The following is a 248,275-nucleotide window of genomic DNA, read 5'->3' as shown; positions in this document are numbered from 1 at the left end:
CTGCAGTGGTTCAAACTTAATGTTATGAAGCAATGAGAATACTTTTTGTGTGCAAAAACAAAACAAAAATAACGACTTTATTTAACAATTTGTTAAACTGTGGTTATACGTGGTTGATGTAGTGAACACAGTTCAACGTCCGAACGGCGACTCGTTATTGGCCGACTCCTGAGTCAGCATCACATGCATGCATCGTGCTGTTCATGTGTACAGCGTCAGCCAATAGTGAGCCTGCGATGGAACGTAAACATGGAAGCGCTGAACCACGTTCACTACGTCAACTGCATATGACAACAGTTAAAATTCTAAAATAAAGTTGTTATTTTTGTTTTATTTTTGCGCACAAAAGTATTCTCATCGCGTCATAAGGTTGAACCATTGTAGTCACATGGACTATTTTAACAATATTTAAATGTCTTTTATACCTTTCTGGACCTCAAAAGTTGTAATGACATTGCTGCCTATGTGTGCTTCAGATACCCTCAAATCTGTGTTCCGAAGATGAACGAAGGCCTTACGGGTTTGGGATGACATGAGGGTGAGTAATTAATGACAGAAATTTCATTTTTGGGTGAACTAACACATTATTTGGTGAGTGTTTTCTGAACTTGAGCGCATACCCACAAACTGCAACTGCTGTGATTGCTCACAGTGATTGTGTTGATGATAAAAATGTACCATGGTCAGACCTAAAAGTGCAGGAAGAGGAACTGAATTCAAGTGTGAAAACCACCTCCTGCAATCCAGTTTAACCAGGCACTACATGCTGAATTCTGCATGCAAGTGTGGCGCAACCATTTAGTGCATTTGGGGGGTGTAAATTGTTTTGGAGGGATTACTAGCTGCGAGGATGTGGAATCAGATTATGTGGAATGAGCACGGAGCGAGAGAGACAGGTTCGGAGGGGGCAGCGGTATAATGCGCGTCTCTGTCTGTAATCCTCATCATTTGTTCCTCTGTTACTAGAGTCCCCGTCGACTCTTCCCTCTGACGGCCTGAGTGTGTGTGCTGGTTGATCTCACTATGAAACGCTGCTATTGTTTCACTAACAGACTGACAAAAATCACGAGGGGTGGAAGATTGCAGCCGAGAACAAGAAACAACGAGGTTCATTCACAAGTGGCCACATCAGCGTGTGTCCTACAAACTGACCAGGCTTGTCCGCCACAAAAATGCACCGAAGCAACAAAGTTATGATTTCTCTCTGTGGTTTTAGCATTGCGCCATGTCCTAAACAGGCATCAATTTCTGTCCTCACTGAAAGTGAAATGTATTGCAATGTTGTGAGCATGCAGTTTATCAGTAATATAGTTGTGTCACTGCATTCGCTTGCAGTGTAATTGTGGTCGCCAAGTTGCTATAACTGCTAGTAAAGCCTAAAGTATAGTTCACTTTTTACGCATACTCGAGGGTCAGCGTACAGTGCGTGTGACATGAATTTCGTCATCAGAAGAGTACTTGTACGCGCAGGTCGCACATGCGCATTTAATTTTTTGCAGTAATCAGTTTATCCACAAGGTGGCAACCGTGCCCTGGGGGCGTCGATTCACGAGGTGGTCAAAGAAAAAACAGAACAGACTGGAACGCATGCAAGCTACAGCGACAATGGAGGCCTACATAGATGAGAGATTGTGCGAAGAGGTTAGAAAGTACCCTCATTTGTCAACTCTAGCATGAAAGAATACAAAAATGTTTACATGGGTTGTAACTCGTGGCGAGAGATTGCTCAAAACTGTGCATGTGTCGAACACCTGTGTATGAGTACAAGTCAAATGAAGTATACTTTACAAGGCTGTGAGATCGACTGTGCTTGTACATTAGCGTACACGTAAAAAAGCAAAGTATACCCAGGGCTTTAGAGTTCCTGCTTGACTGCTGTATCAAACTGTACACTGTAAACCCTAATGCTCAAAATACTTAATTGGTTTGAGTATGACAAACTTAAATTGAACAAATTAGTTCAGTTAAATTAACTGCTGTGAGTATTTAGAAATTTCTTTTTCTTTTGAGTTCACAGCACTGACATATTTCAAGTAAACTGAACTGTTTCATTGTTTTGAGTTGTATGAGTTCGACTCTATTGAACATTGGCAAGGAAAACTTTCTTTACCGAGCTCTGAGAGCCCCTTAGTGGTCGGGAGCATTTCCGTTGTGTTGTGGCTCGATTTCGTTGTGTTGTGGCTCAATTTCGTTGTGTTGTGGCTTTATTTCGTTATGTTGTGGCTCGATTTTGTAGTGTTGTGGCTCGATTTCGTTGTGTTGTGGCTTTATTCCATTTTGTTGTGGCTCAATTTCGTTGTGTTGTGGGTTTATTTCGTTATGTTGTGGCTCAATTTCGTAGTGTTGTGGCTCGATTTCGTTGTGTTGTGGCTTTATTCTGTTGCATTGTGGCTCGATTTCGTTGTGTTGTTGCTTTATTCTATTGTGTTGTGGATTTATTTCGTTGTGTTGTGGCTCGATTTCGTTGTGTTGTGGCTTGATTCTGTTGTGTTGTGAACTTATGTTTGCTTTTTAAATTTTGTTGTGTTGTGCACTACTGGGCCGCTGTAGTTTTGAAATCAAAGCAGACTCGCACACAAGAAATAACAATTTACGTACAACTCTATAAATGCAGAGCAAAATAATGCAAAATATATATATATGCACGCTAAACAGATTTTTTTTAACTCTTTCCCTGCCATGGACTGAATTTTCTATCATTTATGACACAATGCTTCCCCACCATTGACAGAATTTTCTGGCAATCCATGATTTCAGTGTTATATGGTAGTGGACGCTATTACGCATCTTCTAAAAGAGTACAGAATCTCCAGATCAGACCCAAAAACAAGTGAAGAAGCAGAAACAAGTGCCAGAAGCATTGTTTACATATGTAAGCTATCATCAAACATTCAGTAACCTTAGGCAGATTTGATTTGCCTAACTTGCTGCATGAAATGTCGACCCGGGAAGATGTAGAGGACTGTGCAAACTTTAGGGGTGTTGATGGTCTATGTTTTGATTATCATTCTGTATCTTTGTCTTTCTTTGATTTTATCAGCTTTTTGTTCAAAATGTTTTTTATGAAACTTACCCACATTCAAGTGTTGATAAAAAAAATACATGAAGCTCGAATAAAATGTTTTTTTGAGGTTGTTGTTTTAAAAGCAGAGGCTCTGTTCTGTCTTTTATATTATATGTTCAAATATTCATATAACAAAATATTCTGGGGGCCAAGAAAGTTTTGTGAAAATGATCGAAAATGCTGGCAAGTTGGAAAAAAAGAGAGAAAAAAAAAACACTGGCGGGGAAAGAGTTAAAGTTTATTAAATTATTATTTTCACACACACAAAAAAACTTTTACATGAGCTTACATGTTGATGCATTATAAAGTAAAGTCATTATCTTCACTATCATCGTAGTTGTCACATCACATTGCTGCTCATTTGCATAACGTTCAGTTCTACCCAGTTGTCACATCGCTGACACATTGTTGTCACTTGCCTAAAATCACCAACCCTCAGTGAATATCAAATCGTAAACAGACCCAGGTGCACAACATAATAAACTTAAAAGTCTTCACATGAAGAGCATCAAGCAAATCATGCAAAAAATGTGAAAAATCAGATTCTGCTTAAAAATGTATTCGATTTACCTGAAAAAAGGTGTCAGATTTTACAGGTTGTCAGATTATTAAGTTTAATCATTATCCTCACTATCATCGCTAGTTGCCACATCGTATCTCTGCTAATTTGCATAAAGTTTTACTAACGGTTGTTGTCATTAAGGAAAATTGTGAAAAAAGTGCTTTGCCGCTGCAAATTGCTGTCAATAAAGCTATAAAATGACAAACAATTGCCATTTTGTGAGTTTTGTTATAACCAATCGCAAAAAAACGGCGAGCAACAGGTTTTTATATTTATGCTGCGTAATGCTAGGTAGCCCCGCCCACCGTGAAATCAGATTGGTTCAGACTCCTGGTCCTCATAACTGGACAATAAACATCAAATATATTCTAATTGCTTGTGATCGTGTCATGCCACATAGCATTTTCACATTGTGGATGATGCTGTAAACTAGTTTAGACACGTGTAAGAGGCAGCATGGTAGGAAACCCGTTAAACGCCCTGTTTCCTCTCTGACTGTAGACGCACAGTGAACGCACTATTACGGGCGCAAGGCAGGAAATTACCAGGAGTCGCGGCCTGTCTGCTGGTTCTCAGAGAGGGTGGGCGGAACGACAGGGAGGGAGACTGAGAGAGAGACAGGAAAGTGTGACCTTTCTTCCAAATGTCAGCAGTGTGAGCAACGATTAATGGCTGTTTATGTGCTGGGGACACATGCCAGGATTGTGTGTGTGCGTGTAAGTCACAGCCGAGCTCAAAAGTGAGGACTTATTCGATGCCTTGATTACCGAAAATGGCTCATCTGTGTGCGTATGTGAAAGAAAGAGAGAATGAGAGTGTGTGTGTGTGTGTGTGTGATAAACAGGCTAGATTGTGCCTGCTGGCGATGTATCAGCCCACACACACACACACATTCAGAGCACTACGGCAACAGACTTACAAAGATCTCCGTCTCTATGTTTTTCTGTTTCTCTTTGACATACATCACTGTTTCCTCTCTCTTCTGGTAGACACACGTCTCTCTGCAGTTCTCTGCAAATGACTCATTTCACGTTTACACAGCTCGTCATCTTACACAACAGATGTGTGTGTGTTTGTGTGTGTGTGTGTTCACGTGAACAGAAAGACTTTTTTTCTTAAATATTTGGCCTACATCATCTTTAGACTGGGGAACTGATGGAAAGTGATTACCTATGGCATTACAGAAAATTAGAGAAAATTAGCTTTTTCATTACAGATATAGATTATTTTTTATGTTTAAGAGCTCATAGTTTTCATTAGAATACATCAAATCCAGTCTCATATGATCTAGTCGCAGAAGTTCAAATATTTCAAAGCATCTGTTATTATTGTATTGTATTAGTATTACTAAAATAATGTTGACCTCAAAAACCACTTTGTACAAAAATAATGGCATAAATAACAATTTTATACAACCACTGCACACTTGGCCTCAAATGTAATAAATAAATATTATTATTGCTATTGCCATTATAGTAATAGAAATTTATTTTGTGATTTAAATACAATGGAAGTGCACTCACAGTGATCTCTTTATGGTGTGCAGGAGTGTGAATGTATCTTTGTGTGTGTGTGTGTGGGGGGGGTCAGGTTGCTGGCTCAAGCATTTTTGAACTGAAGCTCTCAGGGTAATGACCGTGAGTGTAGAGGCGTCATGTGTAAATGTCATGCGTAAATTAAGAGTGCAATGAAGTGCGTGTTTGTGTGTGTGTGAGCGCGCGTGATGAGACCACATACTTAAACGCATGGCTAACCTCACCTTGACACAGTGTGTTTGTGTACATTGAGATGTCTATCATGATGTGCACACATACAGATAAAATTTATATAAAAATAAAATTTGTAAGGGCCATATTAGAATAGCAAAAAAAAAAAAAAAGGAATTATTGTTTAACTCTAATGCAACTGTCAGAGGTTTTTAAATATATAACAAAATGTACAGCAAAAATTCCCAAATATGATTTGTAAATAAAATTGTTTTATTTTACTTAATTTCAGATATATGGCGGAAATAGAACAGAGTCCCTAAAGTGACATTTGCAGAATGTAACTTTAGAAGCAACAAAATTTAAACCAACGTCTGTCAACTGAACAAACTTTAAACAGGGTGCTTATTAATTTTAATGGTCGCGATCTAGTTACTGATATTTTGTCTTGTTGAAACTCAAAGAAAAAATTGAAAAATACTACGTACGTGAATGCAGACGGTTCAAGCTACGCATATTCATTTTTCACACGTCAATATGTTTTAAAACGTGTCAGAGTGCAATTCATTGCGCAACGTACATGTAGTGTTCTCGGTGATGACACCGGGGGCACTATAACGGACATTTGCACAGTTAAAGTTTATCAAAATATTTCTAACTAGCTACTCAAATAATAACAAATCCATCTGGCATGAATATTTAAAAGTAACATTTCTATCGAAATTACCCGGATCAATTTGTCCCAGGAACTATTTTCCCCCAGACCTATTGCTAGCTGCGTTTCCGTAGCAGTCTGAAGTACCGTGAAGATAGTCCAGTGACGTAGGACTGCGCACGACTTTCCAGTTCCTGCTGGATTTCGTCCTCCGCATATAAGCTTAATAAAGCCTGAACCTCATCGTCAGTCCATCGGTCGTATTTGTTAAACTCCATTGTTGATTCGAATAGCAAACAACTCTTACTGCACGCACCGCATCTGACTTTAAAAAAACGATGGTTGAAATAAAATGCTGCGTGAACTCCACCAATCAGCATGTTCAGAGCCCAAGTCCCACCCCCGAAAGTTCTGGAACTTTGAAAAAGTAATACCTCGCGAGCAGGTACTTTCTGAGGGGGAATTTTTTACCCGGAACTTCATTTAGACCCCGGTTCCTGTGGTCGAAACACACAGTACCACCCCAAAGTTCCTAGTTCCTGGGAAAGTTCCTGTGGCGAAAACGCGGCTTTTGTAGCTGCCTTTCCACTAGCTCCGACATTCGCATACGACTGTTGCATTTCGCCCCTCTATTGTTGCATTTTGCCCTCCTAGAAGTCACATGGAACTTGAAATGTAACTGAAATATATTAATATATCCACACAAAACAAATTAAACCAAATATGTCTGAAATAAAAACTTATGTTAACCTATAGGGCTAATCAATGCAATTAATTACTTAATCATTTTAAAATAATTATTTATTTAATAATTATCCATAACCGCCGTTTCGCAGAAATAGCATTTAAAGAATACAATTTTAGTTGAAAAATACTGTTAATTCTTGCCTCACACTCCGGTCTAGCTGCAGAAGTGCAAATATTTCAACTAGGGCTGTGAATTTAATGCGTTAATTAGATTAATTAATTACGGAAAAAAAATAATGCGTTACAATTTGTAACGCATTTAACACACTTGCTAATATATAGATATAGTTAAAATTCAGTCATCATTTACTCAACCTCATGGTCCAAAAGAAAAGTTTGTTCTATATTGAATCAAATAAAATATTTCTTTCTGAATCTACTTTTTGTAATGTCTATTTGATGCTTTACACAATAATGACTTCAAATTATCTTTTGGGGATAATTTGATGTACGATAAATTTGTGATTAATTAATCGCCACATCATGTAATTAATTAGATTAAAATTTTTAAACACTTCCCAGCCCTAATTTCAATGCATCCGAAGCTCAAATCGGTTCCGAAATTTCCACCTACGCATATGGTCGGAACTCCACACAGCTCCTGTACTACTCTACATTGAAAACGACTGAATTAGCCTGCAGCTTGTCGTTTGTCAGAGATATCGCCCCCTTTAGTACCGCCAGAGTAGTGCAAGAAGTGCCAAGCAGGCACGTATTTGGGTGAATTATGTCACCTGTAGCTGACACAAACTCCAGCAGAAGATTTCTGAACTAGTGCATATGACGGCACAGGCTAGTGTGCTACAGGTTTAAGGGCTTGCTGTCACACACACACACACACTCTCATGCAGTCTCTAAGTGGCTGCCAGTCAGACAGCAGCTGTGAGGGCCGCCTGGTTGTCAAGGTGTCTGCTGCCACTGTGGCAACCACTACATCACATAAAAAACCAGCCGTGCATGTGTGTGCGCAGCGGCGCAGGGGAACAAGGCAAGGTGAAGCGCCCGTGGCTCGCTCGTCTTTCCTCGTCTAACCTCGCTCTCTCTAGGTTTTTAATATTAGACATTAGAGTCTGAATAGATAATGGGAGTTGACAGCCCACCTTCACTGTCTGTTTGGCTGAACTCCCATCCACAGCCCTTTAACCTTCTCCTTTCTTACCTCCATCCTCATCCAGGCGCTCCGATGTCCTTGAGATTATCCCTCCATCTTTCTCCCCGCTCTCATTTGTCCAAAGCTGCTCCGCTGTTGTCACGTACGTGACGTATGACCTTGTGAACGCGTTTCCACCGCCTGCCTGCGGCGTGGTCTCAGTGCTTCATCTATTCTCAGTGAAGGAGAGCAGGCCGTGAGCAGCAGAGCAGGTGGGATTGGGGTCTGTCGTTCAGATGTCTCGGCCAGATGACATGTCAGGAGATGGCATCTTCCTCTTAACGTCAAGAACTCTACAAAGAGGGCAAGATTGTCTGAGTGATTACAGCATGTGATCTTCCTTTATTTTATTTTAAATGTTCATACAGTTTTTTTGGCATTTCTAAAGTATTATACACTCTTACATATAGTCATTTTTGGATATGCATTATAGTAATACCATGTTTTTTTTGGTCATCCAGTAGCTCTTTGGAAATCAATTGTACCACTGTTACTACCATGTTTACACCAATTTTGTGGAAATGTACCATGGTAATGTTTTTTGGATATTGACCACAGTAATACCATGTGTTCTGTTCTGTAAGTGTTAAACTATGATATTTTGAGATATATCATGGTTCTGTATGATTGCCATGTTTATATACCATGGTATTTACAAAACAGTACAGATTTACCTCTAATAAAGAACCATCGTATCACAAAAAAAAAAAAAAAACATGCACTTACTAAAAAAGTACCACATGTACCATGGTAGTACTATAGTATTCTTGCAGGTACAGTACTTTTTTTGTAATAGATGTAACATGATGGTATTTTGGTCAGGCACTGTGGTATTACCATGGGCTTTTTTTACATGTACTGTAGAAATACCATGTTTTTTTGTAAATTCTATCATTGTTACCACTATTCTCTGAAACTTACCATGGTACTGAAATTGATGTAGTATGGTATTTACATGGAGCTCAGCAATACCAAGGTACTTTCCTGGTACATGCCCAAAAATATGGTTGTACCATAGTACTTTTTAGTAAAATATATGCAATGTCTGTAAATCTGTAATATTTTGTAAAAACCATGGTATACGAACATAGCATTTATATACTATTATGGTATATAATCAACAGCTTAACACTTACAAAACAGAACCAAAAAGTACCAGATGAATAATATTAGTGTTACAAGGCTTGAATCGTGGCGTTGGATTGCGCATAATTATTCCTGCAGATTTTGTGCTCACACCAAAGCACTCACACATAAAGCCGTCTCTCACTACTAAATTGAGTTCTTTTTCGCTGCTTATTGCGCTTAAACAGTCAAATACACTGAATAATGTCAAAATGCATTATGTTTTAAGTGAAAGTAAACAGTTGAGAAAGAAAACGCATGTGTAACAGTATAATGGATCCGTGCGTCAGGTCTTAAAGTGACAGCAGCCTAATATACCTGGTGACAAATTATGAGATAATATTAAAAATATATATGGCAGGTTTTCCCCATGGTATCAATGTCAAAATTGTGGCCAGTGAAAATGCTGAATGGCTAATAACTTTGGAAAACCACTAGCCTCAGTGGCTGGTGAGCAAAAAAGTTAATGTCAAGCCCAAAATACCATGGTACATGAACTTCAGTAACATTGTAAGTTTGGAAGTACCATAGCATTAGCATCTGATACATCACTGTACTATGGTACCACCACAGTACTTTTCGTAATGGTTTTGTAAGATTTCATCTGATCAAATATTAATTTTACAAACTAATTTCAATAACAGTATAAACTAGGCATATTTGTTTCTTAAAATAGCATATAAACTCAATATAGATCTTAAAGGAACAGTTAATCCAAAAATGAATACTTGTTTAATCACCCTCATATGGTTTCAAACCCATATGACAGAATGTCTGAGCTGCTCAAATATGGCAAAATAAACATCATAAAGGTGGTTCAGTCTTGTATAGTCATATTACAGCTTTGCATTAACAACAGGCCGAAATCTAAGATGAAATTTCACTGAAAAACCTCTCCTCGCCCTCATGACGCTTCCGGATATTCATGACGTCAATAATGTCATCACGTACATTGTGACTGATGTATTTAAATATGCTGTTGCGATGACACCTGAGAGCCATTCTTTTAAAATACCTCAACCCTGAGGTGTTTCGAAAACTTACACAGTTATTGGAAGGTCTAATTGTGTTGAAATAGGTGGAGGTCAGAGGTCGCTGACCTTTAGAGACACGTCTGACGTAGGCCGTCGTGTTTCAAAGCATCGGACCATAATGAGTTCTTCCTCCCTGTCAATCAAGAGTGTAACACTAGTACACGGCACGCATCATTACACACACACACACAGGCTGCTTGTGTGTTTCAGCGTGAGTGTGCAGGGGACGTTTTTCACGCAGTTATAAGGAGCGTCTCTCGTGTGCGGAATAATCGAATCGCGCTGTCATACGGAAAGAATTATTCCCCTCGTATCGCCGTGCGGGCAGTAATTGGATACAATTTAACATTTGCAGCTGCTTGCCTGTCTGTTCCCCTCACACACACACACACACACTGTCGTGCGTGGAGCATCGCACAGGGAAAAGGAGAGGAATAATTTTTCAGCTCTCAGGAAGCACGCTCACCGTGACAAACGGATTAACGTGAGCGCTCCGTGTTTGTGTGTGTGTGCGTGTGGCAGACAGCTAGAGAGCTATATAAATTATTATTTCTATAAATGTTTAAAAATGTCACCAGAATTTAGCTAAATAAGAAAAGCTCATTTTGGGGACATCCTCAAAAGAAAATAAGGTTAATAAATAACTAATTTAAATAAATTACTAACAAGTTTTAATATATTTTTGTATTAGCCTTATAAAATATAACATCTATGTATAATATATATTGTATACATAACATGGAAATATCAGGGAATTTTAATATGAAAAAAAATCTAGGTACTTTGATATACTTATCCCTTAAAAATACTGTGGTGGTAAAATCAGAGTAATCTAAAATATACATGTCTAAAATACCAGGGTAGTACAATGCTAGCATGGTAATATTGTGATTTTTATGTAATTATTTTTGGACATTAACATTTCATTTCTTTGAAATTTCTTACATTTTCATTCCTTTGACATAGCTTGAAATAAATAACATGGTATGAATATGATACCAATCAGAAACATAGTATACAAAAGTTTTTAAAAAAAAAATACCACATTATTACCATGAATTAAAGACCACTTTTCATATTTTTGGACGTTACCACCTTTGTACTAATCAATGTGTCTCAAGTTGCTATAGATACACAAGTATCTGCAGTGTACGTGCTGTATTCTTTCTCACCTCAGGTTTGAAAACATTTGGTCGCCAAAGGCAGCGGCGAGTTAAAGCGCTGAAGAAAGGAAAGAGAGAGAGAGAGAGAGAGAGAGAGAGAGAGAGAGAGAGAGAGAGCGTGAGCGAGCGTGAGGGGGAAATTGAAAGCAGCAGCTGGCGGTGGGAGTGAGATCAGCCCGGGCAGGAAGCATTAAATCTGAGTCTTTAGGGGTTCTGCAGTCTGTGTGCCGCTCGCGTATATGCGTGTGAGTGGGACGATAAAGGAGCCTCGTAAACCGGCGCTTTAACGACACGCTGCGCTCGTTAAACCCCACAGCAAACCAGAGCGACAAACTGCAATCAGCTCACGTGCGCGCTCTAGAATCAAACTAGAACCCGTTCTAGAACTCTGTTATTTATTAATTTCTACTTTAAATCCATCCATTTGTGCTACCTTGTTTTAACCGTTTCTGGGCTGTGACCACAGTTCCCCTTACAAACAGTGATATATAATTGCATTTACATGGTACCCAAGACATAGATAGATGCCTCATTAGCGTCTATTTCTATGGATCGCTGTACGTAAGCCATATTTGAACGGTGAAAAAACACTCGAGAGCCAGTTGACCGTGCATCTGCAAACATAGTTGTACGCATGTATGCATATTTCATCTATGTTTTCAATAGACTTCAACAGATGAAAGACAAGACGAAGTCGTTAGCTAACACTACATTAAAAAGTCACCATAGTTTAATAACCTGTAATATTGAGGTAATACATATCCGCAAACCAACACATTCTCACCTGTGAAAGGTTATTCCATTTTTAGGTGAATTTAAATCTCGGCGGTTTTTACAACCGGTGGCATCTTTTGTGGCATCTCGGAAGCTATTGTTATTGTGAGTGACGACAGCATCCGATTCTGAAACGTTGACCGTTCCAAGATGGCGGACGAGTCGGCGATTCTGCTGGAGCTGCTGAATGTGTCTTCTAAGAATATTACATTTTAAAAACTACGTAGTACCATAATAACACTTCTTGGTATGCGTTATTACCATGGTAAAACCTTGGTATTTAGACATTTATTTATTATAATATAAACACACTATCGTTCAAAAGTTTGGGGTCATAAGGATTTTTTTAATGTTTTTGAAAGAAGTCTCTTGTGCTCATCGAGGCTGCATTTATTTGATCAAAAAATACAGTAAAAACAGTAATACTGTGAAATATTAGTGCTATTTAAAATAATTGTTTGTTTTAATAAAAAGTTTAAATGAAGAGCACTTATTTGAAACAGAAATATTTTGTAACATTGTAAATGTCTTTATACTGTCACTTTTAAACAATTTAATGTTTTTTTTTTTGCTGAATAAAAATATTTCTTTTTTTAACTAACCACAAACTTTTGAACAGAATTACACTGTATATTTACAAATAGGCCGTATATATTTTTTGACATTTACTATGGTAATACTATGATATTCTTTAGCTTTCTTTTGAGTACCATAGTATATATTAAAGTACCATGGGTTTATTATCTGATACTATAACTGTACCATAGTAAAATCACAGTATTTATTTTTTATTTTATTTATTTATTTTTGTAAAAGGTAGACTTTAGAAAAGGTTAGACCTTAGGTCTCATTATTGTCATCAGAAGTTCAGTTAGGTCAGAAAGACATAAACGCAGTAAAGTAGACTCTTATTGTTTATGGGTTTTGAGAAAAGCACAGATTTTTAGAGGCGCAGGCGATGCATGCGTGTGTGTGTCTGTGCAATAACACAGAGAGGCCTCTAATGCCGTCACAGGGGAGTTTCCAGAGGGACCGGCCCCTCACAAAATTCATGTCAGTGCTTGAATTTACTGCCAAGCACGCGGTCCGCCCCTCCTCCTCCTCCTCCTCCTCTTCATCCCCCTGAGCGCTTTTCTTCTTCTCTTTGCTCTCGCCGCTCAAGTAGCCTGTAACGCAAACATGCTGTGGGCAAGAGGCGTCAGGGATTTCGAAACGGTTGGGAAAAGCTCTGGTACCAGTTTTGTGCACACAATGTCAAGGCAATTAACAATTAATGGGCCTCGGTTATGAACCAGGTGTCGCTGGATACAACACTGGCTTCCCTGTGAAATATTGTGATGACAGGTTATAATGGCATGCCATTAACAAACACTTTATCAATCTGAACCCATCAGTACCTGATATACATTCAAATATGAATATTTATGAATCAAAGTATTGTGACATTTTAGCCTATTTACATAAAACAAAGTGGCTTCTGATTGGTCAATAGTGCATTCCAGCTGTGTGAAACTCTGCAATTCATATTGTGTCTGAAATCACATACATTCAGAGCGCAAAAACAGCATTTTTGCAGACCTTAGGGCCCTTTTACACTGAACACGATTTTGCGTTCCATTGCGCGACATTTCAATGCAGTAGACTGATACCTCTGAACGCTGCTCACTGTTTTCCTGCTTTTTTTTTGCATTTTAAGCATGAGCGCTGCATTTTTTAATACCGTGTCAAGGTAAAAAGAGGTTGTTGTTTTTTTAGCATCCAGTTTTGAAAATGAGTCTTTTTTAGACCTCTCCACTTCATCTTGCATTTTTAAATGCAAGAATGCATTCAGTATGCTCTTAGTTTACATGCCAGGATCATACTTTACACAAATAAAGTTTACAACTGGCCAACATGCTTTGTAAATTTGAACTTTACAATTTAATGTGAGCTCCTGCGCTGATCTGCCAATAGAGTCTTTTAAAATGTCTGTGCTCTTTATGCCGCGTTCACACTGTACGATTTTCAAAGTTGTCAGATCACACTGCTGGGGTAGTATTCAGTCACTGCTGTGTGCACATTGCACGATAGATTGGCGACAAGAAGGAGTTTCACATTTCATGACTTTACAGTAGGAAGAATCGCAGACACCTCTGTCTGGTCCACAAATTGCGTTTCACAACCAAACACATGCGAGAAGTGATAAGGAAATAACACATGTCACACATTAGACTGGAGTTATCGCACAAGACTGGAATTGTTGTTAAAAATGTTAGCCCGCAACAAGCTTGTGATCCAAATTGTCTGTGGGCTAATTTGCAGCGAAAAGGAGAAAAAGAAAAAAAAAGATTATGGAGGAGCAAATGAGATGTGGGGAGACGTGGGTCTATAACTCCTCCCCAAACTTCCCGCTGCCCTGTCTCTTGCTCTCTCATTGGCTGTAGGTCACCGATTTGCCTCAGATTTCAGGCATTTGTCAGCGATTTCGCAAAATCTGTCGGCGAGTGAAAATCGGGCCTTATAAACATTTAGACTGACTTTCTGCACAATAGTCAAACCACTAGGACAGTAGTTGACCTGAAAGAGAAAACTGACTATAAAAACAGACATTTACAGTAATGATTGCTAGAGTTCCTTCATGGCCAGTGATGGGGGTAAAGCATTACAAGTAACTCGAGTTACATAATCAGATTACTTTTTTCAAGTAACTAGTAAAGTAACACATTACTGTTAAATTTACGAAATATCTGAGTTACTTTTTCAAATAAGTAATGCAAGTTACTTTTTTTCTAAGTATTGACTGACACCTCTTTGGTTTCCTCTCATGTTAAGAGAAGAGGTGTTGTGTGCACTGTGTAAACATGATGGTTATTGTAGTTCTAGACTAAATGTGAACATTTACTCATCTTACTTGATAAAAAACAGATTCAGTAATCCCAGAAATGAATAAAAATGAAATGCATGTCAGAATATTCCGCAAACCTGCAATAATTAAATGTTAAATAACACAAATATACTTTATGTATTTAATCTCACTTTATTAACCAATGTCTCTAATGCTGAACTTTGATGATCCATTTAACCATAAGAATAAGCAAAAATAACTTTAAACATCACATTTTCATTTCGATTTTGTTGTTGTTTTTGTTTTCATTGCTGAAGTAAGAATGTTTTTGTTATTAATTGTATTTTTTATTAGCAAGCCCAGCCCAGGTGAGAAAAAGTAACACAAAAGTTACTTTTAAAAGTAACTTTCCCCAACACTGTTCATGGCAATACCGAAAATGCAATGCACACACTTTAAGAACTGCATCAGGTGCATTTCAGAAGTCAACAACTCAAGCTTGTGTAGCTAGAAGCTATAATCCAAAGAACCTTTTCCACTATAAAGAACCTTCTGTGGAATGGAAAGGTTCTATGGTTGTTAAATCAATGCCAATAAAGAACCTTTATTTTTAAGAGTGTAGGCATGACGTTCAGCCTATATTCACAATATAGCACAGTGTCTTGTACACTATGTCATGTAGAATTAGACCATTCAGACCAAATCAGTCAATTTTCTTTTTTATATGTACAGCACATTTGCTGCACATCTGCACAGTTGTTTGCTTACAATGCATGGTTTAAATGCACACTTGGTAACCATCCCTCGTCGAAAAACCTGAACTCCACATCGAGGCATACACACAGCAGGGAGAAACCTTGTGCTGTTGATTCTGCAGCCGCAGAACGGCGTGTTTGCACGCTGGGGTAGGGGTGGAGTGATGAATGTGTGTGCGCACAGGGCCCTAGTCAGGCTGCGCTACTCGGGCAAGACCAAGAAAAATAGTCTCCTGGGAGCACAGAGTGAGAGAGAGAAAAGCAGGAAAGCAGAAAAATGGTTTATGAATTGAGGGAATCTTTCTAACAGCTGGACCTTTAACATCGGCCACGTGTTTTGAAGCTCTGGATGCCCCACAAACGCCCCAGGTTCTGTGTTTTTGAAGCTTCAAACGATAATGCATCAGGTCCGCCTATAATCCTACGTAAACCTCTGGAAAAGCACTGGAGGTGGATGAAACATCTTTCCAGAAATGGCCCTCTGAGGTTGATGATGCAGATAAAGTATAGAACAATGGACCTGGGCCTAAAAAGAGTTTAAATGTAAGGAAAAAGTGTTATTTCAAATGTCATTCAGGTTTTAAATCCCTTCTTTAGAGTAAGGGAACACCCCGCGGAGAGCTAAGCACGATGGAGCTTTTTGGAACTCAGAGGCCCTGACAGGTCACAGTGTCAGCCTGCGTTCAGCATTTAAACAAAGACAGCTTTTATTCATCTTTTCTCGTGGATAGCAGCCCTGAGGCTGTTGGGTTAAAGCTGGGATTAGGGTTATGGGCATGATAGTGTTCAGAATGTTTACAAGCACCGCAATGACTATTAAACATGATAAACAGGCCTAGTGCTCTTAAAAATAAAGGTTCTTTGGAGCACTTGAATGTTTTTGCTGTAAAGGCTAAAAGAACCTTTAGACTACCAGATCAAAGATGGTTTTCAAAGAGAGAGAAAAATACAAACTTCTCTGAGGAATCCCTGAAAAGATTCTCCTATGACATCAACCCTTTAGATTTAGAATCTCAGTTGCTGAATAAAATTTGAGTGGTGTTTACAGAGTTAAAAGGTGGTGGTTGTTAGGATGTTCTGAATGGCTGCTAGGGCACTGCTAGGTGGTTTCTAGCGTGTTCTGGGTTGTTTCTAGGATCTTGCTAACCTGGTCGTTGGGGTGTTCTGGGTGGTTCCTAGGATGTTGCTATGTGGTTATGATGTTCTTAATGGTTTCTAAGGCATTGCTATGTTCTTATTGTGTTCTGGTTGGTTTCTAGGGTGTTGCCATGTGGTTGTTAGGGTGTTATGGGATGTTGCTAGGTGGTTATTATGATGTTCTGAATGGTTTCTAGGTCATTTCAATGTGGATCTGGGTGGTAGGATGTTACTAAGCGGTTGTTATGACATTCTGGATGGTTTATATGATATTGCTTTTGATAAGTGTATGAAAAGGTGATCTTGATAGTTTCTAGAGCATTATTTCTAGAGTGGTTGTTAGGGTGTTTTGAGTGGTTTCTAGGATGTTGCTAGGTGTTGGCTTACTGGTCCAAGTCAAATGTGCCCACCTCCTAATCTCTGTGATATTCTGATCTCTATAGTGTTCATGGAATTTTGTCACCTGTTTTCTCTTGAAAATTGGTGAAAATTATTAACACTTAAAAAATTAACATGACACCACTCCTCAACAAGCCTCACAATTGACCCTTTGCCGGGAGTTTGATTGACAAGCGATCTAACCAATCATAACGCAGAATCTGCCATTTTGTCCGACAAAGCAGTCAGGAGTTAGAAGATTAACCTCGGTGGACTTGAACTTGAAAAATGGTGTGTACTGACGTCTTTCCGTGTTTGAAACAACATTCCTTTTCATGTTCATTCATGTTTATTTGATGCTATAAATTAACTAGTAGGAAGACATGATCGGTTCACGAGCCACTTGAGCTGAGGCGCTACAGCAATCTGTCACGACGCATTAAAGAGCCACAAAACAGTTTCTAATGTTCAAATTTCTTAAAAAATTACACAGTTTGAAAGCTGGGACTTTGTTTAATATCATAAGTAACCTGCTCTGTCTTGTCTGTCGACGTGTTGTCAGTGTCCTCTTTGCTCCGCGGTGTATTTTTCACTCTGTGACAGCGCCATGGCTTGTCAGACAAAGCAACAGTAACTAAGGGGGGCGGGTCTTTGCGAAGGGTCAATTAGTGGTATATTTTTTAATATGAATATTCAGGGTTATGGGGGAAAAAAACAACCCAAAGTAAGAAAAGTAATAGTGATGCTGCCTTAGCAAACACCACTAAACATATAATACAGTTCTGACAAGCATTTTCATGTTGGATGCAACAGCATGAGCTGTTGTAGCAGAGAAGCATGGTTTGAACACAACAACTTTAAGTTCAAAGTTCTCTTTACACTCTAACGTGCCAATACAAGGCAAGCAAGGCCGGAGAGATGAGAGGTTGTTGTGATAGCAAGAGGAATACACATCTGCTACCTCCCTCCCCCTTTCTGGCTTGTATTCATCTGAGAGCAGCTGAGATTGCACCAGTGGCTTCTTCAGGCGGCCCACATGACCGTGTTTATAGACGCGGTCTCAAGGTTGCTGCCCCTGACGCACATTCACACACATACTAATCGTAAACGCGCCTGTGCACACACAAACCGCTCGGGGAGCGAGAATAAAACTGCATGGGCAAAAACAGAAACGAGATTTTCTTTCCCTCGTGGGATGAAAGTAAGGACGACACAAATCTTTTGAAACCGACGCAGCCCAGAAGGGTCGGGTAACATTCCAGTGGGGTAATTAGATGGCGTGTGCGTGGGCAAGAGCATGAAATTGGAGGGTGTGCTCAGATTTGTCGATAGCCAAATGTGCTTGGACTCCAAAAAAATCTGACTGGAATCAAAATCAAATACTTTTTAAAGCATGGTCTTATAAACAATTCATTGGTTCATGTTATTTAAAATAAAATAAAATAAAAAAGTCTACACATGAAATACACATTTATAATTTATAGTCTTTCACTTCCTGGAAAATTAGGCAAATGTATTGATGACATCATCCTGCACTACACAGATTTTCATCCAATCAAGCACTCTCTTGAATGAGAATGTCCCTCCCCATATTACAAACTAGAACAAACTACCAAATATAATAAAATAATAAATTATGCTTCATGGCTGTGATGCAACTAATGTCTACTGTTTATTTAAAGGAAATAGTCATGAGCGTTCCAATATGCCCCGCCCAAACTTCCTGTTTCAACAGGAAGTACATTAACACAGGACATAAAACTGTGCTAGTCAAGCATTTCCATGCGGCCTCTATTTAAAAGGTCATATTAGCGCAGTGAATGTCTTTATCCAAATGTGTATGAAAATTGTTATGAATGATCTATAATGACGTACAGGTGGATCTCGCCGAGTATGCGTGTGTGTTTGTGGCTAGGCCTGATTTATAACTGCTGCTGGAGGCGTTGCAGCGTACAGAGAGTTTCCTGCAACCTGAGACTTGAATAGCGTGTGTTCTCTTTCTCTCTGTCCCTCTCTCTCTCTCGCTTTGGCCGTCTGCCCGCGTCCTTGTTCCAGCTCGCCACTGCTCACGCCTTCAAGCCACAGCCGCTGCCAGCGTCTGACTGCACAGACAGATGGCAAGATCACAGTAACCTACTGGAGAGCGCTACATGATCGAAAATTTCATTGACATGCAACTTGATCAGCCTGACAACATCAGATCAACCAATGGTGTGAGTTTAGGCCGGGACTATTGTTTATCACATGTACTTGACAGTCAATATTTTTGCTATTTAGATTTTTTATTTTTTTTTATTTACACAATTCATCTTTAAATACACATAGCACAGTTTTGTTTCGAGTTTGACAAGTGATAAGATTCGTGATTCCTAAAAAGAACCAGTTCATAAGAGTCATTTGTTCGCAAATCAGACATCACTGGTAGCGCAGCGAAAATAATGCAATAGTAAGGTGTATCGTCTTTTTATTGTCTTTCTCTTATCACATTCAATTCAGACTGAGAGCTAAAACAGCATTTTATTTGCCGTAGCACTGTGGATAACCGCTGGGAAAAACGTAGGCGTTCAAGAGCCGTTAACAGAACCAAATGTCATGAAAATCATTCGTTTCCAGTATATTTTCTCCAATTCTGATTCCCAGCCCTACTCACGCTACAAAACACATCCAAAAATGTCAACCGTATCTCATTCTTTGCGTATTCTCTTATCCTCATATGCGTATCCTTTGTGTATTCCCTAAAAATATCGTCATACACGCTCACCAGCCCCCACTTGCCGGCACGCACACACACTCGAGGGCAGCAATATCCTAGCAGAGATCGCGCTGAGCTATTAGAGCGCGCCGCCGAGGCCCCGAGAGACCGGCGCTCTCTGATTTCCTTTCGCAGCGCAGAATAATGCAATCCTTTCAGCCTGCCTCCCTCGCCCGCTCTCTCGCTCGCACACTCCCTCTCTCTCTCTCTCTGAGAGCTGCATGCGGCGCTCTGAAAGGCCCTTCGCAGAATTAATTAGTGTAGAGGTTACCTAATCCGCCAGAGAGCGTTTTTGCTGCCTGCCCTCAAACCAGAAATGTGCGTGTCCACGCCAAACCCCTCTCAGAGATGGGCACAGCATTGACCCTTGGAACACACACACACAGAACCTTCCGACAGCTGCAATAAAGTAGATGCCCAGTCTGCCCCTGAATTTAAACACACCCTTCCCAGCTCTCTGCTTGAGGGTGACACCGTTTACATTGCGCTGATTATGCCTACTTCTCTACGGTATAGCATGCAAAAAAAGCAGTACAATTAATATTAATGGGTTGTACCCAGATGACTTCAGTTCAGAGTGAAATACCCAGATGACTTCAGTTGAGATTCTAAAGTGTGCATACCAGTGGACACTTTACTATCCTATGAAGCCATGGGAGAGGAGCCATCATATTTATAAATGGCAGGGAACAGCGACGCGGATGTAGTTTGTCTGGACTGTAATCATACTTCTCAACCAGGGGGCCAGGGCCCACTAGGGGGTCTCAAGAAACTTCCAAGGGGGCTTCAAGATGACTTCAAATGATTTAAAATATGCAAAAGCATTCAAATATGCTAAAACAATCAAGACTCCTCTTATTTTTTTTTATACATCTTTCTAGTTTGTGGTGGGGGGCCTTAAAGTCAAAAAGGTTGAGATCTACTGCACTAGACACATGCATAGTTATAGACATACTTTATAAATAGCCAAGAAGCAAGTATATGTAGTATGGGTGACTTAGGACACTTAAACATTGAATTTGCAATTTTCAGCGGCAACGAGTGTTGCAACAGATTTGCCAAGCTCATAACTGCAATTGAGAATATATTTGCAAATAAGAATATTCTTTAATCATGGACCAAACATGTCAGCTCGAAGCTAGACTTCAGCAAAAGTAAAATGAAAACAAAAAAGTGCAATGTACTAATTTTCTTCAGAAATCCACCGGTGTAAAATTTTACAAGGAATAAAAAATTACTTCTGTATAAATGCTGTATGAATTGTACATTAAAGGGTTAGTTCACCCAAAAAAATTTAAAATTTCTGTCATTAATTACTCACTCTCATGACGTTCCAAACCCGTAAGACCTTTGTTCATCTTCGGAACACAAATTAAGAAATTTTTGATGAAATCCAAGAGGTTTTTTAATCCCCCATAGAAAGCAACGTAATCACCTTCATTCAAAGTCCAGAAAAGTAGTAAATACATCTTTAAAATAGTCAACATGACTACAGTGGTTCAACCTTAATATTGTCGCTTCATAACATGAACACTGAACCACTGTAGTCACATGGACTATTTTAACGATGTCTTTAATACCTTTCTGAACCTTGAATGACGGTAATTACGTTGCTTTTGGGGGATTAAAAAAACCTCTTGGATTTCATCAAAAATATCTTAATTTGTGTCCCGAAGATGAAAGAAGGTCTTGCGGGTTTGAAACAACACAAGGTTGAGTACTTAATGGCAGAAATTACATTTTTGGGTGAACTAACCCTTTAACTTAAGTGTATGCACACTTTAGAATCTCAACTGAAGTCATCTGGGTATGTCACTCTGAACTGAAGTCATCTGGGTACAACCCATTAATATTAATTGTACTGCTTTTTTTTAATATACAGTTGCAGAAAAAAGTATGTGAACCACTTGCAGAATCTGTGAAAATGTGAATAATTTTAACAAAATAAAAGAGATAATACAAAATGCATGTTATTTTTTATTTAGTACTCTCCTGAGTAAGATATTTTACATAAAAGATGTTTACATATAATCCACAAGCGAAAAAAATAGCTGAATTTATTAAAATAACCCCATTCATAAGTATGTGAACCACTGATTCTTAATACTGTGTGTGGTTACCTGGATGATCTACGACTGTTTGTTTGTTGTGTGATGGTTCTTCATGAGTCTCTTGTTTGTCCTGAGCAGTTAAACTGAGCTCTGTTCTTCAGAAAAATCCTCCAGGTCCTGCAGATTCTTCAGTTTTCCACCATCTTTTGCATATTTGAACCCTTTACAGCAGTGACTGAATTATCTTTTCACACTGAGGACAATTGAGGGACTCAAACACATTAAAAAAGGTTCAAACATTCACTGATGCTCCAGAAGAAAACACGATGCATTGAGAGTCAGGGGGTGAAAACTTTTAAACAGGATGAAGATGTCCAGATTTTTCTTATTTTGTTTAAATATACATTTTTTTTTATTTAGTACTGCCCTTCGGAAGCAACAGAAAATACTTTCATGTTTCCCGGAAGACAAATTAAATACAATTTACCTTGATCTTCAAATTTCAAATGTTTTCACCCCCCATTTATTAATGCATCATGTTTCCTTCCAGAGCATCAGTGAATGTTTGAACCTTGTTTAATAGTTGTGTTTGAGTCTCTCAGTTGTCCTCAGTGTGAAAAGACGGATCTCAAAATCTTTCAGTCACTGCTGGAAAGGATTCAAATATGCAAAAAATGCTGGAAAACTGAAGAATCTGCAGGACCTGGAGGATTTTTCTGAAGAACAGAGCTCAGTTTAACTGCTCAGAACAAACAAGAGACTCATGAACAACCATCACACAACAAACAAACAGTTGTAGATCATCCAGGTAACCACACACAGTATTAAGAATCAGTGGTTCACATACTTATGAATGGGGTTATTTGAATAAATTCAGCTATTTTTTGGCTTGTGGATTATATGTAAACATCTTTTATGTAAAATATCTTACTCAGGAGAGTACTAAATAAAAAAATAACATGCATTTTGTATTATCTCCTTTATTTTGTTAAAATTATTCACATTTTCACAGATTCTGCAAGTGGTTCACATACTTTTTCCTTGCAACTGTATTTTAATATAGGGCTATTTTATTCAAATTCAGACTAAATAGAATAAAATATATTAATCTAATACAATTAAATATTTGCTATTAAACTCAAAACAATTCAAACACAATGTTTGTGAATAAAATCATTTTAGATCAGAAAATAAGAAATAAGCCAAATAAAGTATCTCGTCAGTGCTGACGAGGTGTGTGAGGCGGACGCATCTGTCTCTCTCCGCGCGCTATGATAGTCGAGTTCCGTCAATGTCACAGCTCTGACTAATAGATAAAGAGCGGATTAACCGTCGTAACACGGAACCCGGGGAAGGGGGAGGGTGTAATTACCAAGCCTAATGTAATTTAATTGTTTTTTAATTAGATGGCCACATTTCTTCCCTGCAGTCCAGTTTCCACAGCGCTCAGCCGTATGTGGCTCTGTCCGCAGTCCTCAAATTATGTTACACGCAACATTTGAGCTACATTTGACACCCCAGAGAGCTAGAAATGGCCAATAAGTCACTGACATGTTCATCTGAGCCATTTCTATTTTCGTGTTTATTTACAAGCACAACGTTTATCAATTTTCATAAAAGTCAATTATAAAGTCCTGCAGTCGTGTGTGTGTGTGATGATCCTAATATTAGGTTTTGCTGTTTTTATTACGTAAATATTACTGTTTGTCACTACCCCATTATGGTAAAATCACTGCACACTGCTTTGGCTTAGTGTGTTATAGCCTACACAGATTTCCAGCTCTTAACCACAACAAATAAACAGGTCCAGTGTAAACATGTTGACCATGTTTTTAATCGCTTAATCAGACTGTGTAAAAAAAATTATCGTGACCACTCAGAAACGCAGAAAGTAAAAATAAAGTCCTCTGTGTGTAATTAACTAGAGTAATTAACACCTCTTCAGTTCAACTGATCCCATCCGAAAATAGACCAACCATTCCATTACCGTCCTCTGCCTCAAATACAACAATAATTCACTCAAACATGAACGTTGTGTCATTGTTTTCTCACTCATGTCTTTGGAAAACAAAATACTTTTTAAATTATCTTTACGCGCGCTTTTCCATACAATGACAGTGGCAGTTAATAGTCACCAGTCTTTTAACGTTGATTTATAGCCATATTAGTTTATAAGAGAGTATGCCGGAAATACTGAAACATTTGTCAAGATTCTTTAAAAATATGTTGTGGCCCACAGAAGAAACAACATTCAGGGAGTGAATGACGATGTTTTTCACTTTTGGCCAGCGATGAGGCTAAATGAATATTGTTCTAATAACCAAACCCAACATGATTGATTTGTATATATTCGTCGATAATTATGACGATATCCGCGGATGATACCCCTGACATTTTAAAATAATCTTGATAATCTCTCAGGTCACCACAACACTTATCATTTTAAACCAACAGAACAAACTGCGCACATCATATATGACTATAAACATACATGAATGAAGAGCCCCATTCCACCTAACAGCTACCTACCTCAGCGCAGATAAGATGTTTCTTTAATTTGGATTTCATCTTACATTATTGTATACACTTTTTTCTTCACCTGCTGTCCACAAGCAGACTTGATGACGTATTAAAGTGATACTGAAAGCTGATTGGCTTGGTTACCTCTGATAGTGATCGGTTATATACGCGGGAAAAGGAAAATAACCGCCTTTGGCCATGTCCCAAATGCGGTCTTGTGGACTTGCAATGGCCGCCGCGTGAGCGTGTTCGTTAAGTTCACTACACCATAGGGTGTCCCATATGTCATTTTAGGTTCACACCGGGAAGATTATCGCGCGCGTTTTTCGCCGACGTTTAGTGCTCGCGAATCCCAGCGAATGTGGATTTGGAGGAAGATTGCTATGTGACGTAATTTAAATATCTATTTTGATTGGTCAGTTTAGTACCGAGCAGAGACTTTATGCTGTTATAAATGCTAAAAAATAAATAAATAAATAAATAATAAAATAAAATAGTGATGTCATAGTATTTAGTTTTTAATTTTTTTTATTTTTTATTAAGAGACTATTTTTAATAGTTTTCTTACTGTTCATTTGTACGGACATTTGCACCACCTGACATTTTGGGGGTTTAAGATAACAAAACATAAAATAATATGTATTGTTTAAATGTAGCCTACTAAAAAAAGAAATCAAACTAAAGTGGTTTTATAGAAACAAGTGATATATGTCATGAATTTTTCAAATTCATTTTTGCTGAAAAATTAAAATTTTAAAAGGAAATATATATATATAGACCTTATGTAGCCCCGCCCCTTTTCAGCGTGGCGCTCGTTGTCTTTTGATTTCCGGCTTGTATTTCCACAGCGATCTTATGTATTTATTAAAGAGCTGCTCATTTTAAAAACTTTAACTTTTAAAAATGTCTACTGACATTTGTTAAGACATCTGCTTTAAACATAACAATGTTCATGATAACTTTCATTAACTCTACAACAGGTAAATCCACTTCACCAGCTAATTATTCTTCAACAGCGATGCCATAGAAATATACAGAGCTACCGCAAAAACGGAAGTTCAAAGACAATATTCTAAAGATGGCGGCGCGCTTGTGAGGTAAATAAGGTCTATAAAGCACTTATGTTGTTAGTCATTTTGACAAGTTTGAGTTTCGCTTTCCTCCTCTGCTTTTGGAAAACCAATTCTACAAACAAGCAGGAGATTCAAGTTTATAGGGGTTAGTAGAAAGAAGTGTGACAAGTGCATTAAAGTTAAGGAACGTTAACCAAGCCCATAATGTCCGTATTGCCATCAGACCGACAAAAGCCTCCCTCACTCCTGCCTAAGGCCTCTAATTTCCGGCGACTCTTCATTTCCTGTTTTGTCCAGCAGCACAGGATGTGGCCGTCTCTCTCCCAGTTGTACAGAGCTGATCTGATGGCAGAAAAGTCGCTATGGAATGTAGGCCTTAATCCCTGATTATAGTGATAAACATGGAGGTTTAATAATCTGTTTGTGCATGAATTAATCAGAGCAGCCCTATAATCTCATGCTCAATTCAGTCCAACAACATGAAATGGCATTCCCAACCCATTTTTACTTCTGTAATGTGACATATTTCAAAGTAAAACTAAATTAACTAAAGTTTTATTCATGATTTTTTCCCCTTTGAAATAACATGCACTAATAAATCAGGCACAATAAGACCAGAAAGTAAATATTGCTGACTTTTATGTCATATTAACTAAAAAAACATAAGACAACAAGATGTACACAATCTTTTATTGCCATTTATTTAAAGGAACTTTTTTTTTGGTAAAATATAAATACAAATGATAGCGTATATAATTACAAAGTCCGAACACTTCTCCAAAAAAAACAAAACAAAAACCAATAATAACACACGTCAGAAACAAGTTACTGAAATAGTCAACCCATTATTTACAAGTTCAAGCATGACTTTGCCTAACAAAGCGTCAGATTAGTATTTTACAATTACTTTAATATTTTACAAAGAAAAGCCACATTAAAATATCTTAATTTCTACTCATAAATAAGTGACTTAGTCAAAGCAACAGCTTGCGTACAGGGTACGAAACAGCTTTTTAGATTAGAGTTTAACACGGGAGACCAAAAAAATCCCACACTGGTTACTGGTCAACACTATAAAAACGTCTACTCCAGTCGAGGAAAATCGCTGACGAAGTGCGCTAATTAACTCTTGACGAACCGAAGGGGCTTCCGGCCTCTGTAAACCCTCTTAACGTTGACATCACGATTAAAACCCCAATCTAAGCAGATTAGGTATTTACAACATCGTAACTCCAATTATAAAATAAAGACCTGACTAAACAAGACAAAAAGGCAGCGCATATATATATATATATATATTTATTTATATTTATATATATATTTATATCTATATATAATACACACAAATAAAATACAGTGACTGTATATATACTTATATTCCTATTTAGAAAACATCTCTTTTAAACGAAAGAGTTTCTCGTTGCGAGAATGGCTTCATATCTCAGTTAGCCAGAGATAGTGGTCCAAATCTCAAGTCCGTTCTCTTTCCATATCTGCAGAATGTACACTATGTACAGGTTTGCATCGTCACCAGGAGAATTAGTATGCGAGCAGAGCACAAGAGATGTCGAGAAGTTCCAAAACCTTCCTGTAGCCAAACATAAAGATCAGCTGCACGGGGACCGAATTTTGCCTTTGGCTACCAGTCCAGAAGTTCCTTGAAATGTCAAGAACTGCCTCAGAATATCCTTTTCCTTTGCTTCTAGTTCTCCATAGGTCTCTAAGGGTCTGTCCGAGAGTCGGTACGAGTGCATGTGCAGAGAGGCTCACGAGCGAGGTCTGGATGCTGGCTCCCAGCGGTCGTCCAGGCATTCGAGTGATGACCCCAGGAGCGCCACCAGCTCAGCGCTGATTTCCACCAGATCCAAGAGTTCCTTGCTGTCGGGCATGAATCCCTCGAGCTCTTCGGGACAGGAGAACAGCTGACTCAGGGACGCCTGCTTGTAGAATTCCGCCTCGGCTATCGTCACCACCTCAATGTGTGTGAACGTGGCGCGAAACGTTCTGGCAGACATCTTCAGGCGCTTGAGGACATCTGAGAGCAGCAACCAATTTCTGGGTCTGAGGAAAGAAACGAGAGCAAGATTAATTAGCTGAAAAAGAGAGCAAGGTCTTCAACCACAATGGTGGCTAGGTTGCGCCACTTCAGAGAAAGGAAAAATTGGTTTTTCTTTTATGTTTTGGCCTTTTTATTAATTTATAGCTTACTAAAAATAGATGATTTTCATGCTAACATTGTGGCGGCTAGTTTGTGCCACTTCAGAGAACAGAAAAAAAAAAAAAAAATCAGATTTTTTAAATTTTCTTTATTTTATGTTTTGGCCTTTTATTGACAGCATACTAAAAAGAAGAGATTAAATGATGTATAAATTTAATGTAAACTTACGGTGTCAAGTTGCGCCACTTCAGTGAAAGGAAAAAATAGGTTTTTATTTTATGTTTTTTTTTTTTTTTTTTTTTTTTATCTATAGCCTATTAAAAACAAATGAAATAACGCGCAAAGTATGTTCAAACTTGCAATGTCAAGGTTTTCACAGTAGCATCGTGGTTAGCACTCTTTTCGTTCAGACAACTGAAAGAAATCAGGTTTTATTTTATATTTTATTTTATTATGTTTTGGCCTTTTCATTCAGTGCATACTAAAAAAAGAAGAGATTAAATGATGCACAAAGTAGGTGCGAACTTGCAGTGTCAAGGTTTTCATGCTAGCATTGTGACGCTAGTTTGCACCACTTCAGAGAATAGGACAAAAAAAATTCAGGTTTTGTTTTATTTTATGTTTTGGTCTGTTTTATTGAAGGCATACAAAAAAAACAAAACAAAAAAAAAGAGATTAAATGATGCACAAATTAAGTGTAAACTTGCATTGTCAAGGTTTTTCATGCTAGCATTGTGTCGGCTAGTTAGCTCTCTTTCCGTTCAGAGAACAAAAAGAAATCAGATTTTATTTTATGTTTTGGCCGTTTTTTAATTCAAAGCATACTAAAAAGAAGAGGTTAAATGATGCACAAAGGTGCGAACTTGCAGTGTCAAGGTTTTTCATGCTAGCATCGTGGCGCTAGTTTGCAAATGGGGGGGGGGGGGGGGGGGGAATCAGGTTTTGTTTTATGTTTTGGTCTTTTTTAATTCAAAGCACACTAAAAAAAAAAGAGATTAAATTATGTGCAAAGTGGGCACTAACTTGCAGTGTCCACGTGAGCGCCAAGGCTGAATGCGTCAAAACACGTGCACAAAGTTAGAAACGCCAAACGAAAGACAAAAAAAAAGTATGCGCACATAAACCTTGTCAAGCGCTCGCCCCTGCACAGACACACATTTAGATAATTAGACAAAATTACACAAAGATTCTCAAGGCCTTTGCTCGCCCAGAAACACAATGGGCTACACACACACACACAAAGACCATAGACCGAGCCTGTCAGACGCGCGCACACACATACGCAGCGGGGAAAGCAGTAACAGGCAGCGCTCAATCGATGGCACTTGAGGCGGTCTGTGGCTCTTGCGGAGCGCGGAACGCTGAATGGAGTGGGAGAGGGAAGAGAGAGAGAGAGGGAGAGAAGGAGAGAGGGGCAAGCGAGAGGGGGGAGGAAATGTGAGGAGAGCAGAAAGCCATTAATACTGCATCAGCCAGCCGCGCCGAGCGAAAGAGAGCGAGAGGGAGAGCGAGCGAGCGAACGAGGGCGAATGAGAATGGGGGAGGGGAAGGCCAGAGACAAGCGCAGACTGAAGATTATACACAACAGTGAGCGCGGCAGCTGAGCCTGGAAGCGAGACAGCGAGCGGGCGAGCGAGGGAGGGGTGGCGAGAGAGCGGAGCGCGGTAACGGCAGAGCGAGAGCCTGTGTGGGAGGTAATTAGCTGTGTCTGTTTAGCAGCGTGTCACTAGACTGTCTCTCTCTCTCTTTCTTGCGCGCTTTTGCTGTCCTCGCTCTGTTTAAGTGCGACGGGCCTCACGTCTCCACTAACGCTAAACTAACGCTGTCACTGGCTGTCAGTCTCCGCAGTAGTGCGGTTTTAAGGGAACCGCCTGTCATCTACGTCAAAGCTAACTCAAGATCAACTATTACGCAAAATCAGATTTTGACAAAACATCTCTATTTGATGAATTGCATTCAGTGATCAAATAGTGCAGTGTTGCCCATCCCTGTTTCTGCAATCTCTATGACAGAATTCCACATTTCAGGCTAGTACCGAGGCCAATTTGGATCAATTCTCACCTGATCAATGATGTACACTTTCCCACAATCTCTACTAATAAAAGAACTGTTTTTGCGCAAAATAAAAGTAGTTATGGGCAAAAAAAAAAGTTTTAGGCTCTTACCCCTGTGAGAGAGACACCTGGATGTTGTAGCACGGCAACAGCGGTCGATCGGAGAACTCGAATTCGAAAACTTCTCTCTGTTCGTCTTCATCTTCGCCGGGTCCAGGGGGGTTGGCCAGGATATCATAACCAGACGAGTCGTCAGCAGGCTCTGTATGTAAGAGAGAAGGATATCGTTTAGAAATTAAAGACAGGGTGTGAATTATGGAACGACACACACTCTTGTGAGTGTTTCCGAGAGCTACCAATGGATTACACTCCCATGATATCCCTTTAAAATTCCCTTCCCTCTCCCTGTCGGATTCACGCCGAGACATGCTTTTGTGGCGCTGCTCTCACGTCGCTCTCTTCTATTTGCACTCTTCCATTAAGCGGCACTGCGGGAAGAGCTGCGTGTGAAGCCACTTCACTCGTTTGTGCACGCTAGTGGCACAGCGTACGCCTCGGAGCGAAACAGGCGCCTCTACCTCTTTCTGTTGTGCTTTGGGTTTTTCCGAGGCGGCGCAAAGCTCCCAAAAATAGCCGTGCAGCTCCCTTCCACACCTCCCCTCTTCTCTCCCGGCTTTGTTATTCCAGGAATCCAAGGGAAAATGTGCAGTAGCAGTGGGTTTGTTTTTGGCCAGCTGGAGATGGGCCCGCTCACACACACGCACACACCGAGCGATCTGCTGATATATGGCAGCCAGGGGAACTCTCGCTACGCAGCTAGAATTCATTTAAAAAAAGAGCAATAAAAAACGCTGCCATCCATTTTTGCGCCCATGGTGCCGACCCCACCACCCAGCGGATGGGGATTTTTATATAAATTCTTTCAAGTGCACATCAGAGAGAGAGAAGCTATTTTTTCAATTTTAGATCAATGACTGTCTACAAACATTGATGATTCACACAGAGATTCACCTTCAGGTGTTTACCTGTCTCCCTGTCTGTCTGTCTGTCTGCCTGCATGATTCTTTTCTCTTTTCCATTGTTTCTTGCATCTGTTAGTGTGGGAGTGTGCGAATGTGCGTGTTCGAGTGTGAAAATGGTACTCACCGCACACTGCGCTGCCGTAAAACTCCCAGTACACACCGGGGTCATCGTCCACTCTGCCCTGCAGGTCGGCAAAGTAATCTAGAGTGAGGAAGAGGGAGAGAGATGAGACCATTAGTGATGTAAACAGGAAGCAGCTAGGGATGGACCAATACAGAAATCTTGGCAGATACACTGACAGCTGTATTTTTTTTCCTGCATAATAGCGGAAAACCATTATGGTTGCTGATATGCCAAGTAGTATAGATTGATAATATTAGCAAAAACAACAAAAAAAATCTAAAATTCAAGCTAATATTAGCATAAATGCATGATGATAATGATTAAAAAAAAATGAATTAAATAATACTCATAAGTTAGTTCACTGATACTGCTCCAGATTCAGAATATGCTAAAGAGCCAACAAATAAAACAATATAAAATTAAAGCAAATAAATAAATATGATTACAATAAATGAAAATTAATTAAAAAACAAATGCCAGTACAACTGACAAATGACAAATATTGTTTAAATATTGTAAAATGAAAAAAAAGAATGCAGATAATTAATTTAACCCTCCGGTACTGTTTGCGCGTCGGTCAAAAATGACAAATGTTTTTTTATTTCAAAGAAATGACTGTATATTTTAGTTCGAAAATGTTTTTTATTTAATATTTTGTATTGTTGTATTGATTTTATGGTACTAAATTATATTTATGCAGTAGTTATAATCCATTTATTAGCTTTTTGAGCATGTACCTGAAAATGAAATTTCCAACTTTCCAACATAAATCTTAACAGCTTTGGAGCACAGACTTAAGTTGGTCTCTTTTTAAAGACGACAGTTGGCAGATTATAGCTGAAGTAAAAAAAAGGTTTTAAAAAAAAAGTGAACTTGAAAAAGTGATAAAATTTAAATTTATTATGAAAAATGCCATACCATTTTCAATTTTTATAAGAAATATATATTTTCCAAAACACGTTTTACTCTAAAACTGTGAGAAAATCAAAGCCATAAATCTAAACAAGCTGTGTTCCAAATTTGAGGTTGATATCTCAAAAAATGAGCTTTCAGTAAGAATTTGTTTGGGCGCAGTACCACACGTTTCCACTAGATGAAATTTGTCACCCATTTATTTCCAATGCGGCCATTTTTTACCACAAACAATAAAAGTGTGCCTATTTTTTCAGGACAATTTAACCTTTTCGAATCATGTCCATGATTTTTTTTTGTGTGTGTGTGTGTGTGTGTGTGTGTGTGTTAAGTTCTGTACTATTCAGATGAAGTAAAAAAAAAAAAAAAAAGTAAATTTTTTGGTAAAAAAAATGACCAAACAGCACCAGAGGGTTAGAAGAAAGTGAAAAAAAAAATGCTGATACAATACTGATATGGTCAAATGTGTTTTATTTAATTAAATAAACAAAATTAAATATCATTAAATAAAAAATAAAAAACGCGTTATAAGAATACCAGTAGACAAAAGTACTACTCTTCGGCAGATACAATATGATGACCGATGATATTGTGCAAATGCTAAACAGACCACATTGACCGAGCGACAATATGACAGTTTTCTCCTATAGAATGCAGAGGCTTTGACGCTCTGCAAGCGTTATGTGGTTTCGCGCTCAGATGCCACTTGGCACGGCGAAGCACAGCCAGCGGTGACGGGAGCCGCGTTTGCCAGCGCAGCCATTAACAATTCCACCCAGAGAAAGAAAGGGGGAGAGAGAGAGAGAGAGAGAGAGAGAGAGAGAGAGAGAGAGAGGGCGGTTGATTAGAAGGCTCCCACAGAGGGAAAACAAATTTGGGGAGGGTCTTTAAATCAGTGCAGCAGACAGCAGAACGGGACAAGCCTGCTGATTTACACACACACGCACACACACGCGCAATATGCTGCCCTGCGCTTCCAGGCTGAGCTCTTTCCTGCCTCACGAACTCATGCATAATCAAACACACACGCAGCCAGTCAGTGTGAACCTCCACCATGTGACTGAGCTGCCCTTTAACTGGCAGCCCTGAAGCTAATCCACACACACACACACACACACACACACACACACACATTAAGACGGCTTTGGAGGTGAAAGAACTTGCGACTGCCGTCAAGAACAAATGGTGGCTGTGTACAAACTGTCTCGCGATGCCCTCTAGTTCAGCTTCAAACTTTCAGACCATTAATCAAGCCGTGCCTTGAAAAACCCGACTACTGTCACTGAAAGAGAGAGAGCATCTCCTTCGGACCGTCACAGTGCGGCTCTGCTCGGGCGAGAGGGGTCAGTGTTAACACAAACACAGGAAAGGCCGTCTCAGTAAATGCCACGTCTCCTGCGATGCCATCTTCACATGCACCCGGAGCACAGCTTGTCTCTTTCCATGTGAACGTCTGACCTTGAGCATTAAAACTTTACCTCCGTGCACAACAGGCAGCGAACAGCGCAATGACAAGGTCAGCGCTCCGCTAATGATAAAAGGTGATGGTATAAACAACACCTAAAAAGAATATTCTGGGTTATTTTTAACTTTAAAATGATGAATTTTCAAAAAAATTACAGTTGTAGGTCAGGCAAACAGGTAGCAGTGCGAGTATTTAATGCTTTCCATATGGCATTAAATCACAGTTTCGAAAGTGTAACTGATGCATTTAAGTATGCAATATGGAATTTCTACGTCACTAGTGGAACCAAACAGAACTGTGATTTCTTTGTTTGTTCAAGTGGCCTGACATAGGAACAATGTTGCAAGGATTTGACGGACCAATGGAAGGAGTGTTTGCGAAAATAATGACTGTTTTCAAACAAGTTTCAATCAAGTTTCAAGCCGTTTAAAATCAAGGGGTCAAAATGAGGTCAAAAGCTTTTTTGTTTTAAAACCATAAAAACAATACTCCATATTTATCTTAGATGGCTATATGGGTCTAGATTAGGCCCAGATTATGGTTCCAATAATACAACCCGGCTTTTCCAAATATGAGACAAGCCCGTACATACTTCAAGACCAAATAAAGACACGCACACAGACAAACACACACACATAATCTCCTTTCAGGGAAAGCTGATTTGCCGGTGCTAAAGGCTTCTCCTCCGCTCCAGCTGTTGCTTAGTAACCAGATAGCCAAGCGGAGCTGAACCCTCCACTGCTACAGGAGGGAAATTCTGGGAATAGAGGTGGAAGAGAGGAACAGCGCGCTCTTACCAGACAAAAAACACTCCATTATGTCGCTGTGGGTCATCTTTAGCAAACTGCGGCCCGAGTAGGTAGCTAAAGTCGGATCGGCGCCATATGACAGCAACAGTCTGACCACATCTAGATGATCGTTTTCCACAGCATCATGGAGAGGCCTGTTGGAAGAGAGACCAGATCACTTACTTCACAAAAAAATTTTTTTTAATGCAGTTAATCTTGTTTAATCCATCAAAATTTGATTGGATCATAAAAAAAAATAAAAAAAAGACTATGACATTACTTATTTTATAGAGTTCACCTCAACTTTCGCAATGCAATAAAATTACCTGTACTTAGGTGAAAGCTAGTGTAATTTTGACTAAAAATTTAAACATTATTATAGAGGTTCTTCATCTTATTGTGAACAATTAATTATGAATAAATACATATTATTATTAGAGGTTATTCATGAACTGTAAAAAAAAAAAAAAAAAAAAAACATATGGGTCATTGACGAACAAGGTTTTTAAAAGTGTAAAAAAAAAATATTACGTGTTTTATTACGTGTTAAGAAAGAGATCATGTGGTTTTTTTATAATCAATTAACACTGCTTTTGTCATTTTTTACAAGATGGACAAAATTTGCCACCAAAAAAGTCAATCGGTTTAACCAAAATTTTCAGGTTTTACCAAAAGACACTTTTGGTTATACCGAATGACGATATTTTCAAACAATGCTAACAGGCTGATATCTAGCTAGCTAGTAAAAGGACAATCAAACATTTTATATTTAGTACAAGTTTTTAAAATATTACAACATTTTCCATGTTTTATAGCGGTTGAACCGAATGACCTGATGTTTCGGGACATAACATGAATTTTTCAAATAGTTAAGAAAGAGTTAGTTGCTTTGCTTCATGACCATGTGGTCCTTTGCAGGTGTCTGAATGATGTCACATCCTGTCACATGATATTGACCGCATGACTTGATCCAAAATGGTCCCTTTATATTGGTTACTCCAAATGACATCAATGAAATTTAATTTTCCGGACATTCTTTCTCATAACAAAGCAACGACTTCTACACATAATTTCAATACCATTTTGCACTATGTTGATATTTGATGTTATAAAATCATGCCAGAATAAAAAATATATACATTTATTACATTTTAAGATTTTTTTAATCACAAATGAAATGGCTGTATTGGCCTTTGGACGGTTAAACCGAATGACCTTTTGACACTTCAAAATCTTTAAAATACCTTTATATGTAACAAAATATAATTAAAACCTTCTGGATTCAATAAAAGAGATCTAGCTGTACTACCTTACATACTTTGGATGTCATATCTTTGTTTTTTTATTATTATTTAGGCCTTTGGACAAACAAAATGACCCGTCACATCATTGACCCATATATATTAAATCAAAACTTCTTGTTTTTTTTAATCAAAACTTCATTTTCTAATTTCACTTTGTTTGGTAATTGTGAGATTTTTTTGCTTAAACAGTTCAGTTACTTCACTTGTCCATAATTACCTTAATTTTTATCTGCTGGCATTGCCCAATAAAACAGTCATTAAAACCTGTCACTGTCATTCATCTTTCCGACAGGAATCGGAACGGTAAATGAAATTGGATTTTTAAGTGTATAGCGAAGACAGGGATCTCACACGCCTAATCTGCTCTTCTTGCGGTAATTATCCAAGCTAAGATTCTCGGCCTCTTCTGTTGTTGTAAAGCCATTATTACCAAACATATAATTACTGACATTGAGTGTGCGCGCGTCAGCACATGTGCGCACGTGTAATTATCAGTGCCGCAGCGGCACACACATGCTCTCAAACGCAGTGTGACGAAAGCACAGGAAGTCATGGAAACCGGTCCTGCATTTGTAGCTTTTTGTTTTGGCTCATTTATTTAGGTGATATCATGAATGCATGCATGTGTTTACCTGGTGCCGTCCTGTGCGCTGCAGTTGATGTCAGCCCCGTGCTCCAGTAAGTGCTGTACGATGGAGAGCCAGCCACGGGAACAGGCCTCGTGGAGCGCGCAGTAACCCGCATTATCCCGATGATTCACGTCACACACTTTATTCTCCAGACAGTACAAAACCACCTCCTACAGCGAGCGAGAGAGCGGGAGACAGAAGACGAGCGGTTACTATGGTGCAGCGAGGAATGAAATTCATTAAACACCATTAAAGAGCGCAGAGAAAGAGAGAGAGACAGGCAGAGAGCAGACAGACAGTTCTGCCCAGAGCTGATTATTGATGTGTGAGGTATCAGGGGTTTTACAGACGAATCCTGCCCCAAGCCTGCTGTTCACTTTCTATACGAGACGCCTGAGACGGCACTATGTGTGTGTGCGAGTCTACAAGCAGCAGCAGCGTAGGAGCGACTTGAAAGGTGGGGGAAATGTGAGCGGTGCTTGCCCGTGCAAAACCGGCTGCCGGGATGTTTGTGTTGGCAACAATTCTTCCATATTTTCACACCTCTAAGATATTTTGGTGACTAAAAATGTATGGGACTCACGGGGTCCCACCGGAGAGGCCTCTGCGCACCAACCCAAGCCAAAAGAACCCAACAACATGCTAAGGGTGTTGATATGCAGTTGCTAAGGTGTTTTGAGTTTTGGTTAGAATGTTAAAATGCGGTTGCTAGGGTGGCCTGAGCAATCGTTGGCATGTTACCATGTGGTTGTTAGGATGTTCTTGGCTGGCACAATTCGAAAGAATTCTATGATTTGGGATCCAATTTTGTCCGTTTTATCGGAAATCGTAAGTTTGGTTGCTAAAAAAAAGGAATACCATACCTTTACAGAGATTTACACAATTTATTTTGGAATTATAGCAATTGATATCAATAAGATCGCCCCATTAGTGCTTCCCGCCATTCGCATACACTGATTAAGAACATTGTCTGGAAGAGGCCAGAATTACAGAGAGCCCTCATGGAATTAATTGGAGAGTTCTTCTGCAAGCTCGGATTTAAAGGAACTCCCACATCCATCACCGCGAGCCTCATGCATGGCGGCAACAAAAACAAGCACGCACACACACACACACAGATGGGCTGGAGAGGGGAGGGCCGGTGTCCGCTCGGCGCTCAGACGAATGAGGGCATTAGGATTCAGGAGGCGTAGCGCTCGCACTTCAACCCTGGCAGCTTCTCAGAGAGCGCATTCAACCCCTCCCCCGACGGAGTCGCACAGTGGTACGACCTGCCCCACGCTGCTGCCAGCAGCTCTGCCTCGCGCTTCCCGCCGGCTCCGTATCCAGGATACGGCATGCCGTCGGCACGACTGAAAAAAACCCAAGCCGTTAGCAGGGGCGCCGAGCCGTTAACGAGCCCAAACGGGAAGCTCTCGCTCCAGCGCGGATGTTCTCTCCCGTCAGCCTGGAGAGGTGGACCAAAACACATGGAAGGTAAAACACACACACACACACACACCAACCACGCTCAATTACTGAAAGCGAGCCGCGGTTCAAGGGAGAATTTCTCTATTTCCGTTTATGTTTCCATCGCCTCATTCCCTTTCCAGCGAGGTCTTTCTCTCTCTCCTGCCTCAGGGAGTTCCTCAGTGGGGATGTTTGCAGGCAGGAGAGCTGAGTGTTACATTAAACAGACAATAAAGCTGTGTTACACAGCCTAGCGAGAAAAAGATTTGTCGTGATTTTCTCCTTAGAACTGCTCTTTGCTGTAGCGTTTCCTCCCCCGCTGTCCCCTGCTAAAACGACTCCCAGCTAACAACTGCAATCAATGCATCATTCAAGACACTTAACCCTTTCACAACAGCAATCCCACAAAACAAGACGCAGGACAGCTCAAGACTGCAACCATTTTACCACAACCTCAAAGCCTAGTCAACCCAACCCACATCATAAAAAATAAAAGAGCAAGAACTACAGCTCGCTTTGGGAGAAAGAAAGACACTCAGGAAAGAGAAGGGGAAGCTTTACAAGGCAGACCTGAACTGAAACCAGTCTGGGTCACTGTTAGGCTCTAGTTGAATTCTGATACTGGCCGCCTCCCTCTGTGATTCAAGTTCAAACTCAAGTCTAGAATTTCAAGAGGTTCAAGAGAAACTCTGCTCATGAAGACTTCTGGAATTATAAGGCAATTTAGAGAGAGATTTCCAGGAATCTAAGAATCTAAGTGTTCTAGAATTTGGAGGCAGTTGAGTTATGAAATTCTCAAGTAGTTGAGGTTCTGGAACTCTAAAGCAGTTTATAATAAAATTCTAAAAGTCCAATGTAGTTGGAAATGAGGTACAATTCAATATAGTATAAGGAATTCTCCAATTCAGAGGTTATTGAGAAACTGTTCCAGAATGGGCATTTATAAAGAATTTTAGAATTCTAAGACAGCCAACTAAGAGTTCTAAAATTCTCAAGCAGTTGCTCGGAATTCTGAAATCTGTTTATAAAGCATGTCAGAACTCTAAAACCGCGTTTCCACCGAAATTACCCGGAACAATTTGTCTCAGGATCTTTTTCCCAGGAACTATTTTCCCCCAGACCTATTGCTAGCTGCGTTTCCATAGCGGTCTAAAGTACCGTGAAGATAGTCCGGTGACTTAGGACTGCGCGTGACTTTTCAGTTCCCGCTGGATTTCGTCCTCTGCATATAAGCTTAATAAAGCCTGAACCTCATCGTCAGTCCATCGGTCGTATTTGTTAAACTCCATTATTGATTTGAATAGCAATAGGAAACGCAGCTTAAGACAGCTGATAAAAAGTTCTAGAACTCTGAGTTCGTTTAGAAAGGACTGGAACTCGAAAGCAGGTGATAAAAAGTTGTAAAACTGAAGCAGCTGGTAAAGAATTTTTGTCCCATGTAGTTGATAAATAGATCCAGAATTCCAATGCATGGAATGGACATTTATAAAGAATATTCTAAGAAAGCTAATGAAATGTTCCAGAATTCTCAAGCAGTTCATAAAGAGTCACAGAATTGTAAGACAGCTGATAAATAGTTCTGGAATTCTGAGACAGTTTATAAAGAGATCCAGTATTCTAAGACAGCTAATAAAGAGTTTGAGAATTCTGAGATCTAAAGCTGAGACAGTTGATAAACCTTTATAAAATTGAGGCAGTTTTGTGAGAATTTTTTTTTTAGTCTAATGTGTAGCGGTTTCTTAATGATCCTCTGGCTACGCACAGTGCTGACGAATGTTCTAATTTTACACGCAACTCAGGAAAAAACAGCCTTCAGACTGAGCAGACGTCATGTTGCATTGGAAAGTGAGTGGCTAGGGAGAGAGACAGACAAAAAAAAGCGACAAGAAAGAGCAGGATATGCAGAGGGGGGAGATGGAGCATCGAAACTCCCTCAGCGTGGTTTTAATTGAGAGAGCCATGGCTGGAATGGGAGTTGTGATAACAGAGGGAAAAGGGTTGAGGTGGCCTCCACAAAAGAAGTACATCATTAACGGATCAGGAATTTCCCTGACAGCCGGCCAGGACGGTACTGAGAGTGCGGACGAGTGTGAATGTGTACATGCGCGAACATGTGATATCGTCTTGCTCAGCCAGACCTTTGACTAAACGGCAGCTTGCAAACCAAAGTTTGTTTTTACATGCCGTTTAAGGGCGGGTTAACCTGGGATAGATTATACCACAATAACAGGGCATAAAACTCTGAATATCTCTCAAAGTCCTTTGTCAAATCCAGTGATTAGTTCCTCCAAAAAGGCAATCGTACTATTAACCCAGCAGGCAGACTGATTTTTTTTTTTTTTTTTTTTTTAAATCCCTGTGTGCCCTTAGTCCCGGAAGTTTCATAAAGTCAGCCAATCAGTTTAGCGCTCGCCAAATCAAGAAAAGGCTTTCCAGTTTCGTTTGCAATATGTATCAGACAGTCGGTGAACAGACTTTGGGCGGTCCGGAGGCGTCTGTGGCCGAGACTGCAAGATATAACTGCGGTCGCTCTGAGAGTTGAAGGTCTGTATCCTGCTATTTGCTCAGGCTTAGCAGACAGTGACAAAACAGGGTGCGACACACACACACACACACACACACACGCCTCACTGACCCTATGTACACACACACATTCTGCTGGTTACTAAACTGCAAACATTCTTCACACGTGAACACTGACACTTTTAAAGGGACAGTTTACCCAGACATAAAAATTGTGTCATCGTTTACTGATCCTATCATTAAAATCTGTATAACTTATGTGGAACACAAAAGTAGTACGTTTCCATTTTTGTCTAGTCAATAAGGGTCCAAAACAACACTGACAACCCTATTGACTTTAATTGTATGGAAGAAAGAAAAGAAAAAAAGAAAAAAAAAAAAAACAACAGAAATTGTCAAAACATATTTTGTTACGCAGAAGAAAAAAATTCATACAGTAAATAAATGATCAAAACTCTTTTTTTTTTTAGGTGAGCTGTCCCTTTAAATACATTTTAGTGATTAAATAATTCCAATTACTCAATCAGGAAAATGGAACCTCGAACATTCCCTGTTTTTTTATTCTAAAATATGCAAACTGCAAATAATCTGAAAGGGAATTAAGATCAGATTAAGTTGCAGTGAATGCATGCGACAGGGTTATTTCAGGTCACAGGCTGTATTTTGCGGTCGACATCTAGATCAAAAGATCCTTAGTACGCAGCCTTGAACGGACTGCCTGACCAGCGGACACGCTCATGCAGTCAACTGTGGAAAACACGCAGGTTTTTCCACTCGCGCTTGGTTGATGCCTGCGATGCAAGCCAAAATGACTCAATCACACACACGCGCAGAGAACCGCTCGAAGGCGCCCAGGAGTTTCATCAAGCCAAGAACGGTTTGTTTTGAAGGTGCGTGCCCATGAGAAAATGGAAACGAGAGCGCGCGCAAAACTACGTGCCGTTTGCATGTTTACTGCTGTTGCGCTGGGACCAAGATGGAGTGCCACGTTTAAGTGTGTGAACTCTCGTTCTCTCGCGCTCTGAGACACACAGACACACACACATAGAAACGGAGCAGCTGCCGCGGTCTGTGTTGAAAGGTTCGGCCGCGCAGTCATGTCATATTTCCGAGCTCTGGCAGCGCCGCGGAGCTGCTCGTGGCTTAACACACACACACACACGCACGCACGCACACACACACAGAGCGCGCTGGCAGCTCAGTGCGCTGCTCGCGGCTTATCTCTCTCTCTCACACACACACACACACACACTCACACACAGCGAGAGAGCGGCTTCCTGTCTGAGGCAGGAGAGCGGGAGGGGAAAGGAGGGGGAACGGAACGAGGACTAGAAAAACAAGCCGCTGTCGACTGACAGAAAAAACACACACACACGGACGGAAGGTCTGTCCTCACCTGCTAAGGGCCGACGTGAGGGTGTAGAGGGGGAGGAGAACGAGTGATCGAGAGAGAGAGAGAAATGAGGAATACGGGGTGGGAAAGATTACATTTTATCTCGCTTCCTCTGACACACACACGCCGCACGGATCGGCGCCGAGTGCCCTCCGCTGCGCGCTCTGCAGCTCCCCCACCGTATCTGCGGCGCACGCACAGCCCCGCGAGAACAGCCGCCTTTAACCGATGTCACCAAGCGCATTTATAAAGCCATTAGAGCAGAATTAGACCCCGAGCGCCAGCGGGGAAAATCACAAAGCCCTGAGACTCAGCGGTAACGAGAGCCCACGCTCTCGACAAGCGTTCGAGAAAATCCACCGCTAGCGCAACACTGTAGCTTGCTGCAATGTGGGGGGAAAAAGCTCATTAGGAAAAAAAAAAGCTCTTTAGCTAGTAAAAAAATATATTTGGTTGTTATTAAAATACAGTTAGCTATTCGTAAACAGTGTAGCTATAAGTGGGGGAAAAAAGAGTTTAGATTTTAGTTCACAGTTAGTTTAGCTAGCAAAGCTAATCATACGCAAACAGTTTAGCTTTGTTAAAGGCGACATGAAATGGAAGTTGCGATAGCTTTTTCAACAAGAATAAATGTAGGGCGGGACTTGCTATTGCTGTGATCTCATGTAAGTGACGGTTTGTCCCGCCCTCGCGCCAGTAAACACGTCAGAGAATATATGTAGTTGCAAGAGGGAAGTAATTAGCTTATGATTGCACATTACAAAAAAAAAAAAAAAAAAAATGATGAAAAAAAATGCTATAAATCGAAAAAGAATTGCTATTTGTAAACATGTTATTAGTAAAACAATCTGTTGGCTGCGTTTGACTGGCTTTTTTAAATAAATGGTTTAGTTATTCACAAAAACTGATTATTTGAAAACAATATTCATATATTAGCGAAAAATTGTTTAGATATTAGCTCACAATTCATTTGTACATAGCTATTCGCACAAAAAAAACAGCTATTCGCACACACGGTTTAGCTATTTCTAAACAGTTTAGCTATTTGTAAATTGTTCAAGTATATGTGCACACACAGTTTTGCTAATAGTGAAAAATAATTTAGCTATTCATAAACATTTAGCTATTCGTAAACAAGAGTTAGCTATAGAATAGATAAACAATAGATACTAGAAAATCATTATGGATATTAGTTCACAATTAGTTTATCTATTCGTAAACAATGTTTAGCTATTCAGCAACAGTTTCTCTTTACATATTAGGGTTGGTTTTTCACAAAAATAATAATTTAGCTATTTGGAAATAGTTAGCTATAAGCTACTAGTAATAGTCAAAGAAAAATGTGTGTGTAAAAATCTAAAATTAGTCTTTAAATCAACTACAAAATACAAAATGGCAATCCTTTTCTACAAGAAACAACCACCTTTTTTTGTGGTCAGAAACGCAGAAAAGCCTCCCTCTCTTTCCATGGGCCGCTAATGGCCGGCGTTAGTTTGGGCGACGAGAGATCGGGAGGTGTGCGGAACGGGCGGCTAATGGCTTAAAACAGCGCGTGTTTAGCACCTCCAGCCGAATGATTAATTAACGTGGAGATTACGGAGAGCACTTGTCAGATCGCTGATTGGACCTTAATGGCAAAGAGCCATTCTGCCTGAGAGCAGAATTACCGACAGAGTCTAGCAACCGCAGCAGAATCAGACGGCGAGAGCGAGAGAGAGAGAGAGAGATGGATAGGGCTCTCACACATACACACACACACACACACACACATAACGATAGGTTTCAATCAGCACACAAAGGCCAGTTTTGTCTGAGTCATAAAAGAGGGAGGCAACAACCAAACACAAGTGTAAATAAGCAGCACCGTAACGCAAGCTAGACGTCAGCACTGGCGGAATGTAATGAAAGAGTGTGTGTGTTGCAGTAAAACTCTTGGCGTGAGAGCTAAAGGGAGGTGAAGAAACGCAAACAAGCGAACAAGAGACGTAGGGGGAGGGGAACTGCAAACGTACGTGTGTGTGTGTGTGTGTGTGTGTGTGTGTGTGTGAGAGAGAGAGAGAGAGAGAGAGAGAGAGAGAGAGAGAGAGAGAGAGAGAGAGTGTATGTGAGTGTCAAAGTGTGCAGCCACTTCAAGCACAAAAAAATGGAAGGAATGGAACACAACGGAACGTGGCATCCCTAGTTGTGAGAAAACAAACCACAGACACATGTGAATGCGTATTATAGGCAGAACAAGAGAAAAGATGAAAGTAGCAAATTGGAAAAACGGGAAAAAGACTAAGCGTAAAACTAGCTTGATTCCGACATCACACAAGCGTGATCTATTCTGGAACAGCACCACTGTCTCAATGATAAAAATGCTCCGTAAAATGCAATAAGAAACTTTCCCTTTCAGTGGAATTCAAGGCACCGCTGCGGAGCGAGAGAGGAAGGGGGGAGGGCTGGGGAAGGAGAGAAATCATGCGCTCGCAGCAGTAATCGCTCATTTCCTGTTCTCCGTGCCAGTCCTTTCAGACGCACTGCCGGAACTAATCCAGCTCCCCATTAATCTGCACAAATTGGACACGGAACGCCGCGCCATTCCAGAACCCGCGGAACCACCATATTCCAGAACTGTGGAATACGGTTGAATTCCGGAACAGCAGGGAATCTACTAAACAACGAGACCAATGCATGTTTGGTTGAATTACTCATGCAGAGACATTAAACTTTACGATATTTAAAGACAAGAAATCTGAATTTTAATAAAAATAAAAGTCGTAAGTCTTATTACCCATAATTTGTTAGTACATGTTTTTTTTTTTTTTTTAAAAGTTTGTTTTCGTAATCTTCAATTAAAAAAAAGCCAGATGTATAAGACAATGTGCAAAAAAAATGTATAAAAAAATGTGCAAATATTCATTGCAAGGACGCAATCAACGCAAAATTCAATCAATATAATAATCAATCAATAATAATCAAATCTCAAAGGATGAATTCAACCATTTCCTATAAAAAAAATTTCAGTTTTATTTGTAAAAAACAAAAACGTTATATTATTGCGAAATGTAACTGCATTTCAAATACTGTTTCATGTTGTCTTTAAAAATACTGCCGTGTTACAAAAATATCAAACACTCTACTGACATTTATATTAAACTAAAAAAAGCCAACTACAAGATCAGAGACGGAGTGCAAAGGGTTAAGGTTTTCCAGTTCGACAGCGAGAAAGAGCAAGGACAAGACCGAGAAAGTGCGAGAAACAGCGCGCCTGTGAAAGCACGGGAATGAATGTGAGCGAGAAAGGTTTGAGTGGGAGTGCAAAAGCCGAAAGGAGAAAGAGATGAGACAGCACGTATGTGTGTGTGTGGAAGCGAGAGGCTGCGTCGCAGAAGGGGAAGAAAAAAAAAAGAAAAAAAAAAAAACTGTGTGTGTGTACACCAAGCGATCGCTCTGTGCCTGTCAGGGGCTCTCGCATGTCAGACTCAGTCTCACGCAGAAATAATGAGATGCGAAGAGAGCAGGAGAGGGCAGCCGGAGAGAGAGAGACAGTCGCGCACACGCGCAAATGCACGCTTACCTCATATCCCAGCCGCGCAGCTCGCTGCAGTAGAGTCTCGCCTGCGTTCTTGTTGACGATGAGTCGGCGTGCTTCAGGCGGCATGGGCCTGCTGACTGGCGGCTCCGCTGACACTGGAGGTGCGGGGGCGACCGGAGGTACCGGTACATCCGGAACGGCGCATGGAGGGGTCGGGGGTGCCGCGGGTTGGTAGGCAGGAGAAGGGGGACAAGGTTTGACCGGAGAAGACTCGTAATCGGAGAGAGATGCTGGCCGCTTCTGGGCGGAACGCTTCACCACCTGACGGGGGAATAAAAATTCATCACTTTAGCATTTATGACAGATCGCAACACCACCATTTCACACACAGGCTTTGAAAGTCACAGTATGTGGCGCCACACACAGGGTAAGGCGGACGCTCTCTACAAAGACAGAGCGGACAAAAGAGTGACAGAGCTACAATCGCTTGGTGCCAAGAGACAGGCGGGATGGAGCGCTAATTAATCACAGTGACAAGTTCATAGTCGTCACTGCGGTATAATCAGCGAGAGAATAAAATCTGAAATTCTTTTAAAAATATTTGTGTATTAGGGGTGGGCGATATATACCGTTTTTGACTATCTTCTCTATCGCAGTTAGGCTCATGTGACCTTGCTGTGCTGCGCGGTCACAAAAACTTATCGTTTGCATGTTTTTAAGAATTGCTGTTTAAAAACAAGTGGTTTTAAACCATTGAAGCACAATTAGCAGTGAAAGACAACTCATTTCAGTATGCGTGCGCTCTCAGTATGTGAGGACTGAACTGAGTGCTTTTTGCCGACTAATTGGGCTTAAACGGTTAAATACACATTTATGTGTCAAAGTGACCATGTATTTGCAAGTATACAGAGCCATTTATGTCTTAAGTTGAGATCGGTAATGGATCAGTGCAGTTGGTCTTAAAGGGACAGCATCCTAATTTACCTGCTGTCATTATTAATGCTAATCAAACAACAAAAAAAAGGAGAAAATCTCTCACTGCTTGCTTTTGTAATTTTAATAAGAATAAATGTATATTTAATTTACACAGTAAAGACTATTAGGTAGGTCTATTTCATTTGTGTTTTTGTTCTATTGTAGTTTGTTTTCTGTACTCTTTCTTTATCACTGTTTGTTTGTCTTCAGTAAGCTTGAGAGGTTTTTTTTAGGCTATTTTGATATCATAAAAACCTTATTTAAAGCAAAAATAACTATATTGTGATATATGTCTTGTTATGGTGATATAAAATTACTTATATCATGATATAAGATTTTGGTCATACCGCCCACCCCTACTGTGTAAATTGACAAATGTGAAGTAACTATTCCCACATAGTTGTGTGATTTTTTTTTTTCCACAGAAGTGGAAATCTTAGCCCAGCGGCAGTGCAGGAAACAGTGTTTCCCACCATAAACCAAGAACAAAAGTATGACTGTCAACAAAGGTTCCTCGCTCACACACCCCGCATGGTCAGCAAGGTTATTTTTGGCCTGCAGTTAAATGGGCCGTGACTATTTACACAACTACAAATGTCCCATAAACACGTTTTTAACAGAACAACGTGCATCTTCCTCTTTGAACATTTCTGTTTTCGGCTCTAGGGCTGCGTGTTTGCTTGCGAGCTGGATGGAAAGCTGCAGACACCGATCCGTCAGCGATTGTGTTCCCCCGGCAGGGAAAGTTAAACAGGAAACAACGGAAGACTTTGGCTCTCTCCCACTCCCTTTATCTCTCCCGCCTTCCGTGTGCGAGTTCTCTATCTGTGGAGCGCAGTAGGGCGGGCGGATGAGAGCCCTGTATGTGTGTATGTGTGTAGGCCGCAAGTTCATGCGAGCAGACTGAAGGTCGGGAAAAGGAGGGGTGATCGGGGCGGGAACTCCACCCACCCCAGAGGAGTTCCAGAGCGCAGCAGCTGTCAGAGTAAACACACACACACACACACACACACACACCGCACGCACATACACAGCTCTGCCAGAGCCGTAACAGCACAGAGAAAATGAGCGTCTCAAAATATGACCATTGACATTTACTTGGGCATCTGAATGAGAACATACAGATTAGACAGACCAAGATTAACTCAACCTCTAATCCGACCCCTAAAAAACACATTTTAGGAATAAAGAATAAAAAAAAATTATAAAAATGATATAAATGTTATTGATAAATATTTACGTAATAAATATTTATAATGATATTACTATAATAAAAATAATATTTATTTATTCAATATTATAAATATAATAAGTTAATAATATATATAATGTAAATATAAATAAGAAGTTTAAAAATGTATTATAATATTAATAAGAATTAGATGAATGTATATATACATACATTTTTATATATATATATATATATATATATATATATATATATATATATATATATATATAAAAAGATAAATATATAAATATAAGAAAACCACCAGACATTTAAACTTTGAGTCATTTTCCCAATTGAGGACATACTGGATGTCCCCAGTGTCATGATTTGGAAAATGTATTTATCTTCGCAAGTTAAGTAAACCCGCACACACTGTATTGTGTAAACACCTACATAATATTTTCAGATGAGTGCGTTTGTCTGCTGTAAACGATGTGATCTCAAGGTGTGTGTGTGTTTTTGTGTTCGGCTGCAGAACTTGGGCTATGAGTGTGTGTGCGTTACATCTGCGTGCGAGATCGCAACGGGGAGAACGCAGGCTGTGTTATTTAAAGAATGCACAGCGTGTTCACTGGGGAATCATTTTCCTTGACGGAGAGAGAAAGAGACCAGAATTCCGACCCGGCCTTCACTTCTCCCCTCCCCCTCGGTTGCGTCTCTCCGCTGGGAGTCTGCCTTTCAGCACAAGAGGAGGTCAAAGCAACCGCACTCTAAACACACACGCTATGACCCCCTCCCGCGTCCGTTGTGCCGTCCCAGAGAGCCGCGAAGCTTCCCTAATTGGCATGATTAACATTGTTGTGATTGGAGACACGTTTTTAAATGGTTCCTCGCTGAGCCTGGGGAGAACGCTTGGGTTGAGAGCCAAAGCAAAGAGCATGGTTGGTCTCGCACACACAGACAAAGAAAGGACATTCTTGTGCGGATAAACGAGCACCTCGACCTTCTGTCATTACATCGACATGTGCAGCAGCGCTTACCTTGTGTTGGTGGGCGGGGCTGAGTTCAGGACACTCCTCATTGGTCGACTGCAACAGCATCCTGCGCTCCTGTTGGCCGAGGTGCTTGGTCTTGCACTGCCGCTTGCCCTTTGGCTTTTCAGGGTCGCCGTGGCGGCGCAAACGAGATGGGAAGGTGCTGTCGGGGTCCGGAGAGGGCGAGGAGGATCCCACTGACTTCCGGTGCTCCTTGAATCGCTGCCGTTTGTCAGAAAGGTGAGGAGGAATAGCAGAGGAAAACTTCCTTATGGAATCACCACAAAATCCATCAGAGAGAACAGGAATAGCTAGAGAGAAAGAGAGAGATTAAATGAGTTAATACTAATACTACGTTCATGCCAATTTTGTGCAATTTGGGAAAATCTACATAATTCTGCAAAATGTTAACATTTGGTAAAATGCATAAAAATTAGCTGAGAACATTAAAGTAGAATGAAAAGAAAAAAAAAATCAGAAAAAAAATCATTTAATGAACATTCAAAGGGTGGGAAGATAAAAAATATAAATATTACAGCACAAATGTGTTAAATAAAATAATGCAGAATTTTGTGCCCTTGGATTCTAGAAATATATTAGCCAACTTTTCAGTGTAAATTCTGAAATAAACCTCAGCACATACCAAAACAAACATTACTGCACAAATTTGAGCTTTTATAAAATCAGCCTCAACTTGCAAATGTAACAGGAAAGAAACAACACAAAAAAAAAATGGTAAGAACACAAATCTGGGATTTACGATTTCATCAAGGGCAAAACACACACAGATCAAACCGACAGAAGCTTCCTTAAGGTCTTGTTAGGTAAATCAGACTGACAGCAGGAGAATGAACGGCAGCAGGCTGACCGCCTTACGAGGGATGGACAGAGAACGAAAGGATTTAGAAAAATTGATGCACCCTTTCCTTCGTCTGCTTTCTATTTTGCATCACGTGACCAGAGCCCAAGCAAAAGAGGCACGTTTAAGCGATAGCATCAACCGGCAGAGAAGGACGGAAGGGAAAAGAGAAGAAACATGAAAGGAAGAGCAAGATAACAGAGGGAAATCAAATGAAAAGGGAAGCAACAGTGAACAGAAAAGGAGAAATGACGGACGGACGTAAAAGTGGAAGAATAGAGAGTGAGAGATGCAGCAGCAAGGGAAAGAGACGATGAAAGGGTGAGCACAAGGCCGAGAGAGGGAGAGAAACCGAGCACGCTCCACATCTGTTCCATTATTCATCATATTCCCCGTTCAGTCGCACACACACACAGACAGAGCGCCAATGAGAGCCCCAACACGCAGAGGAAATCTCTCTCACGTATGCAAGCAAGAACGCCAAAGACAGAAGACCACATAGCCAACAAAAACACACTACCGACTAGCTAAACGCCAATATACATCAGCAAAGACAATTAACTGGATATTTCGCAATTTCAAAAAAAGTCCATAACCTGATTCTTGCCATTTGTTTGTGTTGTTTTTAGTAAATAGAGTAAAAGTGTTTTTTACATTTGTATATAAAATTTGATCACCAATCAGTTAATTTTTTGAGTAAATATATTGTGTAAAATAAGTTTTTACTTTCACTTAGAAATAAAAGATTAGATTTTTTTTAATTTTTATATTTTTACATTTTTTTCTGAATTGAGTAAATATTGTCTAAAATAGGCATTAGAAATTGTGTACAAACATAAACTGTCTAGATAATGTCTAACTGAAAAACATATCAGTTGACTACTATCACCAATATATTGCGCAAATTTACACAAGCAGTACATTTGTAAATCTCATCCTCACCACAAAGTCAGATCCACTTCACATCAGCAGTCCCCTTAGAAATGCAATGATTTAGTTTGGTGGAGATGAAACTGGCGGAACTAATATATTGGGCCGAGACAAAAGCACCTTAGAGAACCTTCAACACGCAGACCACCAACTGTGCAACTGTTCGTATGTGTGTGCGTATGCGCACAAGAACCCATCCTCATGGGCAAACTGTTCCAGCCTGCGTAAAGTGCTCCTCTCCTTCAACAGGCTAATTAAAGTCCTACCCCGAGAACCCTTGAGACCGGATTCACCGCACCTACCCCACACACACACACATACACGCACAGAAGTGTGCGTGCTTTGCAACCTAACTGAATCACTCAATTAGCAAAAGGGGAGCAAAGACCTTAATGCCTTTAAAAATCAACAGAACAAAAGCAGCGTGCTAAAAACGCACACACACACCCTGGGGCTTACAGCGGAGAGTTGTGCATCACTGGCATGCATGTCTTGTCCCTCACACCTCGTCATAGACAACACAAATTAGCTTGTGTGTGCGCACGAATTCCCTCGACTGAAGAGCGAGAGTATGTATGTGTGCGGTGGGAGACGGATTTTGACAGGGACATCTGGGGGATATTAGCCTCCCATTAGCACGCAACTGGGCACACACACATACACACGCAGACAATAATGCATTAACTAGCAAACCATCTCTCAGCTTGAGTAAAACCAAGATACATATGTATCTCTCACACACACGCACAGAGTGAGGGATATAGCGAGATAAAGAGTCTCGTCTTGCTGCTCTCTAATCCTCCTGACAGAACGCCAGCACAATATCCAGCAGCCAAGATACTGACGGGCAGCCTCACACACACGCACGTTGTTATTTGCACAGTTGTGGAATCTCATGGCTCATTACTCTGCGGCATGCGCTTTCTTGGCGATGCTTTTATACCGACAAGGACGCAAGTGTCTGAGAGAGTGCGTGTGAGCGTGTGCAAGTGCGGCTTGTCAATCAACAAGAATCATTATTGCTATCCCAAAGCCACAGACACAGGGCGACGTGCTCCGCTTTCCTCTAATCTGTCTCTCTACTGCCGCGCTCTCGTCTTTCACCTCGGTTCTCCCCTCAGTGCTCTGTATCCTCTTTTCATCTCTTTCAGTCCTCCTTTTCCACCCTTTCTCTCTGCTTCCTAACAGCCTTTCGCTCCCTCGATCTTTGTGTCTCATTCATTCACACTGCTTGTCTCTCCCCGTTCAGTACTCTCCTTCTGGGTCCTTCTCTGACCTGCATAACTAAATGAGACTTAGTCTTTGCCTAGAGCACCATTTACAGATGTGCCATTCGAAAGAAACAGGGTGTTGTATGTAGAACGTAGTATGTAGTGTGAAAGGATGTAGTTTGTATAGTCTAGAAAGGTATAGTATAGGGGCTTTCGCACCGGAGGAACCTTTTCATAGTTCCTAGAACTATTTCATAGTACCCAGACTTTGTCGTGTTCGCACCGCTACTAGGAACGATTTTAGTTCTAGGAACTTCTTTTGGGGAAACTAAATTAGCTCCTACTTCAGAGTAGGATCTAAACCAGCACTATAGGAACTATCAGTGACGTTGATTGGTCAAATGCATGTCAAACACCGGCACCCGGCTGTGTAAACATATTTACTTCACGAACATGGAAAGCAGTGATAACGTCATTTACATGTTGTCTGCAGGGTTGTTCTTTTCTCCGTACCGATGATATGTAATACTGAAAGTTGTCATGGAATATTCCGTCTCTTAGTTGCGTAAATTATGCGTTTACATTCCAACTCCGTTATCACGAAACAACAAACAAAGCTCCGATTATGGCATCCTCCATCCACCGTTTTTTTTTAGCGTTTGTAAATGTTGTGCTTAAAGACGGCTGTTGGCTGCTTCAGAGTTCCTATTTCCGGTGCAAATGCAACCAGGAACATGGCCCGGGGAGAAATTAGTTCTCGGGGAACTATCCTAGTGGCTAGTTCCTATAACTGAGTTCCTAGAACTGTTCGGTGCGAAAGCCCTTCAAATTTGACACCCCTGGTGTAGGCCATATTATTTAGGGTGTAGGGCATAGTATTTAGGGAATACGTCATAGAGTGTGGTATACCAGGCATAGGATGTAGTTTGCAGGGTATAGATTGTAGTATGTATTGTTTAAGGCACAATTTGTAGGAGGTAGGATGTAGGGTATATGTTATAGTATGTGAGCCATCTGTAGGGTGTAGGGCATAGTATGTAGGTTGTGGTGCATAGGGCATATGACCTGTATCAGCATCTCTACCTGAACGATTGAACAGTTTCTGACCAAACAGTTAAACGAGGAAACCGTTCAGTCATGCAAATAAAACAGGATAACAGATGACAAAACCAATTTACACTGCTGTCCCTAGCCATCTTATGTCCAAGGTCCTGTTGACACAATGTCCTGGACAGATTTTCATCAATAGGCTTCTCTGTTCTACCCAGAATGCTCTCCTCTCCGCTTACATCCATGTATTTAAATGAGACAGAATAGGAAGATGTACCTGTGTCGGATCCAGCGAATTCCAGCTGTTCCTTAGTCCAGCCTCTCTCCACTTCTGCTTTCCTCTTCACCCCCTTGTCTTCAAATCCATTTGCTTTGACCTTTCGATCCACAGCAGGGACACCGTGGGCGACTCTTGGGATCTCTGAGGGGCAAGGGTCAAGCTTTTCCCTCTTTGCAGTTTGGAGTTGTGGAAGAGAGGATTTGGATGTGGGAGGCAAACCCAGGTTAGGAGCTCCGAATTGCGGCCTGTCATGGTTGAGCTGCCCCTGTCTATCCCACAGTTCCTGAAGATTATGGAGGTGGCGGGGCTTACTGAGCCGAAGACCCGTCAACTCGATACACACCTTCAGATTCTTCACCTCCTGCTCTGAGGGTTGCGGCCACACGTCTGTGGAGACAGATAGAGGCAATCCGTTTATACCTTGTATTAACATCTGGATAGGATTATCCAATCTTAGGTGGTCAGCTGGGACGAATTGCTGTGTACACCTGGATTTAACATGCATCCTAAATTCAGACAAGCGGAGGTTCTGATTTTGTGACTACACATATTTAGGTGCTAAACTGTGTCCAAATTTGTTCTGAGGATATCAGATAATGCATCCCAAGTCTTGTAAATGTATGATCTTTTTCTTTTTTTTTTTTTTTTTAAATTGGACTAGTTTAAAAGCCCTTGTTCTGGCACAATAATTATGTGGTTATATGAATCATGTGCGGTTGCATTTAGGAAGCATTACGCTGTACACTACAAATGCTATGTGCCATATACATCTCTAACCACTAGAAGTTGTTGGTCGGAACACAACGCATCTCCAGAATTGGATAATGCATCTCCAGAATGCAATGCTCCCTGTTTACAGCTGAATTTAGCACTGTCCACTTGTGTTAATGCGCAAGGGTTGCACACTTAGAGCAGGAATTGTTTTACAATTGTTAATAGAGATGTTTCCTCCTAGAACACAAACACCCACAAGTTTGATAGCTTTTAAATGAAAGTACAGAACTGAACAGACACTCACATGCAGACACATTAGTTTCGCTGACAAAAACAAGCTTTCTAGGACACGTTTAAACAATGTGAGTTTATACAAAGATTGTTTTGATGTCGGAAAACGCCCTTTAGACTGAGCACAAAGAAAGAGTAGGGCAGAGAACGCCTGGCAGTTGTGTTTATCTGGACCATGTGATGGCAATAAACACAAATCAAGATGAATCGAAAAGACCAGCGAAAGGATCAAAGCAGGAGCGAGCCAAGGAAAGGGGAAAAGAACAACTGAACCCTGGAGAGAGAGTGAGACGTGTCAGATAGCGAGACAAGAGGTTGCCAAAGACAGAGTGGATCATCCACTACTTGCTGTTTGCAAAGGTGGCAGAAAGAACAGGATGAAAAGATGGAAAAAGAGGACAGACATTGTGAAGGACACTAGAGAGACAGACAGCCGAGACGTGTACCTGAAATCAGTCTCGCTCTCTTCGCCGCTATGCCATTATCGTCCTCTCCTCTCGTCCGTCTCTCTCCATCTCTTTCTTCTGTAGTGTGCGTGCAATCAGGGTGGCCTTGGCTCTGCTCCAAACCCAATGCACGTTTCCTGCTCGTCGCCGTGCCAACAGACCCCTCCTCCTCTCCTTTCACATCCCTCGCTCTCTTCTCCTCCGCTCGGCGGGACTGCGGGATGTCAGCTGGTGGGCCGCACCGCTGGAGCACGGGAACTCTGTTGTTTGCACATGTTGGTGTCGCACCTGCATAGCCACACAAACACAAATGCGTTAGTCACCAGTTTGCAAAGAAAGACCTTTTTCGAGTTCTAAAGAAGCACGACAGGCCAGTAGAGCACAGACAGTGAGGGACAGAGAGGAAAAGACTACAGAAAAACAACCCCGTCCCCCCCACCCTGGACAGTTGCGTGTTTGTGCTAACTACACCACACCCATCCCACACGGGGAGCTAGACGGCAAACAGGGACGCGCTTGCTTGCTCTCTCTGCAAGCTTAAATTAGCCCGAAACATCCGTGCCAAGAGCGCAAGCGGCAACCCAGCTCAAGTCTCCTCTCCCTCCCCCTTCCTCTCTCTCCTCGCACTCTCCTCCCCCTCTCCTGCTTTCTCCCGTTCTGTGTGTGGCAGTGAAAAGCGCTCCTTGAGAATGTCTCCCGGCAGCTAAGAGCGGCAGCGCAGATCAAAGACAGGCGCTAGGGGCTCACGCTCTATACCGCCCGCTTCTCGCTTTCACACACACACACACACACACACACACACACACACACACACACACACACACACACACACACACACACACTCCCACCGTATTATTGAGGCACATACACGTCCTAAAAAACATGCACATACAAATTACGCAGCTAGCCGAAACCTTATAAATCACACATAAAACAAATCTATCAAATTAACAATATTATGCAATAGTGCATAATTGTACTTCTAAAATGACTTCATTATCACGCTCTCGATGCCGAACAGAGCAACCTTTATACTGGCCTGGGTAAGAATGCAGCCCACCCTGCCCCAGGCTCACACAGACACGCACAAAGCATGTGACTAACACCACATGCATCCCATAATTCATGGCAATGTGTGCACCATAGCAACTCTGCACCAAAACAGATCACCATGGTAACATCGTTCGCGTCACCCAGAGAGAGTTAACGTGGCCATTCCGAGAGAGCGAGAGAGAGATGTTGAAGGACAGACTGGGCATAAAAATCAAGAGAGGAACGGAGGACATGAAACATCCAGAAAGGACACGCAAAGTCAAATAATCAATATTGTTTCTTAAATCAATTACTTGAACTGTATCAATAGTTGAATAGAATGGTATTGGACAGATGTGATCAAATTAAAGCTCTCATTAAAACTACAGTAGAAGGTTTTTTTTTTTTTTTTTTTAGCATTTTCACCCTTGGAGTTTCACAGGAACTGCCGGTCTGCTGAGCGCACTCTGTTTATGTAATCCAGAGCGCTGTTAATTGTCTGTGTGGCTGACACACATGCAAGTGTTCACGCACGCACACACACACTCTGACCCACATGCACAGGAAACGCCTTGCCTCTGTGAAAGCCACCAGGGAGAGCGAGGTCACATAGCAGCAAAGTGTTGATTTGGAAATCTGATGGCATTAGGCCATTACCAAAGCTCAAGTGGAAAAAATAAGAGCCAAAACAGCATAGAGAGAGACAGAGAGAGGGACAAAAAGAGAGATGGAGAGTCAGAGCATGTGCATGTTTATTTGTGCGCTTCCTGTTTGAGGGTGGCGGTGGTGGAAGCCATGTTTACCACGTCGCTTCCGCTGGTTTAACGCTGTTGCATGGAGCGCCACAGTGCAGGGACCGTCCCTAGTGACACGGGGAGGAAGTGTAAGAGGGTTGAGGGAGGGGTGAAGAACGAGCAAGCGTCTGTAAAACTGGGATGGTTACGGAAGATTTCAGGAGATAGGACAAAAGGAGAGAGGATGAGTGAAATCCATGAAAAAAGGCAGCCTGCAAGCAAGACAAAAGTTAGAGACAGCGTGTACGACAGACGTTACAAGAAAGACGGAAAGTGTGAGACAAAGATAGCCGGCAAAGAGAAAGAAAATAAAAGGGAGCGCTGGAGAGGGAGACAGCGCGAGAAGGATTGCTTGTGTGTGTGTGCATGCCTTACCGTTGTGCTGCTCGGTGTGATCGGAGAGGGCCGAAAGGGCTGCGGAGGGCCTGGAGCTTGGCTGGCTCTGTTCCCAGTCTCCCGCTCCGCGCTGGCTCTCTGCCAGCTCCCTCTCTCTCTCCCGCTCTCTCCCCGGTCCGGGCGCTGCAGACGGCACACACCCCTCCTTCTCTTTCAGCTCCAGCTCCGAGAAACGCATCATCGCACGCTACACAGACACACACACAGCACAATCGTGAAACCAGATCCAGTGTTACGAGCACCAGCTGTAAAGCCTGTCTCTCATGTGCTCCAGTACAACAAAAATAGAGGGAAAAAAAAAAAAAAAAAAAACAGAATAAGACTTGCATAAAATAAATTTGCAGTGAGAGTAGAACAGGAGCTAAAGTGCATTAGAGTAAATGCAGAAAATGCATATCAATAACTTATAACAAAAGCTAAGTGATACAGGTACACTGATACACTCAAATTTGACCATGCAATTTTCAGGACCCCTAAAATAGGAGGAAAAGGAAGAAAAAAAGTCTAACTTCACAACCGCCTGTGGGCGCAAAACTAAGTGTTACTCATTTCAACTGATTAGTAGTTTAAAAATAAAATGAACTGACCTCCCAAAACGCAGCTGGTTGACTTAAATTACTGTCCTCTTGTGATAATCCTTCCATCTAAGCAATCAGAATGGGGCTCAATATCTTTTTCAATGATTTGAATTGAATATTTACACAAATTTAACACATCTGCAAACAAACATTAACTTACCATTACACAAAAAAAGTATGGGGGAATTCAGGACATATCTGAGAATGCTATGGCTTTGAAAGCTGATGTTTAAAATCATACAAACTTCAAAAGGACATGTGGAAATACACAGAAAATGCTGGGCTTATTTAAAAAGACTATCCAAATTGTGTGGGCTATCTGAAATTAGGGCATTGTCTTCCATCAGCCTCTCCCTTACTCTCCCTCCGCTGCGCGGCTATGTGTGTGTGCGCTAATGACTCTGCCAGTCGGCGAGCGCTCTGCTCGCTGCTGCTGGTAAGAACTCTAATCTTCCCCATCAGGAAAGAATGGGCCGGATTTCACTTAAGCTGGGAGGGCTGCCACCATGCACATGGCTATTGGGGGCCTAGGGGTGTGCATGTTTTTGTGTGCGTGTGTAAAGAGGAAAGGAGTGCAAGATGGAAGCCTGTAGGAAAGGGTGTGTGATTATGTTTGGGTATGCCCCACACACACTCACACACTGGTCTCCAGAGCTCACCTGCAGGTTAACAGTTGCCTGCAGCATTATGTGCTAGCAAGGCCACGGCATGCACGCGCGCACACACACACACACACACACAAACATTTGGCAGCTGAGCTTCCGCACGACTGGGCAAAACAGCCACAGACGGCACTTTGTGTTAACCCTTTCAGATTCTGACTGAACCACACACTTGAGCGTGTGCGTTCTTGTACAAACACAAGTTCTCTCACGCTAACTGTAGAACTGCTGCCATTAAAGCCTGTTTGACAGATTCACAGCAGGGGCCCAAAAACTGCTAGAAAGAGAGAGCAGGAGAGGGAGAGTGGGTTACAGAGATCTGTAATTAGCAAGGCGTTCAATATAACCGAGTGTGGAAGTTAGATACAAGTGTTCGTTCAAAGCCGAAACTGAGGTCATTGAGCTATTTTTGTATAAGTGTAGCTGTAAATCTCAGGATGGCTGGGAAACTTTATCTAATTCAATGACAGCTAGTGGTCCTTGAAGAGTTGACCAGGGAACAGAAAATGTGAGGTGTTCTCAAATTATAGCACTCTTACATGACCTGAATGATTCTCAAACAGAAAATGTGACAATGACACGTGACATGCTCCATAATTGCACAAACTTCCCTATTCATCCTAACCAACATACAAAATTGTGTAACTGACCTGCAATGCTCGCTGTTCCCGGCTCAATTTGCTGGAGTCTGCATACAGCTCAGTGGTGACGCACTTGAAGCGGTCGCCAACATAGCCTGAGGAGTTGGCTATTCTCTTGGCCAAGCTGGATCTCTTGCTTTTAGACAATCCATGTCCTTCCTCCTCATCCTCATGAGATTCTGTGTCTTCTGGTCCATCCTTGCCCAAGTCCACATATTGTCGATTAGCATGGAGCCGATCAACTTTGAATTCAGCACCATCACCTCGAGCCCTTTCGCCGGAGGTTCTGGCACAGCGTAGTGTCTGCTCTTCCAACATGTCAGGTAGTGGGCTATGCTCAGAGGAGCTTTCTTCAGTCTGGCTGTGCACAGGAGAGTCAGACTGCTCCTGTGGGCGAGGTGGACTGCATACCTCTGCCCGTCGCTCTGAATCAGTTGGCCAGGATACGGCAGGCTGGCCGGAGCGCAAGATCTGCATGAGCTCTGGCTCTCTACCCTCAGAATTACTGCCACTTTCATTTCCCATCCCTGTCCCACTGCCGACTGGCTTAGCTGGCTCTTTGCATTTGACATCGATGGCACTATGTTTGTCTGGCTCTGGACTGCCATCTGTGTCATCTTGGACCAGGTCGATGCAGACAATCTCCTCTTTATTCACTGTGTGAGGCTTGCTCTGAGATTTTGAGCCCAAAATTTCTTGCCTTTCTGACTCCCTTTCAGATTTGTAGCCTGGGTCTGTGTCAGTAATGCTCTGGCGTTTGTACGGAGCCTCGTCGTGGTGCCAAGGCTTGTCCAGGGGTCTGGACCTCAGTTCCAGACGCTCAGTAACTTTGTGGTCTAGGGGCAGGTGGGGAGACATTAGTGGATGGACCATCTCTTGTGAGTCATGGTAGGTCAGATATTCTCCATGACTGGGTGGGATTCCATATGGAATGCCAGGCTTGGGTGGCAAACGTGCTGAATACAGACTGTTAGGGCCCAGCAGAACTGGATGAGGGTACACTGGCCCTTTTCCTGACAACTGCAAGTGGGAAAGGGAAAGACTCTCAGGTACTGGGTATGAGAGATATCTGCTAGAATATGCTAAGCTCGGAGGAAGATAAGTTTCACCCTGAGGCATGTAGAGGTGACTTGGAGCATGTCCATTCTCTAAATGTGATTGCTGGGGCTTGAAGCCAATGTCAGGAGATTCATTTTTTTTAAGTGTCTTTGAGGGCTTTGTAGCTGTGGGGTGGCTGCCACCATGGTTATTAGTTGGGGTCTTTTCTGGTGGGGTGGGAACTGACTTTGGCCATTCACCATTAATCTTGGGAGAAGGTGAGACAGATGATGGCCGAGATGCTGCAGTCATGACAATAGGTGCAGAACTTGGGTTTGAGCCATTGTTTTGGTCATCAATTCTGGGACAAGAGGAACTTCTTAACTGTGGCACCACATGTTCAAGATTCTTGTTCTTGATGATGCTGGAGCCTTTGTTTTGACTAGCCTCAGAGCTGATTGTCTGGGTAGGACTTGGCACTACCCAGGAAGAGGGTAAAGTGCTAATTATCTCAGGCCTTTCTGGAGTTTTAGAAGAAGTGCTAACAGCAGAGGATGACGGTGAAAGAGTTTCTTTTAAAAGCTCCCTGTTTGGGGGAAGTCCATAACGGGCAGTGGGGGAATAGCCAAGCTTGGCTAAGGCCTCTAGTTTTGGGGGGTACCCATTGGTAGGTCCTTCAAAGTCAATGATTTTGGCAGACAGGTCTAAAGGCTTGTCTGCTGGGTCTTTGGTAATAGGCCCCTGTTGAGGTGGTTTCTCAGAAGAGGTCTTAACAGGTGAGCTGCTGCCCTTTCTTTCATTCCCCATACCTCTGGACTCCATGGTTGCCTCTTTGGCTTTAGGCTTCTGGCTTGTCGGACGAATTGAAGAGCGAAGCTCTTGGGACATGCTGTTAATGTAGATAGGGTGAGTAACTGATGGTGATGATGATGAGGATGAGGAAGGACTCTTATACAGAGGCTTCTGGAACTCCATAGTGCTATCCACAAGAGGTGGAGGAGGGGGTGGAGGGGCTGCAGGTGGCTGAGGGGGGCGTGGTGTAGGGCGGGGCGGTTGCATTACATGGGAATGACATGAGTCTACTGAGACTATGGAACTGGCGCTACTGCTAACACCAACGCTGCTACTGCTGCTAACATTGCTGCTAGTGCTGCTTGTGTTTTTGCTGGATGGGGTCCGAGCAGACTTGCTGTTGCTGCCACTGTTTCCACTGCTGTTGTGTTGCCTGTCACTAGGTGACTGGTGGTGGGGCTGGGTCTGCTGATGTAATGTCTGCTGCCCAAATGCTGAGGGCTCATGGTGAATTCTTGGACCAATACTCTGTATTGTTTTGTCCTGGTGGTGCATCATAGGTGACAGTGCAGTAGGGGCAACAGTTGCAGTGGGGATCCTGAGAGGAGGAGCAAGGGGCGAAGATATAGGTGCAGGGGGATAGGGGGGCATGTAAAACAAGCGCTCTGTACCAGCTGCACTGCCTCCTGCTCCTGCACATAGAGACTGGTAGGCCAGATGTTGAGGAAGGTAAGGTGGTGGTTGTGACAGGATTGATGCTTTATACATGTTCAAAGCAGTGTATTTACTGGAGTCTAAGAAAGAGTACATTCCAGCTTCATGGTAAGGACTCATCCAGGGAACCCGCAGATAGCTGCTACCACCATTGAGACTCAGTTCTGGGGGCTTATCTCCTGGTACGACCCGTCTGTCCAACCCTAAAGCATCTGCACCAGTCCCCGGCACAATCAGTGGCTTCTGAATCCCAGGTGGGGAACTTTTATAAAGTCCAACATAACTGTTTGTGGTCTTTCTGCTGTCGAGAGACACATCTGGTTTGTAGAGCAAGTCAGGGATCCTGTCACCAACATAGCCCTTTTCTGTCGGCAGGGTCCGAATTCCCGGTGGATAAACCATCCCTCCATGAACGCGGAGGCTCTCCCGCATCAGGCTGGTCCGATCGATGCCAAGCGCACTGAGAGGGTTCATTCTGCAGGTTGTACTCGCATCCACCTGCAACAAAAGAGCAGAAAGTGGTAAGGGTGGGGGAGAGAGAGAGACAACAAACAAAGAGCAATAAGACTCAGACAACAGAAAGACAAGTGAACAGAAGGCCAATCCAGATTAACAAACAGGTACGATCCGTCCAATCTTTATCTAGAGATAACATTCACCTCTCACTAAATGAGAGGGCAGCATGTGGTAAGAGCCACAAAAATGAATCGCAGCACATGACAGACATCACATGTGGTCATGTTATACATCAGACTATCTTATTAAAATGCAAGAAAAAAAGCATCTTACTCTCTAATCATAAACTGATTCATACACATTAATCTCATGTTTTCCCCCACCATTATAATACAATCTAATAGGAAATTACAAGGATGTTACAATATATTGCACTAGTCAAGGTCACAACAGGAGAATGCAGAAATCATTCTTAAATGTCAAAAGCAGCAGCTTTGATGTATGTTTTCTGGGCAGTCTGGTAGATGGCACAGATCATCCCATCATACCTGAGAGCGACCTGGGAGTTAAAATTATGCTGGTTCTGGCTTGTACAATCTGACAGAATGCATCTGTCAACAATGGAGAATTCTAATGCATGAAAACAGGTGATTATGCACTTCACAAGCATGACAGATTGACATATTTCAATGTGGGAGGGGACAGTTTAAAATCTCTCACTATGAAAAAAGAAATGTTCTAGCACATGACTGATGTTCTAGCACATGACTACCTAAAAATGTATATCCATTGTTTACATTCATGTGCATGTATTAAGTGTATGAAATGTTTACCATGCTTTGAATGAGGACTTCTGTCTTCTCTGTTAGTTCTCAACAGATTCTCTGGTCTTCACCATCCCATAAGGATAGTTTTCTGTTGGAGGAAAAAAAAAAAAAATCTTATATATCATGCAGCTCTAAAGACTGAATATTTACCACATTCTATTATTTATTCATATAACGTTTTAAGTTCAGGGTAAACACAATGAAGTGGAGTGAAAATGAACCTTGATCACTGAGCAGAGAAATTGGCATACTACTGCTAACGTGAGCAGAGAGAAGGAAAATGAGAAAGGACCTCTTCATGGTGAGGCCTTGGCCTGCTTCTCCAACTCAACATGCCTTCATCTCGACAAACGGTCACCGGGCCACGTGCCTTGTTATCTCAGAGCAAGTGCTCTGATAAGAAATCCCTCTGCGTTCTGTACTCGTACAGAGCAACGCAAAGGGGGGACTGAGGGGGAGTGTCATCATTACAGCAGAGAAAGCAGGAATCAAAATCCCCCTCCCCCCCAAATACTGCTGCCCAGCCCCACGGCTTGGCAAGACATTACAGCGGAGCTTTGTTGAGTAGGCGAGCTGCGCCTCTGTTATTGATGGCTCTACAGACCCCAGATTTCAATAACGCAGACCCAGAGCTTATCTAGAGACATGGCCACAGTCGCTGCTATTGAAGGAGTGAGACAGTTTGCCCTCTGTCATCAATCAAACCAACCTACACACACACACAAACAGATGTGCATGCATCACTTCCATAGCAACCTGAGTTGCACAGCAGCTTCAATGCTTTTAAACAAAATTAATACAATTACAAAAAGCAGTTGCATTTATGCAAAACAGTAAAGAATGCATTCCTAGTCACACTAAGCACATGCACGCAGTATAAACCTCTTGCGTTTACTCGTGAAGTTGAATTATTGTTCTATAACTATAGCAGCATTAAGCCGCCATTAAACTTAATAAACGTAAATTCTGCTCCTGTTCCCGGAGCGTGTGCCTCCCTTCCCCCATCCTCCCCTGCTCTCAAAACCTAATCCGACCCTGCCGTGGGGAGCGCAGCAGAAACCCACTCGCCTTGGCCATTCAGTCACGTTCTCTGCGCTCTCATTTTCCGTCCCCTCAGTGACCCGCTCTTTCATTCCGCCAGCGGGGGCGAGGACATTATGCATTTGAGGGGCGCTTCGGTAAGAGGGGTACTCACCCCCCATGGAGGAAAGAAACCTCCGCTCTCAAAGACATCAATCACAAGCCAAGCGCGCCGGGCGCTTTGTCTGCCATTTATTGCAGGTGAGCCAACACTGAATCAAGCTACATGGCCTGTTTTTAACTTTGTTTCTAATCACCTTGGCTTATAAACTAAACAAAAGACTATACAAAGGTTAAACACTGCTACGTATTTTACGTTCTTTACCCCCGCCATTACAAAATACTTAGAGCATAAACGATATTGGTTTGTGGTTCCTGTCAAAGCGCGCAGCGCTGCTGAAGAAAAAAAAATGTTGTAGCCTAATTTTGTAGCGCGTGATGTTCAGCTCACTTCAAAGCTAATAGACCGAGTAGGTAATGCATGCGAAATATATATAACATGTTTGCATATACACAAATGTAATACTAAATATAAAAGCCTATATAAAAACAAAAAGAACGAATTACTAAAAACAACATTTTTGTTTTTGTCAGTTTAAAACGAGTCGATTTTCTATTGCCATTTGGTATAATAATGCAGAGGATGACCAAAACAACAATAACGCTTAGTATATTTGTATTTGGAAACAAAACGAATTATTCTGAATGCCTGCCTACATGTCTGTCCGACAGTGTGGCACGGAGACCAGGCGTGAAAGTCATTGCGTCACGTCGGTGTTGACAGAAGAGCACGAGATGATGTTATAAAGTGTGCGGAGCATGAAAGAGAGTGTTAAATGTTTAGCTCCTGAGGTGTGACTTTTTGCAGTAAGGGCTCAAGTGTAGAGAAAGGAAGGCCGCTGAGATCTGCACCTAGAAGCCCCAGAGGCCCCGCCATCAGCTCTCCAACTGTGGCAGATCGCCAAGTCTATATCGTCCGCTGCGCAGACACTCTCTACAGCTCTTAAAGCGACAGTAAAATGTTTTATAATATCCGTAAGCAGGAGATAAAACAAAGCCGAATGAAGGGGTACTACAACAAGGGTATAAGGACAAAGGCTTTTCAAGACGAACGTAAAGTAAGCCTATACTAAAATGCATCCTTGACTTATGAAAAGAAGGTATTCAACACAAGGCAGCCCTTATGTGACTAAGATATTTTCATTAAAGCGCGACATATCAAAAAGAACTGCTCTGCTGTGGAAGGTATGAGCTTATCTTTATTACCTTCAACCTAAAGCGTCCAATGTCTAACTTAAATGAACGTGTCATACTCCAAGTTGCAAGAAGAATATCCGTCCACTTTACTGACACTAAAATTATCTTAAATTACCACATTATATATAAGAAAAAGGCCAAATCCAAACGTAATATAAACCTTTTTCTTTTAAACTTTCTGTGGTGATTTGGGAGTATTTCTGAACAACAAAAATATTTATTTTCCTTTTAAAATGACTCAAATGCACCGTTTCTGTTGACTTTTTCCGCAGGTCATCGTTAGAAAAACAGCTTCATTTACAATACATTTTTGAGAGAGAAAAAATGTCTTGTTGATTTAATAGCATATTATTTTACTTACATCCTAAAGGACTACATAGAATTGTCCCAAATACACATAACTGAATAATATTTTCACGCATGACACATTGAGGGAAAAAATACATCTTGACTAAAAATGACAAATTTTCACACACCTCATTCTGTTTCACTCATAGTTTAAGACTAAAAGTCCACGTCTTGGATAAACACTTGTTTTAAAACAATAAAAAGTATAAAAAGCATTAGAAAATAATAGGCCTACTCAGGATAGTATTATCGTGACCTTCATATCTCATATCTTCATATCTCTTTCAGTCAAACCAAAAAAACAAAAACTTAATTATAGCCTCTCTTTTATTCATAGGGTCCAAACAACATGCATCATTCGCATCCCACAACACAAGACAAAACTTTTTGTTTGTTGTTATAAGCGCTTGGGCATTGGCTGGCTCATTATGAAGAAAATGACGAGCAAAACATTCTGCGGGCAGGTCGCGGATATTTAAGACAGCGTGTACAAAAGTGATTATTTGCCTGCAGACATTCAGCTGCGAGAAGCGATACGAATTGCTGCGAGCCCCACGCGCTGGCAGCGCACACATTCCGCGTGCGGCCCCCGCAGCCATTCTTTCTCTCTTTCTTTCTCTCTCACCTCCCCGTCTGCCTCGTGCGCTGCTTTGAAATGGTGGGTTGCGTGCGTGCACTCTAGAGACAGGCTACAGCGCTGGTTCTCGCTAACGCTCTCTCTGTGTTTTCCCTTCTTGCTTGCGCTTACAAATCGATACGAACTGGGTTCTCTGAGACTTTCAGTGTTAGGGTCGGAACCCAAGAACCGGTGCTTATTCGGAACAGATTCAGTTTTTAAATTCGAATGACGTTCGGGTCCGTTAAAGGTCATTGAACGTGCATTCTTCCGCCGATGCTGACCAAACATGCCACTAAAATACTTTCATATAGTGTTTATTGCGCTAATATTCAGCGGTATATGAAACATTTAGTGCAACCAGTGTAGTACGATTCACGATCGACTGACTCGAGTCTTTCCGCAACCTGTGCTCCGATTACCACACGAATTACTCTTATGAGCCGGTTCTTTTTAGTGAATCAAAAACATATATATATATATAAATTGTTGGTTGTTCACATGACAACATGTAAATAAAACTGAGAACTGCAATTCTTTTCAGCCCAAATATTTCAAAAGTCCTAAAAGAAACGTCCGTGAAGAGTTAAGGAGGCAGAACTGGCAACTTCCTTACGATTCCTACCCCTATATCTCCAGAAACCCCAACCAAGCTTTAGCTCCTGCATAAGATAGTGAGCAAATAGGGCATTAGATTATGCCTCGTCCCCGTTTTACCTACTCATTAATTAATAAAGTGACTGTGGCATTTTCACACCATATCTTTGTCTATTAGCTATCTTGAATACAATGTTTTTGTATCAAGAATTTCAGCTTTTAAGGTGTCAGAAATAAGAAACACAGAGCAAAGAAAAGAAAAGAATGTATTCATGGGTAGGCGTCGCTCCGGGAGCGCGCAGCGATCCGTGCACGCCGGGGCTCCTGCTGCGGCACAAAAGCTGCCGAAGCGAAGAGAAGAGTTCTCCCGTTTCAGCGCGCGCCGTCCCGCGGGACCGCTCGGACCGAGAAGAAACTTCAATCAAACCGTGACGTCTCCAGCGGGAGCCAAACTCCGAAATCCGATCCGAGTGCATCCCTCCACCCTCACACGAACTAAGCGCTGGCGAATAAAACCAAACGGGTTGCCAAGACAAAAGCAAACTTTGGCAATATACGATTTAGTAAGGAAATCAACTCTGTGAGGATGTCTGCTCACTGATACTGTGTGTTAAATAGCCATAAAAAATATTATTTAAGGTTTAGCCCAAATGTTTTGCAAATTGTTTTACATAAGATGTGACGGATGTGCAAAGTGGGTCCATTGACCGCTCCAGAGTTATTTCTGAAACACAATCTAAAATTCTAGCAGAAGCAGAATGATACTACAGAAGTTGTTATGGAAAAAAAACAAGATATTATAAAGCGCCGAAATAGATTATAATAAACTGGAAATTATAAGCCTTTTGACCCAAAGTAGGCTATTTTACGTTTCTGTTTATAGGCTATATTTTCAATAGGCCAAATAATAAACTTTGAGGGCAGAAAAAAAAAAAAAAAAAAAAAAACATTAAGGGAATGCAGGAACAAACCAAAGTTCATTATTTTACTTGAAGCACACATTTAAACAGACTAAAATATTCCTTGTTCATATCGCGTTGTTAAACACAAAATAGGTAACCAGCAAAATAAATAAATAAAATAAAATAAAAACGTAAAATGTTAACCGCTGTGCTGGCCTCTAATGCCCTATATCATATAATATCCCCGTAACCTCTAATGCAACCAAACTCTGTCATGTGATGTGGCTCATTTTAGTGGTCTGATTTCTGCCAGATTCATGGCCAACATCAATCACTTAAAATATTCTGTGAACTGTGGCACCGGTTTAACTCAGGCCATGACTTGTCGGTCTAAATTCCACCCGCGGGTATGTATAGAGCATTACAATACGGGGCAGACATGTCACACTTTCTCTCTTGCAAATCTGACGCTGACATCGGAATATAGGCTGGTCTGTCTCCAGCAGACAGGCTCCGTGGGTGAGGAGACCATGCAGGCGTGAGCTCACACTGAGCTGACGGGCTATAAATAAACAAACCCGGAGAGCTGGGGGTCTCGGCAGGGCGAGCCGGGGGAGTGGACGAAATAAACGGTGGAAAACAACCGATACTATACGTGCCAGTTCGTATACAAACCCTGTACATTATTTAATGTCATTTAAAACAAATAAATGTGAATGCCTATGCATTGGATTAAATCTAGCCTAAAAAGTGGGGGTCATTTGAGACAAAAAAAACAAAGCACTATACACAAGTTTCGATTAGGTTGTATTGAACAGATTAGGACAAATAATGAGCAGATTGTTGGGTTTTATACCACATTAAATGTCATCAGTTCCACTCTATAAAGTTCGCAATGTGTGATTTGCGACAAAGTAAAAAAGTCTTATTCAATTGACCGTGTCACACGAAGATTCCAATTAGAAGCAAAAAGGATTTTATGATTCCATGTGACAATTTGAACATCAAACAACTTTTAGGCCTGTATGACTAAAAGAACTCAAAAAGTAACAGTCTACATTAATCTGAAGAACATATCAAGCATTGTTTTAATCTCCAAAGAAGCAATGGGACAAACTAAAATATAGGCTAAACAGCCAAATGGTTCTTATTAGGAATCCGTAACAAGAGATGTTGCGGAACAACATTTCAAGATTATACAGCAATACCCGTCACATTGAAATGCACTTTTAAAATTTTACAGTATGATTGAGTCACGCTAAAACACTGGATGCCAAAAATCTGTGGTAGCCGTTTAGGCAAGCCTATGAAAATATGGATGGATCCAGGGCTTTCTTTCCACCAGGATTCATACGAATACGCTCTGACATGTTTGATTAATAGCGTCCACGGCGCTTTAATTATGCAGAATAGCACGTCGCAACCATTTAGAAACTAGACTTCTGTGAAAAATTAACCCACGGGTTTGACTTAAAAAAAAAAAAAAAAAAAACAGGCCAGTAACTAGAGAGGCCTAAGTTTGTCTCAGCAAGAGTAACAACAATAGCCAGCAATGTAAAGAGTCTTCGCTTTAGCGAAACCATTTTTTGACTACTTTGTGTAAACTCTTTACAAATAGAAGCCTACTAATTAGTAATTTAATAGTTTTTACTACTGGACTGCACTCATTAAGTCAACCTGGATGTTATGTGTCTTATTCATGGCGGCACAGTGATAATGGTTCATTGATCAGCCCTTGTGGGATTTAAACCTACAAACTTTCGGATACCATCACAGATCTTTAACAACTTGGATTCAGTCCTACAAAGAAAGCCTCAGGGCGCAACAATATTGCACTGTTATTAGAAAATGACACGACAGCATGCATGACAGCTAGTGAATGAAATATTCAAAGTCGAGAAAAAATATAGTGAATATGGATCTTAAAACGTTCAAACGGCCGCTCCTGTCGAGAACAAAAAGATTAATAAAACTTCAAACCTCCATGACTGATTATACACAGAACTGTCAATGTCTTATATATCAATGTCTCATATTAGGAACTGGCCAAGTCATTTCGTCCCGTCCCGGACACAACCAGACAGCGAATAACTTTGAGCACAAGAAGGTCGCGAAGTGTCTCGTCAACATTCGTCTCCATTAACAAAAGACGGACTTGCAGTGCCTCCACAAAGCGCTCATGAGAACATTTCGCTTTAATTTCTAGCACAAGACTCCATAGGAAGCCTTTAATTCATTTTATATAAATTCATAGGCTTCTTCTATCCATAATGTAGCCTATCCTTTCAGTCCCCTCACAAAGCTCACAGAAAAAAAGAAAAAGAAAAAAAGAAATGGAGGTGACCTCCAAACGTATACTTGTTTGGAGGTCATATCAACTTTTCGTTTTCCACAGATTTGCAAGGGACCGCTAGTAACAATTTCTTTAAAATTTCATAAGGTTGGTAACCATCATATAAAAGGGCGAGGCTCGCCAAATCAATAGCGCTCGCGGTGTATCCCGATCGGAAAAAGAAAGTCCACGCGCCATCGCGAGCGCGCACTACCTAGATTCCTTGCGTCTTATTACTCAATAGGAGAAAATTATCACACGTGAATTTCACAGAAACCAACAGTTCCACAAATCTACGATTTGTTTTCGCTTTGAATAGACTGTGATGCACAGTGAAAAAAGGTCAGCTACTAAAAGGAAAGTCCCATAGCGTGGGAAATGATTTGTTAGCTAGTGACGAGTCTTTGGACTGACAGAAACATCAAATTATTTTGATTTAGAGAATTAAAAGCAATTTCTACACAAACACTAGGCTAACAACAAACAAAAAATGTCAACAACATCGTCACGATCGCAACACCAGTCATCCCAGAGACAATGTGTTGAAAACTTGTCAACAATCACAAGTTTCAAGCAGAAATGTCAAATACGTCAAAACAGAAGACCATATGGGGATTCGTGGTTTAAATTAGTTCTAGGCATCAAGAACGAGCCCTCTCTGGTCCGCGCGAAACTGATCGCACGCATTAGACTACACTGGACCATGTAACGGAACAAACATAAGCAGATAAGCCATGGAAAACATCAATAATAAAGCTTCAAATGTTCTTACCTGAATGTAGTGATGTTTGTTGTTCATTGGATCAGACGGAACGTGTGGGATTTCCTCTTTAAATGTAAGTTTTCACTATTTTAGTTTTTAAGATATGCAAAGATTCCCGTTAAAACAAAGAGGATCAGATGCTCCTATTCAAAGCGGCATTACTCTGTAGCCTATATATAACTTAGGTCAATCTAGTAACCCTAGTTTTTTCGTTGTTTTCAAAGGAAGTCCTTCAGAAGTTCAAAGTATCTCCGGACTTGCCGAATATGAATATCCACTCCTGGAAAAACTGTTAACACGTATAGGGGATCCATATACATCCATGCAGAAGCAGTCGAACGTAATTCCTTTGATTTAGAAGAGGAGGATAGCTTCGACACGAATCGCGTGAATGCACAGGTGGTGAAAAATCCCCGGGGCTCTGGCTGAACTGAACTCAGTCTGCTATATGACGCCTCGCAGCGCCATGTTGGGCTCGGGCGAGACAACGAGCGATCGAGAACCACGCCGCGAGAACGGCAGTAGTGTGTTTGCTCGTGTGTGCACGGACCGGTCCTCACACGCACATTTACGGACCATTGGCCAACAAAACTGCCACACGAATTCCCCTCTCTTTTTAATCTAACGGACCGATCGCGGAAAATTTTCCGTCTCTTTGTCCCGGTTCCGATACGCGATATCCCTGGCGCGCTGAACGCTCGCGCGACTGCTGCTTGTGTATGCGTGTCTTTCCGTAAGCGCGTGCAGCGGGGAATGAAAGCTGAGCGCAAGACGCCTGTCTCTCTCTCTCTCTCCCTCTCGCTCGCGCGCTCTCTCTCTCTCTCTCTCTCTCTTACCCAGAAGGCCAGTCGGGGGAACAACCGCAATTACCATAAACCCAGTAGGCTGCGCTGCCTCTGTACGACTCGATGCGCCCGTGTAGAATACAGCGAGAGGGGGTGTTTCGCACAGCGTACGGGCTCCGTAAACAAAATTAATCGGCAGTGCCGCTGAGAGGCAACTGGAAAACCACAAAACGGTATTTTTGGCTTATATTATAAAGAGAGGAGGTGGTAGGTTGATTCATGGGGTGTTTTAAACCTTATAGGTAGTAGGATAGGCTATATATAGATATGAATATAACTTTTTTAAACAGAACAAATTTGTATATTCAATGAAATATAGATTAAACAAATCAAGCATTAAAATCCCAATCCAACAAAAACGTTTTAAACATTTGGATACCCTTAAAACTCGCCCCCTTTTTCAGCATATATCACCTTAAAATAAAAACATAATAAAATAAAATGTTTGTAGTTTTGTACAACAAGAATAATTGTGGTTGACCTTTTGTTGTCCAAAATTCAGAAAAAAGTTATAAATTATTTATTGCAATTTGAGCAGAACTGACCTTGTTGGGGCCTAGAAATATAACAATAAAGCCAAAATTGTATTTTAAAAGATCATGTCAGGTGACATATAGGCTAAAATGAGAAATAAATTGGTTAATGTCATGGACAAACTTTCTTAAAATATGTTTGATGAAAGTTCTCACAAGAAAACATTCAACATCGTTTAAATGTCCTTTAAAATTAGATTTTTCTTTTTCTTTTTCTTTTTTCTTTAAAGTGAAGAAATTTTCAAGATGTTTTAAGTGCTAAGGGTTGGGGAAAATAGGCATAATTGCTCTGAAGGTTCAAATAATATGAACTATTCATCTTACAGCGTGAACAACTCGACTTACTGAAATGATTACAAATCAATGTTCTTAGCAAGTTCCCACAACCAAACTTAAATGTTTGGAAATATTCCATTTTAGAACATTTAGAACATTTTTAGAACATTCATTTGTTAGCTAGAATGACGTATAGTGCATTTCAGTAAGAATTAAAGTAGAATATTGGTAAATATAATACGAGTGTGATGTTAGTGTCCGCTCTGCGCGAGAGGCTGTTTTTGTCGCGCCGAGGAGAGGAGCAGGATAATCGCGCGAGCTGCGTGTGTAACAGGATTGCTCGGGGCTTTGACGGAGGATGTATTGGCCACAGCCTGACGGGCAAACCCTTCCCCCACACGCAAGCATCATCCCCGGGGGAGGCGACCTGGAGGTCACAGCGCTGGGGAACGCGCTTAAAGAGCTCGGGAACGTGCTCAGAGTCTTACATTGACAGGCGAGCGATTCGTGTTTTAACAAAATTGGGGAATGTAGTGTAATGTTAATAATGTAGCCTAGATGTCCAGTATTAATTGTAAGGGTTACAAGGATCCCAAAAAAGTCCTTCTGAGACTTTACATTTATTTATTTATTTATGTATGTATGTATGTATGTATGTTTGTGTGTGTGTGTGTGTGTGTGTGTGTGTCACAATAGTAGGCTAAATGTTACTCTAATAATAATATATAATACAAATAATCAAATATAAATGGATATCTTAAATTCTGTATCCAGAGAGATCAGATGATACAATACATAATCCATAATTTTACGGTCTGAAGTTCTATAGGCTAATTCTGCTTTGGTCAAATTGCTATATATTTGTCAAATAAAAGTAATACAAGTGTTTTGGATAGCCATGTTGAGTTATTATTTTAGCAAACCTACAAAATAAAGTAAGTTTACAATCTTATTGATCTGAAACTCTCAAGTTGTCTGAGATACTGCATTGGTGAAGAAATCCTGTCGTGTTAACAGTAGCAAATGAGCCCCAAATTCAATCAAAACAGACACTATCTGACTATAGTTTATAAGACTATAAAATACAATTCTGAAGAGATAGTAAAAGACAATGAGTTATCTACTGATAAGAAAGAGGCATTGCATCCTTGAGAGCAAAGCTCATATATGCTAGAGTATGAATGTACGTAATTATGAATATATGTTCAGTCTGACATAGGCTACATATTTGAATAACGGGCATTAGCCCAGCACTAGCGAATCTCCTAAAATAAATCCCGAAATAAACAGGCCATTAGGCCTAATTTAACACGGCGAAGGCCTTATAGCATATTAGAATTCTTCAGCTGACACAAACGCTCCCCATTCATTAGAATCTAAATAAATAAGAGGCGAGTGTGGTGGGCTTTTGTATTGTTGTTTAATCTGATCTCGTCAAGGCCGCCCCAACCTCCCCCATGCAGCCTTCATTTATACATGGGGTCTCTCTCTCCCCCCGTCCCACCCTCTCCAGCTCTCCATTGTGTTCAATGCCCGAGGCGCTGTGCTTCGCGTTTTCTCGCAGAATAAAGAGACAGAGGAAGGGGAAGAGACGAGTGAGTGCCCATCAGCGCCGGTGTTAATGTCCGCTCATCGAGATATTGTCACTTGCAGGCGTGATCTGTCATTCAAACCCGTCAGACCAGCAGAGAACGCGCAGAGTCAGCGTCTGCACTCATGACAACTGCTGCAGAATTACATAATATTGTGCCTATCTATCTATCTATCTATCTATCTATCTATCTATCTATCTATCTATCTATCTATCTGTCTGTCTATCTATCTTGTATGTATGTATGTATGTATCTATCTATCTATCTATCTCATTACATTGAAGTTATTCGAAATACATTAAAATGAAAATGAAAATAAATAAATAAAAAATGTTACAAAAATACAAAAAAGACTAGAAAAAAGAATTCACATCAAGTGTTGGCAAACAGTTTGGTACAATGTCTTAATGATAAATAAATAAATGTCTAATAATAATAATAGTAATAATACTTAAAATGACAATTAAATTGACTAGAAAAAATGTTAAAAACAGAAGTTTTGGCATACATAGCTTGGTACAATGTTTTATAAATAAATAAATATATAAATGTCTGATGATAATAATAATAAGAAGAAGAAGAAGAAGAAGAAGAAGAAGAACAGTGACAATAGTAATAGTAATAATAATACTTAAAACAACAATTAAAACTAAAACATGATACAAAATGACTAGAAAAACTTCAAACTTCAAAAAATGTTAAAAAAAAGTTTGGGCATACTTTGCTTGGTACAATGTGGTATTATTATTATTTTTTATAATAAATAAGTAATATAATAATAAATACAGTTCTGCTTACTTTTAAAAAGAAAATAATAATGATAAAAAATGTGTTGTTATTTTAATATCACATAATTAAGAAAATGCACATTTAGTTTAGCTCACACTGAGTAAACCTAAAAAACTTTTATTCAAAATATATTTATGACTTTTTTTTTAAATAATAATTTATCTAATGATATCTTGCGCTTCTCTATAACAATAATTAATAATTTACAGGCTCAGATGGATGACACAGAACTCCAGGCAGACTTCTGCAACGTTGCCCTATCAGGGTCATTGTGTCGGCAGTGTCCCGTTGGGTGGGCCAATGGCTGGGTCAGTCTAATTGTCTGCTATTGAATTACCTAATGGAATGTGAAAATCAGAGGAGGCGTGTCACGGGGTCGCGCTCAGCAGTCAGAGCGGCGGCGCGCTCTAGTCCCGCTGCTCAGGGCGAGAACGCACCGCAAACAAGACTCTATGCGGGACGGAATATACTAAATACAAACCCTCCGCGGGCAAGAAAGGGCAAACGGATTGCTTTTGAAACGATCATGTTAAATGGATTATGCTGTGGATGATTTTATGATGTTTGTTATTGATTTAAATTGCAAAGCAGAGGATGATTGTATCACGTGTTTTGAACGTGTAGGGGTGAATTCAGGTTGATTAGGACAATTTTGCCATTAAGATGACTAAGGAAAGTGTCTCAATCAACCTGAAGGTTAATTGACATGCTTTGCAGTGTAACATGCTACTCCTTTTTAAACTTTTTAAACAGCAGTTTGCTAGTTCTTTAATATTTCAGTCTGCATGTTTATATGTAGGCTATGCATACAGCTTTTGCTATAAATTCAAAGATAATATGGGAAATTTGTAAAAAAAATAAAAAAAAAAAAAAAAAAAAAAGTTTTTTGTTGTTGTATAAAATGTTACAAAATGGTCCAGTTACAAGAACACCTGAAATAATTTTAATGTTTTTGATGTAATTTATAGCCTACATCAAAGTTTTAATATTTTATTTTAAAGTAGGATACCATGTTTTTACCATATCAGTACCTTATTTGAGTCCTCTCAATTTTTACATTTAATTTCATTACCAAACACATTAGCAACGTGTGATTCATTATTAGTAGAATCTGATGATTCAAGTTCGTGTTTAATGTTTATTTTAATATTTGGCCTCATGCATGCAGCTTTTTACTTCACTTTCAACCCGGACATTATTTTCAGTTTATTATTAAATAGTTATTTAAGTCACCTCTTTGGGATATAAATTTATTTTAAAGCATCATGACTCATATTAGGCTTCTCGGTCGAGCATATGGTGACGGCCTGATCTGAATGCACGTGTAAGTAATCTTACAGGCTCTGGCTGGGAAATGATCGCTGCTACACGGAGATAAACGCGGTCGATACGAGCGGTCAGTGACGGAACAAGAGCTCCTCCAAGTGGATAACGATGATATTACAAGACAAGCAGCAAGGTTGACTAGGACGGTCAACGATAGGGGGCTTGGAGCTGCAAGATCGTTTTCTGTTTGCGTGTATTCAAATAAAGAAAATATAAATATAACTCATACAGTGTAGGTTATAAAAAGGTTATTAAATCAGATTTAAAGTCAGACATGCGAAATGCACAGGCCTAACCAGTGGCTCATGATGACTAAAACATACTGCTTGTCACGTGTCCTGCTAGGTTGAAGGTCATTAACAGACAGACAGATAGATAGATAGATAGATAGATAGATAGATAGATAGATAGATAGAGAAGTGGCATTAGTCTCATCATGATACAAAAAAAAAAAATATCATAATTAGACCTACTTGAATCTTCCTAAAAGCTTCTTTTGATGTTAATAATTTGACTAAATACTATTATATAAATATAATTATAAAATTTACATTAGTGAACACGAATTAATTAAAGTTTTAAGAGTCACACAGTGAAAGCCGAATCACTGAAGGACCCATCGTGATGTCATGACGCACGACGTCACGCGACACGGCAGCTCTGGGTCATGTGACCGGTGTTGCGAGGAAGCGCAGTCCATCAGAAAATCCTCCCGAGATGAATCGAACAATTATGAACACAGTATTTGCACTTTTAGGACTTTTATCAGGTAAATCTGTGTTATACTTCATATTTGACGTGTACGTGGTTTTATTTTGTCTGGTCGGTGTGTTTTCAGCGTTTGTTTAATGAAATAATGGCGGCTGCAGTGAGATGCCATAATCCGCAGTCATATAAATGGATAAAATATCTCTCGTTTATACAACTAAATTAATTTAATATAATTGATTTATGTGATTTCCGTACGATATTGTGATTATATTGCTGTAGTCTGTTAAATAAAAAGGGTTTCGTTGTTAAATGTTGATAGTGAATGAGGAAGCCTCAGCAGGTCATGTGACAGTCATGGTTCATTTAACAAATCCTACATATTGGTCAATACTATGGTTATGATGTTAATTTATACTGATGATTGTGTTAGGACACGAGATTTCAGTCTTTTAAATGCCATAGACCCCCAAATTTGACTATTCTCATGCATCCTAAAATTGAAAAGGGTGCTATATATATATACACATACATACATATATACATTTATATACATAAATATATATATATATATATATATATATATATATATATATTTATGTATATGAATGTATATATGTATGTATGTGTGTGTGTATATGTGTGTGTGTGTATATATATATATATATATATATATATATATATTAGCTGCCTTTTCAATAAATAATATTTACACATATTAATAATATTAATTTTTCCACAGTATAAATTGGGTTTTATACTCTAGTGTGTGTGTATATATGAGTATAAAACCCAATTTATACTGTGGAAAAATTAATATTATAAATGTGTAAATATTATTTGGAAAATATTATTTCTGTTATGTTACATTATTTAGCTTTTTTCCCCCTTCTTACTATAATATTGTATATTTCATTTATATTAAACTTTATTCATTTATTTTAATAACATTTAACATTTATTTAAATGTCAAAGCAAGTCATTTATTGCAAAGAAAGGTTGTGACTTAGAATATATTAACATTGTTTTCTGTTATTTTCCATCAGGTGTTTTGGGTGACAGTTTGACCGTTCTGCGCAGCCCGCAGTATGTGACCTTCCGGGATGGACAGTGGCCCATATCAGGAGAAAAGATCCCTGATTTAGTTGCCCTAACCATGGGCTTCTCTGTTCGTGAGGTATCATGTCTGTTTAATTGTGTAATGGCACGTATGATGTCTTCATGTAAACACTGTGGTGAACTTGTGGTTTTTGCAGGATCTTGACTGGCCTGGTCTGGCCGCCGGCTCGCTGTTTCAACGCCCGCGTGCAAACGCTCTGATCGTCGTGCGCGGCATGGACAGCCTTGACTTTCCAAAAAACATTTCCTCTTACCCTCTCGAAAATGTGAGTGATGCATTCTCAAGCGAGTTATTTTAGTCTCTGTGGTGCGTGAATGCAAAAGCATGTGTTTTTCTCTCACTCTTTCTTGCTATTATGTCTTTGACTCATCATGCAGGTTGTCAGTTCAACCTTAGTTGAATAAGTTAAATAATTCCCTTTAGACCTAGAAAAAAGACTTTATGCCATTTAAATCAATAACAAACATCATAAAATCATCCACAGCATAATCCATTTCAAAAGCAATCCGTTTGCCCTTTCTTGCCCGTGGATGGGTTGTATTTAGTATATTAGTTGAGTAAGTTAAATAATTCCCTTTAAACGTAGAAAACAGGAAAAAAGTTTAACAGCTAAATTTGTAAGTTTCAGAAAATCAGGATGTTCCAGGATTAAGTAGCGGTGTAGTTCCCCAAAAGACTTCCCTTAATTTGTATCATGAGACTAATGACTAATATCTATCCTATCTATCTATCTATCTATCTATCTGTCTGTCTGTCTGTCTGTCTGTCTCTCTGTTTCCATCTGTCTGTATCTCTCTCTGTCTGTCTGTCTGTGTCTGTTTGTCTGTATCTGTCTGTCTATCTATCTGTATCTGTCTCTATCTGTCTGTCTGTAAATCTATATCTATCTATCTATCTATCTATCTGTCTGTCTGTCTATATATCTATCTATCTATCTGTCCCTCTCTCCATCCATCCATCTAAATGTCTGTCTGTCTATCTCGTTTTAGCCGGTTCCGTTCACTCTGGACAGTGTGGCGAACACTATGCACACTTTGTTTGCTGACAGCACCCCTGTGGTTTTGCAGCTCGCACCTAGTGAGGAGGTATGACCACGCTGACTCTCTGGTTCATTATGACTCAAACCCCAACCACACATAGATGATGCCTGCAAACACACAGTTCTCTTATTTGCTCTGCAAAAAAAGATGCACGTGAGAAATGCTTAACCCATCTGATGTAATGAAATGCAGTTAGACACCTACTGTAAAGACTGCCCTGCTTTTAATACTAAAAGGCAACATTTATTTATTTATTCATGGAAAGTAGTTTAATAGATAAAAGTACAATTATCAAATGTTAAATTGTTAGATTATAGTTTTTCTGTTTTATTTTTATTTATATTTATTATAATGTTGTAAAAATGTATTTGTCTAATTTAATTATTATTATTTTATCTTATATTTGTCTTTTTTTTTTTTAATTATCTTATTTGCTGATATGACACTAAAATAAATTTTTAAAAAACTTGACCTACTGTCATTTAAAGTGCTAATTTTGTTAATTAAGAAATCCTAAATTATAAAAATAATGATTATATATTGTTTATAATTATTAAAATAAATTTAAATTTGTTTTTACAAGTCTAAATAATTTTTTGTGGTAATCGTCAGAATGTCACAGATATTTTTACCAGATCATGCATTCAATAAGCAGCTAAAATCCATAAATGTCTTGATATTGTGTGTTTTAGAGACTGTATATGATGGGAATGGCCAACACTGTTTTTGAGGATCTGCCCGTGACCCTGCAACAGATCCGTGGACGTTTGTCCCAGGAAGGATCGGTCCTCACTTCCCTTCCTCTCAGCTCTCTCAGCCGTAATAATGAGGTGAAGATGTGGTCACATGACCCTCTCCATCATAATAGCCAAACTTTCAGCACAGAAACATAAATATACATTATTCAGTGAACCACAAAACTGAGGTTTACTTAGTCAGAAAGTGTTGTATAAATATCAATCAATCAATACCTATGTTAAATAAATACAAGTTTTATATGTGACTTTTATATATTTATTAATTATACACACTTTATGCAGACATGGACTGTAACAGTTACTGAAGCAGTTTTTCGGCCAAAGTAGGAAGTGGCTTCTGCCTCGCTGAAATTATCGTCATGTGAAAGTAGTTGTTGCATATCGAAACATCAGTAGATGCATGTTGGTTTTCTTCCCACCCAAGACTAGATGCTGGTCTAAATATACCTGTTTTTGTGTGTGTTTCAGGCTGATCTTCTGTTCCTGTCTGAGGTTCAGGTGCTGTATGACATCTCCGCTCTGGTGAGTTTCTTCATGACAGTTTGGCCTATATAAATCAGCCTTGCATTATATTATATGTTCATTTTTGTTTCTTAGTTTAATTATTTGTTGTTTTGCTGATCTAGCCATCATTGAATCAGCTTGTTTGTCTCATGTAGCCCATTTTCTTCAGCGACTTTATTGATTCTCTGTTGTTGAAGAGTCTGTTGTTTGCTACAGCTGCAGAAACACAAGCATCTGGCTAAAGACCCAGCTCCTGACCTGTACTCCCTAGAGCTCGCGGGATTGGAGGAGATCGTCCGCCGCTACGGCACAGACTCCCCTCAGTTCACGGACGCTACCAGGATCCTGACATCTGCTCTGCAGAAGGTACTGAGCTAGTGTCTGTCACCTCAGGTTCCTCTGCTGGTTTCTTTCCTTTTTCACTGAAACAATGGTCTCTAATGCAACAAAGTACATTAATTTTTTCAGTATTTTTACATTTTTTTCCCCCTACCGTATTTAAAGGACATTACAGTGTACTTTAAAGGTAACCTATAATGCAAAATTCACTTTTACATGGTGTTTAAACATAAATGTGTATCTGCAGTATGTGCACACAACCACCCTATAACGGTAAATCTCCTTTTTTTTTTTATATATTCCTCATAAATCATAAACAGTGTTTCAAAATGAGCCATTCTCATCACAATATAACAGGCCCTGCCCATGACTGGTGACTGAATCTGGCCTATTAGCTTAGCTCCTCTGAGTGTGCTGTACACAGTCTGCCATGTTTATCTCCCCGCCAGAGCAGCTAGTGCAAACACAAGAATGTTTATCACATGGCTGAGACAATTTAAATGGTCTGTTGTTGGCTGCATCTGTGCACACAGAACATCGCTTAACAATATATAACAATCGCTTTTACATAGAGAATAATGGAAAAGCAGCGCAGTGGAAAGCAGAAACGCAATATGTGGACACGGCCCTATACTGTTTCTCCTGTTTTGTTGTTGCCAGAGTATCGGCTAAAGGCTCCGCCCTCTTCTGGAAGGGGTGGGAGCAGCAGCTCATTTGCATTTAAAGTTTAACACACAAAAAGGCGTGTTTTTGCTCATACCTAAAAAGGGGCATTTTGGGCATTGTATAATAAATGATCTGATGATGATGAGGTATTTTGAGCTGACTAAAATATTTTCAAAACTCTATATATATACATATAGAGAGAGAGAGTTTTGAAAATATTCTAGTCATATTACTCAAAATATCATTTTTCCCCATATTTTTATATATATATATATATATATATATATATGGGGAAAAATGATATTTTGAGTAAAGAAAATAATGTATTAAATAAATAATTATATAAATATATAAATTGTGTTAAATTAAAATGATTTTAATTAAATTAAGTCAAACACATTAAGAGCTTGATGTAATTACTAAAGCCCTACTATGACAAATTAATTTAGGCATATCTGCACCTTTATCTCATTTATCCTTGTCTTGTCGTGAACATAAGATCATTATTTTTCATTATTTATTATTACGTTTCATTATTTATTAAATTCTTTTTTCATATAAAGTAGAAGTTCAGCTACAGAATTTTTTTTTTTTTCTGTACTAATAGTACTAAATAATATAAATAGTACTGCTGTTTTTAGTAGTTTTGTGCTAAAGTCTGTTTGTTTGTGTATGTCTGAAGTTCGCAGATGACGTCTCCAGCGTCTATGGAAACAACGCAGTTGTAGAAGTCGTGACTGTAAAGACCTTTGAAACCCCTCTGACCAGGAAGTCACGCTCCATCCTCGAGTCCAAGCAGATCGTAAGTTTCTGTAAAAACCCAAACATTTCTACATAGAAAAAAATGATATGAGGTGTACATAAAAATGTGCTGATGTTGGATCAGGTCCACATTTCCAGCATTATTTTTATTCGTCAGGGTACAAGAAGAAAGAATCGACTCAAGACCACTGCTGTAAGACGTTTAATGTCGATTGTGTAGGCAGCAGTAGTTGGTTAGCTAGCGTGTTTTTTCCTTTTAGAAATAGTAGCAGTTGTTTTTAGCCTAGTGACCATCACCTTTTCAACCCATAACCTGTTTTTGTTCCAAAACAAAAAGACGGTTATGGTACAGTAGAAACCTCCATCGCTGACTTACTTTTGAATGCTGACCTACATTGAATGCTAGCATGTGGTTGTTTCAGAGTAACCCAGAAAGCCCCTACAACCTGGCCTACAAGTACAACTTTGAGTACGCCGTGATCTTCAACATTGTCCTGTGGCTGATGATCGTCTTAGCTTTAGCTGTCATCGTTATTTCCTACAACCTCTGGAACATGGATCCAGGATACGACAGCATCATCTACAGGATGACCAATCAGAAGATCCGAATGGACTGAGGAAGTCCGTCAAATCCCATTCCATCTTGTGCTGTGTATTTAAGTGCATTTGAATGTGTTTTATTTTTAATGTGTGTGTGTGCTCATTGTATAAATGCTTCATCTTTTTGACATAATCAAACACACAAATAAAGATTATTTATTGATGCCTGTTGATAGATGGAGAGAAATTAAATTGCTTGTGATGATTGTCGTATCTTGTAGATTTGAATAATATAAATCTACCGAAGAGGAAAATCTGATGTAAAGAATTGAAATTGAACTCTATTTATTGTTTGTTGTTCAACTGATTGTGCTCCTGAATACTGGATATAGTGTAATTACGTCATTCCCATGTACATTTGTTTGTTTAATTTGCTATAAATGTCATTTTCATTGAATAGAACTATAAAGTGGAAAATTCTACATTTTAAGTATGACTGTTTATGTATAGATGTTGTTAACACCTATGAAACATTGTGTTATCATAAATAAAATGTACAAATGTAAGTGTAACTTGAATAAAAACTCCATCTGTCTTGGTCACAAGTGCAGAAGTTTGTGTCATTTTACTGAGCCAAACAAGGTACAGAAAGAGTAAAACTGAAATTGTACACATTTTGTTGTTTGATGTTTTTCTGAAACATAAGAGAATTGCATTGCAACAATCTTAAAATTTGACCTTTTAACTATTTTTTTTTTAATGCTTGCAGGCATTTGCTGCTTCTCTTTGTTCACAAACAGGAAGTGGCACTTTTACCAATGTTCTCACATGACATTAACGTGGTAAAACTTGTGTCAGTGTTGCACAAACACCAGCGTCTATGTCTACATGTGATTTTCTTGCTTTTTCTTAATTCTTTGCACTTGAACTTTTCTAATGGTTTTCTGGCCTAGTTTGATGGTTTTTGTTTTTTTGAGGGTATTTATCAGCTGGTCAGTTTGGGAGACCAGCTAAACACCAACTTAACCAGACTTGGGGGAACAACTAAATAATCTTAAACCAGCAGGGTTTTATTCAAAATTCACAAATTTTTACACACAATTACAATCTTTTAGCAACTTTCATTATCAAAAAACGGTAACACTTTACAATAAGGTTCATTAGTTAACATTAGTTAACTACATTAGTTAACATGAACTAATAATGAACTGCACTTATACAGCATTTATTAATCTTTGTTAATGTTAATTTCAACATTTACTAATACGTTATTAAAATCTTGTTAACATTAGTTAATGCACTGTGAGCTAACATGAACAAACAATGAACTGTATTTTCATTAACTAACGTTAACGAAGATTAGTAAATACAGTAACAAATGTATTGCTCATGGTTAGTTCATTTTAGTTAATACATTAACTAATGTTTAATTAATGAACCTTACTGTAAAATGGGTTACACTTTTTTTTAAGTGTCTTTGTTACACTAACTATACATTTAAGTACTGAGTAATAATAATGAACTACATGTACTTACTATAGGGTTAGGATAAGGGTTTGGTTTGGTTTGGTTTAGGGTTAGTTGCATGTAATTATGCATAATTTATTGTTATTACTATAGTAACTACATGTAGCATATGTAACAATGACACTAAAATAAAGTGTTACCGTAAAGTGTTACCTCAAAACTAATGTGAAGTTGTTAACGCATTAAGTATCATGAAATAACAATAAACAATTTTAACAGAATTTATTAATTTAGGTTAATGATATTTTATATTGTTAGTAGTATTTAATGTTTAAATATACTATTGTTGATGCCAATTCATACAATTTGAAATGTTAAAAATGTATTTACACTAACATTAACCAGGATTAATGCAAGTATTTTTTTTGTTATTTCATGTTAACGCCTTAAACCCTATTAGTAAAGTGTAATCACATCAATCAAGATTCATCTGTTAACTTGTCTAAGGTTACTTGGTAGAAACATTCAGCAAAATATGTATTTTATAAATAAGTAAATAATATGATGTAATGCAAACGGTGATGGAAACACATTGTCCTTTACATAAATTAATCCTACAAAAAAGGAAACACCCAGAGAAGGTGTCAAACCACCTCAACAACTTTGCAGGTTCATGTTGTGTTGAACTCTTGGATGTGGCTTTGGCTTCTGAAGAAGCACGTAAGTGCCGTTGATCTGTTTGGGATTTTCTTCTCTGGAATATGTAGGTAACTCGATTTCAGAATACTACGAGAACATTAAAGATGAAATGAGGCACTTTATAGACACCTTTACCGCACATGTGACACATTTGATTGATGTTGTTAAACAGTTATTTTAGCTAACTGTGTGTTTTACTGTTGCTTAATAAGATTGATGTTTCATAAATTGTCACTACATGAGTTGTTAAATGTCCAAAATGAACTCCATCGCCATTACTTCACAAGTAACAAGAGTTTTGAAACATCTCAGCTACTAGAGAAACACTAGAATAATGTGACTTGACATTGTGGAAAAAATTTGTTCTGTGAACTAAAATGGCAAGTGAATCATACAGCAGTGTAAGTCTTACCTGTACAGTGTTAAAGTCCTCAGGCTGCTGTGGTTCGACATTCTGACGATGTTGTCGACTTTTTGTGCTTTTCTTAAATTTGTGTATTAACAGACCTAAAGTAGAATGAATGTAATACAGTCAATCATACTTCACAATACTTGAGTACATTTTGTAGAAACTCTTCATAAATGAATACACTAAACTTAATTCAAATGACACTAAATAAGTGGGCAGATTCATCTGAACATATCATGTTTTTTATACTACTTTTTTTGTACTTTTGTACATAAATCTTACCTGTTATTGCAATAATCAGCACAATGTTTAATAGGAAGGATGTAACAGTCATTCTATTGTCAATCTTGAGTGTTTTCTCACATTGTGGTTGTGAATGATTTTTGTTTACTGTTTGATTGTGATCTTGGACAGATTCTGGTTAAATAGAAGAATTGTATAAGTTTTGTGTTTTTAATGCCAAATGTGATTAAACATGATATGATAGACAGAGTTAAATGAAACATTTATTACAGTAACACAGTAATTAGTTTTTACATAATTTATAGTTATAAATATATACATACTTTTGAAGTGTCAATTGTAAATTTAATTTAGAAATACTTACCAGTGATGTAAAGTCTGGTGCCATTGCTGAGCTGTAGGCCTGAGTCAGTTCTTTTTACACAATAATATAATCCTAATTCATCAATAGTGACATTACTGATAAATAAACGGCTCAAAGTTAGTGATGAATATTTGTCTTTAAATCTTTCATCTTGTATAAGAGATGATGTAGATCTGATGAGAAAGTTCGCAGAATCAGCGCTGGAGAATCCGTCAGTTTCTGGAAAACCCAATAAACATCTTTTACATCAATCTGACAGTCTAAAGTCACATTTTGCCCTAAATTCACCTGTTTATCAAATAAACTCTGTGTAGTTTGACACACCAGCAGAACTGTGGAGATAAAACACATCTAGTAAAACACATCATTCCTTCAATTTTGAAAACAATCCAATCATGTGAAGATCACAGTGAAATTACATTGAGTAACTTACAGAAGAGTGAAAGCTGCGGCGTCCTCATGCTGTGGTTGTTTAGCTCATATGCTGTAGGATCGTTAACTTAACTACGATTCTGAGCGGAAGTGCTACTGCAACATACAGAAAAAAACTGAAAGGAAACCACCCTTGAAAAGAGGATGTAGAAGTTGAACTTGCACTGACCGGACTGTTTACTGCTATTAAGCAGGTCAGAGTGCATGACATACATGAACAGATTGTTTTGACTGATCACTTTCAGGTTTCAATAAGTTTACATTCCATAAATACATTTAAGTGCTATATTATCACCTGAAATACGTCTAATTTTGAAGTTTATTTCATTTGAGATAATTGCCCATTTTGATATCATGGTGAATTTAACATTGACTATTTTAGATATTATTTATAAGACCTCAACATGGAAACAAGATAACAACCAAGATTGTATCTCTAGGACCCCAAAGTGATTCTGTTGACTAAGAATCCTGCAATTGTTAACTTTGTATATAAAAATATTTATTATTATTATTTATAAATTCTAATGATTAATAATATCTCAAAGTACAGGTGACACATATTACATGAGATTACATTGTCCTTATTTATTTAGTTAGCTCGCAAGTTAAGCCTCCTAGAGAGCATCAGGATGACCAATCAGAAGATTCGACTGAACCGATTGATGACGCAACCTCCGATTACTTTTATTTTCTAAAAGCTATAACAAGCTTTTTTTTTTTTTTTTTTTGATTTTACGAAATAAATTACTTTCATTAAATTGTAAATAACACACAAAAGATGCAAGTGGTTTGTTGGATTATTAAGATCTCACACTTTAATAGTATTTATAGCTCTTAAGTTAATAAAACGGGCTGTGTGACTATGTGGATGAATGATTACCCCAAAATGTAGGTCCGTGTGAGGGACTTTATTATGTTCATGACATAATATACAATGTAGTATTGACTCAAGTATGTTCTAAACTATTTTTACTGATAAACATCCGGGCCACTTTGAGTGTTCAGCAGTTTTCCACATACAAGTGTCAGACTGTGACACTTATATCAGCAGCAGGTAGATGGCGCCGTTTCCTTTATGCAGCTAAACATGCATGCAGAGATCTGTTTGTATTTATAAAGGCCTACAAACATATATAGAAGATATCTAAGTCAAGAAAACTACTGAAAGGCTTAAAGTCGTAAATATAAGACAGCGATTAGAGGAGGACGGCAGACGCGTGAGTCGAGATTTCTCTTGGCTTCATTAGCTAATTCTTTCTTTCTTCTGTGAAATACAAAAGTTGACGATTCAGTTTTACTGTATGAAAAAATATACAGAGAAAATGAATTGTGACTGAGACTCTCTGTCTGACTGCTTTTGTGTTGAACCGAAGAAATCCGTACGGACTTGTAGCCTGTGAATGATGGCAGATATTTTTTTTTTTTTTTTTTTAGGTGAACTAATCCTTTTTAATGTATACTAATAGTAATATATTACTGAAAATATACTGTAATCAATACTTTTGTGTGTAGCCTATAAAAAAATTTGATCTGAGGCCACTAACATATCGCCTTATTTTTGGTGGGGTTTGCGTTTGGCCTTTTTCCATCATTGTGAGTTCACATAAAAGAGTCAAAAAACACTTATTAGCTACAGAAATGTACATTTTTAATAATTTTTTTATCAAGACAAGAACAAAGAGAAGCAATGCTGAAAAGATAGGTCTATTACCAATTTTGCATTACATTCATGTTAAAGCAAACAATCTAAAACATAATTTAACCTAAAACAAGCTAACAATTTACTCATTATTTAGCAGAATATATTTTTATTGGCCTGTATGAGATGATTTACTCTTGATCAGGTTTTATTCCAAAAGTGTTGTTGGTCAGACGGGACAGATGAAACTCCACTTCAGAAAACTACAGAAAAGTAAATAAATAAATAGCTACTAGATTGTTGTTTTTCAGTGTTAAGACATTGATTAAGAAAGCAGAATAAGAGATGTGTTTTACCTCTTCAGCATTTGTGCTGTAAAGCTGCTCCATTGACATTGTTTGTGTCTTTTGTTACACACTTGAAGTTTGATCTGCAACAGGCCTAAAATACCACCGATATTTCTGATTAAACATTATAAAATTCATCAGCAATTGTGAAGTGTTTAAATTGTTTTATTTGATACAGAACCCTGAAATCTCACCTATTATTGCCAAAAATATCACATTGTTCAGTATGACGTATAAAACTGTCAGAGCTTGCTGTGTATTTGAGTTATTGTTCACTTCTGTCTGATTCTGATCTCGAGCAGCTTCTGTTAAGAACAGAAAATACAAGAGTTTTGTGTTTAGAAATAAAGCTGATACATTATGTGTATGGTAACTGCTTTTAGATTATATAACAACAGATGAAACAGGTTTGTCATAATTTTAATCACACTCACCAGTGATGTAAAGTCTGATACCGTCACTGAGCCGTAGAGATGGGCCTGTTTTTACACAATAATATATCCCTAATTCATCAATAGTAATGTTAATTATAAATAAACAGCTGAAGGTTAGTGATGAATATTTGTATTTGAATCTTTCATCATATAAAAAAGGTATTGTAGATTGTGATGTGAAGGTTCGCATTATTAGCACTGGAGAATCTGTCAGTTTCTGGAAAACACAATAAATCTCTCTTACATCAATCTGACAGTCTAAAGTCACGTTTTGCCCTAAATTCACCTGTTTATCAGTTAAACTCTGTAGTTTGACACACCAACAGAACTGTGGAGATAAAACACAGATTATTCTGTAAAAGTCAACATTGTAAACAAATTCATCTCTGTAAAACTATCCAATCATGACCAAATCAATGAAACCATTAAAAATGAGTGACTTAAACTTACCAAAGAGTAAAAGATGCACCGTCCTCATTCTGTAATTGTTTAGTTTATATGCAGTAAAATATCTTACTATGAATAAGCCAATGTGTTGATGTTTTCCACAGTGTGTGACTCTGTACATGAACTTAACATATAAAGCAGAGCAGAGTTGAGGCCGACTAACCCACAGCTGTGAGAAACTCTCTCTCAGAGCGGATGAATGCAGAGAGACAATGAAGATACGATAGACACACATCTCTCTACAGCATTACACTGGTCCGGTTTGATCAGTCAAATGAGCAACACGGCTTACAGCAGAAGGCCTTTTATTGACACTGAAATATATTAATAAACTCTTAACACATAAACTTACAATCTGGATATTAACACACACACACACACACACAGAGTGGCCAAAAGTGACGTCCAGAGTTTTTTTTAATGACCCTACAAGTTCGATTTAACCAAGAAAATATCAGGACAATATTTTGTATTTTTAAAATATTTTAATTATGAGGGAAGAACAAAACACTAAACTTGGTTAAGGTATTTATCTGACAAAATTATTTGGAAAAAAAGGCAAACTACAGCTACAGGTTTTATTTAACTATGCAAGATAAATGCATAGAAAAACAGAAAGCTTACAGGAAAAAAATACATTGACTACAACATAATTAGTTATTAATATATCGTTTGTTCTTCTTTTTTTTCTTTTTCTTTTTTTTTGCATATGTTCGTAATTTTTTTGTATGACAGCCTGGCCAAAAATGATGTCCGCACAACTGGACATGTTTCATTGCATTATCATCACAAAAAAAACAATTGACTCCAAGCACAACTACATAATATACTGTCAATTTTTAACATTTTTACTAATATTTGAATAAAGGCTGAAGATTTTATTAGCCACTTTTGGCCACCACTGAATATTGCTTTTTGCCATTTTACATCATTGTGGGTTTAACTGTTTATATAAAAATCCATAGTTAAAGAATGAAGCCACTCAAAAGCAACATATCAAACTTGTATTAATATTTAATTTATAAGACATTATCAAGACTAAAGAAAGGCTGTGCTGAAATAATCCTTTAATGTTGAAATAATCCTTTAATGTATTCTCATGTATTAATAATAGTAATATATTACTGAAAATAAAAATGTAAGCAATGTTTTTCTGTGTACTAATACATTTTGATCTGAGGCCTCTAACACTTCAATGAAGCAAAGGCTACAGCCCTGTATATGCTGTAGGCCGATACATATTTAGCTTTGCTTTTTACCATTTTCAGTCATTGTGAGTCACTCAAAAAATCAAAAACAACTTATTATAGACATTTACTACAGATTTACTGAGAAAAACAAAAAACAAAGAAGCAATGCTGAAAAGATATGAACAATTTTGAATTACATTTATGTTTATAAACAATCTAAAACATCAGTCAATATTAAACAAACAACAATCAAACTAACAATATTTTACTCTCATTATTTAGCAGAATCTGTTAGACTGTATGAGATGATTTACTCTTGATCAGGTTTGTCTAGGTTTTTTTTTCCCCAAAAGTGTTGTTGGTCGGACGGGACAGACGAAACTCCACTTCAGAAAACTACAGAAAAGTAAATAAATAAATCAATAATTAGCTGCTGAATGTTGTTTTTCAACGTTTAGGCATTGATTAAGAAAGCAGAATAAGAGATGTGTTTTACCTCTTCAGCATTTGTGCTGTAAAGCTGCTCCAGTTCCTCGTCTTGACATTGTTTGTGTCTTTTCTTACACATATGAAGTTTGATCTGCAGTAGGTCTAAAATACCACCGATATTTCTGATTAAACATTGTACAGTTTATCACTAACGTAATGTAGCATTTAAAAGAAAGATATTTTATTGATATTTTATTTTATTATATATTTTAGAACCATAATATCTCACCTATTATTGCCAAAAACATCACAATGTTCAGTATGACGTATAAAACTATCAGAGCTTGCGGAGTATTCGAACATTGTGAGTTATTTTTCACTTCTGTCTGATTCTGATCTGATTCTGATTCTGAAATACAAGAGTTTTGAGTTTATCAAACATGCATTAATATTACACACACCTGATAGTAATGAAGGTTAAAAATAAAATACAAATATGATACATTATGTCATGGTTTTAGATCATGTATTGATATAACAACAGATGAAACAGGTTTGTCAAAATTTTAATCACACTCACCAGTGATGTAAAGTCTGGTGCCATTGCTGAGCTGTAGGCCTGAGTCAGTTCTTTTTACACAATAATATATTCCTAATTCATCAATAGTTATGTTATTAATAAATAACCTGCTCAAAGTTAGTGATGAATATTTGTCTTTAAATCTTTCATCTTGTATAAGAGATGATGTAGATCCTAATGAGAAAGTTCGCAGAATCAGCGCTGGAGAATCCGTCAGTTTCTGGAAAACCCAATAAACATCTCTTACATCAATCTGACAGTCTAAAGTCACGTTTTGCCCTAAATTCACCTGTTTATCAGTTAAACTCTGTGTAGTTTGACACACCAGCAAAACTGTGGAGATAAAACACATCTAGTAAAACACATCATTCCTTCAATCTTGAAAACAATCCAATCATGTGAAGATCACAGTGAAATTACATTGAGTAACTTACAGAAGAGTGAAAGCTGCGGCGTCCTCATGCTGTGGTTGTTTAGCTCATATGCTGTAAGATCGTTAACTACGATTCTGAGCGGAAGTGCTACTGCAACATACAGAAAAAAACTGAAAGGAAACCACCCTTGAAAAGAGAATGTAGAAGTTGAATTTACACTGACCGGACTGTTTACTGCTATTAAGAAGGTCAGAGTGCATGACATACATGAACAGATTAATCAGTTTCAGGTTTCAATAAGTTTTACATTTCATAAATATATTTAAGTGCTATATTATCACCTGAACTAAATCTAATTTTGAAGTTTATTTTTCAAACAAAAAATAAGGCCAAACATGCCAGTGTAATGTGTCTGGTAGGTGTTTTAGCTCCAGTGAGTGATGTGGGTTTAGACATGCCTGCGTCAAAACTTTGAGCTATGGTCTTTAAAGTCGCCATGTAACAGAAGTTTCAACAGTCTTTTTTTCCCTATTGTAACGTATATCAAGTGAAACGTTTGCTATTGGTCGAATTCATGTGAGTGACAGGTTGTCCCGCCCTCACGCCAGTAAGCACGTCATCAGAGAAGAAAAGAGGGCTGCGTCCGAAATCGCATACTCTCTTGAGTAGCTACTTATTTTGAATAAGTACTTTGCCAGCGCTAAGAAAGTACATTCTATATGAATGAGTGTGTAGTATGTGTAGTATGAATGTAATCTGGACGTACTACGTAAGCCATGTTGTCACTGTCATGTGACCTGCGATGTCACATGCAGCCGAGATGTATAGGAGGGACGGGAAATTATTTTGAATAAAAATTAAGAGGGAACATAAATTAAAAAATAAATAATGATGTGCACTGATAAATCTTTTATTATAAGTACGGCAATAAAAAGAAAAAAAGGAAAAGGCCAATTTTGATATCATGGTGACTCTAACATTGACTATTTCAGCTATTATTTATACGACCTCAACATGGAAACAAGATAACCAAGACTGTATCTCTTGGTCCCCAAAGTGATTCTGTTAACTACAAGAATCCTGCAATTGTTAACTTTGTATATAAAACAATTTTTATTGTTATTAGCCTATTTATACATTCTAATTTTTAATCTTTTCTCAAAGTACAGGTGACACATATTACATGAGATTACATTGTCCTTATTTAGTTAGCTCGCAAGTTAAGCCTCCTAGAGAGCATCAGGATGACCAATCAGAAGATTCGACAGAACCAATTGATGACGCCACCTCACACTTTAATGCTATTTATAGACCAATTTGGTGTTTGCAAACAGCGATGACATTTTTTTTGTGGGCAGAACCTACCTGGTAGCAGAAAATGACAGTTGAGCAGTAGCAGCCTATGGAAGCCACGCAATAAAAGTATAAAAAAGTTAATTTCAAGTTTATATCTCACAATTCTGACTTTTATTTCTCGCAAATCTATCTGAGTTTATATCTCATTTCTTAGAAGGAAAAACAGAATTGTGAGATATACTTGTTATTCTGTCTTTTTTCCTCAGAATTGCAAGTTTATCCCGCAATTCTGACTTTTTTCCCCTCAGAATTGCGAAATAAACTCACAATTGTGAGTTATAAAGTCCGAACTGGGAGTTATAAACACACAAATGCAAGAAAAAAAAGTCAGAATTATGAAATAAAAATGTTATAGGCTATGTTTAAAAGTAATCTATGTAAAATGTTATAGGTTTAAATTTTATTTCATGCTGTAACTGCTATGTATGTAAGTCCTCAATGAACTGCATATGTGAATATTATGTAGACTTATTGTTTACATCAAATTCATGGTTTAATAGCAGACTAATCATAGGTTTCATCAGACCAGTCTGTGATTTGCAACATAAATGTCTGCGTTTAGCTTCAAAGGGTGTTTTCAATGACGGTATTCTATAAAAATGAAGACTATATTTTTTGCATTCCGATTCCGACATCCAGAGGTACAACAAAACATTTTTCTCTTATTCTGTGGATTTTGCACATTTTCCTCCACTTGCTACTGCTATTTTTCTGAAACCACTATGTGCGCGCAGCTGCAAGTGACGTAACTGACGTCTGATCCAAATGGGTCTATATCTTAAGTTAATAGAGTACCTCAGGGATGACGTGTTTTTGTAGGCAAAACCCGGAAGCGAGTTAGTATTTTAGGACTTCCGGTTCCATCGCCCCGAAGTCAATGGGCTTTTTGAATGGGTTTTTGCTAAATCGCCTGAAATAAGGTCTGTGGTTAACAAAGCCTCTAAATATTTTCACGTTTTGATCTATGACATAAAACACACCAGTTATAGCCCGCTTGTGATTTTTTTAAACCTTTATTGTGTCTTAAAAACGGCGGTTGCTAACAAATTGCTAAAAGGGACTACTTCCTTTGGCGGGGACTTTAGACGTCATCATGACAAACAGGACATTTGGACAGCATTTCTCATGAAAAAGTGGATAAGTATTCATACACAGCGCAGATCATAATCAGCGAGCATATTCTTAAATAAAGTTGTTTTTTAAATAAAGTTTGAGGAAGCTTAGTGGTGGTGACGTTGATCCGCGACCATGGTGTGCTGTAGTCCGTTTATAGCCTACTGTTAGCTTTTTATATCTGACGACTTTATTTAGGCTTCAAAATGTATAAATGTTGTGTTAACCTGTAAAGATTATCTTGATAGACAAAACATGTAAGTGTCATAACCCTTTGTTAAACACAGAGCTTATTTTTTGCAATTTTCCAAAAGTCTATTGGAAAAATGCATAGGCTTTCGATCGAGGGAACCCGTGCGCCGCTAACTTCCGTGTTGGCCTACAAAAACACGTCATCCCTGAGGTACTCTATAAAACGGGCTGAGTGAGTATGAGGAATGATTACCCCAAAATGTAGGTCCGTATGAGGGACTTTAAATAGCCTACTGGCCTCTTTATCTATTTTCACGTGTCAGATAGGTCTATACTTGATCCCAAACACATTAAAACTTATTTAAAATGTTCATGACATAATATACAATGTAGTATTGACTCAAGTATGTTCTAAACTATTTTTACTGATAAACATCCGGGCCACTTTGAGTGTTCAGTACAGTTTCCCACAGCGCGTCTCGTCAGACTGTGACACTTATACCAGCAGCAGGTAGATGGCGCCGTTCCCTTTTAAAGATGATGTCTTGCAGCTAAACATGCAGAGATAAAACATTGATCTGTTTGTATTTATAAAGGCCTACAAACATATATAGAAGATATTTAAGTCAAGAAAACTACTGAAAGGCTTAAAGTCGTAAATATAAGATATAAGATATAATATAAGCTAATGATAAACACTTGACTTGTTTATCATTAGCTAATTCTTTCTTTCTTCTGTGAAATACAAAAGTTGACGTAGTCAGAAAGTTCACCTATTATTGCCAAAAACATAACATTGTTCAGTATGACGTATAAAACTATCAGAGCTTGCTGTGTATTTGAGTTATTGTTCACTTCTGTCTGATTCTGATCTCGAGCAGCTTCTGTTAAGAACAGAAAATACAAGAGTTTTGTGTTTAAAATTAAAGCTGATACATTATGTGTATGGTAACTGCTTTTAGATTATATAACAACAGATGAAACAGGTTCGTCATAATTTTAATCACACTCACCAATGATGTAAAGTCTGATACCGTCACTGAGCCGTAGAGATGGGCCTGTTTTCTGGAAAACCCAATAAATCTCTCTTACATCAATCTGACAGTCTAAAGTCACATTTTGCCCTAAATTCACCTGTTTATCAGTTAAACTCTGTAGTTTGACACACCAGCAGAAATGTGGAGATAAAACGCAGATTATTCTGTAAAAGTCAACATTGTAAACAAATTCATCTCTGTAAAACTATCCAATCATGACCAAATCAATGAAACCATTAAAAATGAGTAACTTAAACTTACCAAAGAGTAAAAGATGCACCGTCCTTATTCTGTAATTGTTTAGTTTATATGCAGTAAAATATCTTACTATGAATAAGCCGATGCGTTGATGTTTTCCACAGTGTGTGACTCTGTACATGAACTTAACATATAAAGCAGAGCAGAGTTGAGGCCGACTAACCCACAGCTGTGAGAAACTCTCTCTCAGAGCGGATGAATGTAGAGAGACAATGAAGATACGATAAACACACATCTCTCTACAGCATTACACACGTCCAGTTTGATCAGTCAAATGAGCAACACGGCTTACAGCAGAAGGCCTTTTATTGACACTGAAATATATTACAGTTTTTGCTTACACACAAAATCTTTACTTGTCACACAATTTCTGAAACCTGACACTCAAACAGCAGAATCACACACCAAATCTGCAAAACCATACACTAATTCTCGGGCTTCGACTCAGTTTTCAATTTCATAAAACACTTTTTGCAAAACACAACACACAATTCTCTATGTAACACACAAAAATCTAACAGGAAGTATCTTGATCTTGATTTCAACCAATCAAAATGCCTCACTAATTCATCAGTGCCTCACACTAACTCCTCACATGTGCAAACACTCATTACTTTACTTAACACCAAACAAACATGGCTTTAGAATAGACCTATAAATAGGCCAAAGGTCAAGTTATAGATTTTGAACAACTTTTCTGTTGTTTACTTGCTTCCATATTCATCATTTCTAAACCCCTGGAAAGTGCATGATCGTCATCCCTATGTCAACATAACACTTCTCCAGGCAATGGAGGAGGCATGTGGAGACACTGACGCTGCCTCCATCTAAGGTTGGATTTGCAAGAGAGAACATAGCATGTGACGTGGATGAAGTATTGTGGCCGGACCAAGCCAGGAGGAGAGATGAAGCCTACATACACCCAACCATCTCGCCCACCAACAAACACACACACATGTTGGGTTTCCATGTTCTATGGGGACACTCCATAGGCGTAATGGTTTTTATACTGTATATTCTGTATATAAATGTCCCCACAAAGTCAAAATGCACTGGTATTACTATACTTGTGAGGACATTTGGTCCCCTACCAGGACACACATACACACCATTCCTTTGGAATATTCACCTTTTTCAAAAATTATGCTAGTTTTTTTTTTATTTTTTTGTCCAACTACACATGGTTGATGTATTATATTTTATTCTGTACTGTGCAATACTGTATTCACAACCACAAATGCTTACAGTAAAAAAAAAAAGAAAAAAAAGTTTGGTTTCAATCTTGCTTTCCTGTTTACCGTGAATTTTTCAACATCTCTCTGCCAGTTACTTTCAATCTTGTACAGAAATGTACATAGCAGCTTATGAAAGAAGAGCTTTAGGTTTTGAATAACTGTGTGTATATGATATATCCAAAAATAGAATATTATGGTAAATGTGTTTGAAAAGTAAGACAAATGTTTGCTTTTGAGATGTTTGTGATATTTTGAATGCAGTGCTTCATTTTGCACGAGATGTGAGGCATTTTGCATTTTGTGTGTGCAATTCTTGGATTTGTGTGTAAAGTTTTGAAAAAAAGAGGCAAAGTTTTGAAAATGTGTGTAAGCAGTTGAAAAAAACTGTAATAAACTCTTAACACATAAACTTACAATCTGGATATTAACACACACACACACAGAGTGGCCAAAAGTGACGTCCAGATGTTTTTTTTAATGACCCTGCAAGTTCGATTAAACCATGAAAATATCAGGACAATATTTTACATTTTTAAAATATTTTAATTATGAGGGAAGAACAAAACACTAAACTTGGTTAAGGTATTTATCTGACAAAATTATTTGGGAAAAAAGGCAAACTACAGCTACAGGTTTTATTTAACTATGCAAGATAAATGCATAGAAAAACAGAAAGCTTACAGGAAAAAAAATACATTGACTATAACAATCAGTTATTAATTGTTACATACAGAAGGGAGCAGAGACACAGGTAAGGGTTAACAGGTTTATTTCAGGTAAAGCAGAGCGTGAGCAGAGTGCAGGTGAGTGATGGCAGATGATAAGGTCGATGAGCCGATGAACTGGAACTGATACTTGTCTGTGTGTTCTTAGGAAGCGTGGATGCCGGGAGACGTGGAACAGACGAACACACAGGAGAAGCACAGGAGACGAGGAGACACTAGGAATCACTGAAAACGCTGGAGACAGGTAAGTAGTCGAGCAAGGGAGTCCTGGAGGTAAGTAAACACTGGTATGTGTCAACGAGACCGGACAGTGACTGAGTGAACTGGCGTGTCTTTTATGTGGCTGTGGTGATGAGTGTGAATGAGCGTGAGGTGTGGCTTGTCAGTACTCAGGAGAGGGAGTGCGATGTGATTGGGTGAGTGTAGAGCCTGGCGTGTCTGTGACATTAATATATCGTTGGTTCTCCTTTTTTTCTTTTTTTTTCTTTTTTTTTGCGTATGTTCATAATTTCTTTGTATGACAGCCTGGCCAAAAATGATGTCCGCACAACTGGGCATGTTTCATTGCATTATCATCACAAAAAAAACAATTGACTCCAAGCACAACTACATAATATACTGTCAATTTTTAACATTTTTACTAATATTTGAATAAAGGCTGAAGATTTTATTAGCCACTTTTGGCCACCACTGAATATTGCTTTTTGCCATTTTACATCATTGTGGGTTTAACTGTTTATATAAAAATCCATAGTTAAAGAATGAAGCCACTCAAAAGCAACATATCAAACTTGTATTAATATTTCATTTATAAGACATTATTAAGACTAAAGAAAGGCTGTGCTGAAAGAAATATTAAGAATTTTGCATTATATACATGATTAGGAAACAAACATCAGTCAATCAAGCTAACAATATTTTATTCTCATTATTTAGCAGAATAGTTGAAATAATCCTTTAATGTATTCTCATGTATTTATAATAGTAATATATTACTGAAAATAAAAATGTGAGCAATATTTTTCTGTGTACTAATACATTTTGATCTGAGGCCTCTAACACTTCAATGAAGCAAAGGCTACAGCCCTGTATATGCTGTAGGCCGATACATATTTAGCTTTGCTTTTTACCATTTTCCGTCTTTGTGAGTTATAAAAAACACTCAAAAAAATCAAAAACAACTTATTACAGAAATTTACTACAGATTTACTTATCAAGAAAAACAAAACAAAGAGTAGCAATGCTGAAAAGATATGAACAATTTTGAATTACATTTATGTTTATACAAACAATCTAAAACATCAGTCAATATTAAACAATTGATCAGGTTTGTCTAGGTTTTTTTCCAAAAGTGTTGTTGGTCGGACAGGACAGACGAAACTCCACTTCAGAAAACTACAGAAAAGTAAATAAATAAATCAATAATTAGTTGCTGAATGTTGTTTTCCAGTGTTAAGTTGTTGATTAAGAAAGCAGAATAAGAGATGTGTTTGACCTCTTCAGCATTTGTGCTGTAAAGCTGCTCCAGTTCCTCGTCTTGACATTGTTTGTGTCTTTTCTTACACATATGAAGTTTGATCTGCAGTAGGTCTAAAATACCACCGATATTTCTGATTAAACATTGTACAGTTTATCACTAAAGTAATGTAGTATTTAAAAGAAAGATACTTTAGTGATATATTATTTGATATTATATATTTTAGAACCATAATATCTCACCTATTATTACCAAAAACATCACAATGTTCAGTATGACGTATAAAACTATCAGAGCTTGCAGAGTATTCGAACATTGTGAGTTATTTTTCACTTCTGTCTGATTCTGATCTGATTCTGATTCTGAAATACAAGAGTTTTGAGTTTATCAAACATGCATTAATATTACACAGACCTGATAGAAATGGAGGTTACATTATGTACATGTTTTAGATAATTTATTAATATAACAACTGATAAAACAGGTTTGTTAAAATAAAAATATACCCACTCACCAGTGATGTAAAGTCTGGCGCCATTGCTGAGCTGTAGGCCTGAGACAGTTTTTTTTGCACAATAATATATTCCTAATTCATCAATAGTTATGTTATTAATAAATAACCTGCTCAAAGTTAGTGATGAATATTTGTCTTTAAATCTTTCATCTTGTATAAGAGATGATGTAGATTTTGATGAGAAAGTTCACAGAATCAGCGCTGGAGAATCCGTCAGTTTCTGGAAAACCCAATAAATATCTATCACATCAATCTGACAGTCTAAAGTAACGTTTTGCCCTAAATTCACCTGTTTATCAGTTAAACTCTCTGTGGTTTGACACACCAGCAGAACTGTGGAGATAAAACACATCTAGTAAAACACATAATTCTTCGCTCTTGAAAACAATCTAATCATGTGAAGATCACAGTGAAATTACATTGAGTAACTTAAACTTACCGAAGAGTAAAAGCTGCATTCTGTGGTTGTTCAATTTATACGCAGTAAAATATTTTACTATGAATCTGAGCAGAAATGCTACTGCAGAATAAAAATAGGACACCAGCAAACACACTTAATAGCGTTGGAGTGGAACAGAGATGAAGACAAAAATAGAAAAGGCTCATGCGTTGATGTTTTCCACAGTGTGTGACTCTGTACATGAACTTAACATATAAAGCAGAGCAGAGTTGAGGCCGACTAACCCACAGCTGTGAGAAACTCTCTCTCAGAGCGGATGAATGCAGAGAGACAATGAAGATACGATAAACACACATCTCTCTACAGCATTACACACGTCCAGTTTGATCAGTCAAATGAGCAACACGGCTTACAGCAGAAGGCCTTTTATTGACACTGAAATATATTAATAAACTCTTAACACATAAACTTACAATCCAGATAATAACACACACACACACACACTTTATAATGATATATATTGCTTTACAGTACACACATGTTTAGGTGACAAACATCAGTCAGTCTAAAACAAACAACAATCAACAAGCTAACAATATTTTACTCTCAGTATATCTCTATTAGACTGTATGAGATGATTTACTCTTGATTAGGTTTGTGGTTTTGTCTTTGGTTTTTGAAAAGGAACGAAAGTGTTGTTGGTCGGGTGGGACAGACGAAACTCCACTTCAGAAAACTATAGAATGATGTAAAAAACATAAATTAGCTTCTAATGTCTGTAGAAAGATTTTTCATCATGTTCACATTCAGATTGATTGAATAAGTCACCATTTCCGTGGTAAAACTGTTTCAGTTCCTCATCTTGACATTGTTGATGTCTTTTTTTGCGCAATTGAAGTTTGATCTGCAATAGGCCTAAAATACCACCAACATTTCTGATTAAACATTATACAGCTGATAACTAAAGGAATGTAGCATGAAGTGTTTAAAAGAAAGATATTTTATATGACATATTATTTTATTCGATGCACATAGAGCCTATTATTGCCAAAAACATCAACAATGTTCAGTATGGCGTATAAAACTATCAGAGCTTGCGGTGCATTCGGACTTTGCGAGTTATTGTTCACTTCTGTCTGATTCTGATCTCGAGCAGCTTCTTTTAAGAACAGAAAATACAAGAGTTTTGAGTTTAGAAACATCAAACAAGCATCAGTAGACCTCTGATAGAAATAAAGATTACAAATATGATACATTATGTGCATGGTTTTAGATCATGTATAGCAGTGGCGTACAGTGGTGTTCTGAAAGGAGGAGATTTGGCCGATTTCAAAACACTGCTTCAGGAAGATTCAGAGCGTAATGAATCAGCGTGTCGAATCATGATTCGGATCGCGTGTCAAACCGCCAAACTGCTGAAATTATGTGACTTTGGCGCTCCGAACTGCGGATTCGACACACTGATTCATTACGTTCCGAATCTTCCTGAAGCAGTGTTTTGAAATCGGCCATCACTAAATAAGTCGTTAAATAAATAAGTGGTTTTTTTTTGGTGCACCAAAAATATTCTCGTCGTTTTATAATATTAATATTGAACCACTGTACTCACATGAACTGATTTAAATATGTTTTTAGTACCTTTATGGATCTTGAGAGAGGAAATGTCATTGCTCCCTATGTAGGCCTCATGGAGCCATCGGATTTAAACAAAAATATCTCAATTTGCGTTCCGAAGATTAACGAAGGTCTTACGGGTGTGGAACGGCATGAGCGTGAGTAATAAATGACAGAATTTTCATTTTTGGGTTAACTAACCCTTTAAACTTACTGAAGAGTACAAGCTGCACAGTCCTCATTCTGTGCAGTAAGATTATGAATCTGAGCAGAAGTACTGCAGAACTTGAGAAGTAAAAGTAAACCCCTCCCTTGAAAAGGAGATGTAGCTAAACTGGAACTGAAGTATTTACACAAGTATTGAAACAGAAGTGTAAGGTATTTAAGTATTTAAGGTCTGTGTTGGTGAAACAGCATTATTAATGTGTTGACAATTGCACTAATACTCAAATGACTCAAATCAGCTGGTTAATGAAGGCTAACCGAAAAAAGTTATCATCAGTCTCGTTTGTTACATACAGATTTGAGTTTCATTTTCACATGAGCAATCAGGACTAATTACTGTCACTGCATCCCATTCCACTCAATTAATGGATCTGATTTTAGCAACTCAGGAAGAGACAAAAACAAACCATTGAAAATCAAAAAGTTGATTTATTCTGAATATAGTCATTATAAAACTTGATTGACATTTTAATTGCAGATTTTAATATTTCTTTAATATTAATAGACAAGAGCAAAACATGTTTTAAAGTTCTTGAGAGTCATTATTTCATTCCATGTTCAAGCAGCACACAATACTGATCAACAGAATCAAACAGCAATCAATCTGTCAGTATGTTGCTATATTTCATATGCAGAGTATGACTGTAAATCTATATTCATGATCGGTCAGTGGATTCTGAGGAGGAACAACAGAGCCGTTGGTCTGAATGAACGTTATTCTTCTGTCACGCTCATGAAACTTCACGTCAGACCTCTAAACAAATCATAAAAAACATGCATTAGCTGCTAATTCCCATCTCCCAATTTATTAAACAGTTTTATATAACAGTTTAATTAAAAAAACTAACAATAATGTAAAATAATAATAATATATAAATCTCAGATGTATAATCTTATTGCAGTATGAACTCTTACCATTGTCCAGTCCAGATCCAGATCCAGATCCAGATCCAGATCCCTCACTGTCCTCTTGAGTCATGTCTTTAGAAAAGCAGGTAAAGTAACTTACTTAATGTATTGCTTCTGCATAAATATAGTAGCATTCATAATAATAATAATAGGCCTATCTCTCAGGTTTATAAATGTATTGCAATTTACCAGTGGTGTCCAGTCTGATACCATCACTGATCATCCAGCCTGGTTTTGTACAGTAATAAATTCCTAAATCATCAACAGTGACAGTATTAATAATTAATTGGCTCCTGCTTCCCTCTGAATATTTGTTGCGGAATTTTTCATCATAATATTCAGGCTCTTCAGATTCAAAAGTCTGCAGTATCATCACTGAACGAACGAGTGGTTTTATCATAAACCAAGTAACGGCTTTTAATCCAAACTCACAGGTGACAGTCACATTCTGTCCTAAAGTGACCTGCTGATCAGTGAAACCTTCTGTGTGTTGAGACCACACAAACACACCTGAACACACACAAAACACATCATTCAGATTATCATGACAGAATCACAATGAATCACACAAAATGACATGAAATAAACTTACAGAGGAGTGAAAGCAGCAGAGTCTTCATTCTGTGATCTTGTTGAACGTGTTCAGGTTGAACTTGTGTGCAGATTGATGTGTGTAACTTTATAACGTCTCTTAGAGGAAGTGCTGCTGCTGAGCGTCAAAACACAAAATGAATCAGATGATTCACTGAAATGATGCAAGTACAACTTAATTCTTACTGTTTATTTACTGAGTGATGCCTTGTTTTGGAAAAGTTAGGTCCAAATATCTATCTTACCTTCAGTTCAAAATCAGTTCATAATTGTTTTAGTTTTAATGAATCTATAATACAAAACAAAAAAGCTTCCAAAATATACTTTTTCTTTTGGAAATGGGTGCATATCATGTGGGTTTGCATCCTGCAGATTCATCAAATTCTTGTTATAGATGTTAAAAATAACTTGCTCCTTTTACATTCCAGACCAAATAAACAGGCGCATGAGAGACAAAACTGAACAATAAAAGCAATCCTCTGTAGGCTACAAATATGAATGGAACGTTTTTCATCAGTAAAGTTCAGTAAATCAAAATGAGGTCACAGCGCACTCACTGTATGCTCACCCTGTGAGCTCACCATGTGAGACCACTGTGATATTTCTATTTGACGGATGCAATCAGATTCTGGTGTTGTTTTGGTGACTCTCATGATCTCACGTGTTGACTGGGAAGTGATGATGATGATGATGATGATGATGTGTTCAGTCCATCCTTTTAGGTAAAGTGATGCAATTCAATTCCATTAAGTAAGTAATTGTTAAATTAAAGAGATAGTTCAGCCTAAAAAAAAAAAAAAAATGTCCCGCTTGCGCTCGTCCATATAATGGCAGTGAATAGCGACCAGCATGAAGTGTTTTAAAAAGACGTTGAAGTATCATTGTGATCCCATGCGACACGTGACGTATATTGCAAGTGTTCTGGGGGTGTACGATATGAAATTTAATGTACAAATTAATGAAAATCCTGAGCTTGACCAATGGTCCATGAGCTTGCCGTGTAGTCGTGCACTGAATTGCACTGAGAATTTAAAAATATTCCTTTTGTGGTCCATAAAAAAAGAAGGGCATCTGGCATTAGAACAACACCAGGATGAGCAAATGAAAACTTAATTTTCATTTTAGTGAACTATCCCTTTAAGTAGTGTCTGGTGATTCATTTACCCTAAACAGTTGTGTAACCACCACATGAGCTTGATTTGAAATTTAGGCACAATTTTCACTTCCTGTTTTTTCCCCAAGAACATATTTCATCAAAACATTCTTTGTTTTTACTTTTTAAAAATGTTTGATGTGCTGAGCATTTTGGTTTCTTGCCTTTAAAACTGTCCAGAGTCATCCGTAAAATCAACAAATTGTGATCTTTTCAGTTTAGATGAAAATGGTAATATCTAAATGAAATGTTTTTATTAATATATATATATTAACATCACTGAGTTACATTAATTTATACCAACAAAAGTGAGTTTTATGGGTCAAATATATATATATTTTTTCTCTTTAACAATTGCAGGTTATCACTTTTTACAGTGTAGGTTTAAATGTGTTCATTCTTGTTTGTTTGTTTGGTTTGTTTTTTCTTTTGTTAAAATGATGGAAAATGTTTTGAATTACCCATTAATGTTTTTAAAAATTCAGTAAATGACTGAAAATTTTAAATACTTACATCTGTCAGGGTTGTTTGGTTTGTTTGTGTTTTAGGGGCTGTTTACACGACACCGTTTTCAACTAAAAACGGAAAACTTTTTATGTGTTTTGGCCATTCATTTACACAACAACAGTGTTTTGGTGGCCTGAAAAGGCAAACTTTTGAAAACGAGTTTCAAAGTGCAAGTTTTTGAAAACGCTACCGTTGTCATCTCCATGTAAAATGCAAAAACGCGAATCTGTGAAAACAGGGACGTCATGCACATGAGTATTATGTAGTGCTGCCAGGTCTGCAGTTTTCCCGCAAAATTGAGCTACTTTAACACTGTTGCTGTGGGCTGTTTTTCATGTCTGCAGGTTGAAGCGACCACATGATCTTTAGCCCCTGGAATACAAATTTTACCAGAGGAACCCCGCCAAAAACGCGGATTTTACCCCCTGAGCGTGATTTTTACGTCAGGGCTAGTTTTGAGCAGCAATTGGGCAGGTTTTGTTGTGAAATGCTCTGTAAAAGAATACGTATTCAATTTTTCAATTCACATTTATTTGTGTAGCACTTTTCACGATACATATCGTTCCAAAGCAGCTTTACAGAGAATGCATGTCAACTTTACAATTTAGAGAATGCAGTTAGCTAATAATGTAATAATTTAGGCAATTTAATTTACAATCACTGTTAGCAAGGTAGAAGCAATGAGCTCCTGGAAATAATTAATTACATATTAACAATAATTAGGATATATATAGAAATTTGCGAATGTGCGTGTTGATCCAGATGTTGCGTCATCTGTAGTCCTAGCAGGAGTTGGCGCCGTCTTTACAGGTGTTGGTCATCTGAGGTCTTCTTAAGAGGCTGGATCCAAACTGAAGCTGATGTACTCTCTAGTCACCTCGGGACGGGCGAAAAGCAAATGGAGAATAATTAGCGTAGCTGCTGTTCATAACATTAAGCAAAGATAGTCATGTGCAATTGATCTGATATGAGATTCATTATGTGAATGCTTGGGTAAAGAGATGCGTCTTTAATCTAGATTTAAACTGGGTGAGCGAGTCTGAACCCTGAACATTATCAGGAAGGCTATTCCAGAGTTTAGGAGCCAAATGTGAAAACGCTCTCCCTCCTTTAGAGGACTTAGCTATCCTAGGTACAACCAGAAGTCCAGAGTTTTGTGATCTTAAAGAGCGTGAAGGATTGTAGGGCGATAGAAGATCGGTTAAGTACACACATTTAGGGCCTTATAGGTCAGTAGCAATATTTTATAATCGATATGGAACTTAATAGGTAACCAGTTTAGAGATGATAAAATTGGTGTTATATGATCATATTTTCTTGACCTGGTAAGAACTCTAGCAGCTGCATTTTGTACTAATTGTAGCTTGTTTATTGAGGAAGCAGGACAGACAGCTAGTAATGCATTACAGTAATCTAGTCTAGACGTCATGAATGCATGAACTAATTTTTCTGCATTAGAAACAGATAACATATTCCGTATCTTAGCAATGTTTCTGAAGTGGAAGAAGGCTGTTTTTGTAACATATGAGATATGATTTTCGAAGGACAAGTTGCTGTCTAATATAACACCCAGGTCTTTAACTGTCGAGGATGGAGTAACAGTACATCCTTCTAAATGCAGATTGTAATCTGAGAGATTCTGTGTACAGGTTTTTGGTCCAATAAGTAATACTTCAGTCTTATCTGAATTTAATAGAAGAAAATTGCAAGTCATCCAATGTTTTACTTCTTTAACACAATGAGCAGGTGCGTAATCTTTCTTTACAAAGTGACATTGCCAACTACTTGTCTGGCATGCGTTTTTAGTCATTTTCGTGGATCCTTGTGAACGGGGATAGTTTTGATAACGTTGTCATCTGTACAAAAAAAACTTTTTCATTTTTAGTACTACATCGTTTTCATGTAAACGTATAGTCTTGAGTTTGCTGTGCCTGCCTGTCTGTGTTTAGTATTAGTTTGTTTCCATGGTTTTTCATTGTTTGATTAACCTGTTACTCATTGCTTTGATTGGTTTGATTTTTATATTATGAGCTTGCTTTCTCTCAGTCTTCATTTGGTATTCATTGGGTAAAGTTGGTTGTTCCGTTCATGTTTTGATCCAGAGAATCCTGAGCGTTGTGTTAAGTTTTGAGTTTGGAAATAAAGGACTGCTGCATTTAGATCCATCTCTATGTTCTTCTCTGCCAGCTGTGACAATATCATCTTGTAGAAATAAAGACTGATCATGTTAGTCATGTTAGTGTAGTGATATGAACTCAAGTAGTCATGTATGTATTGTTTATCATTAATATTATTAGTTATCATTTGTTAAATATGATGGTTTGTGCGTTAAATATATGTATATATCAGGGGCGTTTCCTCCGAGGAGGCAAGGGAGGCAGTGCCTCCTCAAAAAAAAAAATAGGATGAGAAAATAATCGATATTACATATAAAACAACACAAATATTACAAATTATGACATTAAAAAGAGCGCAAGTCATGCCTCCCTTTGCTCTCATAGAAAACCATCAGACCCCCGGCGTGCGGTGGGTTTTGTTGGGGGTAATTGAGAATGAATGGGGGAAAGTCACGTGAGAGGAGGCAACGTCTCCATCGCGCTATGATTCGATGTAATTGGTTATGATTGGATATGATTGGTTTGTGCGATAAATCCCGCCTCTTGTTTACGTGCGCGTTCCGCGCGTCAGTTTGAATAAACAAATGATGGCGTCAATGGGAAGACTAATTGAAAAGTAAGTAAACCGATCACCCAGTTAGATATCACCGCTTTATGTCACGTCAAAATCAAACTTGAAATGGACTGAAAACACGATGAATGCGGGGGGTTTTAGTGCAATCAGCTTGGTGAAATGAAAAATACAATTCGTGCCTGTGACAGACAGTGTTTACGGAGCATGACTGATGATCCAAAATAGCCTAAGATGACTATTAAAAAGAAAAACATCAATACACAAATAAAATATATTGTTTAAATTATTATTGCCTTTAGTTATTATTTTGGAATGAATGTAGAAATGCTTAAAACACTAACTTGATGAGATTGACTTGGTTTTGATAAATAGAATAGAAATTACAATACATTGTTAATGTAAAATTACAAAACAGAATTGTATTTGGTTTCTTTTTTGATGTAATGTAAAGTAATGTTTATTTAACAAGGAAGATGTGTCAACTTTAAGAGTAATGCAGATGAATTTACATTGATTCATAAATAAATAAAAATGTGCCTCCTCATTTCAGAACACCACTGCACGCCACTATTTGTATATAGTATTGTGCAATGATGCCAACTTAAACATCATTTAGACCTGTAGACGCTGGCGGGTGACGCTAGAGGGTGATCGTGAGCCGCAGGACAGGGAGCTTCATTTATATATGAAGCCAGTCACTGAAATACAGTTGAAAGATTAATTAATTCCTTGCTGTTTATGTGTTTTTACAGGTAAGATGAGTGATGTGGCATCACAGTTTGTGTTTATAAAATGTTTATACGTTAGTTCTATGTGTTAGTTTGATGAACTTGCATATTAAATCGATAAATTTAGCCGCATCAGCGGTTAAGATGCGGCCGGCGGCGCTCGCGCGAGGGATTGCGCAATCGCGGCTGGGAGGCGGCCGACTCCGTTGTGGTGGTGGAGGCCGCGCGAGGCATTACAACATAATAGAGTGCTTAATGTCGTCAGAGAATATAATTACAATGCACCCAATGTTGTTACAAAAGAGTTGATATTTGTTTATTATTACGTTTGTGTTCTGTAAATCTGTCATGGGTTAGGGACAACTAAATTGCTGATACAGAGAGTTTACAACAGAGCACACAGCGAGAAATATAGCCTACTAAAAAGGAAACAAAGTGCTTATACACCGTTTGTGTATGTTTATTGAGTATTATTGTCTGTTTGATGTAATGAAAATGTTATTGCGTTACAGACAGTATACAGCAATATATTCTCATTTTCTTTTGATGTATTGTCATAAGATTGTGTATAGTGAGTTTATTGAAAGAGAGCTTCATTTATATATGAAGAAATCACACTGCCAGTCACTGAAACACAGTTGAAAGATTAATTAATTTCTTGCTGTTTGTGTTTTTACGGTGTTTCAGCAATAAAACAATATATGTGCCACCAGAAGTCTCCGCCTCTTCTGTGTGTGCAACATCAGTCAACAGTTTTAAAGAATCCAAATGTGCTGAAATGTTCAGTACATCAACATTTTTCAATAGTTAAAAAAAGAGGTTGAGGAAAAATAGTCAGTGAAAAATTAAAAAAAAAAGTTGGGTGAATCAAAATTGTGTCTAAATTCAAATCAAGCTCATCTGGGGTTCGTTTCGTCAATTCCAACACAATTCAGTGTAACTTGTGGCCATAGTTGGCGAACAATGCTTTTGGGAAATGCAGCCCATGTGGTTACTCAATAGTTTAGGGTAAATGAATCACCCACATCCCTTTTTTCCAGACACCACTTAATGGAAATGAATTGCATCACTTTCCCTAAAAGGACATTTGGCTTGGACTGAACTGAACACATCATCATCATGACTTAGTAACATAAAACCTCATACAACATCAAAACATCAGAACATAATAAAAACCTTATTGTCACATAAACTCAACAAAAATGTTATATAAATAAATAAAAAGTCTTATGTAAGTGCTCATTTACGCTTTATAAGCCCGGTTTCACAGACAGGGTTTAGATTGAGCCAGGATTAGGTCTTCGTTCAATTAGGGCATTTCAGTAGCTTTTATAAACGTACCCTAGGGGAAAAAAAAAAAAAAAAAAACATTACTGGTGTGAATCTTGAGACAAAACAATGACACTGACATATTTTAAAATCTGTCAGTACAAGTTACTTTCAGTTAAAATTGTTCAAACATGAGTTTTAGTCTGGGACAAGGCTTAAACCTTGTCTGTGAAACCAGGGGATGAAGTGTGTCAAGAAGGGGTAAAAATATAAAAGAATTAGAAAAACTAGAAACTAACTGTTTATTGGGTCTGGAATGAGTCAAGACAGTTTCCACCAATCTCATGTTAATCTTGAGTACCTGTAGAGTAGTAGTGCATCCTTCATATCTCAGAAAAGTCATGTTTATAAAAGATAGATACGCTGTACCGACTCTCCGAAAAAAGCCGAGCTCCTGTAGGCGTGCCGTGGGCAGAGCTAAAGAGTCACGAGCGCGCACAGCTTTTGCGCAGAGATTGTCTGCAAGCTGCGACATCATTATAAATAAAAAGGAAACAAAACCGTTCGTGTTGTTTACATTATATGCACTTGAGCGCTGATTGCCAACAAAACACAGACATCTGATGCAGCTTTACTCACCGCCCATGATCTGCAAATCCAGTGTCGAGCTGGGACATTCGTCACCAAAATTCTGGGAACAAACAAACAAACGTGCACAACTGTGTTGCTACCCCGGAAAAACAAACTGCATCCGCTGTTCCCTTAACGCTGGGTTCTTTGGGAAGCTGAAAAAGGTTATCTTTCCCTCACAACCAAAAACACACTCCAGTTCACACGGATCTGCAAAAATTATTAAAAAGGGAGTATTATTTATGCCAGGCCAGTAGTTGGCGATGTTACTTTGTAAAGAAACACTATGTGCCTGTAGACTGAACATGTAATACGCATGTGCATGGTCACTGTTTTTACAAATTCATGTTTTTGTAGTTTACATGGAGATGACAACGCTATAATTTTCAAAAACGTGCACTTTGAAACCCGTTTTCAAGACCCCAAAACGCCGTTGTTGTGTAAATGAACTGCCAAAAAGCATAAAAAGTCTTTTGGGAAACATGTAAGTATACAGGTGCTGGTCATATAATTAGAATATCGTGAAAAAGTTCATTTTTTTATTGTAAATTATTTTAAAAAATGAAACTTTCATATATTCTAGATTCCCTACATGTAAAGTAAAACATTTCAAAAGTTTTTTTTTTTTAATTTGTTGATTAGAGCGTACAGCTAATGAAAGTCCAAAATCCAGTATCTCAAAATATTAGAATATTTACATTTGAGTTTCATTAAATGACCATCCCTACAGTATAAATTTCGGGTATCTTTTGTTCTTTGAAACCACACTAATGGGGAAGACTGCTGACTTGGCAATGGTCCAGGAGACAATCATTGACACCCTCCACAAAGAGAGTAAGTCACAGAAGGTCATTACTGAATAGGGTGGCTGTTTACAGAGTGATGTATCAAAGCATATTAAATGCAAAGTTGACTGGAAGGAAGAAATTGGGTAGGCAAAGGTGCACAAGCAACAGGGATGACCGCAAGCTTGAGAATACTGTCAAGTAAAGCCGATTCAAACACTTGGGAGAGCTTCACAATGAGTAGAATGAAGCCGGAGTCAGCGCATCAAGAGTCACCACACTCAGACATCTTCAGGAAAAGGACTACCAAGCCACTTCTGAACCAGAGACAACGTCAGAAGCATCTTACCTGGGCTAAGGAGAAAAAGAACTGGACAGTGAACAGTGGTCGAAAGTCCTCTTTTCAGATAAAAGTAAATTTTGCATTTCATGTTGAAATCATGGTCCCAGAGTCTGAAGGAAGACTGGAGAGGCACAGAATCCAAGCTGCTTGAAGTCTAGTGTGAAGTTTCTGAAGTCAATAATGATTTGGGGGGGCCGTGACGTCTGCTGGTGTTGGTCCATTGTGTTTTATCAAGTGCAAAGTCAATGCAGCCATCTTCCAGGAGATTTTGGAGCACTTTATGCTTCCATCTGCTGACAAGCTTTATGGAGATGCTGATTTCCTTTTCCAGCAGGACTTTAGCACCTGCCCACAGTGCAAAAACCACTTCCAAGTGGTTTGCTGACCATGATATTACTGTGCTTTATTGGCCAGCCAATATGCCTGACCTGAATCTATAGGATATTTTCAAGAGAAAGATGAGAAACAGTCGATCCAACAACATACAGATGATCTGAAGGCTCAATAGTGCCTCAGCAGTGCCACAGGCTGATCACTTCCATGCCACACTTCACTGATGCAGTAATTTGTGCTAGGAGCAAGTCATTTGCTGTAATATGTCCTGCCGATCAAGTATTGAGTGCACAAAAGAACATACTTTAAAGAACTTGAACTTTTCTGTTTTGCAAATCCATTTTTTGATTGATCTTAGGAAATATTCTAATATTTTGAAATACTGGATTTTGGACTTTCATGAGCTGTACGCTCTAATCATCAAAATTTAAAAAAAAAAACTTTTGAAATGTTTTACTTTACATGTAGGGAATCTAGAATTCTGTAGCTTCTGAAGGGCAAAGCTAAATGAAAAAATATAAGAAAAATGACAAAAAATTACAAAATAAGAAAAATTTGCATATCTTCAACCTGTTCAAATGTTTTCATCCCCCTTCAATGATGCAATGAACCCCCCGGTTCTTAATGCATCATGTTTCCTTCTGGAGCATCAGTGAATGTTTGAACCTTTTTTAATAGTTGTGTTTCAGTCCCTCAGTTGTCCTCAGTGTGAAAAGATGGATCTCAAGATTATAGTCACCTCAGGAAATGGTTCAAATATGCAAAAGATGCAGGACCTGGAGGATTTTTCTGAAGAACAGAGCTCAGTTTAACTGCTCAGGACAAACAAGAGACTCATGAACAACTATCATAAAACATAAAAACTGTCGTAGATCATCCAGGTAACCACACACAGTGTTAAAAAACCAAACATATGTAAACTTTTGAATGGGGTCATTTTTATAAATTCAGCTATTATTTTGTTCTGTGGACTATATGTAAATATCTGTCATGTGAAATATCTTATTCAGGACAGTACTAAATAAACGTGCATTCTTTATGATCCCTCTTATTTTGATAAAATCATTAACATTTTGTATGTAAACTTTTGAACACAACTGCACATAACCTGAGACGATTTCTTCAGTTCGAAATAATGAGGAATAATATGTTTTTATGAAATATAGTGGAGTAAACTATGATATTATGCTGAATAAAAGCCTAAATTCTGTTCTGTTTATCTGTTCATCATATAAAGTGATCGAGTCTCTTCAGACAATTTGGACTAAACCACTCAATTCATATGGATTAGTTTTACAATCTCTTTATGAACTTTTTGAAGAGTCAAAGTGGTAGTTGCGTAGCTGTCAATGGAGGAACAGAAATCTCTCAGATTTCATTAAAAATATCTTCATTTGTGTTTTGAAGATGAATAGTGTTTTAGATGATTATGTCTTACAGGTTTGGAACGACATGAGGGTGAGTAACTGATGACGATATGGTTATTTCTGGGTTGGCATCATTTCATCATTTCATCTGATTCATTTTGTGTTTTGACGCTCAGCAGCAGCACTTCCTCTAAAAGACGTTATAAAGTTACACACATCAATCTGCACACAAGTTCAACCTGAACACGTTCAACAAGATCCCAGAATGAAGACTCTGCTGCTTTCACTCCTCTGTAAGTTTATTTCATGTCATTTTGTGTAATTCATTGTGATTCTGTCATGATAATCTGAATGATGTGTTTTGTGTGTGTTCAGGTGTGTTTGTGTGGTCTCAACACACAGAAGGTTTCACTGATCAGCAGGTCACTTTAGGACAGAATGTGACTCTATCTTGTGAGTTTAAATGTAAAGCTGCTATTTGGTTTGTGATCAAATCATCCGCTCGTCCAATGATGATACTGCGAACTTTTGGATCTGAAGAGGCTCAATATTATGACGAAAAATTCCGCAACAAATATTCAGAGGGAAGCAGGAGCCAATTAATTATTAATAATATCACTGCTGATGATTTAGGAACTTATTACTGTATAAAAGCAGGCTGGAATCTAATGATCAGTGATGGTATCAGACTGGACACCACTGGTAAGTGTTAAACTGCAATACATTTATACTGAGATGTATATATTTTTAATATTTCATCAACATTATTTTTCTAATATTATTATAACATGTATATTTTAATGAAACAGTTATAAACTTTAAAAAAAAAATGAATGTGTAAGCGTCTTTATAAATGGGAATGCATGTATGTGTTTTTTATAATGTATGTTTTTTTTATCATTTGTTTAGAGGTCTGACATGAAGTTTCATGAGCGTGACAGAAGAATAACCTCCATTCAGACCAACGGCTCTGTTGTTCCTCCTCAGAATCCACTGACCGATCATGAATATAGATTTACAGTCATACTCTGCATATGAAATATAGCAACATACTGACAGATTGATTGCTGTTTGATTCTGTTGATCAGTATTGTGTGCTGCTTGAACATGGAATGAAATAATGACTCTCAAGAACTTTAAAACATGTTTTGCTCTTGTCTATTAATATTAAAAAATGACTAAAATCTGTCTGCAATTAAAATGTCAATCAAGTTTTATAATGTCTGCTTTCCAAATAAATCATCTTTGTAATGTTTCTGACTGTTTGTCTTTCTCCGAGTTGCTAAAATCATGGGATGTAGAGGCAGTAGTTAGTCCATTCAGCTCTCCTGATTGGTCATTTAAAAATGAAAGTAATATCTGGATGTAACAAACAAGAATAATTACTTTTTGTCAACTTACAGTTGTAATCGGTCAACCAGCTGATTTGAGTCATTTGAGTATTAGTGCTTTTGTGAACGCCACTTTACAAATGCTGTTTCACCAACACAGACCTTAAATATTAATAGACAATATTAGTAATAATAGACATTATGTTATCCTACATAGGAGGCGACGTTCAGAGCAAAGGGTGCACCTCGCTGGACACATCCCACACATGCCCGAACAACACCCAAAGACAGTTATGAAGTGGACACCACCAGGAGAATGCAGGGGACAGGGAAGACCAAGGAAGACATGGAGACAGATGTTTCATTATACATCATGTATTAATGTTAATTTTTTAAAGATAGTTTTTTTTTTTTTTTTTTTTTTTAAATCATGTTAATGTAAATGCCAAATATGACAACAGGCTTTTGGGCAGCATTTATTTGTCCATCAATTATCATTGCATTGCATATGAGCTATAAAAACCTGTATGTTTGAAATAGGCATTAATATCTGATGTATGAAATGATACTCAACAAGACACACACACACATCAAAGTGCATTCAACCTCTCGCACAATGTCCCATTTTCAAACACTCATAAAAATCTTTCCTTTATAGGTTTGCTCATTCTGTCAACTGTTATTTGTTCATTGTCACTCTGACTAGTATTGCATTAATTGTCACGTAATTTTACTGTACTGTTTTGGAGAAAATTAAAGACAAACTCACTCCCAAACATCAAAGTGCATTCTAGCACTTACACCATGTCCCATTGTCAAACACTGAGAAAGCGCTGCCGGTGTCGGTGTATGGATACGGCAGAAAAGCAGTTTTGGAGAGATATTTATCGAAAAATGATATTTTGACAGCACTTTTAAGAAACCTCAAACCTGAAAGATTCGGGGCTGTTTGAAAAAATATTCGGGGCTCCCCCTAAGCCCACCCCTAGCGCCGCCCCAGTTTAATAGTAATTTAACCCGTGCGGTGTAGGCAACAATTACTTAAATTGAACATTATTTTTTAACTGAAGCACGCTGGACCCCTGGGTCCCCTTCTTGGGGGGTCGCATTTAAGTTGTCGCTAGGATTGAGACTTTATTGGCCTGGATATAAGCTAAGTAACGTTTTATTTTATTTTATTGAATTATTATTATTATTATTTTTTTCTGGACACGCCAGAGGTGGATTTATTTTTCAAGAAAACTAAAACGTGTCGCGAGACATAATGCGGCTGGACACATCTGTGGTTGTTTTGGTCTCTTTCGCCTACATCGTGTGCCTCTGCGGATCGCTACATGGAGAAAGTGAGTAATAACACGCTTTAATTCACAACATGTTGATTTGTTATTCTGCTATGTGTGTGTATACGCTCCGTTTTGATCATTTCATTTCCTATTTGGAATGGAATAACGAGAAATGAAAAGCTCGTTTATTCGATTTTTTTTCGTTTAGTTTAAAAACATATCATTTAGTTTTTTGGCCCGATTTCTCATTTTACTTTTGTGATTTACAAATCGGTTTATGGTCAAAAAAAAGACGTCATAAAAACTTTCATTCTGGCTCTTCAGTGGACGTCTTTTCAACGTACGGCTTTTGTGACAAAGACGTTGAAAAGACGCCTTCTGGACATACTTTTGTTAAGTGGGCTGCATATAAGTGAGTGATATTACGTAAGTTTAAAAAAAAAATACATTATCATACATTCTGAGCTCTTCAGTTTGCAAAACTAATGTTGCACTTGCTTTCATTTACAGAGAGAACACACAGACTAGTGATCTCGTTAAAAGGCGAGTGGGAAATGTTATGGACATGTTCTCATGGTCATGTTTATCATTGATTTTTACGTCCAATCCTTTTTGCCCATACGTCATACAGTAGGCTAAACATTTTACTTGTATTCATATTATATAAACTATTTTCATTGCATTTATCAACCTACTAAAAAATAGAAATACTATAGCCTAATACACCAAACTCCGTGTCAGCGTACTGTATGACTTGTGATCTCTCAAGTGTCTTACATTAGAGGCGAAGCTTCGCAGCAGCACTAATTACGGTTAAATATAACTCATTTCCAGGCTTGAGAGGGTTACTTTAAAAATGTATTCTGTTACAGTTACAAATTACTTCATAAAAAGGTATTCAGTAACGTAATCCAAGTACCACAATATAAAGTAATGTAATCTGATTACTTTTGGATTAGGTTACTTCAAGGTCACATATATAGGCTAAAGAAAGAAAGAAAGACAGACAGAAAGAAAGGCAGAAAGACATAAAAAAAGAAAGAATGAGATAAATTGTATTTTTAAATTTAATTTTAATTATTTCTTCTCAATTTCTGCAAGTTTTTAAATGTTACACGTTCCGTACTTTTGAATAGGTCTCAACAATAAAAAATAATAATTAAAAATCGGATAAATCTATTGCAATATTATTATCGTTGTTGTTGTTTAGAGCTTAAAAATATAAAAGTGACATCAGATCATAACTAAACTGAACATTTCTGTTTATGTTTGTTCTGCTTTCATTTTAATGTTTAGCATTTTGGTTACTTTTAAAACCTTTTTAAACTAAGTAATCATGTCTCATTTCCACAACTTGGGAATACATAGCCCTGAATATCCTATATATGTAAAGGGATATTCAGACATCTAGTGGCTAAAGTATGGTATTACAGTTTATTTTTTTTAGCCCTTTGATAAAGAAAGTGTTTTCGTAGCTGGAAGGTGGAGTTTGCACAAATAGCAGCAACATTTCCATTAATTGAAAGCGTTTTCCACGCGGCCAGCCTCGTTTCAACTAGGAGTAGTGATTAAAATCTGCGTCTGAGGAGATTGTAGATGGGTATTATTTGCGCATGCACCAGCAGGTGGCTCGCATTAGTCATCACTGGCAACAGAACGAGGAACTACTGTATAATCAATACAGATGATTTGATAATGCTGTACGGACTCTTATTCTACCTGGTAGACGGCGCGGATGAAAGGGGCATTTCAGTGCTGCGCACAAGTGCAAATGAAGTATCAAAGGCCGTAAATCAATCAAAGTGGGAAATCAAATCGGGAAATCCATTTATTAAACTAAACGAGAAAAACGAATAAACGAGCCGTCTTTTCATTTCTCATTATTCCATTCCAAATAGGAAATGAAATGATCAAAACGTACAAGGACCGTGTACTATTATTATGGAAGTAAAATAACGCGAAATAAAATGGACCGAAAATTGCCTGCTGAATATTATAGGTTGTATTTTTAAACAGAATGAATATTTTGGAAGTGAAATCTGAAAGGTGAATATGGATTATTGAATTTTTAACAATGAAAATGTGTGTGAACTGTTTTGAATTTAAATATTCACAGCTTAAATATACAACCATGTTGAATTTCAGCCCATAAAAATGCAAGCCCTAAAAATATAATGCATTAAAATACAAGCACGGTTAATGCAATGCATATTTTTTTTTTTCAATTAGTGCAATTCAAGATGCTTTTTGTTTAAAAAACATATGGCATTATTTTACTTCCATATATTATAGTTTACATCTGAGGGGACATCTGAGGGGCAGCTCCGATGTGTTGGCGAGGGAACACTGAACATGTGGACATCAAAACATGCTCAAACTCAGAACGAGGGTTTAAACTTTTATTTTGAAATTGTGGTTAACAGTTTGCATATTTAGAAACATATTGATGTATTCTCCTGTGTTGGTGTAGGTTCATAAATAATTTACCTTACAAATCTGATGAAATGGCGCACATTGCGTTCCCAGATGAACGTTATAAGCAACCCAAACTCACAGCATATGTAGAGGTGAATTTTGCGACGCTCCACGCATGTAAATGATAACAGTTCATGTGGAGCAGCATTTACTGTGAACGGAGCCGCTCTGAGACGCATGTAACCTACACCCATAACCTACACGTTACTCGACGCGGGTAAATTGCAATTACTTAAATTTAATCAAGGAATCTTGACAGACCTAGTTATGACATGTTCGTTCCTGGAAGAGAACTCAAGACTACAGTCAAGGTGTTTCAGGGAGTTCACAAACAGTGCGAACTGATATCCTTTGGAGTGACTTTGTGCTTTATAACTTTGCAGACCTTTTTTCATGTTCAAGCAGCAACATTATACACTAAAGAAAGTTGAAAATATAAAAAAAAGCATAATATGACCACTTTAATAGAAACTATGTCAACAATGGACTTTGCAAGTGACTTTAAAATGCTTAGTGAATCATGGTTATCTCAAATCATTGAGGCAATATAATGTTTGCAACTGACATATAATGTTTGCATTTCGCCAATTGCGTCCAAATAAACACTTTCACATGCTAATAATAATAACTGTATTTTCTGTTGTTGCAGTTTGCCCCAGCATGGACATCAACAATAATGTGACCAACCTGCGCGTTCTCGAGAACTGCACGGTGATCGAGGGCCACCTGAAGATCCTGCTCATGTTCAAGACCAGACTGGAGGACTTCCGGGGCTTGAGTTTTCCAAAGCTGGTCATGATTACAGACTACCTGCTCCTCTTCCGTGTCTATGGCCTGAGAGTCTCGGCGACCTCTTCCCGAACCTCACCGTCATCCGCGGTAACAACCTCTTCTACAACTACGCCCTCGTCATGTTTGAAATGATCCAGCTGAAGGAAATCGGCCTCCACAGCTTGACCAGCATTATACGTGGGTCGGTACGCATCGAGAAGAACCCAGACCTCTGTTATTTGTCCACTCTCGACTGGTCCAAGATCTCCGACTCTCCGATGGAGAACAACTACATTGTGGCAAACAAGGATGACCGGAAGTGCGGAGACATTTGCCCGGGTACCATCACGGGAACGATAGCCTGCAAACAGACCACCATTAATGGGAATTTTGGCGAACGTTGCTGGAACCAGAACCATTGCCAGAGAAGTGAGTTGCATTTCTTCTTCTTTTAATGCTGCTTTTGTAGTTTCTCTGAATAACGTTGCCCACAATTGTTATTTACCCTGAAAATAAGGCATTGGCACAACATTTCTTTCTACATTTCCCGGCCAGAAAAAAAGTCGCTGTTTGGATTTTATTAGGCAAATACTTAAGAATCTTGACTGGATCATTATTACAGTGATTATTATGTTTCTAGCATGCTTTATGTTTGGCAACGGTTCTTTTAACCCTTAAAGATGGAGTGTGTAGCTTTTCATTTCTTAAACAACCATGTCAGAAGATGTATCATGGCCATATTCCAGGATGACAATGTCAAGATTCACCAGGGTTAAAATTGTGAAAGAATGGTTCAGAGAGCATGAAGAATCATTTTGGCACCTGTAAGTCCTGACCTTTAACCTCAGTCTAAGTCTTTGGGATGTGCTGGAGGAGACTTTACAGAGTGCTCACCTCTTGCATTGTCAATACAAGATCTTGACCAAAAATTGATGCACCTCTTGATGGAAATAACATCACAACATTTATTTCCATCAAGAGGTGCATGAATTCTCGTTTCCTTTCCTCGCTTCCTTTCCTTGCATCTTAGCTCCACCCCATTATGATTTGAGGGAAGGATACACTCAGGAAGCTTCCTCGCTCCTCATTCCTCGCCTCCTCGCGGTGCAATTAGAGAATTGAGATGTCGTTCAAGATGGCTGAGTTTGATTGGTTTCCGGGTCACAAGCTGGAGGACGGAGAAACGAGGAAATGAAGAAGCATCAATCTGAGTATTGAGAAGCACCCATAGCCTTAGGTCACTAGTGCTAAGCCGGTCGGCAAGGTAGCCCAGGTACACGTAGATAGTAAAACATGCGCTCCCATGAAGAAAAAAAAAAGCAGTACATATGTCTTGGTGATAGATCTGCTTGTTTTGGTTGTTGTTTTGTCTTATCCCTTCCTGTCTGTCATCATTGGGTGCTTTACAAATGTATAGCAATAGTCTTCTTTTAGCTGTTGCACAACAGCTTTATTGGCATTGGCTGTACAACCTGTAAATGATCTGTTTAGATGTTTGTGTTGAAGAGGGCTCTGCCGTTTCTCCTGCTTTGTTGGGGGGTTAATTCATGTATGTTACATGTGCAGCAGCATGTCTTACATGTTCACAGCAATGTCTGTGAATGTATTGGCAGTAGCAAGTCTCGGTACTTGCTCTGAAGCAGCAGCAGCATATCAGATCTATTCTGCCGAGACCAAATACATTAACATTGCTATTAGGGCTGCACGATATTTTATTTTGTAGTTTGATTGATGTTGCTTGTTTGTTCTGTGCTTCCTTTGCTCCTCTTTAGCTCATGTATTTAAAGCCACTTGTCTGCCATGTTTGGTTTTCGTGTATTGATGTTGTAACCTGCTGTTGGTGAGTTTCATGTTTCTAGCCAAGCCAAGGTCATGTTCACGGTTATGTAATGTTTATTGTCAAGCTTAGTTTTGTTTACTTTGTTTAAATAAACTGCACATGGTTTCTTCAAGCTCCCTTTCAGTAGACTTAAATATTACAGAATACACAACCCATAAAATGTTTTTCAGGGTGTTCTCAGCCAGGTGATAAACAGGGTTCCTATGAAGCTTAGAAAAGTATGGAATTTGATTTTAGTATTTTCCAGGTCTGAAAAAGTATGAAAGAATATTTTTATTTCCAGACTATTTCCCCTTTTCAGTTTTCTGAAATATAAAATAAAGAATTTCTAAAAATAAATCTATCATACAAGCAGAGTGATTTCATGGCAAAAGTTTAGTTATTGTCAAACACGACTGAATGAATTCAAGGTGCACATATTACGTAAAACTGTTTGTCTTTACCATAAGCCAGTATCTTTTGAACTTCACTAATTGAATGTGCGTATTCCACTAAAAGCATTAACACATTAATAATATGAAAGTTAATATCACACGAGTAGACTCCTGTTTCTCCGAGTATTGGCATGATTGCAAATGTTGTAGCCAGAGGTGGAAAGTCCAGGGGTCAGAAAGTAAAAGTCCTGCCATATTTTTACTCCACCCACTGAAGCAGCGTTACAGTTAATGAGATAATTATGTGATTAATTGAGTGATATACTCAAATTTGAGTATGATGATTGACCATTATTGAAGACACCTGATGTTAACAAGCAGAATCACTGAAGGAGAAAATCACAATTTTTAAGACACCATTATGGAGATCAGGGTTTGCTTTAGTTTACTTCAGTGGGTGGAATAAAAATATGGCAGGACTTTTACTTTCTGACCCCTGGACTTTCCACCTCCGGTTGTAGCCTACTTGCTTATCTGATTGAAGACCAATAAACAAGTTGATATTAAGTGACTTAACATTTTAGCCACAATACTGTCTGTTTTTGCTCTATTTCATGAAAAATAGTTTCAAACAAAGCCACATCAGATCTGTTACGCGTCTCCAAGCAATGGTGATTCTGAATGAATCTGTGTTTTGAACGACTGAATGAAAAATCACACATTAAGATTTACCGCCACCTACTGGCGGTTTTGTTTTCATATTTACATTTATTTTCATATTTACGCTTTACATAGACTGTTTTTACTCAAATATCCAACTTTTAAAGGTTATTATTATTTTATTTATTTATTTTTTTTAAACATATTTCTAAATTAAAAAATATATATATATTTACCAATGAGCTGCATTAAGCAGTCTATGTAAATGTCTAAATATTACCACTTCAGATGGAGCTTCTGTGCCACGTGCAAAGATGGGTTTTTTTGGTTTGTTTTGATAGGTAACAGTCTGATTGGGTCTTATTGTTCTAACTAAATTTATTGCATTTAAAAATAAATTTTCTATTTTAATTTAAGAAATTGACGAAATATGATGCATACATTTAATAAGTTTAGGAAAAAAATGCTTTTATAATGGTAAAAATGCCCCTGGAAATTAATTGAAAGGGGAAAATATTGCCCTGTAAAGGGAAAGTTAATGTCTGTTATTGATCAGAAAGTGCTCCTAAATTTTTGACTGTGCTCCTAATTTTTTTTCATTAGGAGCAAAGTCCTCCTAAGAAAAATGTTAGCGTAGAGCCCTGCTGATTTATTAAAAGAACTGGTTCATATATTTCATGAACAAACTGGTCCTTTTTAGCTAATTAAAGGGTTAGTTCACCCCAAAATAAAAATTTTCATTTATTACTCACCCTCATGTCGTTCCACACCCGTAAGACCTTCGTTCATCTTCGACGAACACAAATTAAGGTATTTTTGATGAAATCCGATGGCTCAGTGAGGCTTCTAATGCCAGCAATGTCACCGAACTTCTCAAAATCCAGAAAGGTACTAAAGACATGTTTAAAACAGTTCATGTGAGTACAGTGGTTCTACCTTAATATTATAAAGCAACGAGAATACTTTTTGTGCGCCAAAAAAACCCAAAATAATGACTTTTCAACAATATCTAGTGATGGGCGATTTCAAAATATGTGATTTCAGCAGTTTGATATGCGATTTATGACACTCTGATACCTAATCACCTTCGCATCTGCATTGTGTAATCTGGTGATATCAGCGGCCCCAACGACTCTTCTAAAGCTTATTTTTGTTTGTCGAGTTCTTGGACCGATGAACCTTGAATGACGGGTCACCCGGCCAGTGTGTTTGTCACATTTATTCCAGGGCAAGGTTGCGTAAACAAAATGCTTTGATGCCTTCGGCCGCGTTCCAGTGCTTTCTTTCCTTCCTTCCTTCTAACCGTGTGACTCCGGCGCCTCGAGCCTTTCTTCCCTCCCGTATTTACGGGTTTGTTTTGTTTACATTTCTACACCTCCCCTCCCCCGTTTCCTCACTCTGCCTCAGCTCTCGTAAGCCGCACGCCTCTGAACAAATCATCAGTAGCGTTTACTGTAAATCTTGAGGCCTGAGACATGCGAGAGCGGCCAAATATAGTAAAACGGCATCCAACTGCACCAGCATGGATGTGTGAATGCATTAGCGTGTTTTTAGGGGGAATCCGCATGAGTTCCCAGTGAACGCTGACCCGTGACCTCAGAGTGAATATAGGGAAGCGTGTTTATGATTTGTGTCACCCACGGATGTCACTAGGGCTCAGCAATATAACTAAATCACTTATGTCTTGATATTTTTCAGCCTTTGGATGATATTCTTGACGTGTATTTGCTCTGCCTTAAAAAGTGGGATTTTGACCAAGTAGTCATTTTTTCTTTTTATTTAGTGAAAAACAATATGTAAAACACATTGTAACTGGACTTTTACTTTATTTTGAATCTATTTGACAACAAAGATAGTTATTTAAGATTATAAAATGTCTTTTTATTATTATTTATTAATACTATTATATATTATTTATTATTTACATGTGTATATATACAGTTATGGTCAGAATTATTGGCACCCTTTTATTCAATACTTTTTGCAACCTCCTTTTTGCCAAGATAACAGCTCTGAGTTATGAGGGTTATCTGAGGAATAAGGTTTATCTAGTGAAACAATCGGTCATTTCCTAAAAAAAAAATAAAAATGTATATGTTTTATAAACACAAATGATCGCCTCGCAACTGCTTCCGCCAGACCGCCTTCCGTATTCTTCAAAAAGTTTACGCTGTATGTCCTACACCTTCCCTATTAAATTTACGGAACGAACGTGCATGGCGCCAGTTCAGTTTTTTACGAAAGTTGAATAGGGAAGGTATCACAAAATATCTGAGTTCTTTTCTCCCTTTTTCCCATCACAGTTTGTCCTTCCGAATGTGTCCACGGTGCCTGTACCCCCCATAAGGAGTGCTGTCACGATCAGTGTCTGGGCGGCTGCTCTGTGCCAGGGAATGCAACCAAATGCGTAGCTTGTCGCAATGTACTGTTTGGCGAGGCATGCGTGGAGCGCTGCCCGCCGGGCTACTACACCTTCAAGGGATGGCGCTGCGTGTCCTTAAAATTCTGCCAGGACCTCCACAACCAGTGCAAGGGCAAGAGCGGCGACTGCCACGAGTACGTCATCCACAACGGGACCTGTATTCCTGAATGCCCATCTGGATACACCACCGTGAATCCCACCACGTACGTACCGGCTTTTGTTTTCAAATAAATGCAAATACATGAGCCACACTGCCAACTGTTAAACACTATTACACTTTACCATCAACTCAACTCAGATTTTGCTCCGATTTAGACGTGAGTTGATGAGGAACAGCGACTTGTCAAGTCAAGTCAAGTCATTTATATAACGCTTTTCACAATACAGATTGTTCCAAAGCAGCTTCACAGTGATAATAGGAAAATTAATGGACAGAGTTTTTTTGGGCTTTACAGCAGCTCTAGGAAAAAGTTATTATCGAGCTAGAGTAGGGTTTTTATTGAATCACTTCCGTTGTAAAAATCGTTAATTATTAACTTAGGGGCCACTCAAATGATACCATTTTAACTGAAAACAGAAGACTTTTAATGCGTTCTTGCCATTCATTTACCTGTTTAGTCTATAGGTATGTGCGTTTTAATGTGTATGTGCACAGATGCTTAGTCTTTTTTACAAAGTGACATTGCCAAATTACTTGTCTGGCCCACATAATGCAGAATGGATACGGCCTGGATCTGGCAGTCTATGGTAAACCTCGGGATAAACAGAGAGAGACTAATATTAGTGTAGACGCATTCTTCTTATGATGTAGCGAGTACATCACGTGTTATGGGAAGTGTCCCCAGTTCCGGCTGACCTAATTTATGCAGCCTAACAATTTACATGATTTGAATTATAGAAGTAGATAATGTGTAGATAATGGGTTTTATAGATGCTAGAAATGTGGCTTTCAAATGAAAGATTGGTATCAAAGAGCACACCCTGGTTCCTAATCGACGACGAAGACTTGACAGAGCATCCATCAAGTGTTAGACAGTATTCTAGGTTATTACATGCAGAAGTTTTTGGTCCAATAATTAGAATCATTGTTTTTTCTGAATTTAGTTGTGGGAAATTACTAGTCATCCAATTTTTTTATCAGCTATGCAATCCATTAATTTTGTGAATTGGTAAGTTTCGTCAGGGCGCAAAGAAATATAGAGCTGAGTATCATCAGCGTAACAGTGAAAACTAACGCCATGCTTCCTAATGATATCTCCCAAGGGTAGCATGTACAGAGTGAAAAGCAACGGTCCTAGTACTGAGCCTTGCGGTACTCCATACTGAACTTGTGATCGATATGACATCTCTTCCTTTACTGATACAAACTGATAACGGTCAGATAAGTATAATTTGAACCATGCCAATGCAATTCCACTAATGCCAGCATAATTTTCGAGTCTATTCAAAGAATGTTGTGGTCGATAGTGTCAAATGCAGCACTAAGATCCAGTAACACTAATAGAGAGATACAACCACGATCTGATGATAAGAGCAAATCATTAGTAACTCTAATGAGAGCAGTCTCAGTACTATGGTACGGTCTAAATCCTGACTGGAAATTCTCGCAAATACCATTTCTTTCCAAGGAGGAACATAGTTGCGATGATACTGCCTTCTATGGCGGAGAATGAGAGAATACATTAAATATATATTTTGTGTCCCCATTTTCTCAAATCGCAAAAGGAAAAACTCAACAACAGTGTTTTCACAGCTTTCAAAAAGAGGAAAAACATAGAGAGAGATTGATAACGGCAGTCAGAAGAGAGAAAGATGTAAACTTTACACTCCAACAGCCGCTGTATTAGAAACACCCTCACAGCAGTGTTAACTGGATTCCCAGCTAACGGAATTTTGTTTTAAGAACGTTCTCTAAATATTCAGCGTTGGTTCTGGGAACATAAAAAATGTCCAGTTTTCTTGACATTAGAGGAACGTTTTTATAAGGTATGATGTTCCTCAAATGTTCTTTCAACTTAATTTAGATGTAAAATTCAACATTCTAGGAACGTTGATTTGTAACATTCCAAGAACATGAAAATGTCCAGTTTCCTTAATGTTAGTAGAATGTTATTTAAAGGTTAGTATGATGTTCCTGAAACATTCTTTCAATCATTCAAACACCTGCTGTGAACAAACACTGAAAGAAAGAGAAATAAGAACACAAACTACAACTTTCTTCAGCCACAGCCTTAGATGAACTGAAGATAAAAGACATTAAATCTCTGAAGATCTGATTAAACAACTCCACAATTGAATTGAATGATATATAGGCCTATCCTATATATTATTATACACACACACACACACACACACACGCACACACATAGATAGATAGATCAGTCATGCCAGCTGGTGACATCATCGTGAATGCATGTTTAAAGCAACAGTCAGGCGTGTCTGAAAGCCGTTACTCCCTTTGAACCTCTTTAGGCTTGCTCTCGTGGTTTTGTCTTCACCTATTGCTCTTAATTAAAAACATATCATGCTTTCAGGTTGAACTGCACGCCATGTGCCGGTCGATGTCACAAACTGTGTACGGGGGTGAAGACTGTGGACTCGGTTACCGCCGCTCAGGCTCTGCGGGGCTGTACGGTGCTCAACGGCAGTCTGATCATCAAGATCAGCGGAGGAAGTGAGTATTGTACACTTTGAAATGTTTTTGTAAGCATATTCACTGCATTTACATGAATTATGTGTTTTGTGTGTGTGTATGTGTATATATATATATATATATATATATATATATATAATTAGTTTTATTTTAGAATACTAAGAATTGTTTTATTTATGCAGAACCATAAAATGCTTACTGTAGAAGTTATTTGCACTTTTCCTGTCCTCCTTCATTAAAATAAAATAAGAAAAGCAATTTTAGAAATTAATAAAAACAGCAATTTTATAAAGAATAAATAAAAATGTAAATATTTAGACAACAGAATATTCAAAATAAATGGCTAATAATAATAATTTTGTATAATAATTTATATAACAATTAATAATAAATCCAAATTCAAAAATATTTTTAAGTAAAATGCATATTTAAAAATAAAAAATAAATTTTTAATTTTATATATTTATAATGATATATAACATAACCTTTTAAATCAATTAAAAAATTATAAATAATTAGACAGCTAAAAATAAATTAAATCGATGTAGAGATTAAAACCAAAGATTTTTATATATTTATAAAATTTAATTTTATTGATAAAAACAAGATTTTATTTTGATTTTACATATTTTGTAATATTTCAAAAAAAATCTTCGTAATATGTTTATTTTAGCATATTTTATCCAAATTTTAGCCAAATTTCTGACAGTTTTTTTTTTTTAGAATACTAAGAATTGTTTTATTTATATAAAACCATAAAAAATGCTTGTTGGCCCAATTATTTGACCTCCAAAAAAATGAAATACATAAGTCAATTATTCAATTGAGCATCATTATACAAAACTATTTTAAATATATGGTTGCTATGATTGACCAATTAGTGTCAAGTATTTCAGATAGCCATAATAGAACAGATAATAAAAACAGATAGTTTTTAGCATACAGTAATATATATGTAAATAGCAGTGTGTATGCGTGAAACTAAATAGTTTAAAGGTACTGATGCAAATGAAAACTCATCTTCTGTTCCTTAGACAATATCGCGGCAGAGCTGGAGGCCAGTCTGGGTCAGCTGGAGGAGATCACAGGCTACCTGAGCATCCGCAGAGCCTACGCTCTCGTCTCCCTCTCCTTCCTCCGCAAGCTGCGTGTCATTCGCGGTGAAACGCTGGAAGCGGGGTAAGACGCCACTGCTGAGCTGATTGATTTTTTTTTAATTGCCAACGTTGCATTCTCAGCACTGTCAAAATAAAAGTCTACTTCCGTGACATCGGCCTATTGCCGATAATTAGATAACTTAAAAAAAAGCCAAATATCAGACGATATATATCGGTCAACCACTAATTATTTGCATTGTGTATCGCCGTTCTTTTTAGGAACTACTCGTTTTATGCCATGGACAACCAGAACTTGCGGCAGCTGTGGGATTGGTCCAAACACAACCTCACCATCCTCAATGGCAGGATGTTCTTCCTCCACAACACCAAACTCTGCAAGTCTGAGATCCTTCGGATGGAAGAGGTGACCGGGACCAAGGACAGGATCCCTAAAAACGAAATCAGCATCCCCGCTTATGAAGACCAGGCTTTCTGTAAGACCCACGGTGCTTTTGGTTTCACTGGAGCTTCATCTTTATGTCAAACCAGACCTAATATTGACCCTCTCTTACAGGTGAAAACCAAGTTCTTAAATTTACACAAATCCGCACAACCCACGACAAGATCCTCATCAAGTGGGAGCCGTTCTGGCCCTCAGACTTCAGAGACCTGCTGGGATTCATGGTCTTCTATAAGGAAGAGTGAGTTTTTTTTTTTTTTTTTTTTTTTTAATAATCTATTATACTTCAATAATATCGGGGTATTACCTTGATCTGGGCCATTTGCAGAAACTGACTGCCTTAAATTGTCTCACTGCCATTTAAATTTATAAACTAATATTTATAATATGTTAATCATGTGAGCATTTTATTACTGTGAAGTTATTTCATTACAGACCACTAAAAATATTTTAAACAAAGAGATCACTGCACAGCAGCAACACAGTCACCATCTGTTAAATAAAACAACATGCAGCAAATCATCAATGTTTCTTGATCTTCTCCTAAACTTAAGCACAGGCTCTACTCTTCAGCACAATGGTGACCCACAAAATTAAATTTTACAGTAAACTACTGGCAACAGTGTTGCCAGTATGTAACTGTTTTTTAACTTACAGTTTAAATACTGTTTAAATACATTTTGTGGATGTCTTTTTATCTTACACCTTTAACCCTTTCAACCCCACAGGAACATCCTCTAGTGTCCACACTACAGAGTAAAAGTAACATTGACGCTGTGTTGCAGTGAGATAATTAAGTGAATGTGTAAGTGATGATCAAGCATTAATGATGAACACCTGCTGTTAACAAGCAGAATCACTGAAGACAAGAGGAACAACGAGAACAGAAAAAAGAGACAAGCAGAAAACACAAGAACTACAACTGACTTCCAGCCATTACACATTATTACACTTATTACTGACCAGATTGACTTCATTTCTACAGAAGGTCTTATTGAGAATTAACAGAAGTTTAGATGTTGATGTTCTATTGAAAATGTTTGCTTTGATGTCACCATCATTGAGATCAGTGATTGCTTTAGTTGAGCTCTTGACCCTTGACTTTTTAACATCATTTTTTTTTCTGGCTGCTTTAACTGTTTTTGCAAGCCACGTTTGTTATGGGAAAAAAAATATGATCATTGAATGTTGATAGTTATGCATTGATGAAATAACCATCACATAGTCTCTTGATTCACTGATCTCAAACTGTTTAATCCCTTGTATTAAAGTATTAAGGACTTAAATTTTACATTATCACCACTGTGAAACTACAGTGAGTTACAAAAAAATCAGTTACTATGAAAAATATTTTATTTATTTAGACACACACAGATATCAAAAATCAGCACATGAATCTCAACAATGATGGCAATAAAAAAAGACCATTCAGCTGCATGATTGATTCATGCTTCAGTGCATGCTGGGAGTTTTGTACTGGGAGTTTTGTACTGAGTGTTTTGCATTGCAACATTAAACTTTAGATTAGATAAAAGATTAGACACAGAAAGAGATCAATGAATCAGACAAATCCATGACAATTATGGCATCATCACAACAGCCATTAACACCTGATCAACTACTTCTTGGCTTTTTCTTGCCATAACAAATGTGCTTTATAAACACTCAGTTACAGCAGCCAGAGAAAACTAATGTTAAAGAGTCAAGAGCTCAACTAAAGCAAACACTGGTCACCATGATGGTGACTACAAACTTTATTATTTTCAATAAAACATCAACATCCAAATCTCTTAATTCTCAACAATAACTTCTGTGCATGTATGAAAGAAATAATGTCCAACTGGTTTGTAAACTGGTTTCACACTCAGTGTGGCTGAAGTCAGTTGTAGTTCTTGTATTTCTGCTCATCTCTTCTCTTTTTCTGGTCTTGTTTCTCTGTTCTTTAGTGATTCTGCTTATCAGGTGTTCATCAGTGTCTGAATTCACTCACTACTTTTCATTCACTCTCTGAAGTGTACTATATTAGTGAACTAGTGTAGGGAATAGTGAATGAGGGTATAGGGTGTGATTTGGAACACAGCCTCTGAGTGTTGACTTTGAGCGATGTTAACTCACAGTATATTCCTGTAGGCTATTTTCTCGAAAACGACAAATATTACCCAGAATGCATTGTTTTCTACAGTATATTACTGTTTTAATGGAAAATGGTATGTTAGTGTCGGAATTTGGCCATTTTTTTTACAGCAAGGTTTTACAGTGTATGTGGGTGTGTGTGTGTGTGTGTGTGTGTGTGTGTGTATATATATATATATATGTGTGTGTGTGTGTGTGTGTGTATATATATATATATATATATATAAATTTAATATTTGAACTTAAACTATTACTATTAAAAATAATACATTTAATAATAATTAATTAATAAGTTCAATTACTTAAATTAAACATTGTATTTAATTAGAATTAGTTAATACAATTTTTGAATTTCTTTTAGCATGAAAGTACTTTTTTCTTAATATTGTTTATTATTATGTTTAATAGTAATTAGTTAATAAAAAGTTCTTTGTGCTATGTATAAATTACGTCATCTAAGAAAGCATGAAAATACATTCTCTTTTCCCATTCAGTCCTTATAGGAACGTGACAGAATATGACGGGCAGGACGCCTGTGGCTCTAACAGTTGGGCGATAGCCGACGTGGAGCCTCCACAACGCGTCACCAAGGGCAACCAGATAGAGCCGGGTTATCTCATCATGCCTCTGAAGCCCTGGACCCAGTACGCCATCATGGTCAAAACCCAACTCGCCGCCTCTGACGACCACCAGGTCTGCGGGGCCAAAAGCGAGATCATCTACGTCCGCACCAACGCCACCAGTAAGTTGCAGCTGTCTGGGAACTGACTGTCCCTCTTAATAAATGTATTATAAGTTGACAGAGCAGTCACATTATTTTTGGTTATTAAGCAACAATAAGCATATAATACAGGTTAAAAAATGCATATTAATTAATTGTATTATTGTATTATAATTATAATGAAATTAAAATTAATATTACGTCACATCAGTTCATTCTTCGATTTCGCTTGAAGTATATCGGGACCTTTAGAAAGATGGTATGGAGTCTCTAAAATGTTTGGGTCTCTAAATTGTTCCAAATTACTTTTGAATAAGGTTTTACCTGATAACCGTTGCTCTTTAAACTGCACAACTGAGATGTATATATTATTAATATTTAATCAACACAGCAAAATCCCCAGAGTTAAATTAACTCTGCTCAGATAACATTTGGTCCCTCTCTACGTAGAGTTAAAAAAAACTTTTAAGAAGAATTAAACTAAATGAGATAATTAAGCGATTAATTAAGTGATGATTGAGCATTAGTGATGAACACCTTTTTTTTTTTTTTTTGACCAATAAGACATCAACATCTAAACCTCTCTTAATTCTCAATAAGAACTGCTGTAGACATGTGACAGAAATAAAGTCAGTCTGGTTAGTAATAAGTGAAGCTGGTAATGCTGTTTGTGGAGTTGTTTAATCATCTTCTGCTGAGATCTTGAGTGATTAAATGTCTTAAATGTAAATGTGAAGCATCTTTATAAATGGGAATGTATGTTTTTTATCATTTGTTTAGAGATCTGACATGAAGTTTCATGAGCGTGACAGAAGAATAACCTCCATTCAGACCAACGGCTCTGTTGTTCCTCCTCAGAATTCACTGACCGATCATGAATATAGATTTACAGTCATACTCTGCATATGAAATATAGCAACATACTGACAGATTGATTGCTGTTTGATTCTGTTGATCAGTATTGTGTGCTGCTTGAACATGGAATGAAATAATGACTCTCAAGAACTTTAAAACATGTTTTGCTCTTGTCTATTAATATTAAAAAATAACGAAAATCTGTCTGCAATTAAAATGTCAATCAAGTTTTATAATGTCTGCTTTCCAAATAAATCATCTTTGTAATGTTTCTGACTGTTTGTCTCTCTCTGAGTTGCTAAAATCATAGGATGTAGAGGCAGTAGTTAGTCCATTCAGCTCTCCTGATTGGTCATGTAAAAATGAAAGTAATATCTGGATGTAACAAACAAGAATAATTACTTTTTGTCATTTTACAGTTGTAATCAGTCAACCAGCTGATTTGAGTCATTTGAGCATTAGTGCATTTGTGAACGCCACTTTACAAATGCTGTTTCACCAACACAGACCTTAAATATTAATAGACAATATTAGTAATAATAGACAGTATGTTATTTCGGTTAGTTCAAGTTCAACTACATCTTTTCAAGGGAGGGGTTTCCTTTTTCTTCTTAATAGCACATCCACTCAGATTCATATTTAACTATCTGCATATGAGTTAAACAACCACAGAATGAGGACGTCGCAGCTTTTACTCTTCTGTAAGTTTAAGTTCATGCATGATTTTATTGTGATCTTTTCATGACTGGATGTCTAACCGAAGTAATCTGAATGATCTGTGATCTAAACTATTATTTATTAAACTGGTGAATTTAGGGTAAAACGTGACTTTAAACTGTCAAATTGATATAAAAGAGATTTATTGGGTTTTCCAGAAACTGACAGATACTCCAGTGGTGATTCTGTGAACCTTCAGATCAGATTCAGCGTCATCTCTTTTTGATGATGAAAGATTCAAAGACAAACTTTCAGCATGTTACTTATTAGTAACATAACTATTGATGATTTAGGAATATATTCTTGTGCCAATCAGGCTCAAATCTACAGCTCAGTGATGGTTTCAGAATTGACAACTCTGGTAAGTTTGTATAAAATTATGACACACCTGTTTGATTTATCTGTAAATACTGCATTAAATTGCCTTTATTTTTGACAGCAGTCTCAATAATGGTGATGCATATTTGATATTTCTTAAACACAAAACTCTTAACAGAAGCTGCTCAAGATCAGAATAAGACGATGCAGCAGACTCTGATAGTTTTATACATCATACTGAACATTGTGATGTTTTCTGCAATCATAGGTAAGATTTTAGGGTTCTGCATGTATAATATATAAAATAATAGGTATATAATTTATAATATAAAAGACTTATTTAAATGTCAGTGTATTTGATACTTCATTTCTTTAGTTATCAATTGTATAATATTTAATCAGAAATACTGGTGGTATTTTATGCCTATTGCAGATCAAAGTGCGTAGTGCAACGTGTGTAGACACAAACAATGTCAAGATGAGGAACTGGAGCAGCTTTACCACAGAAATGGTGAAGAGGTAAAACACATCTCTTATTCTGCTTTCAATGTACAGAAAGCTTGTTCTACAGCTAAATTATGCTTTGTTTGTTTTTGTTTTGTAGTCTTCAGAAATCACCCCATTTTGCTGAATTGGTGTTCAAGAAACAAGTTTGTCTTTAACTTTTTTAATGATAAGTTTCCACTTGGAGTGTCCTGTTAACCAGCAGGTAGATGGCGCTATATCCACACGTGATGATGACGTTTTCTATATTAAAATACTTACTGAGAGACGTCATTTATGCGTTACTTCTTGTGAAATCTAAACTAGGCCATCTAAAATTAATTCATTTGTGAGCAATAAGTTTCACGGCATGCTAACACTGAAAATCATTTTAATGGAGGTTTTTATGGGTTTTCTTGTCCATGTCCGTTTTTCACACTATAAACAGAAATGTAAAGGGGTAAAAAGAATGTCTTTCATTCTCAAAACATTGAGTTTTGATTTCTAAGTGATCAATTTATGTATAAGAGTTTTCACACATGATGGTTGTGTGTAGGTAATTGTGAAATGATTGTGGCATTTAAATGGCAGTTTTGAAGTGTGTAATGTAAAGAACCGTGCATGTTTTATAATAGCAAACTGAGTTTAAAGCACATAATGTGCTTGTAGTTTTGCAGACTTGGTCTGAAGATTAGATGTATGAGTGAATGGTTTCACTGAGTGGGCCTCAAGTACCTCTTTTAGTGTCTAAGCAACTCAGAAAGAGACATAAACAAATAATCAAAAACTTTACAAAGTTGATAAATTATCAAATCAAACGTTATCATAAAACTTGATTGACATTTAATGTTAAAGCAGCACACAGTTCTGATCTTTAGAATCAAATAACAATCAGTCTCTCAGTATGCTATTTCATATGCAGAATATGGCAGTACTTCTAGATATTCATGATCGGTCAGTGGATTCTGAGGAGGAACAACAGCGCTGTTGGTCTGGATAGAAGTTATTCTTCTTTTTGAAATCTAAATCAATGATAAAAAAATAAATAAAAAAAATTCATACATTAGCTGTTAATTCCCATTTATAAAGACGCTTCACATTTGCACATTGATTTTTTAATGAAACAATTTCTGTATTATTGTTGCTGCATTTAATATAAAATGTATGTAAAAGCAGTCACAATAACTGAATTATTAATATAAACAGCAATAAGACATGTCTTACCTGATGACCATTTACATATTTAGGAATCTTCTGAGACAGCTTACGGTTCATCATTAATAAACCTAAAACAGCAAATTTATCTCTGATTAAATTCTGTTAAATTTATTGATAAATGTAATACAACCAAACTTGTAAAATTCTGTATTTTTATATGTCATTTTCAATATAATATAAATATATTTTAGGTATTTAATATAATTTATATAATAAATATGTCAAATTAGCTTCAGTTTAAAGGAAATTTTCCTGATTTAAATATATTGTGATCTTGAATATGACTTTTAATTCACTCACCTATTACTGCAGCAGATAGCATAACAATCAACAGGGTTAATATGACGATCAGGATCTGATATGATCTCTGATCTTGTGGTGGATTTTGTTGCTCTGGTTCACTGAGATCTGGGTGAGCTCCTGTGTTTTTGAGAAATAACAAGGTTTTATCATAATTTGGATAATTACTAAACTTTTTGTAATGCATCTTTGGCATTTAGATTGCAAAATAACTTTGCAAACGCTTTATTATTATTATAAGTAACAATTATGATTATATAACAATAATATATATATATATATATATAAATGTGTACAGTTTGGTACTGTCCTCTTGACACACATCTTTAGAAAAGCAAAGTATTTTATTTCATTTGTTGTTTTGATAATTGTTATACAAAACAATTATTTAAATAATTAATAATAATAAAAAAATATATCTCAGATGTATATTTATTGCATTGCATCACTTACCAGTGGTGTCCAGTCTGATACCATCACTGATCTCTAGAGTGGTCCTGCTTGGTTTTACACAGTAATAAGTTCCTAAATCATCAGCAGTGATATTATTAATAATTAATTGGCTCCTGCTTCCCTCTGAATATTTGTTGCGGAATTTTTCGTCGTAATATTGAGCCACTTCAGATCCAAAAGTTCGCAGTATCATCATTGGACGAGCGGATGATTTGATCACAAACCAAATAGCAGCTTTACATTTAAACTCACAAGATAAAGTCACATTCTGTCCTAAAGTGACCTGCTGATCAGTGAAACCTTCTGTGTGTTGAGACCACACAAACACACCTGAACACACACAAAACACATCATTCAGATTATCATGACAGAATCACAATGAATTACACAAAATGACATGAAATAAACTTACAGAGGAGTGAAAGCAGCAGAGTCTTCATTCTGGGATCTTGTTGAACGTGTTCAGGTTGAACTTGTGTGCAGATTGATGTGTGTAACTTTATAACGTCTCTTAGAGGAAGTGCTGCTGCTGAGCGTCAAAACACAAAATGAATCAGATGATTCACTGAAATGATGCAAGTACAACTTAATTCTTGTTTACTGTAAGTGATGCCTTGTTTTGGAAAAGCTTCAGTTCAAAATTAGTTTATAATTGTTTGTTTTATTGAAACAAAAAAGCTTCCAAAATATACTTTTTTTTTTTTTTTTTGTAAAAGTGTGTATATCATGTGGGTTTGCATCATATCCTGCAGATTCATCAAATTCCACTGTAAAAAATTGTGCTGTAAAATAACGGTAATCTACTGGCAGCTGTGGTTGCCAGTAATGTACTGTTAATTTACAGCCCTCTACCGTAAATTTACAGCTCTCCTTTTTTACAGTATGTTACTGTAATACTACCATGAAAATTAACTCATTTCATTTGGGAAACCAATTGCTTTAAACGGTTTGAGTTTAAAAACTAGTATTTATACAGCGTTAGTACTGTGAACTTATTTCATTGGAGTCAACTGAAAATGAATATTTCTTAACTGTAAACACTTAATGTATAATAGTGAAATAATTAAAAACATGATTTTAACTCAAATTGTTGCAGTTTGTCTAAGCTAGCAATAACACACATATATGTGTTAAAGTACTCAGCAAACAGCTTATCACTGCATCAGCAACTACACAGTTACTGCCTTTAAATGAAGCAACCTGCGGTATGGCATCAGTGTTTCTCAGCTCATCATGACTGAAGCACAGGCTCTACTCTCCAGCACAATGGTGACCCCCAAAATGAATGAATTAAACTAAAAGATCTCTCCTATATCATAATGTACAAAAACACAAAAAAACACTTAAGTTCAATATTTACTCTCCTTATCAGTTATTGACTTTGCATAACTTTTTCTATTAACTATCACTAATATTTCAGTGAAATTAACTTGTTTCATTTAGAAAATCTGACTTTTACATTTTACAGTATATTACTGTTACAGTTGATTACTGTTAAATTACGTTTCACTCTGTTTTTTTGGGGGTTTTTTTTTTCATCTTACACCTTTAACCCTTTTAAGGAAAGAAGGGCATCTGGCATTAGAACAACATTAGGATGAGTAAATGATGACTTAATTTTCATTTTAGGGTGAACTATCCCTTTGAGTAGTGTCTGGAAATAAAGTATTTTGGTGATTAATTTACCCTGAACAGTTGTGTAACCACCACATGAGCTTGATTTGAAATTTAGACACAATTTTCACTGCCTGTTTTTTTCCACCAGAACATATTTCGTCAAAACTTTCTTTGTTTTTTCTTTTTAAAAATGTTTGATGTGATGAGCATTTTGGTACATTTGGTTTCTTTCCTTTAAAACTGTTCAAAGTCATCCGTAAAATCAATATATATATATAATTTAACATCACTGAGTTACATTAATTTATACCAACTTATGGGTCATAATTTATGGGTCATTTTATTTATTTTTTTGCTCCTAAACAAATGCAGGTTTTTACAGTGTAGGTTTGTTTGTTTGTGTTTTTCTTTTTTCAAAATGATGGAAAACGTTTTGAATTAACCATTAATGTTTTTAAAAATTCAGTAAATGACTGTCAGGGTTGTTTGGTTTGTTTGTGTTTTAGGGGCTGTTTACACGACACCGTTTTCATTTAAAAACTGAAAACGTTTTATGTGTTTTGGCCGTTCATTTACACAACAACCGCGTATTGGTGGCCTGAAAGTGCAAACTTTTGAAAACGGTTTCAAAGTTCAAGTTTTTGAAAACTCAACTGTCCTCAGTGTGAAAAGATGAATTTCAAAATCATAGTCACTGCTGGAAAGGGTTCAAATATGCAAACGATGCTGGAAAATCAAGTAATTTGCAGAACCTGGAGGATTTTTCTGAAGAACCACACACAGTGTTAAGAACCAAACATATGTAAACTTTTGAATGGGGTCATTTTTATAAATTCAGCTATTATTTTGTTTTGTGGACTATATGTAAATATGTGAAATATCTTACTCAGGACAGTACTAAATAAACATGCATTCTTTATGATCCCTCTTATCTTGTTAAAATCATTAACATTTTGTATGTAAACTTTTGAACACAACTGCACATAACCTGAGACGATTTCTTCAGTTCGAAATAATGAGGAATGATATGTTTTTATGAAATATAGTGGAGTAAAGTATGATATTATGCTGAACCTGATCAATCTGCACACAAGTTCAACCTGAACACGTTCAACTTTTAGGAAATTATTACTGTATAAAAGCAGGCTGGGTGATCAGTGATGGTATCAGACTGGACACCGGTAAGTGATAAACTGCAGTACATTTATACAACTAAGATGTATATATTATTAATATTTCGTCAACATTATTTTTCTAATACTATTATAAAATGTATATTTTTATGAAACAGTTATTTATAAACTTTAAATCAACAAATGTTTAAATGTGAAGCGTCTTTATAAATGGGAATGTATGTATGTTTTTTTAATAATGTATGTTATAATGTATGTTTTTTTATCATTTGTTTAGAGGTCTGACGTGAAGTTTCATGAGCGTGACAGAAGAATAACGTCCATTCAGACCAACGGCTCTGTTGTTCCTCTTCAGAATCCACTGACCGATCATGAATATAGATTTACAGTCATACTCTGCATATGAAATATAGCAACATACTGACACTGATACTGTTTGTTTGTCTTTCTCTGGGTTGTTAAAATCATTGGATGAAAAAATTGCTGCAAAAATGGCCAAATTTCGACAGTAACATGCTGTTTTCCATTAAAACATCATCTATCAGCCCAGAAAGTCTACTGTTTACAAAAGATTAATATATTATTTCTGTCTTTTGTGGAACACAAATGCAGATGTTATGTAGAATTACAATGTAATGGCAGTAATGATGACTATCTTGTCTTTTTGTGTTCAAAGGAATAAAGTCATGTGGTTTTATATCAACATAAGGCTGAGTGATGATGACAGAATTTTTTGCCATTTTACATCTTTTTCTTTTCTTTTTTTTTACTTTTCAAGTAGCTAATAATGTAATGCATTTCAATTTACAACAAAATGTCTCAGTTACTTTTTCAAATAAAGAAAACTGGTTAAGACCTCAACCAATTTGGGAATGCCAGTAAGGAACTAGTTCATCGCAGATATCCGGCGGTGACAGACATACAGTCTTTGATGTTTTGATGCTTTATTTTCACCACCTTAATTCCAAGTTTCAATAAAGTTTGAGAACATGAGTGCAAACGATTATATTGCGGTCTGAAACAAAGCATATAATAGAAATAAGTAACAATAATAGAATATAACACAGAATTAGAGTAAACACACAGTACCTTTTAAATAAACTAAATGAATGGTGAATATAGCATGAACACTTCAATAAATGATAATCAGTATTCACATGTAAATATACAAACACAATCAAAAATCACTAGCCTTACATTGTAAAGTGTCTTTTAAACAACAAATATCAACATGCCAAGCACAATATAATTTCAGGATGCTCATCCATTGATCATATTAACCAAACAATTAGCATAAGCTAAAGTGCATAAATCCACTTACTTGGTTCATACTGTATACACACACAACACCATCCCCTTTTTCGATGAGGAGCTATATTCTACAAACACTAGCCTAATCAATGCTACCTGCTGGAAACAGGTAGAGTAGAGCGTCTATATATGCTGCAGTGTTGACAGCACGCTCTAACATTGGTTAATCACTTGTCATGAAGACACAAGTGAAAATATATTCATAAAAGGCCCTTTTAACATAAGCACGGTACTTTGTTTTCCTTTGTTTTCTCTCCTGTCCCCATGTTGAGAGAAATCAGGAGTAATGCTGCCTTCACATGCTCTCAGAATTATTGTAAATACGAGTTTCCTGTGTAGGTAAAAATTGCACATGAACATCCTCCCATTTAGAAACTTGAATGCGATGAGCTCGTAATCACGACTTCAGAAGTAGGTATTATCAAATTTCTGATAGCACGTGAAGGCAGCACAAGTGCAGAGGCGTTGTGTGCGCTGTGTATTGTAGGCCCCTGTGAAGGCCTCATGGACACGAAAGGCAGCGGCACAGATCCTCAACAAAACTGTTTCCATAACGGCGTGATGAATTCGATCTACAACCAGAAGGAACTGGATTAAATATTTTGACTGTTCCGATCCCAATCTGACTTATGACCTGTAAGGCTGCCTGAATCATAATTATGCTCTGTTCGTTGTTGGCCAGAGGAGAACTGGCCCCCCGACTGAACCTGGTTTCTCCCAGGTTTATTTTTTTATCTTAAGTTTATTTCATCTAAGGCTCTGACTGAAGTCAGTTGTAGTTCTCATGTTTCTCTTTTCTTCAGTGATTCTGCTTGTTAACAGTAGGTGTTCATCAGTAATGCTCAATCATCACTTAATTACTCACTTAATTATCTCATTAACTTTAACTCTAACTTTAACTGCTTCAGTGTTACTACAGTGTTACACTATATAGAGAGGGACCATATGTACTCTGAGCAGAGTTGATTTAACTCTGGGGATTTTGCTGTGTACTGATAACTTAACAATGACACCATTTTCTTCTAGAGCTGCTGTACAGCCAAAATTATTTTCCTGTTATCACTGTAAAGCTGCTTCGACACAATCTGCATTGTAAAAAGCGCTGTATAAATAAAGGTGACTTGACTAGTTCTAAACTAAACATGAGCATACATTTACTCATCTCACTATTCAGTATTCCTCAAAATGCATAAAAACAGTAAAATGCAAACTCAGAATATTACACAAACCTGCAAAAATTAAATATATCTTAAATTACACAACTTTATTAACCAATGTCTTTGCTGCTGACCTTCAATGATCCAGTTCATCCATAAGCAAAAATGACTTTAGATAAACATCACATTTGTGTTTCATTTTTTTGTTTTTGTTTTTATTGCTTAAGTAAGAGTGTTGAACTTTCTTCTCCTGTGTCCTATTCTTCTGCAATCCAGAATGGCAGCACAGCTGAAAGGTTTGAGTTGCACCCTCTACTGTACAGGAGTGAATTTGCATTTCCTTCAGCCTGAGGCTTATTCATTTCACTTTTGGTGTGAAAGGGCCTTTACATTTGCAAAACGTAACTTTTATTTATTTATTTATTCTTGTAATAAAAAACAAACAAACAAGCAAGTCTAGCCCAGGAGAGAAAAACTAACACAAAAGTAATGCAATGCATTACTTTTCAGAAAAAGTAACTAAGTAACACAATTAGTTACTTTTTAGGGAGTAACACAATATTACTTTTAAAAGTAACTTTCCCCAACACTCACTACATCCCATTCCACTCAGTTAATAGCAACTCAGAAAGAGACATAAACAAATAATCAAAAACTTTGATTATTTGTTTATGATTATTTACAAAGTTGATCAATTCTAAAATCAAAAGTTATCATAAAACTTGATTGACATTTAATGTTAAAGCAGCACACAGTTCTGATCTTTAGAATCAAATAACAATCAGTCTCTCAGTATGCTATTTCATATGCAGAGTATGGCAGTACTTCTAGATATTCATGATCGGTCAGTGGATTCTGAGGAGGAACAACAGCGCTGTTGGTCTGGATAGAAGTTATTCTTCTTTCTGAAATCTAAATGAATTATATAAAAAAAAATACTTTAGCTGTTAATTCCCATTTATAAAGACGCTTCACATTTGCACATTGATTTTTTAATGAAACAATTTCTATATTATTGTTGCTGCATGGAATATAAAACGTTTGCAAAAGCAGTCACAAAAACTGAATTATTAATATAAACAGCAATAAGACATGTCTTACCTGATGACCATTTACATATTTAGGAATCTTCTGAGACAGCTTACGGGTCATCATTAATAAACCTAAAATAGCAAAATAATCTCTGATTAAATTTATTGTTAAATGTAATACAACCAAACTTGTAAAATTATGTATTTTTATATCATTCATTTTCAATATATTATAAACATATTTTAGGTATTTAATATAATTTATATAATAAATATGTCAAATAAGCTTCAGTTTAAAGGAAATTTACCTGATTTAAATATATTGTGATCTTGAATATGACTTTTAATTCACTCACCTATTACTGCAGCAGATAGCATAACAATCAACAGGGTTAATATGACGATCAGGATCTGATATGATCTCTGATCTTGTGGTGGATTTTGTTGCTCTGGTTCACTGAGATCTGGGTGAGCTCCTGTGTTTTTGAGTAATAACAATTACAGATAATTTGGATAGTTTGAATAATTATTACAATTTTTGTCATGCATCCTTGCCATTTAGACTGCAAAATAACTTTGCATAAATATTGTTATTATTATTAGAAACATAATTAGGATTATATAACAATAATAATAATATATCTGAGAGGTGTACAGTTTGGTACTGTCCTCTTGCCACACATCTTTAGAAAAGCAAAGTATCTTATTTCATTTTTTGTTTGGATAATTCTTATGCAAAACAATTATTTAAATAATAATAACATTAATAATAATAATAATAAAATATATCTCAGTTGTATATTTATTGCATTGCATTACTTACCAGTGGTGTCCAGTCTGATACCATCACTGATCTCTAGAGTGGTCCTGCTTGGTTTTACACAGTAATAAGTTCCTAAATCATCAGCAGTGATATTATTAATAATTAATTGGCTCCTGCTACCCTCTGAATATTTGTTGCGGAATTTTTTGTCGTAATATTGAGCCACTTCAGATCCAGTTGTTCGCAGTATCATCATTGGATGAGCGGATGATTTTATCACAAACCATATAACGACTTTTAATCCAAACTCACAGGTGACAGTCACATTCTGTCCTAAAGTGACCTGTTGATCAGTTAAACCTTCTGTGTGTTGAGACCACACAAACACACCTGAACACACACAAAACACATCATTCAGATTATCATGACAGAATCACAATGAATCACACAAAGTGACATGAAATAAACTTACAGAGGAGTGAAAGCAGCAGAGTCTTCATTCTGTGATCTTGTTGAACGTGTTCAGGTTGAACTTGTGTGCAGATTGATGTGTGTAACTTTATAACGTCTCTTAGAGGAAGTGCTGCTGCTGAGCGTCAAAACACAAAATGAATCAGATGATGAAATTTACACTTACGCTGACCTCATTTTTCATTGTTGTTTAATGACCACTATCGAAGTATAAGTGATGTAATGTTTTGGTAAACTTAGGCCCAAATGTACATCTTAAATATATTTTCTTCCTAAATCATTGAAAACATTATTTTAGTTGTAATGAATCTAATATGAAAAATAAGGGAAGTTGCCAAAATATACCTTTTCTTTTGAAAATGAGTGTATATCATGTGGGTTTGTGTCATATCCGGCAGATTCATCGAGTTCTTGTTATAGATGTTATGAATAACTTTCCAGTTACTTTCCAGGCCACAAACAAAATTGAAAAACAGCTTTGGCTGAATCACTTTTTGCCTTTACAGTTTTTCTGAATTGCTAAAACACGTTTCTCTAAACCATCACCCACTAAACATCTGACTCTTCTGGCAAAATCAAGCAATTGCCTCAAAACCATTTTGTCTGTGCTCAAAATCAAACAATACTTTCAGATCTTACACACAGCCAGTCAAAATATGAACACTACAGATCATTCATTAGACACTACATCAAAAAATGAAGAGCACAGAATCCAAAGCATGCAGTTACAGTAAAAAGTATATTGTAACACAGTAAACTAATTTTGAAATTACGTAAAAAAGTGATCACAACTTAGTAAGGTGAATAAACTGTATTCTGTATGCACTACAAGTATAGTATTGTACTGAATATTGTATAGTAGGCCTATTGAATGTCTGTATATTCAGCCTTGCATACTGTAAAAATACAGTAGTCCAACTGCAAAAGCCAAAAAGGTTAAAAAAATCTAAATGAAAAGCATGTTACAGTATACTTAAAGAAGCTGTGCAACTGTACTTCAAAAAAGAATGGTTGGTTTAACTTAAAAAAGTAAATTACCTAGTTGCCTTAAAATTTTGAGTTCATTGAAATTAAAAATGAGTTACAGTTTTTTTTATTCGCTTTGGTACTATTTTCACAAGTAAGGTGTACAATTTCAAAACTCTTAGTACTAATATCACAACAGATCATCAAAAGTGCACTTTATTCAAACATTTCAGCATATTTTCAATTGTTTTAGTACAATACACAAAATCACAAAGTATCCTTTTCACAACAAAAAAATAATGCTATTACTATCAAATTTTTCATTTGCATCTCTTTTCGTTCAGTTTAATACATTTGTCTATCATTTAATCCAACTGAGCTTAATGGTTAATCAATAAATCATTTGGTACACCTATATTTCTATAGATTTGATTCTATAGGCATAGTTTCTATAGAAATTATTTGCAATTTCTGATATGGATAATCAAATGATTAATGTAATGAATTATAAGCAATTTGTCTTAGATTATGACCACAATTTTCAAAGTGTGTGTGTGTGTGTGTGTGGTCCTGGTAAACGCTGTGTTGTGAACCAAATGTCCCAACAAGGATGGTAATACCAGTAATTTTAGACTTTGTTTGGACATTTTTTTGTCCGTCTGATGAAAACAGCTTATAAATCATATGAAATGATATTTTTATAAAATAGAAAAATGCAGAATGTTTTCTGTGATGGGTAGGTTTAGGGGTAGGGTTAGTGTAGGGGATAGAATATACAGTTTGTACAGTATAAAAATAATTACGCCTATGGAGAGTCCCCATAAACCACATATACCAACATGTGTGTGTGTGTGTGTGAGTGTGTGTGTAAGAGAGAGAGAGAGAGAGAGAGAGATAGGGAGATACAGATACAGATACAGAGAAATTTGAAATTTGTGAACACAGAGCAGGATAGAGTACAAGGAAAAAGAAACAGTCAATGACTGTATAACATCAGATTGATCAGAGATGCTTCAGAAGAAGGGAGACAGATGGCACTGTTTTACATTATAGAATGCCATGTGATACTCTAAACTGTAAAAGGCATTACCTGTGTTTAGCATTTAGAAACATAAGTGCATCACAGTGTGAAATGTGATTTAGTGCGTGAGAATGAGTTTAGAGTTTTGCAAAAAGAGTGCATAAGATTAGCAAATGGTGTCTTAACTATGTGGACTTGTTTAATGTTTTACAGAAATAGTGATTTATTCGACAAATTTGTTTATGCTACCGAGAATCTGGTTCAGAGTTTTGGATTTAGTGTTTTAGCAATTCAGAAAAACTGTAATACAGCTGAATCATGGGGAAAAAGTCTAGCACATCTTGATTTTTTTTCATGTCCCACTTTTCTTTGCAAAAGAGTTTGAGATTGATCATGTTCTGACAGGGATTGCTTGACAGTTCCTTTGTTGACTTAGATTTGTGTTGTATTGTATATTGATTTATGTATAGTTATGTTTTATAGATAAAAGTAATTGTTACATGTTCCCTGGTTTTGTGTTTCTTGTTTTTGCTATTTGGACTTTTATTTTGAAGTGTATTTTCTGTTCACATTGTTCACATCTTATGTTTAGTTACTGTTTTTAAGTAAGCAATAAGGTACGAGAGACTGTGCTGTATCGTGAATAAGTCACAGCTGAAGGGCATTGAAAAGACTGAATTGTTGTGAACACGGAACAAGTCGCAGCTGACAAATGCTTTGACTAGCGCTGTCAGTCATGGGAAAACCCCTTAACTGTTAAAAGGACAAGATAATACTTCAGATATTTAAACAGATTTTTTTATTATAAACATAGGACTGACCTGAAGGAAAATGCTAAATCTGAATGCAGGTAATAAACTCGCTCACTCGATCTCTTTCTCACAATACTCTTCTACATAATACAGTACATTTCAATGAACAATATCAATTGAGAACATACAGTTTACGTTGCTAAGAGAGGTTGCTAAGGGTGTTGTGTAGTGATACACAGAACCGTTGGGTGAAGCGGTCATAGCAGTGTTTTATCATGAATAAAACACAGCTACTGACCAATGAGAATCAAGGACAGGAACCAACCGTTTTATAAATATGTATATTTTTCTTACAAAAACCCATCGCTTCACTTCAGAAGGCCTTTATTAACCTCCTGGAGCCGTGTGGATTATATTTATGATGGATGGATGCATTTTTGGGGGGCTTCAAAACAGGCCCCCCTGTTCACTACCATTATTAAGCTTGGTAGAGCCAGGATATTTTTAAATATAGCTCCGACTGTGTTTGTCTGAAAGAAGATAGTCATATACACCTGGCTTGAGGGTGAGTAAATCATGGGATAATTTTCATCTGCCATCTTGTGTGTTTGGGCCACACATAACGCTGCAGTTTCCCACGAGGCGGCAGCATCCCCTGCAGTTCCTCTTATCACAGCCACAGAGGCATTTTCTGAACACCTTGCTGTGGCCACTGAGGCAGCTTATGAACTCTGTGAACTTTCTAACATTTGCAATGTGGGCACGGAGGCCGCCCCTGCTCACTCTGTCAAAGCCAAGGAGGAAGTCTCTGAACTTTAGCCCAAACTCGGCTAAAGATGGTGCACTCATTTTTATGAATGGAAGAAAGTGCAACGTGCAGTATGGCAGAGAATAAGTCCCGCTTTCTAAATAAAAGAGCCAATGAGATAGTTGTCAAAATTCAGTGGTGTTTTTAAATATTAAATTTAATCATAAGTTTGGTGAACATTTTTGGAGAGTTTGATGTTTCTCCATTCAAAGTGATAGGAGATGTACTTGCATGACTGAAATAGCTGCCTAAGAGGCACTTCAAAGATGGCCACTGATTAAAATGACTTGCCTTAAAGGTGCAATATATAAATTTTTTGCAGTAAAATATCCAAAAACCACTAGGCCAGTGTTATATATATTTTGTTCACTTGAGTACTTACAATATCCCAAATGTTTCCAACTATTTGTAAATCGTGAGAAAATTGTAGTTTTAACCAAGGCTCCGGGACGTGTGAGGAGTCGCCTGTCAATTGCGTCATACCCGCGTTACCCTCAGTTTCCGGTTTTATTTTGTAGAAACCATGGAAACACCAAAGACGCTTTAATATATTACACGTTTTAATAGACAAGGGAACAACTGTTTGGTTACGTTTATAGACAGAAAACGAATTATTGTTATATAGCTGAACATGTTTAGTCTTATTGTTTAAATCTAATTTTCTTGATTTTTTGTGAGTACCATGCTTTACCATGCCTCAGAGAAAAACACTATTTTGTCAAGTAGCTAACATAGCATAATCAGATGCAGCTTTATTTTTAGTAACAGTAATACAGAATTTTCTCCATCATACAATACGTTTTAAAATTAATTGCATGCCATTTATCAACACAAGCCATCCAGTATTTAATATGATATTCTAAAATCGATCTAGCTTACTGCAGTGTGTCTCACAGCAGCCACTGAGCGAACGCGCAGAGTAACGTTATAGCATCATTTTCAACACAGTCAAATGTATCTGATATGATAAACAGCGCTGTGTTACCTCATACTCATGACCGGAAAAGCGGAAGCAGCGTCGGCGACTGTGGCATAATAAAAGTTCCACTGCTCATGAGGCGTGTGTTGCGCAATCGCTCCAGCGGCCTCGTTCAGCTCCCACAACACTCGGTCCTACTCTGCTTTATACTACAATGACGTTAATAATCGCATCCATTAACATGATTTCTTCCTGAGTCCTATCCCTATTCTTTTGCACCGTCCGTTGAGGTGAAGACCACATGTCCCAAGATTCCACGCTCAAACTTGGCTAGGATTCTAGCGACCTCTAGCGGACAGAAATCTTACATATTGCACCTTTAAAGAACTTTGCTCATAAGTCTGTTCGAAATCAGTTTTGGGAGAAACATTCATGCACAAACACCACCTGCAAAGTCAGATGATAGGGCAGTGAGGCACAAAGTTAGCTGCCTAAGCTTTCAGATGCAGCCCATGACGGTTGAGCTAAAAAATAAATAAATAAAAATGGCGTCTGAAAGTTGCAGTTGGTGGTCAGTTTGTGTCTACATGTTCTTGATCAACTTTCCCCCCAGCTTTCAGATACAACCTGTGAGTTTATTGTTTGCTTTTGGGATTTGAAGGAGATTTTTAATTATAGCTAACTAAAGCAAAGAACTCTACATAAAACAGTCACCAAAGTATGTAACTCCAATATGAAATAAAAAGACATTCAAAAGATGCCAAATACAGATTCATTACATTTTACAATAGACCTAATTTCTACACTTTTCACAGGGACACTTAATTTGGCGTAAATTGATACCCGCGCTCTGAATACTGCAGAAGCTCTTACCAACCCCTCCTGCGTAACCAAGAAGGACTCTTCATTTGTTGCTCGGTTCCGCCTTGTTGTATGTAAAACTCGCGCGACTTCCGCTTTGAGTGTCAAATATGGCCACGTCCAGACTAGAGATCAATTTCATCAGGTTATTATCGCGCTGTGAATCTCTTGCTTCAGAGAAAAGAGGCGAGACAGAATGGAGACTAGAGAAGGTAATTCATAACAAAATTACATTTACGTTTAATTATCTGCGTTTGAAGTAAATGTTTATATTTTACACGAGAATATTCTGCATGAAAACAACAAAGAAATAATACCAACCTCATTTATATATGAATTACGTGTCATAAACAAAACAAGCATTCGTGTTAATAGATCATGGTAGAATTAGTTCATTTATCATTTGTTTACTGTCTTATATACTGTATATATGCATGGATGCATATGTGTGTGTGTGTGTGTGTGTGTGTGTGTGCGCGCGCGCGCGCGCGCGTGCTAAAGAATGTATTACATTGAGAATTATTAGAAGGAAAATCATATTAAACAGGTTTATTTTTGTCTTTTCAAGTATGTTGGTGCTCTGGAGGAGATGCTTGTAGCCCTTAAAAAGAGTTCAAGGTATGTTTATATAACATTACAGGCAATAATGTGTCATATATCATAACATTGAGTGAAGTAAACATAAACCATTTCAACATTTATTGTGTGAAAATGATTTATATCAGTGTTTACATGAAATTTAAGATGATGTCGAGATTAAAAAAAAACAGCTCTCTCTTACATATGTGAAACTTCTCAGACTGTGATATATTAATACAGATATTAATGTAGATGATGAGTCATGATTTATTTCTGATTCTCCCAGCAAACCAACACCAGAAATCCTGACAGACTACAACCGCAAGGTGGATTTCCTCAAGGGTCTCTTAGAGGCGGACAAACTGGTCAGTCATTATATCATTTGTTCACTGCATGATCAATGACAATAGACAGAAAATGCATCATCGGCCTATGCTAATCATAGTACAGTAAAGAAATGTTTTGTTTCCTTATAGCCATCTCCAGCAGAGAAGTCTTTAGCGAATCAGTTTCTGGCTCCTGGGCGAACGCCTACGATATCCAGCGAGAGAACGCCGGCGAGTAAGACGGTGCACATGCAGAGTAAAGCGCGATGTGCTGAAGAAATGAGGAAGGAACTAATGAGCACCGTACGACTCTAACCTCTTTACACTACAGATGCACTTTTTATATATTCATGGATTTTTTTTTTTTTTTTGGTTATATGTTTGTTAACAATTTGTGACAATAAAACAATTCTTTCATAAACCCCAAAACTACTAAAAAAAATCTTCAAACAAGAACTTTACAAAACAAAAAACATTAAATAACTAAATTTTGTTATATTTGTGCTAGTGCGGTCAAATCGATTAATCGCATCTAACATAAACGTTTGTAAATATGTGTTTGTCTGCGTGTGTGTATATATATATATATATATATATATATATATATACACACACACACACACGCACACACATATTTACAAACTTTTATGTTAGATGCGATTAATCGATTTGACCGCACTAATTTATGCATAAAACAAGCAACAATATTGTCAGAAAACAAGTCTTGTTGGTTTTTAGTGTCATTAACATACTATTATAGTTTAATTTTTACTAATCATCACATATTTTTATTATTATTAACTTTTATTTTAGTTTGAGTTATTTTAGTAAGTTAAACTAGTTGAACACAAGATTTTATTTTCTATATTCTCTTTCAGCTTATTTTATAATTAGCATTGTTTTATTATGGTTTTAGTTAACGATAATAACCGTGGTCTTGACAATATTATATCTTAGGAATTTGCTTAATTGAGACAAAAATACTGATTAAGAAAATAAATGTATTGTACAGTGTAAAAATGTATATTTTTACTGACTCTTCTCTTTCCTCTTCTTAACAGGGTGCATCAAGTTCTGGTAAGCTTTGTTTTGTATTTTAATTTAAATGCAACGTTTTACAAAAGTAAATTACAGATATTAATCATGCATTTTTCTTTGTTCTTCATTGTTAGGTTTATTCGAGACGGATCTCAGACACAGAAAGTAGGTGATGCTGTCATTGATTTATTGAACGCATGGGTGTCATCGGTATCTATGGCATTCGGTTAATTTCTCCTAATTTCTCAGGAGTTTTCCTGTAGACGAGCGACAGTCGGCGACAGAGCTGGACGCTATTCTACAGCATCATAACAGTCTCCAGGAGAAACTGGCCGATGACATGCTGAACCTCGCTCGCAACCTGAAGAACAACTCGCTCGCGGCCCAGAACATCATAAAGCAGGACAACCAGGTCTGATGTTTTCTTATCTCCCTTAAATTAATTATTACCATCTCAAAAGAATGGAATAAAAAAGATTATATATATATATATATAGCGTGTTGTTATTATTAAGATTGTTATATGCCATTTATTGTTTTATAGAAAGTCTCCACAATAATGAGCATGTATAAAATGTAATGCAGCAGCTTGAAGAGGTTATTCATGGATTATTTGTTGTCTGACCACTAGAGGGCAGCAGCATATTAGTTGAGTGTTACACTCACTATTGAGATTTTAAAGGGATAGTTGACCCAAACTCTTGCGGTATTCTCTTGACAGAATTTTAATTTTTGGTGAATTATCCCTTTAACTCGCAATGTCTTGTTACTACATCCACATGGAATTACAAATCTGTAACTAATGTTTTTTTTTTTTTTTTTTTTAAATGACTTAAATTATTTAAAGGATTAGTTCACTTCTGAATGAAAATTTCCTGATAATTTATTCACCCCTATGTCATCCAAGATGTTCATGTCTTTCTTTCTTCAGTCGAAAAGAAATTAAGGTTTTTGAGGAAAACATTCCAGAATTTTTCTTCATATAGTGGACTTCAACAGGGTTCAATGGGTTGAAGGTCCAAATTGCAGTTTTAGTGCAGCTTCAAAGGGCTCTACACGATCCCAGACGAGGAATAAGGGTCTTATCTAGCAAAATGATTTGTCATTTTCTAAAAAAAGTAAAATTTATATACTTTTTAACCACAAATGCTCATCTTGCACTGCTCTGAGATGTGCCACGCATTACGTAATCACGTTGGAAAGGTCACGCATAGGCAGAAGTACCGAGTAAGTGTTTACAAAACGAACGTGCAAAGACTAAGTCAAACGGACTTTACAAAAAAAGGTAAAACAACAATGTCGGACGATTTTGAAGTTGGAGGAGAAAATGAGATTTTCGCCCTACCGCGGTACTTCCGCCTATGTCACGTGTGACCTTTCCAACGTGATTACGTAATGCATTGCAGAGCTAGTGCAAGATAATGATGATTTAAAGTAAAAAAAAAGTACTTTTTTTTGTAGTTAAAAGTATATTATTTTTATTTATTTATTTTTTTAGAAAACCCTTATTCCTTGTCTGGGATTGTGTAGAGCCCTTTGAAGCTGCAATTTGGACCTTCAACCTGTTGAACCCCAGTGAAGTCCACTATATGGAGAAAAATCCTGGAATGTTTTTCTCAAAAACCCTAATTTCTTTTCAACTGAAGAAAGATGAGGGTGAGTAAATTATCAGGAAATTTTAATTCTGAAGTGAACTAATCCTTTAACAAATTATGTCATTAAACACTGTTCAAACCTTTGCCATTCTTAAAATAGCCTAAAAGTTGAATCTCCTAGCATTGAACACACTGTGACATTTTCTCCTCCTCGTTTTTAGACCCTCACTCAGTCCATGCGTCAGGCCGACATGAACTTCGAGAAGCTGAAGACGGAGTCGGAGCGCCTGGAACAGCACGCCAAGAAATCCGTCAACTGGTTCCTGTGGCTGATGCTGATCGTTGTCTCCTTCACGTTCATCAGCATGATCCTGTTCATAAGACTGTTCCCGAGACTCAGATGATGTTAGTCATCATTAGAACTGCTAGATTTAATTTATCTATAACAGCAAGTTTACATATAGATACTAGCCAAGAGTTATTGAGTTGACTGACATCCTCAATCTCTTGTCGTCATTCCCGTGAAAATGTACATCACCTGCATGCCATTGTGATGTCATAATGAATAAGTTGAATCCCTGTGACACAGATAATTCTAATTAACATCATAAACGAACCCCCTAGTATTTGTTTGGCCATGTTGATGTTCGTTAAAATGAGCAGTAAGTAAACTAAATCAATCGGTCCTTTTATTTACAACTCGTGTAATCTGACGACTAACGCTCTTCTGCTAATTTTGAGATGCACATTTTCGCTGCATACAAAGTTTTCCCTGAATTGTCGCTATGCCCAACATAAAGGTTCTGTTTAATATAATGGCCTACATTTTGACAGATATGAGCGTTTTGAGACGCTTAAAATGACGGAAAGTTTTATCGAAGTTAATCTCAAGTACGAATACTAAAAACGAACCAAGCTGTTTTAAGGTCCAGTTGACTTGTCCAGGCTTGCCGTGTCAATCAGGAAATGTTCTGGCAAGCAGTAGGAAGTATTTTTGCTAGTCGAAGCACAGATGGATACTGTCTTCTCCACCCAGAGAGTAAATGCCCCATATTTAGCTGCTATATCTATTTGTGCTTGTTCCCTATATAACACATGGAGTGTTAAGTATTGCTCGGATTTGGTTAACATGTTTGTTCAACTGTGCAGCTCTTTTAATGGATCGATTGATGTTCATTTGAAATGGACGGCCATTAATTGTTTATGTCCTTGTGCTTGTGTTTGCTCCTTTAATTGATTCACATCAACATCTGTGAAGAAAAAACGACGTATTATTTTAATAAAACAATTTGCAATCCTTCTATACTTGGTGTCTACTTTTATATTTTTAATCCTTTTTCACAAGTAGACCTACATTGTGGCAATAAGGTGTGGTCACATCTAGCTTTGTATGGAGAATTTACGCAGGTGAAATCAAGTCATTTCAATAGTAATTCATGTGATCAGGAATTTCGTCTGAGAGCGAAATGTTTTCTCGCATATTTTTCGCATTTGGATCTGTTCATGTCAAATCATCACGTTGACCACCAATAGAAAGCCGCTTGGTTAAGTGAGTTGTGTGACAGCAGACATGAATGCACCTTTCGCATGCCATTTTACCATTTGTAATAGTTTATGTTTTTAGGCCAAAATAATAGTTTGGCACATTTTAAGTTTTTGCTGTTTTATAATAAAGGTAGGGTAGGCATTTTTTTTATAAACAGTCTTGTTATATTGGTTAAAACTCTTTTCACATCCTGGTAGCAATCAATAAAAGTGGTCCAAATATTTAAAAAAAAAACCTACATTTTCTGTGGAAGTCTGAGGACCATAAAATATTCACCCAATCATTGCATTCGGTCCTACCTGCCAATCAACATATGTACTTCCATACCTCCACGCACCCAGGCATCACGCAATCAGGACGTTCCTTAAGGCTATGCTGCGTTCCAGACGAGGTTGGACGTGGGAATATCCCAAATTAAATGTCCCACTTCAGACCTGATTGAGTTCCAGGCAATCAGACATCATGTTCACATGTTGACCACATGATGTCACCATGAAACAATGAGAGCATATCATGTTTTTGTGTCAATTATGGCAAAAACAGAATAAAAACAACATAAAATCGCCTTGAAAATGGCTGGTTGGGGTTGATCGATGTACCCCGAGTTCACAATTCAAATGTCCGACTGTGAGTGGCATCCCAGACGTTATTTCCAAGAACAGGTTGGGAAAAATTGGGGCTACTGTACCTTAAACATTTTTATTTATTGGTTTAAAGAGTAGTAAAATAGGCATTGTTCATCAAATTATTTATATCATTGTAGTATTGGAGTGACCACCAGACTCTCTCTCTCACACACACACAATCCATCCCTCTTTATAGACTATGTAAAATGGTGCCTTTGGAGGGGAAATCCGTGCTGGCCCAAATCCGTCCCACATCTGCAACGAGCGGTATGATGATCTGGGCCACATGTGGCATGGAATGATGGCAAGGTGGCGGACTGCTCCTTTTAGCCAGATATAAGCCACAAGCAGGCCAACTCCACAAACAGAATTACAGCTTCACATATCACTAACCAGATTTACTTTATTTCTGTCATTCATTAACAGAAGTTCTTGAGAATTTACAGAAGTTTAACGCTTGTCACCATAATGGTGATTGGTGTTTCCACTAGTTGGGCTCTTAACTTTTGTAATATGTTTGTCTTTTTTGGCTGCTGTGACAGTGTGTTTGTCAAACACATTTGTGGTAGCCAAAAAGCTGAAATGAGATCAGATGATGATGATGATTATTAGCTATTGGTGTTTTTATAATCATTGTGAAATAACCTGAATCACTAATGTCACTTGAATATAGTTCAGCTCCAGCCCTGCTCAACACACCTGTCTGTAATTATCAAGTGCTCCTGGAGATCTTAATTAACTGATTCAGGTGTGTTTTATCAGGGTTGGAGCTAAACTTTGTAAGTAGGTAGGTCTCCAGGAACAGGGTTGGGCACCCCTGATTTAACTGCTTCTGATCGAGACGGAGCGTCGTCGATCCCAAATTGTAAATATCAAACATACCTTTGGTGTTAGTTTTTCTCTTGCTGCTGAAATTGTGTTAGCTGTGGCAAAAATAGCAAGGGAAAAGGTGATGTTGACAACTTGATGATGAAGAGGTTGTCATCATCTAGTGGTCTAATATTACACAGAGTGTTTTTTTTTATCATGTAGATATAATGCAGTCAATTTCAACTTAATAATAGTCTGTTATATAATGCATTGCGGCATGAAGCATGTCACCATTGTTGAGATTTATATTTCTACGTAAGAGAGTCTATGGTTGGAAAGATGTTTGAGCAGCCCTGCAACAGTCAACCTGAAGCTTTCACCTGCACACCCACTGAAGCTAAGCAGGGTTGAGCGTGGTCTCTATCTGGGTGGGAGATTTCCTGGGAGATTGGGTAGCTGCGGGAAGAGGTGTTAGAGAGGCTAGCGGGTCTGATCAACCTGTGGCCTGAGTGGGTCCTAACGCCCCAGTACAGTTGCAATAAGCTGTACTGTATAAAGGGTGTAACCCTGGTGTTAAATAGTCTCTATAGCACATCACATACCGCTCAACGCCCCAGTACAGTCGCCATAAACTGTACTGAATAAAGGGTTAAAATAAACCCCAGAAAATAAGAGGTGTAACCCTGGCGCAAAAATAATCCCTACATTACATCACATACCATGCAGGTAGTTAGTTAGTTAGTTTCACATCACAAATGATATATTACTTTATTTAGTTCTTACAACAGGGGTGTCCAAACTTGGTCTTGGAGGGCCACTGTCCTGCAGAGTTTAACTCCAACTTTCCTCAACATCTGTCTGGAAGTTTCTAGCAAAGCCACTGGAAGGCAAGCCTGCAACCTTTAGCCAAAAAAGCGTAACGGCTAATGCTAACTGGCGGTACGCATTGGCGGCGTATGCAGGGAGGAGTTTTGAACAGCGACACGATAGGCTGAGAGATGCCGCACGTGATTAAGTTAGCCGTTACGCTTTCTCCAATGGTAAGAGATACAGACCCTCTTATCTCCCTATAATAATACGATCTCTGTTTCTAGTACACCTAGTCAGACCTTGATTAGCTGGTTCAGGTGTGTTTAATTGTGGTTGGAACTAAACTCTGCAGGACAGTTGCCCTCCAGGAGCAGGACTGGACACCCCTGAACAAAACCGACTGTCAATGAAATCTCATAACAAAACAAAACCGTCATTGAGAGAATCATCGAGATCTCATAAAGAAAAACAGCCATCGTTGAGATCTCATAGCAGAATAAAACTGACCATCAATGAAATCTCAAAACCAAACAAAACATACTGTCTTTGAAATCTTGTAAAGGAACAAAACCAACCATCATTGAAATCTCATAACAGAACAAAACCGACTGTCATTGAAATCTTGTAACGGAACAAAATCGACCATCGTTGAAATCTCATAACCAAGCAAAACCGACCGTCATTGAAATCTCACAACTGAACAAAACCAACCATCGAGATCTCGCAACTGAACAAAACCGACCATCATAGAAATCTCATAATGGAACAAAACCAAGAGTCATTAAAATCTTAAGGAACAAGCCATCCGTCATTAAAACTTTGAACGAAACCGAGTGACCTTGAAATCTCGTAATGGAAAAAAACAGCCGTTATTGAAATCTCGTAAAGGAACAAAACCAACTGTCATTAAAATCTCGTAAAAGAACAAAACATACTGTATTGAGATCTCGTAACTAAACAAAACCGACTGTCTTTGAAATCTCTAAAAGAACAAAGGAACAAAACCGACCGACACTGAAAACCAACCGTCATTGAGATCTCGTAACCGAGCAAAAACGACCATATTGAAATCTCGCAAAGGAACAAAACCATCCACCACTGAAATCTTGTTATGAAACAAAACCGACTGTCTTTGAAATCTCGTAAAAGAACAAAGGAACAAAACCAACTGATATTGAAAACCGACCATCGTTGAAATCTTGTAACTGAACAAATCTGACCATCATTGAAATCTCGTGATTAAACAATGCCGACGTTTAATTTGTTTCAAATTCTACCGTCATTGAAATCTTATTTCGGAATCAAACCGACCATCATAGAAACTTCATAAAATAGCAAAACAAACTTTATTGAGATCTCGTAACTGAACAAAACTGATTGACAATGAAAACCGATTTTCATTAAAATCTTGTTAGGGAACAAAGCTGAGTGACATTGAAATCTTGTAATAGAAAATTGTCGTTATTGAAATCTCAAAATATAGCAAAACCAACCGTCATTGAAATCTCATAACCCAGCAAAACCAACCGTTATTGAAATCTCATAACACAGCAAAACCGACCAAAACCGATCAAAATCTCATAACCGAATACAACCGACTGTCATTGAAATCTCATAACCAAATAAAACTGACCGTCATTATAATCGCATAAAAGAACAAAACATACTGTATTGAGATCTTGTAACTGAACAAAACTGACTGACAATGATAACTGACAGTCTTTGAAATCTCGTAACCAAACAAAACCGACTGTCACTGAAATCTTGTAAAGGAACAAAACCAACACCGTCTTTGAGATCTTGTATAGGAACAAAACCGACCGTCATTGAAGTCTCGTAACAAAACAAAACTGACTGTCTTCGAAATCTTGTCACAAAACAAAACCAACAGTTTGAATCATTTCGAACTCAACTGTCATTGAAATCTCATAACGGAATAAAACTGACCATCTTTGAGATCTCTTAATGGAACAAAACCGACTATCATTGAGATCTCATAACTGAACCAAACTGACCATCGTAGAAATCTCGTAATGGAACAAAAAAACCAACTGTCATTAAAATCTTGTTAAGGAACAAAGTCAACCATCTTTGAAATCTTGTAAAAAAACAAAACCAACTGACACTGAAAACCGACCGTCATTGAGATCTTGTAACCCAGCAAAACCGACTGTCATTGAAATCTTGTAACGGAACAAAACAGACAATCACTGAAATCTCGTAACCAAACAAAACCGACTGTCTTTAAAATCTCGTAAAAGAACAAAGGAACAAAACTGACCATCATTAAAATCTCATATTGAAACAAAACTGACAGCTATTTCACAATAATTATAAAATCATCATCTGATCTCATTTTAGCTTTATATGCTACAGCAAACGTGTTTGACAAACACACTGTCACAGCAGCCAGAGAAGACAAACATATTATAATAGTTAAGAGCCCAACTAATGGAAATACCAATTACTACGGTGACTTCAAATGAAACAAACATGAGCGTTAAACTTCTGTTAATTCTCAATAAGAACATCTGTAGATGAATAACAGAAATAAAGTCAATCTGGTTAGTAATATGTTAAGCTGTAATGCTGTTTTGGAGTTGTTTAATCCTCCTCTGCTGAGATCTGGAGAGATTTAAAGTCTTTTATCTTCAGTTGATTTCATTTAAGGCTGTGGCTGAAGTCAGTTGTAGTTCTTGTGTTTCTGTTTGTCTCTTTTTTTTCTCTCTGTTCTCTTCTTTCCTTCAGTGATTCTGCTTGTTAACAGGCTTGTTAATGCTAAGATGATTCTATAAATAATATATAATTATTTTGTAGCTCCAGAGCTCTAATATTGGATAATATGGACAAAAAGGATAGAGTTATTTCTGAATTAAGTGCAACTCTTGAGTTCTTATACCGATCAATTGGTGGTACAGTCTTTGTTAGCTGTGTCTTGAATTGATGGTTCATGCAGTTTTACACCGCAGAGTATGAACAGAGCCCATAGTTTTTTATTAAATAAATAAACACACGCACATGCAGAGATCGTATTATTATAGGGAGATAAGAGGGTCTGTATCTCTTACCATTTGAGAAAGCGTAACGGCTAACTTAATCACGTGCGGCACCTCTCAGCCTATCGTGTCGCCATTCAAAACTCCTCCCTGCTTACCCCAATGCGTACCGCCCGTATCGCCAGTTAGCATTAGCCGTTATGCTTTTTTGGCTAAAGGTTGCAGGCTTGTCTTCCAGTAACTTTGGTACATGTAGCTAACATAGCCTATATGCATGTGTGCATTACCACCTCGGTAATGACATTCACTGTCAATAATTCACTTTGACAACGATCCCTTACGGAAGCAATACACTTTAGCTATGTTTGTAATTCGTTCTAATGTGTCAGGGGAATTGTCTTAAAACGTTAATCAAAGTAATATCATACCTTCTGTTCTCTTCTTTTTAAAGAACGTCAAATAATGGACTTGAACCGTTCTCCTGATCCTTTTGAACACAAGCGAAAAATGACGAAAGCTTGCTTGAATCGGAGCTCTGGCGTGACGTGCGCAGCGCGTTACAATACTGAATTCTGATTGGTCAATCGCTGTTATTTATAGTTTATTAAGTATCATACAGAGAATTTTAAAATTTCGTTTACATGATAAGATTTACATAACACATAACAGTGTTAATCTAAAGGAGATGGTAAGGGGGAATGGTGTCTTTTAAAGAGGGGATGCTTTTTGTCATTTTTTTCAACAAGGGGGATGCCATCCCCCCTCAAACCGAGCCCTGGTGATAACATGCTATATCTAATAAATGAATGACCTGTAGGCAGGCTTATGCTTTTTCCCCTGACCACTGATGGTAGAATTTGCTTTTTTGTAGTCAAGACTTTAAAATCTGTTATACAGACAAGGGTGTTCAATAAACATATTGAGAAGAATTCACTTAAAGGTGCAATATGTATTATTTTCTGTCCGCTAGAGGTCGCTAGAGGCCTATTCAAGACAAAGGCGTAGCTTGATGACGCCAAGTTTGAGCGCGAAATCTTGGAACATGTGGTCTTCACCTCAATGGCCGGTGGAAAAGAATTGGGATAGGACTCATGTGAAGAAATCATGTTCATGGATGCGATTATTAACGTTATTGTAGTATGAAGCAGAGCAGGACCGAGTGTTGTGGGAGCTGAACGAGGCCGCTGGAGCGATTGCGCAACACGCCGTGAGCAGCGGAACTTTTATTATGCCACAGTCGCCGGCGCTGCTTCCGCTTTTCCGGTCATGAGTATGAGGTAACACGGCGCTGCTTATCATATCAGATACATTTGACTGTGTTGAAAATGATGTTATAACGTTACTATGTGTGTTCGCTCGGTGGCTGCTGTGAGACACTTGTTGCACACTGCAGTAAGCTAGATCGATATTAGAATATCATATTAAATGCTGGATGGCTTGTGTTGATAAATGGCATGCAATTAATTAATTTAAAACGTATTGTATGATGGAGAAAATGCTGTATTACTGTTACTAAAAATAAAGCTGCATCTGATTATGCTATGTTAACTACTTGACAAAATAGTGTTTTTCTCTGAGGCATGGTAAAGCATGGTACTCGCAAAAAATCAAGAAAATTAGATTTAAACAATAAGACTAAACGTGTTGAGCTATATAACAATACTTAGTTTTCTGTCTATAAATATATCAAAACAGTTGTTCCTTTTCTATTAAAACATGTAAATATTAAAGCGTCTTTGGTGTTTCCACGGTTTCTACAAAATAAAACCGGAAACCGAGGGTAACGCGGGTATGACGCAATTGACAGGCGACTCCTCACGCATTCCCGGAGCCTTGGTTAAAATAGCAATTTTCTCACGATTTACAAATAGTTGCAAATATTTGGGATATTGTAAGTACTCAAGTGAACAAAATATATAACACTGGCCTAGTGGTTTTTGGATATTTTACTGTAAAATTTTACATATTGCACCTTTAAGTAAAACGTGTGACAATTTGCCCCAGTCATGACAACATTTCTTTTTCTAGGCTATATAGAAACAACACATCTGCACTTCATCAAGTAATATTACGTCTTTTAAAAAATATTTTATGTTCGGAAAAAATGCTGAAGTACACGGAAATTTATGTGCTTTGGAATAATGTTCTTTATGACCCCTGTCGTTGTTAGCTTAGCAGTCCCCTAATGCATCATAAATCATTGTTACTGACACGAGACTCCTGTGGACCCAAAGGCCTAATTTTCCAAACCAGGTCGATCCACCTTTGAAGTGAAGCGAGCAGATAAAGTAGCTGTGAGCTTTAATTTCGCGGTTCCTGACAGGGAAGGCTCTGATCCGGGCCGCGCGGTCTGGAAGGTGGCGGGTTAGCTGAGGTGAAGGGATTGAAGCGACACCTCCGCCCGGCCGTGGGCCTCTGCTCAACCCCTGGGTAACCCAGCAGGTGCTGCAGAGTTCCTGGAAACCGCTCAAGTTCACAGAGATTAAGACACAATAAACCCGCCTTCTCAGTAGATCTTTAATCGTAACATGGAACAGTTTTTACCTGATTAATACGGAAAAAAATTAATTAAATCATGTCATTTTTGGTCACGGTTGTGAAAACGCGCCCTGCGCTGCCAAAGCCGATGTTTGGATCCAGAAGTGTAGCATGTGGTATCTTCTCAAGGTCGATTCTAACGTCAAATGTTTTGTGCCACATTAACAATTGAATCAAGGTCAGATTTGTCCCACGAATGGTTACTGACAAGTTTGTGCACATATTTCACAACTGAACATGATTTTTTGATTGTTTATGAGTCATATACTGAGTCAAGGCATTTTCATGTCAGGTTTATGTCAAGTTTTGAAGTCAGTGAATAAGTAAAGACAGTTCTGTGGAGTGCGGGGGGCAGTCGGGTGGAGGGCTTGTTTAAAACAAAGTTGTTGCAACATGCCCCAGCAGGAAGTGCAGTGTGGGAACGCTCTTCTGCTTTGATCCTCAGCAGCTCCTCGCAGAAGGAGCCGCTATAATTACGCCGTTGGTCCTCCAGGATGGGTGGTATGGGGGATCTGCCCTCCTGTAAACACTAATGGTGAGCAACACAGAGGAAGTTGTTCAGGAAGCTCTTTGGTTACCTGGTTTCTCATTCTTTCCTCCTTGGTGTTGTGGTAAATAACCTCTTCTGTTCTGAAACTGTGCTGGCCAAATCACTTATCTTATCCAGTTGTATCTTGAGGCTGTTTTGTGTATGGTTTTGTTTGTGTAAGTTTAGATAGATTAGATAGATAGATTAGATAGATAGACAGACAGACAGACAGACACTCACAAGCCACTTCATTAGGTAGGACCTTGTTAGTACAAGGTTGGACCCCCTTTTGCCTTCCCAGCTAACCGATTTTGCTATAAGAACATTCTCTAAATATTCAGTGTTGGTTCTGGGAACGTAAAAATTGTCCAGTTTTCTTGACGTTAGAGGAACGTTTTTATAAGGTATGATGTTCCTCAAACTTAATTTTGATTTAAAATTCAACATTCTAGGAATGTTGATGGGGTTGGGAACCGAGAACCGGTAGTGTTTTTTGAAAAGAACCGGAAGTGTGCAAGATTTCTAAGTTTTGGTTCCGAAAACGGTTCTGGTGTGATGGGTGGGCGAAGTGCGGGGAGCTTATCCTTTAATAGAGACATCTCACATCATGAATATTATAGCAATGAATGCACTGAAAAGCCCTCGCGCTACTCATATACATCAGATTACAATGCAGAGAGAGAGAGAGAGAGAGAGAGAGGTGCCCAAAGCTGCACGATTAATCTTTAAAAGATCACGTTCTCGATTTCATCACACACATGATCTAATTCCTAAATTACAACGATTCGCCCGTGTATATTAAACCTTTGACAAAAATAAAATCGCGACATTCAAATCTGCGTTCGCGCTGCCGTTGATCTAAAGAGAGTTGTCATGTGTAGATATAAACAGCTTCACAAACAGTCTTTTCAAACGCACAGTATCATTATTTCTGTGTGACAAATAGGCCTATTCCAATTATGGTATACAAAAGCTTATTATTCAGATAGAAACGCTGATGTTTATGTATAATAAATTACCTTCTGAAAGTAACTGGACTTCAAATAACGACTGTATCGATTGCATTGTTACGCCACTAGGTGGCAACAAATTTACTGTTAAAAATGTGTCTATCACTGAATCATTCTTTCAGAAACAAGTCTTTATGAATCCATCTCACAAAAATATTGTTTCACCTGTCTGAATCTTACATGTGTTCAAGCGTCTTATCTAATTTGAGGTAACACGTTACAATAAGGTTCATTTATGAACTAACCATGAGCAATACATTTGTTACTGTATTTGTTAATCTTTGTTAATGTTAGTTAATAAAAATACAGCCGTTCATAGTTTGTTCATGTTACTTCACAGTGCATTAACTAATGTTAACAAATACAACTCTTGATTTTAATGTATTAGTAAATGTTGAAATTAACATGAACAAAAATTAATAAATGCTGTAGAAATGCAGTTTATTATTAGTTCATGTTAATGTAGTTAACTAAAGTGAACTAATGAACCTTATTGTAAAGTGTTAGTGAATTTGTTGAGATTAACAGTCATTTTACAAGAATAATAAACACAAAAAGGACTGTTTAAGTCAAGTATTGTGCATTTTTCCCTTACTACTATTTTTTATTAGTTGTTTAATTATTTTAATGGAACCGGAACCGGAATTGTTAGGCAGAATCGGAATCGGAACCGGAACCGGAAAATTTCTCACGATTCCCAACCCTATTTGTAACATTCCAAGAACATAAAAATGTCCAGTTTCCTTAATGTTAGTAGAATGTTATTTAAAGGTTAGTATGATGTTCCTGTAACATTCTTTCAGTCATTCAAACACCTGCTGTGAACAAACACTGAAAGAAAGAGAAATAAGAACTTTCTTCAGCCACAGCCTTAGATGAACTGAGGATAAAAGACATTAAATCTCTGAAGGTTTAGATGTTGATGTCTTATTGAAAATGTTTCGTTTGGGGTCACCATCATGGAGATCAGTGTTTGCTTTAGTTGGGCCCTTGACTTTTGTAAAGTTTCTTCTTTATCAATAATTGCAGGTGTTTTCAGAAAACACTTTTGCATTGATAAAGCTGAACAATATGTCTGTTTTAATAACAAACAAATGACTGAATTTAAGTGGTTTAAACAACTGCATTTTTTTCTATAATTGCTGACTTAAGGAACTGATGCATTATTGAGAATAAGACATTCTGTTTAAGACATGTTTTGTGTCATTTATACACTCAGACATCAACATTCAGCATATGAAACACAACAATGGTGACCTGCTTCTTGCCAGGATACAAAACACATTCATGGCTCCCAGCATGCATTGCGGCATGAATAAATTATGCAGCTGAATTATTATTTTTTTATTGTCACCATTGTTGTGGTTTGTATGATAAGTCTGATGTCTAAGTGTGTTGTGTTTAACTTTGAAATAGTTTTAGACAATTTTACAAAAATCTCTTCAGTGTTACGAATGATTTTATCACATCATTTGAGTTTATTATTCTCAAATATCATTTTAATTCTAAAAGTAAGCAAAACTACAGAAAAAGCAGTTGTTTGTCAAAACAGACGATCTGCTTTATCAATGCAGAAATGTTTTCTGAAAACACCTGCAATTTCTGATAAAGAAGCAACTCAACAAAAGTCAAGGGTCAAGAGCCCCACTAAAACAAACATTGATCTCCATAATGGTGACCTCAAACGAAACATTTTCAATAAGACATCAACATCTAAACCTCTGTTATTCCTCAATAAGAACTTCTGTAGACATCTGACAGTAATAAAGTCAGTCTGGTTAGTAATAAGGGAAGCTGGTAATGCCGTTTGTGGAGTTGTTTAATCAGATCTTCAGTTCATCTAAGGCTGTGGCTGAAGAAAGTCGTAGTTTGTGTTTTTATTTCTCTTTCTTTCGGTGCTTGTTCACAGCAGGTGTTTGAATGATAGAAAGAATGTTTCAGGAACATCATACTAACCTTTAAATAAACATTCTACTAACATTAAGGAAACTGGACATTTTCATGTTCTTGGAATGTTACAAATCAACGTTCCTAGAATGTTGAATTTTAAATCAAATATGATTAAGCTGAAAGAACATTTGAGAAACGTCATAAAAAAACGTTCCTCTAACTTCAAGAAAACTGGACACTGTTTACATTCCCAGAATCAACACTGAACATTTAGAGAATGTTCTTATAACAAAATTCCGTTAGCTGGGTTCAGAGCTGCCTTAATTCTTCATGATTCAACAAGGTACTGGAAACATTCCTCAGAGATTTTGGACTATACTGACAAGATAGCATCACACAGTTGCTTCTGATTTGTTTGCTCATCCATTATGCGAATTTCCCATTCCACCACATATCCAAAGGTGATCTATTGGATTAAGATCTTGTGAAGTATTTGATAGTGAACTCATTGTCATGTTCAAAAAAACAGTCTGAGATAATTTGAGCTTTGTGACATGGTGCGTTATCCTGCCGGAAGTAGTCATCAGAAGATGGGTACACTGTGGTCATAAAGTGATGGACATGATTAGCAACAATACTCAGGTCGGCTGTGGCATTTAAATGAAGCTCAGTTGGTACTAAGGAGCCCAAAGTGTGCAAGAAAATACCCAAACACCATTACACCACCAGCAGCCTGAACCGTTGATACAAGACATGATGGATCCATGCTTTCATGTTCTTTACGCCAAATTCTGACCCTACCATCTGAATGTCACAGCAAAAATCAAGACTCATCAGATGAGTTAAGGTTTTTTTTCAATCTTCTGTTTTGTAATGTTGGTGAGGCAGTGTAAATTGTAGCCTCAGTTTGCTGTTCTCAGCTGACAGAAGTGACACCGGTGTGATCTTCTGCAGCTGTAGCTCATCTGCTTCAAGGTTTGACATGTTGTGTGTTCAGAGATGCTCTTCTGGAGACCTCGGTTATAACCAGTGGGTATTTGAGTTACTGTGGCCTTTCTATTGGCCCAAACCAGTCTGGCCATTTTCCTCTGACCTCTGGCATCAACAAGGCATTTTCACCCACAGAACTGCTGCTCACTAGATATTTTCTGAAATACTCAGACAAGAGCCATTCCACATTCAAAGTCACTTAAATCAACTTCCTTCCCCATTGTGATGCTCAGTTTGAACTTCAGTAGATCGTCTTGACCATGTCTACATGCTTAAATGCATTGAGTTGCTGCCATGTGATTGGCTGATTAGATATTTGTGTTAACAAGCAGTTCAACAGGAACAGGTGTACCTAATAAAGTGGCTGGTGAGTGTATGTAGATAGACAGACAGACAGACAGATAGATAGATAAATAAATAGATAGATACTTCACGACTTCATCACAACTTCGAAATGTGTTCAAAAACGTCTTTGATCTTCCTACGTAGACCTCAAACTCATTCAAACTAACTGATGAATCTATAAAACATTTCACTTGATATCTTGCTCTTTTATATGCATGAGTGATAAGAGTTCAATAGGCGTGTCTAAACAAATGTTGAAGTGAACATCGATCTATTCGTTCTTCTAATAATGTCAATATCCCACTGGCAAAAAAAAATCTAGTGTTATTGACAAAGGGGTGTAAGTAATGAAACAGCAAACAATATTTGCTCTATCAGTGTTCATAGACATTTGACATTTGCTTGTGTGTTTCTTTTAGTTAAGTTATGGCTTTAAAAGGTCCCTATGCAAACAAAACAGGTGTGTCCGGGTGTATCAATAGCATATTTTCCTTCTCATTTGTACTTATCTATACATATTTCTGTCACACAATTATTTATTTAAACTTATTATAATTTCCCTGCAAATTAAACTATGAATTTAGTGTTACAGAATTCACTCAGCAGTCACATTTTTAAAATTGTGCATAATATTATATATAACAAAGTGAATCTCTTGAAAACGTTTTGAGACTCACAGCATCAAAATCATTAGCATATGATCTATAAATGCTTTACATTATGAATAATATACTGTAGTTTTTCTGCACTATGAGAATGAGGATTATTTTTACACTATGCATATACAAATGTGTGATTTTTTAATAGTATGGTAATGAGAATGAGTTCTCATTGGCTGTGAGAATTCTATTGAGAACAGAAAATGACAGCAAAGCACAGGAAATGACATGAGCGGTCACCATCTGACAGGTGTGTATGTGGCTGGGTTGATAAAGGGGGGTGGGAATAATCTGATCACAGAAATCATTTTGGATTACTGGTGTTAGAACTGTCAGTATATGAGCTCTTGTATAACAGATAGATTAATCACAGCTTTAAAGCAAGCAAGATGTTCCGTTCCTGAGTGCTTTCACAGATTAAACTGTCCAATTAAATTACATTTATGTTTTAGGCAGACGCCTTCATGTCACAGTGACTTCAGTGGCAAATCATCGCCTTCAATGTTAGTACGTTAACAGTCATCATATCTGTTCAAACAAGTCAGTGAAATCAGAGACAGGTTATGACTAAAACCAAAAATCATAAAAAAATTAATTGCTTAAAAATGAAATAACGTTATATAAAATAAAATGAAACCTTAAAAATTATTATATTATTTAATCTAGTTGCCAAAGAAACATTTTTATTTTATTTTCATTTAACTAATGATGTGTTTCAATAATTAAAACTAAAACTGAAATATAAGTTAATAAAAAACATATAGACATTATATTATATTATACTATATTATATTATTATTATTTTATATTATATTTAGTGCTGTCAAATGTATTATATATATTATATAATATTGATATGTTTTATATATTTACAAAATTTTATGTTAGATGCGATTAATCAATTTGACAGCACTAATATATTATATTATTATTTTTTAATTTTTGAAAAGTTCACATTTTTAAATATTATTTCTTTATCAACTAACATTGAATACATATATTTTAATTGATAGATCAAAATATAATTTTTATATATTTTTAAAATAAATTTAATATAAATTAATTATTTTTTACATGTAAAATACTTCATGGATTCAAATTTCAAGTACCAAAATTCTTAGTCTTAAGCCTTATATACCATGGAAAAAGCGTCAATGTATTTAATTCTTGACTCTTGCTTTCTCTTTAAGTGGGTGTAACAGACTCCATTCCAGCAGCCATGATCCGCTGCGATCCGCTCCGTGTTTTCGGCTTCACTGCTGCTCTACCCCAGCTGACTGGCAGTACTTGTTTACTGGTGGAGGTACACAGGGAGAGACGAGAGGGAGAAAACCATACCGCCGACAACACGAGAGAAGTTTTTTTCCCACTTTCAGCCCATTCCCACGCCAATGAGTTCATCTAAACCGCACACTGGGGTTTTGTGGACGGAATTGAGTGGTTTTATGGGCAGGCCCGACACGCGTTGGACGCTGGTCTGTTGATTAACGTGGAAGATTAAAACGCAACGCGACCGTGACGCGCGTACGCTCACACACTTCGGGAGCATTGTGCTAGAAGCAAAGGCTTTAGGGAAATATCCATATTTTTATTTGGCTCTCAACGCTTTGAAAATACACAAACGTGTGTGGATACTTAATTTTAGGGGACGGTGGCTTATCTGACAGCGGAATAGCAAAAAAGCTCTTTTGGTTTATATGCATGTGTATATGGGGACGAGGAGATGCCCATTTTTTCTGATAAGAACATTTGGCAAAACATGAAACGACCTGTGGAATAACGCCTACATTTTGCTTCTGCCCTCAGAGACATTAAAATCTGTCAAATTATTGGAAATTTTGACTATTGGGAAACATCTGCAAGCTTTTCTGAGAACTGTGGATTTTTTCCCCTTTTTTGAGGCAACCTGGGCTACCATACTCTTATTAATTTTACAGGAATTTGCGAACTAAAGCAGGGGTATGAAAAAGTTGCAATGTACTGTACCCTTAAGGGTACCTCATTCCTAGAAGTGTGGGGTTGATTCCATGGAAGAAATGCATGGACGTTTTTCATGCCTGATCTACTGAAAGCAGAGATGCATCTGAAAAATCGTTCAAAATGATTTTTATTCATTTACTTTTCACTAGAGTGCAAGATCATGTTATTTAATAGTAATTTAACCCGTGCTGTGTAGGCAACAACTACTTAAACTGAACATTATTTTTTAACTGAAGCACGCTGGACCCCTGGGTCCCCTTCTTGGGGGGTCTCATTTAAGTTGTCGCTGGGATTGAGACTTTATTGGCCTGGATATAAGCTAATTAACGTTTTATTTTCTTTTATTGATTTTTTTTTTTTTTTTTCTGGACACGCCAGAGGTGGATTTATTTTTCAAGAAAACTAAAACGTGTCGCGAGACATAATGCGGCTGGACACATCTGTGGTTGTTTTGGTCACTTTCGCCTACATCGTGTGCCTCTGCGGATCGCTACATGGAGAAAGTGAGTAATAACACGCTTTAATTCACAAAATGTTGATATGTTATTCCGCTGTGTGTGTACTATTATAGTTTACAACTGAGGGGACTTGTGGAATTCACTCCATGTATACTTCTGGCAGCTCCGACGTGTTGGCGAGGGATGTTGCATCATTTGTTTGTTTTTAAATTGCCTTTTGTGTTGAACATGGATATTTCTAAGCCGTTTTATAAATAGTTTATTTTATAAAGGTACAATTTAGGTCATTTGTAGAATGAAATATTATTTATTTTTTCTGTAGTTAAACGTATGTTTTATACATCGTTCCCCCGGTTCCTCTCAAAATGGACTGCTCCTTAGGCCTGGCGTTCTTTGCGTCAGCCCGAAGGCCAGATTAGCGCTCGTGACTGGACTCGGCGGGATTCGCGAGCGCGCGCACGCCTGGATTCCAGTCACGGAGACGCACACGCACGTTCTTCACGTTCGATGTGGAAGCGTGTTGTAAACAAGTTGAGGCCCTAAGAAGATTCCCAGATCCCATAATTGCAGGATTAGCCTACATTGGTTTTCTTTCTATCTGTATTTCCAGAGATGTGTGCTCGTCTTCTGTATGACATCAATTAATAATTGAGAAGGAAAAGAATGTTGCTTGCGTGCACAATATTGTACTGTAAGATATTTTAAGCTTTGTGTGGGAGTACCTAACTCTTTATAATCATTTTTAATTCTATATAGTTCATGTTTTGATGATAATTTATATGAATTATCATTATATCAAACATGATATCATATTTAACAGAACAGTGGTTTGTTTATATTTAAATCAGTGTAATATTTATTAAAATAAGTTATTCATATTAGTTCTTGTTAATTGTATTGTAAGTCATTAACAAAAAAAGCTTTGACCAGTGGTACATTTATCAAATCATATGTTATTTATAATATATTGCCATTATATTGGCCATTGGCTACCTTATATGTATATACATATGTACATGCAAAAGTTACTATAAAGCGCTATCAGGTTTGTGCTAAATTTAATTTTTATATTCACAATTTTTCTCATTCATGTGTTAAATGGAGTAGCTTCAGCACACATTTAGTGAGATCCTGTATTGCTGTGAAATATATAGCTACTATATCTAAACCCCTTCAGCTTTTCCATTTCTGAACATGATTTTAAATTTAGGATAGGCACTTTTATGGGCACACTTAGAATCGTCGCCTGTTAATGCTTTTTAGAGCTGCCGTCTCAAGAAAGTGCTGGACTGATGCCTGCAATAAGTAACATGGTGTTATAAATAATGGTCTGGGAATAATTGGATCTTCCCTATTATAGGGAACTGTTGCATCCCAGCGATCCATTTGAACTGTAGATTGGGAAAACATGAGGTGTTTGCAGATGGCATTATTTTTCTAAGAGAAACTTGATAAACCTTCATGCAATCTTTTTGTTTTTCAGGTAAAGAATCTTAGCAAGCTTTGCTCTATTTGAAACCATCCCCAGTGGTTCCAAATCTGAGCCAGTCTTTTAAAGTAAACTCTCCCGTCATTGTTATCTACGGTTGAACTCGAGAATATTAAGATGTCAGAATACGTTGTAATAGTTTTAACATTACCGTTGGCCTCTTTAACTCCATGGACCTGTTTGGGATCTTCTGACACTCTGTAGTTTGCCTTGGTATGTCTCCCAGAATTCCAGGAGTGTGGAATGTCTTTGAAGTGGCCCACCCTGTAGGTGCTCTTGCCGTTGAGGGTTTTGGGACTCATTTCGGCGTCTGCTGCCTGCTGACCTCTTGTCTTCCAGGTCATGTATCTGAACATTTGCCATGTAGCATGTGAGCTCTATGTTCAGCTCTCCGAATCTCCAGGGTGGGCTTTTTCTCAGGAAATCGGAGCATTTTCGCAGGCTTTTTTCGCAGGTGCATTGGTGTGTGGCCATTTTCTTGAGGTTGTTACTTCAAAACTGATTTTCATACATTCACGTACAAGAACAAACTTTAAATACATGCATAAAATGTATGCATTATTTAAAAAAAAAAAACTAAATTAGTTATTAAAATCTCTGTATTTATTGAAAAAAAACTGATTTTAAATATATAATGTAAATTTCATAAATCATTTATTATAAAAAATAATGTACAAATGTTGCTGTTTTTCTTTCAAAAAAATTGTGCTTGGGAATTGTTTAACTGAAGATAAACAGCATTTGTGTTTTTTTTGTTTTTTTTTGCAAAGAAAACGATTGTTAATCAATTAATCAGTTTTTTTGTTTTTAAATCACACTTTTTTTTGCTCATAGTTTGTGCAAATCAAGACTTTAAAAATATTTTAACATTTTTTATATATATATATATATAAAATATTTTTTTTGAAGTATAACAATTTATTTTTTATGGAAAAAGGCAGCGATCCTTTTTGATACTGATTATATAACTTTTCACATTAAGTTTTATGATGGTGAGAAATCAAGGAAATAGCAGGTGTTATAGATTAGACCGTTTTAAGCCATTCACGTTACACTCTTTTCTGCTTGTGATCTTGTTACAAACACATCAGTTTTAACTCCGTATCCTCGCTTTACCATGTCAAGATGTTCCAGGGCATGAACGGAGCAACCTGCCCTTATTCCACCTCGCAGGGGCCGTAATTTCCACATTGACGTATTCGACTGACCTGTTGACTTGTTCAGTCTTAACGTAGTCACGCCCCTACTCAATATTCATTGACTAAAGATTCAAGGCAGCTTGTTTCTTTTATTGACACAGTTCTCCATGTTGGGTTGTTGTGGGCCACAAATGAGGTCGATGCCTCTTACAACATGCCTGAAAAATCTGACCTGATGAGCTGGTTGCTGTTTGTATCCGTCCGGCTTTATCTGTCAATGATCTCATGCCATAATGTCTCTGTCAAACCATGCTAGCAATGCAGGGATCAGTAAGCGTTGAGTTGGGATCCTTTCAGCACATGAGAGGGTGGAAAGACAGCTTGTCTCGAGCATTTGTGTGCTTTAGAGAATTTTGGCAGCTCTGTTACGCTACCTGATGGGTTACATGTACTTTGAGAACAGTTTTTTTGACATTAATTATTAATCAAATCCCAATGTAAGGGTGAAATCAAAATGGAAGTTTTTATTTTTTTTAATTTTTTTTTTTTATTCCATGTCTATTATTTTGGAGGCCAATCTCTTCATTTTAGTGGCTTATTGCTTTTATAAAACGGCGGCAACATCAATATGTTAAAAGGCTCAGATCAGAATAAACAATTGTGTAAAACTTTACAATAAGGTTCCATGTAGGTTAGTTTACCCAAAAATGAAAATTCTGTCATTAATTTCTCACCCTTATGTCGTTCCAAACCCGTAAGACTTTTATTCATCTTCCGAACACAAATATCTTTTTGATGAAATCTGAGAGATTTCTGTCCCTCTATTGACAGCTATGGGACTACCACTTTGATGCTTCAAAAAGTTCATAAAGAGATCGTAAAGCTAAATCATATGAATCGAGTGGTTTAGTCCAAATTTTCTGAAGAGACTTGATCGCGTTATATGATGAACAGATTTCATTTATTTCATTAAGTCTATTCACAAATAGACTTTTTTCATTAAAGCATTGTAAGCCATGAACCAAGCCAATTAGCTACATATGAATCATAACATTACAAACTTTAATTTGAAGCAAAAAAGTATTTGAAAATTGGACAAAAATGACAAAGGTACAAGACTGTGTACTTAAAGACTTTAGTGAGGGAAAGAACAATAATCAAATGAAGCATTGAGAACAGCATAATGGAATTGAAAATTGAGAAATATAAAACTACTCGTTTAAAAGTGTTGATTATATATAAAAACAATATATTTTAAGTTTGCTGCAATATATGCATATATATTCAGACATTTAAATATTTTGAGAGTGTAGAGATCGACTCGATTACATCATTCGCAGTGCTTTGTGGGAGTGGGCAGAGTTAACGAGATTTTTTGGTGTGTTTTGCTTTTGACTATCTGATTGGTGTAATTTTCAGTACAGCATCATGGGTAATGTAGTTTTTCATCACAACATCCACTGTTAACATGATTATTTTACAACTAAGTTTAAATAATGCGGGCTGACGGCTTCAACAGCAGCAAATACTAACACTCAACAACCTCGTAGCTCACAGTAAGGCTGTCTTTAAAGGTTTTGAAGTTAAAAATCAATTTCCCCATGAAGAAAATGAGTTTTTGCTTCTGGAACCCGACTGTTGCACTCTATAGGTTGTTTACCGTTGCCTAGCAACATAACAACGTAACCTACAGTAGTACATCAAAATGTGTTATCACAGTTGTGTTCATCATAATTTTTAACACAGTCTCATTGGAAAAACGTACCTGTGTCAACATTTTTGCAAAACGCAAAATGCTTACCAATACGTACATATCACTGCAGTTTCTAACAGAAATGAACACCTAGAGGCAGTAAAACAGCAAGCACTTTTAATCGTTTTCACACACAATTATGATTACAGGGCCAGATTATGGATTAATAAAGACTTGTTTTCACGCGGCTCCTTGCACAATAATGTTATGACCCCAAAACACTTTTTACCATAGTGCATGTTTTGTAAACGAATATATTCTGCATCACTTACCCAGCTCCAGATGTTCAGTTTTACTGACGTAACAAGCTTGCTTGATAGCTTAGCTGCCTGGTACTGAATTGTACTCGGGTTCGAATTCCATGAAAGATAAGTCACGGTAAAAGAGCTCAATGACAAGAGTTCAAAAACAAGCTAAAATGCCATGGTTACGACTGCGTTTTTATGTCACATTTGCTTTTGTTAACAGGTAGGGTAGGTTTAAGGTTTAGTGTAGGTGTACGTTATTAATCGTGATGGAGCATTAAGCTTTTAGCGCCACTCACTGGACATTGCTGGACAACTGCGGTGATATGTGCAAACTCCAACATAATAAAACATTGCCATATTCACGTTCATCTGTTACGGAAAAAAACTAAACACGCTTTTAGCGCCACTCACTGGACATTTCACTTCGAAACTGTCACGAAACGTGGACGACGCAACGTATTTTGCGTTTTGCAAAAATGTTTGACCCAGGTACGTTTTTCGTTTTTCTTGATCATTTTACGATGACTTCAAATGTGGCTCATCCAATCAGAATTTAGAGTCTGAACTATTTTTCCCCTTCAGATGCAGAAAGTTATTACATTTTGATGAAAGATTCTGAAAATAAACTTTCTTCATTATAACATGTAGTGATGACTTGCACACAATAAGACCAAATTTAAGTCAATTTTGATTTTTTTGTTGTCTTTCAAGTGGTCATAACTACACTATATTACCAAAAGTTTTGGTATCCGTAGGGTTTAATATGGAGTTGGCCCACCCTTTGCAGCTATAACAGCCTCAACTCTTCTGGGAAGGCTTTTCACAAGGTTTAGGAGTGTGTTTATGGGAATTTTTGACCATTCATCTGGAAGCGCATTTGTGAGGTCAGGCAGTGATGTTGGCGAGAAGGCCTGGCTCGCAGTCTCCGCTCTAATTTATCCCAAAGGTGTTCTGTCGGGTTGAGGTCAGGACTCTGTGCAGGCCAGTCAAGTTCCTCCACACCAAACTCGCTCATCCATGTCTTTATGGACCTTGCTTTGTGCACTGGTGTGCAGTCATGTAGTAACAGGAAACTGTTCCCACAAATTTGGGAGCATGAAATTGTCCAAAATGTCTTGGTATGCTGAAGCATTAAGAGTTCCTTTCACTGGAACTAAGGGGCCAAGCCCAACCCCTCAAAAACAACCCCACACCATAATCCCCCCTCCACCAAACTTTACACTTGGCACAATGCAGTCAGGCAAGTACTGTTCTCCTGGCAACCGCCAAACCCAGACTCGTCCATGGGATTGCCAGACAGAGAAGCGTGATTCGTCACTCCAGAGAACACGTCTCCACTGCTCTAGAGTCCAGTGGCAGCGTGCTTTACACCACTGCATCTGACGCTTTGCATTGCACTTGATGTAAGGCTTGGATGCTGCTTGTCGGCCATGGAAACCCATTCCATGAAGCTCTCTACGCACTGTTCTTGATCTAATCTGAAGGCCACATGAAGTTTGGAGGTCTTTAGCTATTGACTCTGCAGAAAGTTGGCGACTTCTGCGCACTGTGCGCCTCAGCATGTGCTGAGTGACCCTGCTCTGTGATTTTACGTGGCCTGCCACTTCGTGGCTGAGTTGCTGTTGTTCCCAATTGATTCCACTTTGTTATGATACCACTAACAGTTGACCGTGGAATATTTAGTAGTGAGGAAATTTCACGAATGGACTTATTGCACAGGTGGCAACCTATCACGGTACCACGCTTGAATTCACCGAGCTCCTGAGAGCGACCCATTCTTTCACAAATGTTTGTAGAAGCAGTCTGCATGCCTATGTACTTGATTTTATACACCTGTGGCCATGGAAGTGATTGGAACACCTGAATTCAATGATTTGGAGGGGTGTCCCAATACTTTTGGCAATGTAGTGTATGTTGAAATACAGTAGCTGAAATATAGAGGGGTTAAATATATTGAAACTAAATTGTTATTTTGAATGATGATGTTTTTCCTCAGTGCTTTGCACTGCTAGGGCTGTTTTTAGAGGAAGTATTGTACAAAATAATTTAATGGGTGAAGACCAGCTCCTTTTTCTTTATTGAACTGCATATCTCAATGTGTGTGGCTATTCCCTCAATTACAGAGCCATAAATGTGAGCGATACTCATCTTTATTCTGCCAATAAACCTTTCAACAAGGTTAAGGAGTGACATTAATTTGTTTTACTTTGTGGTAAATTAAATTAGTTTTTTTTCTCCCTTCTCACTGCAAGTAAATATTATCAGATAGTTGAGGGGCAAGAGATTCTGAAGCAATGAATGAAAACAAGCTTTAATCACCAGGTTTTCATTTCGAAGAAGTTCCAAAAACCCTACATTTTATGTCATATTTTCAAAATTCAGAGTTAAAAAGGTGTCTAAATTCTGAAATGTATTGTTGTACTTGAATGTTTTGCAATCTCTAAGTTATTTTGCAGATATTTCTGTTTAATTAAAAAGTGACCAAATTACAGATAGTTGGGTTACACTTTAGTTTAGGGTCCAATTCTCACTATTAACTATGACTTTTGCCTCATTAAACTCATAATTACTGCTTATTAATAGTTAGTAAGGTAGTTGTTTATTTTAGGTATTGGATAAGATTAAGAGATGTAGAATATGGTCAGGCAGAAATTAAGGCATTAATATGTACTTTATAAGTAAAGTACTAATAAACAGCCAATATCCTAGTAATATGCATGCTAATAAGCAACCCTAAACTAAAGTGTTTGAGTGTACAATTTCTCAGTTTAGCATAATTAGCAATGTTGTTAATATTATAACCTCAGTTGTATGTGCAACAAAACAAGAGTTTATTAAATTATATTTAGTTTGCTTAAGGATAAATGTGGGCTTTATGAAATTTAACATTTAAGTCAACAATTTCAATACTTATCCTTTTTTACTTTCTTAAATGTTTTTGGACTTACTGTGAACAATTCATTGCTGCACGTTATTCTTAAGAAAAGTTTTGTCTTTTTGAAAACTTAGATTTTTCCTCATTGAATATCTTTGAATTTTCACTCAGAAATATGCCATGGAAGTAAAAAGGGTTGCAACTGTTTCATTTTGACTTCAATAACATCTCAGGTTTCGGAGCCATTTACCAAGTGGTTTAGGAGTGAATACTAATTGAGTGCTTTGTTTGATTTGATTTTTTTTTTTTTTTTTCTCTGTTGGATCTAGACTTTAAATGTTTAAAGTCTTCTTCAGAAGAGTCAAACTCAGATCTTGTCAAGTAATTTTACATGAAATTAACTGTCGTTTTATGCTTTGCTCTGTTCTCAGCTTGAAATCTCATTGCCTTCAGCCTGACCGCATTAGGAGACGTAGCTGAAGATGAAGAATTAGATCATACTCTAGCAGGATGCCGTCCAAGTCTTTGTTGTTCTCGTAATCTTGTGTGGAAGCGTAGGTCTTTAGTCCTTTAACTGGATTGCGTTTAGAGCCTTTATATTGGATTGCTCCACCTGTTTTACTCTCTTTGTAGAGGTGTGGGATGAGAAATCAGAGGTTATTTGGTTTATTTTTAGTAATTTCTCTGGCACTAATGCTGCAGACCATTTTACAAAAGTGAACATTCTCGTCGCTGGGCCACGTTCCCCACCCGAGGCCAAAAGCACGGGTGTCTTTGTGAGGTTGTGGCTGTGTGCCCAAGCGCTGCTGTCAGACAGCACGTCGTCCCAGAGTTTTTCTCATTTAAGGGGAGGTGAGAGAGTTCACTGTCATCCACGGTTTTTTTTTTTTTTTTTTTCCTCATACAACACGTATTTGCAGCCATCCCTGCCTGGATAACACATAAACAATGCCTGAATACAATAATCCGGGCCTGTATGGTTTGTAAGTGTGAACACAAACTCATTCACCTTTATCGCCTGCTTGTTTTCGTCCAGTGCAGTTACGCATAAATAATGTTTGGAAGGGAAACTTAATGGCTCAAGCTCTGATGTTTTTTCTTTATATAGCTTTTACACTACAAGTTTTGCCCTACTTTTAATTGAGAAAAAGGGAGACTACAGTTGTAAAGTCAACATGAAATTGTTTCTTACAAGTTACATCTGTACCATATTGGATTTCCTAATTTAATGATTTTGACCAATATTGGGTTTTTAATTGTGGATGGTAATTTCCTCTATTTTTGCATTTAGATTACATTTGCTGCCATCAAACACTCACTTAAAGTTAACCTTCAGGAGCAATGACGCTGTTAAATGTAATCTTAAAAATTAATATACTTTTTCACATTGTACATTATAATGCTGTGATGCTTAAATTCACTTGTAGTATTTTGTAATTTTAGTGTCTTTTGTTGTTGAATAGCATCACATTTTGATTTAATTTTAACTTTAAAGTACACTGTAAACCTGAATAAGTTGGCAAAACTCAAAAAATTTGAGGCAATCAGTTGCCTCAATTTTTAAGTTAAGAAATTCAAAGTTTAAGCAAGCAGAACTGGCAGATTTTTATTTTGTACTTAAACATTATAATTGTACTTATCTTGAAATGTTTGAGTACATTAATTCATTCATGTAACTTAAAATTATCATGTAACCTCAATATAAACATTTTTATTACTGTAAACTTAATTAGCTATAACAAGCTAGTTCAGAAAATGCTAATTTGCTAACATGTTAAGACACTCTTCTAAATTAGCATAACAAAACATTAATCACTACTAAATCTCCCACTTAACATTAATCCTGTGCAAAAAAAACATTATATAACACTTAAATTTAGCATTTACTCTCCCTTTCGAGTGCCATGGGCAAAGCATGCTGGGAAATAGAAATCCCAGCCCAGTTTCAGTTAAATTTAAGTTTGTCTAAATTAAAAGTAATAAGTTCATAAAACTCAAAACAATGAAAGAGTTCAGTTTACTTAAAATATATCAGTTCTGTGAACTTGAAAGTAAAAGAAAGTACTCATAGAAGTTAATTTGACTGAACTAATTTGTTTAATTTAAGTTTGTCATACTCAAACCAATTAATTATTTTGAGCGTTAGGGTTTACAGATAACATGCAGGAAAAGTTTCATTTTAAAACAATGTGTTGGAATATCTGCACTGAAAAAAATGGTGTGTAAAAATGTTCACTCAGAAATTGTTAGTAAATTACAAAAAAAGGCAAGTAACAGTTTCAATTAAACCTGAAATTTTGATGTATAAAAACAGAAGTTGTAAAACGTACTCCAATAATCTAATGATTTAAAAAATTAGTGTGCAGTGTGCAGATTTATTGCAATTAATGCAGTTAGCTTTTCTTTTGCAGTGACAACATCTCAAAAACAACTAAATTAGTTTATCCAGTCAGATGTGATGCACACAGTTTGTTTTTGGAGTCTTTGCATTCAGCCATTCATCACCTTTTCACAGCCATAATGCATCATTTTTGACAGCAACATTTTGTGACGCAATTTTGCTCACAACGTTTTAGTCTTTCTTTGTGTCAGATGCTTCAACGTGAGAGGAAAACTTCAGAAATGTGTCCAAACAGCGAGCCAAGCACAGAGGCGACGGCTCATACTGCACTTGGCAGCCAATCAGGGCAAGAAATTAACCGTGGTTTACTACAGTGGCAAAGGAAACAGTGTATCTATTGTTAATAAAGTAAAGTACATTCGCCAGGCTTTATTTGTTTGCTTTGGTTAGTCCCTTTTTCCCTTTTCATGTACTGTGTTACGTCTTGTTTTAAAGCCGAAACGTTTGAGTCGTCCGTCAAGTGCCCAACTGCCCATGAGATACTTGAAGAGGCTCACGTAGATGGTGGGATGCTTGGAGGATAGCGTCACAGCAGAAACACCAAAACTATCCGTTTATTCATATTGTATCGCAGAAATGTTTCCATGAATTGGGCTTTTATTGTGTAGCAGGCGCTACTGTGTTGTCAAGTAAATCCAAATGTTTGTCTTTCAGAATATGCAATGTTTTGACCTGGTTTGTGGCTGTGCTTTGGTTTTTGGATCTGTTAGGTCCATTGAGCCGACAGTGAGTGATTTGTGGGTTTACTTTTTCTGCAGTCTGCAGGTTCTGTACGTGTCCCACCTTGCTTGGGTTAAGGATATCCAGAATGGAAAAACCAACACGCTCCCGTGTGTTTGAAAATCTTTTAGAAAACTGTTTAGTGTCCAGGGAAGTCTAACGGGAAAACAAGTAGTGGAAATATTAGTTGAGCTGCGTAATGAATTGATAATTCATTGCTGTCTAATGCTGCAGGTACATGTTCAAAAATATTCGTAAATGCTTGAATATCGGACGTTGTTTATGAAGGGGCTCCTCTATGCTATGAAAAATTTTGTAGTGGAGAAATTTGTGCTTAAGGATAGTGCAGCGAAATTAATAACATTTGACAGTTTCACTTAGAGATGCATTTCTGTTTTGTTCTGTTTGATTATATACATTTTTTCGGCTCTAGCTGGCTTTGTAAGTTTCAGTTTGATTGATTCTGTTCAGTTTTATTCAGTTCTTTCCATTTCTGTTTGATTCTGCTCAGTTTGATTCAGTTTTTTTTATTAGAATCTTTGAAAAAACTTAAACTTGAAATACTTCTGGTTTTATTTGTTTCTGCATGATTCTATGCAATTAGGTTCCATTTGGTTCTATTTGTTTTTGATTGATTTTCTATTTTGTTCTAGTGAGTTCCATTTGTGCTTGTTGAATTTTCTGTTTCTATTTGATTTGGTTCATTTCAGTTCTGTTTGTGTCTGTTGGATTCTATTTTTTTTTTCGGTTCTCTGTTCTTTTCTTATTTTACTCTATTCGGGTTTTTTGTTCTTTTTTTTATTTCTTTCTCTGTATCTTTTGGATTCTGCTCTATTCGGTTCTATTAGTTTTTTTTGAAGATCATCCAACTACTTTACGGTTCTACCTAGGAATGCACCGATGTATCGGCCGCCGATATGTATCGGCCGATTTTTGCTCAATTTACAACCATCAGCATATCAGCTGTAGCAGGAAAAAGGCCAAAATAACAAACCGATGGTTTATTAATTAACTGTGTGAAGGCACTGAGCTGTATGATGACTGTTACATAATCCTAGCGCTGCTGTCTGTGCTTTAAAGTTCATCAAATAACAAAACCTCGCACACTATTCTTGACTAAATAACTTTTGTAACTTTCATAAGTGTAGCGGACCCCATCCGAATGATGACCAAAACTTTACTGATGTTTTATTAAGTTTATTGCGTCCGTTTTCACTCTAAACAAATCACCACAAAAGCTAAACATTACAGAGCACAAGAAGTGCGCATTAAACCCTCTCTCTCTCCATTGCATTATCATCAACATACAGCGAATTACTCAAAACACTTACTACAACTAACGGTTAACAAATACATACAGATCTTATACCTTTTCTGCGGATGCTTAATAAACGGATAAACTTTAAATCTGCAAAATATCTCTGAAGAACTGCGTTCTCTCCTTGTCAGTCCGTAGACTAGAACACCCGTCAAAATAAGAGTCACGCCTTAGTGCAGATCTCATACATATTTAAACTTACAAAAAATATTAAAGTATACAAAAACAAATTAGAAGATTAATCACAATAAAGTCTGTTACAATAAAGGATTAATATGTATATATTATTGAGTGAAGAATATGCAGTGCTATTTTACATTTGTTTACTTTATTTCTGTACCTGAAAACTATTAAACCTACCTAAAAAGCACTGTTTATTTCATATGTATCTTTGTTCTGTTGTCTTTATGTAGGTATTCTGAATGTTAAATGGATCCAATCCATGTTCATTAAAAATTATTTGATGATGCAGCAATAAACCTGCTAGTATATTTTAATGCAGGTGTTTTTGAACTTTGCTTATTTAAAACATGATCAAAATACTATTTTTCTATTTTGATGACAAAATTTCAAATAAGAGAGGAAGTGACAAATATCGGTATCGTCCAATAATTGTTTGTTAAAATCGGTATCGGCCCCAAAAAATCATATCAGTGCATCCCTAGTTCTACCTGATTCTATTCATTTGGGCTTCATTTGGTTGGATTTTATTTTTGATTAATTTCTATTTTTTTTTTCTCTTCTTCTTCTTCTGTTCTCTTTTGCTTTATTATGTTTGTTCTGGATTTGTTTGTGTCTGGATTCTGTTCTTTTCGGCTCTCCTCTTTTCTTTATTTTTTTTTTATTTCTATTAGGTTCTATTTTGTTCTTTCTGCTTCTGTTTCGGTATCTTTTGGATTCTGTTCTATTTGGTTCTATTAGTTTCTTTCAAAACAATCCAAATACTTTATGGTTCTATTCAGTTTTACCTGATTCTGTTCAGTTGGATTCCATTTGGTTCAGTTTTATTTTTGGTTGATTTCTATGTGTTGCTTGCCAGTTCTTTTTGTGTTTGTACTGTTTGCCTCTTTGGTTCTTCAGTTCTGGTTTTGTTTGTGTCTGTTGGATTCTGTTCTTTTTAGTTCTCCTCTGTTCTTTCATTTATTTTTTATTTTAATCTATTATGTCTATTTGATTCCTTCTGGTTATGTTGTTTATGTTAGATTCTGTTTTGTTTGGTCCTGCTTGATTTTGGTTTGGTTAAATATTTTTTCCATTTCCGTTTATTTTGGTTCTGTTATGGTCTGTTTAATACTTTCCTATTCTGTCCAGTTTGGTTTTATTGAATGCTTTTCTGTTCAAACATTTAAATAATTTTTTTCCGATTCCGTTCTAAAGGGTTCAGTAGAGTTCTTGCTTTACCCATAATGATCACACGCCACCCAAAGCTGCTTCATGATGAGCCATAGAGTCTGACAGAGCGTGTGGGTTTATGGGTAGACGTGGGCTTACCCAGCAGCAGTCAGTCTGAGCTGGTGGTCTCCAGAACAGACAAACAGCCCATTAAATTGACCTGTCTTTCCCTGCAGACGCTCAGCCGCTCCTCTCCCTGCGGTAACTGTGTGGACTGATTCCAGAGACGGCAGGGGAGGGGCCACACTGCAATGGCCATATTCATCTCGCACAGTCTCACCCAAACACGCAGCGCCCATCAGCACTCTGAATGAGGAATTGATCAATATTGGCTTTTGTCTCCTTGGATCTTTGCAGCTTTTCTTCCTTAGCTGCATCCTGCTTTCAAGATGCTGTGGAAAAAAATAACACTCGTCCTGCGGTTGCTGTATGCGACCACGTTAGCAGCAAACGCTGATGAGATTGTGCGTTTCACGCGGCATGGCGGTGAGGAGCTTAGTGTTTGACGTAACAAAACATTGTAATAATCCTTTATAGTCTCCCCCCCCCCAAATACACACACCACGTTGTGTAGTGTAAATCCTCACGCATGTTCGGTAGCATTTGTCGTCATCTGTTGGTAGAAACGTGTTTTGTTTTTTTTTTTTGTTTTTTTGTTTTTTTCTTTTCAGGGGTGTCGACGCAAAACACACTTGTGTGTTCAAATATGACACAACAAAGTGAAACAGAATGGCACAAAACACACTTTAGCTTGACACGTGACGTTACCTTAACCCCTTGAGCCCTGAAAGCATTTTTAAAGTTGTTTTTTCTAAATGACATACACAAAAGTAACTCCAAAACTATAGCAAGGAGAATCAAAAGGTAGGTATCGTTTGATGATAGAAAACTTTTTAAATTTTTAGAAAACATAGATTTTCATTACATTTGAACATTCTCATGCTGATAAACTGCTGATAAACACAAAAATATGTATGTTTTTACTGTATTTTTACATATCTTATTTGACATTCAATAACTCAGGAAGGAAATAAGGTAGGAGGACAATTCTTTTTGATGAGGGTCCACTACATGTGAGCTGCATCTGGGTTAAAATTTTGTGGTGATAACATAAAGTAATCAAAAGTTGCAGCATTTGGAACCAATGTAGCTTTTTTGTCTAGCCTTTGACGCCCCCTAATGGTCATTTTTAAAATTGTTGTTTCTCAGTGAGGAATATCTCGTGATTGTCGCGATGGATTTTGTTGATTTTTAGATTAATTTTAATCGGGAGCATCTACTGTAAGTAATGGTGTGCCATTTTCTACTATCTGTGCATGTTTTATGAAGTTATGAGCAAAAAAAGTCACGTGAAATCTACATATTTGATTTTAGTTAGCACCTGTGGGGTTTTATGTGTCGTAACTCCATGAGGAATATCTCGTGATCAACTCAATGGTTTGTTGATTTGAACTCCTTTTAATTATGAGAATCTGCTGTAAATAATGATGTGCCATTTTCCACAATCGAAGCATGTTTCATGAAGTTACGAGTGAAAACGTAAATGACATAAATGCCGCATTCGTATGTTATTTACATATGGGTCTTGCGGGGCTTCACGTACAAAAATGCACTCAAGTTTAGTCAAAGCCCAAAACAATTATGCTTGTTGTATTCTACTCCATGAGACCTTTCAAATGACATATAACACATGACTATCTGAGCTGTATGATGTTTTTGACACATTGCAGTACATGGTACAAAAAAGTATTTCATGAATTGTGAAAACATTTTTTTTCCCTTTTTCAGCAGATAACTTGGCAATACTTAGGAGTTAACCGAAGTGGCTTTATTCATTGTTAAGTTCAGACTCTAAGCTTTCAAACAACACCTATTTTGTGTTGATCAGTGCAGTAGTTTTGAATGTTTTGGTGTTAATGTGATGCCCTACTTTTGATTTTTTTTTTCATCCAAAATTTGCCAAATTCCGCAAATGTTCTGTAATATTGTAAATTCCATTTTAATGACTGGATTGCCCAATTCCATCCGCATTTGCTGCATTGCAGAAATTAAAAAAGGCCTATAAGTTACCTGAATGATGATGATATTTTAAGCTAGGCTAGCTTAATTTCACTAAATATTTGGAGTCTGACTGTAATTTTCATGAAATTTATTGATAAAGGCAATGACTTGCACGCAACTTCTTAGAGAGGGTTTATTGCGCAGACCGTGTGTGATGTCAACACATGACTCATTAGTACTAACACTTACTATTCTAAATATCATTTTTAAAAAAAACCCTTTCTACGTGTACAGTACTAGACTAACTGGGACTAGTCACAGCACATATTGTTTCCCTGTTGCCTTGATTTGCTTCTATTGCTCTCCTCATTTGTAAGTCGCTTTGGATAAAAGTGTCTGCTAAATGATTAAATGTAAATGTAATGTAAAAATACTCAAATATTTATGCTTTGAGCATCACACGCTCAATTTCATGCATTACGTTCTGAAATGTGCTTGTTTGTGTTGCATTCTTAGACACAAGGGGCACTATTGTTGAAATTGTCCTTTTTTTTTTTTTTTTTTTTTTTTTCCCACAAGGTCACAATTTAAAGAATCTTTTTGTTAGCACCTCAGTAACGCAAGAACTGTGTACAACCGGACCATCGGTTGTGTGTTTGCGTACAAGAATTCATATTCAAAATGTTTCTGACCTAACTGGTGGACTCAAAAATTCTTGGAGAAATTAAAAATCTAGATCTAGACCTCGCTAAAATGGTTGCTCTTTAAAGGCGTGTTAGAAACATGGCTGCCTCCTCTGGATTTGAAAGAAATAGCCGAATAGTCAAGATGCCAGATCCCATCTGGTTTTGGAGCAGTGTGCTATGAGGAGCATACCTCTGCTGTCGGAAGCCGCGTCCCCGATGACCCGAGGGCCTCGTAGCTGCTTTTAGAAGCACTAGGAAATGTGTTCTAGTGTCTCTTCAGCGTTAATGGGGGCAGAAGCCTTTCAGAAAGAGCGTAATTACCCCACAGCTATTGATATTTGATGCACTCACTGTTTCACAATAAATTTTTGCTCAAAAAGCATGTTGCTACAAATTGCTTTTTGAACAGAATCCATGTTCTTGTTTGTCATGTGCAACTTGGATTCCTGACAGATAAATCCTTTTGGGTTTTTTTTTTTTTTTTTTTATAGACCTAGACTGATTTTTTTTTCCTGTGTTTAGGCTAAAAGCATTTTCTGCTGGCCAAAAGCTAGCCTAAATAAAAGCCATTCGTTCCATTGCTCCTACTTGGGACATGATTGCATGATGCAGAAAATTAAGATGTTCTCGAGCTCGAGTTTGAGTAGTTTAAGCTCTCTGAACACCTTTTTCCATTTTAATGGACGTTTTCTGTACCTTCTGTTTGTGTTTGTTGGAAATGGTAATTTAATTGGCTTTTAATTTGTTGTGCATAATCAGCAATACTACTACCAATGGGCTACTTGACAACATTTTAGTAGTCAGAGGGATTAGTCAGTCAGAGTTTTGCACAAACTAACAGACCATTCTCTGTAATAGCTTATGTAAACTAAACTGAATGTTTGGAAATAGACGCATTGCATTGTGGGAAGCAGAACCTCAGCACCTCTTATAGAGCTGTTGCTTCATTTTATCTTAATGCGTGAATCTTAAGAAAACTGTCAAGAAATATCTGGCTCTAATTTCACCCCAAAAATCTTTTATTTTACTCGCCAGATTTTTTTTTTTTTTTACATGGAATGCAAGAACAATGCAATTTTATTTAACATTAAAAACACAGATAGCAGCAGGAATAGTAGGCTGCTGTCACTTTAAGACTAATGCACAGATCCACACATGGGTATACTTTCTCAACTGTTTACATTCACTAAAGATATAACTTTACTAGGTTTACTAGGATACTCTCAAAGACTGTGAAATTGTCCTTTCAAGTGCAAGATATTCAGTATTCACGTGCTGTCAGACTCAGGTTTTCTGGGTGCGCGCAAGTTTATCTTTTACATTTTCTTGTGCTTTTGCAAATTGGCAAGGCTTAAAACACATGCAAATGATACACTTTCATGACGACACAGCACAGGTCCGATCGGGGTGGTGACAGCCAGGCATGTACTCTCTCTTTCTCTCACGGTGAGTGCGCGGGTGTGAGAGAAAGCAACAGAGGGCGCTCTCAGCCAAGCGTCGATGCGTAAAGCTCAGCAGGCAATGAAATTATATCTGCACTAAACTTATTTTTTGCCTCTAACTCAATTACAGGTGACTGAAAACTTACAATTTACTAGCCGTTGGCTATTAAAAGATATTTTTTTAGTCGCTTCTCGTGAAATTTGGTCACATGATCATTGTAGAGGGTTGTATTATGTTAATAAAAAACATTTTTTAACTTGCTATTAAGTATATGCATATTTTTTTTATTACTTTTATTTTAATATGTTCCTTGGAGTTTATAATGTTAAGTCATGCACCAAAAAACTAATACATGTGCAGAAAAATTATTATTTTGACTGTCTGAAATGATCCACTTTTATGTAGTGGCTACTTTGTGTAGACTTATTGCTTTAGAGGAAGTCATATGCAAATGTTTTTGCCCATTTGATGTCACAGTGCTTGATAACATAAATGCTTCTATTTATAATGAGGAGGACGTTTTGAGCTATGAAACGTGCAGGATGTTTTAATGGTAAAAAGAGCTCTTATATGTCAAAAGATCAAGGAAATTTTCGATTTCTCATGACCCCTTCAACAAAAAGTAATAATTAATGCATAATTTATATTCATTTCTTTTTCTTTCTTTTTTTAAACTGTCAACTACAATTATTATGCATCCTGGTAATATTTGTTGTACCAATTTTATTGTTGTATTAAATATATGATGAAAATGTATAGGATGAATTGCATTACTCTGTTATTGCTTTTGAATTTGCGCTCACTTTTTACTTTGCTTTCAAATTTCGTGGTCACGCGTAGGCTACTCTTTACTCTGAGGTATTGACTGCACATTTCACCAGATATTTGTCAATGACACTAAGGATTTGTTGCACAGCAAATCCTCCATCGTCTTGTCGGTCATCTCTCCTCACTATCATCACGTAATAAATAAAATCTGACTGCGACTCTGCATCTCGTGCTGTATAGAGCAGAGCAGACGCTTTGTTTATAATTGTAACGTCCATTGTCCAACGGAATTAAATGGTTTTTATTTCTATAAAAAGCAGAAAGACAGTGGGGCGGTGCCGCAAATGTAATCGGTGTACGGCCGAACACCTTGTAACACCAGGAACACAAATTACATGAACTTTATCTTTATCTTTGTTTATAACTAATAACTTTAATTTTGTGGGAAGACCAAGGCAATGCAAGTGAAGATTAACTAAAGCAATCGCTTCTCTGAGCCTCCATGATCTTCCTGACATGTGGTGTAAGAGCCATCATGCTCCAATTTCCAAGCGCTAGTCACTATTGCTAGAAGCATATTAAATTCTCCATTGGGAATGTGATGCTAAAAATAAGGAAGCATCTCATTATGTAAACAGTGGGATATTGTAGCTAAGACATTGATGGTCATTTCTGATTGCGATCGTCACATTTATCCATGGCTACTAAATTTTCTTGTCAAATAAAGCCAAAATGTGCAAAGGTTTTGCCGTTCACTTTGAGTGTGAAATTGAATCCTTGAGTGGGTGTTGAAGGTTGAAGCCTCTCGATTGCCTTGCAAGATTCCTCCCTCGAGCCTCATTTCCAGCCCTGTTATGGAAGTCACATTTCCAGTGGCATTGTCTGGGTGTGTGTTTGTGTTCACATAAGAGGCTATTGGCACATCTATTCATGCGTGTGATCGCTAACCGTCCTGCTCGCGTTACGTCATGGATAGCGAGGCTCATGTTACAGCTTAAGTGTCCCCCTTTTATTCGGCCCGATGTGTGCCGATGGGGAAAAAAATGTTTTTAACCTGCAGCGCCCCTTTGATGGGCCCCTCGTCTTTGGTGTGGCCCTCGGCCCTTATGTAAACTCACAAACGGCCCTGCTTTAGTTTCTCAGAAGCTGTTTGCAGTTGGCCCAGATCTATTGAGAAGATTTTGGATAGGTGACCTTCTGATTCAACCAAAAAAGCTTTGCAGAATGAATCAACCTTCAGATATGCGGTTATAAAACTGTTCCTGGATGCTGATTGGCCAGTGTTATTTTAGTATCATTTAAGATACTTCATAGTTTTATTTTTATATTTTCTTTTTTCATTTTACTCACATTTTTAGTAATTTTTTTTTATTTTTATAAATATGTCTATATTTTTTATTTTTATTTTAAAGTTAATATACTGTACTGGCTATAGCTGCAATATATATTTTTTTTATTTAAAGCAAAAAAAAAAAAAAAAAAATGTATGGTTTAGTTTTAGTAGTTAACTATAATAACCCTTTGATTGGCCAATACAACAATCCAGTTATGCTAAAATACACAATATGGATAAATCATGTTATAGTCGGTGCTATTGTGAGGTACTATTTTAAATTAATTTTTTTTTTTTTATTTTAATCTTTTTTTAAAAAAATTCCCCACTAAACTGTTTAGCTTAGTTTTGCTAATTTTCAGTTTTCAAGAGTTTTCTTGTTTCAGTGTGTTTGGTTTTCATTTTAGTTTGTTTTATTATTTTAGGGCTGCCAAAGTTAATGCGATAACTGTTACCTTTTAAACGTGTTTAACACCATTAAACTTCTCAGCAGTGTACTGTTATTGAGTGGCATTTTCATGTTTAATGCTGGCATCAAAAGTTTTATTATATACTGTACCATATATCTATACGCCTAAAATTCAAATTAATTTGTTGGCAGTTTTATTTTAGTTAGTTTTAGTTAAGTTTTCCAGTTTTTTTTTTTTCGTTTTATTCCATTATTTTCTTTTTGTTAGCAGAATTTTTATCCTTAATATTTTCATTATGCAATAACAATTTTTCAAAACCAGCAAGGCATTTGAGGCTGTGCTATTTTGTGAATATATTCCAACTATAGCGCAACCTCTCACATTGTTTAAAAAAAAGGTCACCTGGTTTCTTTTCTGCAGTTCGGCAGCGTCGGTTGACCCTCATAGCTGCAGTCAGGTGCTATTTAGATGCCGTGCGACTCATCTCTATGCGTTTGAATGCAAAGCTGTTACTTTCACAGTTGTCTGCGCCCTGGTTGATGGGTTTCATGATAAGCACCAGCGCTGTGTTTCAGACGCTGAGTTGCCACCTCAACACACTGCCGGTTGTTTATCTGTAGATCTTTCTAGATATTCATGCACTAGTTGTTGCTTGCTTTCTACTACTGTACTGTAGTTGAAGTTTTTACATTGTTGACCTGTATATACTGCAGGTCTTTTATTTCATGTACAACAGCAAGAAAGTTTTGCTCCACTGTTTTGCTGTTCGGAGTTGTTGTCGATTAGCTCCATCTGTTTCAGTGCTTACATGGAGTTTGTCATTATTTCGTCGCACATTACCCAGTAAGCATTACTAGACCAGCTGCAGCTTCTTTTCGGCATCTAAAAAGCCCCCCTGTTCATTCCCAGAGCGTGGCGTAAACAGGCAGCAACTTAAAACCTGACGTCACTGCAGTGACACCTATAAATCAGGACCCTAAATGACGGCTAAGTGTCCGTTTTCAGTCAGGCTGAGGCAGGACGCTTCCCGCTCTCCATAAGGATGAAGAGCAGTTTAAGTTGTTTAGCGAACAAGAAAAGGGGAAGTTTGGAAAGTGTGTGAACAGACGAGTGCATGAGGTCTCATGCGATTACACAAACAAGCTCCATATCTGTTTACAGCCGACCTTGGAAATGTTGACCAACACAATAAAATGTAACCTTGTCCTCATTCAGATCTAAGCGCTTTCAGGGCTCCACACTAACATTTTAGAGCAGTAGCACCGGTGCCACTAAGTTCTGCAGATGGTGGCGTCAGCACCTGATTTTGTTTGTTTATTTCTTGGAAATGCACATTTGACAGTAAAGCATTGAGATGTAGAGAAAATTAACTTTTAACAGTAACCTAGCAAAAACCTAATTTTATAGGGAAAATTTTAAATATTCTACTCTTATTAAATATACCATTGTTCTTCTATAGTATCACACTGAACTGATCAAAAGCTTATAAAAGGAGCGCTCTGCTTGCTTTGTGTAATTCAGTCGCAATTTGAAGAAAGTTTGTTTTTCTTGTGACTTTTTCTGCTTCATACTTCAGTACAAAAAAGTGCCCAGCTTTGACAAAAATTGATTTCATGATTTGATATTTTATAATGTGATTATGTGATTTCATAATGTTTATATATAAACTCAGAAGCAAAACATGAAAAAAGTATTTATCAGGGAGTGGAAATGGCTAATAAGCCAATAAGCGCTCCTCTGCCGCCATCTACTGGCTATAGTGGTAATTTCATGTCTTATTTTTAAATAAGTTTTTATTTTCCACCAAGTGTTAGTTTGTCTTGAATCTTTTATTATACAAATGGGGACAGTCTATGAAGGATGAACAAATGTTTATCATCACATTGAAAGTAACATTTAAATTTGATCATATTATTTAGAGATTTGAAGTGCTGGAAAAAGTGTGAAGCACTGGAAAGACCTTAAAAAGTGCCTGAATTTCACTCTCAGAGATGAATAATGTAAAAACACTCAGCTACTTCTGCCACTTCTGGTTACAGTTATAGTTACTAAATTAAATCCATGGTGAATGTTGGTGATTTGTGGACTGAAAAGCCTTGTATAACTTGTTCGTTCATGGCACAATGTTTCTCCTGGTTTCCACATCAGCGCTATTTGATCTGATATCAGTGGTTTATAACAGAGAATTCTGCACTGTCTTTTATTGGTCTGAGCTGATAAACTGCACCAATGCAACCTCTAACAAAATTTAGTAGCAACGGCAGGAAAAATGGTTGCAAAATGCAACCATTTGGTCGTAGTCTGGAGCACTGGCTTTACTGCAACAGAGATTAAATTAGGCTATAATTTAGTTAGTTTTATTACTTTTTATTGTTCCTTTTTGTGTAAAAACAATTCAAGTTGTTGTAGTAAAAAAAAATAGTTAAAATATTCAAATTATTTTTATGTCTATCATTTTGCATGCAATTTGTGTGCTCTGTAAAACTTTTGAGCGGCACTTTCCACGGTTAGGCTACAATTTTATTACTTTTTATTGTATGTATTGTTTTATAACAATTCTGTTTGTTTTAGTAAATAAACAGTTGAAATATTAAAATTATTTTAGTTTCTCACAGGCAGCCCTGTTACCACATTTTCTCTAGTTTGAATTTATTTATTTATTTGAAGAGCTTTTCAGGTTTTGTGAAAAATGTAGAATATTTCAACAAATGTGTATGTGAAATAGTTGAATTTTGCTGACTGTTTTCTGGCAGTCCTTGAGCTTTGGCACCAGACTGTTACAAGATATTATTTGTTTTATATATTTTTATTTTCCCCTCAAGACTATTTCTCAGAGGTAAACAGGCTGAAGTGCATTTTTGTCTGGCAAACGCTCTCTGTTTGTGCATGCTGGGACTTGTTGCTATGGAGAGATGTTGCCATTTTATGATGTTTGCTCAATTATCTTTAGGGACCTGATGTAACAATTTCTCGTATGTGTGTGAAGTCTTGCTGCAGTAATATTAGAGTTTGGATAAGAAACTTGTGTCAGCAAGGTTGAGGGGTCTTCAGTTGTCCTAATGTACTAATGTTGCTTTACTGACCTTACAAGATCAATGATTTCTGTGTCAGTCAGTTTTATCTAGTGTCTACGTAAGTTGGTTATTTTATGGAAATCAGGTTTGCACAATTGCTTGTTGATCTCATGAAAAATTTCAAACACATATAGAGACCATATTATACCTCATAAACAAAAAGGAATTATATTTGTTATATTTCAAAGAAGCTAAGTCCTATTTTTAGGATTGTTTACCTGACAATTAAGCACATTTTCCACATCAGTTCTCAATACCACAATGTGAACGATTCTCATTCTCATACTATAATGCGAAACAACTCGCATATTATAAAATTTTTTAAATATTGTTGGGATAATGGTAGTATTTGTTGTACTGTTTATAATATATATTATTTTTTAATTTTAAGCAAATCGTTTTATTATGGTCATTTTTTAAAATAAAACCATTTATGTGAAATTCACACCAAAAGTTTGCATTTTCTATTTATACTTGGCTCTGAAGGAAGCACCTGAATCTCGATAAATTTGCGTTTTGCTTGCTGAATTTGTCATATGTGCATCCTTAACAGCAAGTCTGTGGATTTATTTGGGTTTTATCCATATTAGGCTGACATATCATGATGAGATGAGGTAAAACTGACTTTTCAGGCTGTGATGTGAAAACCATTAACCTGCAGAAAGATGGAGGAAAAACAGAGTCCGTTGAGATCAGCAAAGTCTCAGACTTTGACACCTGCTCACACCACAAATCACATGCTCTCTTTGTCTCCATGAGAAAATCATTTGTCAGAAAAGCCCTTTGTTTTCCAGCGATGTCCTTGCAGTTGAGATTTCGCCGTTAAGAATTCATCGTAATCTCTAAATTGCACGTTCCACCTTCATTCTTTTTAATGATTTAGTCTCGTAGTGTCTTAAAATGGGTGTTTCTAGTACACTTCAGTGTTTAAAATGAATAGGCCGCAGTGAATATCTCGTAATGATTTCCAACACGAAACAAGAGGAAACCCCCACCCGTTGAAAAAGGCCTGTGAGAATTCTTTTGATGGTGAATCAATGGAGCAGCTCTGAAAGGAATTCTGCTTGATGTTATCCATTAGCAGATGCTCTCTTTTCGAGAATCGCTTTGCTAATGAATTCTCTCTGCCTCGTCTCAGCGTGTGCGGGTTTGGATTATGAATGGACTAAGAAAAGCAGCCGCGCGGAGACACGCTTTATGCATTATTCAGTGTTGATAATCTTTCATGCTCCTGTTAGGAGGGCCTTCATGTGCTCTTTTACGTGAACATGAAATTGTGGCGGGCGATTAATTGTTGTACAAATAATTGCAATTTTGCAAATTACTTGTCTTTTTTTGTTTGTATCAAGTACAGCTTAAAACATATCTATCTCATCAATTCACTTATTTATATTAACTCGAAACCATGCAAAATATTTAATAAAATCTTTTATTAAAGATTAAGATGTTATTGTTAACAAATATTGCAGAGGTATTTTGCAATATTTATAACATTTGTTTTTAATATTAAGATGTTGTTATTATTAGTATTAGTGTCATTTAATATAGGTAACAACAATAATGATATTGATGATGATTATTTTTTATGAAAATGCATTAAACATTGCAATTCTCAATACCTAGTTCAAAATCACTGCAAAAGCTATTATGTAAACATTGCTTTTAAGTTTATTAATTTTAAGTTTTTCAGTAAATTTTTCATTAAACTATTTTGTTAAATATATTTTTAATAAATTAATAAAATGCTTTTCTTTTTTGCCAATTTTGATTAATATTGTATAATGAACTTTTTTTTAATGTTTTACATTTACAATTTTACATGTATTAATTTATTCAAAGCAACTTAGTAATACAGCAAACAATTTATTTTAAAGAGGCAGTAAACTTAAGTGCTAATAATACCGTTTCAGACATTGTTCAGAATAGTAATTTTTCCTTATTTTGTATCGACTTTATCGTTTTGTGATTCTTTTGTCATTCCCACCATAGTTTTTTTTCCCAAGTTCATTTTTTTAAGTGACATTTTTACACTGTTAAACCTACCTATGAGTTTATATTTGTTGATATTTTACTTAATGAATACTCTTATAGATATTTTTTCATTTACTTTGTATATCAATGGCTCAAAATATTTATGATCTCTTTCATATGTCTTTTTGTCAATTTGTCATATGTCAATTATTCCCTTTTTCAGTCTTGATTTTCAATTTAATGTCTATTAGAATACGTTTTCATTGAATGTTCAAAAAACACATTATTTTTCACATATTTGACAGCACCTCTCTTCCCAGTCTGTCTGTAATACTCCATGTCTCTATGAAGCCGCTGCTTCCGAAAAAGCTCAATGTGCTCTCACTTCTCTTTGAGCAGCTGACCAATCACATATAATGTTTGCAACAGACATATAATGTTTGCATTTCGCCAATTGCGTCCAAATAAACACTTTCATATGCTAATAATAACTTTGTATTTTCTGTCGTTGCAGTTTGCCCCAGCACGGATATCCGCAACAATGCGACCAACCTGCGCGTTATCGAGAACTGCACGGTGATCGAGGGCCACCTGAAGATCCTGCTCATGTTCAAGACCAGACTGGAGGACTTCCGGGGCTTAAGTTTTCCAAAGCTGGTCATGATTACAGACTACCTGCTCCTCTTCCGCGTCTACGGCCTGGAGAGTCTCGGCGACCTCTTCCCGAACCTCACCGTCATCCGCGGTAACAACCTCTTCTTCAACTACGCCCTCGTCATGTTTGAAATGATCCAGTTGAAAGAAATCGGCCTCCACAGTTTGACCAACATCACGCGTGGGGCGGTACGCATCGAGAAGAACCCAGACCTCTGTTATTTGTCCACTCTCGACTGGTCCAAGATCTCCGACTCGATGGAGGACAATTACATTGTGGCAAACAAGGATGACCGGGAGTGCGGAGACATTTGCCCGGGTACCATCACGGGAACGATAGCCTGCAAACAGACCACCATTAATGGGAATTTTGGTGAACGTTGCTGGAACCAGAACCATTGCCAGAGAAGTGAGTTGCATTTCTTCTTCTTTTAATGCTGCTTTTGAAGTTTTTCAGAATAACGTTGCCCACAATTGTTATTTACCCTGAAAATGAGGCATTGGCACAACATTTCTTTCTACACTTCCCGGCCAGAAAAAAAGACACTGTTTGGATTTTAATAAGCAAATACTTAAAAATCTATCAATGGATCATTATTACAGTGATTATTATGTTTCTAGCATGTTTTATGTTTGGCAGCAGTTCTTTTAACCCTAACAGATGGTTAAGAAATGAAAAGCTACAAACTCCGTGTCGGAATATGTATCATGGCCATATTCAGGATGACAATGCCCATGTTCATCAGGGTTAAAATTGTGAAAGAATGGTTCAGAGAGCATGAAGAATCATTTTCACACATGAATTGGCACCTCTGAGTCCTGACCTTTAACCTCAGTGTAAGTCTTTGGGATGTGCTGGAGGAGACTTTACAGAGTGCTCACCTCTTGCATTGTCAATACAAGATCTTGACAAAAAAATCAATGCACCTCTTGATGGAAATAACATCACAACATATATTTCCATCAAGAGGTGCATGAGTTTCCTTTCCTCGCTTCCTTTCCCCATTAGGATGCGAGGGAAGGATTACACCCGTGTGAGTCGCTCATGACTCCTCAGAAAGCTTCCTCATTCCTCGCCTCCTCACGGTGCAATTAGAGAATTGAGATGCCGTTCATGATGGCTGAGTTCAATTGGTTTCGGGGTCATGAGCTGGTGGACGGAGGAGCAAGGAAACGAGGAAGCATTTTTTTGAGTATTGAGAAGCACCCAGAGCCTTAGGTCACTAGTGCTAAGCCGGTCGGCAAGGTAGCCCAGGTACACGTAGATAGTAAAACATGCATTTCCATGAAGAAGAAATAAGCAGTACATATGTCTTGGCGATAGATCTGCTTGTTTTGGGGGGTGTTTTGTCCTATCCCTTCTTGTCTATGTCATCATTGGGTGAAATATTGCTTTACAAATGTATAGCAGTAGTCTTCTTTTAGCTGTTGCACAACAGCTTTATTGGCATTGGCTGTACAACCTGTAAATGATCTGTTTAGATGTTTGTGTTGAAGAGGGCTCTGTCATTTCTCCTGCTTTGTTGGGGGGTTAATTCATGTATGTTACATGTGCAGCAGCATGTCTTACATGTTCACAGCAATGTCTGTGCTCTGAAGCAGCAGCAGTGTAGCGGATCTGTTCCGCCAAGACCAAATACGTTAACATTGTCATATCCATTACCATGCTAATCTCTGTTACCATACAAATCTCACAGAGAGTTGTAGTGACAGAACTAATAGTAATGATGGCGCTGACAATTTGTGAAGAGCTTATAAAATGTGTAAAGGAATCAAAACGGCAGCAGGAATCCGTCCGTCACACAGACAAACCAACATCTGCTGCGGAGACGCGGTTCTGATTCCTGCACCGAACTGTGGTGGGCAACATCACGACTATGATAGAAAAAACGGCTATGCTTGAGCATTCTGTCCTTTTCTTGTCCATCTTGTGACATAATGTCCTGATTTTGGTTCATTTACATGTCTTTGGTTCGTGTTGCTTTCATATTTAATTCGAATCGCACCAGAATTCATTTGAAAGCAGACCAAGACGTGTCTTTTCAGCAGTCTCAGTCCGCTTTTTTGGTGCGCACCAGAATTCGGATGGTAGTGTTCACACTTATTCAAATGAACCAGACAAACAGAGCAATCTCACCAGGGTTCATTTTAATCGAATAAAACATGGTGTGAACACACCCTGAAAGATCTATTCTTGGAATTTAAGAATCGGTATTGGTACTTTTTTTTTTTTTTTTTTTTTTTTTTTTCCAGCTGTAGTAAACATAGGTCTTGTGTGACCCTTGGCTGATTTGCAAGTCAAAACCACAATAGCAAAGATGAACATTGTGTGTATGTGAGCGAGATAGCGCTTGTGTTTGGCTGGAGGAAGCCAGTCTGGTACATTGAAGGACACTCTGTGCCAATACAAATCTTGTCCGCCAGTTCAGCGTGTACCGCACCTGCTCGCTATTCACCTCACACCCCGCTCAACCTGATTCAGCTTGAGTACCTTGTTTACTTCCACCTCTTTTTGGAGGGAAATGATATAGAAGGGCTCAATGCGTCCATTCAGCCTTAAATGCATTTAGGAATCAATCGATAATCTATTACTTTTTTCCTAAGGAGCACATGTGCTTCCAAGTTCTACAAGCCTGAGGAACACGCAAAAGCACTACGTTTAAAACGTGCCGCTCTCATATTTTTTTAACGGAATAGCCTTTTGAAGTTTAATAATCACATTAGGCTATATCGCTATTCCTGTTTTTCCGTCCCCAAACTTGCATGTTTCTATATATATTTTACAGTTCGCACACATCTATTTTTAGTCGCAAATGCAAGTGAAAGGATTAAAAGCCCTAAAAAAGTGCTGTATTTTTATACAGCATATAATTAAAACCAAAAGACCGACTACCCGTCGGATAACCCAATGACCAGTTGGTTTAAAGGCATGTTATTTCATGCGTCCCTTATTAGTGATATCACAACTGCATTCATATGGATGAGGTCAGGTTCTTCAATAAGACCAGCGGCGCTCGGCCCAAATAAAGATCCACGTTGGTAACTAGGAGGTGTCCCATGCTCTTCAAAGGGCAGCGTGCATGCATGAATCAACCCACTCTTTGTCATGTGATAGGTGAAAGTTTAGTTGGGCGTAATGTCAAAGTGAAACCCCATTTCTAGAGTATGATGCAATGGCGCTGTATTTGGGCAGGCACTGGGGTGAGCGAGTGTGTAACCCTACAATAAGATACCATGTCCCCAAAGAAATGCGCACTCTGTCATGCCAAATAAACACAACCTGTCCGTGTTTGTTTGTTTAGCCTGACATTCATGTTTTCTTGTTCCTCCAAGAAATTCTGTTTCTCCGCAGATAAGGGGAGGAAATAGTTCGTATTCAAGGTGGAAGGTTTTTGCCTTTCTATTGCATTTATTTCCAGACAGAACTTTAATACATTTTTATTTTATTTTATTTTATTTTATTTTATTTTATTTTATTTTATTTTATTTTATTTTATTTTATTTTATTTTATTTTATTTTATTTTATTTTATTTTATTTTTTATTTTATTTTATTTTATTTTATTTTATTCCAAAACGGAAAAAAACAAGCTTCACCTACAAACATGAAAATTCTGTTTCATGTTGACTCAAATTAATAAGCGTGGCGAAGTTCTTGTTCCATTTGTGAATGCAATAAACTGTTTTCTGTGCAAGCAGACATTTAGCGTCAGTAACCGTTGTGAGTTCAGACGGAGGATGCAGACGTAAGGTTGAGTGGAAAGATAAAATCTGGGCAGGTGCTTCTGTAAGCGTCGCTTTGCGTACTTAGCTAGACAAAAAAAAAGCTCAGCATGCTTGAAGTATTACATGTTTTGTGTTTGGTTCATTTGGTATTTTGTGCTAGTTTCTAGAGTGCAGCTGATAATAAGAGCATAAACACGGACACACTTCATCATGTATCTCAGGGAACGTTTATTTCCTTTGAAGAAAAGAAAATTTAGATAAATCTCCTAGCCCTCAATGTAGCAACGGTTAAAATTCATCCTTTTTTTTCTCCATTAAAAACGTCACAAACACAAACATGGGAAGAGGTGGAGTGTCTACAAGCAGTAGATCTGCTGTCAGATCAATGATATCTTTTCCTCTGGCACATCGTGTTCTGTTATTGTGAGCGTTGTTCTGTTGCGCCGACAGCGGCTCTTGCGCAACCACAACCTTTTTAGGTCAAAGTTCAGCAGCCGCAGGTTTGCGCTTTTTTGTTGTCATAGCCATTTTGTTCTCCTCTGATGACGTCAGAGCATTGTGCGTTGTGGACTTTAATTTGGTTTTTGTCTGGATCGATCGCTCTTAATAAACCTGAACCTGATTAAACGAACGCAAACACAAAGACAAGAATGTGTCGTTTTTGGTTTCATAGCAAACAATGTGTTTGACTTAAGGCTGGGATTGAAACATAATAGTAGATTGTTAAACACAATATTAGAGCAATAATTAATAAAAGCAAATAATGTCATATATTATATTATTATATGCTATTACTACTACTACTACTACTAATTATTATTATTATTATTATTATTATTATTATTATTATTATTGTTATTTTTATTGTCATTACATTATTTTATACTTCAACATAATAATAATAATAATAATTATTATTATTATTATTATTGTATTGTTTATAAATATAATATTTAAAATATATTATATTTTATATAATATATTTATAAATGCTGCTGCTACTACTACTACTACTACTACTACTACTAATAATAATAATAATGGTTTATTTAAAAATATATATTTCTAGTAGTAGTAGTATTTATAAATAATAAGAATAATTATAATACATATATAAATATTCTTTAGATGAAGTGTTATTATTATATATAAATATAAAATATAATATTACTGCTAGTAGTAGTAGTAGTAGTAGTAATAATAATAATAGTAATTACAATAATAAATACTTTAAGAAGTATTATTATTATTATTAGTAGTAGTAGTAGTAGTAGTAGTATTTAAAAAGAAGAAAGTTTAAATAAATTATTACTATTAATTGTAGTAATAATAGTATTATATTTTATGTTTATAATATAATATAATATATATCAATAGTTAATAATGATAATAATAATAGTAATAATGTTGATTCATTTAAAAATTATTAGATAAAAATCTATATAATTTTTGCACTTAGGAGCTCGAAAAATCACTGGTATGGTCTTGAGTGCTGTTAGCCATGTTTTGGTTTCTTAGAAAAGGAGACAGGAAAAAAACAGCAGGAAAAACAGAAGGAAAAATGCAGAGCTCCACAAGTGCTGACATCCAGTAATAAATCTTTGACACATTTGCTCGGCAAAGATCACAAGGTTCAGTGAGTTTAAGGAAGCTGATATTCTTTTTTTCGTGATCCAGGTGAAAGATTCTGGAAGAAGCCTGATGTCACATCTCCTGATCTTCAGTTTGACCTTGATCTTGTTGTTTGTGTACTTGTTTATTTTATCTTGTCCAAGCTGGAGCTGCTTTTCAAACCAGAAGGGCTTTGATGAATCAGACTGAATTAGATTTAACAGTTGAAAATGATTTTCAGAGGCACTTTGCGGTTAAACTCTTGTCCATCGGAATTCATAACTATGGAGGCAGAGCGCAAAAATCTGTGTGTGGGTTGAGCTGAGGTGTCGCGTGATGCCTGCCGACAGGTGGGTGCTTTAGCTTCCGTCTGCTGTTAGGGGAAATAGTTTTCTGAGTATCAGCATCTCGGAAGTGCCAGAGGGTAAGGGTGCTTTTTCTAACCGTCTAAGAGTAGGTCATTCACTTCCCACCTCAGAGTAAAGAAGCCCTTAGCATGACAGATGAGGAGCCTGTGAGGATTCTCTTTCTCCCACTTTACTGCTCTTTTCCCGACTGTAGCCGACACTCATTTCACAGTGGAATAGCTGGGGGATCGTCTGCACAGCTTGAGCAAGCAACGGCTTTTTTGTAGTGCTTCTCAGAATTTTGAAGAAAAAACTCTTCAGGCACCTCTTCTAACAGAATAGGAGTCACTTGTCGGTTAACTTGATTTGATTTTCTTTAGCAGGCGAACTGATGGTTGCTATCAGTCAGAGAGCCTTATATCAAGGCCTAGATGAAATCTGCAGGTTTTTTGCACTGTTTATGAGGACAAATATGTGGAATTGTGCATAAATGAGTTTAAATGTGGTAAAATGTGTTAAATGGAGCTGAAAGTGCTGCTTTTTTGTATTATCAAATTAGCCTAAATATTTAACAAACACACAAGAGTTAGAAAATTTGTAAATTTTTGTTTGAAAGTAAAACTTTGTAAAATTCTTTGTTTTCCAATTACATGTAAAATTTCTTTTAAAATTGCAATGAATCTCTTATTCTTATTGTTAAGGTCCATTCACACCAAGATTATTGAAACTTTATCATTATAGTTATCGTTAAGACCCATTCACACCTCGATTATTGAAGCTTTATCGTTATAGTTATCGTTAAGGCCTGTTCACACCAAGATTATTGTAACTTTATTGTTATAGTTGTCATTAAGGCCCGTTCACACCAAGATTAGTGAAACTTTATCATTATAGTTATCGTTAAGGACCGTTCACACCAAGATTATTGAAACTTTATCGTTATAGTTATCGTTAAGCCCCGTTCACACCAAGATTAGTGAAACTTTATCGTTATTATATTATTATATTATATTATGGTTATCGTCCATAGTGTGAACAAACCTGTTTCAGCAAAATGTTTCAGTTTCCGATTTAAAAAAAACAAAAAACTCTTAAACGACTTTCCTTTCAGATGATGTCATCAGGTCCTCATATTATTTAGCCCTGCCCTCCATATATCTTTCCCAATGAATAACATCAAGTCCCGCCTTTTTCCATAGACAGATTTCACTCAAATGTGTCAAAAGATCGCAAAAGTAAAACAATGAACATTGAAATGTGACTTTTTTTTAAGTCCCCTATTAATACATTTTTCATCTGATGTCCAGTGAATTTAAACGTGTTAAAAAATACTGCGTTCTTTTTGACATCATCAAATTATCTTAAATATTTCTATTTTCAGTCCTCTTTTAATGCATTTTCATTTCTTTTTCTTTTTTTTTAAATTAATTTTTAGTTCTTTATTAACACCTTTAGTTTTAATAAGTGACAATAAGCCTAAAGTCACATGCTTTGGACTTTGCTGTCCAGCAATGACTTATATATGTAGTATGTACTTCAATTTTAACCTGTAATCTTACAGTTATGAAGGTAAAATCTGTGGATTTTGCACAAAACCCCCTTGATAGAGGAGCTGATCCATCACTGTGTCCTTCCTCCGCTCACAGATCGCCTTGCACGTGACCATGAGGGTTTAAGTTACCCCTCTGCTTGAACTCTGACACAGATACTTTCTCGCCATATAGGTTTGTAAGCTTGTCTGAACCATCAGTATGTACCATTTGCATGCAGTGTGTTTGTGACCATTTATATATGGAAAGGGGGAAGTAAATGTGTTTGTGTATGCGTATGCCTGCAGGTAAAGATATTGTGTCCACACAGGAAGTATGAGGCCCTCTGGCAGCTGCCAGCGATTGATCCTCACAGACAGTGAAGCAACGAACTGTGCTGCATGGGGCAAAAAATGCATTCTGCCTTGCAGCCGCACACAGAGCCGCACACTAACTCTTGTCAAGCATCATATATATATATATAATATAAAATATAAAATAAATGTAATAAATAAATGTAATAAGTATTTCCACATTGTATTTTTATATACAACATGTTTTAAAGATAGTTAAACGTGAATTAAAAACATCCATTTCACATTTGTTTTATTCCCGGTGGTTTGTGTTTGGATTAGGAAGTGCAGATTGTGTTGGATTAGCTGTTTCGGAAGAATCACATTAGCAGCTGTACTTCCTCCATGATTGTGTGTGTGTGTGTGTGTGCGTGCGTGTGCGCGCTCCACTGCAGTCGTCTACCGTCTATGCCAACTTCCATTCAATAGCTAAACAGGAAGCCCTGAGGGAGATGGAGGAGCTTGTGTCCTCGACGTTATCAATGGCTGCGTTTCAACGCCCTGCATTTGCACAGCAGCGCTGACACGCTATTCTGACAAACCGTCGTCTCGTGCCGAGCGCTTGCACATTCCCTCTGTTTCATGTCCTTTGGAGAAAGGAAAGGAAGAGCCGCGGGGGCAGTTTCAGAAACTAGATCCTTCTGACATGCATGTAAACATGGGAAATAACCGGGAAAAGTATTTGCATGTGGCTAATGACGGTTAAATGCAAACAAATCAAAATCTATCAATCATCAAAATGTTATACAGCAGTATTTTTATACAACAATACAGTATTTTTTATTATTATTATTATTATTATTATTATTAAATATCTATATGCTAATGCATTTTGATAATCCAGTGGAAGAAATAAATTAATATTATTAAATTAATATGACAAATTTAACATGTAAATCTGTTTACATGTTTTTTAGGCAGCATATTAATTAAATGTTTAACACCGTTTTAATGCAATAATTTAATATACCAATTTGTTATTTCTGTTATTCTTTATTCTAAAGAGTGGTTGGAAATCATGAGATTGATCATGATTATTTGATTGTATTTAAAGCTATGTTATTTATTCATCTATGCATTTCTGGTGATACGAAAAGTTGTTTAACATCTGAGAACCTGAGACAGTTGAATCACATCAGGTAAGGACTTTTCCAAATAAATTTAACTATCTCGTCATCTGGAGCGCTCAACTAGCGAACTGTTTCTCAAGAAGTGTCGAACGCCTGCTCTCAAAGATCGGTTGTATTAATAACTGAGGAGGGGTCGAGGACACGTGGGCTGCTCCTGTTTTCGGGGTTGCTAGGCAACAGTGAAGCAGCTGTGATGAAGAGCGAATGTGTGCGGCGACGTGTCTGAAGGCATGCGTGCGTTCACATGGGTGTCTCCCAGAAGTTTTCATGAGGGGGAACCATTCCAAATCCACACTGACAAGGAATCTGGCTTCTTTCTGAAGTTCACAGAAAATTCTTGGAATTGTTTCCTGCCTTTGTGTAGCTGCTTTCGCTTCCACAGTTATCAGTGTCTCAGGGGATCCGTGGAAGTGACAAGGGTTCCCGTTTTCCGCAGTGAGATGGTTATTAAGTACATTGTTATTAGGTCTAATCGGAATCTGCCAAATTGGGATGATCGTGTTTCACCAATTTTATGAAATATTTTGGCTAATTCGACTCATTTGAATATCAGCTACCGATACCGGTGTGCATTTCTATCTACAGGATTATTATAGTTAACTAAAACTAAAACCATTAAAAAAAACCGTAATATGACAATAAAATAAACTTGCACTAAAATAGAACAAAAACAAACTTATTTTATTTCAGCTGGTTGCCAAATGTACTAAAAACTGAAATAAAAATGAATAACTTTATAGACATATTTAAAAAAAAAAAAAAAAAAAAAAAAAAAAAAATTGATAAATTGTAACTAAAATTAAAATGAAAACAGAATATATACAGTGGTGGTCAGAATTATTGACCCCCTTGGTTAATATGATCAAAGATCATATTTACCAAGGAAAAATAAAAATAAATCTGCATTGTTTATCCTTTTGATCTTTAATTCATAAAATTAGCAGAAATCTAACCTTTCATTGAAGGAAAAGAATTGAAGGTGGGGGGAAAATCACATTATGAAATAAATGTTTTTCTCCAAAACACGTTTTATTGGCACCCCTATAATTTTTTATGAGAAAAATATATATATATATATTTTTTTTTTTTAGCACACCAGGGTTATCATGAACATGAAATTGTCCAGCCATGACTTCCTGTTCCACAGGAGTATAAACATGAGGAAACACAAAAGCCAAATTCCCTTAATCATTCATCACAATGAGTAAAACCAGAAAATATAGTTCTGATGTGCAGCAAAAGATTGTTGAGCTTCACAAAATAGAAAGTGGCTGTAGGAAAATAGCTGAAGCATTGAAAATCCCCATTTCCACCATCAGGGCAATAATTAAGACGTTCCAATCAACTAAAGATGTTACAAATCTGCCTGGAAGAGGACGTGTGTCTAAATTGTCCTAATGCGCGGTGAGGAGGAAAGTTTGAGTGGCCACAGACTCTCCAAGGATCACAGCTGGAGAATTGCAGAGACTAGTTGAGTCTTGAGTCTCAGAAAGCCTAATAAAATGATCAAACAGCACCTACATCACCACAAGTTGTTCGGGAGGGTTTCAAGAGAAATCCTCTGCTCTCATCCAGAAACAATCTCCAGCATATTCAGTTGTCAGACAAGACTCGAACTTCAAACGGGACCGGCTTCTATGGTCAGAGGAAACTAAAAAAAGAGCTTTTTGGCAGCAAACCCACCAGATGGGTTTGGTGCACACATGGATAAAAAGTACCCCATGCCCACTGTTAAATATACTGCTGGATCTTTAATGTTGTGGGCCTATTTTTCTGCTGGAGGTCCTGGACATCTTTTTCAGATACATGGTATCATGGATTCTATCAAATACCAACAAAAATCAAAACCTGACCGCTTCTGCTAGAAATTCAATAATGGACCGTGGTTAGATCTTCCATCAGGACACTGATCCAAAACAAACATCAAAACCAACACAAAAATGTGTCACTGAGCACAAAATGAAGCTTCTGCCATGGTCGTCCCAGTCCCCTGACCTGAACCCTATAGAAAATGAGTGGAGTGAACTGAAGAGAAGAAGCACCAACATGGAGCTGGGAATCTGAAGGATCTGGAGAGATTCTGCATGAAGGAATGTTCTCCGATCTCTTGTCAGGTTCTCCAAACTCATCAGGCATTATAGGTGAAGACTCAGAGCTGGTATCTTGGCAAAAGGAGGTTGAAAAAAGTATTGAATAAAAGGGTGCCAATAATTGTGGCCAACGTGTTTTGGAGAAAAACATTTATTTCACAATGTGATTTTTTTTTTTTTTTTTTTTTTTTTTTTCCCACTTTCAACTCTTTTCCTTCAATGAAAGGTTAGATTTTTGCTAATTTTATAAATTAAAGATCAAAAGGATAAACAATGCAGATTTATTTTTACAGTTATCTTTGATTATATTTTTCAATGGTGCCAATAATTCTGACCACCACTGTGTGTGTGTGTGTGTGTGTGTGTGTGTGTGTGTGTATGTATATATATATATATATATAAACATTCAAAATATTAATAAAAAATATAATATAATCTCAATGATACTAAAATAACACTGGCTCTACGGTAGTTTAAACATTTTTTTTTTTTTTACCATTTTTAAGTCCTTTCCACATTTTTCCACACATTTTCCTGCAGCATGGGTTTGAATCTGGCTCGCAACATTTCCCAGTGCTTCTGTGCCTTTTGTGGGTCATTTCCTGTCATCTATTTAAGTGACAAAAGGCCAAAACATCTTATTTTTGTCCTATTATAATTTTTTTTATAAAAGTTATATATATAATGAAATTTTCTGAACAATGTTTTTATAGTATTTTTTTTCAGTAATATTTAATTATAGTTAATTATAATAATAACATATAATTATATATAAATACAATTAATAATATCAGTTAATATGTATTCAATTGAATGTTATTCAATTCACAAATGGCTCAAATATTGGCTACAAAATAAAACAAAAACATTTTCACCAATATTTTAGGTCTTCTGCTTTACTAAATATTATCATATGATGATATGTAAATTATGTATGTAAAATGAAATGTATGTAAAATTATTTAAAATGTATATAACTGTTACATTTTTATATATAAAATATATATGTAAAAAATGTTGCTATATTTGTTTATTTTTTTAAGTTAAATAAATGTTTAAAAAAAAGTATGCATTTTATTTCAGCAATTTTACCACCATAGGCATCGGACATTAAAAAGCCCAAATAAGCTCAACTGCTATCCAAAAATAAGAATTGAAATTAAAAAAAGACTTTTAATGAGAGTATTGGGATGTTTGTAATTGTTAATGAGCGTAAGCACGTGTGGACTAGAGAGCAAAATAAGTAGCTTGAAGCTCCCCGAAGGGAAGAGTTTAATGAATTGAGGAGAGGAGGTAGCATTGCATAACTTGTTTGTGAGCAAAACAAGCCCTCCCTCCTTGTGGGTGATGAGAGGATTGTTTTCAACCCTTGGAAGTGTCACATGTCCTCCGTTGCCCGTTTAGAAAGCATCACTCTTGTACCGTTTAACTAATGAGTCAGTAGCTCCTCTTTTAAGTGAATGACTCAATCAGTTACAGATTGTTTTGATGTAGTGGCCAAAGTTTGATTGACGGTCCTACACAAAAGCAAAACCATCAAACCGTTTATAGGGGTCATGTGATCCATCATATCTTACCTATTGTTTAACCCTGAGATCATTTACAAGGGCGTTTCCGTATTTGCAGTGGTTCTTGGGTTACCAGTGGTCGTTGTGCCAAATGAAGCAACATGTTTGTACTCGATGCCAGCAACATGTTGACACAGCCATTACAGCGAATATATCGCTTGTCCGTTCGTAATTAGGCAACGTTAAATAAATTCAGCATGTTGCTGTCAGAGATTCCCCTCTAGCTTGTTTTTCCCAGGCTGTTGTTGTTGTTGTTGTTGTCGTTTCCACTTTCCTGTACATCTGGACGCCTGGTGCCTCGATCATAAAACCCCACAGCTGGAGAATGACGAATGGAAGAACGCAGAGCTCTCGCTTTGCCGAACGCTTGTCACCCCAATGTTGGACCATGGATGGTGGGTAGTTTTTGGTTACGAGCCTTTTGATCAAAGCATGAGGCTTCCCCGAGAGCAAGAACCAGCTGTGGACGCTCCCACACCGAGCACTGACTCAGCTCTGAAAGTTTTGGGTCAAAGAAACTGAGCTAAATCACATGCTAACCCATCACCACAAACTTTCCATCATTCCTCTCCCCAAAATATAAAAAACTAAAACTACGGATTTGTAGCCGTATCTGTAGTCTACACCATTTGGGCAGTGCCTAAAAGACAAGGTTTAGCATTTACAAGGCCAACCTCACCAAGGAGTTGAGGCGAACCCTACATGGGTGATCTCCTAAGTTTGAAGAGTTCATTTGTAGTGTTCACATTTAAGCCGAATTGCTTGCAAACTGCTTTGAAATCCCTTTGTGAAGACAAACTCTTGATTTATCGCTTTATTCTGTTTGGGTATCACCTAAAATTTTGCATTAATGAAGAACGTAATAAGCGAACCCCACCCACCTCCTGGTTTTAAAGGGACAGTTCACCCAAAGTTCACCCAAAAATGAAAATAGTGTCATCATATATACTTTATAAAATTTTATTTTAAAAATGAGTCCTAACAGGCAAAGCACAGTAAGCTAATTAAACGATCATCAAATTTTGTTTTATTAGCCTGCCATGAGTGTTTTTACGGTAAAATATTTGTAAAAGTTGTGCCGGATTGCTTTCAAACCATTTAGAGCTCCTTTTGAGAAGTCAAACTCTTAATTTGTTGCCTTGTTCTGTTTGGATAAAACTTTAAATTTTGCATTAACAAGAAATGGCATTCATGTTATAAGTAAACCCCTCCCACGTCCTGGTTTTAAAGAAAAAGTTTACGAAAAAATGAAAATACTCTCATCATTTATTCACCGTCATGTCATTCCAAACGTATACAACTTTTTTTTCTTATCGGTAGGGTTGGGAATCGTGAGAAATTTTCCGATTCTGCCTAACGATTCCGGTTCCATTAAAATAATTAAACAACTAATAAAAAATAGTAGTAAGGGAAAAATGCACAATACTCGACTCACAGTCCTTTTTGTGTTTATTATTCTTGTAAAATGACTGTTAATCTCAACAAATTCGCTAACACTTTACAATAAGGTTCATTAGTTAACTTTAGTTAACTACATTAACATGAACTAATAATGAACTGCATTTCTACAGCATTTATTAATTTTTGTTAATGTTAATTTCAACATTTACTAATACATTATTAAAATCAAGAGTTGTATTCGTTAACATTAGTTAATGCACTGTGAAGTAACATGAACAAACTATGAACGGCTGTATTTTTATTAACTAACATTAACAAAGATTAACAAATACAGTAACAAATGTATTGCTCATGGTAAGTTCATAAATGAACCTTATTGTAACGTGTTACCTCAAATTAGATAAGACGCTTGAACACATGTAAGATTCAGACAGGTGAAACAATATTTTTGTGAGTTGGATTCATAAAGACTTGTTTCTGAAAGAATGATTCAGTGATAGACACATTTTTAACAGTAAATTTGTTGCCACCTAGTGGCGTAACAATGCAATCGATTCAGTCGTTATTTGAAGTCCAGTTACTTTCAGAAGGTAATTTTATTATACATAAACATCAGCGTTTCTATCTGAATAATAAGCTTTTGTATACCATAATTGGAATAGGCCTATTTGTCACACAGAAATAATGATACTGTGCGTTTGAAAAGACTGTTTGTGAAGCTGTTTATATCTACACATGACAACTCTCTTTAGATCAACGGCAGCGCGAACGCAGATTTGAATGTCGCGATTTTATTTTTGTCAAAGGTTTAATATACACGGGCGAATCGTTGTAATTTAGGAATTAGATCATGTGTGTGATGAAATCAAGAACGTGATCTTTTAAAGATTAATCGTGCAGCTTTGGGCACCTCTCTCTCTCTCTCTCTCTCTCTCTCTCTCTCTCTCTCTCTCTCTCTCTCTCTCTCTCTCTCTCTCTCTCTCTCTCTCTCTCTCTCTCTCTCTCTCTCTCTCTCTCTCTCTCTCTCTCTCTGCATTGTAATCTGATGTATATGAGTAGCGCGAGGGCTTTTCAGTGCATTCACTGCTATAATATTCATGATGTGAGATGTCTCTATTAAAGGATAAGCTCCCCGCACTTCGCCCACCCATCACACCAGAACCGTTTTCGGAACCAAAACTTAAAAATCTTGCACGCTTCCGGTTCTTTTCAAAAAACACTACCGGTTCCGGGTGAGAACCGGTTCTCGGTTCCCAACCCTACTTATTGGGGTTTTTTTAGCGATGCACCGAAATATTTTTTTTTTGGCCAAAACTGAAATTAAAGTTTAGCTGAAAACCTAAACTGAAAAACTGTTCTCAGGTGATAAACTAAACCAGATATAGTAACGATATTTCACTATTTTGGCCTAAACTATTTTAGGGGGTCCATACTATGGAAGCCATTATTGGTCCACTTTGACTGCCATTGTATGGACAAAAAGGGTTCAAAATTTCGTCTTTTTGGGTGAACTATCCCTTAAGTTCAGTTCGCTTTAGAGGGGACTGAGTTCGTTTAGCGCGTTAACCTAAAAGCCCACATTCCTGCATTCTGAGACTCGTCTGGGACTCGTCGAACTCTCGATTTGTTACGTATCAGGATGTTCCTTTGTTTACTCTATTTGGCCATCGCCTAAACGGCGGCTAGTTTTATGGTTCCCTCACTCCATTTAAGAATGTGCCGGCTCGTTTAAATGGTAATTACAGAGCCAGCCGGACCCAAACACCTGGACCTTGTGAAGAGCGCAAGCTTGGCCTTGTCTTGTACAGCTGTAGAGAGTCACCTTCCAGCAAGTCTGGGGGAATTCCCTCCTAAATCAGCCAAGTTTGGGAAGGAAAAGCAAAGCGAAGCTCTGGATTCTGTCACCGTGCCATACTCCACTCTGGACTGTGAGTCAGACCCCAAAAAAACACGCGCTTCTGATCCAATTTAAGCCTCCAGAAGCTTGCCAGTTCGCAGTTGTTCCAAGAAAACATGTAAACATCCCAATCGCTAGCGCTATAGGCAGGATGAGCACAGAAACACTTGGCGGAGCTGTTAGAGAAGGCCAGATATTTTTAGATCTCTTGAAAGAGGGGCCATGCGGTTCACAGCAGAGTATTTTTGGGTTATCATATCTCGTTAAAAAAAAATTAGCACCCGCGCTATCATTACCACCACCGCATGGTGTGTGTGTAGCATCTGCGTGCGAGGATTCCCTTAACTTAGTGTTAATGAAGTTTATGTAAATGAGACCAACACTTTTTGTGCATCATGCGTGATTAACGTTTGTGCTAATTTGTGTAGGTCTTTGCAAATATATGTTGATTTCCTCCCAATGCCATAGTCAACGAATGTGTTATGAGTGAAATATATACTCATAACACCCAATGTATATATTTAAAATTATACATTTTTAACACACTTTTTTACGTCAGCTTATAAAAATATTTTCAAGACCCATGTGTTTTGTTCTTTTCCAGCTGTAACCCATTTTCTGGTTGCATGTTATATAGGATTCACAGCAGTCCACTTTGCAATTGTTTTATTGATTACCTTCTTCATATATAAAATATTTTTGTCTAATAAACCGCTACTTAATCTATTACACATAAATCTTGAAAATGTGGAAACCGCTCTGTGTTGGTCCAGTCATTAGGTTGAAAATGTCTTTAGTCAAATCAGATGGAGGGCCACAAGATCAATATCACATGTCGTTCTAAAAAGCAGTAAAAAAGAGACAGTTCAGGAAATAAGCCAGATCGCACTAATGGGGCTGTTCTGTCATATCTGATCTGATGTGGTGTGGTTCTCTGTTTTATCTTTGCTTGTTTTCCTGCTTGTTTTCTGAGAACGCGCAGTCTTAATTGCGTCCGGTTTGTATAGAGCACCATGAAACTCAGTCTTGAATTGGTCTCAATGCAACATTTGCAATGCATTTAAATTTATAATGTGTCCTTTTTTTATTGTTCAGTAGGAAATTCATATGTCTGGACTTAATGTTATCTATCCGGCCTCCCCAGAGGTTGAAATACACAAGACCCCGCTACAAACCATTTACAATATATTGGTGAGAAAATCCCTCGTTGCGTGGTCTGTTTTTCCGCAGGCGCTCCAGGAAGACGCCCATGTGGGACCTGCTTCATTTGGCCCTAGGAATAAAACATACCTTCCTTAATTGGGAATGAGCGTGTTTTCATTAATGGCCTGCCAGCGTGACACAATGAGCCGTCCTGCCAGTAGACTAATTGGTTTAAGTAGGGAGCACACAGTGCCAGGCATGGCAGGAACCTCCTGGCTGTTATCGGCTGGCTCAGAGTGGACAGTAATTATAAAGGGGGGGATTGTCCGGTTATTAGCGGTGTTTGCTAAGACAAGCGTCACCATTACTAATGCTCATACGTAAGTAGTGTTTACACGTACAGCGTTTGCAGTGACAAAGTGACCAGAAGTCATTGTTTTTAACGAGAGTTGATGATTTTAGTGACGTGAGCTTCTGATGCAACGTGGGCGTGGCAAATGAGCACAGTCAAATATATATAGGTAAAAAAAAGTTTTTACATTTATTTCTTATGAAATTATTATAAAAATAATTAAAAATAAAAATATAATAGCTCACTTTACTCTGCAATTATAAACTTAAAAGTATAGACCTTGTATTTTATTCTGAAAAGGTATAGTTGAAACAAAAAATAATACATTCTGATGAAAATTACAACAAAAAATTATAAACTTATCTAACTTGTATTTTACTCAAATGTAATACATTTTTCTTAGTATATAAAAATAATTAAAATATAAAAATGTTATAACAAAAAAATAATAGCTGTAATTATGTCAATTTTAAACATATCTTACAGTATATAACTTTATTCTGAAAAGTATAGATAAGATAGTTATATAGAAATATAAAGATATATAAAAAAAAATACAACAAATATGGTGGCTCTAATTATATGGCAAATAAGTTTATATAGTTGCCATATAATTAGAGCCACCATATTACTTGTATTTTTTTTAAAGTATAGATATAAAATTTAACAAAAATATAGCTCAAATATGGCAATAAACTTGTATAACTTATTTAACTTGTTTTATTCTGAACAGAATATATGACCTAGTTATATAAAATGAATTAATGAATAAACTATAGAAATATAATGAAATAATCAAATTATTCCACAATTTTAAACTTATCTGTCAAGTATTTTATTCTGAAAAGTATAGTTGAAATAATTATATAAAAAGTAATCAATTCTGCTTAGTGTATAAAAATTTTAAATACACAAAACAAAATTACAACTAAAAATTATAAACTTTTCTAACTTGTATTTTATTCTGAACTTAGTGTATAAAATAAAAATAAATATAAAATATAAAAATATAAATATAAAAATTTTACAAAAAACAGTAGCTGTAATTATACATCAATTTTAAACATATCTTACAGTATATAACTTGTTTTATTCTGAAAAGTATAGATAATAGTTGTATAATACAAATACATTTTGCCTGTGTATAGAATAATTAAAATATAAAAATATTGCAACAAAAAAATGTTCAAATTATTCCACAATTTTAAACTTATGTCTTGTATAACTTGTATTTTATTCTGTGAAGAATAGATGAAATATAGTTATGTAAATATAATAAATTATGCTTATTAGTGAATCTCAGCTTAAGCTTAGCAACATTCTAAACTCTATTGAAATTCATTTTAAATCGAATCTCTTCATGTTTTTGCATACCAACTCAGTCACTAACGAGGTTCTGTTTCAGTAAGGATGCTTACTTAGTTGCCTATGTAGGCGGTATGTGGCAAGGCAGCTCACTAGTTTTGGAACGGAGCTTTATTACTAGCGATATTAGACAAGAATGATTTTCTTTTTCTGTTGACAAATGGTTCTGCTCTGAGTTTTCTGCTAGGTTTGTCATTGTTTGTTCGTTTGATGTGTGGAGAGTAATCAGCTACTACATGTTCCATCAAGAGGTTTGTTTTACTAATTGTTTTCCTCCGTGAGGCCATGTGCTCAGTCTCTACTCCTCCCTCACGCCATAGCCGTTTATAGCTTTATCACGCCTACCATGCTGTGGCTTTTTCTTCTGCGCTGCCCCCTTCTCCTCCTCCTCCTCCTCCTCCTCTTTGGTTCTTATATTATGCCCCTCCGTCACTCTCTTTCTGTGGAAGGGCAGGGCCGGGGCTGGTCAGGTGACCGTATGGAGCTCTTGTTTATCACTTTGCTGTAGGTCGCCAGGGCGCCTGTTAATCTTTAACATTGAATGCTGCCCGCTGCCCTTCATCTGAACACTGTGCACAGCATGCTGGGCAGTGACCGTCATCCAAGCTTCACATTTAACATTTTATTCAAGCATACGACTAGCAGTCTGTGCTCTTGCAGGGCAACTTATTGAATGGGATTTGTGGATGAATTTCATATAAATGGCCTGTTTTCACCCTAAAATCTTACTCTTTTACTTTTTACCTTACCTTACCTTTTTTTTTTTTTTTTTTTAAGAAAATTGTGTGTATGTGTGTGTGTGTGTGTGTGTGTGTGTATATATATATATATATATATATATATATATTATAGAAAATTTCATGACAATTAAGCACATTTTTCCTCAAATGTACTTTGTTTGTTTTTCACATTATGCGATTGATATTTTTAAATTAATCTCATTACAGTAATTTTATACAATAAAATATTTGTATTTTATTTTGTAAATTGTTGTAACAAATACTACGTGATGTGTGAATAATTTACAATTTACATAATTAATGTTTTTTATTTTTGTATTTGTTGTGATGGTAATTGTGCTTAATTGTCTTAAATAATTATAGAAATAAGAAAAGAAATAAGAAATTCTGCCTAGTTTTAGGGCCAATCAATTATAAAAATCAATTATATAGAGAGAGAGAGGGAGATAGACAGACATATATATTGCATTGTTTGTGGGAATGAAAAAGAAAAATGAATTGGCCCTGAAAATGGACTTTAAGCAAGACATTATTTCTATAATAATAATAAAAGAAAAGGAAAAAAAAAAGGGTGAAATATGACCTGGACATATTAAAACTTTGCATTAGATGACAATTATAAAATATATTTTTTCTTTTTTTTTCTTCTCCATTTTATTATTATTATTATTATTATTATATTTTTATATAGATCTAAGTTTTAACCCTTTAAGACCGGATGGGGCGTCGACGCTCCCATTTGCGTGTCTCTCTTTAAGAGCCAATAAAAACTGAACCCATATAGGTAGCACAAAAATTATTTTTGCTTCCAATACCAGAGACTTTACACGTTCAGATCAAGCCTCCAACATGCTTCTGTTGCGTTGTTTTCACCCTCGAATGAGCCTGAGTAATATGCGTTTACAACAAAAACAGCACAGCCGCAAACTGATTACAAATATGTAGATTTCACGTGCTCATAACTTCATGAAAAATGCACAGATTATAGAAAATTGCACATCATTATTTAAAGCAGATTCTCACGATTAAAATGCACCCAAAATCAACATAATATATTGCGTTGATCACAAGATATTACTCATGGAACGATGTAACATACTTGGCTAAAAACATGTCACTCATCTTTCCGGGATGCAGTGTGTATCCAATGTTCCCGGACCCATCCGTGTTCGTTTTCCAACGTGGAATAACACAAAATAGGTATCATCTTAAAGCTTAGAATCTCATCTTTTTAATGCATCTAACGATTTTGAAAAACTCCTAACGAGTGCTGAGAAGTGTAGTTTAGTTTATTCAACTATACTTTATGCTATCACTACAAAATTTGAACCAGATGCAGCTGACATGTAGGAGAACATCACCAAAAAAGATTTTTTCTCCGATCTTATTGCCTTTCTGAGTTATTCCATGTCAAATAAAAAAAAAAAAGAAAAATTATAAAAAAAATTATATATTTTTTTTTTTGTCTTTTATCAGCAGTTTCTCAGCATGAGAATGTCCAAATGTAATGTAATTTATATTTTCTAAAAATTTAATGTTCTATCAAATGATACCTACCTTTTGACTCTCCTTGCTACAGTTTTGGAGTTATGAGTCTTTACTTTTGTGTGTCGCTCAGAAAAACAAAAATTCTAAAAAAGCCTTCAGGTCTTAAAGAGTTAATAATATTAAATTAAGTTTTCATTAAGTTTTAATAATAATAATTCTAGAATATTTCACAAGTCATAAGCTGTGTTCAGAGTCATTCTCAGCAGTAGTTGCAATCTTTTGTTGCACTGTAAGCAGGATCGACACTGATATGTTTTCATATGTTGCACATTATGAGCTTATGTTATGGAGTTCACCATGTCCCTAATTATAGAAGTGTTTCATATCACAGCATTCCATTTGTGTGGCACTGCAGAGGGCATATAGGCCAGAATGGCTGTAGGCTATTTCCTATTTGTATTATTTCTGATTCGGCACCTGTTTTATTAGATGCACTCCAAGTACACTAGCAGTGCATAAAACTTTCCTCATCTTGAGTTGCTTTATATTTGGAGTCTGTGCTCAAAAAACAAGGTCACAGATGCTGAAGGTGTACACTCTCTAAATATACAGTACCAAGAAATTACAAGGACATGCTTTTTCCGCTTTTCTGCCATGAGCTAGTAACAAAAGTGCTCCCTGTTTGTCCTTGGCTCCCTGCGTTTGCTGTGCTATTGTCTTTTCTTAGTGAGTCATAGTATCCATTGGCATTGCTCACCAACTGAGCTGTACTTTCGTTATTTGACAATCTTGGAGCAGCTTTCATTATTAATTTTCCAGGAAATTAAAAGTCACCTACCAGGTTTAAAGGACGTGGCCTTCAAAATGTACCTTTTGAGAGTGCAGTAAATGTGTTTTATTGAATTAGGACATTTTGTTGCTTTGTTTCTGGGAGTAAAAGTATTGACGATTACTTTTACAATGGGTTTATAATGGTTTACTATGAACTCATAACTGTAAGTATTAAACTTCGGTGTGTAACTTGTCCTCCACTGTTTGTCATAAAGAAATGAATTCTAGCACAAATAACACACCCCTTTTTTTAAGAAGGAAAATGTAAAATGTAAAGATGTAAACAGCTTAACACCATAAACTTTTTTTTTTTAGAAAATGTTATGTTTTTTTGTATTCATTTTACAGTAAGTAATTTATCATTGTTATGCGTAATTATCGATGGCAAAATAAAAAAGTGTTGACAAAAATATGACAAGAAAAACAGTAAAATATTAGTGATGCGCAATGTTTTAATTAAAATCATTTATTTATCATTCTGATAAATATTTTTCATTATCAATGACATTTAAAAAAAACTGATAATATTTTGTGGTGTTTAATGTCATCATATTTTCATCAAATAATTTATCTATTTATCATTGTGATGCAAATTTTTTTATCTCTGACAGAATTATTTACATTTTCATTAGTAATTCCATATATTATTGATGATAAAATGTATACCTTGAATGGACTGTAAGTCACTTTGGATAAAAGTAAATACAGATTAATGTTTTTCTGAGAGGTATGAGCAGCTGGACTAAGATTTGGAAAAGTTGTGAGGGAAAAAATGTACAGAATCGTCCTCAAGGGGAAAAGTTTACGCTCTCCACCTCTGGTTACAGTGCTACAGCCAGCTGGAAATCACGGCACCTGTGCAATCAAATCCGTACCCCTTTCCCCCGCTCACCCAGAGGTCATTGACAAGGAAACCAGATTATTCGGATATCACCGTAACCCTGGAAACAGTCTAGCTCTCTTTGACGGGGACGAGCAGTTGTGGGAGAGAAAACCAGGCAATCCCAGACTGAGGGGCCGTGAACGGAGTGCGTCTGGCTCGCTGTGCTGCGTCGTGAATATGAAGCAGCTCCGTATCTGCACTGCAGCCGTTGCAGTGCCGCAGGTTTCTAGAGCAGGGTCAGCCCAACCCATCCCATCAGCCCTGTCCGCACATGTACATATACAGCAGACCCTTCCCTAATCTCCGCTCCGCTGCTGCTCTCTGGAGTCTCCTTATTGCACTGCCTTAAATCCAATCGGATGGGATCTCACGCACTCTTTTGGATTTATTTTATCTCCGTTCTCTGTTAACCTTCCCACTAGAGTAGTCCAGCCAAAAAAAAAAAGGCAAAGACGAAGGCTCAAGATTGGTTTTCCCCGCTGTCCTCATTTGGCACGGTGACTTGGAACGCCGCAATTCCACCTGCAAAAAGGCCACCCTGAATCCCAGACATTCCCTGAGTTCGGATTCTCTTCGTTTGTTCATTTGAGAAGATAATGGCCTATTCAGTTTGCTTTAAGGCTGAAAAATATGCCCTGTTCATGACTAGCTCTTTTAAACGGAGCTGATCTAGTTACATGGATTAAGCTAATATTTTTTTTCCACCAAAGTCCAATACATACGGCATTATGGGTAGGTTAAGAGGCTAAGCTATTTCAAGCAAGAATATTGGTTTCCTTAACATAGGTTGCTTACACAAGGTTGGCAACCAAAACCGTCTTTTAAACCGATGGATGGACTGGACGTTTCTTGAATTTCACATTTTACTTGCTTTTTCCGTCTGTTGTAACGTTCACGTCTTCTCAACAGTGCCGCTCCTGATGAGACTGTCTCTGTGCAGGTTGAATTGTAATCATTTCCCCGTCCCCCAGATGATATTCATGGGCCGGTTCTGTCTGTCATCCGCGTGTCAAGTCCGGCTTGCCCCATTGTAGACCCAAAGGAGAAGCACACTAGGCGCGAACAATCGCAGCATGAAAAAGCAAGATTTTTTTCATCCAGTGTATAGAATTTTTTCCTTGTCACCCAGGCCGTCCAACTAGATTTGAGCTTATGCCTCGTTTCCATCGAGCGGTACGGTACAGTACAGTTCAGTACGGTACGCAATTTTTGCCATTTCCATTGTCAGAAGTTGTAAGTGGTACCCTAATTCCGAACCGTACTGTACCACTTTTTTGGGACTCTTCCTTTGGGGTACCTAGCATCCTTTTCCGGTACTAAAGGGTGGAGCTACACTCACTGCAGAACGTTGATTGGTTGACAGAAAATCATCACTTGCACATGCTACAAGGGGAATGACAACACGAGACGCCATTTTTTTAAATAAAGTTGAAACAATACCGTTTCTTCTTGTGACAAACAGCCACATGCAGAGAAGCTATAACAAGATCTGCAGTATGTCCTTCATTGTTGTTTACTGTGTTGCTTTCTTTGCACACAAATTACATCAAACGCTACTTTCCAATGTACACCACGCCTTTCAAGAAAGCGGTGGAAACACAAACCGGTCCAGAATTTACCGTCCCGAATCGTACTGAACTGTACTGTACCTCTCGGTGGAAACGAGGTATTAGATCACGTACCTGGAGCAGCTGCTTTTGCACAAAAGGGCGAGATTGGTAGCGCTGTTTTGAAAACTGTTTTGAAGAAAAGTATTCTAAAAAGAGAGAAGAGAAATGGATGTTGAGTTCTTGTTATCATTGGTGTGGGAGAACAGGTGTATACTCACATTTACTTACATAATTTCTATTTATTTTCCACTGAATTATGCGATCTGAAGAGCACTGTCCGTTTACTTCCACGTGCGCGAGCGTTATGAGTCAGAGAGCGCGTTCGCTCTAGATCTGCTAATTATACCTCTCATTACATTTTATGATGTGTTCTTATAAGCATTATAGATATTTTGTGTTTCTGGTGTAGTACCAAACTTTATTTTTCATAATTTAATGCTGCATGTTGTGCAGCAGATAGAAAAACCTACGAGATTCATACATGAGGAAAAATGCATTGTCGGTCAGCGCCACCTAGCAAGCAGACGTGAATTAGCCAAAGGAGATCTATTGTTTCACGTTCAGTGTGAAAGCTACGTTCGTCAGCGATTCGCCTTGCTTTATCGCGTCGCGTTCAGTGTGAAAGGGCCTTAACTCCTGAGTTGAATGATTAATTAAAAGAACTGGTTCATACATTTCATGAACAAACTGGTCTTTTTTAGTTATTAAAAAACATACAATGCAACCAGTGATGTCCAATTCACAACCAAATGAGTCTTAGGAACCGATCCTTTTTGTCAATCAAAAACACATATCTCTAACTCTGACTACAGTGGTTGCACTGTGTGCTTTGGATTCACTGAAAAGAATCTTCTCATGAGTCATTTGTTCGCAAATCAGACTACACTGGTCATGGTGCATGTTATTGTTTGCAACCTGTGGAGCTCTATAGCAGGGGTGTCCAATCCTGCTCCTGGAGGGCCACTGTCCTGCAGAGTTTAGCTCCAACCCCAATTAAATACACCTCAACCTGCTAATCAAGGTTTTTAGGCATACAGGAAACTTCCAGGCAGGTGTGTTGTGGTAAGTTGGAGCTAAACTCTGCAGGACAGTGGCCCTCCAGGACCGAGTTTGGACACCCCTGCTCTATAGAAAGAGGTTTAGTTGCCATTATTTTGTGATACGCAACTGTTTGATCTTATCTCTTTCAATTTGGACTAGATAAAATATCACTTCTTCACTCTCAATAATTTGGATAAATATTGTGGAGGTATGCATATGCAAACTCGTTCAGAAGAGCAGGCAGAGACAGAGCGATAGACCATGACTCACTGTAAGAACAGCTGCTGTGAGTAACCTTTTCCAGACACATGCCCTCACTGAAGAACCATCTAGATAACAGGTGACTTTCTGTTCTTCTGCTGGAACCTTTAATTGAATCAATGTTTCGGCCACAGAACATCCTGCATGGCCTTGATGGTCTGTTTGTCCCCTGCTTATGGGTGCCTTAATCGAATTTTTGTCATTGACCAGAAGCTGGTGTCAAACGCCATTAGATTAACATTAGGAGAATGTTTTTTTGATTGGCCTAATCAGATTTTATCACTTTGGTTGCGAAGAGACGCTAACCTTTGCATGTGTGTGTTTTTTTTTTTGTTTTTTTTTTTTTTTTTAGTTCACCTGCTCAAGGAATCTGCATTCATCCTGCCGGTCACCTGTGACAGTCATGCAAGTCAGCATGTTAAAGTCTAGACTGATGAGTTAATTGTTCAGTGGTCTGGCCGTAAAGGATAATGTTTAATTATGCCAGATATTTGGGGCAAAACCTAAAATCGCAACGTGAGAACAACTTCCTTGTGTGTTATGCACAGTGTGCATACTTCTTGGCTAAAATGCCTCTTTAAGGAATATTGGCCCAAAACCAAGTTACAGTGATGCACTTACAATGGAAGTGAATGGGGCCAATTTTTGGAGGATTTAAAAGCAGAAATGCATAGCTTTTAATTTTATAAAAACACTTACATTCATTTTTCTGTATTTTTTTTTTTTTTTTTTTTTTTTAAGCAAAAAAAAATCCTAATTTTTACTGTTGTTTTAGGGTTTATGGTGTTGCGGTATATTAGCTCTTTCCCCGCCATTGATGGAATTTTCCGTCATTTATGAGACTTCCCGGCCATTGACAGAATTTTCTGGCTTTTCTGTGTTTTCACTGTTATAGGTAGGGGGCGCTATTATGCAACTTCCATTTACATTTGCCACTTGCCATTACATTTTTGTGAAAATGATCAAAAACATGGCGGTGGCTGGCAACTGTTATAATAATTCTGTTATAATAATAAAAAATGGCAAACAGAGAACTTTTTTTCATATTTTTCTTTAAAATCAGGTTCAAATTTTATATCACTAGCAAAATTATTGTGAATATTCATTATTTAGGGTATCATTTTAGAGTTTGTTTTTGCATTTTCATGGTAACAAAGTTGTAAAATTGGAAAAACTACACTGAAAATTTTTTTTTTTATTGAAATCATGTTAACTCATTGTTTATGTCTTGTGGCTAATCAATGTGTGAAGTGATGAGTGAAAATAAATTTTTGTGGTAACTACCATTATACCACAAACTGAAAATCATTTTGTTTTGGTTGAATGGTTGAATTCTTTGGACCGATTTTTAGAAATTGCGCATTGCAAACGTGACAATGCTTTGATGTGGGGAGACCTTCAAAATGAGCAAAATGAGCACAAACCGATGAAGACTAATCAACTAAGAATGAATAATAATCCATGTGAATCCCACTCCTTTAGCTTAAATGAGTCCAGTTCTGTTCAGAAAATGGCAAGAGGAGTGTTGTATCTTTTTGTGTTGGCTAGGTGACATGGACGTTCTGCCCTTACTCATGTGTTTGCCGTTCAGGTGTTGTGGGATGTGTGTTCGTGACAGACACTCCCACAACTTGCCCAAGCAGGTCCATGGCTCACTCCTGCGCCGAAGTGTGCACACTCGCGCCCTCAAAGTGCAAAATAATGTCCTCCGATCGATCAGTTGGGTTTCAATGAACTATTTCAAGTGTCCTTTCATTCTTTAAAGACTTCCTTGTGTGTCTGCAAACATGAAATTAGGTTTAATTGTTTTTGCTTGTGAATTCCTTGGAATTTATGACACTCTTGATACCGAATCACCTTTGCACTTCCTGTTCACCTGCATTGTGTAATCTGGTGATATCAGCGGCCCCAACGACTCTTCTAAAGCTTGTTTTTGTTTGTCGAGTTCTTGGACCGATGAACCTTGAATGACGGGTCACCCGGCCAGTGTGTTTGTCACATTTATTCCAGGGCAAGGTTGCGTAAACAAAATGCTTTGATGCCTTCGGCCGCGTTCCAGTGCTTTCCTTCCTTCCTTCCTTCTAACCGTGTGACTCCGGCGCCTCGAGCCTTTCTTCCCTCCCGTATTTACAGGTTTGTTTTGTTTACATTTCTACACATCCCCTCCCCCGTTTCCTCACTCTGCCTCAGCTCTCGTAAGCCGCACGCCTCTGAACAAATCATCAGTAGCGTTTACAGTAAATCTTTTGAGGCCTGAGACATGCGAGAGCGGCCAAATATAGTAAAACGGCATCCAACTGCACCAGCATGGATGTGTGAATGCATTAGCGTGTTTTTAGGGGGAATCCGCATGAGTTCCCAGTGAACGCTGACCCGTGACCTCAGAGTGAATATAGGGAAGTGTGTTTATGGTTCGTGTCGCCCACAGATGTCACTAGGGCTCAGCAATATAACTAAACCAATTATGTCTTGATATTTTTCAGCCTTTGGATGATATTCTTGACGTGTATTTGCTCTGCCTTAAAAAGTGGGATTTTGACCAAGTAGTAATTTTTTCTTTTTATTTAGTGAAAAACAATATGTAAAACACATTGTAACTGGACTTTTACTTTATTTTGAATCTATTTGGCAACAAAGGAAAGTATCTAAGATGATAAAATGTCTTTTTATTATTATTTATTAATACTAATACTTTTATGTCATGTATAATTGATTTTTTTTTTGTATGTTTGTTGACCAAAAATACTACAAAAAATATTGTATTGTATTATATTATATTGTATTATAATATTAAAAATGCCAGTTATTATATTATATTTAATAAATTGGCAACAAAGGTATTTTAAGATGATAAAATATATTTTTATCATTATTTATTAATACTATTATGTCTTGTATAATTAAATTTCTTTTTACTCATATTAAATGTTGACCAAAAAACAATAAAAAAATATTATTATATTCTAAAAAAAAAATTGGTAACAAAGGAAGGTATTTAAGATGATAAAATGTATTTTTGTTATTATTTATTAACACTATTAATTAGGCCTATATGTCATGTTTAATTATGTATTTTTTACTAATATTAAATATTGTTGACCAAAAATACTATTGTATTATATTTTATTGTTAATATAATTATTGTATTATTTTATATTGTTTTATAATATTAAAAACTGCCACATGAATACCACCATATATAACACCTGCTATATATATATATATATATATATATATATATATATATATATATATATATATATATATATATATATATATATATATAAAATGCAATTTTTTTTTTTTTTTACATTTTGATTTACAGTATTCATATTTGGCTCAGTGTAACACCTGCTTTAATATGATTTTTTTTTTTTTTTTTTTTTTAAATAATCGATTGCAATTGATTATTCCTACACATCCCTAGTTTGCTGACATCAGGTTTCCTGACATATTTGAAGGCCAGGATTTTGAAAAGAGGGGCATGTGGTTACAGAATTAAACAGTTATAATGATAATGCTAAATTAAATGCATCATAAAACTTTTTAATCGTATATGTTAACACAGTAATTTTGATAGCCAATGAAAGAGCTAGAGATCAGACATCAGAACCCACACAATGCTTATGAATGAAAGCAGGAGGGACTACAAAGGCCGCAGAGAGAAGATGTGTGTGTTTACAAGAGGGATCAACCTTGGGGAGACGCCGTGGAGGAGGGAGGGGGGTTTGTGCAGGGTTACTCTGTCCGCAATCGCTGGCGTATGTGAGGAATGCTGCGAAAGTGGAGGCTGCGCCCGTCTGCATGCTCGCTCCTGCCTGTCCTCGTGTATTCTGGCGTTCCCTCTGCATCCGTCTGCCGCCTGTCTGCCGGCGCGTCGGGGGTTAACGCTGGGCGGATATCTCTCCCTGTTAGAAGAGGCCATTGAATGGCTGCCTTCCACGGACAGCAAAAACATTGGTTAAGGGTGAGGGCGGATCTGAGGCTGCTGCGGAAATATGGACTGGATCTGGAGTTGGATGAACTGTTGTGGCGTGCGTAAACTTGGTTGGGCCTTGCAAATGGAAGCAGACTGTTTTTTTTTTTTTTGTTTTTTTGTACTAATAAAATTAGTCTTTGTTTTTACTAATATTAAATATTATTGGCCAAAATACTATTTTTATGTTACAATAAGATTTATAAAATGGAGACCAACTTTATTCATCATTCTTTTTTAAATCTGATTCAAAAATTTTATCACTAGCAAAATTATTATAATTATATTAATTACAAATTAATTAGATATATTATATGTAATCATGTAAAATTGTTTATATATAATCATTTTATTTATAGGAAGCGTTATAATTCATATAAATATATATTTTTTGTATTCATCATCCTTTTTTTAATCTGATTTAAAATTAATATCACTAGCAAAATTGTGAAAATTCATTTTTGGCCCAGTGTAATGCCTGCTTTGAGTTTATTATTAGAAATTAATTAAATTAAAAAAATAAATAATCAGACACAGTATTAGTTGGTGCATAGATTATTCCTACACATCCCTACTTTGCTGACTTCAAGTTTCCTAACATATTTTCGAAGGGCAGGATTTTGGTTTGTGGTTATAATGCCAAATAGGCAGACAGTGGTTTAATATGCTTGTTTAGGTGGATTACACACCTCAGACATATTTAGCAAAATTTCAGGAATTCTGCCTTTGGTTTCTTTCTTTTAGTCTTACTTTTTCTGCCTCTTTTCTGCTTTGAATGCATTCTAGACTTCCCCCCATAATCCCTGTCACCTATTGGGTGCCCCTTCTTATTTCAGTCAGGCAGTGGTATGGTCCGCCCAGTCGCTGACAGGCAGAAGGGTCCATGTTGTTTTGCTCCTATGGGGTGGCCCAGTGTCACATGATGGAGGGTTTTATAGCACTAATGAAGTCCAACAGATTTGCCTGCATGCTGTAACCTGGAAGGCCGGCTGTGTCCGACATCTCCCACTGAACTCGTGTCAGGAGGAGGTGTTTCTGTTCAGGCTGAATTTAATGACGGGTTGCATTGACACACTGTGCTCCATGTTTACATGCTTAGATGGGTCTTTTATATTAATGTGGTTTTGATTGATTGTATTATTTATTATAACTAATTTTTAAATTTAATTTGTGTATGTGTGTATATAATATATATATATATATATATATATATATATATATATATATATATATAATATGTTTATACAAAAAAACTTGGTCCCACTTTATATTAAGTGGCCTTAACTACTATGTACTTACATTTAAATTAATCATTTGATACAATGCACTGATTGTGTACATGCATGTTTTTACATTGTATTTATTTTTTAAAAACACCTGCATGTAATTACATCTGTAATTAATTTCTGTAATTACATTTATAATTACACTGTTGACCCATCCCTTACACCTTATCCCTTCCCTTAAACCTACCCATACCACCAAAGCTTTCCCTAACCTTACCCGTATTCCACCTCAATAGCAGCAAAAGTGTTTTGCAATTCAATATGCACCCAATAAGTACATTGTACTTATTTTTTGATGTAAGTACATAGTAGTTAAGGCCACCTAATATAAAGTGGGACCCAAAATTTATGTAAAAAAAAAAAAAAAAAATCTGAACATTTATTGATAGTGATTTCTTAAATTTATGTAGAACAGTTTACATTGAATAAAACGTTTAATTGAATGTTAGGGTTAGTATTAACTTCTCTGACGCGCGTTCACACAACAACGTCTGCTCTCGCGTCAACATGAATGCGTTGAGGCGCTCTTGTAAACGTGCGTTGGGGATTAATATTTTGTAAATAAAGCGATAAATTGTTTTTTGCGCAAACAAAGCACATGCGTCACTTCATTAAATTGAGGTTAATCCACTGGAGTCACATTGGAGTACTTTAATGATGTCTTTACTACCTTTCTGGGGCTTGAAAGTGGTAGTTGCGTAGCTGTCAACAGAGGGAGAGAAACCTCTCAGATTTAATCAAAAATATCTTAATTTGTCTTCTGAAGATGAATAAAAGTCTTATGGGTTTGGAACGACATGAGGGTGAGTAATTAATGACAGAAGTTTCATTTTTGAACTAACCCTTTAAAAATAGGGAACAAATTTTACAAATTTTTTTTTTTTTTTTTTACTTCTGGTCCAATTCAACATACTAGAAATGGAAAGTCAAGCGCACTGCATTGTGGGATACAGCTCAAAGTGTGAGCTTTGTGTTTGTATCTTGCACATTTTGTCAAATGTAGTATCCCTGCACATTATGTATATACTGAAAATGTGTACGCTGTTGTACTAGCTGCTACTGTTGTAGCGTGCTGTTCTCGACATGCTTCTGGAACACGCTGTGTCTTTGTTGTGGTCTAGCAGGCGGATAGTGTGAGTGTGAGACGAGGAAGATGACTTACAGACTGCTGTATTCATTTATTCTTGCACCCTGCGATGCACAAGCTTCACTTCCAGATGGCCCTGCGGCCAAACACGACTCTGAATCACTTCCTTCCTGCTGATTAAAGGCGCAGAATGATGCCACTGACCTCAGATCGCCTTTTTGTGGATCTTATCCATGATTTTATCACATTTGGTTTCATTAACGTGATGTTGCGGTCGATATATGTTGATAAGATTGTTTATTTCAGCACAAAAATCAAGAAATCCTTAAGGCAAGACCGGTGAATAGGGTAAAAATATAACTAATAGAGATCGCCATGCTTCCCCAGTTGATGGATATTTCAGAAAACTTGTAATACAAAAAATGTTTGCAATTCTTAATGTAATGTTTAAAATATGGAAATGAGGCATGGCCTAATTAAATATGCATGAATGCATGACAAGCCAAAGTTCTTCAGAGGTTTTTACGGAGGTCATCACTAGTTTTTTTTTAAATATTGCCATTGGCCGTTAAGTTTTTCTGTTTGCCCAAGTGTCAGGAGCAGACTTTTATTTTGGCAGCGCTGACAACACAGCACATGTAAGGCAAGTCGGCGGCTGTTTTTGAAGCACCTCTAAACTTTACCAGTTGCCGATTGACTCTTCACCATCTTTGTATATCTAAAGTATTTGGCCTGAATGCAGATGCACAGGAGCTCGTTCTCCATCTTCATTAGTTTACTGTCTAATAAATTATTAGACAAGCTGTTGAACAAAGAAAGTGAATGGTATATGGAAAAAGTATTATAGCGTTGTCTTTTCTAATTATTAGTAATAGAACACAGTCATTTCAAACTATGCTCCGCAATATCCAGTTGACCGCTATGACAAATTCATGTCATATTTACTGTGTACTCTATGCACTATCTGGTCTTTATTTGAGAAAATTTGATTCCCATTACTTTCCTTTATATTCATGTTTTTGACTTTCTTTATTTGTGAAAAATACTATAGTATTAAAGAATAAAGAAGTTTCTATCCAGTGTATGAATCTGTTTACATATTTTTGTCATTATTTTTTCTGTGTTGATATTTTCCAGTTATTTATAATTTAGTAAATATGTAAAATAAATATAAATTTTATTGCCGCAGTTGTTATGGATGTTATTTGCAACCATTAAATGAAATAATGTGATATCACATATAGCCTATTGGATTTATATCTAGTTATCACTCCATAAATCAGAAAATACTGTCAGCAGCCAGAAAAATAACCATTTTCACCATGTTTTAGGGATAAATCTGGTGAATGATACATGAATAAACCCCTATGTAAAAACTGTCAGAATATAGAGAGGAATAAAACTGTAAAGTATGTATGTTCTGCTGAAATGAAGAAAAAAAAAAAACTAAAGATATGAATTGTAGTTGAAATCTACAGATGCATATAGATAAAGTGCAATAAAATAAACAATTAAAAGTGTATTTTAGGATGTTTCCTTTCCACTAGTCTGAAACATGTTATGGAAATCCCAAAATCTCAAAACTGACCAGTGCAAAAATGAACAGTTTTTGCCTGTAATAAAATGAATCTAATAAGTTATGTGTTCTTTTTTTCCATCACAGTTTGTCCTTCCGAATGTGTCCACGGTGCCTGTACCCCCCATAAGGAGTGCTGTCACGATCAGTGTCTGGGCGGCTGCTCTGTGCCAGGGAATGCAACCAAATGCGTAGCTTGTCGCAACTTCCTGTTTGGCGAGGCATGCGTGGAGCGCTGCCCGCTGGGCTACTACACCTTCAAGGGATGGCGCTGCGTGTCCTTAAAATTCTGCCAGGACCTCCACAACCAGTGCAAGGGCAAGAGCGGCGACTGCCACGAGTACGTCATCCACAACGGGGCCTGTATCCCAGAATGCCCGTCTGGATACACCACCATGAATTCCACCACGTACGTACCGGCTTTTGTTTTTAAATAAATGCAAATACATGAGCCACACTGCCAACTGTTAAACACCATTACACTTTACCATCAACTCAACTCAGATTTTGCTCCGATTTAGATGAGGAAGAGTGACTCTAGGACAGAATGAGATTTAGGAGCTCCGAGGTAGATGAACAAATCACAAGAGAAGACAGAGTTGAATTAAAAGGCAGAGATGGTCATGAGGAGATACTTTTGTCCACAGCAGGGAATATATCAGGGAATGTTAACAGCAAGAATCAGTCTAGCATTCAGAAGTGAGTCTCAAAAGGTCACAGGTCACATTTATCATGAAATCACAAGGAAAAGTAAGAACTAATGTTCTGAATTTTAAAGAAAATAAAGACACTTTAAGGAATATTTATATATATATATATATATATATACACATATTGCATTGTGACATTTTTTTCATGACAGTTAAGCACTTTTTCTCTCTAAATTCTTACTACCATAAAGTATCCAGACATTTTATTTTATAGGGTTTTTGTAATAATTATTATTCTCAATGGTGATTCTTATTACTGTAATGCATACATTTCTGAATGTTAAATTAAATTCAAATGAAATATGCTTGAATTATAATGTTATATAATTAATGATAAAATTGAGTTAAGATATTAATTTATTACAAAAATATTTTAAAAGTTAATTTTAATAATTTACATTTTAAATGAACAATAGTGTAAACGAGGAAAAAAAAAGGATGACGCCTCTGATTGTGAAAAAAAGTCACAATATAAAATAATCTTAAAGAAAATTACTTTTTAAGAAAAGTATTTTTTGTTTTGTTTTTTGCATTGACATTTTCATGACAATTAAGCACATTTTTACTCTAAATTCTTATTACCATAATGCACTTTTTTAATGATGTTTTTTAATATAATTATGTTTTTAGCTGCATACAGTAAAAAATGTATTAAAACGAATTAAAATTAATTTAAATGTTTGAATTATTAAAATACAAAATTATAAAAAAATTTATTTGATATTTTAAATGAATGAGGAAAACAAATTGTCGCTTAATTGTCATGAAAATATTGTCACAGTACTAAATAATTGAAAAGAAAATGAAGCAAAAATATATTTTAAAAAATTGTGCTGAAATTTGACATGCACGTGTTCTTGACAGATTTTATGATATTTTTCCCCCTTATATAAATGACTAAATCATGTGCTGCAGGCATGAAGCAGCAGTTTCTGGTTAAGGCTGTGATTTGTTTTGGTCGTTTAGCAAATTAATGAACCGGTTGTCACGCTCAACTTGACCGGGAGAAGATATAACTGTTCTGGAAGTATCATAACATCGTTTAGTCTTTTCGTCAGTCACGGTAAATTGAAAACGAGCAGATTATAATGGCCGGTGTCAAGTGTTAAGAGTGTGATAAAATGCCACCCTGATTATTCCAACAGAGTCATTTGCAATCCGGCTGGATTTGTCAAGCCAAGGGGAAGTATAATGAGCCAAACCAAAACAACATTGCGTGTCGGAAAGCGACATTAGCGGCCGTTTTTCTTTTCTTTTTTTTTTCTTTCTTTTTTTGAGCCCGAGTCTGTTTGGCTGGCCCGGGAATGTCCGGAAGCTCCTGCACACGCTGGCTTGCACGTCCAGCTTCATGTGTGGGAATTATTAACGCACAAATAAACAGAGAATTAACACTGCGAACGGGAGTGAAGCGCAGCCTCGCGGGAACAATGGCAGCCTTTGTTTGCGTTCACTGGGGTCTCTGGGCCTTTAAAAGGTGGCCTTTGGATTCCTTTGTCTCCACGTCGGAGCGCTGCAGTTGTGGAAGCTTGATGAGATCTCAGTTTTCCAGGAATTTTGTTTTGAAGTGACGTCATTCGCTTGTTTTTCTCATCCAGCCACCTTTCGCCTTTGTGGGAGGCAGTCATGCGGTGGTAAGGCCCGTTTCGTAACAGTGAGCCCCATCCTTCCCTGTTATTTTCCAAATGAGAAGACAGAGCAACGGGGACCAAAATTCACAGGCAACTGAACGTAATATGAAGGGGTTAAAATACACAAACTGCGAATCTGCACAGTGTGGAGCTCCAAAACTGGAAAGGGAATTAAAGAGTGGGATTATGTGTTTAAAAACACTCATTTGTGAATGAACTGATGCTCCTCGTATGAGCGTTTCTGTGGGTTCTTTGGTTGTTTTGGGGGTTTCAAATAAATGACTTGCTAAAATGTGTGATGCTGTTGAGTATTTCTTATAGTGGCAGTTAAAGGTTAAGACTGAAGGCCCCGATATACTCATGGCAAAGTTCTTTTTGATTCTTTGTTTAGGGGTAAAACGAAGTTGAAAATAGTGTAATATGTATAATATGATTGTCAAACGAATGACTGTTATGTGCCAATTTTTTTTAAAGCGAATCCTACAGCTTATGAATCAAATGACAATTTGTAGTTCAGGATGAATATGAGTTTTTAATGAATTTATGCACCTAAAAAAAATCTAAGCCACCATAAAAAGTTGTATGTACTTTTTTTTATTTTCATCTAACAACTTAGAAAAGGGTAATTGAATTGAATGATATATATAGGCCTATCCCATATATATATTTAGACAGACAGACACACACCACACACACACGTATAGTATATAGTCTGGCATTCTTGCCCTGTTTTTGGTGGAATCAGAGAAGAAAGTCTAATATGAAAGCTCTGAATTAATTTGGAAAAATAGCAGTGAACTCCTCTCACCCATTGCTGCATTTTAGCAAGATTTGAGTGAGATTACATAATGTTTACTCTGTTTTGTTAAAAAAGTGATCAAATTAAGCAGCAGAATTATACAGATCAGCTGCGTCGCAGGGATTCATTACACGATTATTTCCCATCTTTCCAGTGTATCTTTCAGTGCAATTGCCGATTCTTGCGTCAAAAGGCCTCATCTTCAGAGTTGTCTCTTTATATGAGACAGTCAGAGCGGGTGTTTGCCGTGATGCGGAGCTTGCATACTTCAAGGCCAACACAACTATCTGTGGTATTTTGTTTTGTCTCAGTGGGATTGTGTTTTCATGTTTGCCCTCAGTGGCCCTTTCCATTCAGATGCATTGCTGCATTGCAGCTTGAGTGGAGCACACAATACCGTTACACCGTATTTGGGATCGTTCCAAACATAACAGCGCAGGTGACATGAGGGAACAATGTGTTTGGGCCTGAGGCAATCACAATCACAATCGTGAAAAGTCATGCCAGCTGGTGACATCATCGTGAATGCATGTTTAAAGCAACAGTCAGGCGTGTCTGAAAGCCGTTACTCCCTTTGAACGTCTTCAGGCTTGCTCTCGTGGTTTCGTCTTCACCTATTGCTCTTAATTAAAAACATATCATGCTTTCAGGTTGAACTGCACGCCATGTGCCGGTCGATGTCCCAAACTGTGTACGGGGGTGAAGACTGTGGACTCGGTCACCGCCGCTCAGGCTCTGCGGGGCTGTACGGTGCTCAACGGCAGTCTGATCATCAAGATCAGCGGAGGAAGTGAGTATTGTACACTTTGAAATGTTTTTGTAAGCATATTCACTGCATTTACATAAATTTGTAATATATATATTTATTATATTTAAAAATATTTTTGAATTTGGATTTATTATTGTTATATAAATTATACAAAAATATTATTATTAGCCATTTATTTTTAATATTCTGTTGTCTAATTATTTATATTTTTTATTTAATGAAAATGTTATATCATATTATTCTTTATAAAATTGCTGTTTTTATTCATTTCTAAAATGAATTTTCTTATTTTGTTTTATTAAATGAGTAAAATGAGTAATAAATGAGTATATAAAAATCTTTGGATTTAATTTTTTACATTGATTTAATTTATTTTTAGCTGTGTAATTATTTACAATTATTTTTTTTTTAATTTTAAATAAATGTAAAAAACATTATACATAATTACACAGCTAAAAATAAATTAAATCGATGTAAAAAAAATTAAATCCAAAGATAGATATATATATATATGGATTTTATTGATAAAAACAAGATTTACATGCATATTGTCAGTTTTTTTTTTATATTACATATTTTGTAATATATCAAATTTATATTAATAATAATTCTTTGTTTATTTTAGCCTATTTTATCTGAATTTTAGCCAAATTTCTGACAGTTTTCAGAATACTAAGAATTGTTTTATTCATATAAAAAATGCTTGTTTGCCTAATTATTTGAACTCCAAAAAAATCTTTATTTAAAAAAAAATACATTATATTATAATTTAGTCAATTATTCAATTGAGCATCATTATACAAAACTATTTTAAATATCTGGTTGCTATGATTGGCCAATTAGAGTCAAGTATTTCAGATAGCAGTTAGTAGTAAACTTATATATTATATTTATATTATATTAAATAAAAATGTTGTTCCATGTCCTCCTTTTGTAAACTGCTTTGAAAGCATGAGATTGCTTCTTTTTTTTATTTTTTTTTTTTTATAAATGTTGTAGAATTGGCTAATAAAATTATTATATATTTAATTATAATTCATAAAAAATGTTATTTGATATCCTACTCTTTTTTTTTAATTAACTTGAAATCATTACAACACATTTTAATTATAATTATGATTACCATATAATAAGTTTTTAGCATACAGTAATATATATGTAAATAGAAGTATGTGTATGCATGAAATGAAATAGTGTGAGGTTACTGATGCATATGAAAACTCGTCTTCTGTTGCTTAGACAATATCGCGGCAGAGCTGGAGGCCAGTCTGGGTCAGCTGGAGGAGATCACGGGCTACCTGAGCATCCGTAGAGCCTACGCTCTCGTCTCCCTCTCCTTCCTCCGCAAGCTGCGTGTCATTCGCGGTGAAACTCTGGAAGCGGGGTAAGACGCCACTGCTGAGCTGTATTGTTGGGGTTACAAGTGACTTACTTTGTCATTTGTATGATTGATTTTTTTAATTGCCAATGTTGCGTTCTCAGCACTGTCAAAATAAAGTCTTCTTCTGAGACATCGGCCAAACAGAAAGACTTAACGGCCAATGCTGATAATTAAAAAAAAAAAAAAAAAAGCCAAATATCGGCCGATAAATATCGGTCAACCACTAATTATTTGCATCATGTATCGCCGTTCTTTCTAGGAACTACTCGTTTTATGCCATGGACAACCAGAACTTGCGGCAGCTGTGGGATTGGTCCAAACACAACCTCTCCATCCTCAGTGGCAGGATGTTCTTTGTCCACAACACCAAACTCTGCAAGTCTGAGATCCTCCGGATGGAAGAGGTGACCGGGACCAAGGACAGGATCCCTAAAAACGAAATCAGCATCCCCGCTTATGGAGACCAGGCCTTCTGTAAGACCCACGGTGCTTTTAGTTTCACTGGAGCTTGAGCTTTATGTCAAACCAGACCTAATATTGACCCTCTCTTACAGGTGAAAACCAAGTTCTTAAATTTACACAAATCCGCACAACCCACGACAAGATCCTCATCAAGTGGGAGCCGTTCTGGCCCTCAGACTTCAGAGACCTGCTGGGATTCATGGTCTTCTATAAGGAAGCGTGAGTTTTTTTTTTTTCATTATAAGTAATTTGTTTATTTAATTAGAATTAGTTAATAAAAATTTTGAATTTCTTTTAGCACAAAAGTACATTTTTCTTAATATTGTATATTTATTATATTTCATAATAATTAGTTAATAAAAAGTTCTATGTGCTATGTAAATAAATCACATCATCTAAGAAAGCATGAAAATACATTCTCTTTTCCCATTCAGTCCTTATAGGAACGTGACAGAATATGACGGGCAGGACGCCTGTGGCTCTAACAGTTGGGCGATAGCCGACGTGGAGCCTCCACAACGCGTCACAGAGGGCAACCAAATAGAGCCGGGTCATCTCATCATGCCTCTGAAGCCCTGGACCCAGTACGCCATCATGGTCAAAACCCAACTCGCCGCCTCTGACGACAACCAGGTCCGCGGGGCCAAAAGCAAGATCATCTACGTCCGCACCAACGCCACCAGTAAGTTGCAGCTGTCTGGGAACTGAGGACTGTCCCTCTTAATAAATGTATTATAAGTTGACAATAAGCATATAATACAGGTTAAAAATGCATATTAATTTTATACATATATTCGTATTTTTTAAATAAAATATAATTATAAGTGTATGATACTTATAAAATTAATATAAATGTTATAAAAGTAAATAATTAGATAAATTATAATAAATACATATGATACAGGTTGGCAAAAATGCAAATACATTTTATACATATATTTATATTTTTTAAATAAATTATAATTGTATTACAATTATATAGAAATTAAAATTTGAATATGATTATATATTTAAGCAGCAGTTTCTTCTCAGTCCATCAGCCCTGTAGCGTGATGTGAATGAAATGACTCGTGAAAGCTTGTCATCTGAGAACCGAAACCTGAAGCGACGTTGTCCTGCTCTTTTTCTAATGTGTAACAGGACCCTCAGTACCACTGGACCCCACTTCCAGGTCGATCTCCTCCTCACAGATCATTCTCAAGTGGAAGCCGCCCTCTGATCCCAACGGAAACATCACCCACTACATTGTCTACTGCCAGAAGCAGAATGAGGATATCACGCACTACAAGTTCGACTACTGCCAGCAAGGTATATTACCAGTGTGTTGGTGTCCCTCCAGCAGTGATCAATGGATCCACCTGTATGGTCAGACGTACACAGCATAGTTGCTCATTAAGTTCTTTGCTTCCTCCATACAGGAATGAAAGTGCCGTCCCATACGCCTACACACCACGACACTGAAGAAGACCAGAAGGGGAACCAAACGGAGGTGCCCGATGAGAAGGGCCGCTGCTGCGCCTGCCCCAAAACAGAGACGCAGCTGAAGAAAGAAGCCGAAGAGTCTGAATTCCGCAAGACCTTTGAGAACTACCTCCACAATGAAGTGTTTGAACCCAGGTACACGACACCACACAGATTGATGTATTTATTACATTCCTTGTCATGGCATCAGCAGTAATTTCATTAAATTACATTTTCATTTAGACTTAAAAATACAAAATACATATGTCACATGTGTCACACCAGAATACTGATAAACTGGGAATTATTTTCATTTTTAATGTTATGGCAGATGACCAATAATTAGTTGATAACTTTTATGTAATAATAATATTGTATAAAAATATATATTATAATATAAAAGTATTTAAACACACACACTATATATATATATATATATATATATATATATATATATATATATATATATATACACACACACACACACACACACACACACACACAGTCAAACCAAAATTTATTCAGACACCTTGAACATTTCATTAATTAATTCAGTTTTTCCACTATAGTTTAAAAAAATGGTAATAAAATATGACAAGATCTCGGAGTTAAACTGTGTCAGAAAAAATTAATCTTAATTATGTCAGATAACACTTAAGCAAAACATGGTCAGGTCAAAGTGTCTTTAATAATTTTTGGTTCCAAATCTTTATCAATTTTACTGATAGTCCACTGTATGAAGAATTTTGGGGTATAATATGTCACAGTTTACTTAATTTTGCTATCCTCACTTACATAAATGAACTATAGTATCCTGCACCCACTAGTAAAAATATATCAAAAATGTCTGAATAATTTTTGGTTTGACTGTGTGTGTGTGTGTGTGTGTGTGTGTGTGTGTGTGTGTGTGTGTGTGTGTGTGTGTGTGTGTGTGTGTGTGTGTGTGTGTGTGTATGTATGTATGTGTGTATATATACACACATACATACATATATACATATATATATATATTTCATTTTAATTTTAGTTACATTTTTGTGTAATTTTGTTATGTGCTTTTGACATTTTGTATTATTATTATTATTATTATTATTACTATCATTTAATATTACTATTTAGGTTTAATTCATTTTTATTTCTGTTTTTATTTAGCTTTTATTTCCAGTTAATAATTGTAGTGCTTCAACTTGAACTAATTGAAAATTAAAACTGGAATAAATTTAGATTTTATAAATAAATTGTATTTTACTTTTATTTCAATTAAGAAAAATGTTGTAATATTTCTAGGTAATGACTTAATAGTTGTTTTAATACTTTTAATTGTTTTATAATTTTATAATTCTGTTTTATCAGCTATATAATCAGCTATTTATAATGCTTATTTTTATTTTTTATTCTTAATACAATTATAAGAAATTATAATTGGTATTAAAATGTATAAAATTAATATATTTTTTTCAACCTTTATTAAATGTATTTATTACAATTAATCACTTTTTAGAGTTCATTTTATGTCACTATTTTAAATGTCACAGCAGAGGACTACATAATTGCTCTCAATTGTAACCATTTTACAACCTAAATTTAATGCAGAAAAACAGAGTGATATGGTGTACCCATCTGCCACATTAATCATTCTGTACATGGTACACCCTGTGCATGTCCTTTCTGAAGCGTGCTGTGGTTTAATGGTTTCTGTCCATTTTTCCCTGTAAGCACCATCCCATAAGGATTTTCTTATGTGCCAGTCTGGAACGCTGCCATGAGGACTGGTATCTTGCTGTGGTTTAATCCTGTGCTGAGTCCCATGAATAGATTGCTGTAGTATTAAATGGGTCCTTTCTGTTCTGTTGAACATCAAAGGTCTATAGCGCCATCTACTGATTTATAGCTTAATTGATTTGCACGGTCCACATTGCAGCTTATTCTGTCCAAGAAATGCCTACTTAGACAGGAAGTGACAATTTGACCATGTAAATTATTGATTTTACAGTAAATATTGCCAGTACAATATAGTTTTTTAAAGCTGGTCAGAAAACACTACTAACACTTCATTAATTAGCATTAGAGCTAAAACGGTTGGGGTGTTCATTTAGGTCTGTTCAGTCTGGCTGAAACTCAGTTTTCACTGTCAACCCACAGACCCCACCGGCGGCGCCGTTCAGTGGGCGTAGCCAATGCTACTTTGCCGAATTTTGCTATCACACCGTCCAGCCTGCCCAACTTTGCCACCACTTTAAGCCCAGAGGACAAGAGCCCAAAGATGGTGTTCAAAGCCAGCTCCAAAGAGTCCACGGTCATCTCTGACCTGCTCCACTTCACCAGCTACCAGATCGAGATCCAGGCCTGCAATGACCCCACAGACCAGAGCCGCTGCAGCATGCCTACATACGTCAATGCCCGCACGCTGCCTGAACGTAAGACCTCCGGACGCATTTTACATAAAATAGTATACAGAAAGGTTTGGATTTATGTTGTAATGTGTGGACTTGCCGTTTATGTTCTTAGAAAAAGCAGATAACATTGTCGGGCCAGTGACTCACGAATTCCTTCCTGAAGAACCGGAATTCGTCTATATCAAATGGAAGGAACCAAGAGCACCCAATGGCATGATCATACTATATGAAGTCAAGTTCTTGAGGATGTCAGATAACTATGTAGGTGTTTAATTAATTCTAAAGAAATTCAATATTTCTAAATGTAAAAAAAATACATACACATATACAACAAATATATATTTATCTATTCATATATTGCAAAATATTTTTTTTAATAAATTTTTTACAATATTTAATGTTTTTAAAAATAAATGTAATATTTTATGTAGTATTATTTAATATTTTTATATATTAAAAAATTATTTGTATAAAATATATATAATATAATATACTGTATAAATAATTTTTTGGTGTGTATATGTGTATATTAAATGCACTGCACCTTCCCCTGTATTGCAGTATGTAAACTATTTTATGGCTTTGGATAATTTTTTCTTTCCAATTTCTTGTCCCTCAGGAGGATCAAATCTGTGTATCCAGAATCACTTATGAGAAAAATCATGGCTGTCGATTAAGAGTAGGGCATCCTGGGAATTACAGTGTGAGAATCCGCGCCACCTCGCTGGCCGGCAACGGTTCCTGGACGGAGCCTATGTACCTCTTTGTTCAAGACAGTAAGCTTTACTGTTTATTGTTTTGTTTTGTTTTTTTATTGTTAATTTGGCCACTTCGGTCTCTAATATACATGTTTTGCAGAGGAAATGAACATGAAAATCATCATCGCCCCAGTCATCTGCTTCATTGTACTGCTGTTTCTGGCCAGTACAGTCTTTATTGTCCTTAAGAAGAAGTATGTACAAGACACTCTTAAATTAAGCCATTATTTGTCATATAGACAGTGCTCTTATGTATAATTTTTTTTTCTCCCCCAGACAAACTGAAGGACCGACTGGCCCATTAATTGCTTCCTCAAACCCAGAATATTTAAGTGCAAATGATGGTAAGATTTTAGATGTAACCCAGTTAATAAAATCGATAATTAAAAGACTGTTATCAAATTTTATTGATAAATGTGTGCTTATATATTATGTTTATATCTTATACACTTGTATTTTATTAAATAAAAACAATACATTTTACAAAACAAGTATGAATAAAATAAGCTTAAATAAAATCCTGGAAATAAAATCTGGCATCTTTATCCAATTATCAAAGAAATAATACTTTGACAAAATAAATAAACCAAATCACTGGAATGAAACACATATATTTAGATTATTATATTTAAATTATAGCTTTAATTTCATGCAGAGCAAAAATAAAATCTTGTAAATGAAGTTTGGAGTTTTTATCCAGTTAATCAAAGAAATTATCTACAGACTAATTGGTTACCAGAATAGTTGTTAGTTGCAGCAATATAATAAAAAATATGGTGTATATTTACTTATTTTTGTTTTATTTTAAAACTTTCATTTTTTTTCTTTTTTGGTAAACAAAACACAAAATAATAAAATGCAGGAATTAAAATTTTACTTCAATTAGTTGAAATAAACTAAACATCCAAAATTAGTTGTAGCACTATCAAATCAAATGTGTCCACCTCTGCTTTGTGATAGTAATGTTGAGTTTGTGTATTCGCAGTGTACATCCCAGACGAATGGGAGGTGCCTCGGGAAAAGATCAATGTTTTGAGAGAGCTCGGTCAGGGATCGTTCGGAATGGTGTACGAAGGCATTGCTAAAGACATTGTGAAGGGTGAGCCGGAGACGCGAGTGGCTGTGAAAACCGTCAACGAATCTGCGAGTCTGCGCGAGAGGATCGAGTTCCTCAACGAGGCTTCTGTCATGAAAGCATTTAGCTGCCATCATGTGGTGAGTGTGGATGTCCTTGTGAACCGAAATAATCAAGCCGAAAACAACCTTGTCTAAATGTTCGATGTGTTTGCCTAGGTCCGCTTGCTCGGTGTGGTATCTAAGGGGCAACCATCGTTGGTCGTCATGGAATTGATGACGCACGGAGATCTGAAAAGCTACCTGCGTAGCCTGAGACCTGATTCTGAAGTAAGACTTCCTGTTGTAAAATGACAACTTATCCCCAATTGTTGTATCCCGGACGAGCCCCCAATTTTTCAATGAGGGCAATATAACCATATGCTAAATAACCCTTCAGTTTCCCTTCAGATTCAATGGCTCCACGAAACATCACTGTCAGTAATTAACAGTAGCCTTTGGAGTTGTCGTTGATGTAATGTTTTGTTTTGTTTTTCAGAATAACCCTGGCCGTCCACCACCAACCCTGAAGGAGATGATCCAAATGGCAGCGGAGATAGCAGATGGCATGGCATACCTCAACGCTAAAAAGTTTGTCCACAGAGACCTTGCTGCCAGAAACTGCATGGTGGCTGAAGATTACACTGTGAAAATTGGAGGTAAGCAGACTAGAATTGAGCATATTTGGAGTCAGACCTGAGGTTCAAAGTGTGAAACATCTTGATTTTGTATTTTTGTTGCAGATTTCGGTATGACGCGAGATATCTATGAGACTGATTATTATCGCAAGGGCGGGAAAGGCTTACTGCCTGTCAGATGGATGGCGCCAGAGTCCCTAAAAGATGGCGTTTTCACCGCTCACTCTGACTGCTGGTGGGTATTTCTTTGGGCTTGTGTGGGATTTTTTGCTAACTAGGTTTCCAGAAATATTTATATCACCTGCAAGTAACTAGTCAAGAAATGTCTTGCCAATCCTGTTCCTGGAGGGCCACTATCCTGCTGAGTTTAGCCCAATTTAATATACCTAAACCAGCTAATTAATGTCTTTTGAGATTGCTAGAATCTCCCAGGCAAGGGTGTTGAGCTAAAGTCTGCTGGACATTGTCCCTCCAGGAGTAGGATTGGACACAACCCTGGGTTAGAGGATGGAGAGGTTCCATCAAAATGAACGGATATGTGGACTGGCCCAGGTTATTGAGTTGGCAGTACAGTAATTAAAAATCTGTCCACTTCCAGGTCTTTTGGAGTGGTATTATGGGAGATCAACACGCTTGCTGAGCAGCCTTACCAGGGACTGTCCAATGAGCAAGTGCTCAAGTTTGTCATGGATGGAGGATACCTGGACAGACCAGAGAACTGTCCGGAGAGAATGTAAGTACTAACGTGGAGGTAAAGTCTGCTGAAAAGACTATCTTAGACCATTATGAACTTAGTTGTAGCTGGCTGACCAAGCAAATTTTGCTGTTTTATCCTAAGAAACATGTTGACGTTCCCAGTTTCTAAAACCAGCGAATGATTTTTTTTTTTTTCACTGAAACAGAAATTAAAGTTTTAATTTAGTCAAAAACTAAAAGTTTCAATTTGGGTCATTGAACTCATGCTGCTCAGGATTTCATGTTCACATAGGACAAACCAGATGGTAACATTTTGTTTTAGGGTTCAATTCTCACTTTTAACTAGTTGCTGATTAGCTAGCTTATTACTAGGATATTGGCTGTATAAAGCACATATTAACGACTTATTCAGCGTGACCTTATTCTACATCCCTTAATCCTACCCAATACCTAAACATAAATGCTGCAAAAACTACCTTACTAACTATTGATAAGCAGTAAATTCAGAGTTTATTGAGGCAAAAGTTCCCCTTACTGAAGTGTTACTACCCAGACTTATTAAAGTATTTCAGCATTGTTTCAGTCAATGATTTTGGCTTACAAAACTATTTAGTCTGAAACTGAAAATTACTTGTTTCCAGTTTCCAAAATTTTGTTGCATCTCTATCCAAACCGCTATATATTTTGAACCTGATTCTTATTAATCATTTTCTTGAATTCAAACATCCAAGTAGGGGTGTGCGATATGTATCGCCTACGATAATATCGGAATTGTTTTAATAATATGCAAGCTGACAATATCCAGTATGTCACTTGCTTTCAAGCCACCTCTGAGCTGCATTAAACAGTCTAAATGCCACTTCAGATGCAGCATCTGTGCCACTTCTGCAGTGCAAAGATGGGTTTTGTTGATACTGATTCATTCTGATACAATTTGTGATAAAATGTATTGATAAAATGTAACAATTTGAGATAAGATGATGCATACATCTAATAAGGTTAGAAAGAAATCAGTTCAAGGGGGCAAATATTGCCTCATAGTGGAAAATTTTTGGGCAAAACACACTCGCCAAAATATTGTGTAATTATACTGACAAAATCCCAGAGATATCTTTTTTTTTTTTGTCAATATCGCACACCAATCAAGGAGACACAAGGATTGGCTTGGAGATTTAGGTAGTAAGATTGTCTTCTCTCGCTCTAACTCTTCTCCCAGGCACAACCTCATGCAGATGTGTTGGCAGTACAACCCGAAGATGCGGCCCACCTTCCACGAGATCATCGAGATGATGAAGGAGGACTTGCATCCCACTTTCCAAGAGGTTTCCTTCTTCTACAGCGAGGAGAACAAACTGCCTGAGACCGAGGAGTTTGATATTGACTTCGAGAACATGGAGAGCATACCACTGGACCCCTCATCCTATTCCCAACGCGAGGAGAGCCTCAGTAGAGACAACGGCCCCTCAGTGGGCCTACGGGGCAATTACGAGGAGCACGTGCCCTATACGCATATGAACGGTGGAAAGAAAAATGGCAGAATTCTGTCTTTACCCAGATCTAGTCCGTCCTAACGTTTGGATCGGCTTTTCCTCTCATTTTTTTAAAGAAAAGTTTTTAAATGCGTTATTTTTGCAGAGGCCCTTAAAGATACAGATCTCAGGTCTTTTTTTGTTGTTGTTGTCATCATCGTTTTTGTCTCATGCTACACTAGTATGGTTACTGAAAACGGACGTTTTTTCACCCATCATCCAGCGCACCATTCGCTTTCTGACACTTTTACACTTTTGCCAAGTTTCCAGACAGTTTGGTTGGGCAAACTGTGAACATGACTAAATCAACCAGAAAAGCTGCTTCAGCTACGTCACCTCAAAGTCCACTTCCTTCTCCCTTGGATGCTTATTTCCTGTCTTTTTTTGTTTTGTTTTGTTTTTTTTTAAGTGGAAATCTTTTAAGATAGTGGCCTTTTATTACGTGGCCTATAAAAAAGAGAAGTGTCTATCAATGCTTGTGTTAATAATTTCTTTAGAACAATGACTTTACAGTGTGGAACTATGGGATGGCTTATATTCTTTTAGAACAAACTTTTGTTTTCTAGAGGAATGACTTTTATTTTGTCCTGGAGAATTCCTGAATTCACATAGATGATTTTCACATTGTGTTCTGGTGAATAAGGCTTAATTTATTTGCTTTATTTTTTTTCTCTGAGCTTTTTACTCCTGTGTCCTTTTTACCAGCTGAAGGATATTTAACAGTTATGAATTGGACAAAAGAGTTACTCAGACTGACCAATAGCTGCTGCTCTGATATAAAGTGGGTATATATAGATTGGTATCAGTATTTTAAATATATTATTCACAACATCTGAACTTTTGTACATAATTCTAATGTCTTTTTCTAATGTCTTCATCAGCTTTGCTTATACAATATTTTTTTTGCAACAGAGTCTCTTTTTATGAGCTGTTTTTTTTATGTCTAACCAAAAAACGTCGCATTAATTAACATGCAGGTCGACTCACAGTGATATTCCAGTACACGGAGTGGAGCATTTTTGGTTTAGTCTAAAATATTAAATATCAAAATGTCAATTTCAATTTGGGATAATTAATAATAACTATAAAATTCATAATAGTAATAATAATTATTATTATTGAATTAAAAATACACACATTTGATTGCTTAACTCAAGAGAATAAACATTCGTATTTCCTGTCATAAATCAAATTGTTGTAAGATATCCCTCAGTTTAATTTTGGGTTTCCGAGTGCTGTTATGGAGAATGTTTTGGGAATGTTTTGAAGGGTCGTCTTCAGTGGGATACGAAGGTTGTTTTTTGCTCGATTTACCTGATTTTTCATGGGGCTTTAGGATCTTATTGTGAAAGATAAGCTTGTCTACCGAGGGACACTGGGTTTTTCGTTTTTCGACGGTGGAAATATGCTAATTCGACCTGGATCAATAAAGCATTCCTGTAAGTTATCAGGCTCCGGTACCTGTCAAAGTATCCAAAAGTGAGTGTAGTTCTCGCATGGCGTCACATAACAATGCCGTTTACTCTGTAATTCTGAGAAAGCGAAGTCTTAGAAGACCAATGGGAAATAAGCTTCCTTCTCTCTGTCAGAATGATGCCGCTTAACCCCTTAAAGAAGAAAAAAGCAGTTAACCTTAACGGCAGACAGCTTTCGTATGCAGACGCTCAATTCCTCAACTTTGTGCCTTCTCCCATCGCCAGAGGCAAGAGAGATGGCATTTTTACTGGATCTTACTTGTCGTCATCAACAATGTGCACATTTCATGTATGTGCGTGTATATTTGTGTATGTATATTTATTTGTGGGTAGTTGGGAGGGAAACGGCAAAACGAGGCTAAAATTCACACGCAAGCTTTTGTAAACATTTTTGCCATTTCCTCACCATAATGCTCACGTTTTTTTACCGTAGCCTGATAGAAAAATGCTCCCTTTCTCGACCTTATTGGCTTTTTTCAGATGTACATAGCAGAATCAAAGAAATCAAACTTGCTTGTAGCTCTTCGTACGCTATTACAAAGAAAGTCAAAGTTTTCAGTGGGGTTTTTTTTTTGTTGCTGTAGCAGTGAGCAGACATCTATATGATTTTTTTTTTCTCCCTAAATTACAAGATTATCATATCTTTGAAAAGGCAGATGTTGATATTTTTATTTATTTTATGATCCTCATAATTATGAAAATCCCTGCTAGCTTTTATTACAGTACTCTAAGGCGGGTAAAACTAGTCTTTTTGGTGTTTTTTTTTTTTTTTGTTTTGTTTTGTTTGTTTGTCTTAAAAGAGAGATACAGCTGGCGAGGTCGAGAATGCGGTGGGTTTACTAGCGCTAAAGTGTTTTAGTTGGTTGTTTGGACACAGTCTACCTCAGTATTTTGTTAGAAATTTATTAGAGCCAAGTGCATCTCTCTTTAGTTGTTTGAATTTCTTTAACAGGCTTGTTTCGGGGCAGCCACAATCCCTAATTCGGCCACTAGAGGTTCTCTCTCGCAATTACGAACATAAAACCTTATTTCCCTTTAGCGATTTGTTCGATTTTGATTTTGGAGAAAGCTTTGAACCCAAAGAGTCACTTTAGCGGGTTGCGTCTTTCTTTTGATTCATTTGAATTACGCAGAGACAGTTTAGTTGCACAACAGTGAGATAAAATTATCATTTAAAAAGTTTAACCATGGAGTATTACGAAGGTACAACGTCAAATACTGTGAGGTGTGTGGGGAAAACTAGCTTTTATTGTACGGTACACCGTTTGGCTCTGTAACGCTAGGAGTTTTAAACTATCTATTACATAAAGCACTTATTTGAATAATACAAAAATTTCTTAAAGCCACTTGTCATTAGTCCGTATTTTTCTGGCGATTTCAGCTGAATTTAAGTCACTTCCTAAGAGTGGATGACTACTGAATCACAGTTTGTTGCGCAAAAATGCCCATGAAACACATTTTGTGTTATTTTTATTATTTTTATTGGCTGTGTAGTTACAGTGGGCGTTTAACCGTTGGTGAAACAGCTCTTCTTTGCTCGCTGCAATATCTTACCGAACAAACTGATGCCCCAAGTTCAGCGTAGTTTCTTTTGCATATATATATATATATATAAAAAATCGTTCACTGTTTCTTTTTTGTTTGTTTGCTCCAAATGTGATTGTCAATGTCTTTTTTTTTTTTTTTTATTCATGTGTTTTTCTACTGTGAAAATTTCTATCAATGCCATAGTTTATAGTAAACACGGACTTCACCTCTGCCTCTCCTTACACGTGCGTTCATAAATATTCTTGCGGACAATCCTATGTGCCATAGAAACTTTTTTTTTTTTTTTTTTTTCCTCAGGGAGATGTGAGCGTTGGGTTTTGTTAATCGGAGGAGCATCAATCATCCACTGCTAGCTTAATCGTACGAGAAAAACTAAGGATGGACAACTGCAAAAACAATGCCTTTGGGTGCCTGTCGTGCATCTCTAAAGCATTTAGCGTATTTCGTTGCCTCTCCATTGTGTATCGGGGAATAAATTGAGCGCCCCCTGGTGGATCCGTAGTGCCTTGCACAAACCTAAGTATCCTCCAAGCCAAACCTGGCCAACAAACTCCCTGGACCGGATTGTTTTTCACCCAACATCCTCAAAATACTGGAGCCTATTGTACAGATTTCTAGACGTAGGTACACAGGTTAGCACATCTTTGGCTCAATGCTTGGCTCGGTTTTACTGTATTGGTATATGTGAATGATATTCTTTTATTTTTATTTTGAATTAAGCTGAACTTGTCTCTTCTTGGAAATGCTATAGCTTGTTTTGTGCCCTTGGCAAACTGCCCAACGTCGTACGATAGATTCACCAAACAACAACTTTGGCAGCTCCCAGTGTAAATCTAAATTAAGAGAATATAATTTTGATAAATGACCTTAAATTTTCACTTAAACCCAAATGCGGTTTTCTACAGCAAGCTAGAAGAGCAAAACAGGTCGAGAGCAAGGCATTGTATGTATTTTATTGTTTTTAAAAGGAAAAAGTATTACACGTAGAGATATTAATTTCTATTTTTTTAGTCAAAATAGGGAGGGCAAATTCAATAACTTTTTTGACTGACTGTAAACTTTTACTATTCATGTACATTACGGAATTAACATTATCAATGTATATAGCTTTCTTTTCAATGAAAGTGTGATGTCTTTTGTTCATGGCATTACACTGTGATTCAGAGATATAAATGACATCGATTTTACTCTCCAAACTGATCGGATGACAAACCCGTTCGGGGTTTGGCCTACAACGATGTTCTTTGTACGACATTGCATTTGTGTTTAATTCTTTTTATTTCATGTACAACTACTTGTTTGCCATCCGAGAAATGATTGCATATCCTTGTCAGCATTTTGTATTTGTAAATTTTTACCCTTTTCTTTGTACAACACGGAAAATTCTTCTACATGGCGATTCATAAAGGTGACCGTTTGAATAAACAGTTGTTTTTCAATGTGAAAAACTGGAAAAGACCACTGCAGACTTTATTATAAGCTACAATCATACAAAAATAAAGGTATGATTGACATCTGAAACAATTGACAACTTACACATACAGATGACAGAGAGCAAATCTGGATGATAAAATCATGTTGGCCCCAGTTACAGTACATCAAGTCAAGTTTTGTTAATATTGAATGTGTTAAATGTTTATTTCTTATGTAAATCTGACATCTTTGGGGCTTATATATGATAGACGGACATGTTTCAAATGGTCTGGCCTGTTTAAACATCAAATTATCAGCAAATTATGTGTATTTTTTTCAACTGTTGTCCTGTAACATTTTCTCTTTGGTTGAAAGTTTCACCATTTTGTTTGTTTTGTTTATCCCTGCTGTTCCTTGTTTCATTTTGTTTGTTTGTTGTGTATTTTATTCTTCCTCTGTGCACATAGACGATCCCCAGACGATGTTTTTTTTAGTCCCGTCATTCACCTGTATTGTAGAAAATGTTATTTAATCATCAACACACACTTTCTCCTCAACTTTCCCTTCACTGGTTGAATTTGTGCCATTTACATTGCGGTACATGAGCGTATGGAAAACCACGTCACATATTTAAACAAAACAACTAATCTGTCTGACCAGGATCAAACTGTGCCATGATTAACTAGTACGGATCGACAGTTTTAGTTTTTCAAGGAGAGCCAAGCAGTGACGTGTACAGTAAATGTTGGAATGAAATGAAAATAAATCTTGCTGTGTGTAAATTATTCAATTAACTGTTTATATGAAATTTATGAATTAAAAATTATTGGGAAAAAATGGCTCGCAGTTGTCTGTTCCCAAGATAATGAATGGTATTATTTTTTACAGTACATGTTAAGTTTAGTTCACTTTCATTGAATGGAAAAGAACAACTAAGATTAAAATTTCTTCTTTTATGTTCCACAGAAGAAATCGAATGACATGAGGGTGAGTAAATTATTTTAACCCTCTTGTGTGTTTTTTTTCCCCCCCCAATTAAATGAATGTACTATATTTTGGTTCAATCATTTCTATAATGTTTTTTATTTAATGTTGTATTTTGGGGGGGTTTTATGGTAATAATTTATATTTATGTAATAGTTATGATCCATTTATTACCTTTTAATCACTTTTTGAGCATAGACCTGAAAATGAAATTTTCCAACTTAAACTGTCGTAAATATTGAATGATTTGAAACCGAGACTTAAGTTTGGTCTTTTTTTTTTTCTTTTTTTTTTTAAAAAGGAGACACATGGCAGATTATTGCTGACAAGAAAAGTTTAAAAAGTAAAACTAAAAAAAGTTATAGAAGTTTAAGTTTTTTATTATTAAAAAATGCATAAATTACTATTTTTAAATTTTAATATTAAATGTATATTTTCCAAAACATACTTTACGCTAAAACTGTGAGAAAATCAAAACCTAAATCTAAACAAGGTTGACATCTCAAAAAATGAGCTTTCAGTAAGATTTTGTTTGGGCGCAGTACCAGACGTTTCCACTAGATGAAATTTGCTTCCCATTCATTTAGGATGCAGTCATTTTTGACAGCGAACAGTACAAGTGACTATTTTTCAGGACCATTTAACCTGTTTTTGTTGTGGTTGTTTTTTCACTTAGCAAGTGCCAAAACCTTAACCAAGTTTTTTACCATTCCGACGAAGTCAATTCTAAAAAACCAAGATGTCCAATTTTTTGGGTTAAAAAATTAAATAAATAAAAAGACCGAACAGCACCAGAGAGTTTAATTTCTACTTTTTAAGTTTTGGTTGAGCTGTTACTTTAAACATGTAAGTTTATAATAGCATGTGTCAACTATTAGAAATATTTTGAAATTGAAAGTTTTGTTCAAATTAAAAATTTTGTTCATTTTCTTGCACCACAGGTTAAGAAGTAGTATTAGATTTTTTTTGTTTTGTCAATTTTAGGCACATAATGCCTACAGATGTTCAGACAAATTAGCAAAAAAAAAATCGAACAAACTTTACAAAAAGTACTGAGGTGATACCGTATTAGATGGTACAATGACATAGTACTTTGATATGGGGTATTTCTGGAATTTCGGGCACTTTTTATGTCACAGGGTTTCGTTTCAGTTAAAACGGATGTGAACGTTTCATATTAAAAACTTTTGGAAGTTTTTAAAATGCCTTTTATGAATAGATTTTATTATGTTATCCTACTATGGTTACCACACCTCAACATTGTTCAGCTGTTGTATTTCAAGACATTTTTTTCCCCTGAAACGCTCTTGTGTGTAGGACTAATTTCTTATCTCATCCCATGCCTCCGTTGCTAATTACAAAATGTAATTTTAGACGTAACTGAGGCTTAAATAACTGAAAATTGTTTTGAATAACATTGTTTTAGAGAGTCCCCCTCAGTACCAAAAGTGCCCAAAGTCAAAGAAACACTCATATACTATGGTACTGAATATTTGCCATATTCAAATACTATGGTATTTCCATGATACTCCATTAAAAACCATAAAAAG

The 248,275-nt window shown here is 37.1% G+C and overlaps 5 protein-coding genes and 4 long non-coding RNA genes across 19 annotated transcripts; 3 read left to right on the top strand and 6 right to left on the bottom strand.

Moving 5' to 3' along the window:
- Positions 1–26,146: 26,146 nt before the first annotated feature.
- bcor (BCL6 corepressor) lies at positions 26,147–70,417 on the bottom strand. Of its 3 annotated transcripts, XM_051910247.1 has the most exons (14): positions 69,604–70,411; positions 61,706–61,787; positions 57,882–60,914; positions 56,579–56,635; positions 55,971–56,178; positions 53,770–54,057; positions 52,316–52,705; positions 47,995–48,299; positions 44,851–45,129; positions 35,930–36,096; positions 34,003–34,148; positions 30,829–30,906; positions 29,794–29,944; positions 26,147–27,531 (listed from the first exon to the last, which is right to left on the bottom strand). In XM_051910247.1, the coding sequence occupies exons 2-14, from the start codon at positions 61,706–61,708 to the stop codon at positions 27,237–27,239; spliced, it is 5,400 nt and encodes a 1,799-aa protein (XP_051766207.1). In that variant the 5' UTR covers positions 61,709–61,787; positions 69,604–70,411; the 3' UTR covers positions 26,147–27,236. The 3 variants fall into 3 exon arrangements, with proteins under 3 accessions (XP_051766207.1, XP_051766209.1, XP_051766208.1); XM_051910249.1 differs by lacking the exon at positions 52,316–52,705 and having other exon boundaries at positions 69,604–70,417; XM_051910248.1 differs by lacking the exon at positions 56,579–56,635.
- Positions 70,418–75,549: 5,132 nt separating this feature from the next.
- On the top strand, positions 75,550–81,997 carry atp6ap2 (ATPase H+ transporting accessory protein 2). 2 transcript variants are annotated; one of them, XM_051910253.1, is made up of 9 exons: positions 75,550–75,724; positions 76,710–76,840; positions 76,920–77,048; positions 77,773–77,868; positions 78,516–78,653; positions 79,050–79,103; positions 79,302–79,451; positions 80,773–80,892; positions 81,275–81,997. In XM_051910253.1, the coding sequence occupies exons 1-9, from the start codon at positions 75,673–75,675 to the stop codon at positions 81,467–81,469; spliced, it is 1,065 nt and encodes a 354-aa protein (XP_051766213.1). In that variant the 5' UTR covers positions 75,550–75,672; the 3' UTR covers positions 81,470–81,997. The 2 variants fall into 2 exon arrangements, with proteins under 2 accessions (XP_051766213.1, XP_051766214.1); XM_051910254.1 differs by lacking the exon at positions 81,275–81,997 and adding an exon at positions 81,010–81,239.
- Positions 81,998–82,441: 444 nt separating this feature from the next.
- On the bottom strand, positions 82,442–85,001 carry LOC127521180 (uncharacterized). The gene is given in 5 exon segments (XM_051910258.1): positions 82,442–83,645; positions 83,971–84,065; positions 84,250–84,384; positions 84,575–84,748; positions 84,751–85,001. Coding segments are annotated over 5 exon segments (711 nt in total). The 5' UTR covers positions 84,926–85,001; the 3' UTR covers positions 82,442–83,513.
- A 4,438-nt stretch (positions 85,002–89,439) lies between these two features.
- On the bottom strand, positions 89,440–102,271 carry LOC127521181 (uncharacterized). Of its 3 annotated transcripts, none has more exons than XR_007932301.1 (7): positions 102,097–102,270; positions 101,694–102,014; positions 101,511–101,576; positions 98,357–101,349; positions 89,785–89,904; positions 89,563–89,657; positions 89,440–89,462 (listed from the first exon to the last, which is right to left on the bottom strand). It is a non-coding gene; the product is annotated as an uncharacterized LOC127521181 (long non-coding RNA). The 3 variants fall into 3 exon arrangements; XR_007932303.1 differs by lacking the exon at positions 89,785–89,904 and adding an exon at positions 98,085–98,204 and having other exon boundaries at positions 89,443–89,462; positions 102,097–102,271; XR_007932302.1 differs by lacking the exons at positions 89,440–89,462; positions 89,563–89,657; positions 89,785–89,904 and adding exons at positions 97,284–97,760; positions 97,861–97,955; positions 98,085–98,204 and having other exon boundaries at positions 102,097–102,271.
- Positions 102,272–112,029: 9,758 nt separating this feature from the next.
- On the top strand, positions 112,030–246,055 carry insrb (insulin receptor b). 4 transcript variants are annotated; one of them, XR_007932300.1, is made up of 24 exons: positions 112,030–112,194; positions 112,277–112,603; positions 112,811–114,575; positions 193,536–194,084; positions 227,053–227,374; positions 230,753–230,892; positions 232,111–232,255; positions 232,512–232,726; positions 232,807–232,933; positions 233,149–233,396; positions 233,855–234,022; positions 234,133–234,331; positions 236,318–236,592; positions 236,684–236,832; positions 237,191–237,347; positions 237,430–237,523; positions 237,606–237,673; positions 238,315–238,544; positions 238,623–238,733; positions 238,942–239,101; positions 239,186–239,315; positions 239,679–239,813; positions 240,993–242,086; positions 244,626–246,055. XR_007932300.1 is itself a non-coding variant. In XM_051910251.1 (24 exons), the coding sequence occupies exons 4-24, from the start codon at positions 167,967–167,969 to the stop codon at positions 241,345–241,347; spliced, it is 4,056 nt and encodes a 1,351-aa protein (XP_051766211.1). In that variant the 5' UTR covers positions 112,030–112,194; positions 112,277–112,603; positions 112,811–114,452; positions 167,923–167,966; the 3' UTR covers positions 241,348–246,055. The 4 variants fall into 4 exon arrangements, 3 of the variants coding, with proteins under 3 accessions (XP_051766211.1, XP_051766210.1, XP_051766212.1); XM_051910251.1 differs by adding an exon at positions 167,923–168,045 and having other exon boundaries at positions 112,811–114,452; positions 240,993–246,055; XM_051910250.1 differs by having other exon boundaries at positions 240,993–246,055.
- On the bottom strand, positions 118,325–122,031 carry LOC127521184 (uncharacterized). Its single transcript, XR_007932308.1, has 2 exons — positions 121,388–122,031; positions 118,325–118,929 (listed from the first exon to the last, which is right to left on the bottom strand). It is a non-coding gene; the product is annotated as an uncharacterized LOC127521184 (long non-coding RNA).
- LOC127521183 (uncharacterized) lies at positions 132,621–137,458 on the bottom strand. The gene is made up of 5 exons (XR_007932307.1): positions 134,878–137,458; positions 134,466–134,795; positions 134,013–134,132; positions 133,719–133,780; positions 132,621–133,516 (listed from the first exon to the last, which is right to left on the bottom strand). It is a non-coding gene; the product is annotated as an uncharacterized LOC127521183 (long non-coding RNA).
- LOC127521182 (uncharacterized) lies at positions 139,772–158,048 on the bottom strand. 3 transcript variants are annotated; one of them, XR_007932306.1, is made up of 6 exons: positions 158,030–158,048; positions 141,950–142,063; positions 141,538–141,867; positions 141,071–141,190; positions 140,785–140,846; positions 139,772–140,595 (listed from the first exon to the last, which is right to left on the bottom strand). It is a non-coding gene; the product is annotated as an uncharacterized LOC127521182 (long non-coding RNA). The 3 variants fall into 3 exon arrangements; XR_007932305.1 differs by lacking the exon at positions 158,030–158,048 and adding an exon at positions 147,288–147,306; XR_007932304.1 differs by lacking the exon at positions 158,030–158,048 and having other exon boundaries at positions 141,950–142,096.
- Positions 147,322–152,116, top strand: use1 (unconventional SNARE in the ER 1 homolog (S. cerevisiae)). Its single transcript, XM_051910257.1, has 8 exons — positions 147,322–147,487; positions 147,844–147,893; positions 148,141–148,219; positions 148,331–148,483; positions 149,242–149,257; positions 149,353–149,383; positions 149,468–149,630; positions 151,035–152,116. The coding sequence occupies exons 1-8, from the start codon at positions 147,386–147,388 to the stop codon at positions 151,215–151,217; spliced, it is 777 nt and encodes a 258-aa protein (XP_051766217.1). The 5' UTR covers positions 147,322–147,385; the 3' UTR covers positions 151,218–152,116.
- Positions 246,056–248,275: the final 2,220 nt, after the last annotated feature.

The sequence above is a fragment of the Ctenopharyngodon idella genome, chromosome 10 (genome assembly GCF_019924925.1).
Source record: "Ctenopharyngodon idella isolate HZGC_01 chromosome 10, HZGC01, whole genome shotgun sequence".
NCBI lineage: Eukaryota > Metazoa > Chordata > Actinopteri > Cypriniformes > Xenocyprididae > Ctenopharyngodon > Ctenopharyngodon idella.
This window is presented reverse-complemented; position numbering and strand designations above follow the sequence as displayed.

Bases quoted from the DNA above. Each gene is read 5' to 3' on its own strand.
- bcor (XM_051910247.1), bottom strand. The intron at 30,907-34,002 runs GTAAGAGCGCGC...TCCTCACTCTAG, and splicing joins AATGGAGTGTTTTTTGTCTG to ATTACTTTGCCGACCTGCAG. The intron at 29,945-30,828 runs GTGAGTACCATT...TCTTACATACAG, and splicing joins TTACGGCAGCGCAGTGTGCG to AGCCTGCTGACGACTCGTCT.
- atp6ap2 (XM_051910253.1), top strand. From the start codon at position 75,673: ATGAATCGAACAATTATGAACACAGTATTTGCACTTTTAGGACTTTTA. The intron at 77,049-77,772 runs GTGAGTGATGCA...ATCTCGTTTTAG, and splicing joins CCTCTTACCCTCTCGAAAAT to CCGGTTCCGTTCACTCTGGA. The intron at 77,869-78,515 runs GTATGACCACGC...TGTGTGTTTTAG, and splicing joins AGCTCGCACCTAGTGAGGAG to AGACTGTATATGATGGGAAT.
- use1 (XM_051910257.1), top strand. From the start codon at position 147,386: ATGGCCACGTCCAGACTAGAGATCAATTTCATCAGGTTATTATCGCGC. The intron at 147,488-147,843 runs GTAATTCATAAC...TGTCTTTTCAAG, and splicing joins CAGAATGGAGACTAGAGAAG to TATGTTGGTGCTCTGGAGGA. The intron at 149,384-149,467 runs GTAGGTGATGCT...CTAATTTCTCAG, and splicing joins ACGGATCTCAGACACAGAAA to GAGTTTTCCTGTAGACGAGC.
- insrb (XM_051910251.1), top strand. From the start codon at position 167,967: ATGCGGCTGGACACATCTGTGGTTGTTTTGGTCACTTTCGCCTACATC. The intron at 232,256-232,511 runs GTAAGACGCCAC...CGTTCTTTCTAG, and splicing joins GGTGAAACTCTGGAAGCGGG to GAACTACTCGTTTTATGCCA. The intron at 237,524-237,605 runs GTATGTACAAGA...TTTCTCCCCCAG, and splicing joins TTTATTGTCCTTAAGAAGAA to ACAAACTGAAGGACCGACTG.